General features: G+C 40.1%; 1 protein-coding gene and 1 non-coding gene across 2 annotated transcripts; one reads left to right on the forward strand and one right to left on the reverse strand.

The window, feature by feature from the left end:
• The first annotated feature begins 11,085 nt into the window (after positions 1-11,085).
• On the forward strand, positions 11,086-218,649 carry PELI2 (pellino E3 ubiquitin protein ligase family member 2). Its single transcript, XM_049899406.1, has 6 exons — positions 11,086-11,484; positions 79,196-79,325; positions 175,590-175,691; positions 203,393-203,590; positions 205,726-205,914; positions 213,805-218,649. Exons 1-6 carry the CDS (start codon positions 11,408-11,410, stop codon positions 214,369-214,371), a joined length of 1,263 nt encoding a protein of 420 aa, XP_049755363.1. The 5' UTR covers positions 11,086-11,407; the 3' UTR covers positions 214,372-218,649.
• Positions 38,398-38,501, reverse strand: LOC126084918 (U6 spliceosomal RNA). Its single transcript, XR_007519144.1, has one exon. It is a non-coding gene; the product is annotated as a U6 spliceosomal RNA (small nuclear RNA).
• Positions 218,650-288,358: the final 69,709 nt, after the last annotated feature.

Raw genomic sequence — 288,358 nt, forward strand, 5'->3', positions numbered from 1 at the left:
GAACAGATCTATCTTGGAAGAAGTACAGCCAGAATATTCTTTGGAAGGGATGATGGCAAGACTTCGTCTCAAGTACTTTGGACATGCTATCAGGAAGGACCAGTCCCTGGAGAAGGACATCATGCTTGGTAAAGTAGAGGGTTAGTGAAAAAGAGGAAGACCCTCAATGAGATGGATTGACACAGTGGCTGCAACAATGAGCTCAAATATAGGAATGCATGTGAATGTGGTGCAGGACCAGGTAGTGTTTTGTTCTGCTGTACGTAGGGTTGGTGTGAGCCAGAACTGACTCGATGGCACCTAACAGCTACAACAACAACAATCAGTTTTCATAAGTCACATGAACTGAGGACAGGTAAACCCAGGAGCTGTCGGTGGCCATCGTTTTTTAGGTGACTGGAGAAACAGACAAAAGATGGCTGAAATGACAGAAGAAAAAAGTAAATGCATTCAGAGAAGCAAAAAATAAAAACAGAGAATTCATGCAGCACAGAGAAAAACAGACAGAGATGAGCTTCCTTCGTTCCTGACCAGATACTCTATTTTCTGGCTCTATTTTATCCCTGATGAAGCCCAACTGCACTTCCTGCTCTTGTTTTCCATAAACTACCTGTACGACCTTGTTATAAATTCCCAATGTTTGTTTAAGGTTGGTTGAATGAGTTTCCGATACTTGCAACCAAAGACTCTAAAATAAGACCATATTACAAAGAATGATACAGTTGTTTATCTCATTTAATCTATTAGTGTGTTATGAACCACCCCAAAAGTTAGTGTCTTCAAACAACAATTCTGTGGGTCAGCAAATTGTGCAGGGCTCAGCTGGTCTTGCCTGGAACGATTCATGCAGTTGCAGCCATCTGACAGCCCTAGATGGTTGAGAGAGAGAGGGAGAGAAAGAACAACATGTCTGGCAATTAGTACTGACTGTTGGCTGGGGCACCTCAGTTCTCTTCTTCATCTTCCAGTAAGCTAGGCTGGGCATCTTCACATTATAGTAGAAGCATTCCAAGAGGGCAAGTCCCAATATGCAAGTGATTAAAAGCTTCTGCTTGTGTCACATTTACAGATGTCACATTACCACCCCAGAATTAGTGCGGGAGGGCCATATGTAAGGGCTTGGATCTTGGGAACCATGAATCATTGGGACCCATTATGTAACAATTTACCACAGTCCCAGCTTCTGGCCCAATAATTTATGCAAAATATCCTTACCCCTTCCAAAACCCCCAAATTATCATCTAATCACAACATCAAGCTCAAAGTCCATGATCTCATGAAATGCATCAGGTCCACCTGATACTAAGACTTCTCAGGAACAGCTCCTTAAGTTCAGTTTTTCTTGATCCTGAAGCTTGTGAACTAAAATGTCAAGTTATCTGCCCCCTACACATCTGACATAAAATGGTGAGACAGAGACAAGATAACTTTAGTTGAGTTGACACTCTCATTCGACTGGGAATGGGGACATAAAGCAGCTGTTGCCTTATAGCAATTCTGAAATCCACATGTGCATATGTTGACAGTTATTTTTGTTCTATGAATAGGGAATATTCCTTGATTAGAGCTCAGTTCTCACTTCTGCTCACTAGATGTATTTCCCTGATCCATTGCTGTCCTTATCTCTTCACTTTTCCCTCTGAGATATTTTTTTCTTTTCCATAAGAAATGGCCTGTGATTACAACTGGGTAGCCCACTTCCTGCCCATTCAAAGTTGTGAGTCTAGAGGTTTGCCTTCATTTTGCACTGTCTCTATCCTTTTTGTTTAAACTGGTACATGGCTGGTACCATGTCTTTATGGCTCTGACATGGCATCAGAAGCCCACTCTCCCACTGATTACAACTAAAATCTCTGGAAGAAATATTACCCGAATATTCCTAAAAGTAAAAACAGGCATATTGAGAAGAGCAATCAAAAATTGGAGAAACAACTGCACAGTGTGTCAGTTCTCTATTTTTTTTTTTTTTTGCTTTTATTTTCAGCTTTGGCCAGAGAGTGGGCCCCAGTCATAGAGCCACGAAGAGGTAGTAGTGAAGGCACAGGCACCTAAAACTGACAGGATCACATCTTTCTCGAAAACAAAATCTATTATGGAATGGAAGAAGGGATGACTTATCAAGGGATGAGAGGAAACTTTTAGGGGTGATTTAAGTGTTTGCTGTCTTGATTGTGGCAATGGTTTCATGGATATATACAAAAGTCAAAACTGATCAAATTGTACACTTTAAGTATGTGTAGTTTACTGTATCTTAACTATGCCTCAATAAAGTTCTCAAAAAACTTTGTGGGAGATTCAGTCCATACCAAAAGAGACATACCCATAATTCTTTTTGAGACAAACTCTCTCTTCTTTAAGGTGAAAGAAAGGCTAATGTGGGATAGCTTTAAGATTCTTAGAAGCCCTTTTGTCCAGCTGAAAGGAACTAGTTTTGTTGGTGTTGTTGGGTGCTGTCAATTCAACTTTCAACTCATAGTGACCCCATATGATAGAGTAGAACTGCTCCATAGGATTTTCTAGGCTGCAATTTTTATGGGAGCAGATTGCCAGGTCTTTCTCCTGTGGAGCAGCTGGGTTGGTTCAAAATGCCAACCTTTTGGTTAGCAGCTGAGTGCTTACCCATTGCACCACCTGGGCTCCTTAAAAGGACCAGGCACTAACCTATATCTTATAGAGGGAATATCAAAGATTATGGTCACACCGTTAATTTGACCTTTACTCTGTGGCCATTTCTTTGTTTGAGAATCTTTTGCCAGCTGGAGAGACTGAGGATGACAGTTTTCTTATCTAACCCAGCAAGTCCAGTCTTCTTTAAATATTCTCTACATTTTGCTTACAAACTGAATGGTCTCTCTTTAGGTTACCTTTCTTCCTGTATCTAATATAAACTAGAAGAAGCCAGTTGACACTTTTGACATTCTCCTTGGGAATGTCTTTGGCCAGATCCTCAAGTTGATTAGGTACATTTTCCACCTAACAAGTTACCTAAGGCAATAATTTTGAAAATTATTCCTGTCACTACATAACACACTTTACCCCTTTTCCACCCTTCATATAGCAGCTTCCTCACCGTTATTCCAGCCTCAGCTAATAGCCTTTTTGCTGTCCTTCTAGCTTTTGCCTGCTCTCCAGGCTGAAAATCCAAGTAATGAGTGTTAGATTTTTATTTTATTTTTATTTTCTTCTAGGTACCACCTTACCCTTGAACTTTCAGCTTTACCTCTCACCTTTTGGAACACTCCTGCCTTGTGAACAAGCCCACCTAACTTCTGTGAGGCTGAAACATCATGAAGAAAGAGAGATCACATGGAGAGAGAGAGATGCCCAGCTCTCTGGGCTGTTGAAACCATCGCAGCTGAGGTCCCAGACGTGTGAGTAAGGGCATCTGGGACCATCCAGCTCCTAGGTGACCCGCTAAACTAACTGCAGATGCAGCAGTGAACTCAGCCAAAAACACATGGAGCAGAAGAACCTCCCAGCTGAGTTCTGCTCAGATTCCCAACACACGGACTCCTGAACAAATACATCATCATTGCTGTAAGCCATTATGGTTTGGGGTGTTTTGCAGTAAGAGGTAATGGATACAATCACTATCCTCAAAAGTTGCTTAATAAAATCTCTAATTGTGAATGGAATAATATGCTTAGAGCTATGGAAATTTCAACTTAATATCCATATCATTTTTTTTATAATAAGATTATAGAGTACAAGAAACTTCTCTATTGAAAATGATGTATAGTAGCAAACATTTGGTAAGTCTCTGATAAATACCAGAAAGGTTATGAATTTAAAATGCAGAGAGGAGGAGAGAGAGAGAGTAAGGATTCTATTTTTCAAGACTACACTCCCCCCCTCCTTTAAGTACCTGCTGGTCTGGACATGGAAGAGGACACAGCTAATAAAATGTTCATTACTTCACAAAGGAAATAAATTTTGCTCTTTTTTTTTTCTTGTGAATGAATATCCCTTTCTAATGTTAAGTCTTGGAGCTTAGTTAAGATTCTTTACCTCCTTTGTCCCATGTTTGTAACTGGGCTTTGGCCAACTGTAGATCCTTCTGACACACTGACTTTAGCCAGTCACAACCTTGGATCCCTGAAGAACTAAACACAACAAGAGGGGAAAGACCCCTCCTATAATTCACCAGTGACCAAGCGAAGAGAAAGGTTAATCAGAACTGAAATTGACCAGGCACTGGGTATTCTCTGAATTAGCAGTTGTGACTTTGTGAGTTTTAACATATTTAATTCCCCCATTACTGTGATTAAGTGGCAACCTTTATTTTATTTTATTTTTGGTTTAAGCTTCTCCAAAAGGAATGAAAAAAATGTCATTTTGTCTTATTATTTAGTTAGGGGAGTAGTTATAACTTCTACTTGATATCTGGCTCTTGTTCCCACTTTAATTGTTGACCGAGAGTTCCATCTGTGCTGAACTGTGTGTGTCAGCTTGCCCTTGAATTTTTAGTTTGAACTAGCGCGTGGTATGGAGATTAGGTCACTCTGCTTTGTGTGTTGATTTTGTAGCTAAAAAAGCATAGTCCCTTTACATGCGCAGTGATAATGGTTGAAACTAAAAGACTATGAAAAGATAAGAATAAAATGAGTGCCTCCAGAATAATTTAAGGTAGAATGGATGTTTATAAGCTAGTTGGAGATGACTGAAATATTAGATCAAAATTTTAGATCTAGCTTCCTGATGTAAGCTGATCTTATAATATCACATAGCACTTTACAGTTTAGAAAGCATTCTCATTTGGGGTGATCTCTTATTTTGACTTTGAGGTTCTAGTTGCCACAACTGGAACATTACAGAACCAGTAGGATAGCTATACATTGTGTGGACTCCACCTGACTGAGTCCCTTGCCCTCTTCTTTGAGTAGCTTTGTACTATCCCTGATTCTGGGATCAGGACTGTCACCTCCCAAGTATGAGCCCGCGACTCCTGGTTTTTCACTGTCTTACCCACAGCTATATCACTTCCTATATCTACCACAATACCTTGAACATTTTTTTTTTCCAGTTGCCACCGAGTTGCCTCTATCTCAGGGAGACCCCATATGTGCCAGAGTAGAACTGTGCTCCATAGGGTTTTCAATAGCTGTGACCTTTCAAAAGTAGATTGCCAGGTACCTCTGGGTGGACTCAAGCCATCAACTTTTTGGTTAAACAGCCAAGTCCCAAGCCAGGGACTCCTGCCTTGAAAATAATAGGTCTTAAATAAATGTTTATCAAACTTATTAAGCATTACAGGACAGCACAAAACAAATAAGAAAGGCTTTAACACATGTTTATTGCTTGTTATTTAATATTTCCACATCCTCCTTTCCACATTATTCTTCCTGTAGTTTTATTCAAATTGATCACATTGTACATGTTTAGATACTTTGCACTACGCAAGTTATTGTCAAATGCAGTGTCTCATTTGATTTTCTCAAATACCTTGAGAGATAATATAGGCAGGAAATTTTTAATCCTATTTCACAGATAGGATAACTGAGGCATAAAGAGATTAAAACCAAACCCACTGCCGTTAAGCCGATTCTGATTCATAGTGACCCTAGAGGACGGGGGTAAAACTGCCCCATGGAGTTTCCAAGGAGTGGCTGGTGAATTCCAACTGCGGACCTTTTGGTTAGCAGCCAATACCTTAACCACTGCGCCACCAGGGCTTCTGCTAAAGAGATTAAGTGATGTTAATCCAGCCCTCTCTCTACTCCATTAGGATGCCTTTCTTGTGCCTCATTTTAACCTCTTTTCCTCAGTTGCTGTCTCAGTGGTGAATGAGTAGGGAGGCCCTCTTCCAGGAATTTGTTACATATTGTCCTGTTCACAGTAACTCTGGCCTTGAGCTAAGAAAGGAACAATGAATTCCTTTATTAAAAAAATCATTCATTACGTAGCTTCTAAAAAGTGCATATTGATTTCAGTAAACCATTTTATAGTCTCTCATGATACCTATGTAGGTAAAATTGTTAGAATTTTTTTGTTTGTTTCAAAAGCTATACCTGACTGTCCAGTGACTTGCAATATCAAAGAGAAGAAAAAATGTTCACATCACTACTCCCAAGGCCTTGTATGATCTGGTCCTGCCTATCTCTCCAACTTCATCTTGCACCCCTTTCCCGCTCATTCAGTAAGCTCCAGCGACATGAGTTTCTTTCTGTGCCTATTAATGCACCAAACTCTTTCCTACTTCAGGGCATTTTCCCTTGTTGTGCCCTCTTCATGGAACACCGGTCACTCAAATCGCGCACAGGTGACTACATTTTAGCATTCATGTATCTGCTCGGTGGCCTCCTTGAAGAGACCTCTCCTCGTCTCCTTGTTAAGTGAAAAAAAGGTAGGCACAAAATCATGTGTCTAGTGTGCTACCATTTCTGTGTATTTTCTTAAAGATTACGTACATAAACACGTTTACAGAATATCACTGAAAAAATACACAACGAATTGATGGCAGTAGTTTCCACTAGGGAGGAGAACTGTAGGTCAAAATGGGATTATGACATTTCTCACTCTTTTGTATTATTTAAATTGCTTACTGCCTGTATGTGAACAAAGCAAACCAGTTGATGTTGAGTTGATTCCAACTCGTGGCAACCCTGTCTGGGCAGAGTAGAACTGTGCTCCGTAGGGTTTTCAAGGTTGTAACCTTTTGGAAGTGGATCACCAAGCCTTTCTTCCAAGGCACTTCTGAGTGGGTTCAAACTGCCAGTCTTTCAGTTAGTAGTTGAGTGCTTAACCATTTGCACCAGTCAGAGACTCTACCATCTGTATGTTTTACCTACTAAAATAATTAAAACATCTTTTAAAGAATGAGGAAAAAAAAATCACTGGATTGTCTGAAACTAACGAATTGGAAAATAATAGGAATACATATTTAATAATTCACTTAGATATTCAGTAAATGAACCGCACAGGTCCTGGGAAAGTGGATCCTGCGTGAAAGTAGTTTATGTGACAAAGACGTAAGATTTTACCGACCCAACCAGTTGGCTGTTAAAAAAGTGAATGCACCTCACGATAGCAATCAAAGATACGCAAATAAAAAATTATCACCTGTCAAATTAGGAAAGATTTTAAAATGCTGGAGAGAGTTCCCTGAGGCGGGATCTTCATTCACTGCTAGCTACAGTACAAATTGGCAGGCACAACCATTCTGAAAAACACTTTGGAAATAGGCATCAAAGAATCTTAAAAATGTTTATACCCTTTGATGCACTAATTTCACTTGTAGGAATCTCTTCCCATGCAGTATTAACAAATGTAAATATTGTATTATTTATAGGAGCAAAAATAAGAAATCTTCCAAATGTTCCATAGGAGGGGAATGGTTAATACATTTTGATAGATATGATAAAAAACAGCAAAAAAAAAGCTTATGAAGTTTAATGACAAAACAGCTCACAATAGAATATTAAGTGAAAAAAGGCAGGATAATAAATTGCATATAAGGCGATTGTACACAGCATTGGCACAACTATGTCAAAAAATTAAAAAGATGAAGAAACTATAAAAAAGTGATACATTGAGTTGTTGGGTAATGAGATTATGGATGATTTAAAACAAGATTTAAAAAAATTTTTTTTCATGTTTTCCACATTTTTGATAAAAAACTCATATTATTCTTCCAATCAGAAAAAAAAGATAATTTAAAAACTAAATGTAATCCAAGGTTTTATGAAAAATAAAAATGGTGCCCTCATCAGCCTGCCCACACGTATTTCTGAAAGTGTCTCCTTACTGTTAATTTTTTTTTTGCACGCATAAAGATGTAAGATAGAATGTAGAGTGACCAAAAATTAGACTCTTCATTCTAGAAATACTGGAAGGTATTTGATTTTATTTGAGTTATGCTTAGAACAAACATAAGCTTTTCACTAAATCGTTCAATTCTAACTTGAAAGAGGTAGACAGAGCAGGGAGAGAAATCAAGCAAAGGCTTTACATTATTTATCTGCGTAGTAAACATATGGCTCTGGTAGCCCAAGAAATGGCATCAAGTCCCTCTGGGATGCTGTGGGTGGGTCATCCTGTTCAGGAGAGTGGTTAGGGGGACATAAATGGAATGGCAAGCTGGGAGGGGAAGGTCTGTCCTGGTGGCCAGGTCATACAAACCCACCCCGGCTTTCAGTGGGGGTGGCAGATGGCACAGCCAGATTGTCCCAGCAGCCTGGAGCTACTAACTAAAACAAATTCAAGAAGGGATAAATTCGTGTTATAATCAGATTCCTAATATTAGCCAGAGATGGTATGGTGATGTTCTAATTGTTTAAGTCGTGAGCTGATAATTCTGATACGGGAGGAACAGAGAAAAGGGAGGAACAGAGAGGCACAAGTTGGCTTCTTTAGGGACATAAGCCCCAATTCTCTCGGAGGGCCAAGTTTATTCCCCACCTCCTTGCCCTCCTCCGAGCCCTGCCATTTGATCACATTGGACACAATGCCGTCGAGTCGATTCCGACTCATAGCAATCCTATAGCTGGAGAAGTGTTTTTTTAAATCTTCACTCATAGATGTTTCCTTGAAATCAGAGAAGCAAATTTGGGGTCTTTGGGCCCTTTGATGGACCCATACTGTGTTTAAAGAAAAAAAAAAAGCTTCAATGAGTTGCCAACAATTAAAAATTGGGAGATTTGGCATAAAAACCAGGATTTCTAGTTTATCTTAGAAATTAAATCTAGCAACAGAGAGTTGGCATAGTCACACAGCAATAATCAGCTGTAGTGGAGTGGCAGATGTTGCCTTTAGATGGCACAGATTCACCAATTTGCCACAGTCCTCACTCAGCCCATTTGCTCATTTGGGTTTCCATGCCTGGTCCCTGTATACATTCCTGACCCTGAGCAATAGAAGTGCTCTTACCAGTCTGGGCTTCTGGGGCTTAAGAGTGATTAGAAAACGAATCCAGCTCTGAGCTGCCTAGGATTAAAAAAGCCTTTATTGGCATAAAAACTGACTTGAAACAACACTTTAAGTAACTGAAATACAGACCTGATTAAGCACCATAAATATGCTTGAAGACATGCCAGGAGAGTCAAGAGGGAGGGTTGTGCCTCCAGAAGTCAGGGGCTCCTGTGGACAGTTAGCTACAATGGAGGACCTTGAAGACTGGAGCATCTCACAGGAAACTCGGCATAGTGTTTGGAACTTAGTAGGAGGTTAATAAATATTTGTTTCCATCCTCCTAAGAGCAGATGCAGAGCACAGCAAGGAGGAAATGGAGCCAGAACAGTGTAATGCAAAGCATAAAAGCACAGCATGCCAAGGGAGAAGGAGGAAGAAGGTAGGTAATTGCAGCCTAGAGAGCAGTAGCAGCAAAAGAATAGACCTAGAGAAGTTAGGATGACAAAGCCAGGTACTGTCATAACAGGGGACTGTGTAACTGCAGCATGATTCTGATAGATCTTTGCAAGTCACACATGTATACAGTAAGTAGGAGGACAGTAAATGTACACAACATTAGTCAAGCAGAAATTCACACCAAGAAACTGGCGATTAGAAAGAAATTAGCCCTTTAGTGAAGGATTGTTGGTTCAAATTGTAACAGAATGTACATATAAAAATATACAGAATATTTACAATATACAGGATAATTGTATTCTTTTGAAGCATAGACCTTCTATAATTAGGTGAAATACGTTGATTGTTTAATAAAATTTTATTTTTTGTATACCAATGGTGTAGCTTTAAACCCACTGCCATCGAATTCCGACTCATAGCGACCCTATAGGACAGAGTAGAACTGCCCCATAGAGTTTCCAAGGAGTCCCTGGCGGATTTGAGCTGCCGACCTCTTGGTTAGCAGTGGTAGCACTTAACCACTACACCACCGGGGTTTCCTAGTTACTTTTAAATATTTATTTCTGAAGCCCCCCTTAAAAAAAAAAAAAAAAGGCTACTGACTGAAGTAGAAACAAGGTGTCACTACAGTAATAACCTGTCAGAGAATGGTACACTAAAGGCGTTGAACAGCAGAATGGGAGATATAGATGTTAATTACTTGTTTAGGGTCATAGCCCATCGGTCACTGTTGATACTTTAGGGTGTTTTTTTGCGGTATTTATTTCTTCGAATATTTAACAGTCTTGAGAGGCAGTGACTGGCAATAACGTGTAGAGTTTCTAGAATGTTATGAGTGCTTATTAAACGTTAAAAACCCTGGATGATGAAAAATCAGACAGTAAAATACTCTAAAATATTTTAAAGCCATAGTAGTAACTATTTAGAAAAGTATAAAAAGTAAACATAGTGCACTGAGAAGATCATAGTAATAATGGACCACTTATTCCCATAAAAGTCCACCCAGGCAATTTCCTCTTCAATTTCTTAGGAGATTGATAAAGGCTGTGGCTACAGCGGATAAACCCAGCGGATAGAGCACGGGTAAAACAAACCAACCCTCATTTTGTTTTGTAGAAACCATGTGGAGCTCTGCCTACGACAAACGGGGTAGCTTCATTCCATACAATACAGTTGGTTCTCCAAGTGCCTTCGCTGCGAGCTTCGAGAGGCCTCCAAGCTTTGGGAAGAGGAGGCCCCCTGGTGCGCGCGTGCTTCACCTACATAGGTGTGACGCGACACAGTGGCACCGGGAAGGCAAAGGCGCTTATGCCAGAAAGGAAGTTTTTTATTTCCATCTGACCAAACGCGAGAAACATAAGCTGGGCTTGGGGATGCTGGCCGCGGCAATTCGGAATCACCTGCGCAGCCTTCAGCGGCTGGGGAACTCTGCGGCGACGGCTGAGAACCCAGCGCCGAAAGTTTAGGGAAGAAAGCGGAAAAAAAAAAAAAAAAATAGAGCTGCCCCTTTAAGAACTTCCCTTCCCTTTTACTCTATGTTTACATAACACGGCGGCCGATCCGCCGCCGGGCCGGGGGCGGGGCGGGGAGGGGGCACGGACGGCCCCGCGCGCTGGCAGAGGGGGCGCCCCTCGGGTCGGGGGCGGCGGGACTGGTCCGGGGAGGCGGGCGGCTCCCACCTGCCCGCGCGCGGCTGGGCGGTCTGCGGGCCTGCCCCCGCCCCTCCCCCTCCCTGCCCCTGCCCCCGCCCCTCCCCCTCCCTGCCCCTGCCCCTCCTCCCCTCCTCTTCCTCCCTCCCTTCCGCGGGGCTCCGGCGGCGGCGGCGGCGGCGGCGGCGCTCGGCGCGGGCAGGTCGCTCTGCTGCCGGTTCCCATTTGTTGCCAGGTCTGGCTCGGAGCTGCCGCGGCGCGCGGAGCTCCGGGGAGCCCGGTGGGGCAGCCGCGCAGCCACGACGGAGCAGCCGCGGGACTGGCCGCCCCGCGCCCCCTTCGCCGCCGTGCCCTTCCCGGGCGCGCTCACCCCCTTCTCGGGATGGGATTGTAGCGGCGGCGCGGACTCGGCGGGGATCGCGGCGGAGGCGGCGGCAGCGGCCGAGCGGGGCTCCATGTTTTCCCCCGACCAAGAGGAGCACTGCGCCCCCAATAAGGAGCCGGTGAAATACGGGGAGCTGGTGGTGCTGGGGTGAGTCTGGGGGCCCTGACCTCGGGCAGCGGGTAGGGTGGCGAGCGCCCCGGGCTGGGGTGGCCGCCGTGCGCCGGTATCCCTGGACTGGCCAGCGGGGTGGTTGGGCGCTCTCTGGAGACTGCCGGGCTGTTGGGGCGGTGGGAGCAGCTCGGGAGAACCGGTCCGCGGGGGAGGGATGCGCGCGATTAGCGCGCGCGCGGGGCGCTGCGGCGGGCGCCGGGATGCACGGTCCGCGAGGAGGGAGGCAGCGGAGGAAGTGGCAGAGAGGGGCAGGAGACGCCGCCAGGGAGACTCGGGCGACGAGGACAGCATCCGCGGCGGCGGGGACTTGGGCGACGCTGGGTCCGCGGCGCGCAGCGCTCAGGGACGGGGTCCTGGGCCGCACCACCGGGCAGAGAGTGCGACTTCCCTGCGCGCTGCGTCCCGCCGGCCCGCGCCGATGAGGGTAGAAAGGCGCCGGGGGTGAGGCGCCGCCGTCGCGGCCACCTCGCAGTCTAGGAGGAGACCCCCACACTTGGCGAAGCTGCGAATCTCGCCCGGCCCCCGGGGCCCTCTACCCCGCAGACTGTGAGCCCCGGGCCCCAGGACTCCGCGCGCGGCGCTCTGGGCCGACGGATCTACGAGGCGGTGGTCCGCGGGCAGCGTTTCCCATATTGTTATGGTGGCAGTGAACTGTCTGTGACCCAGCCGGTCAGTGGGCCCTCAGCCTCTTCCTCCGAGAGTGTCCTGGTGGGGGAGGGACCGGGCTGGGGAATGAAGCGCGGGACTGCATCCCCCTGTGTCCCTCTGTTCAGGCAGCGGCCTCGCAGATGCCCTCCCGGCGACAGGGGCAGTGCGGGGGAGCTCTCCAGCTTTCACCCTCCTCGGCTCCCTCTGCTCTTCTGAAAACCACATTTTGAAGATAGTAATTATCTACAGTCGTTAAACGGCAGCAATTAGAGACTTCATCTACTTCCTGAGTTTCATTGTGACATTTCTATTGTTTACCCTTAATAAGCCAGGAGAGAGGCTTCGCCAGATTAAAGCAGGATAAAGTGGGCAATGACAGGGGAGTGGAATGGGGAGGGGGGTTAGGCAGCCAACTCTGGAGAAGAAGCACCTTGGATTTAACATCGGAGGAGAAAGGAGTATTTTTTCTTTGGATGTGTCGTTCACGGGAACCGGCGCGTTTGTCCCACGTATTGAAAGACCTGCATTCAGAACATCATTGGTGCTGATAGGTAGGCTTAGCACACACATGAGGAATCACTGGCATAGAAGGACTAAGGAAACTTTGAAAAAAGTGTTTTGATAGCTGAGTACCTTGAACTAAGTGCCAACTTAAAAATAATTTTCAAGAGAGGGAGGAATAAGAGAAACTTGGAGACACAGTACAACTCAAAGTTTTCAGGTCTTCCTCACTTTCTTGCTATAGTATTAATTGGAATATTATTTAAATCACCCATATTAGACGTCTAAATTACCTATTTTGAAGGTGATGTGCAGATGACCATTTTTCTCACCAGTGTTGGAATTGCACTTAAAAGACAAATGTTGAGGTTCATTGGAAGGAGGGAGGAATGGCAGGAAAAAAGCAGAGGCTTAGTCTGTTTTATGTAACCTCAGCCCAATCTAATTTTGTAGGGTTCGGTTTTGTTTGTGTGGCTGGCTTGAAAGTGTGTTTAACACTGTGAACCTGACATGAAAGATTAACTTATGCCAGAACTTGATTTCATGATTTCCTTTTGAGGAAATCATTGTTGAGATGTTGCAGAAAAGCAGCGTGAGAGTGGGCCTGGAGAGGTTTTGTGTTCATAGCTGGAAGTGCAGGGCATTCCGAGGCCATGAACAGGATTTATACTCTGGATTGTCCTAGTATCAGGGGCTTTACCCTAAAATAGGCTGTGTAAATGCATTCCCAATTGCATGTGCTTTGTCCTTTACCCACGCTTTTCCAGGAGAAGCAAAGTATGACATAGTTGGCACTTAATATTTTGGGCCAGGCACTCTGCAGTTATATGTGAACCTACTGTGTGTCAGCACAGTTTGGCACTGGGGATCCAGCAGTGAACAAGGAGCATTCATTTTGGTGTGGAGTAACAGGCATGAACTGAAATAAACATGTAAACAAATGAATAATAAATAACAAAAATAAACAATTTCCACCAAGTTTTAGAAAAAAGTTGATTAACTTAGAGAGTGACTGCTCTCTTCAGTTAGGTGGTCAGGAAAGGTCTTTCTGAAGAGGTGAAATGTGAGTTGATACCAGACTGTTGAGAACATCCTGGTTTGGTTTTTCAATACTTGAGAAGACTTGTAGTCTTGTTTTTATTTTGGGAGGAGGCTTCTGATCCTTTAGCAGTATTGAGCACATTGAGGAAGCTAGGTAAAATAGCGATTTGCTAGGTAGGTTTTGAAGAGACCCTTATTAATTTATATCCTATTGTTAGGACCTGACTCAGTGCCCTCCTTCCTAAAACAATATAAGTCAAATTAACATTCACTTTGCATGCCCGATCATGTAGAACGTAAACATTGGTAGATAATTCCTAGCAGATAAAATTATTCTCAATGTCTAAAAATGTCAAATGGCTGATATTGTTAGAAGCTTTTGCTTATACAACACAATGCTTTTTACTGTTGTGTGATTTTTTTCTCACTGTCTTCCAAATTTCATGGAGAAATGGTACTAGGATAGCCTGGAGAGCAGAATGAGCTGATATATGTGTCTACGTCCATATACAAATACTTCTGCATCTTATCATGTGTTACACATATTTAAGAGAATGCCAGGTAGTTAGGATTTTAGTAGGGTCATCACTTTTTTGGCAGGATAGTGACTGGTTATTGTATCAACTACAACTGTCTCTTGTGTCCATTATTTAATTGAAGGTAGAGAACATGACAGGTAAAACTACCGGGTCTTTTTTGCTGTTAGTTTAAAACTGGACTAAGAGTTTAAAGTTGGACACATGTCACAGGATTGGGAAGCAGTTCAGTGTAGTGGGCGGAGATGAACTTACAGTCGGGAGACCTAGATTCAGGTTCCTCTCTCTTGCCTACTGGTTTTGTGATTTTGTCCCTTACTCTGTTTCTTTACCAATAGCACAATGTGATTGGATTAGGTGGTCTTCAAGGGCCCTTCCTGGCCTACACTCAAATACTGTTCATTGTCTCTAGTATGGAAAAATGTATGATTAACATATTCTGAGCGCCTGGCATTTGTTGACTTTGCATATTATTAAGGTGATGGTGGCAGAATTCAAACGGGAATGCTTACTGTGTTTTAACAGCAGAAAAGGCCAGTGCTGTGATTGACTTCTATGAAGTATGCAGAGCCCTGGTGGTGTAGCGGTTAAGAGCTACAGCTGCTGACCAAAAGGTCAGTAGTTCGAATCCACCAGGCGCTCCTTGGAAACCCTGTCGGGTAGTTGTACTGTGTCCTGTAGGGTCGCTATGAATTGGAATCAACTTGATGGCAGTGGGTTTGGGTTTGTTTTTTTTTTTCATTTGATTGTTCACAAAATGTATTTTTATTGGCTCTGTCAAGCAAGGGTCCGTAGCTTAGGGCCTACAGATGGAATTCAAGGGACTCCTTATGCTTGAATGGGGTAAAAAATATATCTTTGTTTTTATTATACTCAAACTGAAATTTAGTGTTCCACTCAATTATAACTGTAGGCAAGGAATCACAGTAGCATATTAACAGTACCTGTGACTTTGTGGCTAATAAAAATTATAGATGTTTTCATATCACATTAGAGTTGTGCTGATATCTTAGAATACCACTTATGCTCATTACTACTTTGAAATTGTAATAATTAGACTTGCTGCTGTGTTTCCTTATTTAATGTAGTATTACAGAAATCTAAAATCCCCGACCCAGAAATATATATATAACATATATTGTTTTGTTATCCATGAGTTGGAGTCAACTTGATGGCAACATCTAACAACAGTGATATATATTATTATATCACAATTTAAAAACTCTTTTGATGATTAAGTATAATTGATTTCACTTGTCCTTTGCATTTTATTTAATGCATTTAAAAGCACTTTTCTGAGAAAGGCTCTATGGATGTCACCAGACTGATGCTTAGCACAAAAAAAGATTAAGAACTTCTGCAAATGAAGGTTTATAAACATGACTGAAAAAGGAAGTATTTTAGTTAGTGGAAACTGATCAAGGTCTACAAATGCAGGGTCAGGGAATCCTGGCCCTTTTTCCTTTGGATGCCATCATATTCTCAGATAAGACAAAGAAGACTCTTGCTTGGAGTATAGTCTGTATTTAAAGAAAAACAAAAAACAGCTCCCAACTTCTGTATACTGTATTTTTCTCAAATAACACGCTTACATACAATGCACGACATAGTTTGCTTACAAAAATAGTGAGGGAGTGGTTGTGCAGTTGCCAAAAACACATATAACGCGTGCGTTATTTGAGTAAAAAAGTTACTTTTTTTGGTTTTAACCTTGGCACTTTGCCTTGACTTACTCCTCTGCTTGATAGGAGTAAGTCACCTTGAAATATTCCCTAACAATTTTTCTTTTCTCATCCTCCTCTCTAATTGGGCTCAGAGACATCAAACACCAGTATCCTTTATAGACTAACACGTCTTTGAACTTTTTTTTTTAATTAAAAAAAAAAAAAACTTTACTGTCACTCAGTGTGTGGGGTGATCTGAAGAGCTCAGATCTGTTTGTGTGGATGGAGTGTCTAATTCCATAGTCTCTTAAGGGTTGTAATGTTACTGGCTTTGGGTTGCTATATTTTCCTTTACTAACTTTAGCCTTGTTTGGAGTATGTGGCTGTCTGTGCTGCTTTGTGGTTTCTAGTCTGGCTTTCTCAGATTTGTTTCTCTCTTTAACACACCCAGTCTGAAACCTTCATTAGGGCTTTTCATTTTTGATTGTATTTCATCATGTGACCAATATTTGGGGATGGTTTGTGTAAACAAAAGTAAAGCCAGGTGGATCCAGGTGCCAGCAACTTTAACAAACATATTTTATTTAAAAGATAAAACACATACCTGCACACAAAAGACCAAATAAACAAAAGCATACCAGTTGTTGTGTCACATTGGGACAGAGGGTTGTATCTGCTGTGCTGGGATCAGCAATGGGGCCTCCCCCTGGAGTGTGTAGGGCTGCAGGTTGGCTGTTGAATGGAGGCAACAATGAGTTGGTGTACCTTATTGGTATGGAAGGCAAACACCTGTGAAAAGGAATTTCTGATGTCTTTTGTTTTAAACGCTTCTCCTGGGGTGTCTGGAAATCTATTTTATAAAAAGAAAAGTGAAGGTACAAATGATTGCATTATTAGGTTCTTACTGTGCTTATTGCCATTTTCATCTTCTAGAAAATAAGAAGAGCGGAAAGTGCTTAGTATTTCATAGCTTTGTCTAAATGCCCTGTTCTCAACCTCTACACACGTGAAGGTCAGTTTTGAGGTGTGTGGCGGTCAGTTTTGAGGTGTGTGGCCAGTAACTTGTGACAGGTATTACCGCGTGGATCTTGCAGATGATTCGGAGGTGTCCTCTTAATAATGCTGTTTTCCACTCACTTGCACTCTGATATGTTTTCTCTAGTGGGAGAGAGAGATGGAGTTATGTCAGGTAAACCAGGAGTTTATTCACTCAACAAATACTTATCAGGTGTCTGTTCTTCCAGGCACGGGGATGTGGTGTGGACAGAGCAGACTGACCCCTGCCCATATGAATTGTGCATAACCTGTAGCCTATCTCTTATTGTCACAGCCCGTTGGAGAACAACCATCGCCGACATACAAAACCAAAACCAAACCCGTTGCCGTTGAGTCGATTCCGACCGTATAGGCCAGAGAAGAACTGCCCCATAGGGTTTCCAAGGAATGCCTGGTGGATTCGAACTGCTGACCTTTTGGTTAGCAGCTGTAGCTCTTGACCACTACGACACCAGGGTTTTCTGCCGACATACACTTTATTTATTTATTCCTCAAATAATTGAGCATCTACTGTGTGTCAGATGCTGGCCTTGGCACTAAAGGATCCAGAGGTGAACAAGACAGATACAGCCCCTGTTGTTATGGAGATTACAGTACAGTAAGGGAGATAAAAAGCAATTCACAGAGTGTACACTGTAAGGGGGGACACATTAGCAGGGTCACCCATCCCGGTGCCAGGATGAGAAGAGAATGGCCAGGTGGAGGTGGGAGGGAAAGGGTGATATGCAATACTCTTGAGACCCAGAGGTGAGTGTGCATGGCTCCTTTGAAGAGCTAAGAAAAGCCCTAGGTAGCTAGAGAGGACTGGTTGAACTCAATAAGGGGAGAGATGAGGTTGGGGATGTTGATGGGGGCAGATCTTGGAAGGGTTTTATACTTTATCCTAAGGGCGTGGGAAACTGTAGCAGAGTCTTCAGCTGTGAAATGGGAGCGGAGAAGGCACTTCTTCAGGAAGTGAGCTCAGCTGTCCTGATTCCTGTTTCTGGTTCCCGTCCTTGTGAGGCTTAGTTGCATCCCTTAACCCTAGTTCTGTGTGATTAACCATTCACTGAGTGACTCAGGAAAATATTTATTGAGTACCAGCACTGCTCTGGGCACTGGGCTGCAGAAGCAAATGACAGACAACTTCCCTGCCAGTGCGGAGTTTACCTTTTAATGGGAGAGATGCGCAGTGGCAAAAGAGCAAGCAAACAAGTAGATAAATTTCACAGAGTGCTTTGAAGAAAATAAAGCAGGATGGGGGGGAAAGGGGGTGTGATTGGGTGGGCAGGGGTGGGGGAACTAGCAGGATAAAGTGCTAGGGATAAGGGTTGGGGGTCCTTTTAGACAGAATGATCAGGAAAGGCTTTTCTGAGAAAATAATCCTGTTTCCTTTGAGAGCCTCCATCTTTTTTGATATCTACTATATATGTGTGTGTGTATATATGTGTGTGTGTATATATATATATATATTTGCTTAAGCCACCTTGAGTGGATTCTGCTCTTACGCCAAAGGGTTCCTGAGTATTCCATTAGCTAAGGAGGCAAAATATATAAACAATTTCCCAAAGAGAAAGAAATATAAACACATATAAGGACATATATTTAGCATCCCTGGACATAAACATGCTTTTGTCTGCCTTGCTGCTTGCCACGTGCTCAGGATAATAATTGCATTCTACCAGAGTTCATTGAAATAGTCTGGTCTTCCCTCAGAGTTTGCCCTTTGAGGGCAGGAACCATGACTACCATCCACTCTGGAGAGCTGAACACACTTCATCTGGTAGGCATTAGGCCCTCCCTGAGTGTCTTGAAGGAATGAATTTCCATTACACACCCGGTGCCCCATTCGACAAAGAAGTTGCAGGGGCTCAGTTCCTCAATTTGGAAGGAACAGGCAGACTTTGTAGCTGAGCTCCAGTTTTGTAAACAGCCCTACCAACCTTTAGGGCCCAAGTTAAAGCCTCCCTGAGATTCTATACATGTACTTTACTGATACCAGATATTCCAGTTTCAACTTTTGTTTGTTTTTCTTTTTGTCTGTCACCCAACAGTCACTTTGTCACCTGCAGAAAGTTCTGCCTTGGAGGGAAGCAGGCCATCTGTTCTGATTCCCTCAGCTGCTCTGAGCTGCATTGCAGTGGGCTATGGTGGCGTTGAAAGGCTGTGGTCATTAATGCCTGTTAATGATGGCTAGAAATACTATGGAATACAACCCTCTTAGATGACAAACCTAATAAATATGCATCGGGGGTATTTTCGGCAGCAGGTTTAAGGCTATTGCAAGTCATTCTCTATTGAGGTTTTATTTCCAGCCGTCCACATAATGCTTCCCACTCTCAAACACTTAACTCCACTTGTTCCCTGCTTTTCTGCTCATGCAGAATCTGTTTTTAGGATAAGAAATTATTATTTCAAGCTTTGTACTTCCATTCTAATTAGTATTGTTTTAACAGCATCAAACCAAAGCAGGCAGTTGTATCTTTAGCTTCTAGACCATTGGTATAAAGCAGCTGTTTACTGTTACTGAGTGCCTCCGCTAAGCCTCAGAGGATTCTTCCTCCCTTCCCATCCGTATGTGGCCTTCTCGTACTTCCTGGTACACAGTTATGTTGTCATTGTTTTGAGTCAATTCCAACTCATAGAGACCCCATGTGTCAGAGTATAACTGCTGCATAGGGTTTTCTAGGCTGTAAGCTTTACAGAGCAGATCTCCAGATCCTTCTGTGGAGCCACTGGGCGGATTTGAACCGCCAACTTTCAGTTAGCTGCTGAGTGCTAAACCCTTGTGCCACTAGGGCTCGTACACAGTTACAGATCACCCTAATTATAATCAGAACTTGTGATGGGCACGCAATTAGGTTATTCTGGAGCACTCGATTATTTATTGGTTTATTAATTTACTGCCCTGAGGAAAGGCCGTTTCTGCAAAAGGACTCTCGACACAAAAGGGAACGTGCTTTCACATCAAATCCCAGAAAATTATGCAGACTGGATTCTGGCTGTAGTACATAAGATTATGTTATGGTTGGGGTGCTTTTGTTATTACACTGTCTTGGGTAGAATTTAGAATGGAATCTTTATTTTTGCTCTATAGCTAAAAGTACACAAGAGGTTTATAGTACAGATAGATAAGTGGTGTTTGTCAGCAGTTTATACATCTCAAAATACTTTTCCACATACTTGAGCTTTTTTCACTTACTAAGGATTCGAATGTTTGACCCTTTAAACCATCCAATGAAAGAATTGTACTAAAAGGCCATGTTGCTGGGGGCCGGTGTAGAGATGGCCTGACTTCTCCAAGGTCATGCAGCCAGTTGATGATCAGATAAGAGAACTCAGGGTTTACCAGTTCCCATGCTGTTCCCACCTTGTCTTCAAAACGGCCAGCAGTAGCCCCTCCTATTCCCTGTATCCCTGTGCTGGACTTCCCATCAGGAGGTGAAGTTTTTATCCCCTTGAATCTTGGCTGGCTCTTTGATTTGCTTCAACTAGCTGAATGTGTTCGTTTTGGGTGTTGCTTTAAGGGGTGTTGTTAGTTGCCCTCTAATTGGTGCTGACTCAGGGTAACCCTATATACAACGGAATGAAATGTTGCCCTGTCCTGTACCATCTTCACAATGTTGATACGTTCATTCCATTGTTGCGGCCACTGCGTATTTTAAGGGTGGCCTTCCAACCCGGGGGGCTCTTCATCCAGCACCATATCAGACAATACTCTGTTGTGAGCCATAGGGTTTTCACTGACTGATTTTCGGAAGTAGATCACTGGGTCTTCCTAGTCTGTCTTAGTCTGAAAGCTCTGCTGAAACCTGTTCACCATGAGTGACTCTGATGGCATCTGAAATATCGGTGGCATAACTTCTAGCATCCCAGTGACATGCAAGCCACCACAGTATGACAGACTGACAGCTGGTGGTAGAGAGGTGTTGTGGCTTCTGTTTTGAACCTCTTTGAAGGCATCTGCCATATAAAGAAGGCTGGTTGCCTTGCTGGAGAGAGTGGCTCTGGTGGGTAAGAGATTACAAAAGGAGAAAGAGGCCTGGCCAGTTCTGAGCCATCCTAGCCACTCTAGCTGAGGCAGCAGTGTGAATAAAGTCATCTTGAATCCTTCAGCCCATCAGTCTGCCCAGTTAACACCACATGGAGCAGAGATGAGCTGTTCCCACCAAGCCTTGCCCAAACTAAAGAATTGTGATCCAATAAATGGTGGTGGTGGTTTTAAGCCACTGCATTTTGGGGTGGTTTGTTACGCAGCAATAGGTGACTGAAACTCCATGATGCCTCCTTTTCATATAGTTCTGTTTAGATTTGACAAAATCAAAAAATTCACTAAGTTTTTGTTGGGTTGTTTTTTCTTTCCTTCATAATATCGATTATTTTAATAAGTACAATTTCAGCCTTTTGAATGAGTTATTCCCCAAATTAAATAGTCCATTTTCTGAAAAACTTAGCTAACAAAAGCGTTTGTGGGATAACTGTATGATATATAAATCATCTACAGTTCTCTTTGCAGTTTTTAATCTCTCTAGTCAGTATTATCTCCTGAAATTTGCTGAGAACACAGCAGTTGAAGAATGGCCAAGCTTAGCTGAACACCATGCTCCTGGTAAACTCGGACAGAAGCAGCTTTAACGAAGGGCAGCTAATACATGGCACAGATTTTCAGCCTTTTAAAGGTCACTCGATGTGAAATTATAGAACTAACAGATTTGAGTTGTGGAGGTAATCTGTATTAGTACCCTGCAGGTACAGAGTGATGAATGGATCAGAAAAATGTGTTAACACTGCAGTTGGGTGGTAAAATGACAGAATGAGAATTCATTGATATCCGTTCTACCTGTCTGTGAGTCAACAGTAAGAAGGAAGCACAGTTCCTGAACTACTTCACGTGACTCATCCCCACCACTGATGCCAATTCCATGCTGATTAAGAAGCAAGCAAAGGCAGAAGATTGCTTTGGCATGGTGCATCCTGGCTAGGGTAGACCAGTACTCTGAGATAGTACTGTCTCTGTAGAAAGCGAGATGGTGTGGGAAAGCAGCCATACCTGCCAACCAGCTGCACAATAGCACGGTGGGGAGAACTGCAGGCAAAGAAGCCACTTGTTACCACCTCAAAACTGAGCATCTCCATAAAAGAGGGCGGCGGGGAGGGGAGAGCGATTTCTCTAGTAGCTGAAGTGGATATAACTTTTGAAGTTCCCTCAAATCTGTTTGGGGAATTTTAACCTTTGCCATATTTAATCAGAGAGACTGACAAATTTAAAATGAAGGCTTTGTATTCCAAGTTTATGAACTAAGTGTGAAAGAAATGTAAAGAATTAAACCTTCAAATGATGTATTTTATAAGTTTGTAGATTGCATAATTTCATAACTGTCAAAGTTTAAAATGACACCAGGACTTTTGGAACACCATACACATATTTTTTATTGCATGTGTATTCTGTGTGAAAACTAAAACAAACGCACTGCTGTCCAGTTGATTCCGATTCATAGCAACCCTGTAGGACAGAGTAGAACTGCCCCCTAGGATTTCCAAGACTGTAATCTTTATGGAAGCAGACTGCCACGTTTTTCTCTTGTGGAGTGGTTGGTGAATTCAACCTGCCAACCTTTTGGTTAGTTACTGAACGCTTAACCACAGCACCACCAGGGCTCTTCTGTGTTCTTCAGGGCTTTGAACCAGTTTGTTCTGTTGATACCTACACGCCCCCCAGCTGAAAATCTGCATTCCAAACAAGTTCCCGGGAAACGCTGGTGGCATACTAGTTAAGTGCTAAGGCTGCTAACGGAAAGATCTGGCTGCTAACCGAAAGATCGGCAGTTTGAATCCACCAGCCGCTCCTTGGAAACTCTATGGGGCGGTTCTACTCTGTCCTATAGGGTCACTATGAGTTGGAATCAACTCAATGGCAAAGAGCAAAGGAACAAGTTCCCTGCTGAAAGTTTGCAATTCTAACAAGTTCCCAGAAAGTTATAGGGTGGTTTTGAGTTGGAATTGACTCTACAAGTAATGAGATGTATTAGGGTTATTGTTATTTTTTCAGTTTTGATGATGATGATTTCATGTTAGAGGACCAGGAGTGGTGGAACCATTATAAGGAAATGCCATCCAGGACATACAATCTAAAGGGTAGGACAGATAAATTAGCAATAAATCATGCATGGTGTAGAGGAAAGGTGGTTGGAGGGAGCTGTTATTTATCAGGTGCTCTGTGTGCCAGGTCCTATTAGGTGTCTTACTTTATCAGCCCCAGGAATTAGATTTTATTATAGGCAGTCCCCTGGTTACAAACAAGATTGGTTCCTAAGTCTGTCTTTAAGTCGAATTTGTAGGTAAGTCAGGACAGGTATATGTGGTTCTTATTTAGTGTTAGTCAAATTCTTCATCACAATCGCCTTCACTTGCTGCATGTGCAGCATTTAAATCATTGAAAAGACTTCGAGCCTTTTCTTGCACTAATGTATACGAGCCATTGTATTTAACACTAGTCTGTTCTTAAGTACTAGCTATTTTTTTTTTATCCCTATGTCAGATGTTCTTAACCTGGGAACTTACTGTATTTGGGAAATGAGGTTCCAGCTTAGTGACTTGTCTAAGGTCACTCACCCCATCAGTGGCAGAGCCTGGGTTGAAGGTAGGTTTGTATCGCTTGAATCTTTCCAGCAGGATGAAGGTCAGAAGGTCAGAATGATTTCCCAGAGGAGATGGCCTTTGAGCAGAGTTTTGAAGGGTGACCTGAATTTTGATAGAGTGAGAGAGGGTGTTCTAGGCTGAGGAAGCAGTAGGGGTGAAAGCATGGGATTTTTGGAATTCATGAGATTTGGCTAGAGACTGAAGTGCTTGGGGAAGGAGACAAAGTTGAAAGTTAGGTTGGAGTGTTATCACCTGTTCAAGAAACACTCATGCTGTGGATACAGTGGGTATCAACAGTGGTCCCTGCCTTCAGACTTATAGCCTACCAGGAAAGAAGGACTTCCAGCAGATTAAACTTGGCAGAGTGTTGTCAAGAAGTGCAGTGGTTAAGAGCTATGGCTGCTAATCAAAAGGTCAGCAGTTCAAATCCACCAGCCCCTCCTAGGAAACCCTATGGGACAGTTCTACTCTGTCCTAAAGGGTTGCTATGAGTCAGGATTGACTTAACAGCAACGAGTTTGGTTTTTGGTTTTTACTGTGGGAACAAAACTAGTTTGTGTGGGGAGGGAGGGATTCCATTTAAGTGGGGATGGAAAGGGTGAATAGGAGTAAGCAGAGCCTTAACCAGGGGGAGTGCCCTGTACCTGAAGGCATGTTAGGAGCTTGAGTAGGAGCTAAGAGACATCCAGTGAGTTTGGATATTAAGGGGTTGGAGGGGCAGTGTAGTGAGATGTAGGTCCTCTGAAGATGTAGGCCTCCAGGAGTGGGTAGCCTTGATAACATTTTGAGGAGTTACTCCATCCTCTAGGTAATGGACGCGTTTTAAGCTTCCTGAGTTAACCAGTCTTCAGGAATGGATCTTACTTGAAATCTCCAAATAGGCTATCCTTTTCTTTAGTTCATTTGCTTTTACCTTTGGCCCGTTTCCTGTCAAGGGCCAGTGGCTCAGGTTGCTGTAGCCCTCCTCCATGTGATGGCGACTGGGGGGTAAAATGGTCAGTTGTTCACTTGGTGAGTTGTTGAAAGAGGAATGAAAGACCTCTTTTACTTTTGCACGCGCAGTCGCCTCTCCTCCGGAGCCTTGCTTTCGCAGAACGCCCAGGTGATGGCGTCCTGTGTGCACTGTCTACTGGGCTAATGGGACTTGCCACTCTGCAGCCTTCCTTTCCTCTCCCGGAGTAGGCTGAGTGTGCGAACCATCTAGGGGATCACTGGGAGGAAGGAATGAATACCCAGCTCCTCCCCCAGGTGCTTATTTCCGCCCATGGTTGGGCTTTGCCCTCTATAGTGTTGACTCTCCGGGCTGTCTCTGGCTGAGGCGTACTGGCAGAAGTGTGCGAACATGTAGAACTGGCATTTTGCCCGTAGAACAGCCCCTCTGGTGGTATAATTGATCCCATCGCCAGGAAAAGAGAGAGAGAAGAACAGAATTATTTTCTTGCGACATTTGCAGGAGGTATGTGGTCTCTGATCACAGACGGGTTGCTCTGTTTGCTTGCCCTGCTTGAGCTGTTGGTCCCATCTCAACCCCTACCTCTTCTTCAAGGTACTCCACTCCTTTTGAATTTAAGTGGAAGTTCCTGCTCAGAAACCTGTGGTTTAAAATCATTGTTAAAGAGTAAGCATTAGGACATGAGCTTTTTTTTTTTTTTTTCACCCCTTCTGCGATGAGGAAATTCTAAGCTGGGTCATTGCAAGTTAGTGGCCTGTTCTTTCTCTTCGTTTGAGGTGCCCAGAGAGGCTGGCTCAAAGGTCATAATGATACTCAGTCTTCATTGAGTCCTTAGCCAGGCCCTGTGCAAAGAGCTGATCAAGCATGGCCTCTTTAAATCCTGTCCTCAGATGGGGAAACTGAGTCATGGTGGCTGAGAAGCTTGTCCAGGGCCACTGACAGAGCTCTGACTTGAACTCGGGGGTTTCTGACTCCAGTGCCTTTGTTCCTAAATTCTGCCTTCACTCGGTGTGTTCAGAAGCAGTTTTGTACTTTTTTTTAACCAAACACTTACATATTGGATATTGCCGTTAAAAGGAACCCTGATGGTGCAATGCTTAAACGCCTGGCTACTAACTGAAATGTATGTGGTTCAAACTCATCAGTGGCTCCAAGGGAGAAAAGATGTGCAGATCTGTTCCCTTAAAGATTACAGCCTAGAAAACCCTATGGGGGCAGTTCTGCTTACTCTGTCCTGTCGGGTCACTGTGAGTTGGAATTGACTTGATGGCACCTAACAACAGTAACATTCTCATTCAACACAATAACACAAAACTTCACTTTAACTAAGTTACCAGTAAGGTTAACTGGTTTTTCTTATAACTTATATTAACTTTTTTTGAAATTGCCTGTATATGTGCTTTGCCTACTTACAGATCTTGGTCCCGTGCATTTTCAAAAAATTAACATATATGATCTCTATGAGATAAAAACATTAATCTTCATCATACCTGCCTTCTTATTCACCTGAATATTTTACAGTTGGATGAATGCTTCTAGGAAGACCTACCTTTATAGACCCACAAAAATTCAGAGTTCATTTCTCTAGTTTTGAAGGCAACCCCTTGAGTTATTTTGCCTCCCTGCAGAAAAGCTCTCTAATCCCGTTAGCTGTGGCATGTTCCCTTGAAATATTTCTTTTTCTTTCGGCTGTTGTTAGTGATAATTTAGGCCACTGTTTGTATTGTGTTTATAGCTTGAAAAAGGGGCTTTAAGTGCTTTTCCTCTCAAGCAAAGGCCTGCCTTTGCCTGGAGACTAATGTCACTGCATGCTGATTTATCCTTTCCTGCCTCTTGATCTTCCTGTTCGTACTGATTAAGGGAAAAGACCTTCATAACTTCTCTCCATCTCCTGACTAACTACTTACTATAGCCGTTCCAACAATGGCACTATGAAAAGCATAGATAGGCCAATAGCAGTCCAGGAAAAATGCCTTTTATTTGCTTATTCTACATGTTAACTTAGACCAGATGCCAGCTTAAGGCTCTGGTGAAGCTCAGTTGGTTTAGACCCTTCTGGAAGCTGACATGTCTCCTTGCTGTGTGGTGTCAACCTTGCTGTGAGGACAGTTCAGCCTTTTTGGTTACATGAGTGATGAAGTACCTACAACTCAAGGTTTCTGAAAAAAGTGTTCTTAGCAAACAGGCACCCCAAGATATCAGATGGTAAAACACCCAAGGACAAACAGCATCTTGAGAAGCGGTATTAGATGTTACATGGGGGGAAACACAGACCTGGATGCACTGTGGGGATATAATTCAATCAGGAGATTCTGATAATGTAATAAGCCACACAGGGGTGAAACTCGAGTGATTTACACACACCAGAATGCCCTTCAGTTGCATTATTGTCTTATAATGGTTGTCTGCCTGTGTCCTACTGTTTTAAATATTAAAAAAACAGAAAAAACCCAAAAACTCACTTTTTCCCCGGGTGGGAGAGAAAAGACACAAATCTTTATCACATTAATAATTTGTATGCCCTCCTTCCCAATCCCTACCATCCGTGACTGTCAAAGCCCATGTTTTGAGTTTAATTTTGAGAAGTTCTGTACCAAATAATGAAGCATACCGATTCTGCGTTGTATGAGAAATAAAACTGCTCCGAGATTGTGCCAAGTAAAATTTAGCTGTGGTGGCAAGCCCGCATGCCTCTTTAGCTCCCAGGAAACCTACTGAAAGAGAACCTAGCTCTATTCTTAATCTTGCTCCCCAGGCACAGCCATGTAGAGCTGCTTCCCTTTTTGTAGGTAGTATAGATAGTAAAGGCGGTCTGAGAGGCCCTGGGTGGTGCAGATGGCTAACGCTTGGCTGCTAACCAAATGGTTGGAGGTTCAAGTCCACCCAGAGGCACCTTGGAAGAAACACCTGGCGATCGCCTTCCGAAAAATCAACCATGGAAAACCTGTGGAGCACAGTTCTGCTCTGACACACATGGGGTTGCTGTGAGACAGAATGGACTAAGTGGCAAGTGGTTTGGTTTTTTTTTTTTAAGGAAACCTGACCTCACTGAATTTTCCTGGCTACTGTACAATTTACTGGAGCTGTGGTGGTGCAGTAGTTAAAAGCTCAGCTGCTAACCAAAAGGTCGGCAGTTTGAATCCATCAGCTGCCTCTTGGAAACCCTATAGGGCAGTTCTGCTCTGTCCTGTAGGGTCACTATGAGTCGAAATCGACTCGATGGCAGTGGGTTTGGTACAATTTACTGACTGTGGGAGGTGGTAAGAACTTCAGGTTCTTGCACAGTGTGTGAGGTGTGCAAGGGACACTGGAACATCTGCCATATGCCAGACACGTGATTACACCAGTCCTACAGGAGATCATGCCGTTCCCATTGAACAAATGAGGAAACAGAGGTGCTGAGAGGTTAAGTGACTTGTATGATGCTGCGCACTTCATAACGGGTAGAATGAAAATTTGAACCCAGGTCTCAGATTCAAATGCTCATGCGTATTCCACTTCTCAAAGCTTATACTGTGCTTATACGGTGGTTTTCCAAGATTGGAGAGACCATATCATCATCAGTAATAATTTTTCGTGAAGATCAGAAGGGCGTAACTCTTATTAATGTGTGGCGTTAGATTCTGAAGTTATGATTATAACAATAGAAATGCTGGCAACTTCTGCATTGGGCTGGCCGGAATGTGCTAGACGATGGTGTGGGCTGACAGTCTTCTGGGGGTCCGCCCCTCCCTTCCCACTGCCTGCTGGCTCCCTGCTCACATTTCCCTTTCTGTTCCTGCAGCAGGAAAGGTCAGAGGATGCCTGGCCCTGCTTTCCTGTTACCTCCATTCAGCTCAGACTCGGACAAAAGAGCTTTGCTCCCTCAGGAGAAGGGCTTTCTGTGGCCCTTTAAGCTCAGTTTAACTGTAAGGGAACCTTTCTCCGATCTAATTGGGTCTTTTTATCCACTTGAATACTCACCATGTTACTTACCATGATTCACATACTCTTCGATTTTGCTTGTGAAATTATTTCAACCCAATTTCTCTTAGATTCAACCAGTTTTAAGTTACGTGTCGTATATCCTTAGAACTTGTAGATGGTAACACTGATCATTAACGCTGATCACACTGATCATTAACACTGATCATTTAACTTTCCTGCACTGATAAACTTGTAAATGGAAAAATTTTATGGCAGTTTGTATGTAGCCAATATGGTATTAATTTAAAAAGCTATATGCTAAAAATATATATAAGGAATGTTAAAGACAGTTTTGAAAGAAAGAAGACAAATCAGTCATGGTGCTAATATTTTCAGTTAATTTTGCACGTTCACTTCTAGTCATTGTCTTTACACATACGTGTTTTTAGATACTCCATGTTTTATGTAGTGTATGTGCTTCTTTTTAAAGTATTAGCTACCCTTCATCTGTAGAGAATTTGATTAATGCTAGAAAAAAGGTTAAAGTAAGCCAAATACGTTTTTTCATGATCAGAGCAGGTATGTGTTAATAGGTTAACAAAATTTCTGCTTTTTGAGAGGTTGCATCACGAGTCCCCACATGATTTCTAAGGTGCTGTCTGTTCTAACAGGATATATAGGGTGGTGGCGGGGGGCGGGGGGTCGGGGAAATGCAGGAGCATATTCCTTTTAAAAGATCTCCGAAAAGCCAGTGTGCTGAGGCCATGGCTTCTGAAAATAAGTCTCTCAGGGACTTCCAAGGACACCAAATTCTACACATGTATTGCCCAGTCAAATCCAAGATAGCTTGTTTCGTTGGTACAATTTACTGACTGTGGGAGGCTGTAAGAACTCCAGGTTCTTGCACAGTGTGTGAGGCACGCAAGGGGCACTGGAACCTCTGTTGTATGCCATACCCCCCGCCCCCCATTATATGTTTGTAGAACTTTCTCCTCCCTCTTTTCTTCATCCTCTGTGCTTTTGCACATACAGTTCCCTCTGCTTGCTTGCAGTTCAGCGTTCTCTGCCTGGTGAGTTCTGCCTAACTCACCTGTTAGGCAGGTGATTTCATTCAGGTGTCACCTTCAGTGTGATGCCCTTCCTGATTCTTCCTCTTTCCTCCAACCAGGAGCAGTTAGGTGATCTGTTAGCTCCTTGTGTTTATTTCTAGTGTAGCCCTTGGTGCCTGTAAATGTCCCCCTCTTTAGAAGGCACTTTCAGCATAGGTAGGGCCTGTGTCTCACTCAGCTTCAGTCTGTCCCAGCACCTGGTCTGGTACCTGGCATTTTGTGAATGGTCAATAATTGCTGAATAGATGAAAATATATATATAGAAATATATATAAATAAAAATAGGCGAAAAAATGTTCTGTGGCACTGTGGTTAAGCTCTCTGCTTCTAAGTGAACCCACCGGCGACTCTGGGAGAAAAAACCTGGTGATCTTTTCCCATAAAGATTACAGCCTAGGAAATGCTATGGGACAGTCCCACTCTGCCCTATAAGGATTGTTATAATTCGGATTGACTTGATAGTACCCAACAACAGCAACAAAATGAATGGCTTCTTTCCCCTTTTATCTCCACCCCAGTTTTCAGGAATGTACAATTTGTTTTTTGAAAAGTATTTGATTTACTTGTATGCTTTTGGTTAGGTTCCTAAAAGTATTCTCCTGTTTGTGTCTTCCATAGTAGGTGGTAGTTCTTCAGCACATAAACATGATGGATGCTCATTGACAGTGAGTGGACTCTCTGGTCCTGAAATGGGATGGTGATGAATTTTTCATTTTTCTTCTCAACTTTAAGAAAAAGAGGGAGTTAAAGTGGATGAGAACAGGGATGTGGGCTGAAGCTAACAGTAATTTCAGCAGCTTTAAATGCTCTTTCTTGGTATGTATTATTAAAAATCTCCCTGGAAAAATCAACAAACCCGAACATATCTTGACAGTGATAAATCTTTATTTTTACTCAAAATTAGTTTCCTCTGTTTTCTTATCTTTTCACTCTGAAGTCACAGATAAATATTCTTTCCTTTTTTTTTTTTTTTTTCCGGATTCTTATCCTAGCTGGCTTTTGCGTGCTGACTGGTTTGTGTGTGTTTTTATTCTGCATCTTCCATTTTTTCAGCTTCTTTTCTTTGATTCCTAGAGAACTTCATGCTGATTTTATGTTCATACGCACATACATACTTACATAAAATATATATATATATACATTTGCTGTTAAACCACTTTTCATGTATTCTTTTTTCATGTCCCTACACACGTACTTGATGTTTGTTGACTTTTTTTCCTCCATCATACTATGTCCAGTACAGCTTGTTACATATTTGAAGCCAGATGGCTGGGGTACTCTGAAAGCTGACTTGAATTTACTTTTTCCTTTTAAATCATCGTCACCATAAGATCTTGCCACTAAATTGTATTTTTGTTTCAGAGGGTTGTGTATAGCAGGGGAATAGAAACCATTTTTCTTCCCCCATTTTTCCCTCCTGGTTTCCCCGTACTTCCCATCTCCATCCCTTTTCCCACCCTGCCTTCAGCATGTAGCACCCTCAGATGAATGCTCTTCTCCTTCCTCCATATCCTGCTCCAGTTCTTATAGGAAGCGTAACAGATAACGAAATGTCTAAAATTCAGGTTGTTCAGGGGATTTATGACAAATGAAAAGGGAAATGTGGTGATATTAAAGAAGTTATATACACATTGGAGAACATCGTAGTGGCAAAAATTATTGAGAGTTAAGGCCCTTATTCGTAGTCATGTCCGTATAGCCCTAAAGCTGTATTCTACGTGTAACACACACAGGCACATGGGCACAAATATGCTTCTGTGACTGCTGCCTCACATTGCCAACGAGTAGAGGGGACATGGTCTGCTTTCCAGTGTGGGGGCACTCATCTTTGGGAGTAAGCCGCAGTCCAGTGCTTTGTCAGCCGTGGGCTTGTAAAGCGGCTTAATGAATTTGTTGATTTAGTTTTGACTGGATTATAAGAAGAGACTGTCTTACGGTGATTCTTTGGCCATTGTTTTTTGCCTTGTAGAGTTTTTCTTTGTGGTATGTTATGAGCACCTGCTCTCAATTAAAAAAAAAGATCTAGAAATTGCAGATATTTTGTCAAAATGAGAAATAATGCCCAGGGATGGTAGCTCAGAGATTTTGGTGGAATGTTAGTGGTTGATGAGTTAATTTATCATTGCAGATCTCCTTAAAGTGAGATTTCTCTAAGAGTTGACATTTTTGGCTTTCTGTTACAAATATATTAGCTACAGATGGTGGATATTATTAAAGTGAAAACAGCCTTTATTTTCCTGCTAGAATATATTCTTAAAGATGGAACTCTTTAGAATCAAAAGTGAATTGGTAAAAAGAGACTAGCAATAGGCTGCATGTTTTGCACAGTAAGAAAGTTAGCTGACTAGTTAACCTGAGCTTTATACAGTAAAACCGAAAACCAAACCAAACCAGTGTTCAGTCGACTCCAGCTTATGGCAACCCCGTGTGCGTCACAGTAGAACTGTGCTCCACAGGGTTTTCAGTGACTGATTTTCGGGAACTAGATCACCAGACTTTTCTTCCGAGGTGCCTCTGGGTAAGTTTGAAGCACCAGTCTTTCAGTTGGTAGCTGAGTGCTTAACTGTTTGTGCCACCTGGGAAGTCCTGTACAGTAAAGATCTCAGGTAATCACAGTGCTTCAGTAGGAGCATTACTTACCGATAGTTGAAGTTTTAGGCTAACTGGTGATTAAGCAGGATCTCTTTAGTGTTCTTTAAAAAAGTTACCGTTTATGTGTCTGCTTTTCCAAATACAGTATATGTGGTACACCTGAGTCTTTCTTTGCTGGATTAAGCTTGCCTCATTGATCCTTCTGAACATAGTAACCATTGAATAACACTGTAAATTTAAAAGAGGTAGAAAACTAGGACCCAAGGGAATCCTTTGAAAAATGCCTTTCACACATTTTATGTCTGTATGTAAACCATATTTTGGAGGTAACTTAATTAGCTTCCTGTAAGGGCTGAGTGTAGGAAAGACATTTCTGTTGGTGGAGGATTCTCTTGGTTCCCTTAGATTCTGTGTATTTGCGTTTTTCAGTGTCTCCGAGGGGGTGCTGTGGAGTGTTGAGGTACAGATTCTTTGGAGACACTCTGGGTCATGTACTGGGGCTCCGGATTTAGATACAGTGGCAACAAAATAAACACGCCGGCTTGGTGGCTCTGTGGAACATATAATTTAGAAGCATCGCTACCAACTGTTAGATTATATTTTTAACCTTTAAAACTAGTAGTTTCTTATAATGCATTGGGCTGTTGAAAATGAGACTAAATCAGGGTTTCAACTGAGAAAAATTGGGCCAAGAAACAAAACTAGAGATGTGGTACGTGATGTATCATTCTCTGTCACTGTTCAGTTAGAGGGATGCCTTTTGCCTAAATACAAATAAAAATAATAATTGACTATCTCATCTCAATGACCTTGGTAATTGTTACATCCTCTGTTGTAATTTTTTAGTGTAATGTATTGAATGCCAAGTGTTTTAATTGATGTATAAAGCACAGAATTTATACAGGACTCCTGCCAGTGGTCTCAGTCTACAGCTGGATGTGTTTTTCTCTTCTTCTCTTTCTCCTCCTCTGCTCCTCCCCTTCTCTTCTTCTTTTTCCTCCTCTAGGTATGCACTCTGACATTTTTTATTTCCAGGTAGATCTTAACAGTTTGCCTTTGACAACAACTTATAGGAGTTTCGTGTGAAGAACTTGTCAGTGTAGAATTAGTCTGTTTTTCAGCCCCCCGTTTAAAAATCACTTCCCAATTCCTTGCCTTCTGGGTGGAGGTGACAGTATTATGATGGGCTGGCAACTAGTCTGACATCAGTTGGAAAGATTTGGTGGGGTGTTGGTGAAACAAAGTACATTTTCACCCATCTAGTAGAAATTTGTTTTTATCACTGCACAAGAGATGACAGTGTCAAGTTTACAGTGAGGAGTCATGATAAATGGGGTTTGTATCTTCTTTCAGAAATCAGAAAGTGCTTTATGCCTTACCATTAACATAAGAACCCCACAATAAATTTTCTATGAGAAGGAGAAAGTTGGGTGTGCAGAGTACAATGATTTTCTCATGTGAAATTGAGAAGTTTCTCTTTTTCAGTCGTTGGAATGGATGATAGAGAAAAAAGAGCTCTTTGGATACATAACATGTAATGGCTTCATATCAAGATCAAATGGAGAAAAAGAAGGAAAACTTGAGCTGCCTGAAACTTAGTGAGTCATTGGAGACTGTTCTGTTGCCAGGACAGCAGGCTTTTTTTTCCAGGTTCCCTTTAGGGCATCCTGACCCTGATTAACTGTCACCTCCAGAATGTTTCTGATCTGAGTGTGGTAGGTTTGATTCTTCCACACGTGTGTAGCGATGGTGGTTTTGTGCCTACGTTTTCCCTCTTCAGGGTCGTTTAGCAGTATAGTTAATGTGTGAAGAGTGACTACTCACCTGATAAAGTTAGATCTCTAACTTTATCATCAGTTGTTTAAAGGGCAAGATTGTCTGTGTGGGCGATCAGATTCAGGGCTGATAGTTTGGATTTAAGATCTAGAATTAAACTGTGCTGAGTTTAAGCTGGAGCACTGGTGGTGCAGTGGTTAAGAGCTATGGCTGCTAAACAAAAGGTCCACAGTTTGAATCCACCAGGTACTCCTTGGAAACTGTACGGGGCAATTCTGCCCTGTCCTGTAGGGTTGCTATGAGTCAGAATTGACTAGACGGCAATGGGTTTTTGAGCTTAAGTTGTAGAGGTGCTTCAGGGAATTAAAAACATATTCTTCTTTGCATAAAAGTTCAGAAACCTGGAGAAGTGAGGCTTGGACCGATTTCACAGAAATGTTATTTGGTTCCGGAGATTTCCGTCTGAAGTGGGGACAATAAGCTGCTCTGCTCTGGGCTACAATTCCTTGCCTTACATCATTCCCTGACTTAGACAGTTATGGGAGGCTCCAGGAAGGAGGTTTCCCGCAGACAGCCTCTGGCTGCTGCCTTTGCCACAGACATATGCTGGAGGAGACTGCTTGGTGTACCCGTTCGCAGATATTCAGAGCTATGAGCAACTGGACCACGCGCACCCCGCCTCTTGTTGGCCCCACGCCTGCTGCGCAGCTTGCTACCGAAGCCTGGTCTGTTGTGCACTCACAAGAGCGTTACAGTGCTCAGAAAATTACTATCTCCAATAACTTGCTGTTCTTGTTTAGTCATTTTTCATGACGAGGTGACAGTGACTTCAGGAATGTTGTTGTAGTTAGGTGTTGTCGAGTGGGTTCTGACTCACAGTGACCCCATGTACAACAGACTGAAACACTGTCCGGTCCTGCGTTATCCTCACAATTGTTGCTATGTTTGAACCTATTCTTGCAGCCACTGTGTCAGTCCATCTCATTAAGAGTTTTCCCTTTTTTTGGTGACCCTCTACTTTATCAAGCCTGATGTCCTTCTCCAGGGACTGGTCCCTCCTGATAACATCTCCAAAGTACAGGAAAGCAAGTCTTGCCATCCTCACTTCTAAGGAGCATTCTGGCTGTACTTCTTGAAAGACAGATTTATTCATTCTTCTGGCAGTCCATTTAATATTGAATATACTTAAGGGGTTGTCTTTAAAAATTGTATGTGTATTTAGCAAGAAGTGCTGAGTCTCACAACAGATAGTGTATTTTTGCATAGGTTTTGGCAAAGCACCTTGCATTTGGAGCTATTTCCCTAACATGGAATTAGAAAAGGCATTTTCAGCATTTCCTCACTTTGGAATTCCCTGCGACTTTTTATTCAAGTCAAAGTGCAGGTGGTTCTGTGGTTCTTTTTGTCTTTAGTCATTAATTATTATTTCTTATAATGCCCTGGTGGTGCAGTGGTTAAGAGCTCGGCCGCAAACCAAAAGGCCGGCAGTTGAAATCCACCTTCTGCTCTTTGGAAACCCTATGGAACAGCTCTCCTCTGTCATGTAGGGTTGTTATGAGTCAGCACCAAATCAATGGTACCTAACAACAACAACAACATAATGCCTTATGGAGCCCTGGTGGCGCAGTGGTTAAGAGCTTAGCTGCTAACCAAAAGTTTGGCAGTTCTAATCCACCAGCTGCTGCTTGGAAACCCTATGGGGGGGCAGTTCTACTCTGTCCTATAAGGGTCGCTATGAGTTAGAATTGACTCAATAACAATGGTTTTTTTTTGTTTGTTTGTTTATAATGCCTGTATAGGAAGAGACTGAAATGACGGCTACTTAACAGGAATATTATATAATAGGATTATTTGTAAGTTCTGACTTTAGAAATATTGTAAAATTATCTTTCTGACACATTTAAGAAAACTTCAGATCTTATTGTTAAAGATATGTGAATAATAATAGGATATTAACTTTTTAATGGTTGCATCCACCAAGCTAAGCTTAGCATTAATCCTGTTCCTGACTGAAATTGATTCGGAGTGTAACTGAAATATATAGTGACTAGATTGTTTTCAGTATACCGTCAGTCTAGTCATGCCTATTGTTTATTCACTCAACTTGTGTTTGAAGTCTCAATAGTGTGGTTATGGAGATACTTAGTTCATGTTGAAACAATTATTTTGCCTGTGTTGTTGGTGTGTTTGTTTTTTCAGGTGCCTTTTCCCAGCCTGGCCTTCACTTCTTTCCTGCTGACAAAGTTGATGAACATGTGGGGAGACGGTGGCAAAGAATGGGGGTTACATGGAATTCAAGCTGGTCCAGCCGACAGGAAGCTGCAGGGTTTTTCAGAGTATAGGTAGCACGGTTGCAGGGACAGCTGCGTGGAGATGAACTCATTGGATAAGATAAGCGACAGGATCCTTACTTATCTCGCTGCACACCTTCCTTCTGGGACACCCTAAAGGACAGGGCATTACATATCCAGTCATTTTCCTTGGTTTGGTTCTGGCTATGGTGAGTGAGCAAGGAAAGGAAGGAAAGGGAGACAGATGGGGCAGGGACGTAGGGGTGAGGATGTGAGGTGAAAGACGTGAGAGGCTGCTGAATAGAGAGCGTGAGGTTTAAAAATATTGGCTTACCTTTGTATTTGTTGATTTCCAGATTATCTGAGACTAATTATAAAACTAAATGAAAATTGATTGTTATGTCTGTATTTTGTATATAATTGCTTGTTTTCTAAGCAGAGCAGTCTGTAGTTTCTTGTTTCTTGGTGGTGGTGGTGGTGCTGTGGAGTTTCTTCTGACCAGAGTAGAACTGCCCCATAGTGTTTTCTTAGCTGCAATTTTTTGAGGAAGCAGATCGCCAGGTCTTTTCTGCCGTACAGTGCTGGGTGGGATCGAACTGCCAACTCATCGGTTAGCAGCCAAGTGCTTAACCGTTGCTCTTCCTTCAGTTTCTTGTTCAGAGCTATTAAAGTTCATTTCACGTTGAACTGAGTCTTTTCTCCCCTGTCCCTTCTTTTTTCATTCTTTACCTCTGCTGTTCTTTCCTCTTCTTTTTGGTTCGTTTTTTTAAATCTTAGATTTACTTTTGAGTTAAGTGCTGAGCTTTTTTTTTTTTTTTTTAATGCTTACCACCTTTTATGTTTCAGCTTGCCTTTGTTGTTGTTCTGCCATGTTGCAAAAAATTTTTAAAAAATGTATTGTCTGAAAATACGAGCCTGGTAACCAGTGAGACTCCACTAGCATAGATGAAGAATGGAAAAGCTGGGGCCGGAGGAAGTCCTGACAACAATTGTATCACACGCCAAGCCATTTGGCAAGCTTTCTAGTCAGTAAGATCAGGACACCTTTGAGAAGGATGGTGCAAACCAGCTTCTTTATTAAAAGGGAGAGGTGGGTAGGATTTTAGGATTTGGAGGTTGTCATTGGTAAGATATTCCACTGCTGTTTAAATTGGCTGTCATCAGAAAAGAATGATTAATTGTCTGAAAATGGACCATTCCTCTTTCCGCCTGATGTTTTTCCTCCCTTAGCACATGTCTGAATGAAATGAAAATGTGACCCTGTTAAATATGGCTAAATCAGCATGTATAATTCAGGGCTGGGCGCTTCAGTGGAGTGTACTTATATCTGAAAAGTTTATAGCTTTACAGAAATAATGCATTAGTCTTCCCATTAATACGTTCAGGACTTGTAAAGAATAGTTGACAACAACCCCATCCCCCTAAGACAGAAACAGAAAAACAAGCTCATTCCCCCAAATCCTAGTTACCCGTTTGAAGTGGTTTAAAACCGTATTAATGGTTGCTTTCAGTGAGACTCACTTGAATACATATTCTTGTTAGGTGTAAATTAATCTAATTCTGAAAAGTACTAAAAGCACCAGTAATCCAACAACGTATTCTTCAATTTTATTTTACTTTTACAGTGAGATCTAGAAAGAAAAGGACATTAAATTTAAGCAAAGCTTTGAGAATGGTCCCTGTTTTGAAAAGAAGTTGCTTTTGAAAGTTTCTAAGTCAAGACTGTTACGTTAAGGGTAGGTTTATGTGCAGATGCAGTCCTTGTCCTGTGTTAGGGTAGCAGGAGAAGAGAATGTTCAAGACTTAAAAAAAAATTTTTTTTTCACTTTTTAACTTTATTCCAAGGTCTAAGTCATGTTTTCAATTTGAAATTTTAGCACAGCTTGTTCTATTTTTGAGGAAAATACTCAGTTATGATTCAGAAGAAGGTAGTAACAATGAAGCTTGTTAAAAGAAAGTACGTTTTATCCTTTATGAAATATCCATGTTTATTAAAGAATTTTCAGAAATTGTAGCAAAGTCAGACAATCCATATCACCCGTGGCCCCAACAACCAAAGACAACTATCACTACTATTTTGAGATTTTTCGTTCTCATCTTTTCTGTGCGTATGTTTTTACTTTTGTTTTATAATTTGTCACAGCTATTTAATTCCCCTTTTTCTATGTAACTTTACATCATATCTTCTCACATTGTTGAACATCTTTTGTAAAAACCATCGTTTTACGTGTCATCCTTGTGTAGGGGCTGTGCTAATCTCTATATTCTTCCCATTTGAGTATATGTACGGCCAGAGTGAGTACTAAAACCATCCTTTTAATAAATGTATTCCTAGCATAATGCCTGGCTCAAAGGAAGTTCTTCAAAATTGCTTCGAATGATTAAACTGCCGTATGTCCCATCAGATGGATATTTTGTCATTGATTTGCTATTTTCCTTTTTCTTATCCTCTTTTCTTGGGTATTTTGGTTTATTTCCTGTTACAGATGACGCTTCAGACAATATCTTATGTAGAAAGATTCTTCAGCATTTAAGATTATTATTTAAAATATGGTCCCAGAAAAGGAATTACTGAAAGAAAGGGCATGAGCATTTTTATGGTTTTTCATTCCTAACAATAAGTTGCTTTCCAAAAGAATTGTACAAATTTACATTTCATCCCCAGAGTATAAACAGGCTTTTCAAGAAAAACGGATACTGCAGTGTTATCCCAGCAAGGTTGCTTTCTCCGAAGTATCCTACTTTAGTTTTTGTACAACTTTGTGCTTAAATCTAGATCCTGTAGCATTATTTTTACATTTATTTATTCATTCAGCAAATAGTTCCTGAGAACTTCTATGTACTAAATAGAGTTCTTGGTATTGGGATTACTCAGTGGCTGAAATAAAGCCCGCCCGTCACATTACCAGTGGGGAGAAAGAGTAAACAACTGCACACATACCCATATAACTTCATGTAGAAGGGCACGTGCTAGCAAGAAAAATAAAGTAAGGTTTAAGGGGACGAAGAGTGAGGGAGGTCAGGAAGGGTGATCAGGGAAGGCCTCTCTATAAGGACATTGAAAGACCAAGACCCGAAAGCAGTGGGTGCTGGGGAAGAGCAGACCAGGCCGAGAGCAAGTACGCCTGTGGCGGGAGTGTGCTGGGCTTGTTGGTGGCCATAAGGAAACCAGTGTAGGTGGAGCCTGGTGAGCAAGGAGGAGAGCGGTCAAAGATGAAGTCAGAGAGATGGGGTGTGAAGGGGGTAGCCAAGTGATGTATGGGCCTTGTAGGCTGTGGTGGGAACTTCAGCCTTAGCTTTGAGTGAGAAGAGAAGCCATCTCTACAATTTTGAACAGAGGATGATAGTATCGGACTTAACATTTGAAAAGGATCACTGCTGCAGTGCTGAGAATTAACCTTAGGAGTCAGATCTGCTGTGGGGTGGGGAGGGGGCTCGCTAGGCTACTGCCATTGTGCCCCGATCCATGTTGTTGGCCTAGACCAGGCCATGGGGGCAGAGGCAGTGAGAAGTGTTCTGAATCTGGATAGACTTGAAAGGAAGTGGTTGTGCCTTGGGTGTGTGTGTATGGGTGAGGGAGGAGTCAAGGACGACTCTGTGATTGGTACATAGACAGTTGTGAGAGGAGAGAGGTGCCACTTAATGATAGAAGGAGAACTACAGGAAGAGTAGGATTCAGGGGGAGATTAAGATCTGTCCTGGACCTTTGGAGTTTGAGATGCCTCTCAGAGGTTTAAGTGGAGAGGTTCAGTAGGCTGTTAGATATGCCAGTCTAAAACTTAAAGAAGAGGCTGGGCTGGTGTTGGCCAGGTGTAGATGGTGTTAAAAGCTAGGAGACTGGGAGTCACTGTAGATAAGAGAGGTGTTCTATGGATGGAGCCATGGGCACCTCAGTGTTTAGAGGTTGGGAAGAGAAAGAATCCGTGGAGACTGAGAAAAAGCAATCAGTGAGATGGCAGTGAAACCAAGAGGGTGGTCCTGGAAGGTAAGTCAAGAAAGCGATTCAAGAGAGAGGAAGGGATCTGCTTTGCCAAATGCTGCTGATAGGCCTAGAAAGGTGAGGACTGAAAAATGACCAGTGGATTTGGCAACACAGAGATCTTTGGAGTTCTTCTCAAGAGGAATTGGGGGAGGAGGAATGAAAGCCTGTTGGAGAGTAAGTTCAAGATGATGGGAGGAGAGTAACTGGAGATGATGGGTTTAGACAACTCTTGGTAAGAACATTATTGTATAGGAATGGAGAAATGGGGCAAGGGCTAGAAAGGGTTGTGGGGTCAAGGGAGGGCTTTTTGTTTGTTTTTTAATGAAGATGGGAGATCTTTGAGGAAGAGAATGAGAAATAAGACAGAGAAAAAATGATGATGCAAGAACTAGAACCAGTAGGATCCAGTACACAAGTGGATGGTTGACTGGTTATCATAGGAACATGGGCAGTTCATCCACAGGTGCAGGAGGGAAGACCAAGAGAATGAGGACAGATGCACCAAGCTTGGCAAGTTGTGCTGACTTCCCCAGTATTGTGTACTATCTTATCCTTTACCAAAGTTAGCCCGTATCTATTGTCTAGTTTGTGTTTTCCCCTTCTTATCTTTCCCCTCCCAGTAGCCATCAAAGATGGATTCTTTCTGTGTATAAACCTTTTCATGAGTTTTTATAATAGTGATCTCATACAGTGTTTGTCCTTTTGTGATTGACTTATTCCACTCAGCATAATGCCCACCCGATTCATCCATGTTGTGAGATGTTTCACAGATTCATCATTGTTCTTTATTGTTTGGGTAGTATTCCATTGTGTGTATGTACCATAATTTGTTGTCCATTCATTAGTTGATGGGTACTTAGGTTGTTTCCATCTTTTTGCTGTTATGAATAATGCTGCAGTGAACATAGGTATGCGTATGTCTATTCCCATGATGACTGTTATTTCCCTAGGATATATTCCCAGGAGTGGGATTGCTGGATAGTATGGTATTTCTATTTCTGGCTTTTTAAGGAAGTGCCATATCATTTTACAAAATGGTTGTACTATTTTACAGTCCCACCAGCACTGCATAAGAGTCCCAGTCTCCTTGCAGCCTCTCCAGCATTCGTTACTTTCTGTCTTTTTGATTCATGCCAGTAACGTTGGGGTCAGATGGTATCTCGCTGTGGTTTTGAATTGTATTTCTCTAATGGGTAGTTAACGCGAGCATTTCCTCATGTGTCTGTTAGCTCCTTGAATGTCTTCTTTGGTGAAGTGTCTGTTCATGTCCTTTGCCCATTTTTTAATTGATATATTTGTCTTTTTGTTGTAGAGGTATTGAATTTTCCTATAGATTTTAGAGATTAGACTTTTGTTGGATTTGTCATTTAGGTATTTATTCAATTATTTATATTAATATGGAGTTACGGATATTTATTTGTGGGCTATGATCCACAACTATTGTTATTTATTTTCTGCCCAGATTTGTTCCAGGTTTGGCCATTGAGAGCTTCTTCAGCTTGACTCTTAATGTCCTTTTGACATGCCCTATCCATTTTTGAGCATATCCTTATTTTATGGTACTACAAGGTATTTTAGGTTTATCTTGTGTTTTCTCTTCCCTATCCCCCGCATCAGCCACTTTTCCAAGGAGCCTTGGCTTTTGAAGAGTAATAATCAGAAAGCGAAATCTGGGTGCTAGGTGAGCTCATGGCTATAGGAGTATCATTCTTAGGCCCTCTGTGCAGACAAAGCTAGGAAAAATATGCATATATACTAATCTAGGCTTGGCATATACATCTACATTTGTTTCTATATCTACATGTATAGGTATATATATTTTATATGTATGTTAAAGGTTTTCACTGGCTAATGCTTTTCAGAAGTAGACTGCTTCATATAGCTGGACTATATGAAGAAGAACGGGGCATCAAGAGTGGAGGAGGACTCATTAACAACCTGCGTTACGCAGATGACACAACCTTGCTTGCTGAAAGTGAAGAGGACTTGAAGCACTTACTAATGAAAATCAAAGACCACCGCCTTCATTATGGATTACACCTCAACATAAAGAAACCAAAAATGCTCACAACTGGACCAATGAGCAACGTAATGATAAACGGAGAAAAGATTGAAGTTGTCAAGGATTTCATTTTACTTGGATCCACAATCAACAGCCATGGAAGCAGCAGTCAAGAAATCAAAAGACGTATCGCATCGGGCAAATCTGCTGCAAAGGACCTCTTCAAAGTGCTGAAGAGCAAAGATGTCACCCTGAAGACTAAGGTGCGCCTGACCCAAGCCATGGTATTTTCAATCGCATCATACGCATGTGAAAGCTGGACAATGAAAAAGGAAGACCGAAGAAGAGTTGATGCCTTTGAATTGTGGTGTTGGCGAAGAATATTGAATATACCATGGACTGCCAAAAGAACGAACAAATCTGTCTTGGAAGAAGTATGGCCAGAATGCTCCTTAGAGGCAAGGATGGCGAGACTGCATGTTACATACTTTGGACATGTTGTCAGGAGGGATCAGTCCCTGGAGAAGGACGTCATGCTTGGCAGAATACAGGGTCAGTGGAAAAGAGGAAGACCCTCAACGAGGTGGATTGACACAGTGTCTGCAACAATGAGCTCAAGCATAACAACAATTGTAAGGATGGCGCAGGGCTGGGCAGTGTTTCGTCCTGTTGTGCATAGGGTCGCTATGAGTTGGAACTGACTCAATAGCACCTAACAACAACAACAACAACATGGATGTTAAAAACTGTGAGTTTGTATTAATACTTCTGAGTTTAATCTGACACCTCCACGTTCATTCTAGTCTTCCTGCTTTCCTTATTTGTAATTCTTTTTTAGGCAATGAGAAACCTGTCTGAAATATATTTACTAATTATCTGCAGTATATTTCCTAGTTTTTTTAATCCTAGTGTATCAGTTAGGGTTCAACCAGAGAAACTGAATCAGAAACTGAATCAGTAGCATACACACACACACACACACACATATATATATATATATATATATTTAAAGATTTATTGCATTAGTTTCTGCAGTTGTGGGGGCTGGTTAGGCAGGTCTAAAATTTGTATGTCAGGCCATCAGGAAGGACAGACTGGAACTCTAAGGCACAAGCGAAGCTACAGATCACAGCTGGAATTTCTTCTTCGCAGAAGTTTCATCTCTACTCTTAAGCCTTTCTACTGATTGAATCAGGGTCACCCAGATTATCTCAGATACTCTCCCTTTAAAAGTCAACTGACTGTGGACTTGTAGTGGGTTAATTACTTTTGTGTGTGGCCCTTCTAGCCATGGTCTTGTAACTTCCACCTAGGTGATTGAGCGGGACTCTGTGATAGGGTAATGTTGGCCTACCAAGGGAATTGGTTAGTTTTGCCTTAAAAGAGAGCCAATTCCAGAGCAGAGAGGAGGATGCTACCACCACCAAGGAATAACAACCAGGAGTGGAGAGCACATCCTTTGGACCTGGGATCCCTGCGCTGAGAAACTCCTAGAAGCAGAAGACTGAGAGAAAGAACAAGCTGTAATCCTGAAGACAGTGAGAAGCAGTGGCAGCAGGAGACAACAGGGGGGCTTCATGGAGAGAGGAAACTGAGTGCCTTTGGGCAGAGGCCTAGGGCCAGAGAGAGGCATGCCTGCACGCATGGCTGGGAAGAGGCTGTCCTCAGAACTGTGTTCCTTAGCCTAAATTGTAACCTGTTACTACCCTAATAAATCCCATAATCGTTTGTATGGTCTGTGAGTTCTCTGTGGCCATTGCAATGAATTATCGAACCCAGTAGAGAGTGCTTCAGACTTGGTAAAGATGGTGGAGAGAGAAGGCGTATCTGACCTCAGCCTCATAGGAATTGGCCTTGGGCTGTTGATCTTCGTATTGGTTCCACTTTGTGGTGTTGGAGGAGGTCAGACACCGCCCCCATGCCATTTTTTAGGCTTTACTTGCATCTGCAAAATACTTTCAGAGTAATACCTACAGTAGTTTTTGATTGATTACTGGGGACTGTGCCCCATAGAGTTTCCAAGGAGTGGCTGGTGGATTTGAACTCCCGACCTTTTGGTTAGCAGCCATAGCTCTTAACCACGGTGCCACCAGGGCTCCTCTTTTTTTGCTCCTTTTTTTATAGCCTTGCCAGGTGGCCACATAAAGTGACCATCACACTCTATGTATATGCTTGAAGTAGTTACTGGGTTGCCAGTCCCTATGTCGGTGAGAAATAGGGTATCATATCCTAGTTTGTTTTATAAGCACTCTGTTTTTTATGTGAAATTTATAGACATGACAGTGAATAGAATAGCACTTTTCAGAATCTCTGCCCCTTTCTTGTTTGTGTTTCGTCTTCCTTGCTGAGTGCCCATCAGTCTTCCCCTGTATCCCAGCACTTGGCAAGTGACTAGCTGTTGAGTGAATAAAATGAATAAAGCTATCCATCCTAATATTCCTTTATTACTAGTTTTCCCTTTAGTGGGTGTTTCTATTCAGAGAGAAGAGTGAGGTGGGAGACTCACTTTGGAGGGAGGTAGGAAGAGACCGAAAGATGGGTTAGTTTAAATCCTGAAAGTGTTTTTTAAATGTTCTCTTTACTTGGGGTTAAAAGACAGAAATCCATTCCTTTCACAGAATGCTTGCTTTCCCTTCCTTCTTCCCCCCACTCCTTCTACAAGGACTACTTGGTTAGTATTTCTACCTTTTGCAAAATGGATAACTCCCCATGGTTTAGTGCTTCAGAATAGGCTAGTTGAATGCGTTACCAGACAGTAGCAGTTGACAACATTACTATTTTGGACTAGCATAATATAAATTGTCATTTATTTAACCATATTTTCTGAATGCTTCTTATATGCCATACATTTAGGCTATAGAGAGGAAAAGGTACTGACTCTGCCATTAAAGGGTATTTGTTCTAGTGTACTGTTTCTCTAATTTGAGTAATATTGGTTCTCTTTCAATGGAAAAAAAAATTCTCTGGAATTCCCAGTGTTGACTTACGTTATTTTTGTTACAATGTTATGTAGGTACACACAAACATATAAGTAGGAATAAATACCTTATGTTTATATTTCTTTTACAACTGTAAACTAAAACCAATTTGCAGTGAAATATAAAATTACAAAATCATTGAAATCCAAATTAACTGTATTGATTTAATTTATCAGATGATGATGTTTTGCTAAAATGAGAGCACTATTTGGGATTACAAATAATTGTATTGACTCATGCTGGCCAAGGTTGTGAGTTCAGCCTGCTCAGCTGCCATGTGATGACTCAGTCTTCCCACTAGTAGTTTTGTGTATTGTAACTACTGAATTCTGTGTTCTTGTAGAGTGCAATGTGATTTCATTTGGTCTTCTGTTAGCCCAAACACATCATCTGCTTTGTAGGTCTGCCTCTGTTGGCTTCTTTTTAGGGCAAGACAGTTAAAATGGTGATAGTTTGTCCCATCATGATTTTAAAATGCAGTATAAACTGGGACCTTGAATAAGGAGACATACTGTGAGCCCCAGGAATACGTCCATCGATTCCCATCAGAGAAACACTGGTTCAGCAAAGAGACAAATGTGTAAGCGTACGGTTACCATATGATGTGCTCACTGCTGTGCCAGAAGTATGTACAAGGTTTCAGTGTAGTGAATTACTTAATGTGTCCCTTCTAGCCATACGTAGGCTTTGTGACTCACACACAGTGATTGAGTGGGCCTATGCAAAGAAGGTATATGGGACCTGTGATGGTTCAGGTCATGTGTCAGCTTGGCTAAGCCATGATTCCCAGTATTGTGTGGTTCACTTCCATTTTCTGTGTTGTGGATTCTGATCCCTGCATGTTGATGAGGCAGAAACTGGTGTAAGGTGTGTCTTGGGTCGAAGCCTTGCAGGCGAGTGTGATTCAAGTCCCACCCTTACTAAAGTTATGCCCTTTCCTGGGGTGTGGCCTGCATCTAAGATATGTGTGTGTCCTGGCAAGGGTCTCTCTGCATCTGGATTCCATGCCTGGTTTGTGATCAGTTGACCTCCCTAGAGGCCAGCTGTCTGACCTGGGATTCACCAGCTTCCACAGCCCCCTGTGCTGGTGGCCTATTGTTTGAGCTGATTCACCAGCTTCTGCAGCCTGGTGAGTGAGCAGCCTGTGGTCTGAACAGCCGCCGATTTGGGTTCCATCAGCTCCTGTAGCCACATGGGTTGGGAGAACCCTACACCTGACCTATGAATTTGGGAGTTGCTAGCCTCCACAACCATGTGAGCCATTTCCGTTATGTGGTTCATTTGTTTTGTGAGACACTGCAGCGAATTAGGGAACCCAAAGATGGGAGGGAGAGTACTGAGGAGAGAGGGAGTAGTGGATGTTAGAGATGATGGTGTGGCACAGCAGCTTGGAAAAGTTGGACGTTTGGTGCATCTTTAACCTCCGCCTCATAGGGACCCAGCTGTGTGCTGATCCTTATTAAAACAATTATTTGTCTAAAGGTGCAGTGGGGATGCACTTGAAGGAGGAGAAGGAGTTTGCCAGATTGATAAGAGGCGAGGGGATTTCAGACAGAACTAAGAGCATGTACAAGACAGAACTCATGGGGGCCTGGAGGCGTGGTTAGTTTGTCGCTGCTGGAATATACTTTAAAGGAGTGCTTTTGAAGGAAGCCTTGTAACAGAATCCTTGCTGTGGACTTCTTATCTCTGGGAGAGAAATTTTGCTTGTGTTATAACACTAAAAATTTTGTGATTGAAGATCTTCATTTTCATGTTGGGTATATAGTCTTGTCTTTTTTACAGCTTTTTTGAGGTATAATTTACATAACATACAATTTACCCATTTCAGTGTAGAGTTCATTGGTTTAGTAAATTTATATAATTGTACAGTCATCACCACAGTTCAGTTTTAGAACACTTTAATCACCCCAAAATGTTTTCTCCTGCCAGTTTGTAGTGAATTCCTTCTCCTAGCCCCAGCTGTAGGCAACAACTGACCTACTTTCTATCCCTATAATTTTGCCTTTTATAGAAATTTCGTGTAAGTAAGGTCATCCAGTATATAGTCTTCTGTTTTTGGCTTCATTCAGTTAGCACAATGTTTTTGAGGTTCATCCATGTTGTAGCATGTATTAGCACTTCATTTGTTTTTATGGCCAAATAATATCCATTGTATGTATATATAGCATATTTTGTTTATCCATTCATGAATTCATGGACATTTGTATTTTTTTTTTTCAATTTTTGGCTCTTATGACTAATGCTGTTAAGAACATTTGTTTGCATGTCTTTGTGTGGATGTATGTTTTAATTTTTCTTGGGTGGATACTCTGTAGTGGATTTACTGAGTCTTATGGTAAGTTAGCTTTTTAAGAAACTGCCAAGCTGTTTTCCAAAGAGGCTATAAAAGCTGTAGATTTTACTGAGTGTATATATAGTCTTATTGGCAAGCAGCCACAGTGTTGTCATTTGTAGTGTTAGTGTGCTGCAACACGTGCGTACAGAGCATAGAGAAGGAAAAGAAGTGAGAGGCACCGTTGTAGGAAGGGTTATTCCTTTGTCTCCCACTTGATGATCTGTGCCTACATCAGCACCAAATCAAATGGCTTTCCAAGGGGATTGCATTCTTCTGTTTAATATTAGCAATGATTTTTTTGCTTTTTATGAGCTCTGGTTTTGTGTCAACTATTTGTCAGGTTCCAGAGTCAGGAAAAATCCCCCTTTAGTGATTCCCACTGGCCTAAAACAGCACCCCCATAGCTATCTATCTTTTTCTGGAATTCTGTGGCCCAGCTTTCACAAAGTTAGGGGAAAAGCCTTAAATATGTAGGAGGATGAGCGGATAAGTTGAAATGTGTGGTTTGTGTGTGTGTTGGAAAGGAAGACTAGGGTATGGTTATATTATTACACGTGTAGTATTTTGACCACAGCATTATTAGTTTGACAAGTTGTGTTGGAATTAGATTTGGTACAAGACTGAATGTTCTGGATGTAAATAGCTTGGGAACAGACGGGTTTAGGTTTGGTGTTTTAATAGCGTTAGATGAGAAGTGCAGAATACTTCATGCCTTTTGATTATAATATAAAGTTCAGCACCAAGGTCATTCTCTCTCTTCCCCCTTAAACCTGCCTCCTTCCTCTGGACTTCCTCTCTGGGTAAGTGGCACTCACTACAAGCCATGCAAACCAGAACCTGGAAGTCAGCCTAGGACGTACCCTTCCCCTTCCTCTCCCCCTCCCCCACATCCTGTGGGTCACTGACTTTTTTTTTTTTAATTCTCCTCTACTTCCAATCTGACTTCTCTTTTCTATTTCTACCATTGGTTGTAGCTTTCTGTTTCCTTTTTTTTGGAGGGGGGGCACAATTAGGATATGTTATTTATTAAGTCATAATATTCAACAGACGTCAAGGCCAAACGCACACACTGGAGATGTGTATGAAAGCAAGGCACCACTTCTCCTTTTCCTGCTCAGCCAGGACCACGCAGCTGCACATTTCTGTGTGTGGTTCTTTCCTCCTTTCAAAGCAAAGCACTAGATCATTTCATCTTTATGACACCGTGTGGAGGGTGGATACTGAGCTCAGTGCAGATCGCAGGTGAGCAGACCCCAGGGAGAGCAGCGGTTGAGTGTGCACTTCAGGATGGTTGGACTCTGCCCTTGCTGGAAAATAACAACAGTGACAGCATCTTTTCTATGCCTGAACACAGTTCCGAGAAGGTGGCAGGGCTTACTGTGGGGGACAAAGGCATTTGAAATTCATCCAGCAAGGGGCAAAGCTTGCCTTAAATATACCTTCAGTTGTGAAAGAGTTTCCACCCAACCCACTAATTACATTTTAACAAATATCTTCTTCTTTTAAAAGCTTTGCGTCATGTCGGAGTGGGTTTTGGGGTGTGTAATTCATACTCACCCAATTTACTCAGCACGCTGATTTCCTCCTCTCTCCAGGATGCCTTGGGAACCCCATAGGACTGACTCCAGCAGTAACATGTGGAGTCTCACGTGCTTTATACCCTTTCTGGTGGATCTTAAAGCAGTGAGAAAACTCATCTGCAAAATGGCCATTTTATGTAGAAATCTAGGCTAATATTTGACGAAGTAGTAGCTGTACCCATGACAATAAAAGGCATATGAGCATTCACATGTCACATTGTCTATGAGGCCTACTTGATCACCTTGTTGTTATATTTATAATAGCAACTTTTCTCACCTTGCTGACCCTACACTGGTTTTTCTTTCCTTGACGCTTATTACTTTCTAACATAGTATACAATTTATTTATTTTTAAATAAAAGCTTTATTAAAAAAAACATTTTTGTGTTTAATGTTTATTGTCTGCCTCCTTTCCCTAGAACATCCTTCTTTTTTGCTTATTCCTGAAACCTAAGCACCAGCCATGCCATGCCTGGCACCTTGCCAGCTCTCAAATATTTATTGACTGAGTCCTGGAGGAAATGGGAACAAACACTGAAGTGGGATGGCATTTCCAATTCAGAGAGGTTAGCATTGCCGCCTTCCTATTCCCTCCAGCTCAGTCCAGTTTTCACCTCCTTATCACCTTACCTTCTCACCTCCATTGCCTTACCACCTCACCTCACTGCCTCATCCCCTCACCTCACTGCCTCATCCCCTCACCTCACCACCTCACCGCCATTGCTTCATCCCCTCACCTCACTGCCTCATCCCCTCACATCACCTCCTCACTGTCTTACCTCCTTACCGCCTCACTGCCTCACTCCTGTTTCCTTTTAATCTTTTCTCTATTCTAGTTCATCCTTTACAATGGCATTGGAGTGACTTATTAACAAAGAGAGGCTATTTATGTGACCCTGTTTCAATTTATGTCAAAATGTGTGTGTGTATCTCTGTGCGTGCATGTGTGTGTGTGGCTTCCTGTTGACTATAGGGTAAAGTCTAAACTTTCCTTGCTGCAGAAGGGCCTTCACAGAACAGCTCCTGCCCACCTCACCCCCCATGTTCGCCCTGTGGCCTCATGATGGCTCTTGAGCTTCCAGGTCTTTGCAGATCCTGCTCTGGTTGCTGGAAACTCAATCCTCCCCTGCCCTTTTCTATTCTGGACATGTCAGTTTATCCTTCCAAGTCTTAGTGTAGGTGCACAGGGTACCTGAAACCTTCCTGGACACCTTTTTTTCTTTCCACCCCCTTCCTCCTGTATTCTAATAGCAGTTTTTACAAACCCTTCTGCTTGTCCTTGAGTACAGTAGTGATGTTTGCTTCTCTGTCCCTCTGCTGGACAGCATACTGTTTGGTACTGGGGGCTCTTACATGTTTGTAACCCTGGCCTTTGGTACAGTGCTTGGCACCAAGTGTATACTCCATAAGGATTTGCAGATGAAGAGGGAAGAAGAGTCAGGGCTAAAGGTAGGCAGCAATGGCTGGTACTTAGGAGGAGTGACTCTCAGGAGCTCATGACTTTCAGGAGGAAGCATGTTGGGTTCATCTCGGTCTTTCAGGGAGATGTAGACCCAAAACCACTCACTGACTCAAAGAGCTTCAAAAGAGACAGTACTGTTTCATTAATCCAAAACCCTCATGCTCAGAAAATTGTTTATACTTGTATTTTACTCAAACTCTTTATACTGGGTTTAAGCCTTTATTCCAACTTACATATATGACTCCTTCTGTAAAAGAGGAAACCCTGGTGGCGTAATGTTTAAGAGCCACAGCTGCTAACCAAAAGGTCAGCAGTTCAAATCCACCAGGTGCTTCTTGGAAGCCCTGTGGGGCAGTTCTTCCCTGTCCTATAGGATAGCTATGAGTTGGAATTGACTCGACGGCAACGGGTTTTTTTTTTTTTTTTTTTTTCCTGTAAAGCTGAATCAAATATTTAAAGCAGTGTTGTAACAAAATCGAAACAGGAGTTGTGGAATTAGATCCCAAAGTGTGTGAACCAATTAGGTAAGCTTTAAACCACGTATACATGATTATTGAAAAATTAGTGTTTTGCATATGATATTCTTTTTTTTTCTGTTTCATTTTCTTTTTGTGCACAGTTCTGCTTTATGTATTCTGGTGAGAGATTCTGTATGCTGTAGTTCACTCTTTGTCTTTTATTTCTATAACCTGCCAAGTATAATTATAGGTAGAATTATGCTTTATAAAATGAGAATGCCTGTCTGAGGGAGCATGGAAGTCCATGACGAAAATGCTGTGAGGGAAGAAATGTAAGAATGTATCCCTTCACCAAGTGTTCTCCATTTGGTTTAGAGTTCCAGTCTCCTTGGAGATTGGAGACCACTTTTTTTCCTTTTTTTAAGTCCTTTTGTCATTCTGCTAGATTAATTTTTACCTATCATTCGGCAGTCTTATTGTCTTTGGTCGTTTCTAGATTCCATTATTTCTAGTACCTTTGCTGCAAGTTTGTAAGCAGTCTTCCAAGCCTTTGTGAACAAGGTGTTAGTTAAGGTATCTATTGAAGATACTGTATATTTTATACTTTTTGTTTTTGATCTAAGAGCTTGTCTTAGTCATCTAGTGCTGCTATAACAGAAATACTACAGACGATGCCTTTAACAAAAAGAAATTTATTCTCTCACAGTTTAGGAGGGTAGAAGTCTGAATTCAGGATGCCAGCTCCAGGGAAAGGCTTTCTTTCTCTGTTGGCTTTGGGGAAAGGTCCTTGTCATCAATTTTCCTCAGTTGAGGAGTGTCTTGGTGCTGGGACCCCAGGTCCAAGTATGTGTTACTCTTCTGACACTACTTTCTCCGTGGTGTGAGGTCCCTGTGTCTCTCTGCTTGCTTCTCTCTTTTATATCTCACAAGAGATTGATTTAAAACACAGCCTCATCTGGAGGTTGAGTCCTGCCTCGTTAACGTAACTGCCACTAATTGCACCTCATTAACATCATAGAGGTAGGATTTATAACACATAGGAAAATTACATCAGATAACAAAATGGTGGACAGTCATACAATAATGGACTAACCAAGTTGACATACATTTTTGGGGACACAATTCAATCCATGACATTCCACCCTTTAGACCCCAAATTCATGTACTTGCAACTTGTAAAAGTGTTTTTATTTATTTATTGTGCTTTAACTGAAAGTTTACAAATCAAGTCAGTCTCTCATACAAAAAGTTATACACACCTTGCTATGTACTTCTAGCTGCTCTCCCTCTAATGAGACAGCACACTCCTCCTCTCTACACTGTATTTTCCATGTCCATTCAACCAGCTTTTGTCCCCCTCTGCCTTCTCCTCTCCACTCCAGACAGGAGTTGCCCACATAGTCTAATGTGTCTACTTGAGCGAGGAGGCTCACTCCTCATGGGTATCATTTTCTATCTTATAGTCCAGTCCAATCCCTGTGTGAAGAGTTGGCTTCAGGAATGGTTCCAGTCTTGGGCTAACAAAGGTCCAAGGACCATGACCTCCAGGGTCCCCGTAGTCTCAGTCAGACCATTAAGTCTGGTCTTTTATAAAAGTGTTTTGATCTCAAAAGCAAAATAGTTTAAGGAGGAAATATTATGTGGATTAAGTCCCTGGCAAAAAGCACCATATTAACTGTCAAGTATGTTTGGTAGTTAACATTAAGCATTAACTGCCAAGCAACTAAGTTGAAGGAAATCATTTCCTCAAGTATAGACCAAAGTAAAGAATTCATTTAAACTAGAGTTTAAGGATGAGGATGTATTTTAATGAATCCCATGTGTTTTGATTGACCCTGTTAATCCCTAATTGATCTCATTACCTATTGCATTTATGCTTAGTTATTTACCATTTTAAATATATTCAGTATTCACTCTAAGTAATTTTTTTCAGGTTATATCTATACCATACTGAGTGGTGGAGTATTTATTTATTAATGAATTTTGGATACTTGGATAAGAATATTTAAATGTTTACACATGTTTTGAGGTATATATAAACCCATTGCCATGGAATCGATTCCCACTCATAGCTACTTGGAAAACCTTTTACAGCTTTGTATTTCTAAGATTCTAAGTCTTCGAAGGACTATCAGGTAGAAAAGGAGGCAGATTGTTGACATTGGTTTAGAAGACGTGAAGTAAACATGACAAAGAAGCCAGATTTAATGTAACGTATTATTGTTTTTTTTGTTTTTTAGTTATTGTTGTTAGTTGCCCCCAGGTTGATTCCAACTCATGGTGACTCCATGTGTGCAGAGTAGAACTGCTCCATAGAGTTTTCAAGACTGTGACCTTTCAGAGGCAGATTGCCAGGTCTGTCTTCTGAGCTGCCTCTGGGTGGGTTCGAACTGCTGACCTTTCATCTAGTAATGGACCACTTAATCATTTGGGTCACCCAGGGATTCTAACTTTGCGCAAAGAATACTTTTAACAGGGAGATGGATCCCATTTTGAGTTGGCTTTCCCTGTGGTTGTTTACATAGTAGACAGTTGGCTGTTTCTCTGTTTCACTGATAGGAGAGTGGATTCTTGTCGCTGGAGAGACCAAACAAGATGATGGCCAAGGTTCCTTTCACCCCTACCCACCACTACTGCCGTCGAGTCCATTCTAACTCATAGCAACCCCATGGGATTTCCAAGGCTATCAATCTCCACAAAAGCAGACTGCCACATCTTTCTCCTATGGAGCCATGGGTGGTTTCGAACCTCTGACCCTTCGGTTAGCAGTCGATCACTTTAACCACTGCGCCACGAGGACCCATTTAACTCCTCGATCCTGAGAAATCATATACAATCTTACCGAGGAGAAGACTGAAGTCTAAGGAGGTTAAATGATTTTGCTTTTCAGATTTTAAGAACTTAATGAAATGAGAATTCAAGCACCCCTGTCAGTTTTGGAGCTGCAACTTAGAAAAAAGTGAAAAAATGTAACTGAAGGTAGATCAGGTCCTCCCAGCCTGTTCCTGACAGCATTGTCAGCCCTCCCCTCCCCGGCCCCCCGCCCCACATCACCTCCGTACCCTGCGTATCCTCTTTGAAGCAGCTTTGATAACTCCGGGACAACCACAAGAGTTTAATGCCACAGGGCCTTTGCATATAGAGTTTTTTCGGTACCATCCCTGTCCTCCCAGATACCTGGTGAATTCTTACTTTTCATCTGATGCATTGCTCTGTAGTTATCTCTTTTGTAAACATTTATTGGTCATCCTTACTGGCCTCAGGATCCTTGATGCTCCCATAGTAGTTTACACAGACTTATTTTAGTACAGCATTCACTATGATTGTAAGTGATGAATGTTCCTCAAGGGACTGAACTTGCTAAACCTGTTGAATGAACTTGATAATACTTCAACCATTAGAATGTACCTGTTCAACTAGGACTTGAAGTCAGATCGTTTGGGTTTTCATCCGAGCTCTCCTACCTTTTAGCTCTGTAACGTTGGACAAGTTACTTAACCAGTGCCTTGGGTTCTTATCAATTAGATGAAAGTGTTAATAGATCCCCCCTACAACCATAGGGTTGTTAAGAGGATTAAACAAGTTAATACATGTGAAGTGCTTAGAACAATATCAAGTAAGCATTTGGTAAGTTTGAGCTATAATCTAGACCAAAGCTGAGAAGTCTAGCTTATTAAGAAACAAATTATTAGTAGAGTTTATTTAAGAAGACAAAGAAAGTTTCAGGCCAAAACAAAATGAGGTTAAGCTGCTGTTATGGATAGAATTGTGTCCCCCCAAAATGTGTATGAATTTGGGTGGGCTATAATTCCCAAAAAAGAAAAAAAAAAAAGAGTTTTTTTTTCTTTTTTTTTTAAATAATTCCCAGTGTTGTGGGATTGTCCACCATTTTGTCGTCCGACTTGATTCTCCTATGTGTTGTAAATCCTGCCTCTGATGTTAATGAAGCAGCTATGTTAATGAGTCAGAACTCAATCTACAAGATTAGATTGTATTTTGAGCCAGTCTCTTCTGAGATATAAAAGAGAGAAGCAAGCAGAGAGACAGGGGACCTCATTACCACCAAGCAAGAAGAGCCAGGAGGACACATCCTTTGGACCCAGGGTCCCTGTGGTAAGAAGCTCCTTGACCAGGGGAATATTGATAACAAGGGCTTTTCCCCAGAGCTGACAGAGAGAGAAAGCCTTCCACTGGAGGTGGTGCCCTGAATTCAGACTCCTAACCTCCTAGACTGTGAGAAAATAAAATTCTCTTTGTTAAAGCCATCCACTTGTGGTATTTTTGTTATAGCAGCACTAGATAACTAAGACAACTGCTATTAAGATTCCCCAAAGGACACTTCAGTAATATGGCTGAAATTTGATAGATGTTCCTCTCTCATGAAATAGTCCAAAGTTGAGCAGTCCAAGGCTCTAGTCCACACAGTCTTTCAGGGACCCCAGAGAAGGTGGTTTCAACTTTAAGGAGAGGATCCAGAAGTTGTACACATCACTCATGGTTACATTCCATTGTCCAAAGAAGTCATGACCACACCTAGCTGCCAGAGAAACTCGGGGGTGAGTAGGAGGCTCCTTTAGATGGACTGGTTAGATTCTCAGGTTTGCCCCTTTATCACTATGAGACTTTGGACAAGTTGTTTAATCTCTCTTTGGCTGTTTTCTTATCCTTAAAATGGAATTAATAATAGTTCCTTGCCTCATAGGGTTATGATGAGGATTATGTTAAATTAGTACACCTAAAGCCATTCAGGAGCTCTGGTAGCACAGTGGTTAAGAGATCAGGCTGATAACCAAAAGGTAAGCAGTTTGAATCCACCAGCTGCTCCTTAGAAACCCTATGGGACAGTTCTACCCTGTCCTATAGGGTTGCTATGAGTTGGATTTGACTCGGTGGCACACAGCAACAAAAGCCATTCAGGACTGTAGCTGCCACAAAGGAAGAATTATATAAATGTTAGCAATTATGATTATTCCTTTATTGAAAGGAAGAAGGGAAAATGAGTATTGGGGGACACTTAACAGTCTCTTCCATGGGAGGAAATCCAGAGACTGGGCTTCCTCCCCAGCCTGCCTCATTACCTGAGGTTTCTGCGTGGCCACAGCTTTATCGTAATTACTGTAGGTCCCAGGAACTTGCAGGCTCTACTTGAGTCTGCCTTGCACCAGCCTCCCTTGGGTCAGTGTTAAAAAGGCTTATGGTCTTCTTTATGGTTTTGACCTCTTAATTTTCCATTTCTAGTCCTTCCTCCACTATAGCTTGTCATTAATATACCAAGGAAGTAAAGAAAACATTCTATTTATAACTTCTTGTTAATTCTTCCTTATAGTAGATACATTCATAAAAAGATGGCTGTAAAGTGATATTTCATATATGGAAATCCATCTCCAGTTGATACCAGTTTGAAAATGTGAATCAGCAGGAAAGTAGGCAATATGCAATCTAGTTACTTCTAGCTCCTGCTTTGTGTTCAAGATTGATACGATGTCTTTTATCATGTGTCTTTGTAGACTTACAGTAGGCTGCATTGCACCCGTAGGTATGTGCCATAGGCATACACACTTAATTGGCAGCTTACAAAACCATTCTGGGAAATAGCTATATGTGTGCCATGATAGTAGGATAGTAGGTCAAGTAAACTTGGGAAATATGGTGTGTTGTATCTTCCACTTGGAGATTCATGGATCGTATTAGTATATTAAAAGCTTTGAGAAGGATGGTAGCAGAATAACCTGTTTAATTTTGCTTAGTTCACTCTCCAGACTCATTTGAATGATTTTTTGTTTTGTTTTATTTTTGAATAGTGCTGCTATAACTGTAATGGAAAATAGGGTTCTGTACATACTAACTTTGACAGTGTGAGAAATCCTGATCTACCTCAAAGTGTAACACGTATTGTCCTCCTAATTCTATGAGATGTCTGTAATTTCGTGTACATCTCTGTCATCAGAGTAAGGTATAAATATAGAGCCTGTTCATACAGGGAGAGAGTATCAGGAATATGCTTTCCATTTCATGTGAAAGAAATGCAAGTTTGACATTGCCTGATTAGTGGTGCTGAGAATTCTCTTCTCTTAGGAATTCATCCAGAAACAAACTTTTCTGATTAAAAATTTTAGGAGTGTGTATCTTTAGGCCCTAGAAACTAATTTTGTGCTCCAGTGTAAATTGGAGGTCTGGTGGTGCAGTGACTAAGAGCTCGACTTCCAACTCTTCAGACAGGGATTGGACTGGACTATGGGACAGAAAATGATACTGGTGAGGGGTGAGCTTCTTGGCTCAAATGGACACATGAGACTATGTGGGCAGCTCCTGTCTGCAGGGGATATGAGAGGGCAGAGGGGGTCAGAAGCTGGCTGAATGGACACGGGGAATACAAGGTGGAGAGAAGGAGTGTGCTGTCTCATTAGGGAGAACTAGGAGTACATAGTAAGGTGTATACAAATTTTTGTAGGAGAAACTCACTTGATTCATAAACTTTGACTTAAAGCACAATAAGAATAAATAAGAGGTCGTCTGCTAACCAAAAGGTCAGCGGTTGGAGCCCACCAGCCGATCTGTAGGAGAACGGTGTGGCAGTCAGCTTCTTTAAAGATTAAAAAAAATTAAAGATTACACCTTTGGAAACCCTGCAGGGCAGTCCTATTCTGTCCTGTAAGGTCACCTTGAGTTAGAATCAACTCGATGGCAATGGGTCTTTTATTTACTTATATTTTTTGGTTTGGAATGATAAATTACATTAGTTACAAATTTGAGTAAAATTCTATGGAAAATAATTGAATGTATCTGTGTCAAGAATATCTTTGGTAGAAGCAGAAAACTTGGATTTTTTTTTTTTTTAATTAAAAGAAAAAGTACAAGAATGATAGGTCCAAAGAGTTTGTCATAGTTACAGCTTCTCCAACTTTGTTATGTATTTAAAATGAAAGATATTACTGTGCTTCATAAAAAACCTAGTTCTATTTGTGTGCCACGGATACTTCATGCATATACTTCATGCATAAATGGTGGTTGTGAATGTAGCCATTTAACAGTATAGATACATTGTGACCTTCTACTGAGTATAAATTTAAATCCTCTTCCCGTCCTAAGGGTTGATTGTATTTCTGGGTCTTGTTTCAGATTAAATTGAGCAATACTATCCTATTAGATCTCACACATCTGTCAGTTTGTCGTACTGTTGTGGCTTGTGTGTTGCTGTGATACAAGAAGCTATGCCACCAGTATTTCAAATACCAACAGGATCACCTGTGGTGGACAGGTTTCAGTGGAGCTTCCGGACTAAGACAGACTAGGAAGAAGGACCTGGCAGTCTACTTCTGAAAAATTAGCCAGTGAAAAACCAAGCTGTACTGAAGGCATTGGTGAAAAACAAGGCTCCAGGAGGTGATGAAATACCAATTGAGATGTTTCAGGAAATGAATGCAGCACTGGAAGTGCCTACTCGTCTATGCAAAGAAATTTGGAAGACAGCAGTCTGGCCAGCTGACTGGAAGAGATCCATATTTGTGCCCATTCCAAAGAAAAGTGATTCTACAGAATATGGAGATTATCAAACAATATCATTAATATCACACACAAGTGAGATTTTGTTGAAGATCATTCAAAAGTGGTTGCAGTATCAACAGGGAGCTTCCAGAAATTCAAACCAGATTCAGAAGAGGACATGGAGCAAGGGAGATCATTTCTGATGTCAGATGGATCCTGGCTGAAGGCAGAGAATACCAGGAGGATACTTACCTGTGTTTTATTGACTATGCAAAGGCTTTCAACTGTGTGGATCATAACAAATTATGGATAACATTGCAAAGAATGGAATTCCAGAGCACTTAATTGTACCCATGTAGAACTTGTACATAGACCAAGATGCAGTCATTTGGACAGATAAAGGGTATACTGCATAGTTTAAAATCTGGAAAGGTGTGCGTCAGGGTTGTATCTTTTTGCCATACGTATTCAATATGTATGCTGAGCAGATAATCAGAGAAACTGGACTGTATGAAGAAGAACATGGTATCAGGATTGGAGGAAGACTCATTAACAACCTGCGTTATGCAGATGACACAACCTTTCTTGCTGAAAGTGAAGAGGACTTCAAGCACTTATTAATGAAGATCAAACACTGTAGCCTTCAGTGTGGATTATACCTTAACGTAAGGAAAACAAATCCTCACAACTGGAGAAATAAACATCATGATAAAGGGAGAAAATGTTAAAGTTGTCAAGGATTTCATTTTACTTGGATCCACAATCAACACCCATGGAAGCAGCAGTCAGGAAATTTGCATTGGGCAAATCTGCTGCAAAGACCCCTCTAAAGTGTTAGAAACAAAGATGTCACTTTAAGGACTAAGGTGCACCTGACCCAAGCAATGGTGTTTTCAATCATCTCATATGCATGTGAAAGTTGGGTAGTGAATAAGGAAGATCAAAGAAGAATTGATGTCTTTGAATTATGGTGTTGTTGGAGAATGTTGAATATACCATGGACTGCCAGAACAACAAACAAATCTTAAAGTACAGCCAGAATACTCCTTAGAAGTGAGGATGGCGAGACTTCATCTCACTTACTTTGTACATGTTATTAGGAGGGACCAGGCCCTGGAGAAGGACATCATGCTTGGTAAAGTAGAGGGTCAGAGAAAAAGAGGAAGACCCTCAACAAGATGGATTGACACAATGGCTGCAACGGTGGGCTCAAGCATAACAACAATTGTGAGGATGGCACAGGACAGGCAGTTTCATTCTGTTGTAAGTAGGGTCGCCATGAGTTAGAACCAACTCAGTGGTACCTAACAACAACAGCAACATCCTATTAAAAATTAAAACAATGAGGGTACCATATTTAACAAATATGTACTTTTAAAAATGTTTAATTCTGATTAAAAAAAACCCAATATCTTCAGCAACCATATATCTGATAGGAATCGAATAACCAAAATTTATATAAAACTTGGACAACTTAACAACAAAAAGACAAATAATCCAATTATAAAGTGGGCAAAGGACTTGAATAGATATTTCACCAAAGAAGACATTCAAATAGCCACCAAACGCCTGAAAAGATTGCAGGTGGGAATGCAGAATGGTACAGCCTTGGTGGAAAACACTGGCATTTCCTTAAAAAACAATAAAATAGAACTACCATATGACTCAACAATTCTACTCCTAGGTGTGTACCCAAAAGACTTTTAAAAGCAGAGACTCAAATGGAAGGACTTGTTCACAGTGTTCATTGCAGTATTACTGACAGTAGCCAAAAGGTGGAAACAGCGTAAATGCCAATCAACAGATGAATGGATAAACAAAATGTAATATATCCATACAGTGGAGTACTGCTTAGCCAGTAGAAGAAATGAAATCTATATACATACTACAATATGGATGGTGCTTGATGTCATGCTGAGTGAAATCAGTCAATCACAATAGGACAAATATTTTTTCTTTGTATAAAAAGACAAGAAAAGGAAAATGTATAGATACCAAAATTTATTAGTGGTTAGCAGGGGTGGGAGGGAGGGAGAAAGGTGGGGTTAAAGGTGATGAAAAAATCACATTAAGAGTAGGGTCGCATAGCCAATTATTGTAACTGATGTCAATAAGTTGTACACCTGTAAAAAGTTAAATTGGCAAAAGTTGTGTGATAGATACATTTACCCCCCCATTGCCGTTGTATTGATTCCGACTCATAGTAACCCTATAGGACAGAGTAGAACTGCTCCATCAGGTTTTTAAGTCTGTAATCTTTGTGGAAGCATTCTGCTACATCTGTCTCCTGCAGAGCGGCTGGCGGCTTGGAACTGCACACCTTTTGGATAGCAGCCAAATGCTTCAACCACTGTGCCACTGGGACTCCTTAGGTATATTTACAACAATGAGAAAAAAAAAAAAAAAAGCTGCTTAGACTGCTTATGTAAAACCAAAAAGCTCAAAGGATTTGACTCCTTGGTTCGGAGGTTTAGGATCATGGTCTCATGGAACCCCCTAGTTAATTGGCATAATAATGTGTTTAGTGCTTCTGTTCTGCTTCCTCGTTTGTTGTGTAGTGCCTGAGGTCTTAAAAGCTTGCAAGTGGCCATCAAGACATGACAGTTGGTCTCTATTTTCCTGGAGCAACAGAGGAAGAAGGAGAGTCAGGTAGAGGAGGAGGAAATGGAATATGTGGCCAATTGCCTCTCTGAACGATTGCCTTCTTTGCCATGAGACCAGAAGAACTAGATGGTGCCTGGCTACCATTACTGAACATTTTAGTGAAAGATTCTGTAGAAAAACCCAGATCAAAAGGAGAAAAATGCTAAACAGAATTTCAAATTCTTCTGAATTCCAGACTTTTGTAGCCATGGGGGCTGGATGAACCCCTGAATGTACTGCCCCAGGATAATCTTTAAACCTTAAGCCAAAAATATCTCCTGAAGTTTTCTTAAAAGCAAACAGGTGTTTAGCTAAACTACTAAAAAATATCTTCCTTGAGCATTATGCTCTTCAAGAACTGTCTACATGGGATCAAAGTGACAGCAACTCAAAAGATTAGATAGGAACCTTGTGCGGCAGTGAGTTTGTGTTAATGGAAGAGGAACAACTCAGAAAAGGAGAGTGAAAGAATGGTTGCAGAACTCGAAGAATGTAATCAATGTCACTGAATTGTACATGTAGAAACAGTTGAAGTGGTGTGTTTTGCTGTGAGTATTCCCAACAACAAAATTAATTAAAAAAAAAAATCACCCGTAAGTACCATGCTCCTTTAAAAAATCACCTATGTGATACCAAACAGTTCACAGTTACTTTAAAACAAAGATAAGAATATAAGTGGGCAGGGAAACTAGATTAATGGAAACAGAACAACCAGAATAGAAATAATGGGAATGTTCACTCGTTGTGAAGAATGTAATCAATGTCACCGAACACCTTGTGTAGAAATTGTTCAATGGGAACCTAAACTGCTCTGTAAACCTTCACCAAAAACAAAATATTATTTAAAAAAATATATGTATATACCCATTACAGACACTTAGGAAATACAGAAAAGTATAAATTAGAATTAAATCACAGAATTCTAGTGGTAACCATTATGAACATTTTGGTGTATTTATTTCAGTTTCTCCAATGCATATTAAATATTTTGAACATACCGGGAGAGTGCGTTTTGTATTCTCTGATTTTCATAACATCACAGTCTTTTCCTTGCTATTAAAGATTCAAGGTAAATATAATTTCATCATGAAGAATTACATGGTCTACTTAATCTATTATTATTGAACATTTAGGTTATTTGCAATATTTTGCTGTTACAAAGAATGACATAGCATCTTTATGCATAAAACTTGAGTTCCATTTCAAAATTACGCCTTAGGATAAAATATCTTGAATTAGAATTACTTAGGCCAAAGACCATGAGTACTTTTATAAAATTGATACATGTAGCTAAAACATTTTGCTGAGAGATTGTACCAATTAACGTTCTCACCAGTGGTATTTTAGAGTACTGTGTCATTTCAGCAGAGTCTGGTAATTTTATTGGCAAATAATGGAATCCTGTTTTAATTTGAGTTTATTTGATTACTGGTGAGATTGAACTTTTTTTTTATGTGTTCAGTAACCTTGTTATTTTTTCTGTTAATTGTCTATTTATGTTCTTTGCCCATTTCCTATTATGTGTGTATGAGGATGTGTTCTGTTTTTTCCTGTCTTTGTGGAAATATGTATCTATTAAAGATACTAAGCTATTGCCAAATTATTGCAATTTTTTTTGCTTTTGTCGGATGCATAATTTCACAATTTTTGATATGCCACAGTTTCAGATTTTTATGTATTCGGATGTACCAAGTCTTCCTAATTTTTTTCCACTGCTTTTATGTTTAGAACATTATTCTGGTTTCAAGAACAAGATAATCAATTCTGTTTTCTTCTTAGTTTTATGACTTTTTTTCGCATTTCTGTTTTTAGTACTTTGGAATTTATTTTGTGGTGGAATATAAAATGAAGCTCTCAACACTTTTTTTTTCTTTCAGAGTCACTAGTCAGTTTCTCTAGCACAGCTGACCAAATAATCCAGTCATCTCCCCAGTGACTGATGGTACTTTCTTCATCTTACATTACGGTCTCTGATTTGCATATCTCTAATGGCCAGTGATTGCAAGCATTTTCTCATGTGCCTGTACCTCATTGACTAGAATATCTTCTTTGCTGAAGTGTCTGTTCATATTCTGTGCCGATTTTTTAGTTGGATTATTTTGTCTTTTTGTTGTTGAGGTGCTATGTATTCTATAGATTTTAGATTCTTGTCAGATGTCATAGCCAAAATTTTTTTCCCAGTCTGTAGGTTCTCTCCTTACTTTTTTGGTGAAGTCTTTTCATGAGCATAAATGTTTAATTTCTAGGAGCGCTCAGTCATCTAGTTTATCTTTGGGGTTTGTGCATTGTTAGTTATGGTTCGTATCCTATTTATGCCATGTATTAGGGCCCCTAGAGTTGTCTCTATTTTTTCTTCCATGATTTTTATCGTTTTAGGTTTTATATTTAGGTCTTTGATCCATTTGGAGTTAGTTTTTGTATATGGTGTGAGGAATGGGCCCTGTTTCATTTTACAAATGGACGTCTGGTTTTGTTCTTCTTCAGTAATGCTTTGCTTATCCAGGGCCTCTTTCCTTTCCATGTGAAGTTGGTGATTAGTTTTTCCATCTTGTTAAAGCATGCTAGTATTTGGATCGGGATTGCATTGTATCTGTAGATTGCTTTTGGTAGAATTATATTACTTTTTTGTGTAAGTATTCAAGGCTCTGTTTCTGGGGGGTGGGGGTTCTTCTGTTCCATTGGTTTGTGGTTTTTGTTCTCAAGTAATACACTGTTTTAATTATTGTAGTTTTGTATATCCCTGTCTAACAATGAATAGCCATTATTCCTGTTTTAGTCTATTATTTAGTCTAAAACTTTCAGAATGATGTTTAATAAAAATTAAAATTGTGGACATCCTTGTTTTGCTCCTGATTTTTAATACAAATATCTTCATAGTTTTACTTTTAAATAATTATGTAAAAGAAACATTCTTTTATTCTTGGCTCTTAATTTTTCTTAAAAACATTAATCTGGCAGCCCATAAAACACAATGAGACTAAAGGGGCACACCAGCCTAAAGGCAATGGCTAAGGGCAGGAGGGGACAAGAAAGCTGGTAATAGGGAACCCAAGGTTGAGAAGGGGAATGTTGACATGTTGTGGGGTTGTTAACCAATGTCATAGAACAATATGTGTACTAACTGTTTAATGAAAAGCTAGTTTGTTCTGTATACTTCATCTAACATACAATAAAAAAGATAGAAAAACAAAATCTGGAATGGACACAGAATTTTATCAAATGCCTTTTCAGAATCAGTAATAATTCTAAATTTGGAAGTTTATCGAATGAATTTTTGTAGGTGTGAATCACACTTTGCTAGTAACTTGGACTGCAAATTCCAAAATGTTGTCCCTAGACAAAATGCTTTGGGCCCAATCACAATGTATTTTTCAATGCTGGAATATTTTCTTTCCCTCAGATGGCAGTAGATTATTTTCTTAATTACCAGATGGAGAGAAAAACATCTTCAAGCAGAAATGTGAAGTTTGAGAATGTCTTCCAGTCCCTGGCGTTAGTCCGAGGAGCTCTTTTAGAAACATAATGTTTTAAACCTGTCAAATTCTAGAAACCCTGAGGGCAGAATTGAACTAGGATTCAGGATCTGTGTATTGCCATTACTACTGATTGGCCGTGTAAAAATGGCATGGGAGGGGTGTCATCTGAGGACCTTTTTACTTCACAAGGGGAGGGAGAATCAAGGTCAACAGCCCCAGGCTGATTCTTATTAGATGAATGTCAGAGGTGCCTCTCTCTTTGCCATCCTTACCAGTTCCAAAATGAACCGTCCCTCACACGGAACTCTCTACTTCTCTGCTGAGTTCAATAATTTGTTGCAGTGGGCACACACAACTCACAGACCGTATTCACAGTGATAGAGTTTATTAGGGAACAAACAGGTTACAACTCAGGTTCAGGAATGCTCAGGATACAGTTCTTCCATCAGGACAGTCTCTTCTCAGCTGTGCTTGCAGACATGCCTCTTCCTAGCCCTTCCACCTCTGCCCTGCTCTGGCAAGTGTAACAAAGCCCTTTTAGCTCTGCCAGCAAGTGTCCAGAGGCACCCCACTCCGCCAGTAAGCCTTGGCCCAAAGGCACTCAGCTGTAGCTCCGTGGGTTGGCAAACCTAGCTCTACCAAGTGTTTAAAGACACCCTATTCTCGCCAGCAAGCCTCCTGCCCAAGGCCGTCAGCTCTCTCTTGCAGTGGGCCAGGAAACCCACTGTGCTGCCTCCTACTGGTCTCTCCTGTTGCTATTTCTCTGCCACCACTTCTCACTGTCTTCAGTATTTTAGCTTGCTCTCTCAGTCTCTTGATTCCTGGAGGGTCTCAGTGCAGGGATCCCAAGTCCAAAGGACACACTCTGCTTCTGGCTTTTATTCCTTGGTGGTGCCGAAATCCTCTCTTCCTGTCTCTGGGTTGGATCGTTTTAAACCTAGCAGGATGACAAAACTGACCAATCCCTTCATTAGAGTTCATAGACCTTATTTGTGTGGTCCCACCCGCACATAGGTGCCCTGAACTTTATTTGCATTGTTAGCAAGCTACTCAATTCCCTTGACAGGCCACACTTACCTTATTTATATAGTCCCACCCAGTCACTTGAGTGGGAGTTACAAGACCATGGCAGGAAAGACCTTACAAAATGATCCATCTCACTGCAGGCTGTGTGACCTGGAAGAAGTCTCTTCACTTGTTTTATGCATGAGCATCTATACCAATACTGTCCAATAGAATGTTCTGCAATTATGGAAAATTCTTTATCACTACGGTCCAAAGCTGCTAATTACATGTAGATGTCATGCACTTAAAGTATGGTTAGTGTGAAGAAATGAATTTTAGTTTTATTTCATTTTAATTAGTTAATGTTTTGAAATAGTTACATGTGGCTAGTGTCTACCACAGAGTTCCTGGGCAGTGCAAATGGTTAATATGCTCTGTTGCTAATCAAAAGGTTGGAGGTGCCTCAGAAGAAAGCCCTGGCAATCTACTTCTGAAAAATCAGCAATTGAAAGCCCTTTGGAGCATAGTTCTACCCTGACACACATGGGGTCACCATGCATTGCAATCGACTCAACAGCAGCTGGTTTAGTGTCTACCATATTGGACAGTGCAGATGTGTACAAAGCGTCAGTTTCTCTCTAAGGTCATTTGTTGCTGGCAAACCCTGCGCCTCTCTGAAGATGGCCAGAAATCCCCCAAGAATCTTACATTTCTAGAATTTTTAAATTAGATATTGAGGATTTGGGAAGAAAGCCTCTGATATATTCTGATTCTTGAATTCTTTGTAGCATGCTGCCTGTATTCAAATTATATACATAACTATGTATGCGGCCATTGATAACACCGAGTATCTATGTAAAAACAATATTCATAATTGACAAGTTAATGTATTTTCATGGAGAATCGGAACCATTGTTTTTTTTTTCTTTTTGCAGTTGATGGGATAATGTTCCAAACCAAAATTGACTTCTAGGTAATATGCTCCTATAGCCCTAAAAGGCTGGTTGTTAGAAAAATCATTTGTTGCCGAGAGACTCAGAACTGCTTTTGTGTAATTGACCTGAACCACCTACTACTTTGCTGCTGTTAGAAAATGTAGCTTTAAAGAGTGTTTCCATTTCTCGACGTGCAGTTGATTTTCTGTAAATTTTTACTTCTAGTATTTCCTAATCTCATAGATCAGCTATTAGTTATGTGTAGGTGTTCTGGAAATAAAAAAATCATCTTCATAAAATTTATCTGAAAGGGAGTGAATCCATGCAGCATCAGTATGCGTGATGTAAAGCCATGATGGCTTTATGCTTTGTAGTTCATTACAAAGTATTTAAATTTGGTATAAATCACTCCATACCAAAAATAAAAAAATAAAAAAATTCTGCCCTTGGTAATATATCTTTGTAATAAATTGTCTTGAGAATTTATTGTTGCATACAATATCAACTGAGTATCTCATTAGTAAGTAATTTGTCAGGACATTGCTCAGCAATGTTCACTGTTGGTTTTGCTTGCTCTGGCATGTCTAGATTTCCAGGAATTTGTAAAAATTCTCTATACATACTTTAAATGTTGAAATTTAAACATGCATTAGTGCAAATCCCTCCAGGAGTAGTCGGAGAGGCATGACGTGGAATTAAAAAAAGAAATGAGATTAGAAATAATCCTTTTAGTAGTTGGGAATAGTTATAAGTTATGATAGAGCAGAGATTCCAGAGCTAGTTTCAATTTCTGGCTTTAATAGTTATTCTCAAACTTCGGGCTAGTAATCAGATTTGTGTGTGTGTGTGTGCTATCAAGTTCTTTATTTGAAACGTCCGTAGCTTAATACACATTAGATGGTCAGCCTACTGCTAGTAAGATGCTGCCTTTTAGGCAGCCTTTAAGGTGCCGGCTTTTTAGAGGCCTCTTACTGTAGTAGAAATGGTTTATAAACACGTTTAAAGGAATCAGCGCTTTGCCAAATAATTACTATTTCTGCCGTAATTCCTTCATATCTAACTTGCACTGTTAGTGGTTAAAACCTTTGTATATGTACATCATTTGGGTTGTTTGAGAGACCTCACATTTTAATTGACTCGATGATTTATCGAAAAGAAGCATAAAAAATGGACAGTTTGATATTGGCACCCCTCCTATAATAAGTATGCACATTTAAAATCCCATTTTCTGGTAGCTAATTTAAAAAGGAACACATTTGGAATTATTTCTGATTTTTGACTTTTCCTTCTGAATAAGTGTCTTTTATATATAAAACTTACAATGGGATTGAAACTGTGAAAAACGATATATTTGATATTTGATAGCTGTTTAGCCCAATGCCTTCAGGTACTGAGGGAGCTTCATAAGTTAATTTGCCCTTGAAATACAGAGAGTATCAGCTGATTGTTACCATCTGATGCCGTGTAACAAATCATCCCCAAACGCTGGGGTTTAAAGCAACGATTTATTCTCATGAATCAGTGGGTTGGCTGAGGTGGCCCTGCTTTATGCTGTGGTGGTGCGGCATTCCTTCAGGCTGCGTTTATGTGGTTTGGGTTTCCTCCAGGTGTCTCTCATCCTTCTTGGAATAGCAAGGCTAGCTGGGACATGTTCTCCTTATGGCTGTGGCAGAGATGCCAGAGGATAATCCCAAATGCCAAGCACATTTCAAACCTCAACCCACATCACATTTGTTAAAATCCCACTGGCCGAAGCAAGTCACATGGTCTAACCCAGAGACCAGGGCAAGAAGCTAACTGGAACTTTGTAAACTTACATGCAGAGGGTATGTATGTATTCAGGGAGGGGCGAAGACCTGGGGCCAAGAATTCAGTGCACCACATACAGCTTAATAATTGTACTACATATTGATGCAGCTATCTTAATTTAACCTACAAACCCACTTCCGTCAAGTCAGTTCTGACTCATAGCGACCCCAAGGGTTCCTAAGGGTGTACATCTCTACGGAAGCAGGCTGCCACCTCTTTCTCCCGTGTTGCTGCTGGCGGTTAACGGTCAGTCACTTTAACCACTGTACCACCAGGGCAGAGAGGCTAAAATTGGCAAATGTTAAAGTGATGAAAAAGGAATATGTGGGATTTAATCTGTTTTTCAGAGTTATTTATTGATGGAATATGTAAAAAAAATATGGAATGTAAGACTGTGCTAATTTAGGGCTAAGATACTATGACAGGTCTTTACCTTGTTGTTGTTGAACTATATCAAATCTTGTACTATATCAAATCCAATTCTTGCTGCAGGTCCCCCCACCCCCACTTGGTGTGATATTTTCTCATTTTGAAATAGAAAATTATTGCAGGATAATACCTAAAAAATAATTTTCACTCATGGGGCAAAAAATAGATTCTTTAATACATAGTACTAATATCATATTGATATGTACTTAATCGAAGATATTTTGGACTCCTAGAGCCAACAGCAGAATAAAAGAAATAGCCTTCAGTGCTTTAAGGGTAACGTAAATAGCTTTCCGTAGTTCTGGTACTTTGCCTACTTTCAAGTGTTCAGTGAAAAAAATGCTCTGCTGTTGGCCCTTCAGCAACACTCAAAGATTCAGTATAGTAAAAAAAAAAAAAGGTATCTTGTATGATTCAGTGCCAGCTTCTATTTGAAATGTGAAAGAGAAGAGAAAGACCTCAAAGAAGCAAATAGCTCTATATTAGATAATATTATTCTTTTCATAAACAGTTTTTTTTGTTTTTTTATGGTAGACTGGATTTGCCTTGCAGGTTGTTTTCTTTTGTGTGGCCTGTTCGGAGGAATCAAGTAGGGAGGTGTGAACCTCGAGAGTCGGTAGGAATTGAATAAAAGCAGGAAAGAACAGAGTGATTGTCCAGGGGTCAGTACAGGTGTGGTGCTAATAAGGCTGGGGTCGGGAATAAGGGCCTCTCATGATCTAGTTAGCCTTGCCCTTACCGCCCAACACCACGCTGCGCCAGAACCCAAACCACAGAATATCAACCCTTCCTGCTTTATGGAGAAGGAAACTGAGATTCTGAGAAGCTAAGGGTCATGTGCAAAGTCATATATGGGTTTGAAGGCAGGGCCAGAATCTAGACTTCCTCTTGCCTTCACCCCATTCCTCTTGCTGCAAGAGGGCTGAATGAGAGTGTGTCAATGTGTAAACCCAGGAAGAACAGTTTAAAATCTACTGGTAATGGATGCAGCACTGTGTTCCTGATTTAAAGAAGTTTTTTAATGCTTAGCCTTGGGAAATAATTCTGGTATGGGAAAGGTAGAAAACCTCAAGGTAAGAAAAAAGCAACCTGAAAGTGTAGCTGCCACATCTCAACTGCCATAAATATTTGAGAGTTTTTTTTTTAGAACTGTAGCTGTGTATAAAAGCAGGTAGTTAAAACAGCAACAACAACAAAGAACAAAAACAAAAAGCAGGCAGTGAAGCCATAGAAGCACCTCCTCAGTCATTTGTTAAAGGAAGCCTTGATAGGAATAACGCTTGTATTTTTGTGCTATTTCCAGAAGAAACCATTTGCAAAGGAGAGGCCTACTTGCAAACTTGCAGATGAGGGCTTGGAGAATGAAAAACTAGCAAAGACAATTTTGTGGTATTGGTTCATTGTAACTGTGTATCTATGCTGGTGTAGAACTAATGGTGTTCTTATTTTCCTCAAATAAACTTTAACCTGATAGACTGTTTCTCACTTTATTTTACTTTGTATTTAGATAGGAATTGAAAATGTAGGATGATATAAAATATTTGAGGCATCACAAAATATGGAAGCTTTTTAAAACGAGGTGAATAGTACTTTTTTCCTTTCCAAAGGTGGTGGTGGTGGTTGTTAGGTGCTGTAGAGTCGGTACCTACTCATAGCGACCCTATAGCACAGAGTAGAACTGCCCCATAAAATTTCCAAGGAAGAGCTACGTACCTTTTGGCCAGCAGCTGAGCTCTTAACCACTAGGCCACCAGGGCTCCAAAGGTAAATGTAGAAAAAAATTTTCAGTTTCCTTACAGGGCAGTATTTTAGTTATCATCCTGTTGCTGATTTCTAACATAATTACATTGTGATCAGAGAACACAATGTTTATGATTTCAGTCTTTCGATATTTCTTGAGATTTGGTTTATGGTCCAGTATATGATCAGTTTTTGAAAATGTTCTGTGTGCTTGAAAATAATTTGTAATCTGCAGTGTTGAGTTCAGTGTTCTATGCATGCTCATTTGGTCAAGTTTCTTAATCATGTAGTACAACTCTCCCATAATACTTACTGATATTTTTGTTTGCTACTTCCGTTACTTATGAAGAGAGGTATATTAAAATCTCCTACTATGATTATGGATTTTTGCTCTTATATTTGTATCAATGTTTGCTTTATGTGTTTTGAGCTGTGTTACTAGGAGTATACTAATTTGAAATTACTATCTTCCTAGTAAGTTAAACCTTTTTATGAAATCACTTTTTATCTCTAGAAGGGCTCTTTTTATCTGATGTTAATATAGTGACACCAGCCTTCTTTTGGCTAGTATTTGCATGGTGTGTATTTTTTCTATCCTTTTATTTTTCACCTTTTTTTTTTTTTTTTTTTGCATATAGTTTTGTAAACAGCATGTAGTTGGATTTTTTTGTTTTAAATCTGACAGTCTTTAAACTGTTCATATGTAATGTGATTATTTGACATATTTCTGTTCAAATCTACTGTCTTATTTATATTTTCAGTTTGCTCCCCTTTTATGTTCTGATTCTCCTATTCCCCTTTCTTTTAGACTGATTATATTTTGTTGTTCCTGTTTTCTCCCTGTACTAGTTATATTGTTTTATTTGTTACCTTAGATATTAAAACACAGCTTCCTTAGCTTATCAAAGACTAATGTCAATCAATACATTTACCCTCTTTATTCCTGAATAATAGAATGATCTTAAACCAAAAACCCATTGCTGTCGAGTCTATTACAACTCATAGTGGCCCTATAGGACAGAGTAGAACTGCCCCATAGAGTTTCCAAGGAGTGCCTGGTGGATTTGAACTGCCACCCTTTTAGGTTAGCAGCCATAGCACTTAACCACTCTGCCACCAGGGTTTCCGGAAAGATCTTAGGACACTTAAATTATATTTGTTTCCTTCCATTTTATATGCTGTTGTCATGTATTTGAGTTGCATATTTCAAAGAATCCCACAAACAATATTATTGTTTTGAACAGCCAACATTCAGTTAGAATTACTTTCGTGTTTACCACTTTATTTTTCTTTACTTCTTGCAATTCAGACCCAACCATATGGGGTCTTTTTCTTTGTCCCTGTAGTATATTCTATAAAACTTTCTTTAGTGTGAGTCTGCTGTTAAAGACTTTTAGTGTTTTGTTTTAACTCCTGTGGTTTCTTTGATGATTTTCTCTTTGTTCCTCTTTATTTTAACTATAATGTATCCAGGACCGTATGGGTTGAAGAATTCTTGGTATGGATACTTAGGAAAAGGCTGCATTGCTCTGTGTAGATTCCAGTATTGGCTCCCCCATTTTTTGGCAGTGTGACTTTAGATGCATCCATTTAACCTAGATGTTCCTCATCTCTGGATAATAGTACTTGCTTTATAAAGTTTGTGAGTATGGAAAGCATTTAATACAGAGCCTGGTTCATAGGAAGCTTTTAGCAGAATTAGTGAATAAATTAAATTAAAATTAAAAAGAACAAACAAGATTATAAAGCTCACAGATATAAGCAGAAGTTGTTTACACTTTCTTCTTTTTGATTATATCTTGATTCATAACCAAAACCAAAACCCACTGCTGTTAAGTTGATTCCCACTCAGACCGACCCTATAGAAGGTCACGATTTCAGCCTGCTCTTCTGTTAATGACAGTAAGAAGTTTGTTTTAGGGGTATGCCTGGAGGGGGCAGTGGGAGCTGGAGAACCTGTGTTGGGAAATCAGGCTTGGATATGTTGGGGGACAGTGTATGGAAAGGATATCACCCCTTTCAGTGGGACCAGAAGCTGCTTGTGGTTCTGGCCTGAGGGTAGCCGGTGGGGTGGTCAGAGAGTTGCATACTCTGCCCGCCCCCAGCTCTTTAGTTTACTCCTTTGCTTCTCTTCCCAAGCCAAAACCCAAACCCATTGCCATCAAGTCAGTTCTGACTCATGACAACCCCACATGTCCAAGTAGATTGCATGCCATAGGATTTTTTACTTATGGAAGTAGATTGCCAGGCCTTTCTTCTGCAGCAACACTGGGTGGATACAAACTGCCAACCTTTCAGCGAGTAGTCGTGCACAAACTCTTTTACTACCTAGGGACTATTCCCTTTTCCAGCACCTAGCTTTTCTTTAAATTTTAACTCTGTATTTTTTTTCCTGAAAACCTACTTGATTGCCTTTTGAAAGCAAAATGGATCCTTTAATACTAGTCTATAGTGTGAGCACTTCTCTTTTTACCTCCAAATAAAGCCAGCCCATGGTAGAGAAAGCAGAGACTCTGGAGCCACATTCCGTTCTCTGCCATCTAACTGCTTGTATGCATTTGGGCAAGTCACAGTCCATGTCTGGCCTCTAGTTTCTCACCTGTAGACTGAAGATAATACCAGCTACTTCCAGGGTTGATGTGAAGATTAAATGTGGTAACACATGTATATGAAAGAACCAGTTGTAGCTCTTCACACTCAGTTGATGCTTGAGAAACATTCACTGAATCTGAGTTTCTGATGCCTTCACCCTTCTTAGACAAGATACTCATATTTTAATTGGATGAAATGTCTTCTCTCTCCATATTGAAGCACCTGAAAAGAGGTTGGACATCGCTTTTTAAAATTGGATCTATAACTTTGTGTTGGTCTCTTCGTGGTTGAAGAAACTGAGGCCCATTTTATTTATGGTTTAGGTAAGTTCACAGTAGGAGCTGAAGCTAGAATTCCTATATGTCCTGTTCCCCAAACCAGTATCATTGTTCCACAATAATGTGATGACTGTTTCATTGAGTGTTCCCTTTGCTTTAAGGTACCATGCGGGGGTGAAGGGGGGTTGCAAAGAAAGAAGAAACTTCTCAAAGAGCACCCAGTCCATATGGTGTAAGATAAATGGAAGATTGCTTTGTGTTTTCACACAGGCCTGGTATAGAAGACTATATGGAGACTGCCCTTTATTAAGATCCTACAACTTGAACCACATGTAGGACGTGCCAATACATAGGCCGTCAAACACACCGGGGCAGTGTCCTGATTCAGAATGTATTGTTCCGACTTCTTCCAGTGTGTCTGTAACTCACGTCCATTAGCATTAATCAGTATTGTTTTATAACTGTTACCTTGTCTGTCTGCTTCACCTACAGGATGTCTTTTTGTACCCTTCCTCCCTTGGCACCTAGCCCTGGACTTATGCCATGCACTGGATACATTCCTGAATGAATATATATATATACACACATATATGTTTCCATATTTGGTAGGTTTTAAAATAGCTACTTGGAGGAAAGACTGTTCCCAATCAGAAATGGGGAATTGAGAATCTTCATTTTAAGGCCAGGCCTAGGAAGATTTCCTCAATGAATTGATGCTTAAAAAGCTGCAGCAGCTAGCCAGGTTATCCTGAAAGGGGATAGACTGTGTCATGGTGCTGCTCTAATAAGTTCTCTGGCAGAAATCAAGGTCTGCTATTTATTTTTGAGACTCTGCAATATACAGCATTTCTTAGGTATGGGATTAAACATCGTTGTGTCCCTGGGCTTTACTGTTCATTTGGGAGTGTGTGATAAGTGATAAGGGAGATGGGACTGTAATGACATGACAAGGATGGTTTATGTGCATTTCTTAAACACAGTTGCAGTAGTGCATTTACGTGGTTAGTAAGTGTGAGCTCATTGCAGCGGTTCACCAGACTCTCTGAGAGCCCTGTCTTCAAGCCTTTTGTGTCTCTGGTATCACTGTCCCGTCCATCTGCAGCACACTGTCTGCTTTGGTTATGGCACTCGCTTGCGATTTTTTTGGTGCACGTGCCAGAAGTGTTGCTTTCAAGGCAGGGGCGAGCCTTCCTTGTGTGATGAGAAGGCAGGCTGCCCTGGAACAAGGTCACTGGATGCCGACGCAGCTGCACGTCTGGAGCACGCCAGCCTGTCTCCTCTCCATTCCATGTCGATGCTGCCAGATGAGTTCAGGCTAGTTAAGATCAAATGTGATGTCTCCAGACTGTGACGGGGAGCCCCTAACACCCCCTCGCTCACTGTCATTTCCTGTGGAAAATTCCTTTTGACAAATGCATTTGTGGGTGGCAAGCATCTTCTCAAGAGTATATCTTTGTGTCGTGTGCCAAAAATGCCTTGAATTTAAAAATGGTCAGTGTTATTTCTACTAGAGAGAGTATGAAATTTGGAGGCAGACAAAACTAGGTTTGGTTTCGAGTCGTAGCTGAGGAAGCCTCATATCTCTCAAGTGGGAGTTCTAGCACCTCCCTCATGGGGTTTCTTGGCACATAGTAGGTGCTTAGTAAATGTTATTAAAGTAACATTAATATGTGAACTCTACATTTTAAATTAAAAAACCACACACACACAAGTCTGTATTACTTCGAGAGCTCTCTTACACGTTTTCTATTGCCCTTTGCAGCTTCCAAATACCTTTACTACTAAGACCAGCTATTTACTCTGCATAGATGAAGAGTTAAATTTTCATAACACATTTACTAAAGAAGTGCATGCTCTCAAGACTCCAGAATTAAAAAAAAATAATAATAAAGTGAAGCTTGAAAGGCAGCTTGTGGGTTTGAATCAGAGTACTCTGCTCAGCAGCCGAAATAGGTGTGTCAGCAGCACTTAGAAATTTTATTTCTGCACACTTATTGCCTGAAAAGGTTGCCATGCTGGGGGACATTCTGACCTCCTTTTGTGGAACAGTAACTTTTTGCCTCCCTAAGCAGAATTTCATCTTTATGTGTCGGTTGTATCCCATAAAAAGGATCCTTCTGCCATTTAATCAGCTGGATGTTTCTAGTGCCTGTTCTGCACCCCAAGGTATGCTGTGCCAGATGATGGGGACTTCCTTGGACTTCACAGTCAAGGGGAAAGAGGGACTAGACTGGGAGGTAGGGAAGGGAGGGGAAGATTCCATGATAGTTTTCAAGAGGAGGTGACAGTGTTTGACTTGAATTAGATCAGGGAAAAAACACAGAGGCGCTGAGGCAGTGGGGAGGAAGACTGCGGTGAAGGGGCTTGAGGCTTGTTGTTCCAAAAGTATCTATTACTGTTTAACCAACAACCCCAAAACTTAATGACTTACAATGACCAGTTAATTTATCTCATGATTTTGTGGGTCAGGAATTAGGGCATTGCTCAGCTGGGCATCTTCCACCCCAATGTGGTATCAGCTGAGGTCACTTGGTGACAGATGATGGATGAGCTGTATTGGAGGGTCCCTCACATGTCTGGTGCCTTAGCTGGCATGGCTGGAAGGCTAGAGTGCCTACATGTGGCCCCTCCAGCATGAGGGTGTCAGGGTAGTCACGTGTCTAACATGGCAGCTCAGGACTCCCAGGAGACCCAGGCAGAGGCTGCAAGTTTTGTTTTGTTTTTTTTGATCAGACCTAGCTCTGTACATTTCAAAATGTTACTTCCTCTGCACCGTGTTGTAAGCAAGTGACCACGGCCAGCCCCAGTTCAGGGAGAAGTCATGAGGAATTTACAGCCATCTTGAATCCACCACACTTGAGTTCCTTGATAGGCGAGCCATTGGGAGACCTTAAGGAGAGAAGGTTGGATGGGTTGAGTGCATAACATACGATCAAGTATACTTTCAGATTTGGAAGCAAAGATTAAAAGATAATAGGTTGAAGAGTCAGTAGGTATTGGAAAAGGGATAGTGGGCGTGGAATACTTTTTTCAAGATTCTTGGTTGTGAGAAGATGGGAACAAGAGTGGAGACACAGAGTGAGGCTTAGGGTTGGGGCATGTTTGCCTGTTTCTGATTTGTTTGATTGTCAGATGGATGAGGTCACCCCTCCTTAGACAGTTTAGAATCATGGGTACTCTTAACCAACCTCTGGGATGTTAAACATTGTTGAAATTCTCTCTCCTCATGTATTTGGTGATGAGGCTTTCTTTCTCCTGGTCCTTTTGCTGATGTGACTTAAAAAAAGCTTAACCTAATTAGAAACTTGTCTCATCTTGACACTGTTTTTTTTTTCCTTTTTCCTTAATTATTTCCAATAGGGTTTTTCACTGATCATCACCTGATATAGATAATCTGTAAATAGACTGGCATATTACTTGCTTAACCTCAATATCTGTGCCTCTACACATAGGCGATTTAAATTAAAACATTTCTGCATGTGTTAAGGTTGACATTTCTTTGTATTAGATAACTTTTTTTTGGTTGTAAGTAGCAGAAACCAACCTGAGTTAGCCGAAGCTAGAAAGAATTTCATAAACAGTGTCAGAGTACATCTGCAGTAGTGGCCCTCCACGATCGATTCTTTTTCCATCTCTTTTTTGCTGCTTGTCTCTGTCCATCTGCATCATTCTTCGATTTCTCTGCTTCTTCATTCGCATAACGGATTGTAACATCCCCTACTCCTGAGTTCACAGTTTATATATAGCTCCACCCACCCAGAGAGACTGGCTGGTTGTCTCTCAGTTTTGTATTTTCAGGGATGAGAGTGTCATTGGCTAGCTTAGGCTGATGTCCCCCTCTGGACAGTCAGCTCCAGGGTGGCCAGAAGGATGCAGGCCCAGTGATTTCATTCAAGTGTGGTACTGGAGCTTACCTTTGGAGTTAAGGGATGGATCTGCAGTCACGAGCAGATGCCCTAAAGTGTCTGTCATATGCTTACTAGGCTGAATCCTGTTTTCTAGAAGTGTGTAGCTGAGAGAAGTGGCTGGGTGGTACAGATGATTAAGTGCTTGACTACTAGCCAAAGGTTGGCAGTTCGAGCCCATCCAGAGGCGCCTCAGAAGACAGTCCTGGTGACCTGCTTCCTTAAGATCACAGCCTTAAAAACCTTATGGAGCAATTCTGCTCCGCATGCCTGAGGTCACCATGAGTTGGAATAAACTGGACAACAACAACATAGCCAAGAGAAAAATGCAGCACAGAGCTGGGGAAAGGTGAGGGGCATAGGAAACCTTGCCAGGTCTTGTACGAATTACCGCCAGGCCACAGTGGTGAAAATGTTTCTCTAAATTGTTTACAGTCCTGGCTTTTTTGGTTCACATATGTTTCTCTTAGTGTCGGATGTTCATCTTGATTTAAGTGCTGTGGAAATGCATTAAAACAAAGTGTATTTAAAATCATTGTTTTACTCATAGATTATTTATAGCAGTGATCTCACGTGTGTTTAAGAAAATAATGTACATTGTTCTGATTTTGCTCAAGCAGAAGAAGAGGAATGAAACTTGAAACATCTTATTTCTTTATGCTAGAGACATTTTTATATAGCCAACATTCCTTTGTGATGGAGATGGAAACAGATTAAAAACATAGCAGGAATAATTTTGGGTGATAATTTAAATCCATTGTCATATGATAGCTACCAAATTGTAAAACAAACACACAAAACCCCTTTGTTTCAACGTTGACTCCACTGGGGTGGGCCTCACATCCCCTGTTTGCTGCACCAACCACCATGCTCTTCCTCTGAGTGAGACTAAAGAAGTGGTGAAAGCCCAGGGGTCTGCCTATAAGACCATTAGGGTGGGAGGAGCTAGTGGCCAAGAGGTCTGTCCCCTAGCTCTACTGTTCTGAGGGAGCTTTGGGATTAGCATATTTGTCCTTGTAAATTTTAAATGATCCTTTGCCTTTCTGCAGTTTAGTTCTTGAAAAAGGTTTCTGCCAAGTAAAGACAGAATAGTCACGTCAATATAGCAACATGGGAAAATAGAACACACAGAGTTAGAAAATAAAGCTGAAAATTGAAAAGCTAATTGCATTCTTGCAATTCTTATAAACACTGGTGTTAGTAAATACAGGAAATTTGCTTAAGGACATTTTATGTGTTCCAGGTGGCTTTTAAAGTTATTTGACAGTTTATGGACAAAAACTAATTGTTTTACTTTTGAGTCTTTTTATGGGCAACCTTCTTGTAGAGTCATAGTTTATATTTAATTTTTGCAATTTTTTTTTTTTGCTAACGTGACTGTAGGATTCAAGTAGAAATGGGAATGGATGTAGTGAATTCAGAACTTTTAAGAAAAGAAGCAACTACATTTGGTCTTACAAATAAAGATCCTACAGATAACATTAAAATGATTTGAGATTGAGAGATGAAGTTTAATTGGTATGCTGTTTTCTAACTAGTTCATTTAAAAATATTTCTCTGAGGTCCCTTAGAATGATGCTTACAGAATTGAGCCAGCACTACTATGGCCTCTGCAGAATACCCATTTGCTTACTTATACACTGCCTTTTACCAAAAAAGGTTTGAAGAGTCTGACTTTTTAGGCTAGGAAACCTTGTACCTCGCTGTTAAGTCAAGTTTCTGGAAGTGATTTGAGTTTTATTACAGCTGAAGTCTGTTTTGTAAACCTTTCCTTTAGTGGAGTGTTTAAGTGGGTAGTTCCTTATGACCAGTCCTGTCTTTTCCCTTATTTCATTGAAGCTTTTATTCTTAAAACTCTTGAAATTTGCAAATAAATGAACTCTTTCATGTCTGCTTATAGGTACAATGGTGCTCTACCTAATGGAGACAGAGGAAGGAGGAAAAGCAGATTTGCTCTTTATAAACGGCCCAAGGCTAATGGAGTCAAGCCCAGCACAGTCCATGTAATATCAACACCCCAGGCGTCCAAGGTATGTGGCAAATAGTGATGTGTTTATTCTTGGTCAACCTCTTTCTTTCCTTTTAGTCTTTTTTTTTTTTTTTAGGACAGGGTTTTCAACCATTAAACCTGTAACCCATTGCCGTTGAGTCAATTCTGACTCGTAGAGACTCTACAGGACAGAGTAGAACTGCCCATAGAGTTTCCAAGGAGCATCCGGTAGATTTGAACTGCCGACCTTTTGGTTAGCAGCTGTAGCACTTAACCACTACGCCACCAGGGTTCCCTTTCAGCCATTAAAACCAAACCTGTTGCTGTCGAGTCAATTCTGATTCATAGCAACCCTATAGGACAGAGTAGAAATGCCTCTTAGGGTTTCCAAGGAGTGCCTGGTGGATTTGAACTGCCAACCTTTTGGTTAGCAGCCCTAGCACTTAACCACTACACCACCAGGGTTCCTTTTAGCCATTAGGGGTTGGATATTCTGTTACGGGGGCTGTGCTGTGCATTGTAGAATGTTTAGCAGCACCCCCAGTCTCTACTCACTACATGCCAGTAGTTTGTTAACACACACACACATACACACACACTCCTATTGTGACAACCAAAAATGTCTCTAGACATTGCCAAATGTCCCCTGGCAGAGGGCAAAACCCCTCCCCCTATTCCTCCCCACTTGATCCTGTTACGAACTACTGCTTTAGGATATAATGGAGCCAGCATATATAGCAATGTGGAATAGTTCTGTTTGAAAGAGAAGTGGTATCCTAAAGTTGATATAAACCTTATCCTGATACAAACCTTATTAAGGTTTGTTATTTTCCTTCCATTAATTGAGTGCAGTGGGTGTTGACACATAATCTGCATGTACATGGAATTGAATTTGTGTGGTTATTAGAAAGATTGGAGGTAAACAGAGCTATGTGTTATAAAAAGTCTACCATACATATTTCCCCTCTCATAAATTTAAAGTGAATAAAATGCTCAATTTTTTATGATTATTTTCTTTGTTTTCTGACAGCTAAGTGAGAGAAAAACCCGAATTTCCATTCTGGTTAATGAATTTTGTCTATTAGATTTATGACAGTTTTTCTTTTAATTAAATAAATTCCTTAATTCGTGGTATAGTTTCCTTTTCTATAAAATAATTATACTTACCTGGAGTATTTTATATGGCCTTATGGCTCTACATATTTATTTATCATAATGGGTTTGAGGCATCTGGAGTAAATAAAATACTTGATTCCCATTTGTACTAAAAACCTAGGTTTAAAGAGAAATGAATGCCTTCACAGAAGCTCTATGATATTTATACTCAGCTTCAGAAAAATAGATCGTTTTTATTCTAAAATTTCCTATTGTTTTTGAAGCAGTGTCATGAAAAGAGCTTGCTGGAATGTACCTATTAGGATCGTCTTGTGTTAATGAGGAAACAATTAGATAGGAAAATATCAAACACTGAGGAAACAGGAAAGAATAATATTTATTGACTAACTTTCTGACTAGAGAAAAGAAAATAAGCAAAAGTTTTTAGGGAGAAAAAGGGAAGGGCACTTTATAAGGAAAACAAAGGAAACCCAGCCGTAAAAAGATTTTGAGGAAAGAAGGAGGTAAAATAGCAACAAAATCTTGGAAGGTCAAGGAGATTTTCTGAGAACATTTTATGATCCAAAAGTATTTGGTTCAGAAAGATACCAAGACAAATGTTTTTAATCATGTAATGAGTACAAAAAATGTCCGGTATGATAGATGTGGTTCTTATATTTTTGTCCGTTTGCTGACTTTTATCTTTCCTTTTATCTGGATCTGTACCTTTTTACATTTGTATTTTTATCTCATATTTTATATTAATACAGTGGCTTCAGGTATTTTTAAAACTTACTTTGATTACCCAGATTAATGGTATGATGTTGTTTTTGGTGTTGTTAAATGCCATCAAGTCAATTCTGACTGATAGCAACCCATGTAACAGAGTAGAACTGCCTCACAGAGTTTTCTAGGCTGTAATCTTTACAGAAGCAGGTTGCCAGGTTTTTCTCCCATGAAGCTGCTGGGTGGATTCGAACTACCAACCTTTCAGTTAGCAGCTCTGTGCTTAACCATTCTGTTACCAGAGCTCCTTCATAGTATGATAAATATGAAAATTAACTATGATTGGATGATCAGCGGCTCTACCTTATTCTCCACCACCGGCTTCAGCTGTAGCATTTTATGTCTTACCTTTATACACAGATTTTACTTCAGGATTTTTAGGCTATACATTTTTTGGTAGTTCTCTAAATCTGTGTTTTAAAATATCACCTAGGAATTGGGCAAATTGGGTTTTGGTTTTGATCCTCTCATCTTGTAAGCTGGGAAAAATACATTCTCAGGGCCTCAGTTTCCTCATTTATAAAATGAGTGAGTTGGCCTCAGACAGGAGTCATGTTGAATCAGGTAAGATACTTTGGTTATAAGCAATGATTGTCACTAAAAAAAAAAAAGGAGAAATTGGGATAGGGTAGGAGTAGCTCTCAGAATTGGGTGGGCGGGGGGAGTTGAACCAAGCAGGTTTTGTGAGAGAAGAGGAACCCTGGTGGCACAGTGGTTAAGAAGTAGGCTGTTAACCAAAAGGTTGGCAGTTCGAATCCACCAGCTGCTCCTTGGCAACCCTATGGGGCAGTTCTACTCTGTCCCGTAGGGTCGCTATAAGTTGGAATCGACTCAATGGCAGCAAGTTTTTTCACAGGCAAGAGAAGAGAACTGCCCTATCAACAGGAATTAGCCATGGGTGTTATTTCAAGGGTGTTATAAAATTACTTGGCTCCAGCCACCTTCTAATTCTTTTAACGGTTTTAAGTTTTCAGGAGAGAGAATCTGATAGGCCCAGCTTGAGTCTGCCAACCATGACCGAGGAAGATGGGTAGACCAGACAAATTTATTGTGAGCAACCACCCCATGTAGCCTTTATCTTATTCATCTCCGTTGAAGTTCATCTCATCTATGTTGAAGGCCTTGTGCATAGTAGATGCTGAGTAGTGGTTTGTACAGTGAATGAGTGCTAAACCTACCCTTTCTGTCCTCCCTGATCCTAGGACCTTAGCCGTAAATCCTTCACTCTTTCTGTTCCCTCTCAAACTCTCATCCCTAACCAGCTTGGCCCTGCCCCTCTTGCTGCCAACTGTTTTATCAGTCCCGTCTACTTTGGATTCCCATTCATTTGTGAACAGAGTCCCTTTCTATTTAACCTTGTCTTCAAAGTACTCCTCTTAACGCCTCACCTTACCTAAATGCTGTTTTATTCCCCTAATGTACTCTTTTTTCCATCTCTTCCGGTCCATGGAACTAAAAGTGATTTCATTCTTGCCACTTCCATTCCAGTCTCCTTTTTTAAACCCTACATTATCAATTCAAGTAACCTTTCCTCCAACTTCTACTGGCCTTGCAGACCTTTGGTTCTCTCTTCCATGTGGTTCAGTGGCTTCAGTACCTACCCCAATCTCTGTCTTCCCCCTTCCCCGCCTCTATAAACCGTACACTGGCATCCATGGTGGTGATCATTTCCACCCCATGGCTCATGGTGCTTTAAAGCTCTCAGTTTCAGAAAGTGTCACTTGTGTTCCATTTTCCTTACCATCATAGTACACCATACAGCCCATCATCACTTGAAAGTGTCTCACCACCAGGATCACAGACTCTGAAATTCTCCCCTGACAATGAATCTCCATTTCATTGTTGTTGTTAAGTGCATTCAAGTCAGTCCTGACTTACGGCAACCCCACGTGTGCAAGTAGAACTGTTCCATAGTGTTTTCAAGGCTGTCTTTCAGAAGAGGATTGCCAGGCCTGTCTCCCAAGGCACCTTTGGGTGGGTTTGAACCTCCAGGCTTTCAGCTAATAGTTAAACGCTTAACCATTTGAAACACCAGCTCATTGAACTTGTATGTATATGTATAGCCCAGTGCTGTCGAGTCGATTCCGACTCAGCGACCCTATAGGACAGAGAAGAACTGCCCCATAGAGTTTCCAAGGAGCGCCTGGCGGAATTGAACTGCCAACCCTTTGGTTAGCAGCCATAGTGCTTAACCACTATGCCACCAGGGCTTCCGTGTGTGTGTGTGTGTGTGTGTGTGTGTGTGTATGTATGTATATATACTTTCACTGAGTTTCTTATCTCATCAGCCCTTTAGCCTTTCCTTATTTGCCAGGGTTGTTAGCCCACTTGGCTTCCAGTTATGTGTTGTCTCTATCCCAGATTCCATTTCTCTGCTGGCTTTTGACACCCTTTTCTCATGAGTCTCTGGCTCTCGGCCTTTCCCTAGCCCTGGTGGACTGTGTTTCTTGCTGCTCACTCCGAAGCCCTTCAGAGTGCCAGAGTATTATCCTTTACCATCTGCTCTGGTTTTTAGCCTTTGATGTTTATGTGCTATATGTGGTAGTACTTGGCAAAAATGGTTTGACTTGAATTGACAATAGTCTGTCATTCCTTAAATTTCTGATTCTGCAATATTGGTAATAAAAGAGTTTTCTTTGGTTGGAGTTGTAAAAGCAAGACCTCGAAGAGTAGATGTGACTATCACTATAGTTTGAGCATGTTGCCTTTTGGCTGTGTTGTTTCTTCTTTCTGTCATAACCAGAGCTCCATCCTCTCTGGGCTCAGAACAGAGTGTGCTCCTTTGCTGGTGATAGTGGCAGCCTGGGAACTGGAGTCTCCTGTACCTGCCAGTGTCCAAAGTAGGTTAGACGAGGGTGGCAAGTGTGTGCTACTGTTGCGTAATCTCTATTTGTGTACATATTTGCTCTTGGAATAATCCTCACAGGTGTTTCTCTAATTGTATAATGTGTTTTTTTAAAAAATCAAAAGTCCTGTTTTACATGTGGCAATTCTATTAGGTAGGCATAGGGCCTTAAGCAATTTATTCATTTATTGAACAATATTTATCTAGCACCTTCTATGGCCAGCACCATGCTAAGTCGTTGGATATACTGCAGTGAACTAAAAAACATTGTTGCAAGGAACTAATCATTTAGTGAGTAGGCAAACAATAAACAAATAACCGTGTGAGTACATATTTAAGGGGACATTGTGACAGTGCCATGAAGGAAGATTCTGAGGCGCTGTGAGAAAAGAGGGCAGAGAGTTTAGACTGGGTAGACAGGGAAGGCATCTGTGAGAATGTGGCCTTTGAGCTGTGAGCTGAAGGGGGTGAAGAGGAGTTAACCTGAAGAGGAGAGAGATCTGGGCGTCTCATCGGCCTGGTTGGAGAGTTTAGATTTTTTCTTAAGGGAAACAGTAAAGGATGTTAAGCAGAAATGCCATGATATGACTGGAATTTAAGTCAATTTATGTTTGCTTGCTTTTTTATGATGTGGGTAACTATTTTGCTCTTATATAACCAGCAAATACAGCGTGGTGGGTGGGGGTGATGGTGCCTGATGGGTGAATATTTTGCTAGCAGCATGGCTTACACTTAGCAACATTAATATGGAAAACTCTTCATCGTGGATTTCTCTTCTTAGACCCACTGCCGTCGAGTTGATTCCAACTCATAGCAACCCTATAGGACAGAGTAGAACTGCCCCACAGAGTTTCCAAGGAGCGCCTGGAGGATTTGAACTGCTGACCTCTTGGTTAGATTATGCTTTATTGAAATCCCTAAAGTAACTTTAAAGTAACTATGTTCTGGCTGCCCTGTTTCAGAATGGATGATATCTGGGTCTTTGAGTGACAGAAAAATTAGAGCTGTTTATTGTAATTGCTACAACCAGGGCTGCACTTCAGCCTGTTTGCACTGGAATGGCCCTACTGGTTGATAAAATATTGAAACTCTTCCTTATCGGTCAATGAATAACATAATAATAATCATGAGAAGTGATAAAACGAATAATAGAAAATTAAATTTAAATTCATTAGTTCCAACTAATTTTTGTAGGATGTATCAGGGCCTGAATTTGAAGCACTCGGTGTCTGTCTGTCCGTCCAGGCTGTGCCCTGGTGGCAGTGGAGTTGCGGCTTCACTGCACATTTTTGGCGAAGCTGGAGCCTTCTGTGCTTCAGGAGACAAAAAAAAAAAAAAAAGAACCTGTTGCTGTAGGGTTGATTCCGACACACAGAGACCCTATAGGGCAGAGTAGAAATGCCCCATAGGTTTTTCAGGGAGCAGCTGGTGGACTCAAACTGCTGACCTTTTGGTTAGCAACCTGAGCTCTTCACATCAGTTTATCACTATCCTCACACCACTTAATTGCTACTGCTTTTAAATAGTTTTTACTCTGGTTTTATTGTTAGCACATTATAATCCTTGGGTGTAAGTAGTGTGTGGTGATATGGTATTTATAAGTTCAAGAATTTGTTTAAGGAAATATATATATTATAAATGAAAAGGCAAAAATGGATATATTTCATTCCTTTAGATACCATACACAGGAATATTCTGAATCTGTGAGCGAAGAGAAAAAGAAGTGATATTAGTAATAAACCGAAGTCCAGAAATCTTTTGATATTATGTAAGAATACCAACATAAATAATTTGTATTTCTAGAATGAAAAGCAACTTGAGTATTTCAGCAAAAATACCAATGCCTTCTCATTGCTGGTAACAGATATTGTATATAAATGGGCTCAAGAAGTTGAAAGTGCTGAACAGTTTAAAAGCTCATAATGCCCATAAAGAAAATTGACAGTTGTCAATGAGGGAAATATTAAAAACACATGAATCAGTTTCACAAAAAAATTGAAATACAAGTAACTTCAAAAAATACTTTACAAAAGACTAGTATTGTTAAAGCAAAGTAAAAAAAAAAAAAATTTATGAAGTACCAACACAATATATTGTTTAGTTTAAAATAATTTTCTGACATGAAAATTTATTAGAACTTCTAAAAATAGCTCTTATATGAATGTATCACTGCAGTTTAGATTTATGGCCCCGGTTGTTGTAAAACATGTATCTACTGAGATGAGAAAACAACTTTCTGAAAAACTTAGAAACCAGGGCAGTGAAATTTCCAGTCATTACTGACAAAGCTTCAACCATTTCCCACAAAAATAAATCTAATAATTTATTTAAAATTCAGTATTCAAGATTTTGAAGATAGTTTGATGGTTTTTGTTGATTTCATGAAGCTGGAATGAACATCTGAAATGTATTCAACTTTACTGTCATCCTCAAGAAAAACAGCTTCTGTGAGAAATGTTTACGTGAAAATCCTAAGCATTTTGTACAGATGGTGCAAGTGTTATGCTAGGGAAAAAAAGCTGTTTCACCTGAATTCTAGAAAAATTTCTTGATGTTTTCATTTGATGTGTCTTACTTGTTGTATTTACTTGTGTTTAATTATTTCTGGATACTTCATTAGAAAGATGAAAACCAAGTTAACATTTTTTTCTTGAAATTTTTGTATGTGTTATATGAAATAAATACTAGAGAGATTAAATAATGTATCTAAGACCTGGGAATTGAAATAGTGAAGTATTTGGGCCTTCATATGGGGCCCTTGGTGCTATTGATGCAAAATCAGTTTGGGAGTCATATAAAGCCTGGAATATTCACTTTAACAGAAATCGTGAGGTACCATTTGGATCACTGAATTTTTTAGAGATTTGGCTTTAATAAATGATAATCTAACCTACGTCCGAATTTACTTTGGTTTCATGAGAAAGAAAATTTTTAATTAATAAAGTAGATTTATTTGCCAAATCATAAGTGGCAGAACATAAAATAATGAACATGGAAAACTATGCTAGTGAACCAGAGGATATTAGAGAAACAAAAACATTTGAAATTAAACAAAGTATTAATTCCAAGATACAAACTATTAAATTATCTAACAAATTACGCAAAAAAAATTTGATGACAAATGTGAAAAATGTAATGAACATTTAATAACACTCTTTTATTGGTTCTTGGAACTTGGCTAATTGATGTTTTTAAAACACCATAAATCAAAGAGGAACAAAATTTTACAAAATTAAACCAGGTAATTAAACATGACAGTTCCAGAAGTGATTTCATGGCTTAGATGATAATAAAAATAGTGAATATAAAAATCTCAGCATTATTAAGGCTGGAAATCTAACCACTGGCAAATCTGTCTTAGAAAAAGTAAAGCCAGAATACTCCTTAGAAGCAAGGATGGTGAGATTTCGTCTCACGTACTTTGGACATGTTATCAGGAGGGACGAGTCCCTGGAGAAGGACATCATGCTTGGTAAGGTGGAGGGTCAGCGAAAAAGAGGAAGACCCTGCACACGATGGGTTGATAGAGTGGCTGCAACAGTGGGCTGAAGCATAGCAACAAATGTGAGGAAGGTGCAGGACTGGGCAGCGTTTTGTTCTGTTGGACGTAGGGTCGCTATGAGTCAGAACTGACTCCGTGACACATAACAACAACATAATGTACTCTTTTGTTTCTGACTTTTTTCACTCAGCATTTTATTTGTGAGTGAAATATCCCAAATTGGGTATAATAATCATTTGTTTGTTGCTGTGTAGTATTCCATTGTGTGACTATTCATTATATTACTCAATATGTTTTAAAATTTTGGCTTCAGAGGTCTTTGAAAGCTACTAAAACCTTGGTTAAGTTTTTGTAAATTATGAAAGGTATTTTAAAAGGTTAGCTATTTTACTTTAGAATGTGAAATCAAGATAAATGAGAGTCGGTAATAGCTACAAACTTTCACACTTCTAGCTTGGCACTAGTTTAAAATCTAGCAGCTTGTCGTACCAGTAAAAAATGTATCCTCACTTAGAAAACTGGTTAGCTTGCTGAATCAGTAATGATTTTACAGAATTGAATATTGGAAGAAGAACTTTAATTCTGTAGTAAATTTTGGATTTTGTGGTGTGTTGTTTTCTCCTGCTGAAAATCATGTACCAGCGGTGCAGCTGGGGGCCTGCATGCCAAATATGCCTCAGTTTGCACAGTTGTGAAATAGAGGGGGTGGCCTGGTGTAGGAGGCAGCAAGAGCGGAGACTCTGATGTCAGATGGACTGAAGTGGGGTCTTGGCTCTACTCTTTCTTTATTCACTATTGAACCGGAGTAAGCCACATATCTCCTCTGGGTGTAACACCCCCTGCCTTTCAGAATTGTTGTGAGTGCTGGAAGGAGCCCTGGTGGTGCAGTTGGTAAACTTAATGCTCTACTAACTGAAAAGTCAGCAGTTCGAACCCATCAGCCACTCTGTGGGAGGAAGATGTGGCAGTCTGCTCCTGTAAAGAATGCAGCCCTGGAAACCCTTTGCAGTAGTTGTATTCTGGACTATGGAGTTTCTGAGTCGGAATCCTCTCAATGGCAACAGGTGGTAGGCTCTCGGGAATTGGTTAGTGTTCTTTTGTTTACCTAGCAAGGAAGCTGTAAAGATGTGATGGAATCGTGTGATCTTTTGAAAGCCGCTCTGTACACATACTGACGGCAGTTTCCGTCAGACCGAACAGAACCACCAACATCATCCGTGAATTGAGAAGACATTAGAATGATTCTCTTTTTCAAATGCCATGTTTAAATAGAGTATTTGAAAATGTGCAAGGGAACTCCTCAATATTTAATTCCTCACTTAATTGCATATAAAAAAAAAAAGCATCCTCAAAACTTTATTCTGAAAGGGGAGTTATTGTTCCCAGATTCCACCTCTTTTGTGACATCTGCCTTACACTTGTGCCCAGCCACGCACGTGCCCACTCCTCCTGCTCTGCAGCGGGCTTAGTTCTGGCCAGTCTCTGTTCCCAGCAGACTGCGTAAGCTCCTGGAGAGCAGGACCTAAATTTACAGGCAGGTGTCCAGAAAAGAATGTTCAGTGAACAGCCATCTCTGATTTTAGAATCCGTTGCTTTCCAGGTGATTTAGATGATCTCATGAGAGTGCAGAGGTGTTTAACCACTTTTTGTCTAGAGACACTTGCAATCTTTTCTCAGAAAATACGTATATTTAGCATTCTAACCCCATTGCTGTCTAGTCGATTCCAACTTATAGCGACCCTATAGGACAGAGCTGTGAATCTTAAGGAAGCAGACTGCCACATCTTTTTCCCTCGGAGCAGCAGCTGGTAGGTTCAAATCACCAACCTCTGGTTAGCAGCTGAGCGCTTAACCACCATGTCACTGTGGCTCCTTATTTAGCATTCTAGACGGTTGAATTGGTTGAAATATTTTCCTCTTGTTTATAAAAATTGATCTTTACCTGATGCCGGAATGGAATCCTCAAGTGGGAGAGTCAAGTGTGACAGGTTGGTGGAAATAATGAGTCACATGGGGATCAGGACAACTAAGGCCATCTTTGCTGTTTGAATGGAAGGATAGTGTTGACCAGTGTGGGCGTGCAGTAAAGGAGAAGGGCAGGTGAAGATTGTTAGATGTTAAATTGCAGACCAGGTTTTCCACAACCAGCTTGCTTGAGGTATGGTGCTGGTTCCCATGAAGGGCTCCTCATTTTATCTTTGTCCCGGCCCCCCTCTTCTGTGCCTGTGAGATGAGATGGAGACAGCATGTACTCCTCGGATAGAGTTACTACCCTACAATAACCTTCAGAATTTGGCAATCCAAACTATAATTTTGAGAAGTTTTCTACTTGAGTTGTGAGACAAAATGAGATTTTTAAGAAGTTTTGACTCTAGTTGCTACCTTTTTTAAAAAAAAAAATAATATAGGTTTATTTTTGTTTAATGGGAAGGTAGTTTTGAAAAATTGAATAAAACTTACAGTACTGATTTATGGGATTTCCTTCCACATGGTCTTTTATTACACTGATGCATTTCTAGTGTTTCATGTTTCTTGTTCTTCGTTATTCCCTAAACTGAGTCATTTTGAACAGTGGTAAAGGAAGGAAAGACTAAGAATTTTAGGAGTATTATTTAGCACCTGAGTTTTTCAACCACAGCACCATTGGCTCAGATAGTTCTTTGTTACGAGGGCTGTCCTGTGCATTACAGGGTGTTTAGCAGCATTCCTGGCCTTTACCCACTAAATGCCAGTGGCACTTCCCCCAGTTGTGACAATCAAAAAATGTCTCCAGGCATTGTCAAATGTCCCCTGACAGGGCAGAATCTTCTCTGGTTGAGAACCACTGGTTTGGACTCTTGGACTCAAGTCAATGTGAATATGGTTAAAAGTGCAGGCTCTATAGTCAAATTGCTTGGGTTGAAATCCCAACTCTTCTTTGGCTAAGTAACAGTGCCTCAGTTTTTTCATCTCTCAAGTGAGGGAAGATAATATTACCTAACTCATAGGTTGGAATGAATGAATTAATATGTGTAAAGCTCTTAGCTTTTAGAATGGTACCTGATATATTATAACTGCTCAATTAATGTTAACCATTGTTATTATTACCACTTATAAGAATGTTGACTATCATATTACATCTTTCCCTTTTTTTCACCATGTCACAGAATGGAAACCTAAGGGGATACCATAATTGGGAAAGTTTTTCAGCAAATTAATATTCATTTTTAAAAGCTTGCATTGTTATATCCTCCAGCAGGCAGTGTGACAAAGAGATTTGCTTTCTGTATCTTCTACAAGTTTCCTTTCATCCAGTAATTCTATGCAGTTTAAGCAAAAACTGTGGCTTTAAATCAGGCTTAGTGGTGATAGAAGGGCATGCTTTACAAATTAACTTTCCGTATGGGGCTAATCTGCTTTTGGCCTAGGCTAGAAAGGCTGGGAAGCTGTGGTCTCAGTTCTCTGTGCCTCGTTCTTCCCAGGGCTGGAGGCACATGTCAAGACCTTATGCCCCTAGCCCAGGCAGCCAGACAGAGGGCAGTGAGAGCCTCTGGATGGAAGTGGGGGGCTGGACAGAAGGCTGCTTTTCTCTATTATCTCAGTCACGGCAAGCTTGAAGCTGTCACCTCCTTCAATTTCACCTGTCATCAGATCCAATGGGGCAAATTCATTTGGCCAAAGCCTTGATTGTGGCAGTGGTTACTAATTTCATACAATAAAGAAAGCAGGGTTGGGAGATGGTAGCAGGGCATTGAAGAATTGGGTGGTGGAGAAGAAGGAGCGGCAGAGATTATGTGGAGGGGAAAAAAAAATGTCCTTAAAATCTGAGGATAGAAAAGGAAGAGAGGAAAGAGTTGCAAGCAAATGTTTAGAGTCGCACATACCAAAACAGACTTGAGATAATTTAAATCAGCAAAATATCAGCAAAATACATAAGACTGAATTTCACTCACTAGCCCTGCTGGTGCAGTGGTTAAGTGTTCCGCTGCTAACCGAAATGTCAGCAGTTCAAAACCCTATGGGGCAGTTCTACTCTGTCCTGTTGGGTCGCTATGAGTCAGAATTGACTTGACAGCAATGGGTTTTTTTCCTTTAAAGATTATAGATTAAAAATCTATTATGAATTAATCACAAATATGTTAATTATAAATATTCTTAAAATTTTATTGAGCTGCTGACTTTTATTTAAACTTCGGATTAAAAAACAGAAATTTTTACTTCTAGAAATATTTTAATATGAGATCTTGAGATATAAGTAAGACCCTCTTTCTTGTCAAGATAAAGGAGTATATAATTTACTCCTGGTTGTGATACCATTTTTCTAGAATGTAACATTAGGAAGATTCTAGTTGTACTTACCTACCTTTTCCCAGTGAGAAAACTGAGGCCTAGAGTTAGATTCACGTAAGACTCTTACTTCTGTTAATTTTTTGTTGTTGTTTTTGGATTCTTTATTTGGTTTGAGAAGTTGATAAAAAAAATTTTTTTACCACCTTGTTCTTTTTTTTTTTTTTTGGAAGATAGGGTTTTATTAGTGATTGTTTCTGAACTTTGTGAACTGATAGGTAGTAAAAAGCTCAGTGTAAAACCCAGCTGAGTGTGAAATGTTTTTATTGCCAGAGCTGTGGAACGCTAGCCATGCACATATAGCATCTACCCTACTGTGCTGGCAGCATTTTCCAGTATGACTCTGCTTCTCTCCTCACTAGAACAGCACCTCCATTCCTGTCCTCAGCATCTGGTCCTAAACCTGCTTCTCCCCCTCCAATTCTCTTCTGTACTTCCTGTCTTGGTTATAATTCCATAACCAACCTCTAGTCTATATGAGAGACTTGGAATCCTGCTTAATGTGTCCTATCCTTTAATACTCAAGCCCTGCCCTTCACCAGTGAGTCCCCAAATCCTGCAGAATCTACTTTTAAACCAACCATATGCTTCCCTTTTCCCCTGCTCTATTGCCACTGCCACAGCCCAGGCCCCTGTGATCCTGGTGTAGATATTTGCAGTGGTTCTTGAATAGGCTAATGAAAGAACCCCTAATAGTTTTCCATTCGCTCCAGGATATAGTCTGTTCATGCCTGTTACATGTGACTCATACATGCTACATGTACTTTTAAGATTATGCGGACTGGTTTCACCTTTACACTGCTGCCACCCTGCTCGGTGACATTACTTTGCCCCATTGACAGCCTTGAGTAATTCCCAATGGTATACAAGATAATATACAAAGGTTTTCACAGATTGACCCCAGTACCCTTCCACCCATCTTTTCTCCACCAGTGCCCCCTTTTCTGATTCAAAATTCAGTCATTGGGAAATGTAAGGGAGCGTTATGTTTAAGATCTTTTCCTTTAGGTACAGTCATCCCTAGGTATCCACAGGGGATTGGTTCCATGACCCCTGCGGATACCAGGATCCAGGGATGCTCAAGTCCCTTACATAAAATGGTGTAGTACTTGCATATAACCTATGCACATCCTTCTGTATACTTTAAATCATCTCTAGATTACTTACAATACCTAATAAAATGTAAGTGCTGTGTAAATAGTTGTTATACGGTACAGAATCATTCAGGGAATACTGACAAGATGCAAGGCAAACAGTGAGTGCTGAAGAGAGACTGAGGATCTGTGAAAGGACGGGAGGCTACAGCAGGGTATGGCTACACAGCACTTCATTTGTGTGGATTCTGTGTAGTACTTGGTATGTGACAAATTCAAGCTCTGCTTTTTGGAACTTTCTCCATCCTCACCCCTCCCCACCCCCGACCCAGAATATTTTTGAACCGTATTTGGTTGAATCCAGTACTATAGCACCTGTGGATATGGAGGGTTGATTGTAGTTGTGGTCAAGTCAGTTCCAACTCATGGTTGGTCCCTGTTATTAGAATTCAGGAGCCATCTCTGTGAAATTTAAATATTCCAGCACTCACTGTAAGCAGTGATGACCTTAATGAATGCAGAAGAGTTTACTTCCACTGACGGGAATTAAATATAAAACTGTAAACTGTATGCTTATTAATGTACTGTTTTTCCTGGGCTCATGTTTCTACAGCTTTTAATAAAACATTTTAAGGCATCTGTGCAGATGGAAGGATGCATGAAAGCCAGGTAAATAAGTGAATAAGTCTAGAAAATGAACATTGTTCCTCTTTCGTATTCCCTATAACCATCTGTCTTAGTTTCCTAGGGCTGCCATAATAAAGTACCACAAAGTAGATGACTTATAAGAACAGAAATTTATTGTATGACATTTCTGGAGGCTAGTGTGTTGGCCATGTTGATTTCTTCTGAGGACCCTGAGGAAGAATCTGTTCACGTCTCTTTACTAGCTTTTGGTCATGGCTGGCAATCCTTGGTGCTCCTTGGCTTGTGAATAACTCCAATCTCTATCTCCATGTTCACATGGCCATTTTCCTTCTGTGCCTGGTCTCCCCTCTTTTTATAAGGACACCACTCAGATTGGTTTAGATACTCCGGTATGACCCATGTTAACTGGTAACATCTTCAAAGATCGTATTTCTAAACAAGGTCACAGTCACAGATACCAGAGGTTAGGACTTCAACATATCTTTCTGGGGAACACAATTCAGTCTGTAACACCATCCTTATATAAGGAGCCTCCACCCCGCAAGTGTGTTTTTAAATGTGTTGTGACTCCATCTTCACTTCATACTGTTTACGTGTAATGTTGTGTCTTTCTGGTTGATCTTACCATTTCATCATTTCCTTGCTTTCTAGTAGGGAGCTGGGTGTGTGGGGGGCGGGGGTGGCAAACACTGGAAATACCAGAAGAGAGCTGTGCTTTATGTTCCTGGATAGCGCTCTATAGAGGTACACTTTTATTTGTCTTTGGCGCTGTGGCATCTCTAATTCTCATATCATAGCTGCTTTGAGGCTGAAATAGTTTTCAACAGCATCTGTTCACTAAGGAAGTTCAGAAGTTAGTTGGACATTTTGATGGCCATAAAACAGAGTTGCTGTGTGAAAAGGCCTTTCAGCAATTTAGCTAAAGGCCTTAGAGGCAGCAGAGATATTTTCAGTTACAAAAGTTGGCGCTAACGATACATGTGGGGGGGGGTACTTTTCCTCTAAACACCACCACCTTCTGTATACAATGCCGCAGACCACTCATCAGAAGAAACTTTCCCATCTTTGCTGTTTTTATATTAAACCGTTTCCTTAGATTTTGGCATGGTTCTGCATCACTAAGACCTTTTAGTTGTTTAAATGAGAATCAGATGTCAAAAAATACAATCTCTCCAGCTGGCAGTTGTGGACACCCATCTTAGGGGTTGTGTATGGACAAGAGCTGTGGTTTGCACGTGTAGTTGTCAGGCAGAATGTGAACGAGTACGTTGATTCCACACATATATTCTGAATTGGCAGACTGTATCTTTTATTTGACTCCAAGATGTCAATTTATGACTATCAGGGGGAAAAACTACTCTGATAAAATTAGGCTTTTATTCTTCTTGACATGATAAAGAGTACAAAAATGCTTAAAATGTTATTATGACTGTGATTTTTAAGTGCAGCTTCCAGGATTGTGGAGGTTATATTATATAAATTGAATTAATATCAAATGAATTTAAAAAACTAAAGAGAAGCAACAGATTGCTTAGAAGTAATTTCGCCTCTTAAAATAATTATATCTGATTTCCTTCCAAGGCATGTTCTTTTTTGTGCGTACAAATTGTTAACCTTGAAACTAATGTGTTTGGCATTTATTTCTGAAGAAAGTTCTTCCAAGTGTATATTTACTGAGTGATTTGAGGCAGTAATTTTGTCACCGTCTATGGGTTGGTAATCCTTGCTTTGGAAAATGTGTAATCCCACAGTTCAAACAAACTGGAGTCATCACAGATGCGGCTGTGAGGAAAAAATCTTCAACCCCTTGCTTTCCCACATTCCTCCTCTCACGAAATCTGTCTTGTCCTCTGCCCTGTGATTTTACTGCCTCCTGCCTATTTAAAAATGACCAATAACATCACTTTTTATATCTTACTTCTTTTAATGTCTAAAAGGCATTTTTCATTTATTTATCAAAAATATAAGTTGTTTTAATTTTCCCCAATCTTGTGGGCTAAGAATGGAATCTCGGCTATTTCCTGGCATTTATTAAATATCTCTGTGCTTAAATCCCTGTTTATTTTTAAATTGAATTGACTTTTTTTTTTTTTTTAATTTGTAGGACCTCTTTGTTGTATATATTACATAATTTTCTTTGTCTTTTAACTTAGCTCATGGTGTCTGTAGTCATATTCAAGGTGTTTTAACCTTGATGTAGCCTTACTGGGAATTTTTTTTGCATATGATTTTTCATCTCTGATTCCCAAGCTTCCTATTTTGCTTAACCATCCCAAGGTTAGCATTTCTACTTTCATGTTCAACTGCTTTTATGAATTTGTTCTTTATATTTAGACCTTTTTTCATTTCAATTTAATTTTTTAATTAATTTAATTGAGTGTCTCCCGTGTGCCAGGCCCTGACTGTGCGCTGGGATGGATAAAACAGACATGGTCCCTGCACTTATGGAGTTTATAGTGGCAGAGTCAGGCAAGAAATGAGTAACTGAACAAATAAATGTACAATTTTCATCTATACTCAGTGCTGCCAAGGAAACAAATAGTGATGGCGAATACTGGGGGCCATGAACACATTTAAGTTAGGCTGAGCTATGAAGGGATAAATAAAACTCAGCCTGGCAAAGAGAGAGGGGGAAAGGTGTAATCAGCAGCCTGAAGCCAACTTGAGGTTAGCAGAGAATGGGAGCCTGGGGTGAGATGAGGTTTCAGAGGTAATGGACCCTTTAAGCTATGTTACGGGACCTTGGTTTTAATTTAGGTGCAATAGGAAGCTTTTGGGAGGTTTGTGAGAGATAATGAATGAAGAGATTATTCCAGCTTTGATCTGGAGAATGGATTAGCAGGAGGGCACAGATGGAAGCAAATAGACCAGTTTGGAGGCTGCAAGAAGATAGATGAAGTGGCTTAGATGAGAGTGATGGCAAAGAACATAAAGAAGCAAACCTATTTTTGAGGAAGAAACAACAGGACTGTCTCAGAAAGAAGAACAGCTTATAATTGAGTGGATGGTAATGCCATTTACTGAAATGAAGAAAACAGAGAGGAGCAGGTTTAGGAAGAAATTTAAGAGTTTGCCTTTGGACCTGTTTAGTTTGAGATGCCAGTGAGATATGAGTGGATACATTGGATAATATGATTCTGGAGCTCAGAGGTGAAGTTTTGGCTAGAGACATGAATTCGGGAATCATCAGTATTTAAAGCCATGTGGTTGGATAAAATTGCCCAGGGAGACAATGCAGAGCGAGGCAGAGGACTTAGGATTGATCACTGGAGAATGCAACCTTTAGAAAAAGACTGAAAGGAGTAACCAGAAAACTAGGAGGAAAATCAACAGAGCGTGGCATTATGGAAGACAAGTGAGGAATACATCTAGAATACAAGGCACTAGCTGACAACATCAGATGCTGCTGGATGGCACAATAAGATGAGGTTTAAAAAGAAGTGGCTCTCAGATTTGACAACTTGAAGATCAGTGGTTATGTTGGGTAGAGCAAGTTTGATAGACTTGAGGAAACAAAGTCTAGAATGAAGTGGATTGAGTAGTGAGCCAGAGATGAGGAAGTGAAGAGCCCAGCCCACCTTGTGGACAACTCTAGAAAAGATATGCTGTGATGGGGAATAGCAAAACTGGACTGGGGGGTGGGGGTGGTAGTTGAGGTTTTGAGATCAAGGGAGGTATTTGTTTGTTTTTTAAAAATTAAATCTTATTTAGGCATGTTTCTTATATGTTGCTGTTGTTATCAGTTGTCTTTGATTTGATTCCAACTCATGGTGACCCATGTGTGCAGAGAACTGCTCTCTCTCTCTTATTTTTACTGATGGATGATAGGAGAGCATGTTTATATGGAGATGATCCAGTAGAGTGGAACAGTGATCGATGAGTAGAGAAAAGATCCTTGAAGAAGTGAAAGAGACATTTCTAAGAGCATGTGTAACTGTCTGCATAGATGGGGAGTCACGAGAAATAAAGGGAAGGAAGGAAGGAAGGAAAAGGGGGTCCTGTGGCAGGTACGGTTTGTATATTTGATGTTGAGGAGAATGAAGAAGCTCCCACCTGATGGTTTTTTGCTTTCACTACAATCCGAGGGAATGGGGTGGTAGGAGAGAAGTGTGAAGAATGATAAGAGGTGGCAAGCGGAGAAGAAAGCGTACTGGAGAAACAGAATTGCTAGGATAGTGTTGAGAGCTGACTTGAGGGTTCAGACTAAAATGACTTAGAGGAACACTAATCTGTGATTTTCCAGTGTAAATATTTTGCTACTTGGTTGTAACTCTACAGAAAGTAAAAAAAAAAAAAAAAAAAAATGAGGTCAGAGACTGACAAGCAGGACAGAGGGAAAGGAATTAGAGATTTTGCAGAGTGATCAATGTGATAGTTTGATAAGAAGGGTACTAATGGATAATTAGAGACACCCAAGAACGGCAGTGAAGGTATTTGAGCAAATAATATGTAAGGATTAGAGGTTTTATATGGTATGAGGTAAGGAGTCCAACTTTATTTTTGCAGGAGAAGCAGTGCCCCCCAACCCTTTATTGAACAGCCAATTCTTCCCTCGCTGACTTTACGTGCCACTGTTCTCATATATTAAATTTCCATATAGTACTTGAATCCCTTGTTGGCTTCCTGTTCTGTTGCCTGGATACCTTTGTCTGTTGCTGGGCTAGCGCACACTATGGTAGTGTCAAGTAGGGCAAGTTCCTTCAGGCACATGTGCAGTAAGATGTAACCTGTGGAGTGGAGTTGCTTGGTAAGATACATATCCATCCTCAGTGTTACTACCTATTGCCAAATTGTTCTCCAGAATGTTTGTAACAGTTTATACTTCTGCCAGCAATACATAAGTTACTATTTCTCCACATTCTCATAGAAACTTAATGTCGTCAGACTTGATAGTTGCATTTTGGGGAGAAAATTTTGTTTATCTCCTTACTCCATCATGCTGAAAGTCAGAAGCCTCAAGGATTTAATTTTAATGTGGTCAGATAAATATATCTTTTTCTTTTATTGTGGCTTGTGCTTTTCCGTCCCTTGTTTAAGTCAGGGCTTTGAACCAGTGCTTCCCACTTCAGTCATGGCAGACAAAGCAAAACCAAGAATAGACCTGAATTTTTACAATTTGGGTAACCCATAATGAAAACCAGAATGGGAAAATTACGGGGTGAAGCACTGAAATGGGAGACTTGCAAGAGGTGTAGTGAGCCCTTTCAGGAGCCTGATGCGTGTGAGATTGAATTATTGGCAGAATTGTGGAGAGTGACACACATTCAGAGCGTTGTGGTCTGCTGCCATTTTTGAGCCAGCCACAGTTGTTTCTGACTCTGCTCAAAATCGAATGGGCAAAAGATTTGGTTGCTATGCAACTTGTCCACTGCCCTTGTTTTCTAAGAGAGAGGTTAGGTTTTTAGCAGGCTTCAACCCATAATTTTTCCTGTTCCATTTATTGTTCCAGTTCATCCAAATTTCAAAAACTCAGGTCTGTTCTGGCTTTGCTTCCTTAGTTATGACTAAATCAGGGAGAACTGGTTTGAAGCCCTGGTTTAAGTAATCTTTTCGTACCCTAATGCCATAGAGAGAGTTTCTGATATTACCTATTTATAAGTTTTAAATTTTTGCTTCTCGTAATTAGGATTTTAAAACATCTGGAATATATTTTGTGTGGGTTGTAAGCTAAGTAAAAGTCCGATTTTATTTTTCATGTAGTTAACCAGTTTTCTCAGCACTGTGTACGGAACAGTGCATCTTCCCCCATTAACTTGTAATATCTCCTCAGCCATGTACAAAGTTCCAGCATAAACGTGTGGATCCACGTCTTTGACTTTCTGTTCTCTTCCCTTGGTCTGTTTAACCCTGTACCAGCACCACACTATTTTAATCACTATACCTTTATGATAAACCCTAATGTCTGGTAAGACAAATCATACCACCTCTTTCTCAGGACTGTCTTGGCCCTTTTCTCTTCCATATGAAGTTTATGATCAAATTTCCATTGAAAGGCATGTTGGAGTTTTGATGGGAATTAAATGTAATTTATAGGTTAATTTGAGGTAAAACTTTCTCAGTACAGCCTCTTCCTATCCATTAATGCAATCACTATTTATTTATATCTGTTTCTAAAGCAGTATTTTAGGATTTTTTTCTTGTTGTTGGTAAAAAGGAATACAGTTGGTTTTTATATATTGATGTATGTAATTATTGGTTCTTGTGTTCCACCTATTCTTCAGTCAGTTTCTAACAAAATTTTTTATTTTGTTTGAAAATCTTCCCTTTGTTCCAGTTTTAGGGGAAAAGCTATACACCTGTATTTCTTTTAATCATTCATATCTGTAATTCTATCTCCTTTTCTATTTCTAATATTGTATATTTTCATTTATTTTCTTTTTCTTACTTACTATCTTTTATTTTACTCATATTTTCAGTGAACCAGCTTTTAACTTCGTTTTTTCTACTGTTGATTATTTCGTTACATTTTATTCATTTTAGCTCATACCATTCTCCTCTCCTCCTACAGTAATTCTGTAAACAAAAACAATTTTTATTACTGTCATGTGTGAACCAAAAGTTTCTATCTTGCTGCCCAAGGCCTTTCTTATAAGAGTAATCACACAATGTTCCTGAGTCATCTTTAGTGATTGCCCAGAGTGTCTCCACATATCCATGTTTGGAAACTAAATGTTTCAGTTCAGCCATTTACTGCTGTTCTGTTTTTTGTTTATACAAGAGAGGGCTTAGCCTGGGTCATTTCTCCTCTTCATATGTTGCTGCTGAGGCTAAATCTAGTTTAAGAGCCAAGAATCATGAGGGTGGAAGTGTCCAGCTGATTACAGATGGTAGATTTCCAAACTTAATTAAAAGCCATTCCTTATTATCTGGAATATTAAAATGAAAAGTAATATTTAAAATAATACTAATTAAATTTACCCAGTGTTTTTATGAGGAGCCCTGGTGGTGCACTGTTTAAGCTCTTGGCTGCCAACCGAAAGATCAGCGCTTGGAACCTACCAGCTGCTCTTTGGGATAAAAGACCTGGCGATCTGCTCCTGTAGAGTTTACTTTCTAGAAAACCCTACAGGGCATTTCTACTCTGTCCTGTAGGGTCGCTGTGAGTCAGAACTGATTAGATGACACACAAGAGCAATGACAGTATTTTCATGTTTCTTCCCATTGATTTCTCAGGGTGGGGTTATTAGGGAACCGACATTTTTAAGTGGCCAGTATGATTGAAAAACCCATTATAAATAATTAAATTTAAATGGCCAGTTTGACATATTCATTTTGATTTAAACCCAAACCTTAGTAGTTACGTGGACAGATACTAATTGTTTTGGTAAATTAAATTATGTGGACATACATGATTAACCAATCTCTTAGCTATTTCTTCAGTGTTTATGTATAATTTAGATCCAGAGATTTAATTATACCATACTGTAGGTTCTGTTTTAATTCATCTCATATACACAGACGATGCTCAGTAAATCTTTGCTGGCTTGATGTTGTTTGAATGTACCTGAATTCCCTTTCTATACCTTCACAATAGAAATCACTCTACGTGAGTGGCAACACTAGGTAGTCACTGAGAGATAACAGGTCTGTATCAAGCTTAGGTTTTTCTGGCTGTCAGCAGTGTAAGTGGTTAATGAAGCGTTCTTCCAAAACAGGGAGCAATGATTTAAAGCCAGAATTCAAGGCCTCAATATAAATGTTGATATTCTTTGTAATCTAGATCATAATTCATTTTGCAAATATTTGTTGCTTTTTTAAGGAAAACAGGATGTACTTTTAGCAATTTTTCTTCCCTGCTGCTACACCATGTTGCCACGATAATAATGAGACTCAAATATAGAGTGCTTATTGTCTCCGGGTATGGTGCTAAGAGCTTTTCATATATTTCCTAATTTCTCCTCACGACAGTCTCACTGAGGTACGACTTTTATCATCTCCGTTTTTCAGATGAGGTATCTGAGCACAGAGTGATTAAGTAACCTTCTCCCCAAGAGCATGCAGCTGATAAGAAGTAGAGCAGGGACTTGGACCTGAGGCCGTCTGATGCCCAATCCTGCTTTCATAACTACCACGCTCTGTATTGCCATCTGTAATCTTCAGGGTACAATTTGCAACTGGAAGTGGCAACTAAGAAGGAAAGAAATCTTAAAGATGGTAAAATAATCAGGATACACACCTTTCAACCAAAAACCCGTTATGATGCATTGAAATACTGGATTTTAAATTTTTGGAGTATTGATGATCATAAGAAGGCGAAGGTAATTCTTGAAAGAAAAAGAATAACTGAGCTCCTGACTCAGGTCTCTTTTATTAAAGTTCTTACTCATATAGTAGTGGATTTTAACAGAAGAACTATTGGCATTTTCATTAATAATCTTACCTTTGCATTTCAAACAAACATTCTGATTATTTGGCTCACAGATTTTAGCAGCCCTTAGTGATCGTTAAATGAACCTGTATAAAAAAAATTTTTTTTTATGAAGATTGCACACAGAGCTTTGAATTTCACAGACCTCCGTTCTTACATCGTAAAGAGAGACATCATCATCTTTAATATTAAAGTACTTCTGATCTAGGCATAAAACACCAGTTGAAATAACATTAGGCTTTGGTCTTTAAATGTAAACCAAAGGGAGGGTATAGGCCTATGAATTTGGAGGCCTGGGGCTTGCTCCCCACTGTGTGACTCCAGATAAATGATTCCCTCTCTCTGAGCCTTTGTGAAGAAGCTGCAAAATGAAAGCGTAAATTGTCCCATTTCCTTGTAGTTTTTAATATTTCTTTATTATATCAAAGAATGATTCTGGATTTGCTGGTTGTTTTTTCATAAGAGTGTTTACTTAGGGAAGTGGAGCCTATACATACACAAAGATAAGATGGAACCTGTGACAGATTTTTCAGCTTTTCTTTACATAAGTTTGCAAAGCACCTTCCGTTTACTGTAAGATAGTTTTTCACCCTAGAGTTATCCAGGGAGGTCTAGGGATTAAACAGTTACAGCGGTGGTACTCTTAAATACATGTTCCTGTGTACCAAGAATTTTGCATTCATCTAACATCTATTAAGGGCCTACCCTATAGATGTTAGGAGCCCTGGTGGCACAGTGGTTAAAGTGCTTTGCTGCCAACTGAAAGGTCAGCAGTTAAAACCCACCAGCCGTTCCGTGGGAGAAAGACGTGGCTATCTGTTTCCATAAAGATTATAGCCTTGGAAACCCTGTGGGGCAGTTCTGCTCTTTCCTGTAGGGTTACTATGGGTCGAAATTGACTCGATGGCAGTGGGTTTGGTTTTGGTTGTATACAGATGTTATTTTTTTAAGGAAAAAAGATTAATTCTCCCTGTATAATTTGGTTGAATTGTATTGGGAAATTCCATTTGAAACCCTTCAGTCGTCCTAGGCTGTCATCCATTTAAATCGGAGAGAGCAGTGATGATCTTCGGTTGCTAAATGTCTCTGCTGTACTGGTGGGTGGTTCAGTGGCATCGTGGCTTACTGCGGTGCAGGTAGGAATGTGTAAGAATTCGGCTAGCTAACTGTTCACGGTAACCCCGTGGTCAACGAGTACATATCCTTTCCTGCAAGGGTCAAAATGTGTTACTAGGTAACATCCTCATCACTTGAGACATTTTAAAGTTAAAACAAGTCTCTCACCTCAGGCTTACAATAGTGTTAATAATATTCATTATGTTTGCACAAAGGTACTGAATGCTTACTATGTACCAGGTATTGTTGAGGCACTTGACATGCGTTAACTCATCTTGGTCTCACTTCCCGATGAAGTAAGTTCTATTATCCCTGCTTTATAGATGAGGAAACTGAGGTACAGAGACATAGGAGGTTGCCTGCCAATGTCACACAGCTAGGAGATGACAGTATGAGATCTCCAGAGCCAACACTGTGAGCCAGTTTAAAATCATCCAAACAGGGCCATAAAGAGTATTTTTGCAGAGAAATACTGTTTTATTGTCATGGAATAATAATGGGGATGATTGTACCATACTTGCAAAAGTGGAAGGAAAAAGTAGATGGGATATCATCTCTTTTGTAAAAATCTATTTTAAGAAAATTTGCCTTAAATACTAAAATAATCCTGTAGTTAAAAAATTTTAAAAATAATAATAATTTTGCTTTTTGCTTAGTTTTTACTTTTTCTGTAATAGCTTCATACCGCCTCTCTCCACAGAGGTGTGGGTGCCTCTTAGCACATTGTGGTCCATCAGTTATCTGTCAGTTCTTTTCTTCATGGAGACAACCCTCATGGAGCCCTCCACTCACCCACTCAGAACATATTGCTTAGAACAGGTCTGCTCATAGCCACATGCTGCTTGCTTTGCCTTGTCACTAGGGGCTCTCCTTAAATGTCTCATGATAACGTTAAGTATGTGTTCACATGTAAGGTCATTTGGAATCTGGATGTGTGGCAAGCATGAGGCTCCTGACTGGCAGGCTTAATGGCAGTAAAATTGAGTAAGGACAAGGCCCTGTCTTTGGGGGTGGTGTCTTCTGATATGATACAGTGGGAAGTGCATGTGTATCGTCTGTGAAATGCTCTCGACAGGACCTTTAACCTGAAACTGATCATTAAGAAACAGCCACACAAATCCAGATTGGGGGCATTTTGTAGGACACCTGGCTTGAATTTCAAAACTATCAATCCTGAAAGACCAGAAATTTTAAAAACAAAGAGGGGAAGGGGCAAGGGATGCTGTATATCAAAGGAGATTACAGGAAAACCAAATGCAATGTGTGATCCTTCCTTGGATCCTGAGTTTAAAAAAAATGCTATTAAAGTGCGTTTTTTAAAAAAACAATTGGAGAAGCTTGAATGTGGAATAAGGTAGATAGTAATTTTATGAAGGTTAATTTCTCGGATGTGATAATGGTATTGTGATTATATAGGAGATTGTGGAAATGTCTAGGGGTGAAGTGTTGTAATGCCTACAGTTTACTCTGAAATAGTTGAGCTAAAACAATGTGTTTGTACATATGTATCCCTTTCTCTTTCTCCATGCACATACATACACACATATATGCATATGCTGTTGCTGTTAGGTGCTTTTCAGTCCATTGTGACTCATAGTGACCCTATGTACAACAGAATGAAATACTGCCCGGTCCTGTGCCATCCCCACAGTTGTTGGTATGTTTAAGCCCATTGTTGCAGCCAGTATGTCAGTCCATCTCCTTGAGGGTCTTCCTCTTTTTCGCTGACCCTCTACTTTACCACATATAATGTCCTTCTTCAGGGACTGGTCTCTCCTGATAACATGCCCAGAGTACATAAGACAAAGTATCACTGTCCTCACTTCTAAGGAACACTCTGGCTGTACTTCTTCCAAGACAGATTTGTTTGTTCTTTTGGTGCTCCATGGTATATTCGGTGTTCTTCACCAAAACAGTAATTGAAAGTATCAGTTCCTCTTTCATCTTCTTATTCATTGCCCAGTTTTCACATGCATATGAGGCGATTGAAAATACCATGGCTTGGGTCAGGTGTACCTTAGTCGTCAAAGTGACATCTTTACTTTTTAACACTTGAAAGAGGTCTTTTGCAGCAGATTTGCCCAACACAATACATCATTTGATTTCTTGACTGCTGCTTCCCTGGGTGTTGATTGTGGATCCAAGTAAAATGAAATCCGTAACAACTCAGTCTTTTCTCCATTTAACATGATGTTGCTCGTTGATTGAGTTGTGGGGATTTTTGTTTTCTTTTTGTTGAGGTGTAATCTGTACTGAAGGCTGTAGTCTTTGATCTTCATCAGTAAGTGCTTGAAGCCCTCTTCACTTTCAGCAAGCAAGGTTGTCATCTGTATATTGCAGGTTGTTAATGAGTCTTTCATCAATCCCGATGCCCCACTCTTCTTCATATAGTCCAGATTCTCGGATTATTTGCTCAACATACAGATTGAATAAGTATGGTGAAAGGATATAACCCTGATGCACACCTTTCCTGACTTTAAACAATGCAGATTCCCATTGTTCTGTTTGAGTGACTGCCTCTTGGTCTATTTACAGGCTCCTCATGAGCGCAGTTAAGCATTCTGAAATTCTCATTCTTCGCGATACATATACACATACACACATGGTGGGGGGTAGAAATGGATGGGTGGAGGAGAAAGAGGGTAAAAGAGAAGCAAATATGGCAAAAAGTTAAAAATTGCAAATACAAGAGTATAAGGGTATTCATTATATTATACAACTCTACATTTTTCTGTAGGTTTGAAATATTTTAGAATAAGCAGTTGATGTACTGTCTGTGTTACTTTTTATTCTAAGATTATTGAGTGACATTTGTTGAGATTTATGCTATATCTGACTTAGTTCAATATTTGTTGTAAAAATTATCACTCGACTAAAATTGTAGGTTAAACTTCATTTCTTGTATCCATTTGTAATTGAAAGAGTCCTGGTTTAAATTGAAACCTTTCGTATCGATTTTTAATGTATATTTCATTAGCACTGTTTCGGCCTTCTAGAGTTGTGGGTCATTCCAGTGAATAAATAATAGTGTGTTGGTCTGGGTAGTGAGATGGGGGCTAAAAGGGCCCTGGTATAAGGCCAAACATCAAGGGAAGGGTGAGAGCTTCTTTTCTAATTGAGAGAAAGTGGGTGTTGGGCGGGGCTCAGATCTCTGATGTTTAATTTGTATGTTTGTGTGTGTGTATCATGTATATCATATATGTATATATGATATTTGTATATAGGTGTCCTTTATGTATTAACATTTTTTCTTGGAATTATTTGATTTATTATAAAAATAATTAAGTCTATTCAGATTTGGACAAATGCAGTAAAGCAGTTAAGACATGTTTATAAAAGCCACTTATTGGTCTTATTATTTATTCAACAAAGATTATTGAGTACCTGATAAAAGGTGCTCATACTGTGCCAGGTGCCTGTGAACAAGGCAGACAAGTCCCGTTCTATGCAACTTTGTAGTCTGGTGTAAGGTCATACAAGTAATTGTGGATGTTATATTTGAAAGGAATTACAGCTATATATAGTGCCTCCCACCCTACTCTGAAGAGTATAGAAAATCACTTTCTAGAGAAGCAGACTTTTAAGCTGAGTCTCTTGAAGAAACATTAGGCGTTAACTCTGTTAAAAGGGATTGGATAGAAACAGGATGGGGAAAAGGCACCTGGGAGGGGTTAGGTGCAGAGACTTAAGAGAGAAACAGGGCTGAACTGCCAAAAGGCCTTGTCAGCCCTTAATATCAGGCAGACATAAGAGGGCTTTCAGCAGGGGACTGAGGAGATTGAATTTACCTTTTAGAACAGTCACATTGGCGATTGCTTTGAAAGGTTGATAAATGCCTGAAGATTAGCTACAAGCAGTTGCAGCAGTCCAGAAGAGGAGATGATGTTTTAGACTGAATTGGTAGGAATGGAAATGGAGAGAAGTCAACAGATTAGAGTGATATTCACATAGTAGACTTACTGGGGTCTTTGGATCAATCCTTAGATTGATTGGATATGGTGGGGAACAGAGAGCTATGATGACTCCTGGGCTTCTGAGTTGAGGAAATTGATGAATAACATGATCCTGGGGGAGGAGTGGGGTCTTTTTGTTTTTGTGGGGAAGAGGGTGGAAGAAGATGATTTCAGTTTTGGATATGTTGAATTGGAGGCTTTTGTGATACCTGTAGGCTATGTTGTTGTTAGCTGCCGTCGAGTCGGTTCCCACTCATAGCGACCCTATGCACAACAGAACGAAACACTCCCGGGTCCTGAGCCATCCTTACAATCATTGTTATGCTTGAACTCATTGTTGTAGCCACTGTGTCAATCCACCTCGTTGAGGGTCTTCCTCTTTTCCACTGACCCTATAGTCTGCCAAGCACGATGTCCCTTCTCCAGGGACTGATCCCTCCTGACAGCATGTCCAAAGTATGTAAGACACAGTCTCGCCATCCTTGCCCCTAAGGAGCATTCTGGTTGTACTTCTTCTAAGACAGATTTGTTCATTCTTTTGGCAGTCCATGGTATATTCAATATTCTTCGCCAACATCACAATTCAGAGGTGTCAGTTCTTCTTCGGTCTTCCTTATTCATCATACAGCTTTCATAGGCATATGATGAGATTGAAAATACCATGGCTTGGGTCAAGTGCACCTTAGTCTTCATGGTGACATCTTTGCTCTTCAGCACTTTGAAGAGGTCCTTTGCAGCAGATTTACCCAATGCAATGCATCTTTTGATTTCTTGACTGCTGCTTCCATGGCTGTTGATTGTGGATCCAAGTAAAATGAAATCCTTTACAACTTCAGTCTTTTCTCTGTTTATCATGATGTTGCTTCTTGGTCCAGTTGTGAGGATTTTTGTTTTCTTTATGTTGAGGTGCAATCCTTACTGAAGGCTGTGGTCTTTGATCTTCATTAGTAAGTGCTTCAAGTCCTCTTCACTTTCAGCAAGCAAGGTTGTGTCATCTGCATAACGCAGATTGTTAATGAGTCTTCCTCCAATCTTGATGCCCCATTCTTCATATAGTCCAGCTTCTCAGATTATTTGCTCAGCATACAGATTAAATAGGTATGGTGAAAGAATACAACCCTGACGCACACCTTTTCTGACTTTGAACCAATCAGTATCCCCTTGTTCTGTCTAAACAACTTGCTCTTAATCTGTGTAAAGGTTCCTCAGGAGCACAATGAAGTGTTCTGGAATTCCCATTCTTCGCAATGTTATCCATAGTTTGTTACGATCCACACAGTCAAATGCCTTTGCATACTCAATAAAACACAGGTAAACATCTTTCTGGTATTCTCTGCTTTCAGTCAGGATCCATCTGACATCAGCAATGATATCCCAGGTTCCATGTCCTCTTCTGAAACTGGCCTGAATTTCTGATTTCCCTGTTGATATTTTTGAATGATCTTCAGCAAAATTTTGCTTGTGTGTGATATTAATGGTATCATTCTATAATTTCCACATTCGGTTGGATCACCTTTCTTGGGAATAGGCATAAATATGGATGTCTTCCAGTCAGTTGTCCAGGGAGCTGTCTTCCATATTTCTTGGCATAGACGAGTGGGCACGTCCAGTGCTGCATCCATTTGTTGAAACATCTCGATTGATATTCCATCAATTCCTGGAGCCTTGTTTTTCGCCAGTGCCTTCAGAGCAGCTTGGTCTTCTTCCTTCAGTACCATCGGTTCCTGATCATATGCTACCTCTTGAAATGGTTGAACATCAACTAATTCTTTTTGGTATAATGGCTCTGTGTATTCCTTCCATCTTCTTTTGATGCTTCCTGCATCGTTTAATATTTTCCCCATAGAGTCCTTCACTATTGCAACTTGTGGCTTGAATTTTTTCTTCACTTTTTTCAGCTTGAGAAACCCTGAGCATGTTCTTCCCTTTTGGTTTTCCATCTCCATATCTTTGCACATGTTATTATTATACTTTGTCTTCTCGAGACACCCTTTGAAATCTTCTGTAGGCTATAGTGCTGTCATTCAGAAACCTGCAAGACACCTGTGGGTCTAGAGCTCAGAAGTGAGGTTTGGGCAAGATTAGAGGGTTGTTGGCATAAAGATGGTGTTTGAAGAAGGAGGAATGAACTGCTGGGAAGGATTTTTAGACTGATAAGAGAAGACCAGGCACAGAGAGTGAAGGAACTGCCGACATTGAAGGGTCTGATGGAGAAAGAGGGGTCTGTGAAGAAGGGTCCTGCAGATAGGAAGAAAACCTGTGGGGGCTCCAAGAGCAGAGAATGGGCAGCAGGCTCACAGGCTTTGAGAGCTCACGCGAAGAGAGGACCAAAAGTCTCCACTGGATTTACCAGTGTGGAGCTCATGGTGGACCTTCACAGATTCTCTTTCACTAAAACATGGAGCATGGGGGTAATGGTGGTGCAAACTAGATCAAATGGAATGTAAGGTAATGATGAGGTGAAAAAATAGAGATAGCAAGTGTAGGAAACTCATAAAATTTGACTGTGAACAGGAAATGAGAGTGATATTGCTGGGGGAGTGGGGTCAAGGAAGAGTTACTCATATTTTTCTATATGGAAGAATCTTGAACATGTTTAAACACTAAGTAACATGAGCATGTAGAGAGCGGGATCCTAGAAAAGGCAGGAGGAGGTGGCCTGAACTTAGCTTGGGACTGGCCTGAGGAAGCAGAAAATCCCCTTGTTGTAGCAGAAGGAAGGAGGAAGTCTTGTTGGGAGCATAGATGAAGGCAGTGACTTACTAGAAAATTAGAATATTTAAAAGCTAAAGCATTCAGTGGTTTTGGAAACCCTATGAGGCAGTTCTACTCTGTCCTATAAGGTCGCTGTGAGTCGAAATCAACTTGACAGCAACGGGTTTCAGCATCATGGGTGTTTGAAATTTCCCCCACTGTGGAATAGTCAGTAACCGTTATTTTGGTGCCCAAAAAGACCACAGATAACCTACCCAATACCAGTTAGCTTTTGAGCAAATGTTCCTCAGCAGGAAGTGCGGTAGCTATTCACATGTTTACTCTCTTCTGCAAAGGTTGAGTATCGAAGTCACACACCTCATTTACTCGGGTACCGGCGGTAGGAAGGTGACCTAATTAGACCAAACGGTAACTTCAGGAACTTTCTTGTTTGCTGATTACAGAATCAGTACCTCAGAATTATTTACTTGATCAAAACTGCTCAGTTGTGACTTGTTCCCAGAGTTAATCAGAGAAAGCAAAAGTTATATTCGAATGTGGGCTTGCCTATTAGCCGTTCATTTCAGTTCAAGGAAAAAAATTTTTTTTAATTGTGCTTTAGATGAAGGTTTACAAAGCAAATCAGTTTTTCATTAAACAATTAATACACATATCGTTTTGTGACATTGGTTGCCAACCCTGTGACATGTCAACACTCTCCTGTTCTTGATCTTGGGGTCCCCGTTTCCATTCATACAATTTTCATGTCCCCTCCTACCTTCTTATCCTTGCCTCTGGACTGGTGTGCCCATTTATTCTTATATATGTGTATTATTGTATTTTACGTGTATTATTGTTTGTTTTATGGGCCTGTCTCATCATTGGCTGAAGGATGAACCTCAGGGGTGACTTCAGTACTGAGTTAAAAGGGTGTCCAGGGGCCATACTCTCGGGGTTTCTCTAGTAAGTCAGACCAGTAATTCTGGTCTTTTTGTTATGAGTTAGAATTTTGTTGTACATTTTTCTCCAGCTCTGTCTGGAACCTTCTATTGTGATCACTGTCAGAGAAGTCAGTGGTGGTAGCGTGGCACCATTTAGTTGTGCTTAGCTCATCTGGTAGAGGCTGTGGTAGTTGTGGTCCATTAGTCCTTTTAATAATCTTTCCCTTATGTCTTTGGTTTTCTTTATTCTCCCTTTGCTCCAGATGGGGTGGGACCAGTAGAACATCTTAGATGGCTGCTCACAAGCTTTTAAGACCCCAGATGCTGTTCACCAAAGGGGAATGTAGAACATTTTATTAATAAACTGGGTTATGCCAATTGAGCTGGATGATTCCCAGACCATAGTCCCCAGCCCTCAGCCCAGTAGCTTTATCCCTCAGGGCATTTGGATGTGTCTGTGAAATTTCTATCACTTACCCTTGGTCGAGTTGTGTTGACTTCCCCAGTACTGTATACTGTCTTACCATTCATGAAAGTTTTCATTTATCTATTGTCTACCCTCGATACCAGATTCTGTCTTAGTTATGTAGTGCTGCTATAACAGAAATAACACCAGTGGCTGGCTTTAACAAACAAATTTATTCTCTCACTGTTTAGGAGGCTAGAAATCCAAATTCAGGCTGTCATCTCTAGGGGAAGGCGTTCCCTCTCTGTAAGCTCCGGGGGGCATTCCTTGTCTCCTTTCAGCATCTTTGTGCCTGGCATTCAGTGGAGATCTCCATGTGTCTTGGCTTCAGTTGTCCCCTGGGTCCAGGAGGTTCTCAGCACGGGGACTCCGGGTCCAAAGGATGCACTCCACTCCTGGTTCTTTCTTGGTGGTACTGAGGTCCCTCCTCCCTCTTCCTGCTTCTCTCTCCTTGTATCTCTTGTAAGATAAAAGGTCTCACTCAAGTTATGGTGTTACATGAGTTACACCCTCTTTTAAGGTGGTGACTCAAAACACACCCCACACTGATCCTGCCTCATTAACATATAGAGGTTAGGATTTACAACACATGATAAAATGGAGGATAATCATCAGATCACAAAATGGAGGCCATCCACCCAATAGTAGAGATTATGGCCTAGCCAAATTGACACATATTTTTCAGGGACACAATTCAATCCATGACAGCCACTTTTTTGTTTTTTTTCCTAATGGCTGTATATTCCTAGAATACACAATCAGAGTGGTTTCCCTTCAGATGTTTTAAAGTAACATAAAAATCCTGGAATTTATCACCAGCCCATGCAGTATTCTGTGACTTTTCTCTTTCCTTCTTGAACATTTTCTTTGTTTCATGCTGTTTAATGTTTTATCAATCTAATACCAATTTCCCTCTCTATTTATGGCTCTCACATACTGGCTGTTAACCTTTGATATGGAACTCTGTCAAATGTTTTCTAAAATTCCAAAATCACTGCCACCTTTTTTATTAAACTTGTCGGTACTATCCTCACAGGAAATTGCTGCATGTCATGTGAGAATGACTTGCCATTCCTGAAAGTATATTATTGGCTGTGCCTATTCAAAATGTGCTTAAGAAGTTATCACATTAGGACCCTTAGTTTTCAGTGATTACATGGCTATTGAATTGTAAGTCTGCAGTGGAATCTTGGGGAGACGGTGGAAATTAATAACAGAAATCACCACCCAAGAGGAGAGGGAATATAGTTTTGAGATTCATGAACGGCATCGTTTCTCATTGCCTTTTGATGCGTGCTAACGTTACTAGATCCTAATAAATAACATACTTTGTACATTGCCAGTGAGGCTGGTAGAACAAAAAATTACTGAATAATCTCAGTATGAACTCTAACATCTTTGTCATTGTTGTCACGTCATCATCAGAATCAAAACAGCTTCCACTGCAGATGGCTGACAATATCCCATTCACTGGGAGGAGTGCAGAAAGAGGGAAGTAAGATACAAATCAGTGGATAATCTCTGAAATTGTAAAGTGTGCTGTTTAGAATTATAAAAGTAATTAACAGAAGAACAGTCACAAGAGTTGAAAGTGGTTTCCTCTGGGACGGAGAAATCAGTGTTGATGAAAGGGCAGGATGGGTCTCTGTGTTTCATTTTAAGTGTTCTACAACTACAGTTTGACATTTTAGACTATGAGTGGTGAGATTTCAGCCAGCTTACTTTGGACACATCATCAGGAAAGCCCAATCGCTAGAAAAGGACATCATGGTTAGTAAAATAGAGGGTCAGCAAAAATGAGGCTAACCTTCAGTGAGATGGATTACACATTAACCACAACAGTGGGCTCAAACATACCAATGATCATGAAGATGGGACACGACTGGGCGACATTTTGTTCTTTTATACAAAGGGTTGCCATGAGATGGAGTTAGCTCTGTGGCAGCTAACAACAACATGTATGTCTTAAATTAAAATAAAAATAAGAAAATAAAAAGATGTCAGAGGCCAGTTGGGAGAAGATGAAAAGTCAGAGACCTGGAAAGCTTGATAAGTTACAAAAACAGATGTTGTGGAATTACGAAGTGAAAGAGTTGGAACAGGAGGTTGTTACTAGGTAGGCTCAAATTTAAGATTTCCAGATATAAAGCAGTGATGAGGCCCAAAGAATGGCTTTGGGAGTGGGCGAACGGAGTGGGAGTGTGAATGGAATGAAAAGCTTTGCAATTAATGAGGCCTTAGAACTGACAGGCTAAGATTCCATGTGGCCACCAAGTATGTTGAAGTCACCCACCATAATGGCAGGATTTGGGGTGTCAGGCAGACAGCACCTGGGGTCAAAGTCTTCAACCACAAAGCCCCATAGTCAGTCTGAGAGGGACTTTACCAGTTACCATCAAGTAATTTCCAACTCATGGCAACCCTGTGTGTCAGACATAGTAGAACTGTGCTCCATAGGGTTTTCAGTGGCTGATTTTTTGGGAAATAAATCACTAGGCCTTTCTTGCAAGGCACCTCTACGTGATCTTGAACCTCCAATCTTTTGGTTGGCAGCCAAGTGTGTTAACCATTTATACTACTCAGGGACTCCAAGTAGAGAGACTTGAACTCAGGTCTTTCTGTCTGACCTATGGGTGAACACCTTCACAGTTTTCCTTCCATAGAAATGACTGGGCACATACCCAGGTTGAACACACACCTGCCCTTGAGGAGGAGAGGCGTGAGCCAGGGCTGAGAAATCACACCAAGGGCAATGGCCAGACATACCAGAGGTGCTGAGGCAAAAAGCAGGGGTTAGGATGTGAGGTCAGGAAGAGGTTCTCGGTCTATACAGGCTCCCTTTTTGGGAGCCCTGACTCTGAAGTGGATGGCAAGGGCCTCCTTCCAGACCTGCAGCTGAAGAGCTGCAGCCCTTCATTCTTATTACTGTATTCTGTCTTTTGAATTATTCTGAAAACTAGAAATGACTACAGGCAAACTGTCTAGGGTATCAGATTATAAAGAGCACACTCTGGCATCAGGAGATTTCTTTTTTCCTTATCAGTTCCTCAGGAAGTAGATAAGCAGTCTGGTAATAGTATCTTTTCTCCTCCAACGTGTGTGGATTAAGTTACCATTTGTATCACTTAAAAATTACTTTCTTTCTGATTTGCATCCTACCTTTTGGGCCCAGTCAGAGGTTTTACACAGTAGAGTCAGAAGGCGTGAGATCAGAGTTAACAGGGATGTTGGACACAAGCCCACTGGGCAGGCTAGGGCAGTTTCTGTAGAGAGATGGGCAGAGGCCAGATTCAGAGAACAGGCAGATGAGTAGGAAAAAGAGCAGAGGCTTGAAGCAGTGTGTGGACTGCTGTTCCCGAGTCTCTGATGGTGTGATGATGAAGGGAGATTTTTCGTGGTGGTGGTCTGTTTAGAATGAAGAGAACAAAAATGTAGTTGTTTGGGGACTGAGGTTTATAAGCCAGTGGTGGAGAGAGAGGAATTGAAGTAGCCAGAGGGGAGCTCAGCATGCGCACTATTGATAATGGGTAGGAAGATGCCAGCAAAGAGCTTTCTCCTGAGGGATACATGAATTTTCAGAACAATAATACATGCCTTATGCAGTAGTACTTTTTAAAGACTCATTTATAAGACTTGTCCTAATGCCATTAAGGTATAATTTAGTAAAACTCACAAATCCCAAATTGGAGGCCATGGGAAAATATATTCTTAAATTAATTGTGATGCAGAGCCAGAAAATTTGTCTTGCTTTCCCACTGTGGCCTGGGGACAAGGGAAGCCAGCAGAGATGAGAGTTTGCTACTGTGAGACGTTGGCAGGGGTTGGGACATTAAGAAGGCAGCGAACCCAAATGTCGTGACTTTGGCAGGCCCAGCAATGGGGTTGGGATAGGAAATGATGCTATTTTTTCTCTGAATTCATCTTTGGATGCTGATGGCATTCACCAGTTGAACTGACTGGGTTTGGAAGGTATTGTTGGGAAATAATCCATCAACAGTAACATGCTTCTATAAAATACTGCATTTGTAGAGTATTTTTAGTCTTTTTTCCTCCTTCGAACCTTCCTCCTGAGTGTTCCTGGTGGGATGGATTTTACCAAGGGAAAAGTTCCTCCTTGGTTTGTTTTCTTGGTGGGCAGAGGGTACAGATCCATGGGTCCTAGAGGGAACCGAGCTTGGAGTCGGCCCCTGTCATCTTCCAGGGCAGCCTCTGGAGTTCTGAGGTCAGACATTTGGCTTTTTCTTGTGGAACCCTTAAATATCTGTAAGATGTTATTTGGGCATTGAGGGACAAAAGCAGCCTTTTGGATCACTGTTTGTGATTAGCAGGAAGTCCTGGCAGAGGAGCTGTGGGCATGCGTGGGGGGACATTGAGCACACTTCAGTGCCAGACAGCTCCCACCTGTGGTATAGCAGGCTGAGCAGTGTGCTGGGGATGGATGGTCTGAGACAGCTCTTACCCTCAGGAACTTCACAGCCTGGGGAAAAATGACCTAGGTGGTAACAATTGCAGTGTAGTGGGACCAACTTTGATAGGGGATGGAGGTGACTACATGGGGTTAATATTTCCCCTGGAACATCGTTTAAAGAAAAAAAAAAATTAACAATGCTGAGTATGTTAGTACTACTTTAACTTTAAAACTATATTTTGAAAATTTGGAGTTAGTAGTCACACAGTCGATCAGCAATTTGAGAAGAGGTATCAGTAAGTAACACCTGCTGTTTTGCTTAGCTTCAAAATGCTGGCAAATTTCCTTCATGAACCACACAATTGTGATTATGTAAAGTCTCACTTGGTAATGTAGATAACATCAAAATAGATTTTTATGTTAACACTCAGCAATTGATATTGTTCCCTTTCCTATCTTCAGAAGTATATTTACTCATTAGAAAATAATTCTGAAGTGATAGACTTTAATCAGTCTTGCAGGCTAAACCCTTTTCGTGGTGCACAAGGGGGGTTTCGGGAGAGGACATCTGGGGATAGGTACCTTCCTATACTGTCACTGTAGCAAAACAGCACACAGAAAGACCTCCAACTGAAGGGAAATGTTGCTGATTACATTCTTTTCACATGGTTTTGTGTTTCCCCAGTAAGCTGGTAGGAGGAAATAACTTGTTTTCTAGATTTTAAGGCTCATTTATAGCTTTTTAAAAATATTATTAGTTTATAAACCAAGGCTAAAAGAAGCAATCAGAAACAAGATAACTGAAATTAGTTGTTTAAAACTCATGTTTGTAATCATATTTTAATTGAGCTTTACGTTTTGATAGCAGAACACGTGAGTTGAGCATTTTATTTTCAAAATTAACTAGGTCTTAATCAGAGTCTTGAAATACAGCCCGGTTTTGCAAATAAAATTTTTAATTAAATTCATTGTTGTTTAATTTAGCTTGTCAGATCTTGCCACTATCACCAAAAACCAAACCAAAACCAAGCCTGTTGCCATCGAGTCTATTCCAACTCATATCGACCCTATAGGATAGAGTTTCCAAGGAGCGCCTGGTGGATTCAAACTTTTCGTTAGCCATAGGACTTAACTACTACACCACTAGGATTTCCATGAGCATCAGACAGTAGGTTAAAACATACGTAGTGTGACTGCAGAGTAACAACGCTGCAGTGGTTCAGAGAAACATGTAATTTTATTCTGTAGTCATATTTCCTGTTGCTATTTTTTTTTTTTTTTTTTTTTTTATGCTGCTATAGGAAACCCTTGTGGTGTAGTGGTTAAGTGCTACGGCTGCTAACCAAGAGCTTGGTGGTTCAAATCTGCCAGGCGCTCCTTGGAAACCCTATAGTGCAGTTCTACTCTGTCCTATAGGGTCACTATGAGTTGGAATCAACTCGACAGCAGTGGGTTTGTTTTTTTTTGGTTTTTTATGCTGTTATAGAAAATATATTGCATTTGTGCTAAAGTTATAATTTTACTTCTTAAGTGGGAAATACATGTCAATACTGCTTGGGAACTTGTTAAATTTGGCTTATATTTTACAAAGATGGCATCTCTAAGCTTGCCAGATGATATTTTATTTTGCTTCATTGTTTAACCAGCATAATAGAAAAATAAAAACAAAAATCCTGTGCATTTGCTGATGCATTTGTTTTTAATGTACTGGTGAAATAACTTGTCTTTGATTCGGTTCAGATTTCATGTATGTGTGTGGGTTCTTAACTGGGTGGAGGCTGGTCAAGTCTTCTACAAGCACTCCATCGAGCTTGTTTGGTTGCAGTGTTATGAGTTAAGGTTAGTTTCTATTGTGTTTTGTTTTCTACCTTCTGAGCCAGTTGTAGAGTTATATACCATGGTCAACCCTATTCTTGAGATTCCTTTCCAAGTTTATTTTAAAAGCATTATTGAACTACTTGTTCAGCAGGATATGACCTAGAGTTACTGGATATTCAAACAGGACTGTTACTTAATAAAACACACATATCCATATCCAGCAATTTCTGATATAGGCTGTTTTGAGCTGCGAACATAGTAGCCCCTAAAGGCAGATGCTGCACATAATTTGTGTCACTTTTGTCAACTGTATAATTCTCTGTCTTAGTTGCAGTGTCTCTGAGTTTTCATACGTTTGTTGATAGTTTTTCACTGAACACTGCTAGACAATTATAAACCAAATGTCATTGCATTCATTTTAACCCAGTTCAGAGGGAAGAAAGGAATCAGAGCTGTGCAGGCAGGGCCCGAGCTCAGAGCTCCATTGCTATCAGGGATTCATGTCATTGGGGCTCAGTTTTCTGGCTCCTCTGAAAAAGCTAATTCAGTTTCTTGAGGCATTTACTTACCCAGCAGACTGTTGGCTCTTTGCCATGAGCTGTTGACAGTTACTGCTTCTCCTGAGGCTGATTAACATGCATGTTACAATGTCCTTCAGAATAATTGTGCTTACCTAGATAATAATTTAAGAATTTAATCATTTCCAAACATGTCCAAAGTTATTCAGGCCTTTGTCAGCATCTCGGTTCAGTTCTAGAAGTATTTCTTGAGCATTCACTGTGGGCGTAATAGTGTGTTAAATGTATTAAGGAAAGTGTTTCCAAAGAGATGGTTGTTTCTAATAATAGAATTCCTTACCTTCCTTTGATGTTTTATAGCTTCACTTGTCGGTGATAACGGTCCTGTGAAGCAGGAATATTAGTGATATGTCTCTTCTTTTCATACATGAGGAAACTAAGGCCTGGAGACAGTCAGTACCTTGCCCAGGTTCATTTGCAAGCGATGCAGCTGGGTCTGCAGCCCACGTCTGCTGCTTCCCCTTCCTCTCCTTCGCAGGGCTGAGCAGGGGCTTTCGAAACTTTTTCTGGGAGAGAAATCAGTACTCAGGACAGTGAGGAAACAGGCAAGAATTAAAGTGGAATAACCTCAGTGTTGCACAGACAGTGGACCTCACAGATGAACTTAGTCTTTCACGTGTTACAGTAAAAGGAAGACCCTCTGGCTTTGAAGGGGGGCTTCCTGCTTGGCTGGGAGTCCTGTCTGCCACTTTTGAATGAGAGCAGAGGCCAGGCTCATTCTCCGCCTCCCTCACTGCATCAGGAAGCCTTTCAGATACGTACCATTTCTGAGGTTGGTATTAAGCAAAGCATTTGATATCCTTTTATTCTTTCCACACTGAAAGCTAGGCGTATATTTCATTGCAGACAAAAAATATATATATGTAATAGAAAAAGGCTATTTATTATATTGCTTTCTGGGCCTTTGAGATGGTAAAGTTTTGACAGGCATCTGTGGTTTTCTTTTTTCGTTTTGGTCCAGTGTGGTGTTACTCTCCTTGGTAAGCTCTCCTTCACCTCTCGCTTGTTCTTTACCTGTGGTCATAATCACCATCTCGCGTGTCTTTCAGCAAACACTGCTTGTGTACTCAAGCTCAGGCTCAGTTAGCTCATAACGACGACTGTTTATTACGGGTCATTTGCCAGGCAAGCACTGTGTTAGCACTTTTCACACGTTATCTAATTCCTCACAATCACCCTCTCAGATGGATTTCTAGCTATCCCTATTTTTTACGGATGAAAAAAATAAAAAATTAAGTGTAGAGAATATTTACAGCTAATGGGTGACAAAGCTGGAATTTGAGCCCTGTTTTGCCTGACTCCATAGCCAGTGGCCTAATAAATGAACGTACTGATTCTGTCTCTTCCGTTGGCAGTTTCAGTAGCCATGTTCTCTCATTTTCTGGAACAGCTACCATCAGTATTTTTGAACAGCTAGCAGCTTAGAGATTTTTTTTCCCTGTTCTATCATTCAATTAAACAAAATTAGTGTTTAAAATATAAGCCCAGAATTTCATTTTCTTCTTATTTGTATATTCATGGTCCTAGAGCAGGAAGGAAGTTCCAGGTGGATGTTGCTGTAATAAAAACGATTGGTGTTAGGAACCAACATTGCTACTTCTTTAATTGTTGCCATTTTTGACATATTCAAGGACTGGAGAGACACCTTCTGTTATATCCAAGTTAATGTTTTTGTGCCAAATTTTAAGTTTAATTTATTGCTGTCTGCTCTTCTACCTCCCAGAAGTTTTCCTTTATTTTCCCCAGGAGACGGAAATGTCATTCTGCTTTGTCCTTGTGGGTAACATGTTAAGAAAATGAGATCTGAAACTGTGTGTTGGAAGAAGGAGGGGGGATTTAATTTGCCAAGCAGATTACAGACTAGAAAGAGAAAGCAAGAGAACTGTTGGCCTGAAGCCGTGGTGTGCCTGCAGAGTGCACTATGACCCCAGAGACACAGAAAATGTGGCCAAAATTCAATGTGATCACATGGGAATTTAGTTCTCAAAGACAGTAAATATAAAGGGGTTGGTCATGTGATGTCGTGCACATGTTAAAGCAGTAGGCAGTGTTCCCACCGTGTGCCTGCCAGGATTTTACAGGACATGACCAGATCAATTTCTCGTTCTTCTCCTTTGCCTTTCTTTTTCTAATGGTGAACAGAATCCTAGGAAGTGAAGGTATCTTCAAATACAAGGCATCTTGGGTGTTCTTTTAATTCTTCATAGATTTTTTTCTGTTAATATTGACTTGCCTAAAGTTAAAAACCGTTCTTTACCTTTAACATTCTAATTGTTTTTAAATGTTGAGGTCCCCACCCTTTTACCATCCCTTCCTCTCCGAATAACCATAAGATGATTTGTTCTACCCTTTAGCATTCAGCGATTACAGACATAGCTCACCTGTCTGCAGCCACCTCTCCATCAATCTTGAACGGGCCATAACTGTCAGGATCAGCAAGGAAGTAAAATATAGGATCTCTGAGCTGCCAAGCACTCACAAGAGGGCTCCTTAGGCCTACTCTCAGGCCCGTTCGTTCTTGTTTATAGATAATTTTTAACTGGCTGATTATCCTGTTTCCATTTCTGTAGCCAATTTAAAATTAGCAAATTAGATGGGGGATAATTATACTTAGGTTGGTAAACTAAAAAGTGGCATGACATAGATTCATTTTTTCCAGTTAGACTCACTTGTTTATTTTTACATGTTTATAACTTGCCACATTACGCAAAGGATTTGAGTCAGCTGACATCCTTATAGAAAGAGCCCCTTGTTAGGTTGTTAACGGGTACAGGCTCTTTAAAGAAATTACAGCAATGAAAAAACTCATGCTATGGAACAGATAATTTAAGTGTTCCACTAGCACTTTTTATTGCTGTATTAATACTCATTAACAATCTGTGATACGCAGATGACACAACCTTGCTTGCTGAAAGTGAAGGGGATTTGAAAATCAAAGACTACAGCCTTCAGTATGGATTACACTGCAACATAAAGAAAACAAAAATTCTCACAGCTGGACCAATAAGCCACATACGATAAACGAGAAAATATTGAAGTTGTCAAGGATTTCATTTTAACTTAGATGCACAATCAACACCCATGGAAGAAGTTGTCAAGAAATCAAAGGACATATTGCATTGGGCCAATCTGCTGCAAAAAACCTCTTTAAAGTGTTAAAAAGCAAAGATGTTACTTTGAGGACTAAGCATGTCTGACTCAAGCCATGGTATTTTCAATTGCCTAATAAGCATGTGAAATCTGGACAGTGAATAAGGAAGACTCAAGAAGAATTGATACTTTGAATTATGGTGTTGGCAAAGAATATTAAATATACCATGGGCCGCCAGAAGAATGAACGAATCTGTCTCAGAAGAAGTACAGCCAAGAATGCTCCGTAGAAGCAAGGATGGTGAGACTCTGTCTCGCGTACTTTGGGCATGTTATGAGGAGAGACCAGTCCCTGGAGAAGAACATCATGCTTGGTAAAGTAGAGGGTCAGCAAAAGAGAGGAAGACCTTCAACGAGATGGATTGACACAGTGGCTGCAACAGTGGGCCCAAATATAGCAATAACTGTGAGGATGGCACAGGAACAGGCAGTGTTTCGTTCTTTTGCACACAGGGTCACCAGGAGCCAGAATAGACTTGATGGCACCTAACAGCAACAACATTAATGCTTTCTATGGGAGTCATATCACAAGCATTCAGGGTAAACAGTAAGTTAACAACAGGCACTGAGAATTTTCCTATTTCGTCAAACATGTTTCTTATCTACAGACCACACACATTTAGTTGTAGCTTTTCCCTACTTCTGCTATCTTCCTAAGGCTGTGGACAAGAGCATCCAGTGGATGTGTCCCAGCTGCTGATTGCCCATGATAGAGAATGGCCACCAGCCCCAGTGTGGCCTCAGTGGGCCACACTGTGGTAATAATGGCTTAACTCTCTGCAGCTTTAAAATCAGATTAATTTCATTTGTGCAAAGATGCATCAGCAGGGGGGTATTTTGCTGCTAGACACACAGATGACCTTCTGGCTGGAAGCTGGTATTTGGGAAAAAAACAATTGAAAACAAAATGATAGTTTTGAAGCAATATAGTTACAAGACACAGCATGCACCTAGAGTTTTCTTCTGAAAAAAGACAAAATTTTCACCCTGGCAAAACACCCAGGAACCAAGCAGTGGTCTCCATGAGTTTTGACATTTATTTAGCAGTTCGTATAAAAGGACAATACTGTATGAAGTGATTCCAGCACTGCTTGCTAATTTTGCCAAACCATAAGATCAAACAGTCGGCATATTTGCTCTTTTGATTTGAATTTTTTTTTTTAATTGTGGTTAAGTATAGCTGTAAGAAACTTTTGCTATTCCAGTAGTCTTCACATGTACAGTTGAGTGACATTGATTACACTCATCATGTTGTTCAGCCATCACCCTTATCCCGTCTTAGCCATCTAGTGTTGCTCTAACAGAGATACCACAAGTGGATATTTTTAATGAAGTAAAAATTGCTCTGTCACAGTCTAGTAGGCTAGAAGTCTGAATTCAGGGTGCCAGCTCCAGGAAAGCCTTTCCCTCTTTGTTGGCTCTGGTGGAAGATCCTTGTCATCAATCTTTCTTGGTCAAGGAGCTTCTCAGTACAGGGACCCCAGGTCCAAAGGATTCGCTATTCTCCTGGTTCTTGTTTCGTGGTGGTATGAGAGCTCCATGTCTCTCTGCTGGCTTCTCTCTTTTATATCTCAAAAGAGATTGGCTTAAGATACAACCTAATCTTGTAGATTGAATCCTGCATCATTAGCATAACTGCTTCCAATCCTGCCTCAGAGGTGGGATTTACAACACGTAGGAAAATCACATCAGATGACGAAATGGTGCATAATCACACAATACTGTAGATCATGGCCTAGCCAAGTTGATACATATTTTTGGAGGACACAATTCAATCCGTGACGTCTATTTCGAAATTTTTCTTTCACCTTTAACACAAGCTCAGTGTCCCCTCGGCATTGAGTCCTCTGACTAGAACCTGGAATTCTATAAGAATTTCTGGAAAATATAGACATCCTTAAAGTTATACAAGTATTACATTTATTCAGAATTTTCAGAAATACAGTTGCTCTTTCCTTAAAGACAGTGCTATGAAGGAAATAAAGATCCTTCATGGCACAGTGGTTAAGCGCTCACCCACTAGCCACTCCTCAGGACAAAGATGTAGCATTCGCCTTCTGTAAAGATTACAGCCTTGGAAAACCTGTGGGGCAGTTCTACTCTGTCCTGTGGTGTCGCTGATTTGGAATTGACTCAATGGCAGTAGGTATGAAGGAGATGAAATATGCATTCCTAGTTTATAAATCACATGGACAGTTAGACCCTGTGAAATTCCAAGACACACAGTAGTAAGAAACCTGAAGCACAGTCCATGCCTCCACCTTCAAAACTGATCCATGCTTCCTCGGAAGCTGAGGTTGCATTTCATAGACTGCACCTAAGTCTTGTAACCACCGCCTGTCAGTTTGTTGTACTGTGGTGGCTTGTGTGTTGCTCTGATGCTGGAAGTTATGCCACTGGTATTTCAGATATCGGCAGGGCTACCTGTAGTAGACAGGTTTCATTGGAGCTTCCAGACTAAGACAAAGAATAAAGGCCTGGTGATCTACTTCCCAAAATTAGCCAGTGAAGACCTTATGGATCACAACAGAACATTGTTCAACTCATTTGCTTTGGACACTTCATCAGGAGGGATCAGTCATTGGAGGAGGACATCATGTTTGATGAAGTAGTGGACCAGCAAGGGAGACCCTTGGTGAGATGGATTACCACAGTAGCTGCAATGATGGACTCAGACATACTGGTGATTGTGAGGATGATGTAGGACTGGGCAACATTTTTTTCCATTGTACATAAAATCACCATGGGTCAGTGTCAGCTTGGACAGCAGCTATCCATCTGTCTCTAAGGCTTATAATACCCGATCCTAAAAAGAACAGACATCATGTGAGACAATTTAGGCAAATGAGAAGAAGAAAGATCTATCTAAATAGAATCTGGGCCCATGAAGCATCACTCAGTCTTTGAGATATTAGAAGGCGTAGCATAGGTGATTGATTAGGGAGAGGTTAAAATAAGATGACAAGAGAGGTTCACGTGGAGAAAGTGGAGGAAAAGTGGATCTGTGGCCTCATCTTGCCCTGGACCTGTGGTGTTCGCATCAGAGTCTACGGATTTACTGCCCAACTGTTGAAGCAAAGCTCGGGGAATGAACGCACATTTTCAATTCCCTGCTCTCCCCCCACCCACGGTGCTCAGGAATAATCAATCCATTTTTATAAAACTACAGAAGACTCCTGTTTGCCAGATCCCAAACTGGAATTGGGTATCTTCTCTAAAGTGTACTTTCAAACTGCCAAGATAATAAGACCTTTACCGATTATAGATACGAGACTAAAAAACAAACCTATAGGTGCCATAAAAAAAAAAATTGCCATTGAGTCAGCTTCAACTCAAGGTGACCCTGTGTGTGTCAGAGTAGAGCTGTTTTCCATAGGGTCTTTAGTGGCTGGTTTTTCAGAAGTACATCTCTTGGCCTCTCTTCTGAAGTGCCCCTGGGTGGACCCGAACCTCCAGCCTGTGGGTTAACAGCTGAGCACATTAACTACTTGCATTACCCGGGGACTTGCATACATACTATTTTTAAGATTTCTCCCTCCTTTCTTTCTTTTGTGTAGGTGAGCAAAAAAAATTTTATTGAAGGAAATCTTCAGCTATCTGAAACCATCTCGGAATGAATGGTTCTATATATAAAAAAAAAAAAATTTTTTTTTTTTTTTTATAGATGAGTATAATAGTTGTTAGTTTAAGCATTCAGGTTTTATGTTAACCTTTTGGGTGGTTATGTCCTTTGTCGAAACCAGCTGCCCTAGTTTCTTTTCTTTTTAATGTAAAAGAGAGGTAATAGAATTGTTCTGAGCTAAGAGACATACCCTAATAACAAATGGCAACCATGGAAGGAACTAAATAAATGTTAGTCTCCTGCCTCTTCCTTCCGATATAGAAAATACAGAGCAAGAAGTCATTGATTTGAATAGCAGTTATTGTTTACTAGTGTGTATTATCCTCAGTGCCTAATGACCCTAGGTTGCTATTCTTTTTTTAGTTCCAGACTGCATTTTAATAGTTTTCCTGCCTCTTTCCCTTAATTTTTTAGAAGTTTATTAAGCCTCTGCTGTATTATGTCAGACGCTTTTATTCATGTCATGCCATTTAATCTTCATTGCAATTGTTCTTTTCATTGGTTTACACGTGTGACTTAATTAAATGTTACAGCTGTGATATTTTTTTATTTAATTCCAATAATCATTTTTGCCAGCTGTGGATCAGAAGAAGGAAAGACCTGCTCTTCTTTATCTGAGTCACATTTTCCTCAAATCATTATTAAAAGTATTTGAGGCCCTGGGTAAACTCAACATTGAATTAAAAAAAAAAAAAAAAAAACCTTCTCCATCAAGTCAATTCTGACTCATGGTGACCCTACAGGACAGGGTAGAACTGCCCCATAGAGTTTCCAGGGAGCTGCTGGTGGAGTCGAAGTGCTGACCTTTTGGTTAGCAGGTGTAGTTTTTAACCACTGCACCACCAGGGCTCCCCAGCATTGAACAGCACTTTACAAAGGTAAGAAAAATAGCATCAAATGCTTAGTTGGAACTCACTATGTACCAGATAGTCTCCCGAGTGCTTTATTTATTCATTTGTTTTATTTAAAACAGCTCTCTTTGATTTCCAAGGAAGAACTCTTTATCCATGGGAAAAAACACACTAATCTAACATTGTGCCTTAAAATGGATAATATTTCTGTCAAACGCAACTTGAAGACTTTGTTTTGATGGAGGAACTATCTTTGTAGTTCACATGAAGGAGGGCACAGAGCAGAGCTGGCCCATCCAGTCCATACAAATTAGAAAATGGCGTCCTCTCTGAACAGATACAACCCCTGAGGCGCAAGGCTTCGTGAATGGAATGGATAGTGTTTTCGTATAGAATTAAAAAAGGCCTCAGTGTCTCTGCGTGGACACAGCCCAACACCAGGGAGAGGGGCTCAGGAAGCTAAATGCAGGCTGGATTTCAACCCCTGTGTGCCTTTGTGCCTTGCACAGCCTGGCAGGCATCAGTGTGGCAGCCAAGGGGGATGGAGCAAAGGTGATGATGAAGAAAGGGCAGGAATGAATGTAGGAGAGAGCTGGCCAGGACAAAGTGATAGGTTGGGAACCAGCAAATGGTCAAAGGGATCATTTCAGAGTGGAGGGGGGAAATGACCATAGCCAACCTCTACTCAAGGGATGTAAGGCAGTTGGGTCCTGTGAGTGACCCTTTTGATGCCCGTGGCCCCATCCATCTCAAAACCCCCAGAAAATGAGAGGCCTCTGCAAAACCCAGTCACATCATGCAGCTCTTACTACCACCACCGCTGCCACTGCCGGGGAGATCTTTCTTTCCTTTAACCTATAATAACTCCCTCCACTGATCTTAATTTCTCTAATTGCAACTTGTGGGGGCAGAGCTTATTCTTAGGCTCCAAAGGCTGTTGGGGTGTAGGAATCAGAGACATTGGGGGGATGGTGTGAAATGTGGTGGCGCTTTGACACTCTCTCCCTTGATTTATGTGTGGGGCTCTCTAGAGCATCGATTCCCTGCCACTGAGTTTCCTCCAGCTGATAGGTGGCAAGAGCTGGCCCTTGGCCTCTGAAGAACAGCCTAACTCCCACGTTATCCTGTTCCCCGCTGCTGGACATGTACAGACAGGCCAGAATTGTGGGTTGGGTGCAGTCATAATAATAAGCAAAATATGGAAGCAGGAAAGGATTGGATGTGGGGAAAGTAAAATCCGGTTGTAAAACAGCCTGTTTATAAGGTGGATACATATCTCGGTTATTTTCCTTCATTTCATACTGAAAAATATTTGGCCACTAACTGACTTCAGTGAAAGCACCAGGCACAGGTTTTAATACCATGTGTGGTATAACTTTCTGAAGTTGCTGAAAGATGAAAGAGCACAATGAAATTTTTTTCTTATTTAGATGTCACTTACATACTCTATGTTCACACAAATTGAATGCCGTTTGTAAAATTTTAGGAGATGAATTTGCCAGTTTTCCTCCACCCACCCCCGATTTTGGCAGATTTACATATATAAGGATAGTGGAGATAGATACATTGTAGAGTGTGGAAATAACATTTCTGAGAGCAGATGACTTACATTGCCTGCAGAATCATGGGGCAGTGTAAATCAGTCTTATGTGGGAATATAGAGAAAATGGCTTTTAAAAGGAGAAAAGAAAGGGAATTGACAAATGTATATATGTACTTTAAAGTTGTGGTTTGTAAATTGACAAATGTATACATGTACTTTAAAGTTGTGGTTTGCAAATTGCATTAGGTTCAGAAGTATCCAGAATAATACCTGGGTGGCTTTAGATGTTCATTTGAAAGGCCTGGTTTCAGGCAAAGGGCTTCATCTTCATTTGTAGGAATATTTGCTTCAGTCAAAATTGGTTACTATAGCTTTCAAATGTAGAGATTTGTGATTTAGACTTAGGAAAAAGCAGAGTCTCTGCTCTGGCATTCATTTACTTCATCTGTCCAGATCTTTCTACCCCCCTCCCCCGCCCACGTGGTGACTGATTTTGCATGGTCTGCCCAGCTATTTTTAAGTTGGAATCTCCTAACTTGGAAAGCCCACAATGATCTTGCCCTCTAGTGGCTTTTTAAAAACTCCTTAATAGTTTACTCTGAACTTAAATGGTAAAATGGCTGTTTTTGAGAAGAGGGTCATCTGTTCAAAGTTCAGTAGGGGCAGGATTTTTACAGCATAAAGATGTATTTTCTTTCTCTGCTTCCTTTAGAAACTGAGCTAACAGACAAGTTCCAGCACCACAGTTTGCCAGAATTTTGTTTTTATTACTAACCCACAAAAGCAACTCAGAATTTAAGTAATATTTTACATGTAATAGTTTAATTTCCATATGCCTGTGTGGAATTAAAAGGTTTTGGTACATTTGTGCAAAGCTTGTTGTATTTTAACAAGGCAACCTTTTCTTCAGTGGACATGTGAGACTCATAAAAACGTCAGTATATGAAGTATACCAAAAAACCCGTTGCTGTCGAGTCGATATGAAGTACAGTTGAGTTAAAATGTAAAGACGTTGGCCCACATCCATGTCTCTGTTGCCTTTGCTGCCTTCTCTGGGTCTCCCTCGTACTTTGTACACAGTCCTGTCATTGCACCAACCAGACTGCATCATAATTGCTCATTTGCCAGTTGGTTTTTCCCTCAGTGTGCCACCTAATTTGAAGTTCTCAGTATTTGCAGGTAATCTTTGTACCTTCGGTATGTATGTCCCCAGAGCCCACCCTAGTGCTGGGTGCTTAGTACATGGAGAGTGAATAAATTCATGTACACTAAAGGCTTTGCATCTTTCCATCTGGAGATAAGGACTCCTTCAGTGTTTTGAGAAAGCCACCCTTAGAGGTACAGATGAGAGGAGAGAGTTGAAGGAAGCAAGAGTGGGACTGGGGAGACCAGTTCTGGAGGGCTATTGCTGTAGTGTAGACAAGAGACCAAGCCTCCTAAAATGTGGTCTCATTGCTACAGTGACTTGGTTTCTATATGTCTTTCCTGAGGTGAGTTATCACTTCATTATTTCTGCTTCGTTTTTGAAGCAAACCATCCAGACTGCTAGAACCCTATTTCCTCCTTGTGTGTTACTCTGGTCTAAGGGCTCTCAACCCTTCTGTATGTTAAAATCCTCAGTCTCCCCAGACCTATTGAACCAGTCTCTGAGGGTGGGGACCTGGATTGAGAGTTTATTAAAAGAGCCCCAATGATGTTTCTAACGTGTTTTGAGAGTTGAGAACCACTTCTAGACTGAAAATTCCCACAGATTTTTACCTGTTTTATCCCTGAATAAGTTCCTTTGTTTCTATAATATGAAATCTCTGATACTAGCTGTTAATGGATTGAATTATGTCCCTCAAAATATGTGTTGTAAATCCTAACTCTGTGCCTGTGATCATAATACCACTTGGGAATGGGTTGTTTTTGTTCTGTTAATGAGGCAGAATTAGCTTGGGGTGTGACTTGACTCAATCTCTTTTGAGATATAAAAGAGATTAAACAAGCAAGCCAGGAAGCAGAGATGGAGGAAGAGAGATGCCAAGCCATATGAAGAATGTCCAGGAGCAGAAGCTCAGAAGAGACAAGCACCTTCCCCCAGAGCCCACAGAGATGTGGCACCCAGAATTCAGACTTCTAGCCTCCTAAACTGTGAGAAAATAAATTTCTATTTGTTAAAGCTACCCATTTGTGATATTTTTGCTATAGCAGCACTAGATAACTAAGACACAAGCCTTTCTCTTTAAGGTGTCTCATTAAAATTTACGGATAAATACATGATTTAGTATTTGTACAAAGTTTAAGGTGTTTTTGAAGTTTCCAGTAGAAATGCAGAGCTGAAGTGCAAGTGGGCCTATGCCATTGCTAGGTCCTTACAGTGTTTATTCTGACTTTTCTCTCTCTTGACTTAATGGAATATTCTGTGTATCATTAACAAGTTATACCAGTTGATGATGACCTTGGGTTTGTGATGGCTACAGAAACAGATTGAGGTTCCAGAGATGTTTGCTACATTTCGGTTAGGGTTCTTTTGATGCAAGAAGAAACTCACTGGAACTGGGTAGGTTGGGGCTGGCAGGGAGTGAGGGAGTTATAAAGATACCACTGGTGTCTTGGGAGAATTTAAGTGCAGCCAGGCCTCTCTCTGATTGTCTCTGACTCTGTGAACCTGCTCAGGCCTCCTTTCTTTGTCTCTCTGCTAATGTACTTTCTTCTCTCTTGTGTCTTCTGTCTGAAAGCTAGGCTTTCCCAGCTTCTAGTTCACCTCAAAAGTGTGGAAGAACTAGAACAGCCTCTATTTCTTCTACAGTAAGGGGTAAAAAAAAAAAAACAAGGGGTAGCATCCCTTTGTGTCACTTGTTGTTAGGTGCCATCAAGTCAGTTCCAACTCAAGCGGTGACCCTGTGTACAACAGAACGAAAACACTGCCCCATCCTGCCCCATCCTCACAATTGTTATTATGCTTGAGCCCATTGTCGTAGCCACTATGACGATCCATCATGTTGAGGGTCTTTCTCTTTTCTGCAGGCCCTCTACTTACCAAGCATAATGGCTCTCTACAGGGACTGATCCCTCCAGATAACATGTCTAAAGTGGGTGAGATGTAGTCTTGCCATCCTTCCTTCCAAGAAGCATTCTGGTTGTACTTCTTCCAAGACAGATTTTTTCGTTCTTTTGACAGTCCATGGTGTATTCAATATTCCTTGCCAACACCATAATTCAAAGGTGTCAACTCTTCTTGATTCTTCCTTATTCATCGCCCAGCTTTCGCATGCATATGAGGTGATTGAAAACACCATGGCTTGCATCAGATGCCCCTTGGTCTTCAAGGGGACATCTTTGCTTTTCAACACTTTAAGGAGGTCTTTTGCAGCAGTTTTTAGAGCCAGGCCTTGAGCCCTGGCCAGCCTGTGGACTAAGTGCACATGACTCAGCTGCCAGCCCTACTGGGGTCCGCTGCATCAGGGGTTGGCCTCACGGAGTTGTATAATCTGAACCTGGACACTTCAGGCAGTAGTAGTACAAGTAGGGTAGCCCTGGTGGTGTAGTAGTTAAGTGCTTAGCTGCTAGCAAAAAGGTCAGCAGTTTGAATCCATCAGCCGCTCCTTGGAAACCCTATGGGGCAGTTCTACTCTGTCCTATAGGGTCACTATGAGTGGGAATTGACTTGGTGGCATTGGGTTTTTGAAGTACAAGTAGTACTTTTGAGTGAAGCATAATTGTTCATGGCAGATCTAAATCTTGCAGTTTTGTGGAAGGATAGAAAATGGATGTTTTCATTTCTTTATGAATCTGACATTTCTAATACATAAGCAGTTCCCCTGCAAAAGAGATCTACCTGCCCAATTGTCTTGTGTGCCCATTCCATGCCTGCTTCTGAACCAATGAAGGGAAAGGCAATTCTGCCTACATCTGATCACAAAGGCTTACCTTCTTTCTGGAAAGTGGGGTTAGATCTCTACTGTGTGTTTTTTAATTCAGTTTCATTAGCCTTATCATTACAAGGAATCAAATTCAGAGAGTAGCTTACCTCTTGGTTTTTAGAATTTGCTTTTGCTTCTGTGTTGGTACTAGTGGGACCCTTCCTCTGCCTGCCTGTGTCTGTAGTGGGATGTTGGAGGGGTTGCATCAGGAGAGGCAGCTGAATGTCCTTTTGAACTTGACTGAACATTTTTAAACGTTTGGAGCTATACTTTAACATTTTTATTCCATGTATATTACATCAAACAGAGTCTTAACAAGCCTGTTTTCATTCATCCACTGATTCAGCATCATCCCCTCTGAGACTAAAGTAGTATGCTAAGAACATGACAAATGTCTCTAGAGCAGGAAAGATGAGACAGTCGCAGGGTCCTGATTCCTAGTAGCATCAGACGTCTTATCAGGTCATCGAAACCAGTGGGCTGAAAGTGATGCTGTCCTTGGTTGGTTTTGCCTCAGTATGAAGAGGAACAGGTAAGATAATGGAGAGTCAAAGAAAAAGAATAAAGATACTTGTTTATTATTTTAAACCTTAGTTAACCTCTAAGGAGCCCTGGTGGCACAACAGTTAAGCACTCAAGTGCAAACTGACAGGTTGGCAGTTTGAACTCACCCAGTGGTGGTTGCAGCAGTACATCAACAGGAAACTGCCAGAAATTCAAGCCATGTTCAGAAGAGAACGTGAACAAGGGATATCATTGCTCATGTCAGAAGGATCATGGCTGAAAGCAGAGAATACCAGAAGGATGTTTACCAGTGTTTTATTGACTATGCAAAGGCATTCAGCTGTGTGGATCATAACAAATTATGGATAACATTGCAAAGAATGGGAATTGCAAAACACTTAATTGTGCTCATGAGGAACCAGTACATAGACCAAGACGCAGTCATTTGAAGAGAACAAGGGATACTGCATGTTTTAAAATCAGGAAAGGTGGGGGTCAGGGCTGTATGCTTTCATCATACTTAAACTCAATCTGTATGCTGAGCAAATAATCTGAGAAACTGGACTGTAAGAAGAACATGACATCAGGATCAGAGGAAGACTCATTAGCATCCTGCGATATGCAGATGACACAACCTTACTTGCTGAAAATGAAGAGAACTTGAAGCATTTACTGATGAAGAGCAAAGACTATAGCCTTTGGTATGGATTACTCCTCAAAGTAAAGAAAACGAAAATCTTCACAGCTGGACCAATGAGCAACATCATGATAAATGGAGAAAAGATTGAAGTTGTTGAGGATCTCATTTTACTTGAATCCACAGTCAACGCCCGTGGAAGCAGTGGTCAAGAAATCAATGTATTGGGCAGATCTGCTGCAAAAGACCTCTTTAAAGTGTTAAAAAGCAAACATGTCACTTTAAGGACTAAGGTGCGCCTGACCCAGGCCATGGTGTTTTCAGTCACCTGATAATGTATGTGAAAGCTGGACTACGAGTAAGGAAGACCGAAGAAGAATTGATACTTTGAATTATGGCGTTGGCAGAGAATACTGAGTATACCATGTACTGCCAAAAGAATGAATAAATCTGTCTTGGAAGAAGTACAGCCAGAACGTTCCTTAGAAGTGAGGATGGCGAGACTTCATCTCACGTACTTTGGACACGTTATCAGGTGGGACCAGTCCCTGGAGAAGGACATCAAGCTTGGTAAAGTAGGGGGTCAGTGAAAAAAAGAAAAATCCTCAACAAGATGGGTAAACAGTGGCTGCACCAGTAGTCTCAAACATAACGATTGTGAGGATGGTGCAAAACTGGACAGTGTTTCGTTCTGTTGCACATAGGGTTGCTATGAGTCAGAACCAACTCAACATCACCTAACAACAACAGTATGTTTGAAAATAAACAGATTTTGTACTGACTTAAAACACGTGGACATGGTTACGTATGTATAGGTACTTACGTAGCATGACTCTAGGTACAGCTCTTTGTACAGAGATAAGCTGCAGTCCAATGATTACCAGGAGGAGACTTATACTCTCAGGTTTTAATTATGCTTTATGTAGTATCTTTTACAGCAGATCTAATATTATGATGCTTCTGAAGATGAATGAGATTTCCTCATACCTAGAATCCTAGTATTGTGTGTGTGATACAACGTGCCTTTAGTCTCATGCTCAAGGTTTTTTTTTTTTAATTGTACTTTCAATGAAGGTTTATGGAACAAACTAGCTTCTCATTAAACAATTAGTACACATACTGTTCTGTGACCTTGGTCACCAGTCCTACCACATGTCAACGTTCTTCACTTCTCCACCTTGGGTTCTCTTTTACCAGCTTTCCTGTCTCTTCTTGCCTTCTCGTCCTTGCCCGTGGACTGGTGTGCCCCTTTAGTCTCGTTTTGTTTTATGGGCCTGTCTAATCTTTGGCTGAAGGGTGAACCTCAGGAGCAACTTCATTACTGAGCTAAAAGGGAGTCCGGGGGCGGGTCATACTCTCGGGGTTTCTCCAAGAAGCTCAGGTTTTTATGGTTCTGATTCTACTCTGTTGGTTTGTTGGTTGTCACTCATGGGGCCTCCCTTTCATGTGTACTTTTTGAGTTTTTTACTGTGAGTTCATATTTCTTAGAATTTTATCTGTGGGAATTCTCTGAGACCAGAATTGAAAGTGGAGAGTTGAAAGTGCCTTTGCTTCTCCCGGGTGACTCAGGGTACTCCCAACCCCAGGACCACTGGAAATTAAACTCTCAACTTGTAGTTTAGACCTCAAGTTATTTCTGGCCATATGTTGCTATAAGGGCTGATTTATGATTATGAATTGTTGGGAGTACCATCACATAGTACCTGGATTTGAGACAGGTCATTTTCTCTCAGGTAATAATCTCCTGAGGTATCAGTTTAATTCCGATTCCCCCACATACTTACAATTTGGTCTTGTGATTTGTCTTCATTAGACTCTACTTTGGGGAGGCCCTGTTTTTTTTTTTCTTTTTTTTTTTTCTCCCCTTTTCTCTGTCTCCAGCACCCCTTTAAAATCTAAAGTCTAGCCAATTCAGCAAATGCCCACAAGGCAAAAACCAGCTTTAGTCTCCTGCTTACCTTTTGAGATTCCTACCTTTGCTTAATTTTTGGGTTCTTATATTCCTTATTAACCAGTCAGGTCATATCTATCTATCAGTTTTTGATATTTTATCCAACATTTTTAGTTTTTATTGTGAGGACTGGTCAGAGTGCCTACTTGGCCAAACCTCTAGAAATGAATTGTTAAGGTCGCAGGGAACTTTTTCATCATCCAGTGGCTCCTGTGGAGTGACTGGCTTGTGTGTAGCCGGTCTTCCTCCCACTGCGTCCCTTTTACAGAGTTCATGTCGGAGAGGCATCCAGGCTCCACTTCATTGTCAGTGCTCACTACTTGTTCAGAATTCCATTCTAGTTAGACAACTCTAACTTTTAGATCATTTGTTCTTACATGGCATTACATTTTATCTCCCTTTAATTTCTCCCAGTTGTTTGATATTCTGTTCTCTGAAACACCACAAGGTAAATCTCCCTTTTCTGTGTGGCAGCTCTTCAGGCATCCTTATTTCCTGCCTCTCCCTTTCCCCATCCTACTAAGCTTTCTTTTCTCTGGATTAAGGGCCCTCAGTACCACCGTTCACTCCTCAGGCAACATGAGTTAAGGCCTCCATTCCCAAATATCAGGATTGCTGACAGTTTTTCTTTGTCTGATATCTAGTTTGTCTGTTCCTTGGGCATTACATATTAAGAACTACACCGCTCATTCCAAAAATGGCCTGACCATGTCAGAGTATATAGACTGTCCAGATCCTTCTTGTAATGCTTCCCGTGGCTTTCTTTAGTAACTGTGTTGCACAGTTCATTGCAGTTCCTTGAGCTAATAGTTGGTCAGTTCTCACCACCACCCTCCAGTCCCTACTCCCCACATCCCCTAATCCTGATCTTTTTTCATGTGAATTGTTTTAAGCCAGATCTTATTCATCCTGAAATTAGGTAATCATTCTTTGAACAGGACTGTACTTGCATTCCTACTAAATCATATTTGATCATTTTGATCCCCTATTTGAATCCCTTGATTCAAGATCCCCTTGAAGTCTTATAATATAGCTGGTTAGGCCTTACCTTCCAGCTTTCTCACCACAGACTTTATAAGCAGAGCTCCTCCATCTTAATTTAACTCACTCTGTCCCTTCCCACTTGTGGTCTTGTTTCATATCCCTTTGCCTTTCCGTGACCTTGCATCTAGAATGACTCCTTCTCTTTCCTGAATCTTCAGCCTTTCCCTCTTCATTGGCTCATTCTTCTCAGTGAGCAGTCCTGACCCAACCTTGTCACTTATCTCTTGCTGTGTAACAAACCATGCCAGGAATGGCTGAAAACAATAGCTTATTTCTCAGCGTTGTTAGGATTGGCTGGGCATTGCCTCTGCTGCATTCATTTGTGTTCAGCAGGAGGATTGGTTGAGCTGGAAGGTCCAAGATGGCCTTCCTCACACATCTGACAGTTGGTGTCAACAGGGACTATTTGGTTTTCCTCCGTTGAGCTCTAGCGAGCTCTTGTCCTCCAGCAGGCTAGACTGGGCTTCTTTACAGAATGGAGATCTCAGGATTCCAAGCAAGCAAAGGTGGAAGCTGCAAGGCCTATTAAAGCCTGGCCTTAGAAATTAATAATGTCACTTTTCTGCATTCTCTTGGTCAAAACAAGCCACACGATCAGCCCAGATTCTAGGGGTGGGGAAATAGATTCTACTTTTTGACGGGAGAAGTAGCAAAGCCATATTACAAAGAAGCATGGAGGGGAGGGATTGTTTTAGCCATCTTTGAAAACAGTTTACCACAGCCCTCCATCTCACCACAGTTCACATCCCTTCCACATGCTGAATACCCTCACCTCCCTCCCCCAGGTCTCCACAGATCTCATCCAAATACAGCATTAGGCCCAAAGGCCAGACTCTCATGATCAGGGTTGGATGTAGGTGAGTCTCCTTGAGTGTAACTTCTCTTTGTCTAGAGATCCGTAAACTAAAAACACAAGTTATTTGCTTCCCCCACCCCCACACAACACACACACACACACACACACACACACACACACACAGAACCAACCTGCTAGGGTACAACGATGCAACAGTACTAACATAACTAAAATAGACACTCCTATTCAAAAGTAAAGGAACAAGGGGCACATAATAACCGCTGCTCCATAATAACATTCCAGCCATGCACAAGTTGTCAGGACTTTCTACTCCAGGAGCAGGGAGTGTTCTTTGATTAGGCCTGCCTCTGTTCCTTGTACACCCTGGTGGCATAGTGGTTAAGAGCTCAGCTGCAAACCAAAAGGTTAGCAGTTCGAATCCACCAACCACTCCTTGGAAACCCTATGGGGCAGTTGTACTTTGTCCTGTAGGGTCACTATGACTTGGAATCTACTTGATGACAACAGGGTTTTTATTTATTAATTTATTTTTTTGATCTGTTCCTTGAGCTTAGTCCCCTGGTCCCTTGTTCTCCTTGATACTTTGGTCTGCCCTGCAGGATCTTAGCTATGTTCTCTGAGATATCCTTCATTTTCCATAAAAGGCGGCCTGTGTTTGCAGCTAAGCAGCTGCTTTATTATCCTGACCATAGAAAGTTGGAGCCCCAAAACCTTTTTTATTTTGAATTTTTTAATCCCTTTTTGTCCTTTTGCTAGTACGTTTCTCTTTTAAACTGTGGGTTTTCCATGAATCTTATTGGGTTCAATCCATGTCTCCAAAGCTGTACCCATAATTCTTTTCCAGATAGACTTCTCTCTTCTTTGAGCATGTCCAGATATTGAGACAACATCTCTGAGATTCTTACGCACCCTTTTGTCAAGCCGAGACTTGAATAGGCATCACCTTAAGTCTTTTTGAGGTCCTAACAAAGGTATCTTACAGGCCCACCCTTGATTTGATGTTTACCTTGAGGTAGAAACACCTCTATCTTGTTCACTTTCATAAGTCTTTAAAGACATTCTTTCCCCACTGCCATCTTGCCTCTTCTCTCAACACTCCGTTGGAACTGAACTCTTTAAGGTCAGGACCATAATAGACACCCTGCTGTCCTTTATCTTGTTTAAACTCTCCTGGGTATTTGACATTATTGACTCATTCCTCTGACTTTCTTTTCCCTTAATAATCATGATTTTCTCCCTTTTGGTTTTCTTACTATCTTATTTTTTATAATTTTTGGAACTATTTTTCTAGCCTCCTTTGTTAACTCCTTTTTCATTGCCCAACTTTTGCGTGTTGGTTTTCCCCTGGTTCTGTTTTTAGCGCCCTCTCATTTTACCCAGCAATCTGCTTCCGTATAGATTATAGCCTAGGAAATCCTATGAGGCAGTTCTGCTCTGTCACATGGGGTCACTATGACTTGAAATCGACTTGATGGCACACAACAATATCTTATGCCACACATATTCTCTGGCATTCTCACCTATTCTCGATACTTTGTGACCTTGGGCAAGTTATTGTTTTGTCATCTATAGAGTGAAGATAATTGAAACCTACCCATAAGGAATATTGTAGGAATTAAGTATAATGGTTCTTAATTCTACCTGGCTGTTACACTTACCTGGGGAGCCTTTTATAAACAGATCCCTTCCTCAGCCTATCAGATCGGTAGCTCCAGGTACATATCACACATAAATAATACACTAAAGAGCCCTGGTGGCACAGAGGTTAAGTGCTTGCCTGCTAACTGAAAGGTCGGCAGTTTGAACCCCCTAGATGCTCTGCAGGAGAAAGATACAGCAGTCTGCTTCCATAAAGATTTACAGCCGTGGAAACCGTATGGGGCAGTTCTGCTCTGTTCTGTAGGATCACTATGAGTTGGAATCAACTTGATGGCAATGAGTATGGGTAAATAATGTATTATTGTTACTACGCATAGGGTTTTTTTTTTTTCCTAACACTGACCTTTTCTCAACAAGTTTTTAAATTTTTAAGTATAGTAGCTAAAATATTCCTTCAGAATAATATGCCTTAAAAATGAAGATAGAGGTAAATGATGTCCTTTTATATGATTCCTTTTTAAATGGTTATATTAGGCCCTGATATGATTCTGTCTGTCTTTCCTGAAGAATAATTTCCTTGAATAGAAAATTATCTGAAGTCCCAAGAACTCTTAAGTTGTTGGTTTAAAAATTTATGACTCTCGTAAGGCCTAGTATCTAGAAAATATTAAAAACTCCAGCAACTCAACAACCAAAAGACAAACAACCCAATTAAAAAATGGGCAAAGGTCTTGAACAGACATTCTCCAAAGATATACAAATGGCCAACCAGCACATGAAAAAATGGTCCACATCAGTTGGTAGACATTAGGGAAATGCAAATCAAAACCACACTGAAATACTGCTTCACACCCCACTAGGATGACTGTTCAAAAAAAAATTACAAGTGTTTGTTAGCATGTGCAGAAATTGGAACCCTCATGCAATGTTGATTGGAATGTAAAATGATACAGCAGTTGTGGAAAACATTTTGAAAGTTCCTCCAAAAGTTAAGCATAGAATTACCATATGACCCAGCAATTCCATTTCTAGGTATATACCCAAAAGAATTGAAAATAAATGCTCGAGAAAATACATATACACTCATGTGTATAGCAGCACTGTTTACAGTAGCCAAAAGGTGGAAATAATCCAGATGTCTATCAACAGATAAATGGTAAACATTGTAGTATATACATACAATGGAATATACATACAATGGAATACTGTTCAGCCACAAAAATGAAATATTGATACGTGGCTACAATTTGAATGAGCCTCAAAAAATCACACTAAGTGGAAGAAGTCAGACATAAGAGGTCAAATGTTACATAATTCCATTTACATAAAACACCTAGGTCAGTCCATGGAGACAGAAAGCAGATTGGTGATTGGGAGAGGCTGGGGAATAGGAAATAACTGCTCAGTGGGTACAAGGTCTCCTTTTGGGATGGTGAAGATGCTTTGAAATTAGAAGACTTGGTGGTTGCCTGACATGAATGTACTAAATGCCACTGAATTGGTCACTTTAATATGATTAATTCTATTTTGTATGAATTTCGCCTCAAAAAAAAATTAAAAACCTATCACTTTGACTTGACATGTCACCAGTCACTTCCATCTGCAGAAGTTGATAGTTATTCAGTTATAATTAATAATAACCTACTCTATTGAATTAATATACCTCTTGCAATTATATTGACTTTTAAGAGATTATATTCTACAGAGGAGTTTCATTTACTATCTATAATTTAAGAGAAGAGATTAAAGTTCTCAAAATCTCATTTTATCCAACATTTGATGTCAATTGCCATTTTATATTGACTGCATTAATTAGATTTCCTGCCAATTTCAGTCTCCTAGTACATAATATATTAAAAAAACTATTATAATTTACATTCTTGTCACAAATATCTGTAGAAGGCCGTTCTAGCAGTAGTAACAGTGTTTAAAGGTGTTGAGTGTTCCTAATCCATCTCTACTATAATTTTGCTCTTGTCAAAATAAAACCTCGATTTCTCCATGCTTTTAAGTAATTTTGCCTTTAATGATTTCCTAACTTTTGACTGTGGGTCTCACTAGGTTGTGTAGATTTATTTTGATTACATTTATGGTAAGATATGTCCTAAATTTCAAACAGTGAATTGAGAGTCTCATTAATCACTTTACTAGGGGGGCTCATGAAACTAATTATGCAGAGAATAAAGCATGTGCCGAAAAGCCAGGTGAGTGGCAGTTTCAGTGCCAGTGAACAAATTTGACAAAGATGTTTAGTCAGGAGCATTTGTGGATTGAAGTTATTTTAAGGTTCACATGAAAGAATTTGTTCAGTGAACTAGAAAACAAAATCCTTTCAAGAAGTCAGAGAAGTAACAAGTTGTGAAGGTAGCTGAAAACTTACTCGATGTGATTAAACCAGCTCAAGTAAATTAAACATGCTTTATTGTTAATGGTGAAAACGTTGTTTTCATTAGAAGCATGAATTAACTAAGTTTTTTATCACATATTCTTCAGAGAGAACTTTTTATGCTGATATTTGTTAGTGACCTTGAGATGTTATTTAAAGGTATAAAGCCATCTTCATAAAAGGGCTAAAATAATGAAAAACAATAGTTTTAAAACCACAGTGATATTCATTCTTGCCTTGGTCTGTACAGTTTCAAAACTGCAAAACACTTGCCTTTATGAGTTTTAGATATTCTAGAAAAATAAAGAATATTTCTCTCTTCTCTCTTTGAAATTAAAGAATAGGGAAATAATCCACAAGAATTGAGTATCTGAGAATATCTGCTTTTAAAAATTCTTGATTATAGGAGGACACCTGGCTTTGTCTAACTCAATTGAATTCATTTGAATTTGGTTTATTTTTATGACGTAAAAAAAAAAAAGGGAAAAAAACTGGCACGGCAGCACTTATGAAAATACCTTGCAGGGGAGGGGACGTGGTTGGCAAACAAACATAGAAGGCACACATTATTTGCATAAAAATCCGTTAATAACCCACATGAATTAGCCTCATTTACCCTGAGAACTAGATGGTACCCGGCTACCACTACCAACCGTTCTGACCAGGGAAATAATAGATGGACCTGTATAGAATGGGAGAAAAATGTACAACCAAACTCAAATTCTTAAAAAAGGCCAGACTTACTGGACCGATACCAGAGGAACTCCTGAGACACCCTTTAAACCTGGAACTGAAACCACTTCTGGAATGTTACCTTTTAGTTAAATAACAGACCAGCTCATAAAATAAACAGCATCACCCACGAGCACTGTGATTTAAAAAAAAAAAAAAAAAATCAGCTATATGAGACCAAATGGTTAACATTTACCTTAGGGCAAAAATGAGAATGTAAGAGGGCGCAGGGAAGTTAGATTAATGGAAATGGAACAACCAGAATGAAAATAATGAGAATGTTGATACATTGTGAAAAATGTAATCAATGTCACTGAACAATATGCATAGAAATTGTTAAATGGGAACCAAATTTGCTGTGTAAACTTTCACCAAAAACACAATAAAAAATTTTTTTTAATAAAGGGGTTAGGATTTGGAAATGAAGATTTGGGTTCAAACTCAAACGTGACCAAGGTCCATTGTCAGGGAAGGACAGTGAAGCCCTTGGGCATAATCATCATGAGGAGGAATAAATTCAACTTGAGGGCAGACCCGTGTCCTCTTTTGGGTATGCTTGCTGACAACAGGGACATGGTACATTGTTCAAAGTAGGGAAATTAATCAAAAGTCCATATGCTGAACCCCCCACTCTATTCTCTTCTGTGGCGCCTGAAGTACTGGCAGTCAGACTAATAACATCAGCTAGGAGATTTGAGGATTATTCTCTGAGGAAACGGATCTGCCCTAGAGAACAAGACCTTACAGATAGCAGAGTTTTGGAATTCTGCCCCATTCAATGAAATGTGTGGGAATCTTTCTCACCCAGTGTTTAGATCTACAGAAAAGAACTCCTAAAGATTTAAAATCTGACCACAAATGATTTTTTTTTTCTTTAGTGATAGGAAGATAAAGGTGAAAAAAATCTCCTAGAAAGTAGAACAGTGAGGGGGAAAGATAGAATATGTAGGAGTCCATTCAAGAAGTCTAACACGAAGCTAATATACTGAGTTGCAGAAAAAGTAATTGGGAGAAAGTTACATGGAAATCACTGAGGAAAATGTATGCATGTCCAGACTGAAAGGGCCCTGCAGGTACAGGCATGCTTTGTTTTTTCACTCTAGCAGTGTTCACTGAGTGAACAGTTTCACTGAGTGAACAGGTTCATGACAGGTTCTGTTAATGCACTAGAGATGCAGGAGTTGTGGGGAGGGAGGAGCAAACAAAAATCTGTGCCATAACAGAATTTACCATCTGTTGCAAATGCATTAAAAATTTAAAAAGACCCACACCAAGAGACTTCTTGAAATATCAGAACATCAAGAATAAAGGGACGATAGTAAAAATTTCCAGAGAGGAGGAAATCACACGCTATATTCAGAAGATCAGTACTCAGATAACTGAACTTTTCAGTAATAAAGCTGTATGCTAATTATGAGGGGACATGAACTCTAACCTATAATTCTATACCCAGCCAAACAATCAAATATGAGTGTATACTAAGGCATTTTTAGACATACAAGAACTAAAAAAAGTACCTGCTAGGAGTTATGCTCCACAAAAATGAGGGAGTGAAATTAAGACAGAGAAAGACATGTGGTACAGGAAACAGGAGGTCCAATGCAAGAAGAAAGCAAAAGGAATTCTCAGGATGGTGAAACGGTCCTAGAGGTCCTAGAGATCAGCCTGCCCAGATAAATATATGGTTGAGGACTCTGCAAGGAATGGCTCTATGTGAAGGATGTGGAGGACAGCAAGAGAGTACATAATGGTTTTCTGTAGAGAGGAATTTTAATTAATTGTGACAAAAGGTAGGGTGAAGAATTGGTAGGAGCAAAATAGAACACTAAGCAAATATAAACAAAGTTATTAGGCTGGGTTCTCTACAGAAGCAAAACCAGTAAAAAGCATAAATAAATAGATTTAGATCAAGGAAATGGTTCATGCAGCTGTAGAGGCTAGAAAGTTGCAAGTCCGTGGGTCAGGCTGGAGGCTTCACCTGAATCACATAGCCACGTGGGCTGGTGAACCCAAGTCATCAGGTCAGATAGTCTGCCTCTGGCTCACAGGCTGTGGAGACTGACAAATCGCAATATCTCAGGCAAGATGGAGATAAGGTGCTAGCTCAAGTCCCAAGAACCAGAGGTCAGACGAACAGGAGCCAGCTGCAGGATCCAGTGAGAGCAAAATCCAGCGAGCCTTGCAGAAAGTCTACCTATATTGGATGCAGGCCACACTCCCAAGGAAACTCCCTTTCAACTGATTGACTACTCATAGCACATTGCATTATGGAGGTGATCACATTATATCAGATGTCACCATGGATGTGTTTACATCATTATAACTCTGCCAAACCACTGGGAATCATGGCCCAACCAAGTTGACACACAACCTTAATGATCACAGTTATCATTAACTCCAGGAGAAACAAAGTTATTATTATGATGAAAGGAAATATATTACAAACTTAGCTGTATACATTATATACATAGCCATAACCATCAAAACAGTGAATATTGATTCAACAAGAAAAATGATATTAACAGGATGTACAGGACAGGGGAGGGGCACCTGTATGAGAAAGTGAAGTCTCACCTGCAAAATAGGAAATTAACCAAAAATACCCCCTGAAGTCTTCTTGAAACCAAACAGTAGTTTAGCTTAATTAGTAAATGTCTGCCTTGAGCATTGTGTACTTTTTAATAACTATCATATGGGATCAAACTGACAACAGAAAATCCAAAAATTGGATATAAAAGTTAGGGAGCAGTGAGTTTGTTAGTAGGGAAAGAGGAGGGTGAGAATGGTTGCATAACTTGAAGAATGTAATCAATGTCACTGAATTAATTGTACATGTAGAAATTGCTGAGTTGGTATATGTTCTGCCATGTATATTCTCAACAAAAATAAATTATTTTTTAAAAGGTAGCATATAAATGGACAGAAAAATAGAGAGTGGAGTGAAGGAGTGTGCTGTCTCATTAGAGGGAGAGCAACTAGGAGTATATAGCAAGGTGTATATAAATTTTTGTATGAGAGACTGACTTGATCTGTAAACTTTCCCTTAAAGCACAATAAAAAAAAAAAAGAGAAACAGGTCTTGATCTACTTTGTCATTCTGTATGACCACTTAGAACTTTTATTTATATTGTATAAAACTTTTTGACCTGCAGAGACACTTGAAAGCCTCTAGAATTGATGCTGAAGGAAAAAGACATGAACAATATTGCAATTTCTGAAACAATTGTGAAATAGGAGTTTTATAGATCTCTGTCACACATATCCTTATAAACCCTTTTCCTAAATTTATGTATATGTTTCTTCAGTGAAATAAACTTTTCAAAATTAAAAAAAAAAAAAGCATATAACTACTGAAAAATCAAGAAAGAGAATAACTTGGTAGCTTATGTAACTCTGAACCAACCTGCCAAGGAAGACTGGCTGAAGGCACAGGATAGAGATATCGTTTAGGAATGTGTGGTCTTTCAAGTTAATAGCCCTTGGCTATTACCTTTTATAACCAAATTCCATGTGTAGTGCATGCCAAGAGAAGCCTTTAATAAGTTTCACTGTAATATCTGGGTTCATCCTTGACGCAAAATTTAAAGGGATGTGCGACAACTTCATTGCAGTAGGTCCCTGATGGAACTCTCCAAGATTTCGTAAGGCAAGCTTGTTTTAGCATACCCCTTAGTAATTGTCACATCCCTAAGGAATACCCTTTGGCATCATTACCTTCATTTTGCCTAACAGACACTGATGTCTGCATACATGTTTTCTCCTCATTTGAGAGGGAACATAGTATGGGAAGAGCACAGGCTCTTGAGCTGGACTGTCTGGTTCTGAATCCTGGCCTTCTGTGACCTTGGATATTGAAATCTCACATCAGTTTCCCCATCTGTAAAATGGGGATAATGCTACCTCCTCCTTCATAAGGTGGTTGTGAAGAGTAAATCAGCTAGCATATGTAAACTCCTTCAAGCAGTACTCGCTGTAGTTAGTGTACTGTGGTGTGTTATTGTTTACCTTTGTTCACTTTGCATTTTTTGTCATTCTGATTGTGTTGTGTTCTTTATTCAGTTCACAAAAATAGATTGGTAATGCAGAAGTGGCTCATTGAAGTATGAAAGAAGTGGCAAAAATAGGAATAAAATACTACAGCTCAAAATAACTTCACAAACATAAGGAGTGAACAGAAATCCAGTGGGATTATAGAATGTGAATCTTAATGTTCAGGGGCCTGTGAATCTGCCAGGTTGATAATTTCATTCAAGTGGCAGAAAAAGAAAAATTGTAAGTAGAAAGTACCAAAATGACTTTCTGAAAATTGGATTTTACTTGGCAGGTGATTTGTTTGCTCATAGTCTCCAGTGCTTTCTCTGTTATGAAGCTTTGTCAAATAGTGGCATGAAACCCTCAAAGCTTTTGAGTCATTTTCAGCCCAAGTACAGTGCCTCGCTAGTAAACCAAAAACGGTTGGATCTTCCCGTATCAAGGACAAAATAATGTTTTCTGGGGTGAAATGGATGAATTTTGTCGATAAAGGCCCAGAAGAGAACAAAACCTCAGAGGCGTCATTCAGTGCTTCGTTCATCATAGCAAAAGCAGGTTTGCTGAGAAATTTGCAAAAGCAACCTCAAAGCTGATGGCAAGCCTACTCAGAGGGAAAAAAGAACAAGCTTTTGGCCAAATTCCTTTATCAAAGGCTGCTGTTACATGTCACATAGTATTAGTGGTCTGCAGTATGGAAGAGCAGTCATGTGTGTGTGCATGAATACTTTACAGTTTGTTGAAATCACTGATGTGCAGAATATAAATCAGCCCTTAGCTGATTCCTATTCTGGTAGCATATATGAGGGACAAGTGCTCAAAGACTTGTTCTTTTGCCATTGAAAACCTTTATTTCAGGAGGAGAGATGGTTTCAGTTGCTTGTTTTGTGAGTGCTGATGTCATTCGAGAGGTTCTGTGACTTTCATAATGGCAGAGCCTCTGCTGAGTTTGCAGCAAGGCAGGTGTCGCCCTATGAATGTTTATCCCTGCTTCGCATCGTCCACCAAGGGGGTGATGAAAGCTCCATCGCTGAATGTAGGTTTTTCCACTGGGCCAGATGAAGAAATATGCAGCAAGTAAATAGCTCAGCTTTTTCATACTGAATTTTGCTAACTGTCAAGAAGCATTCTTTTGAAATAAGGTGTGAGATAAAATATTTCTTCATGGCCCTGATGCCAGTAAAGACCGTTGCTGTAAAATCAGTTGCCTTAGTCAAGTGGCATGTCGCGTAAATATTTTCATCTTTTCTAACTTAATCTGTCTCTTCTTGGTCAGTGGCGGAAATAAGACACTGAAAATTGTTTAGAACTTGTGGATGATGCCGATGATTTGCTCCCCAAGAATTTGACTCATTGCCAGCCCTTAACTGGTTTTCGTCAAGAAAGCAATGATGTATTTATTGGGATACATAAGAATGTAAGGCAACTGCAAACAAGAGTCAGGCATCCTTTCACCCCTGTCTCCCATGTTAAAATATTTCATCTTTTAAGGTTGATTTACTGTTTGGTGAATGGCGAGAGAAGCCTTTAGTAAGTTTCTCCATAATATCTGGGTTCATCCTTGATGCAAATGTCTATACCACCTACCAGAAAAAGACATTGCCACCATTCCAAGCAGGCTGCATAGCATAGTAAATTATGATTTTCTAATTTATTTAAACTAAAGTGGATGAACTTAGTCGGCTTACATATGGAACCAGTCTTTGGCTCAAACTAAATATGTCATTGAACTCAGGTGAAAGATTGTGTTGATATGGAATACTTATGCATTTAAAAATATTATGCTTTATTGGTATTTTAATGTGAACATATAAAATTATTGATTACAGTTAATCATCTGTGTGCATACCATATGTCCAATGAGTAAACTCATAGCTGGCAAATGTTTGAGATACATTACAGAGATAGTTGTAGGTTGGAGAGTTTTTATTCTGATCTGTGTGTGACTCTGTACAGACAAATTTTCTTCCTTTGGAAACTTTCTTTCATCTGTAAAAATTAGAATAGCCAGGCAATTTCACTCATCAAAATGCCAGTACTTACAAAAATGGCAGACTTTTTTTTAACTTAATAAGGAGCCCTGGTGGCTCAATGGTTAAATGCTCACCTGCTAGCTGAAAGGTCAGCAATTCGAACCTTCCAGCCCCTCTTCGGTAGAAAGATGTGGCAGTCTGGCTCCATAAAAATTACCCATGGGGCAGCTCTGCCCTGTCCTGTAGGGTCACTATGAGTTGGAATTGACTCTGCAGCAGTGGGTTTAGTTTAATGGGTTTGAACTTAATAACTCATTTGAACATTAGAGATCATGTGAAAGTTACAGGAGATGTGAGGAGTAATCTAGCCCATCCGTCCGCAGTAGACATGAGTCTCCTCTGCAGCACACCCAGTGCATTCTGTCTGTGGACTCTTCCTTGTCGGGCAAGCAGAGTGCATGAAGCGTGCTGTGACTTGGGGAAGGTGGCAGGGTCAGTATTGGGGAACTCAGGACATCAGAAGCACACCACCCATTTTCACCTGCTGTAACTCTTGACATATGCATTTGTTCCCGCATCTCATTCCCTTTCCCTGTAAATTTTATATATTAGTTTTGACACTGTCCATCAGAGCCAGACAAAAATCAAATTCTTTTTTATATTAATATCACTTTAACTATTTAAAGTCAGCTACTAATCTTCCTCTAAAAGATCATTTCTAGGACAAATTGCTCCAGTGTTTTCAATCCTTCCTCCTGTCTGTCCTGTCCCCTTGGTTGTGGCCCCTCTGTGTGCCAGCATTTGAGTGCTGTTCAGACAAGTGTGGTCTACCTGTATTGATAAGAGCAATATCCTGTTTCCTAAGAAGGAGTGTTCACTGAGACAAAATAACCGGATTGTGCCAAGCCCACATTATATAGGTTACGTGCCAGGAAATGTGGGCTTGGCACAGTCCTCTTATTTAACCCATATATCTGTGCAAGTAACCAAACCAAAACCAAACCCACTGCCGTCAAGTCAATTCCAACTCATAGTGACCCTATAGGACAGAGTAGAACTGCCCCATAGAGTTTCCAAGGAGGGCCTGGAGGATTTGAACTGCCAACCCTTTGGTTAGCAGCCGAAGCACTTAACCACTACGCCACCAGGGCTTCCTCTTTGCAAGCAGGCCTGATACCTGCAGTACATTGATGAGGACACTTAAGACTCAGGGGTTAATCGCCCAAGGTTACCCACTTAGGAAATGGCAGGGCTGTGTCTCCTATTCACTCTTAGTGTTTCATTGCACCATTGACTCAGATTACACAGGCTTTCTCACACTTACTGCCTCACCACATTCCCTTCATCTTGCACTTTACAGTTGACTTCTTAATATAATTGATTTTCTTTTTTGAATTAAAGTATTACAGGCTTTTTGAAAACATTTAAACTGTGCAGAAATGTATAACTGAAAACCATTCCCCATTTAGTAGCCGTGCTGGTAGTGTGATACGTGATTGTCTTTTCACATTCCTGCTTAGCCCCTTACTTCCTGTACCGAAATGAAGTGGAGATATGAATATGGACCTGCATCATTGTAAAGACTGAATGAGTTCATTTATATAAAGTACAAGTAGAATAGTCTCTGGTACATATTAAAGCTCAAGTGTGAGTTGATCTTAGTGTACAGAAACACACAAATACATGCATTTGTTTAACACACACAGATGTGTGGAATTTTAAAAAGAATGAAAGCTATGTATATAATATCCTAAACATACCATATTTTCATGCAAATAATGCACACCTGTGTCTGTCAGCTGCACCCTCCCCCTGTGAGATATTTTCATGAATGCGCTATACTAATTTTTTTGTGTTTTACAGCAATGTATGGAAGAGGCTTGGCATGGCGGCACTTGTGAGGGTGCCTCTCAGGGGGAGGGGACGGCCCACAAAAAAAGGCAGAAGGCGCACATTAAAAATACTTTAAAACGTTACCAGAAACAATGGAGAGAAACCAGATAACTGGGAGCTCCTAAAAATCAAACACCTATGCTCATCTAAAGACTTCACCAACAGAGTAAAAAGACCACCTACAGATTGGGAAAGAATTTTCGGCTATGACATCTCCGACCAGCGCCTGATCTCTAAAATCTATTTGATTCTGGTAAAACTCAACCACAAAAAGACAAAACAACCCAATCAAAAAGTGGGCAAAGGATATGAACACGCACTTCACTAAAGAAGATATTCAGGCAGCCAACAGATACATGAGAAAATGCTCTCGATCATTAGCCATTAGAGAAATGCAAATTAAAACTACGATGAGATTCCATCTCACTCCAACAAGGCTGGCATTAATCCAAAAAACACAAAATAGTAAATGTTGGAGAGGCTGCGGAGAGACTGGAACTCTTATACACTGCTGGTGGGAATGTAAGATGGTACAACCACTTTGGAAATCTATCTGGCGTTTTCTTAAAAAGTTAGAAATAGAACTACCATACAACCCAGAAATCCCACTCCTCGGTATATACCCTAGAGAAATAAGAGCCTTTACACGAACAGATATACGCACACCCATGTTTATTGCAGCACTGTTTACAATAGCAAAAAGCTGGAAGCAACCAAGGTGTCCATCAACGAATGAATGGTTAAATAAATTATGGTATATTCACACAATGGAATACTACGCATTGATAAAGACCAGTGACGAATCTGTGAAACACTTCATAGCATGGAGGAACCTGGAAGGCATTATGCTGAGTGAAATTAGTCAGAGGCAAAAGGACAAATATTGTATAAGACCACTATTATAAGATCTTGAGAAATAGTATAAACTGAGGAGAACACATACTTTTGTGGTTACGGGGCGGGAGGGTGGGAGAGGGTTATTTACTGATTAGTTAGTAGATAACAACTTTAGGTGAAGGGAAGGACAATACTCAATACATGGAAGGTCAGCTCAACTGGACTGGACCAAAATCAAAGAAGTTTCCGGGATAAACTGAATGCTTCAAAGGTCAGTGGAGCAAGGGTGGGGGTTTGGGGACTATGGCTTAAGGGGACTTCTAAGTCAATTGGCAAAATAATTCTATTATGAAGACATTCTGCATCCCACTTTGAAGTGTGGCGTCTGGGGTCTTAAATGCTAACAAGCGGCCATCTAAGATGCATCAATTGGTCTCAACCCACCTGGAGCAAAGGAGAATGAAGAACACCAAGGTCACACGATAACTATGAGCCCAAGAGACAGAAAGGGCCACATGAACCAGAGACTTACATTATCCTGAGACCAGAAGAACTAGATGGTGCCCAGCCACAACCGATGACTGCCCTAACAGGGAGCACAACAGAGAACCCCTGAGGGAGCAGGAGAACAGTGGGATGCAGACCCCAAATTCTCATAAAAAGACCAGACTTAATGGTCTGACTGAGACTAGAGGAATCCCGGCAGTCATGGTCCCCAAACCTTCTGTTGGCCCAGGACAGGAACCATTCCCAAAGACAACTCATCAGACATGGAAGGGACTGGACAATGGGTTGGAGAGAGATGCTGATGAAGAGTGAGCTACTTGGATCAGGTGGACACTTGAGACTGTCTTGGCGTCTCCTGTCTGGAGGGGAAATGGGAGGGTAAAGAGGGTTAGAAACTGGCAAAACCATCACGAAGGGAGAGATTGGAAGGAGGGAGCGGGCTGACTGACTTGACTTGTAAACTTTCACTTAAAGCACGATAAAAATTATTTAAAAAAAATAAAAATTATTAAATTATTTAATAATAAAAATTATTTAAAAAAAAAACTGTACTTTTATCACCTAAAATTTTTCATGGACATTCTTCCATATCATTATATTCAAGTTTACTGTAATTTTATTTTTTATAGCTGTGAAGTATACTACATCCAGTACGCTATATCCAATTAACTTGTTTAACCCTTATTTATGGATGTTTAGGCTGTCTCCATGCTATTACAAATAATGCCACAGGGAACATTCCTGTTCATACATATTATTTACATTTTTCTCTTAAAACTTTTTTTTATCTTATTCTATTTGACCATTTTTATAATACATTGTTACTGGATACATTTTCGCCCTGTTGTGTAATGGGTTCCCTATCTTTGGTTTTGCTTCATTTTTTAATTTTCATCAACCTACTCTGTTTGACCTCTTAAAAATCATGGATTAAAAAAGGTTGACTTCAGAAGAATTGAGTACAGAATTCTGTAGTTGCCACCAGAGGGCTCCTGTTAGGTTGAAACTACTCTTTTAGGCGTGATCATTGAACCGCGTATAACTAAAAAACCCAGTAAGACCACTTACAGTAAGTATCTGTTCACTGTGCTTCTCCAATGTGTGTACAGAAATCTCATGACAGACCTTGTCAGATGCTCTCATGAAATCTTAAGAGAGTAGTCATCTAGTAAGCAGTCTTTGCTCTCCAGTCTGGAAGGATGATACTGTACTCTATATTTGGTAAAACTGGGAATATAAACAACAGATGTCTGTAGTTTGGGAAATGTCTGAAAAATGTCTAAAAATGCCCACAGCTTTATTGACTTAGGAAAAAAAAAGCACAAGTGCTATTTTGATTCTGTTCAGCTAGATGCCATATAACTGGCACCAGTGGTGAGTCTCCACTTTAATTTTTTTTTCAGCAAGATTGGATTTAATGTAATCAGGTAAAATATATTTTCAGAATATTGGGCTGATTTAAGCCATAAAAAGTAGTTGCATAAATGTGAAATAGTACAAAAAATAATCTTCAGTGTATACTGAGCTAACTTATTGTGCAGTGAATACGTCATATGAGCCAACTAAAATGTGGTTTCCTTGAATATAGTAAATAATGAGAACATTAAGTTTTGGGCAGATTTTTATTCTTTAGTTTTTTATGATGTTAGAGATTAAAACAGCTTCACATATCATCTCACTTGAACCTCTCAGGAACACCAAAGTGACAGAATACATGTCATTATCCTCATTGTTTAGCTGAGAATTGAAGCACAGAGAAATTAAGTAACTGCCCAGGAAAAGGAGTGATTCATTCTGATCAAGAAAGTCATAGGAAGCTTCACGCAAGAGGTGGCCTTTAACCAAGATTTAGCATCTTGTTCAGGGTTGAATAAAAGGAGTACCCAGGCTGGGCAGTGAGCCAAGGTGGAGAAGGCATGGGGGGTTGGAAAATAAGAGGGAAGTTGTAGTGGCTGGCACATACTGAGACATTGGGCCAAAAGGATAAGGGACCATCAAATCCTAGAGTCTTGAATGCTAAACTAAGAAATTTGGGCTTGAATCTATAACAGTTTTGGCAGCCAACTGAGAGGACTAGATAAATGGGACTGACTCTAACTAGGATTGAGTACAGAGTAGACCTGAGAGGGTTGTTGCTGCTCTTCAGACTCCTAGACTGCCTGGTTGATAATTGAAATCCATTGGCTGCCAGTGGTGAAGGACAGTCAGCGTGCTAGTTGTCTGTGCTTGTCATACATTTTGAATGAGGATATCAGCTTTCCTTTAGGTGAATACTTGATAAGTATGGTTATACATTTCCACATGATTTGTAGCCTTTTAGGAAACCCTGGTGGCATAGTGCTTAAGAGCTACAGCTTGCTAACCAAAAGGTAGGCCGTATGAATCCACCAGGTGCTTCTTGGAAACCCTGTGAGGCAGTTCTACTCTGTCCTATAGGGTTGCTATGAGTTGGAATCAACTTGACAGCAATAGGTTTGTGGTTTTTTTTATGGTCAATTACAAAGTAAAAAAATGTATCACCTTTTTTCTCAATTTTTAGCTATACGTCTATATAATAATTTTTTGTTTCTGTTGGGCCTCTCACACTAAGGCTCAGGTACTTTTATCAATCTCTGAAATAGTACTGTGACTTGGACATGGGAGATGTATTATTTGATACTCAGCAATGTTTATTAGTTTCAAAAGCTTGATATGAGTGTCTTTTACTTTACAGACATTCACATATTAGAACTTTAAGCTTAAGCAATTAAAGTCCACTACAATTTAAAAACTACTGTGCGTTTATTCTGTGCTAGGCCATGTGAAGATGGAAGGAAAGAAAACTAATCTCAAGACCCTTAGGCAGTTTACTCCCCGCTCCCATTTTGTTCAGGATCGTTTGTATATGTTGTGCATTTGTCTGTTAGGCTTTGTCGCAGTGTTTGTTGTTGGCTGCCGTCAAACTCAGAGAGACCCCATGTGCAATGGAACGAAATGCTGCCCTGTCCTGTACCATTCTCATGATCAGTTTGGTTTGGACCATTGTGATTCTTAGGGTTTTCATTGCCTGATTTGTTTTTGAAGTGGATCACCAGGCCTCCCTTCCTAGTCTGTCTTAGTCTGGAAGTTCCACAGAAACCTTTTTAGCATCACAACAACACGCAAGACTTCACCAACAGATGGGTGGTGGCTGCACATGAGGTGCCATTGGCCAGTAATCGAACCCAGATCTCCCACATGGAAGGCAAGAATTCTACCACTGAACCACCAGTGCCCTCATCAGTGTTTAGCTATTGCTATTTACAAATCTTGTCTCCATCACTGTGAATGCCTTCCACCCCTTCACTGAGATACTTTTTGCATCTTCTTTGTTCAGATTCTACTGCTGCAACATCCAACTCAAGATCCTCTTCCTCCCAGAATCCTTATTTAACTCTTCCAAGCCAAAGTCAGGTTAATTCAACAAATATTTATGGAGCAGTCTATCACGTGCAAGGTCCTGTGTTAGTAACTTGGTAGCAAGAACTGTACCTAACTTAATCTTTATGACTCCAATATTGAGCATGGTTCTGGACACATAGCAGGGGCTCCAAGTATGCCTTGTAAGGAAGTAAGAGCCTTACATTCCCTTAGGGAGCCAATGCGTAGTTACACACCAGAGTTAAATAGAATTTGAGGCAGCATTTGGCTGACAAATATGTGGCCTGTGAGGATTCAGTGAGGATGGAAACTAGAGATGCTTGCTGGTGGGGAGTATGTCCCTTATGCTCTATTAGAATCTGTGCATCGATTCAGTCATTCAACCAAAGATCACTGAGTGTCTCCTGTGGGCCCAGAGGTGGTCTAGGTCCTGTGGACATGTGAATCTTGTTGTCACTTAAATACTTCTGAGGCAAGGGAAGTGTTTCTGGGAGCTGTGTTTGACCTCTATGAACAGACTAGAGTAGAGGAGTGTTTCACTCGGGGAGTGAGGTAGGTGTCCCCCTCTGGTGTTCTCCAAGGAATAGAAGCCCCCTTCCCATGTAAGTTTTGGAAAATCATGTCCTCCTTTCTGGTGATGCTGTAAGTGGGAGCATATCCTCTCCTTCCTGTGATTGCATGTGTTCTACCCCAACTTTGGCTTCTGGTTTATATCCAGTAGCCACCAGCATTGGCTGGGCTGTGGAGCTCTCTTCTGATGTACTGGTAGGTCCTAAAGAAAGCCAGGGCCACCCCAGAAACATTTCCATTTGCTGATAGTTGTCAGACTTTAGCCAGATAAGTCCATACTAGAAGATACTGGTGGTGTCTTAGATTAGGTTCCCTAGAAGCAAAGCCTGTGCAAGTGCTTTACTGAGAAGTAATATCAGGAGAAACCAATAAGGAAGTGAGGGAAGCAGGACAGAGGAAGGGAAGAAGCTGAGAAAATGTGTTCTTAGCAGACATCTTGCCTCAGCCTGATCCCACAGGGAGCTCTGAAGTATGAATGAAACCATACAGTTGCCCCACCATGAGACAGGGGCTCTGCCTTTTTCACTAGTTATGGGTTTCAGACCACCCCTGGGGGAAGAGCGTCATCTCTCAGGCTCATCTGGATTAGGTGGTCCGAAGGAAGCTGTCTTAGGCTGGGCTCTCTAGAGAAGCAAAACCAGTAAAGCATGTAAATATATAGAGAGAGAGATTTATATGAAGGAAATTGCTCACACAGTTGTAGAGGCTGTAACATCCCAAGTCCATGGGTCAGGATAGAGGCTTCTTCTGATTCACGTAGCTGCAGGGGCTGGTGAATCCAAGACCGGCAGGTTGGAGAGCAGGGCTGTTATTCATAGGCTGGGAAGATTGACAAATCCCAAGATCAGCAGGCAGGACTACAGGTAAGCTGCTAGCTCAAGTCCCAGCATCCGGAGGTCAGACGAACAGGAGCTAGCTGCAGGATCCAGAACAACCAAAAGCTCCGTGAGCCCTACCAAAACATCGACCCACACTCGATGCAGGCCATACACTCTAGGAAACTCCCTTTCACCTGATGGGCTACTCACAGCAGATCCATTCATGGGGCTGATCGCATTTCAAATCTCAACAGGAAAGTGATCGCAACATTATACAACTGACAAAACACTGAAAATCATGGCCCAGCCAAGTTGACATACAAACTTAACCATCACAGAAGCTTTCCAGCAAAGGGTTCGTATATAAACTTTCAGTAGCCAACGGTGGGCTGCCAACACTCCCAACAGCAGGGGGAGAGGCGCACCAGCCTTGCAGAGGGCCCTGATAGAGCTCTCACCATAAACAGAATTCTCCATTTTTACTCCTTCACCTTAGTGTACCTATTTCCATTCACAAATGGAGCTACCCTTGTAGGAAGATGGTGACATATTTGTGTAGCACTTTGAACTTAAAAAAAAAAAAATCAAGATTAGATTATCTTCATTTTATACCTGTGAAAATCCTGGGAGGTAAGTTGGGACATTATCAATCCTTTACAGTCAAGAACATCATAATATATGAAGGTCAGTGACTTGTTTAGGCTCAAATAGCAGTAGTTTTCACTGGGCATTCTGTTTAATCCTTGTAACAGTTCTTTGAGGCAGATATTATTACCTCCATTAGTTGGTTAGTAAGGAGCCGTGGTGGCATAATGGTTAACATTTGGTTGCTAAGCAGAAAGTCCATGGTTTGAACCCACCAGCAGCTCTGTAAGAGAAAAGACCTGGTAATCCCATAAAGATTACAGCCTAGGAAATCCTGTGGGGCAGTTCTACTCTGTCATATAGGGTTGCTGTGGGTAGGAATCAACTCGACTGCATACAATTGGTTAGTTGTGACACAGGCTGGTTAAGTGACTTGCCTATATTCACAGAGATGGCATGTTGTGGAATTGTACTTACAACAGCCTGTTTGACCCCCTCACCCTGTCTTAGTCCAGTCATAGCATGCAGCCTCTGCAGCTGTTAGGCAAAACCAACTCAAGTTTCTGACACCTATAACTCTTGAAAAGAGGCCTCTAAGCATAAATGATGGGGAATATTCAATGTACAATTTTGAGTGTGTTAATTGTTTAAAGCCAGCGTAGCATGTCTGGACAAGTTGTTAAAGCTCTGGGGGTTTGTACGGGAAGAGTAGCCACATGTGATATTTTAGTTGTTTAGTTTATATTCATCGTGTCGTCTTGTCTAGATTGATGTGACAACTTGAGGCTCCACAGATTGTTTATCATAATTCTCTTGGTTTTTTTCATAGTGAGGCATAAATGGATTATGAGCTAGAACTTTGAGAATTTTTAATTGACTTAGTTTGAGAATGACACAAGGTAATAACAGCCCAGCCACCTGGAATACATGGGAGGATAAGGTATTCTGGTTCAATAATTTATTCAGTCAACAAACACCAAGCGCTCTCTGTGCCAGAAATTGTGCAGCTAAGCAATAAGGAACTGATAATTTACAAGCAAATAAACAGTCACCCTCACATACGGTTAGGATGCTATAGTAGTAGTCAGACTTGAAAAAATGTGTTTAGGCTTTAAAAATTATTTTTATAGTTAATGACGCATAGCCCTGTTTTAAAGTAAGATTGCCCAAAGTGGAGATGTTCCCACACTGTGTTCATTAATTAAACAAAGTCTTTATTGGAACACCTGTTAGGTGTAAAGTAGTCTTAACCCTGACTAGTCACTTATTAAGTTAACAAGCTTTGAAAGAAGTCTTAGAAAATATAATCATAAAATTATTTATGTGAAAGCATATTTATTTAACCTGTAACATATTATGTGTGTTGGTGTCACGGTGGAGTCAATTTTGGTTAGGAAAGGCAAAGTGTACATTCACCTCAAAATGAAAATTAATTAGAAGAGTAAGAAGCCTGGTATTATTTTGGAGAAAGGGTATATCCAGAAATTATTGAAATCTGATTTTAAAACATGTATATACACACATACCACACATACACACAGACATATATAAATATATAAAAACCTCAATTTGCCCCGCAATCTTTTAGCAAAGATTTTATGTTGAGACTGAATCTGCTTTTCTTAACATCAAGTATAGTTAGAAAGCAAAAAACTTTAAAACTTCATGGTAAGTAGCTAATACATAGAATAAATAAAATCCCTAGTTAATCTAGCTGTAACCTCATAACCTTTTAACAAAAGATGTTATTGCAGGTGGGCTTCAAACCAGTCTCTCCTCCTCCATCCCTTATGCTCTGATTAACGCGGGCCACACCTTCTAAACTGATAGCTTTTGAGAGCATGTATTCTGTCTTCTGTACGTAGGCGTCCATCTTCAGATTCATACTACTGTATGTGCAGCTAGAAGGTGCCAGATGCCTATTACCTATATAGGATGCCCTTGCATTGTTTCATATTATTTACTTTGCTAAACATTAAAGTATATAGTGTTATTTTTCCTTTCAGTGAATTTGAGTGTGTATCTTTTTCTTAGTATTTGCCTGTTTACACGTAAAACCCATTGCCGTTGAGTCAATTCCAATTCATAGCAAGACTAGAACTGCCCTGTATGGTTTCCAAGGCTGTAATCTTTACAGAAGCAGACTGCCATATCTTTTTCCCACGCAGCAGCTGGTGGGTTTGAACTGTCCTAGGTACTGGAGATAAAAACAATGAACAACATAGAAAGAGCTTGTACCCTCTCACAGCTTACGTTCTTTTGAGGTCTAGGAGAAACACAGCAAACAGGTAAAATAAACAAATATAAGCTTCTATTAAATGCTCAGAAGAAAATAGAATAGGGAGAACTGGGTTATGGTATTAACTTATACTGAATATTACTTGGAGTGCATTAATTCAAGAAGTTTAATTAAGTTTAAAATTGTCATCACTTCATGTGTACTGAATACCCTCTATAAATAGATATAGGTAGGTATCATTTTTAAAAGGCTTGCAAAACAGAGTTCTACTTGCACTCATCATGAAGAATTAACTGCTGTAATACCTCCCTCCATCCACCCACTATTTAAAAAAAAAAAAAAAACACAGCCATCCAGTTGATTCCAACTCACAGCAACCGTATAGAGCAGACTAGAACTGCCTCATAGGGTTTCCAAGACTGAAATCTTTATGGAAGCAGATTGCCATATCTTTCTCTCATGAAGCGGCTGGTGGGTTAGAACCACAGACATTTTGATTAGCAGCAGGGCGCTTAACCACTGTGCCATCAGTGCTCCTTTCTCTCACTGTACATAATTAGAAAACTGGAAATATATATGAAATAACAGTTTTTAAACATTGCACAACATGCAGCTCAGGACTGTGATCTCAGAGAAGAAAAACAAGTGAAGTGAGCCCTACGATTGCCCCAACTTACTATCTGAAGCCAGTTTCTAGGCCCAAGCCCAGAGATGGAGAACCAAACAGCCCGGCAATCTCACTGAGTTGAAGAGATGAAGAATTGCAGGTTGGGTAGACCGAGGTGGCCCAAATTTGTGAAGAATACCGAAGAAGGAGGGGCTCATAGGGAAAAGGAACTCAGAGGTTACCCCTTGAGTACTTGGCTAAGTACTGCTTTGCTGACGTATGGGATGAAACACCACAGGGTGGGCAAAAGAACGACTGGGAAGCAGCGGGCCACACAATCTGTGTAGCTCACAAAGGGCTGAGATTAGTTCATGTTCTGACCTGCAGTGTGGAAAGATCTCGTAATACAAGGGAAATAGGATGGAGTCTGCAGAAAAGTATCACCTAAGTAACGAGGCTAAATTATCCCTAGATCAAAGCCTGCTCTGGACTTGCCCAAACAAACTTTAAAAGCAAGCCTTGAGAGATAAAACTGATCTGAAGTAACTACTTGCCAGAACAAGTCCAACCCTCTTAAGAAAATCTAGCACCCCAAAACATAGAATTAACAATGCCCAGCATCCAATCAAGAATTACCAAAAATGTAAAGTAGCAATAAAAATGACCTTTTTCATTTTTGATATTTTTAAAAGATAATTGACTGTTTAAAGCAAATATAATAATAACGCATGGGTTTTTTGGCATAGATAGAAGTAAAATGTATGACAGTAGCATCAAGGATGGGAGAGAAGAAATTGTAAAGTTTTTATACTGTATATATACTATTTAAGTTAGATTATATTAAAGATGTATATTTTAAACCCTAGATAAACTGCTAAAAAATAAACAGTGAAGATAAAGTAGGATTTTTAAAACTATTCATTTAATCCAAACGAAGACAGGGAAAGGTAAAAAAGAAACATGGAAGAGATAGGACAAAGAGAAAGCTAATAACAAGATGATAGATGTAACTCAGCCATATCAATTATCACATTACATGTAAATGGTAAACAATCCAACTTAAAGACAGAAATTATTAGAGTAAAAAAAAAAAAAGAGCCAACACTATGTTATCTATAAGAAGCCAGCTTTATATATAAAGATATAAGTTAAAAAGTAAAAGAATGGTGAAGAATACACTTTATAAGCATTAATCAAAAGAAAGCTGGAGGGGCTATATTAACAGACACAGTAGACTTCAGAATAAGGAATATTAAAGAGCGACACTTCATAATGATAAAATGGTCAATTTATCAAGAAGGTAAACCAGTCCTAGTGTATATTCACCTAATAACAGAGCATCAACATAGATAAAGCAAAAACTGATGACAACAGAAAGGAGAAATGGGCAAACCCACAATTACTGTTGAAGATTTCAAACTTTGTAAAAAGGCTTAAATAATACTTTCAACCAACTGACTTCTAAAGTGTATATGGAACATTTACCAAGAAAGACCATATTCTGGGTGCTATGGATTGAATTATGACCTCCCAAAAAATACACGTGGTAAACCCTAACCCTTATATCTGTGGTTAAGAGGACTGGTGGTGTAGTGATTAAGTACTCAACTGCTAACTGAAAGGTTGTCGGTTTGAACACAGCAGCTGTTCTGAGGGAGAAAGATGCGACAATCTGCATACTTTATTACAGCCTTGGAAACCCTAAGGAGAAAGTTCTACTCTGTCCTCTAGGGCCACAATGAGTTAGAATTGACAGCACACAAAAACAACTTACCTGTGGTTATGATCCCATTTGGGAATAGGCTTTCTTTGTTATATTAAGAGGCCGTATCAGCATAGGGTGTGATTTAAACCAGTCACCTTTGAGATATGAAAAGAGCAGATTAGGACAGAGAGGTAAACAGAGGGGGGAAGATAGATATCACGCCACATGAAGATCACCAAGGAGCCACCAAAGAGAAAATGAAGAGAAACAAGGACCCTCCTCCAGAGCCAACAGAGAGAGAGAGAATACCTTCTCCTAGAGCCGGCACCCTGAAAGCTACCCACTTGGGGTATTTCTGTTATAGCAGTACTAGATAACTGAAACACTGGGCTATAAAACAAGTTCCAATAAATTTGAAATATTAAAGTCATACATGGACTGTCCAGTGACCACAATGAAATTAACGATAATCAACATTAAAATATCTGGAAACCAAAAAAAAAAAACCTGTTGCCATTGAGTCAATTCCAACTCATAGCGACCCTATAGGACAGAGTAGAACCGCCTCATAGAGTTTCCAAGGAGTGCCTGGTGGATTTGAACTGCCGACCTTTTGGTTAGCAGCCATAGCACTTAACCACTATGTCACCAGTGTTTCCAAATATATCTGGAAAATTCCCCAAAATATTTGGTAGTTAAACAATAGGCTTTTAAATAACTCAAGGGCCTCAAAGAAGAAATCACAAAGGAAATCAGAAAATATTTTGAACTAAATGAAAATGAAAGCACAGCATACAAAACTTTGTGAGGTGCAGCTAAACTAGTACTTTGAGGGAAATTTATAGCATTAAAAAATTATATTCGAAAATAAGAAAGGTCTCAAGTCAATGATCTAAGCTAAAAAATCCAAATTAAATCCAGAGTAAGCAAAAGGAAGGAAGTAGTAAAGAAAATAATGGAAATCAGTGAAATAGAAAATTGTCAAACAATAGAGAAACCCAAAGCTGGTTCTTTGAAAAGGTCAATAAAATTGATAAATATCTAGTCAGACTGATAAGGGAAAAAAAAAAAAAGATGAACTCTCAGATGAAAAGGGGGATATCAATAGAAATCCTACAGACTTTAAAAGGAGAGTATGAGAATATTATACACAAAAATTCTATGCCAAAACATTGACAATTAAGATGAAAAAATTCCTTGAAAGACACAAAATATCAAATCTCAAGAGGAATTAAATAACCAAAGTAAAGAGCTTTATCTATTAAAGAAATCGAATAGTTATAATAAAATTTTCCACAAAGAAACTTCAGGTCAAGATTACTGCACTGGTGAATTTTAATAGTATTTAATGAAATAATACAATTCTGGGCAGATTCTTCAAGAAAATAGACAAGGAGGAAACACTTCCCATACTCGTTTTATAAGGCTAGCATTACCCTAATATCAAAGCTAGACAAAGACAATACAAGCAAGTAAAACTGGTGACTAATATTCTTTATGAACACAGATACAAAAATTCTCAAAATGTTAGCAAATTGAATCCGACACTGTATAAAAAAGATAATATATCCTGGCCAAGTAGAGTTTATCCTGGAAATGCAAGGTTGGTTAATCATTCAAAATCAGTACATTTAATTCAGCATTTCTACAAACTAGTAAGAAAACGGTAAGATCATCTTCATAGATGCACCAAAAGCATCTGATAAATGAGACACTCATTCATGATAAAATACCTAAGGAAACTAGGAATAGAAAGAACTTCCTAACTTGATCTAAAAAAGAAAAAAAACTCAGTTGTTGTCAAGTCGATCCCAACTCCTGGTGACCTTATGTGTTGCAGAGAACTGTGCTCCATAGGGTTTTCAAGGCTGTGACCTTTCGAAAGCAGATCGCTAGATCTTTCTTCTGAAGTGCCCCTGGGTGCATCTGAACCACCAACTTTTCAGTTAGTAATTGAGCGCTTAGCCATTTGTGCCACCCAAGGAGTCCTAACTTGATAAAAAGGAATGTGTGAAAACTTAGAGGTAAAAAAAAAACATACTTAATGGTGAAAGACTTAATGCTTTCCCACTAAGACTAGGAACAAGGGAAGAATGTTTCTTCTTATCAATTCTAATTAACGTTATGCTGGAGGCCCTAGCAGTACAGTACAGCAAGAAAAAGAAATAAAATACATACTGTTTGGAAAAAAATAAACAAAACTTTATTCACACACAAAATGATTATGTAGAGAACACTATAGTGTCTACAAAACAAAAGCTGCTCAGACTTGAATTTAGCAGGCCTGCAGGATACAAGATCAATATACACAAATTCGTTGTTTTTATACACTGACAATGAGTAATTGAGACTGAAAGATCTGAAGACAAAGCACTTAAAATACCTTATGAAATACTTGGTGGTAAATTTAACAAATATGTGCAACAGTGTGTACAACATTGCTGAGCTAGATTAAAGAAAACCTAAATAAAATGGAGGGATGTGCCATATTCGTTCATTGGATTACCTGATGTTATTGGGATGTCAGTTTTCTACAAGTCAGTCCATAAATTCAGTGCAATTCCAACCCTGACTTATTTTTTGCAGAAAGAAATGTTAAATGTACGCTTACCCTGCAACCCAACATTCTCCTCCTAAGAGAAATGAAAGCACATGTCCAAAGCTTTATTCATGACAGCTGGAAACCAGAAACAATCTAAATAAATTATACTGTATGCATACAGTGGAATACTACTAATAAAGAAGGTGCAAACTATTGAAAAATGCAACAGCATATGTAAATCTGAGAAGTGTTTGGGTAATTTAAAGAAGCCAGATACAAAGGCTACATATTAGGTTTTCGTTTATGTGAAATTCTAGAAAAGAGATAATTATAGAAAGCAGATCAGTGTTTTGTTGGGGAAGAAGGAAGTGGAATTGGTTGAGAGACAGGAGGAACTTTATGGTGATGGAGCTGTTCTATATCTTGATCAAGGTGGTGGTTACGTGACTGTGTTCATTTGTCAAAACTTTTCAAACTGTACACTTAAAAATGGTGAATTTTATTATATAGCTTTTTTTTTTTTTTTATACCTTGGTAAAGCTGATATTCCCAGAAAACCAAACCCATTGCCGTGGGGTCAGTTCCTACTCCTAGTGACCCTATGGGACAGAGTCGAACTGCCCCCATAAGGTTTCCAAGGCTGTAAACCTTTATGGAACCACACTGCTGCATCTTTCTCCCACCGAGCAACTGGCAGGTTCAAACTGCTAACCTTTTGGTTAGCAGCTGAGCTCTTAACCACTGCGCTACTAGGGCTCCTTAAGGCTGATGTTAGAGGTATGAAAACAAATTTTCATGAGCTGAAAATTGAGGGTTTGATGTTAATCCTTGTGTGAGTAGATAGTATGATGGGTACCTTGAGGAGCTAACAATCTTATACTGAAGGAATAAAGGCAAAATTGTTTGTCTGAGTCTGTTCTAAACAGCTCATACGTAAATTGCAATGTGCTGTTCTGGAGACTTCGTATTGAATGTCAATGGACAGATCTGTGTTCAGAGTTGAGTAACTAGGAGACTAAAGGGATTTGAAACCAAGTGTTTTGAAGAAAATTGAAAGGAATTAGAGATCTGTAACCAACAGAATGGAATACTGAGCATGAGATGCAAACTGACTGTCTTCAGATATTTGAAGGAATCTTACAGAGAATATGGGTTTGGATTTTTTTTTTTTTCCTGCCTGAATGTTCTGGCTCCAGGGAGATAGGTTTCTACCCACCACAAAGCTTCCCAGGTTATTCAGGTTTGGTAACTTTTTGGACTGGATATTCATTGGCAAGGATGTGAAGGGATTTTGGAAACTTGTGAATACTATAGATCAATTTCTCCTTGTGTTAATAGTTTTCAACCATGTGCAGCCTACTGCCTGTCCAGTGATTCCACAAATGACCTAAATTCGTTGGCCTCTCCTCATTTCTCCTGCTTGGTCTCTCAGCCCCAGCTGACAATATTGATTACCTCTTGTTTTTGTAACTTGTTCTTAACAAATTTTACTTATGCAGTGCTATACTTTCTGGTTCTTCTCTACTTCTTTTACTGTTTCTTCTTTTTAGCAATGGCAAGAGGATTTGGTAGGTGACTGAACTACATGGCCTGTAAGGCGATTCCCAATTCTCTGATCTCCTAAATTATGAATGATTATAAAAGTATATATAAAGCTTCTCCCCAAACTTGGAAATTCATTTCTAAAGAAGTTACAAAGTATAATGAAGAGAATGTGCAATGCAGTTTAGACTCGCCCATTCACTAAAGATCAGAAAAAGAAACCAAATCAGTTGCTTCAAGTCATTTTTGATTCATGGTACCCTAATGTGTTGAAGTGTAGAACTGTACTCCATAGATTTTTCAAGCCATGACCTTTCAGAAGCTGATTACCAGGTCTGTCTTCTTTGCCTCTTGTGCGTTCAAACAACTGACATTTCAATTAGTAATCAAGTGCTTAACCGTTTGCTCCACCTAGGAACTCTCCATTCGCTAAAGAAGTCACTTACCCTTCCCAAGTCAGTTTCTTTATTTACAGAATGAGGATAATGGCAGCCACCTCATAGTTATTGTATAGCTCAAATGCTTAATTAAGTAAAATAATATGCATGAAAACACTATACCTTAAAAAAGCACTATATAAGCAGAAATCATTGCTGATTTGGTAATTACAAGGTGCAGATGTATATCTTATTTTATAAATCTGTTTTGAGTTCCTTATTTTTAGCTAGAGTTATATCCAAGCAGAAGAGTTTATACATGCAGAGTACTAACCTAATTACACTTAACAACACATAAATACATTGACTGAAGAATGCTGACTTTCCATGTAGCATAAGTGAGACTTGTTTGCTCTGGTCACATAGTTTTACTCTTGAAAAGTTTTGGTAGGTGACATCTTCAGGGTTTACCATTCAGCACAGGCTTGATCCACTAGATAGCAACACATTTGTTTGTCAAATTTTTATATCCTGTCTCTTTCCAAAAAGTGTTAGAGGCAGGGGCAGTTTATTTTAAGCAGCAATTTACAGGCAGAGTAGTAAGGCAAATCTATCCTTTCATTTGTCTTCCTTTAGCTAGACAGCAAGTATAATAACAAAACATTGACCCTGGTTGCTTTTAGCTGCCGTTCTAGGAGTTTTATTCCACAGCATCACCCAAGTAATGAGCATTTTGTTATTCAGTGCATGGATAGACCTTTTAATCAATAGTAATAGCCTTATTGACTTAGTAACGACATCAGATATGTATCCTCAGTGTATTCAGTATCAAGCCATTTTACCTTTTCTATTGATTTTTTGATTATGTGTAAATGGATTATCTACAAATTTTTCGTGTCAGACTGTTTCCTCTGAGATGTCATATACTGTCTAGGCTTGCCTTTCAGCCCTTAATTTCTCAAGCAATGTGATCTAATTTTAATGATGGCCGAAGGCGGGAAGGAAATGATAAAGATGATTCTTACACGTAGAATTTTCTTACAATGAAATATAACATCGGAAATTGTTCCTCTTTTACCAGATTTGTGAAGTTTTAATAACAAAACCTAAGGACTTACGGTTAGTTGGTGTTGGAGCCTTAAACTGCCTTGCCCTTGATCTGACATTCTTTCCACTGGTACAGTATGTCCTGTTGCTGTCATTGTTACTTCATTGATTCTCAGGTTATATAATCTCCCTGAGTGCTTTGGACCATATTCTCACCAAATGTAACTAGAATATAAGAGTTTTAATATAGAAAATCCACAGGGGAAAGCATTTTTGTATATAATACCCTTTACCCATTTTGTTAGTACCTGTTTAATCTGGGGATTGTTCACAAGGTTTCTGTACTAGGCTAGATGCTTTGTTTCCTTTGCTCAGGGATTTCATAATCTAGGGAGCCAAGATTTCTTTCTAAAACCCAAACCCATTACCATCTAGTCGATTCTGACTCATAGCGACCCTATAGGACAGAGTAGAACTGCCCCATAGAATTTCTACGGTTGTAGTCTTTATAGAAGCAGACTGATGCATCTTTCTCCCAGCTACTAAATCCAGAGATATTGGCATGCTTATACTACCTCTCGCCTTTTCTTTTCTTCTTTTCTCATCTTTTATTATGTCTGTTATTGTCAGTTTATAACATTTACATTCTGTGGCAGTAATTTTCTCTTTTGTTTTAGTCCTGTCTATTGGAGGTGAATTTAGTGCTTAACTGCCAGTTACTTTGCCATCAGTTCTCCATCAACCTCTTGTTTGACTGAAATTTGTCTTCTGATAGTTTCCTTAATAAGGAGCTCACGAAAATTCTATATCCTGAGTTGCATGTGGATCAGTATTTGTCTGTTGGGTGTACATTTGAAAGAAATTTGGGGTTGGATAAGCATGCTCATATCACTGGATTTTGTAGCCGAGAGACAAAAATATCATTTAAAACAGAAAATTATAAATATATTTAAAGGTAAAGCAAACAAAAACAAGCATTTTAAAATCAATTAAAAGTGAGTGAAAGAGGATGGTAAAGAAAAAATAAAAATATTCTCATTTATCATTGCTCGTATTAGTTAATGGATGCAGCCATATTTTTATAGTTGTATACATAAAAGTAACCACAAGAATGGAAATATAAACCTTCTAAGTAATCATATACAATACAGAAGGTAAGGCACAGATCATAATGTGAAAGGTTTTTAAAAAGTTCAGAAATGGAAATTTTAAAAACATTTACAGTAGCATCAAAAATATAAAATATTTGGGATAAATCCAACAAAAGTTGTGCAAGGCCTGTGTACTGAAAACTACAAAACATTGCTAAGACAAATTAAGGCTTTAAATAAATGGAGTGATATACTATGTTCATGGATCAGAAGATTCAATATTTATGTCAGTTCTCTTCAGAGTAATACTTTTAAACATAAAGAGTAAAACCATAAATGTACTAAAGAAAGAAGAGGAAATTATTTGCCAATTTGGCAGCAGAGAAAGCCTTTCTAATTGTGATAAAAATCCATAAGCCATAGAAGAAAATACTGATAAGTTCATTGTATAAACATCTAAAAAATCTGCATGGCAAAAAGCATCTTAAGTAAAGTCAAAATACAAATGAGTGGGTGAATTTGCAATTCATATCACAGATAATTGGGTAATTTTTTAAGTACATGAGCAGTGCCTACAAATCAATATGGAGAAGATCAACAAGACAAAAGAGTAATGGGCAAAAGATATAAACAGTTTATAGTAAAGAAAAAGAATAGAAAATTTAACATGTTCAGCCTCACTCATAATAATAGAAATGCTAATTAAAAGCACAATGAGATAACATTTCTCACATATCAATCAAATGGTAAAGATAACATTTAACAACTCTTTATGTTGATGAGTGTATGGGAAAAAAAAAAAGCACACCCTTATATACCTCTGGTGAGAATTAAATTTATAACTACTTTGAAAAGTAGTTTGACAAAAACTTTCAAAAACAAAAGTATACATGCCATTCGATCCAGCAATTTTATTTCTAGCATTTTATCCTACAGACATATCCTCCTATATGCAAAATAAATACATGGATATTTGTTACAGCATTGTTTGTAAAATTAAAAAAATAAGTAAATGCCCACTAAAAGGAGGTTTATTACATAAATCAGGCTATATTATACATCAAAAAGAATGAGTCCACACTATAGCTCCAAGATATAGACCATTCTATAAGTTATATTGCAAAGTTAAAGTAGCGGGGAATAGAACACTGTGCGCAGTATGCTGTCATTTCTTACATATATACTATGCAGGCATATCCGTAGGTTTTTCTCTGGAGGGATCCTTGAGAAACTGGTAATAGTGGCTCTCTCTGTGATGGAGGACTGGAATTAGAAGGAGCATACTAATATTGTACACATAACACCTAATTAAAAATATTCTTTGACTTACAAATCGATCAAGAACCTGGAGGACACTATAGAATTAAGTATTAAATTATCCGGTAGAGTTTATGAATGCTATAGTAATCACAGTAACTGACTATAATAGCAATTACATATTGGGCAGTATACTCTGGGTGCTTCAGGAGGAACATCTGAGTTTTTTCAACCCTTCAAGGTTGTTGTAGTATTTTATGAATTAGGAAATAGATTGAGAATATGGCTCAAGGACACACACATAATAATGAGCCTTTTAAGAAGTTCAATTTAATAAGTCTTGAGAAGGAACATCTAAATATGTCTAATCTTCTACCAGAAACCTTGATGAATGGCTTGTTATGGTAGCAAGTATCGGTGTTAGAATTAATTACCTTACCACCAAGGAAAGACAGCCATTGTCTTACTCAAAATTTTGTGTATTAGGATTGGAATTTGCATGATTCCAGCAGATTCAACATCTTGAAGATACCACTTGCCAAGATAAATGTTGTCTTTTGAGAGTAAATATTTTCATGTGTCTGTGTAACTCGAATGTGGCCTTATTGAACTGGGTTTGTTCCACAGAGAAAATGAGATTCTTCAACAGATGGATATATTTTAAATTTAGGCCAATTCTTTAAAAAAACAAATAAAATGACAGAAAAACTGAAAACAACCTTCACTTCCTTCCCCCTTTATTATATCTTTTTAAATGAGTTTTGATTTTATTGCTATAAATAATCAATAAGGTTTTGTATTTTGTCTTATTTTGGCCAAGGGTAAATTTCAATCTTTCCATTCTTATATACTCAAGGATCATTTTGACGGCAGATAAACTGGCCTACATATTAAAATAATTATATGGTGAGTCTTTTAGTATAAAATCGATTTATGTCAGATTCAGTTTATAGTATTTGGAAGTTTGCCTGCTCATGGCTACGAATTAGGGATTGCATTTAATACTGACTCACTGTAACACATAGTTTATGGTGGATGCCTGTGTATTTTTTCTCCTGTGCTCTTTAGATACACTTAACCTTTTGGCGACGCAATTATTTTCTGCTTTGAATTTTTTGTTAATACTGTGTGTTGTCATTAATGGAAGCATGCTGAATCATTGAATGTGTCTGAATTTTTGATACGTAGTATGGATTCTTTTTTTCTTGCCCCCTTCCACAAGCCTACCCTAAGTGTTTAGTGGTACAAGTGACATACCTAAAGTCCTCACTGGGCCCTATTGGTACATATGTGTAACAAATGAAAATTTTCAGAATTTTAATTTTTCCTACGAAAAATTTGGAGCTTCATACAATACCCTGGAAAAACACAGTAATTTGCAGCATACACCCATTTCTTCAGTTTCAAACAATCATAAAGGCCCCTAAAGCACATACTGTCAGTGGTACAGCAGCTTCCCAATAAGCCCCAGAGACTGAAAAAGTTCATGGTAGCTATATGTACCACCAGGCACAAAAGGGTTAAGGTATGCTCTGTTTTACATGGAAAATGCATTATTAAAAGAGAAGTATGCAAATAGAAGTATTGAAGTATGAATTTTATTTTCTCAATTTAGTCATTTGCAAGAGGCTTTGTTTTTATTTGTGATTTGTGTCTATTAGAACTCGGTCTTTCAATTAGCTTTTGGGCAAGTAGTTATGGTATACAAATATTTAAATATTTAGAGAAATACATGTAAAATGTCACAGTGGACAGAATCACATGCATCCTGTTGTTGACTAATCAGATATCTCCCTATAAAGTTACCACCTTATTCTCATGGGGGACTTCGGTTACATTTTCGCTGTCTCTTAATGTGTATAGCAGTGAGAAATCCCATCATTGTATTCATTTTCACTAAAATACTTTGCATTTCACAAGAATATTGTGTCCTCTTCGTTTCTTCCTGTGCCTCTTCTTGCTTGTGTTAAGAGCCATTAAATGTTGAAAAGCAAATGCACACTGTTTTAGAGAATGAATGTGTTGAGCGTCACTTTGAACAACTCTTACCAAGGAAAGTGTGCCCCCCCCCCACCATTCCCCAGGTGACCCTGGAAATGATCAAGGCCTTGCTTGTGAGTTCAGACCCTGAGGGCCCTGGCCGTTCTGACACCTGCTGTGTGCTGGCGTGAGATTCCAGAGCACTGCCTTGCACGGCCAGGACGTGAAGCTTTCATTCAGGCGGCACCCTTTCCTCATCCTCTCTGCTTTGTCTGGAGCTGACACGCAGAGTTAGTGTGGGGAATGCATTCATCCAGAATATGTCTGCATTCAAGTGTACACCTTCTAAGCTGAGACCAAGAAGTGGTAGAACTTCAAAAATCATGATTAGAAATAGACAAGTTGTCACTGATGATAACTGGTGCAAAGAACTTGCTGGTACCGTGTATAGATGTCCTACTCACAGCAGTCCTACGTGAGAAAACTGTTTTTTCCGTTTGTTAAAAGAGATGAGACAAATAAAACAAAGAGAAGACTACACATTTGGTTAGCTTTGTTGTTGCTGTTAATTGCTAGCAAGTTGATACCCTGGGTGGCAGAGTAAAACTGCTCCATAAGGTTTTCAGGGCTGTGATCTTTTGGAAGCAGATTGCCAGGCTTGTCTTCCAGGGGCACCTCCAGGGGGTTCAAACCATCAACCTTGCAGCTAATAGTTGAGTGTGTAACAGTTTGCACCACCCAGAAACCCCTTTTTTAGCTTAATGGGTTCTAAAGCACAATGAAATAATACATTTAAATTTGGATATGAACCTTTCACTTGTTCAGCACTTCGTGATGAACCAAGTGGATTAAAAAAAAAAATTTTTTTTTTTTTTTTTTAAAAAGTGGATATAGAAGTAGCCAAATCATCTCTGCCCTTGGCAATGACCGTCCTAGGGACTTAAGACCAGCACTTGTGCAAATGATGAAATGAGACACAGAGCACTTAAGTAACTTGCCCAGGGTCTTATGCCAGCAGATGACGGAGTAGGAATTCAGACCCAGCTTGATGCAGGCTGTTAACCATACAATATATTGTCTAAATTAAAAGCTCCTTTAAAAGACAGGAGTTCATGTTTTCAAGGAGTTGTTTATCAGATTGTGATGGTAGAATTCATGGGAACAGATCTCCACAAAGCACATGAGCGTCCTCTTGCCCTCTCCAACTTCAGCCCTTGTATTTCATACCTTCAGAACTATGTTAAAGTCAGGTGAGCTCTTGCGACTAGCACCACCGACTAAATCAAGCTTCATTGTAATTACAAGTGGCCCCAAGTTAGAAACAAGTTCTCCTGAAACGTTCTTGTCCTTTGTGGTGTCTGTGTGTGCTGTGTTGATTGACTATGTCTGCCTTAGCCCTGGCCCAGTAATGTGGATGCAGTAGGTTTTCTGCCAAGGTTTAATTGAAAGGCTCGGTCAGTGAGCCAGTCCCAGACAAGAGCAGCTGTGGCCCGGTGCCAAGTTCAAAGCCGTTGCATCTAACAAATAGGCTTATCCTTTTGATTTACTGTAAACTACTGTTTATTTTGATGAAATTCAAGTTAGCACTTTGGAACTTTTCTCATAGTAGTCATGGTTCAGGCACTTGTTTGAAATACAGCTTCCTGAAAAGATAGACTATTTTAAAGAGTGTGTTCATGCTGAATAAATTCTGAATTCCTCTAGCTGTTGACTCTCTTTGGAAATAGCATTCATACATATTTTATACATAAATTGACAGGGATGACAGAGACCTCATCTTCCCTGTAGCAATTTGAACCAGACTGATTGAGGATTTATTGCCTAATTATACTTGTCAGCCTGACATAAAAGTCATTAGTTCTGGAAAAACATGTTTGTCATGCCAGGATTATCTCTAATTAATACAGTCAATATCTAGCATATATTTAAAGCCAATAGAGTAATAATCTTCAAAGCATATGTTATGGACCATGAGGAACTTGATGGTAAATCTCTCGGGGTAATGAAGCAGTACTGTAAGTACAAGTTACCCAGCAATTACTTCCTATTTGAAAAGAGAAAAATGGCATGTTATACATTGTTCTGTTTTGTAACACAGTGAAATTAGTGCAGCTGGCTTGGAAGCCCTTTGAGTGGTAAAGGCAAAAGCTGAAGAGTTAGAGAAGTTATGTGATTTGGTTACAGTTGATGAGTGTCTGAACTAGGCTTCACACCTGGTCCAATGTGTTATTTTCGCTACATCAAAATCCATTAGCCAAGTTGGTTTCTCCAGTGTCCACGTGTGGTCTCATTTGCCTTTCCTGACATACGTGTAACCTTTGATCTCAGCAGAATAAACTTGTTAGTCATATCGAGCAAATGGATTTGGCGTGAAGGTTTTCTTCCTTCTGCTAATGTTCAGGCAGGTACTGGATTGTCAGTGGGTTTTACAGTGGATGATGCAGTCACAGATACAGTGCCAGTGATTTCACGGAGCAGCTGTTGTATGCCTGTATGTCCTTAGATACCCTCTAGCACCCACCCTGTACCCCAGCATAACAACATACATAGACAGCACTTGGGAGGGTAAAATCATTAAGCAGCATTTTCCAGGGTGCTGCACAGTTCACAGCAAACTCATTCATTTGCTCATAAATGTGCATGTTTTCTTCCATAGACATCAACGTCAAAAGTTGTTTTTGAACAGCCAAGGTTTGATCCATTGACCCCATTCACACCTGCCCTAAAACAAATTCCACTATTATGATTCCCCATACCAATTAAAATGTTATTGCTACAGCAATGCACCCTGTCACAGAATGCTTGTATTTAAGTAACCAAAATGACTGTGAAATGTCAGTAGAGTTATTTTTTCCCAATTTTATCAGGTTCTTTCTGTTGCAGTCATTTTGTATAGTTATCTATTTAATTTGTACGGGGGACTGAAATGTTTAATTACAAATTAGAACTAACATTTACAGTGGCTGAAAATAAACTTGCCTAAAACATACAAAATAATTGGCAGAGGAGCCTATGCTTAAATTCTGTACCTTATTAAAGAATGTTGGGTTGTCTTTATCATTTAGAAGGCTGTTGAGAATACAAGCTTGTCTTATGTTTCTTGGTAGAACCCAAGAAACAAGAGGTCATGGACTCCCCGGGTAGAGTTTCCAGGACATTTCCTAGGACTTTACTCATTGGGTGGGCTGTTTGAGCATCTCTAACTTCTTCCCAAAGAGAAGATTCTGTGGGTAAGAGCAGGGTGAGGAGAGGAATGCTCGCTGTGGAGTACAACCCCAGCCCCAGATGCCCTTTCTTTCCAAGCTGTTTTGACAGGAACAGTGAATGGCATCATAAAATATCACCGCGTGCAGATATGTGGTGCAAAGCTCTTCACAACAGCTCTGTGACAGCTTGTGATTCATCTGGACAAGGTTCCTTCAATTGTGTAAGCCACACCAGGTCTCTTAAAAAAGTATTTTCTAGAAACTGGTTAGTTTCTATGTGTGTGTGTGTGTGTGTTGGCGGCGGGAGGGGGGGGCATCCTCTTTGTGATTAAGAGCTGCCTCTACTGCTTTTTAACAACACTAATTATGTCTGCTTACAGAGAGGACTGTGCAGGGTGCTGCTGTTTCCAAAACCACATTCATTTGATTTAGTCAGACTGTGGCCCAGGACACTAACTGTGGTTCCATAATAGTCAGCATCCAGGATGTCTAGACAAGAGAGATTAAACTCTTGAGTCGTTTCATTCTGAGACATAGTAATGGAATCCTTTTTTCTTCAAACCTATACCCAGTTTTTCTGTTTCATCGGAAACTTCAATATTCTTTCTCTCTTTCTTACACACACACCCAAAATACTGCATTGCCTAAAATGAGATGGAGTCTAATAAAGCATGTCTCACTGGTATACGTAATACATGTGGCTTGCCAAAGTTTGGCTTCATCGTTTCTAACATAACTAGTTATTGTCTTTCCCTCTTTTCCTAGTATCCCCTCTAGTCTTGCTCTAAATGTACAAGGACATAAAAATGTACATGTGACATACCTGATGGCATTTGCCTCCTCTGAGGATGCTTTGAACACTATTAATATAAAACTTTCTTCACTTCTCAATCATCCAACGACTGAAGATTATCATAATAAAAAATATATACTTGTTTGAATCACAGACAACCTCCTAACATTCTTCAGAAACATTAAACTTCCATGAGAAACATAACCCCTGCTGTATGTAAAGGCACCGTATATTGTCTGCTATAGTGTATATACCTATTCTGTGCCCTTCGGCAGAGGGAGAATGTACATAAAAATAACGATAATCTCTTATTTGATAAGTCATGCAAGAGAAAAAACACTTTGGAATCACCAGGCCAAAAAGCAACATAAAACTCTTATTTTTCTCATAGAAGAAGTCTGGAGACAAATAGTTCTAGGGTTGGCTCAGCATCTCAAAGGTATCAGAGCTCTCAGCTTCTCGGAGAGTCTTTTACCTTCTTTTCAGGCTGCGAAATGGCCGCCTCAGTGCCATACACCGTTCTGCCTGCAAGCTGAACTGGGATCCCAGGAAAAAGCCTGCAAATGGCAATACTCTAATACCAGCTTTCCCAGTCTCCTCTGACTCTAGCATGTGGAAATGTGACCGAATCCTGGCCAATGGGATTTTGGAGTAACCTGGTAGGGAACTTCTGGGGATGGGGGACACCAGGAGAAACTCCTTTCCCTGTCATTAAATGAATGTGCTGTGTGGCAATGGCACTAGTCAGATATAAAGGTTCAGAGTACATTTTCATTAACATGCTGTGTATGCCCAGTTACTTCTAAATGCTTTCTTGGCCTTCTTACAGTGTCATCCTTCAATAAATGTTTAATAAAAAAGGCTTATTAAAGTTCTACTTATTATGCTTAGTGTAAAAGAGTGGAAATGAAGATAAATTAGGTTAAAGTAGAGTGGATAAAATGTAATTGAAATAAGTTAAAATCCAATTGAAATCAATGTCTTGGTTAATTTTGAAATATTAAAAGTATGTGACCACAAATTAAGGTGTGTTCAAATATATCACTCTGGAGGAAATAAGAATATCTTATGATTAGCTCCTCAACTATTTGATAAAGAGTATTAGCTTTTTTCTAGTCTAGAAAGAGAAGAGATAAAATTCAGTTAACTGCCTTTTTAGCTCCGTAAATATCTGGGTTAAGCAACTGCTTTACATAAGATTTAAATACAGTGTAGAACGGAGTTATAGGCATGATTATCATTGGCTAAAATGGCATGCCTTTATTATTATCATTCAGAAATCTTCATATAACATTTACTTTTTTAATGATTCTTTTGATTATTTGATAAAAATATAGAATACTTCATCTTATTGGTTTGAGTTACAGTTGCTCATGACAAAGTGTGCAAAAATTATTAACTTGTTCAATTTGAGATGACTCCTTTCTCCATATTTTTATAAAAATCTCTATCACCTGTTATAGTGTGAAATAAACTTTAAGGTTTTAAATAAATTTTAGACTCTATTGGTCTAAAATTCCTATCACTGAGGTAAGGTAATAGAGAGAAAGTGTACGTGGTTTTCCAGGAATATGATTGAATCAAGTCTTACAAGCTAGTAAATTAACTTCGATTTGATATAAATAAAATATTGCCCACAGAGATAGAGAGTTTCCAAGGAGCGCCTGGTGGATTAGAACTGCAGACCTTTTGGTTAACAGCTATAGCTCTTAACCACTATACTGCCAGGGTTTCCTAAAAAATCCTAAATTGTGATTATTGGCTCTTCTGTGATTCAGGATACAGAATACAGGAACAGACTCTGTTAGGAAAATACTGGCTGTCTTGGTTTTGACTGGTAGACATGACTCTTAACTACAGGTAGAAGTGTGATAAGTTATTGAAAGGAAATTTTAATGAATTTTTATATTTTTTTATTTCATTATTAGGCTATCAGCTGCAAAGGTCAACACAGTATATCCTACACTTTGTCAAGGAATCAGACTGTGGTGGTGGAGTACACACATGATAAAGATACGGATATGTTTCAGGTAACATCTGTTTTTGGTAATGAAAATTTTAGCACATTTTCCCTTTGGTTCTATTTTTTCATATGTAATCAGAACTTCCAGTACAGTAGTATTTGATGATATCCAGGGATAAAGAAATGAAAATAATATAAAAATTATTTCTCTTTGGTTTTTGAAAGACTCAGAACAAACTTAACTCTAAAATTTCAAAAAGAAATTAGAAAGCTATATTCTCAAATCTCAATGCAATAAAAAATAGAAATTAATGACAAGGATAAAATTTTAAATCCAATCACTTTTTTTCTTTTTTTTTTATTGTACTTTAGATGAAGTTTTCCAGAATAAACTAGTTTCTCAGCAAACAGTTAGTACACACATTGTTCTATGACATTGGTTAACAACCCCACGACATGTTGACATTCTGCCTTTATAACCCTGGGTTCTCTATCACCAGCTTTCATGTTCCCTCCTGCCTTCTAGTCCCTGCCCCAGGGCTGGTGCACCCCTTTAGTCTTGTTTTGTTTCATGGGCCTGTTCAGTCTTTGGCTGAAGGGCGAACCTCAGGAGTGACCTCATTACTGAGCTGAGAGGGTGTCCAGGGGCCATACTCTCAGGGTTTCTCCACTCTCTGTGAGGCCAGCAAGTCTGGTCTTTCTTTTTTAGTTAGAATTTTGTTCTACATTTTTTTCCAGCTCTGACTCGGACCCTCTATTGTGATCCCTGTCAGAGTAGTCAGTGATGGTAGCCGGGCACTGTCTTGTATTGGACACAGTCTGATGGAGGCCATGGTAGATGTGGCCATTAGTCCTTTAGACCAATCTTTCCCTTGTATCTTTGGTTTTCTTCATTCGTCCTTGCTCCCAAAAGGGCGAGACCAGTAGAGTATCCTAGATGGCCACGCAATGGCTTTTAAGACCCCAGACACTACTCACCAATGTAAAATGTAGAACATATTCTTTATAAAACTATGCTATGCTAATTGAGCTAGATGTTCCCCAAGACCATGGTCCCCACATCCCTTAGCCCAGCAGTTTGGTCCCTGAGGGAGTTTGGATGTGTCTGTGGAGCTACCATGACCTTGCCTTGTATGGATTGTGCTGGCTTCCCCAGTATTGTGTGCTGTCTTACCCTTCACCAAAGTTTCCACTTACCAATTGTCTATTAAGTGTTTTCTTATCCCCACCAAATCCAATCACTTCTTAAAAGCTCACATGTTCAGAATACTTCCTAAATAACACTTGAATCAAAGAGGATTCAAACTATGATTATAGGCCTTTGCAAAAATAACTATGGGAACATTATATAGTAAAACTCATGAAATGTGGCTGACATCCTATTCAGAAGAAAATGTATAGCATTAAGTGCTTTCACTATTAAAAAAAAAAAAAGATTAAGAATGAAAATCAAGGAGGCGGAGCCAAGGTGGCAGAATAGACTCTTCCCCCGAGCCCTCTTTACAACAAAGACATGAAAAAACAAGTGAAACGAGTATATTTATGACAAGCTAGGAGCCCTGAGCATCAAAGGCAAGCTTAGAAAATGAACAGAGGGGCAGGGGGAGGAAGAGATGGTTCAGAAGCAGAGAGGAGTTACTGGATCTGAATCGTGGGGAGCCCTCAGGCACCATTCCCGGGAGCAGTGCCGGCAGGCTGGTACTAGCGTTCAGCTGCAGTTTCCTCAGGGAGAAGCAGCCAGCCACACAGCCTACTCACACCTCCAGAACCTGAGAAGAACGGCGCTTTCAGCAAAAGCTAAGTATTTGCGTATATTTTACCACCCCCGCTCCCAAGCCAGCTTTAGCAGCTGACTTCCCTGAGCCTGAGACAGGCCCTGTTGAGCACCAAGAGCCATCCTCCTGGCCTTGGAGAAGGAATAATTTTGCATTTGAGGGAAAAGATAATTTGCCAGCTCCGCTAACTGGGGTAGCACAGGACAGAAGTGGCTCCTGTTCAGGCATAAATGGTCCATGGACTTTGAGCACCTTTCCCCTCTGCATGGACCTGTGTGGGCCTATTTCAGGAGAATAGACCCTTGTTGGCAGACTCCAACCATTTCAGCTGTGTGGCAGAGAAGTGGGTGGTTGATGTTTGACATTGCTTTGCCTATTAAACACGGTCCTCACCTACCCACATCAAGGGCCTAAAGACTGGTAGCTCCACTCAGGTCACCTAGCCACCTGCGACAGGGATCCAAGGATAACTGGTACCTCCCGGTCCTTACAACCAAAAAGGTGCCCATGGTCCATCTGCAGAAACCACCCACCTGTACACTGTAGGGAACAGGGACACGCTTTCCTCATAGACATGTGGGGGACGATTCTCAGCCCCATCTTGTTCAGACTGTGACCCCCTGCTGCAACCAGATACTAATATCCACACCAATCACCCCTGCCCCCCTAAGACTGTAGGACAGAGCCTGTACCACACACTTGATAATCAGCTACCTGGACACCTGAGGTGAATTCATACAAGAAAAGCAAATGGACTCCTAGACTGATATACCTGATAACAGCTCTAGCCATCTAGGGACAGGACGTCAGAGCTCCAAAGGTGAAAATAATCAAGCTAGCTCACTCAAGCAGCCCATTTGGGCATATCAAAAGAAAGCAAAGCAAGAAGCTACGACACAGTAAGCAAGCATAAAATAAACTAATACAGTAACTTATAGATGGCTTGGAGACAACAGTCGATATCAAGTCACATAAAGAAACGGACCATGATAACCTCAACAAGCTGTCACAACAAAGAATCAAGGGATGTTCTGGATGAAAGTGGATTCCTGGAATTACCAGAAGCAGAGTACAAAATATTAATATACAGAAACCTTCAAGACATCAGGAAGGAGATCAGGCAATATGCAGAACAAGCCAAGGAACACACAGATAAAGCAACTGAAGAAATTAAAAAGATTATTCAGGAGCATAATGAAAAATTTAATAAGCTGGAAAAATCCATAGACAGCAATCAGAAATTCAGAAGATTAACAATAAAATTACAGAAGTAGACAGCTGAATAGAAAGTCAGAGGAGCAGAACTGAACAAGTGGAAGGCAGAATTTCTGAACTTGAGGATAAAGCACTTGACACTAATATATTTGAAGAAAAATCAGATAAGAGAATTAAAAAAATGAAGAAACCTTAAGAATCATGTGGGACTCTATCAAGAGAAATAACCTACGAGTGATTGGAGTACCAGAACAGGGAGGGATAACAGAAAATACAGAGAGAATTGTTGAAGATTTGTTAGAAGAAAACTTTCCTGATATCATGAAAGATGAGAAATCTATCCAATATGCTCCTCAAACTCCACATAAACTAGATTTTAAAAGAAAGTGACCAAGACATTATAATCAAACTTGCCAAAACCAAAGATAAAAGAGAGAATTTTAAGAGCAGCTAGGGATATGCAAAAAGTCACCTACAAAGGAGAGCCAATAAGAATAAGCTCAGACTACTTGGCTGAAACCATGCAGGCAAGAAGACAGTGGGATGACTTATATAAAAAATTGAAGAGAAAAAATTGCCAGCCAAGGATCATATATCCAGCAAAACTGTCTCTCAAATATGAAGGTGAAATTAGGACATTTCCAGATAAACAGAAATTTAGGGAATTCGGAAAAACCAAACCAAAACTACAAGAAATACTAGAGGGAGTTCCTTGGTTAGAAAATCAGTAATATCGGGTATCAATCCAAAACTAGAACACTGGGCAGAGCAATCAGAAGTCAACTTAGACAGGGAAATAAAAAAAAAAAAAAAAAAAATCAAGATAAAAAAAAAAGGCTCAAAACAGGGTAACAGTGATGTTACTATGTAAAAGAAGACAACATTAAAACAATAAAAAGGGACTAAAAAAAGTAGTCATAAATATTCCATATGGAGAGGAAGATAAGTCGATACAAAGAAATAAAATTTAGGTTTAAATTTAGAAAACTAGGGGTAAATAATAGGGTAACCACAAAGGAGACAAACTATCCTACACATCAAAATAAAATACAGAAAAAAAAAAAAATAGAGACTCAGCAGAAACAAAATCAACAACAAGAAATATGAGGAAAGGACAATATAAAGATAATCTACTCAGCACATAAAATTAAGGAAAAAGGAACTGTCAACAACACACAAAAAAGACATCAAAATGATAGCACTAAATTCATACCTCTCCATAATAACGTTAGATGTAAATGGACTAAATACACCAATAAAGAGACAGAGAGTAGCAGAATGGATTAAAAAACACGATCCGTCTATACGCTGCCTACAAGAGACACACCTTAGACTTAGAGACACAAACTAAAACTCAAAGGATGGAAAAAAAATATATCAAGCAAACAACAATCAAAGAGCAGGAGTGGTGATATTAATTTCTGATAGAATAGACTTTAAAGTTAAATCCATCATAAGGGATAAGGAAGGACACTATATAATGATTAAAGGGACGATATACCAAGAAGATATAAAACCACCCACCCACGAAGGTATAGGCATATTAAATATTTATGCACCCAATGACAGGGATGCAAGATACATAAAACAAACTCTACCAGCATTGAAAAGTGAGATACACAGCTCCACAATAATAGTACGTGACTTCAACACACCACTTTCGGTGAAGGACAGGACATCAAGAAAGAAGCTCAATAAAGACACGGAAGATCTAAGTGCCACAGTAAACCAACTTGACCTCATAGACATATACTGAATACTTGACCCAACAGCAACCAAGTATACTTTCTTTTCTAGTGCACATGGAACATTGTCTAGAATAGTCCACGTATTGGGGCATGAAGTAAGCCTTAGCAGAGTCCAAAACATTGAAATATTACAAAGCATCTTCTCTGACCATAAGGCCATAAAAAGTGGAAATCAATAACAGAAAAAGCAGGGAAAAGAAATCAAACACTTGGAAACTGAACAATACCCTGCTCAAAAAAGACTGGATTATAGAAGACATTAAGGATGGATTAAAGAAATTCAGAGAATCCAATGAGAATGAAAACACTTCCTATCAGAACCTTTGGGACACAGCAAAAGCAGTGCTCAGAGGCCAATTTATATCCATAAATGCACACATCCAAAAAGAAGAAAGGGCTAAAATCAAAGAATTATCCCTACAACTTGAATAAGTAGTAAGAGAGCGACAAAGAAACCCACAGGCACCAGAAGAAAACAGATAATAAAAATTAGAGCTGAACTAAATTAAATAGAAAACAGAAAAACAATTGGAAGAATTAACAAGACCAAAAGCTGGTTCTTTGAAAAAAATCAACAAAATTGATAAGCCATTGGCCAAACTGACAAAAGAAAAACAGGAGAGGAAGCAAATAACCCGAATAAGAAATGAGATGGGTGATACTACAACAGACCCAATTGAAATTAAAAGAATCAGATTACTATGAAAAACTGTACTCTAACAAATTTGAAAACCTAAAAGAAATGGATGAATTCCTAGAAACACACTACCTACCTAAAACTATCACAAACAGAGGTAGAACAACTAAATAGACCCATAACAAATTAAGAGATTGAAAAGGTAATCAAACTCCCAACAACAACAAAAAAAGACCTGGACGGCTTCACTGCAGAGTTCTGCCAGACTGTCAGAGAAGAGTTAACATCACTACTACTAAAGATATTTCAGAGCATAGAAAAGGATGGAATACTCCCAAACTCATTCTATGAAGCCAGCATATCGCTGATACCAAAGCCAGGTAAAGACACCACAAAAAAAGAAAATTACAGACCTATATCCCTCATGAACTTAAATGCAAAAATCCTCAACAAAATTCTAGCCAATAGAATTCAACAACATATCAAAAAAATAATTCACCATGACCAAGTGGGATTCATACTAGGTATGCAGCGATGGTTCATCATTAGAAAAACAATTAATGTAATCCATCACATACATAAAAGACAAGAATCACATGATTTTATCAATTGATGCAGAAAAGGCATTTGACAAAGTTCAACACCCATTCATAATAAAAACTCTCAGCAAAATAGGAATAGAAGGAAAATTCCTCAGCATAATAAAGGACATTTATACAAAGCCAATAGCCAGCATCATCCTAAATGGAGAGAGCCTTAAAGCATTTCCCTTGAGATCAGGAGCCAGACAAGGATGCCCTTTATCACCGCTCTTATTCAACATTGTGCTGGAGGTCCTAGCCAGAGCAATTAGGCTAGATAAAGAAATAAAGGGCATCCACATCGGCAAGGAAGAAGTAAAATTATTTGCAGACAACATGATCTTATACACAGAAAAGCCTAAGGAATCTTCAAGAAAACTATTGAAACGAATAGAAGAGTTCAGCAGAGTATTGGGATACAAGGTAAACGTACAAAAATCAGTTGGATTCCTCTATACCAACAGAAAGAACATCGAAGAGGAAATCACCAAATTAATACCATTTACGGTAACCCCCAAGAAGATAAAATACTTAGGAATAAATCTTACCAGAGATGTGAAAGACTTATACAAAGAAAACTACAAAACACTTCTTCAAGAAACCTACGTAAGTGGAAAAACATACCTTGCTCATGGATAGGAAGACTTAACACTATGTCTCTTCTACCAAAAACGATCTATAGATTTAATGCAGTTCCAATGCAAATTCCAACGGTATTCTTTAATGAGATGGAGAAAGAAATCACCAACTTCATATGGAAGGGCAGAAGGCCCCAGATAAGTAAAGCATTACTGAAAAAGAAGAACAAAGTGGGAGGCCTTACTCTACCTGATTTTAGAATCTATTATACCACCACAGTAGTCAGAACAGCCTGGTACTGGTACACCAACAGATACATGGACCAGTGGAACAGAATTGAGAATCCAGACATAAATCCATCCACATATGAGCAGTTGATATTTGACAAAGACCCCAAAACAGTTAAATGGGGAAACAACAGTCTTTGTAACAAATAGTGCTGGCACAACTGGATATCCATCTGCAAAAAAAATGAAACAAGACCCATACCTCACTACATGCACAAAAACGAACTCAAAATGAATCAAAGACCTAAACATAAAATCTAAAACGATAAAGATCATGGAAGAAAAGATAGGGATATTAGGAGCCCTAATACAAGGCATAAACAGTATACAAAACATTACTAACAATGCAGAAGAAAAATGAGATAACTGGGAGCTCCTAAAAATCAAACGCCTGTGCTCATACAAAGACCTCACCAAAAGAGTAAAAAGATTACCTGCAGGCTGGGAAACAGTTTTTAGCTATGACATTTCCAATCAGTGCCTGAGCTCTAAAATCTACCTGATACTGCAAAACCTCAACTACAAAAAGACAACCCAAGTAAAAAATGGGCAAAAGATATGGACACTTAACTAAAGAAAACAGTCATGTACCTAAGAGATACCTGAGGAAATGCTCATGATCAATAGCCATTAGAGAAATGCAAATCAAAACTACAGTGAGATTTCATCTCACTCCAGAAGGCTGGCATTAATCCAAAAAACACAAAATAATAAATGTTGGAGGGTCTGTGCAGAGATTGGAACACTTATACACTGCTGGTGGGAATGTCAAATGCTACAACCACTTTGGAAATTGATTTGGTGCTTCCTTAAAAAGTTAGAAATAGAACTACCATACAATCCAGCAATCCCACTCCTCGGAATATATCCTAGAGAAATAAGAGCCTTTACACAAACAGATATATGCACATCCATGTTCATTGCAGCACTGTTTACAATAGCAAAAAGATGGAAGCAATCACTGTGCCCATCAGTGGATGAATGGATAAATAAATTATGGTATATCCACACAATGGAATACTACACATCCATAAAGAAGAGTGATGAATCTGTGAAACATTTCATAACATGGAGGGATCTGAAAGGCATTATGCTGAGTGAAATTAGTTGCTGAAGGACAAATATTGTATAAAACCACTTATAAGAACTCGAGAAATAGTTTAAACAGAGAAGAAAATATTCTTTGATGGTTATGGGAGGGGGGAGGGAGGAAGCGAGAGGGGTATTCACTAATTAGATAGTTGATAAGAACTACTTTAGGTGATGGGAAAGACAACACACAATACAGGGGAGGTCAGCACAACTGGACTAAACCAAAAGCAGTTTCCTGAATAAACTGAATCCTTCAAAGGCCGGTGTAGCAGGGGCGGGCACTTGCGGACCATGGTTTCAGGGGACATCTAAGTCAATTGGCATAATAAAATTTATTATGAAAACATTCTGCATCCCACTTTGGAGAGTGGCATCTGGGGTCTTAAATGCTAGCAAGCGGCCGTCTAAGATGCATCAATTGCTCTCAACCCACCTGGATCAAAGGAGAATGAAGAACACCAAGGACACAAGGTAATCATGAGCCCAAGAGACAGAAAGGGCCACATATACCAGAGACTACATCAGCCTGAGACCAGAACTAGATGGTGCCCAGCTACAACTAATGACTGCCCTGCCAGGGAACACAACAGAGAACCCCTGAAGGAGCAGGAGAGTGTGGGATGTAGACCCCAAATTCTCGTAAAAAGGCCAGGCTTAATGGTCTGACTGAGACTAGAAGGCCCCCAGTGGTCATGGCCTCCAGACCCTCTGTTGGTCCAGGACAGGAACTCTTCCCGAAGCCAGCTCTTCAGACATGGTTTGGACTGGACAGAGGGATGCTCGTGAGGAGTGAGCTTCTTGGACACTTGAGACTGTGTTGGCCTCTCCTGCCTGGAGAGGAGATGAGAGGGTAGAGGAGGTTAGAAGCTGGCAAAATGGACAAGAAAAGAGATAGTAGAGGGAGGGAGCGGGCTATTACATTAGGGGGAGAGCAATTGGGAGTATGTAGCAAGGTGTATGTAAGTTTTTGCATGAGAGACTGACTTTATTTGTAAACTTTCACTTAAAGCACAATAAAATTTTTTTAAAAAATGAAAATCAAGGAAAGAAATATTTATCTCAAAAAGTTTTTTTTTAAAGGTGACAGTATGTAACACCAAATGTGGGTGAAGTGTGCACAGCTTGATCAACATAAATGATGTCGCTAAGAAATACACAAGAAAAAAGGACATTTTTAGTAACTGCTATGACGTACAGTTTTGCAGCGACTAAAAAATAGGAATGTAGTTCCATGTGTATATATATGTATGCATACAAGTATATAGGTATGTGAATATGAATGTGGGCATTTATAGATGTATCTGTATGCATGTTTATGTGTATGTAAGTGTATGGATCCATATATAGTCATATATATAATAAAGCACATAGGGGACATAATCACAGATACTTCTTAGACTTAACCAAACTCCTCACAGGATTATTTTATGAGGTCTGAAAGCCTAGGACTGGAGTCTTGTGGGACAACTCGGTCATTTGGCAAAATATAGTACTTAAAGTTTATGTTCCACATTCTAACTAGGTGAGTAGTGTCTGAGGTCTAAGATATAACTGTTGGTCTCTACATGTCTGGAGTAAAAAAGAAAGAAGGAAAACAAAGACTCAGAGAAGAAACTAGTCCACGGTACTAATAGTTTACACCAACTACAACCTCATCTACCCTGAGACCAGAAGAACTAGATGGTGCTCAGCTACCAATACCGATCATTCCAATCGGGAACACAGTAGATGGATACTCATAGAATGGGAGCAAAATGTGGAACAGAACTCAAATTCTTAAATGGTACAGACTTAACTGGACTGGTTGAGACTGAAGGACTCCCTGAAACTGTCTCCCTGAGGTACTCTTTAAACGTTGAACTGTAACTCTTCCATGAGGCCACCATTTAGCTAAATAACAGATTGGCTTGTAAAGTACCATGCTCCTTTAAAAAATCATCTATATGAGACCAAATGGTTAAAATCTACTCAGGAGCAAAGACCGAGAAGGCAAGGGGGCAAGGAAACTAGATTACTGGAGCCAGAACAAACAAAACAAATAATGAGAAAGTTGACACACTGAAAAATGTCACTGAAAAAATTGTGTAGAAATTGTTAAATGGAAACCTAGTTTGCTGTGTAAACTTTCACCGAAAATGCTATAAAATGTTTTAATTAAAAAAAAAAAAAAGGACAGTAATTACAAAATATAGGACCAGTTCAGGAATAGTGTTAGTGGTATGCAATAGAAAATCTAGAAATTCATCAGAAGGAAGGAAATAAAGGGGGAAAAAATCAATAAATAAAAAAACAGTAGGAAAATTAATAAATATATTCAAGATTTGATACTTTAAAACAACAGAAAAGTAAAATTAAGGCAAATAGAGGAAAAATGCAAACACAATGTGGGAACGATGAGGCTTTCCGTTTCCATGTAGAGAGTTGAATTAGATAAATGTTGAAATAAATTTTGAAAAAGTGTCAGACACTGACATCATTCCCTGTACCAAAATAAATTCTAGAGAGAGTAAATAATTCAATGTAAAAATGAAGAAATAAATCCTAGAACATAATTTAGGTGAGTTCCTATTCTTGGGGTGGGAAGGAAAGATTAAGCACATCGCAAATGAAGAGATCTTATAGTAAACTATTCATAGATTTTGCTTTACACAACCTAGCTTCTTTCCAAATTTCAAAAAGTGTAAAAGGCAAACAAACTAGGGAAAATAATAGGCAACAAATCGTGTAGACAAAAGATTGATACCTGTAGTATATTACTCACTTTTCCCATACTTTAAAAAATGGACAAAGAACAAAGCACATAATTCTCAAAAGACAAAATATAAATGTCCAATGAGTATATTTAAATAATTTTAAAATGTCACATCAATCAATGATAAAATACTCTGTTACCTGTTAATTGGAAAATATTAAATAATATGCCATTATGAAGCATTGGGTATAATTGGTATTGCTGATGGGACTGTGAGCAGCCTTTCTACATGGAAGAATTACTGTGTCAACAGTGATTTAAACAATCAGACCCAGTGGCCCAGTAATTCTACCTTTAAGAGTTTTCTATACATCAGTAAGAATATAAGCAAAGATTTAAACTAAATTACAGTGTTGAATATACTAATGAAAAACTACAAGTAAAGCTCCACTTCTAGCAGTAGGTGAGAATGGTTTGAGTATGGTACATTCAAACACAAAACACCAAGTAGCCATTGAATAATTATTAAATCAGGAGATACTCACAATAAAGAAATGAAAAAAAGGTATATGCTCAGCCCATACTTTATTTTTGCACACTCATATGTGCCTGTGCACACACATATATGAGAAAGAAAAAGGACTAAAAAGAAGTGCCCTAGCTCTTTTGCCCCGGTTTCTATAACACCATGAAGTGCATGCTTGCCCCGGACCACCAATGTCAGTACTTTTTATCAAGAAAGAATTAAAATTCTCTATTGATTTTTAAAGAAAAATCAATAGTGGCCATGAACTGCAACACCTCAGATTGATAAGAAGAGCCACCCTAAAGCGAAATTGTCTTCCCCCTCTAAACTTTCTCTCAAAATTTTGGAGAAATACCTATTTTTCTTCTATCAAATTAAAAATTAATAATAAAAAAGGTGTAAAAAATAATTGTATTAACACCGCACACCATAAAATTCCAAATGGATCAAAGCCTGAAAGACTATTTTTTTAATTAACTAAAAGTTTCAGAAGAAAACATGGGAGAATTAGTTTATAACTTCAGAGTAGGGAATAACTTTTTAAACACGAGATAAAACCCATAAACAATAAAAGAAATTATTGATAAATTTAGTTTTTCAGATAGTTAAAACAAAAGGCAAATGACAAAAAGGCAGAAATATGTATAATTATTACCACAAAGGACTAATGTCCAATTATGTAAGTCAGCCTTAGAAATCTCTAAGAAATAGGCCATCAAATAGGCAGATGGACAAAGAATATGACAGACAGTTCATCAGAAAGGAAGTACAAATAGCTCTTGAAAATAAGAAAATATGTTCCACCTCACTTACCAAAAGAGAAATGTGAATTAAAAGCACACAGAGATGCCATTTTTCACTTATCAGATTGGCAAAAATCCCAAAGTTTTTGTCAAACGTGGGGAAACAGACACTCTCCAACATCACTGTTGGGAATACAGACTGGTATAACCCCTGTTAAGTGGTGACTGGGAAATACTTGTGAAAAACACAAAATGCTTACATTCTTTGTCTCAGCTCTTTATCCTTCAATACAGGCAGAATTAACATTTGTACAAAGTTACTCATCAAAGCATTGCTTAATAGCAGAAGATTGTAAACAACCTAAATGTCCTTCCCTGAGAAACCAGTTCAGATACATAAAGTGGAGCCCTTCAAGGCTATAAAACAGAATGAGGAAAAGCCCTATGTACTAAGAGCTCTGAACATATTAAGTGATTTAAATTTTAATAATATTAAATATTTTGAGTCATACTAACTAAAGTATTACAATCAGTTAAGATCAATTAATGGTAAATATTAATAAATTAATGTCAAATATGTTGAATACTACTACGTATTCATAAATGTTAATATTTCTTAATGATTTAAATAATGCTTATATGCAATCCAATCTCCACAAGGATAAACAAGACATTAATAAAGCAGTTGCTTTTATGGGAGAGGGGACTGGGCAGGTGCCAGACAGGGAGATTTTTCACTATATTCTTTTTTCCACTTGTTGGTTTTTGAATCATGTGAATGTGTTAGCTATTTAATGAAAAACTAAAGAATCCTCTGTAGATATAAACATAGACATAGATACTTAAGTGACAGTTTGAACTCCAAAGTAGGGTTTATTATAGTTGGACAAAATGTTAACAGTGGTTTTACTCTCTGTGCCATTTCATTATATAGTTTTCTAAATGTCTTCTTATTCTGCTAAAGAAAGCGTATTCCTAAATAAATATAGGTATAAACTTCCCCGTTGGTATTTTTATGGGACTTCATAAGGATTTCTTGTTTTTTTAACACTTTCCAAAATTACGCGTTTTCAGTTCGTAAGATTTTTTTTACTACTATGTTACTGAGATAGCCAGAGCAGATCCTTACTACTAAGAAAGGGAATCAGAAATATTTTACAATTATCAATGATTCATTTTTACCACCTAAAGTCAACAAGTTACCATGATAGCACATGGAAAGAAGTCAAGAACTATTGACACATTAAATTCCTTTAAAGGAAAATATTGTTTCTTAGTAATTTTTCAAAATCTCGTGTAGTATTCTTCAGTGACATATTTTTCACTCTTGTACAGTTTACTTCTACTCAGATTGTTCACTTTCTTCCTTATCATCTCTGCAAATGCAGAACAAATTAAAAGTTCCGTTGGATTATTTTTTCAGCTTGGAGTGATTAACTTCTAAGTATGTTATGCTTTCTTCCATTTCATCACACCAATGAAAAGAATCAGGATTTAATAAAATTAGGACATTTTGCTGCTTCATCAAGAACATCTTTTAGTGAAACTGGCATTATTTCTCTCCCTGCAAGTGCATAGAGATGAAGAATACAATGGTTACTAAGTACAATTTGGTATGCCTGCTTTCATTTCTGCCTGGGTGCCAGCATTTTTAACCACCATTGCTTCAACACTACCAGTGAAAGGCCAACACAGTGGAAAAGGCAAATGGCATCTTCATGGTAGTATGAAAGCAGTTTGGGGTTCATGGACCCATCCCTTTGACAGGTCTCAGGGACCCTCGGGTTCATGAACCACACTCTGAGAACTGCTGACCTACAACAGTCTCCTAATTTCACAGGTGAGAAATCTGGTTCTTTGAAAGGAAAAATAAACTAGGCCAGAGATAAGTAATAACTTAAACTAGGTCACATGTTTGTCAGTTTGTCATACTGTAGGGGCTTGTGTGTTGCTATGGTGCTCGATGCTATGCATCCAGTATTCAGATACCAACAGGGTCACCCATGGTGGACAAGTTTCAGCTGTGCTTACAGACTAAGACAGACTACGAAAAAGGACGCAGCAGTCTACTTCTGTACAGAATTAGCTGGTGAAAATCTTATGAATAGCAGTGGAACATTGTCTGATAACAGTGCCAGAAGATGAGCCCCTTAGGTTGGAAGGCACTCAAAAAACGACTGGGAAAGAACTGCCTTCCCAAAGTAGAGTCAACCTTAATGACATGGATGGAGTCAAGCTTTCTGGACCTTCTTTCACTGATGTGGCACGACTCAAAATGAAAAGAAACAGCTGCAAACATCTGGTAATAATCGGAACCTGGAACATATGAAGTATGAGTCTAGGAAAATTGGAAATCATCAAAAATGAAATGGAACACATAAACATGGATATGCTAGGCATTAGTGAGCTGAAATGGACTGGTACTGGCCATTTTGAATAGGACAATCATGTGGTCTGCTCTGCCAGGAATGACAACTTGAAGAGGAATGGCGTTGCATTCATCGTCAAAAAGAACATTTTAAGATCTGTCCTGAAGTACAACACTGCCAGTGATAGGAAAATATCTATACGCTTACAAGGGAGACCAGGTCATATGACTTATTCAAATTTATGCACCAACCCCCAAGGCCAAAGATGAAGAAATTAAAGATTTTTATGAGCTTCTACAGTCTGGAATTGATCGAACATGCAATCAGGATGCATTAATAATTACTGGTGATTGGAATGCGAAAGTCAGAAACAAAGAAGAAGGAGCAGTAGTTGGAAAATACGGCCTTGGTGATAGACACAATGCTAGAGACCGCATGATAGAATTTTGCAAGACCAACAACTTCCTCATTGCAAATACCCTTTTTCACCAACCTAAATGGTGACTGTACACGTGGACCTCACCAGATGGAATACACAGGAATCAAATCAACTACATCTGTGGAAAGAGACAATGGAAAAGCTCAGTATCAGTCAGAATAAGGCCAGGGACTGAATATGGAACAGACCATCAGTTGCTCTTATGCAAGTTCAAGTTGAAACTGAAGAAAATTAGAACAAGTCAACAACAACCAAAGTATGACCTTGAGTGTATCCCACCTAAATTTAGAGACCATCTCAAGAATAGATTTGATGCATTGAACACTGACGACTGAAGTCCAGATGAGTTGTGGCATAACATCAAGGACATCATACATGAAGAAAGCAAGAGGTCTTTAAAAAGACAAGAAAGAAAAGACCAAAATGAATGTCAGAAGAGACTCTGAAACTTGCTGTTGTACAGTAGCTAAAGCAAAAGGAAGAAATGATGAAGTAAAAATACTGAACAGAAGATTTCAAAGGGCAACTTGAGAAGACAAAGTATTACAATAATATGTACAAAGAGCTGGAGATGGAAAACCAAAAAGGAAGAACAAGCTCAGCATTTCTCAAGCTGAAAGAACTGAAGAAAAAATTCAAGTGTCAAGTTGCAATAGTGAAGGATTCCATGGGAAAAATATTAAACGACGCAGGAATCATCAAAAGAAGATGGAAGGAATACACAGAGTCATTACACCAAAAAGAATTGGTCAACATTCAGCCATTTCAAGAGGTGGCATATGATCAGGAACCGATGGTGCTGAAGGAAGAAGTCCAAGCTGTACTGAAGGCATTGGTGAAAAACAAGGCTCCAGGAATTGATGGAATATCAATTGAGATGTTTCAACAAACAGATGCAGTGCTGGAGGCGCTCACTCATCTATGCCAAGAAATTTGGAAGACAGCTACCTGGCCAACTGAATGGAAGAGATCCATATTTATGCCTATTGCCAAGAAAGATGATCCATCCAAATTCAGAAATTATCGAGCAATACCATTAATATCACATGCAAGTAAAATTTTACTGAAGATCCTTCAAAAGCAACTGCAGCAGTATATCCACAGGATACTGCCAGAAACTCAGGCTGGATTCAGAAGAGGACGTGGAACCAGGGATGTCATTACTGATATCACATGGACCCTGGGTCAAAGTAGAGAATCCCAGAAAGATGTTTACCTGTGTTTTATTGACTATGCAAAGGCATTTGACTGTGTGGATCATAACAAATTATGGATAACATTGCCAAGAATGGGAATTCCAGAACACTTAATTGTGCTCATGAGGAACCTGTACATAGATCAAGAGGCAGTCGTTTGAACAGAATAAGGGGATACTACATGGTTTAAAGTCAGGAAGGGTGTGTGTCAGGGTTGTATCTTTTCACCATACCTATTCAGTCTGTATGCTGAGCAAATAATCGAAGAAGCTGGACTGTATGAAGAAGAATGGGTCATCAGGATTGGAGAAAGACTCATTAACAACCTGCCTTATGCAGATGACACAACCTTGCTTGTTGAAAGTAAAGAGGACTTGAAGCAGTCACTGATGAAGATCAAAGACCACAGCCTTCAGTATGCATTACACCTCAACAAAGACAGTATCCTCACAACTGGACCAATAAGCCACATCATGATAAATGGAGAAAAGATTGAAGTTGTCAAGGATTTCTTTTTACTGGGCTCCACAATCAACACCCATGGAAGCAGCAGTCAAGAAATCAAAAGATACATTGTGTTGGGCAAATGTGCTGGTAAAGACCTCTTTAAAGTGTTAAAATGCAAAGATGTCACCTTGAAGACTAAGGTATGCCTGACCCAAGCCATGGTGTTTTCAATCGCTTCATGCATGTGAAAGCTGGATAGTGAATAAAGAAGACCGAAGAACTGATGCCTTTAAATTGTGGTGGTTGGCGAAGAATATTGAATATACTATGGACTGCCAAAAGAATGAAAAAATCTGGTTTAGAAGAAGTATAACCAGAATGCTCCTTGGAAGCAAGGGTGGCAAGACTACTTCTTACATACTTTGGCCATTTATCAGGAGGTATCAGCCCCTGGAGAAGGCCCCCTGGAGAAGGACGTCATGCTTGGTAAAGTACAGGGTCAGTGGAAAAGAGGAAGACTGTCAACGAGGTGGATTGACACAGTGGCTGCAACCATGGGCTCAAACATAACAATGATTGTGAGCATGGTGCAGAACCGGACAGTGTTTTGTTCTGCAGTACATAGGGTCTCTGTGAGTCAGAACTGACTTGACGGCACCTAACAACATCAGCAAGGCCAGAGAAGCCATTTGTGGCAGAACTAAGGCTTTAGGTATCCAGAGTTCTTAATTATCTACACAGTACAAACTTGATCTCTTTAAAAAAGTATCATAATTCAAACAAAAATATATACATTTATTAAGAGAACAAGGCATCATTTTTACTAAAATAATCTGTTCTCAGGCTGTGATTAATTTGTGTCCCCCAAAAATATGTGTCAACTTGGGTAGACCATGATTCACAGTATTGTGTGATTGTCCACCATTTTGTCATCCGATGTGATTTTCCTATATGTAGTAAATCCTACCTCTGTGATGTTAATGAGGCAGAATTAGAGGCAGTTATGTTAATGAGGCAGGACTCAGTCTACAAGATTACATTGTGTCTTAAGCCTCTCTTTTGAGAAACAAAAGAGAGAAGTTAGCAGAGAGACAGGAGAACTGCATACCACCAAGAAACAAAAACCCTGAGAATAGCTCATCCTTTGGACCTGGGATTCCTGTGCAGAGAAGCTCCTTGACCAGGGAAAATTAATGACAAGGACCTTCCCTCAGAGCCAACAGAGAGAGAGCCTTCGCCTGGAACCGGCACCCTGAATTCAGACTTCTAGCCTTCTAAACTGTGAGAGAATAAATTTCTGTTTGTTAAAGCCATCCACTTAGGATATTTCTGTTATAGCAGTGCTAGATAACTAAGACACAGACTAACTGGACATATTGGAGGATTCCTTTACACGTTAAGCAGAGTAAAATTAGGCAACTCATAGAATGCCTTCAGGGGGAAAGCTTGTTTTAATTTGTCCTCCTTCTAATAAGTTTATCTGTCCAAACTGACAAATATCACTGAGCCAAAAACACTGTTGGTGTTGTTGTTAGGTGCCGTCGAGTCAGTTCTGATTCATAATGACCACATATATAACAATAAAACGCTGCCCAGTCCTGTGCCATCCTCACGATTGTTGCTATGTTTGAGCCCACAGTATCATTCCATCTCAGTGAGGATCTTGGTCTTTTTCGCTACCAAGCATGATGTCTTTCTCCAGAGACTGGTCCCTCCTGATAACATGTCCAAAGTATGTGAGACAAAGTCTCACCATCCTTGCTTCCAAGGAGCATTCTGGCTGTACTTCTTCCTGTTCATTTTTCTGGCAGTCTGTGATACTCAGTATTCTTCACCAGCAGCACAATTCAAAGGCATCAATTTCTCTTCAGTGGCATTCCCAATTCCCAATTATGGACCTCAATGTTGAGGGGCCTTCATTTCAGCCATTACCCATTAAAATGTTTTCTAGGTAAATTGAACACTTAAAAGCAGCACTTGCTGCATTGTCCACGGTGAAATCAAATAGTAGGCTCAGAGCTGAGATCTGAATTTAAGGGATGTATTAAGTGTGTGAGAAATTCTTAGTTAATATAATCAAATAAGATCTTAATAATTATTTTCTGGAGTAGGAAAGCCAGTAGAACCTAACTATTGAGAAAGTAAACATAAAGAAGAAATAGTTCATGAAAGGAATATACGGAAGTGAAGGAGTGTCTTAGAGAGTCCCTAACATAAAGTGTGATGCCAAATACCTTCTGACCATGAAGGCTGGGAGCCTGAATAGGTTCTGAAGCCAGTGTTAAGTGGTCTTTTTTCCCCTTGGATTTCACAGTTTAATAGACTGAACCTGGGTGCTGCAATGCCTTTATATATATTATATGTTTCAGGGTTCAAGCTTACTCTTATAGTCCTCCATTCATTAACCGGTATTTCTTGAGCACCTACCATGTGCTAGATACTCTTCTACTCGCCAGAGATAGCTAAAATTCCCTTCTGGTAGTGCCTACGTTCTAGAGGAGGCAGACAGACCACAAATAAGCAAGCATTCCAGGCAGAGGAAACAGCAAATGCAGGGGCCCTAAGGCAGGGACAGAGAAAAGGGAAAGGGGGGGAGTGAAGTAAGATGAGATGGCAGAGGTAAACAGAGGCCAGGGAATGTAGGGCCATTGTTGTTGATGTTGTTAGGTGCCTTCCAGTCAGTTCCAACTCATAGCAACCGTATGTACAACAGAACAAAACACTGCCTGGTCCTGTGCCATCCCCACAATCGTTGTTAGGCTTGAGCCCATTGTTGCAGCTACTGTGTCAATCCATCTCATTGAGGGTCTTCTTCTTTTTCACTGACCCTTTACCAAGCATGATGTCCTTCTCCAAGGACTGATCCCTCCTGATAACATGTCCAAAGTATGTGAGACAAAGTCTTGCCATCCTTGCTTCTAAGGAGCATTCTGACTGTACTTCTTCCAAAATAGATTTGTTTGTTCTTCTGGCAGTCCGTGGTATATTCAGTATTCTTCACCAACACTGTAATTCGAAGACATCAATTCTTTTTAGGCCATCTTTATGCATTGTACAGCTTTCGCATGCATATGAGGTGACTGAAAATATCATGGCTTGAGTCAGGCACACCTTAGTCATTAAAGCGATGCCTTTACTTTTTTTTTTTTTTTTTTACTTTTTAACATTTTAAAGAGGTCTTTTGCAACAGATTTTCTCAGTGCAATGCATTATTTGATTTCTTGACTGATGCTTCCATGGGCATTGGTTGTGGATCCAAGTAAAATGAAATCTTTGACAACTTCGATCCTTTCTCCATTTATCATGATGTTGCTTGTTGGTCCAGGCTCGTTGGAAACCCTGTGGGGCAGTTCTGCTCTCTCTGGTACAGTCACTATAAGTTGAAATCAACTCAAGGGCAACAGGCGTGAGGATTTTTGTTTTCTTTATGTTGAAGTATAATCCATACTGAAGGCTGTAGTCTTTGATCTTCATCAATAAGGTCTTCAAGTCCTGTTCACTTTCAGCAAACAAAGCTGTGTCATGTATGTATTGCAGGTTGTTAATGAGTCTTCTTCCAATCCTGATTCTGCGTTCTACTTATAGTCCAGCTTCTCTGATTATTTACTCAGCATACAGATTGAATAAGTATGGTGAATGAATACAGCCCTGACGCATACCCTTCCTGATTTTGAACTATGCAGTGTACCCTCGTTCTGTTCAAACAGCTGCCTCTTGCTGAATGTACAGTTTGTGCATGAGCACAATTAAGTGTTCTGGAATTCTCATTTTTTGCAATGTTGTTTATAATTTGTTATGATCCACACAGTTGAATGCCTTCGCATAGTCAATAAAATACAGGTAAAAATCTTTCAGATATTCTCTGCTTTCAGCCAAGATCCATCTGACATCAGCAGTGATTTCCTTTGTTCCAAGTCCTCTTCTGAATCCATCTTGAATTTCTGGAAGTTCCCCATCAGTATATTGCTGCAGTCATTTTTCAGTGATCTTCAGCAAAACTTGTGTGCAGCATTAATGATATTGCTCGATAATTTCTGTTGGATCACCTTTCTTTGGAATGGGCACAAATATGGATCTCTTCCAGTTGGTTGGCCAGGTAGTTGTCTCCTAAATTTCTTGGCATAGACAAGTGAGTGCTTCCTGCGCTGCATCTGTTTGTTGAAACACCTCAATTGTTTTTCTGTCAATTCCTGGAGATTTGTCTTTCACCAATGCCTTCAGGGCAGCTTGGACTTCTTCCTTCAATACCATCAGTTCTTGATCATATGCTACCTCCTGAAGTGGTTGAACATCAACCATTTCTTTTTGGTACAATGACTCTGTATTCTTTCCATCTTCTTTTGAAGCTTCCTGCATCATTTAATATTTTCCTCATAGAATCCTTCAGTATTGCAACTTGAGGCTTGAATTTTCTTTTTTTTCAGCTTGAGAATTGCTGAGCGTGTTCTTCCCTTTTGGTTTTCTAACTCTAGGTCTTTGCACATTCACCATAATACTTCCCTTTGTCTTCTTGAGTCGCCCTTTGAAATCTTCTGTTTAGTAATTCTACTTCATCATTTCTTCCTTTTGCTTTAAAACTACTCAATATTCAGGAACAAGTTTCAGAGTCTTTTCTGACATCCATTCTGATCTTTTCTTTCTTTCCTGTCTTTTTAATGACCTCTTGCTTTCTTCGTGTATGATGTCCTTGATGTCATTCTACAACTCATCTGGTCTTTGGTCATTAGCATTTAATGACTCAAATCTGTTATTGAGATGGTTTCTAAATTCAGATGGAATATACTTTGACTCTCGTGGACTTTTTCTAATTTTCTTCAGCTTCACCTTGAACTTGCTATGAACAACTGATGGTCTGTTCCACAGTCAGCCCCTGGCCTTGTTCTGACTAATGATATTGAGTCTTTCATCATCTCTTTCCACAGATGTAGTCAGTTTGATGCCTGTGTATTCCATCTGGTGAGGTTCAGGTGTATAGTCACTGTTTATGCTGGTGGAAAAAAAAAAAAAAAGTATTTGCAATGAAGAAGTCATTGGTCTTGCAAAATTCTATTATAAAATCTCTGGTGTCACTTCTTTCACCAAAGCCATGTTTTCCAACTACTGTTCTTTCTTCTTTGTTTCTAACTTTGGCATTCCAGTCACCAGTAATTACCAGTTTTTCATTTTTGTCAATTTCCAATGTTCCTGCATTCACACTTTGTACTTTCCACATTCCTATTATTAGTGGATGTTTGCAGCTTTCTTATCATTTTGAGTCATGCCACATCAGCAAATGAACGTCCCAGAAGCTTTACTCCATCCACGTCATTAAGGTTGACCCTAAGGAGGCAGCTCTTCCCCAGTCGTATTTTGAGTGCCTTCCAACTTGAGGGGGTGATCTTCTGGCACTGTATCAGACAGTGTTCCACTGCTATTCATAAGGTTTTCACTGCCTAATTTTTTCAGAAATAGACCGTCAGGTCTTTCTTCCTAGTCTGTGTTAGCCTAGAAGTTCACCTGAAACCTGTCCACTATGGGTGACCCTGCTGGTATTTGAAATACCGGTGGAAAATCTTCCAGTATCACAGCAACACCCAAGCCACCACAGTATGACAAATTGACAAATGCGTAGGATAGGGTCTTTAGACCAGGAAAAGAGTTTGGATTTTATTCTAGCTGTTTGGGGAAGCAGTCGGAGGATTTTAAGCAGGGGAGAGGTATAATCTGAGCTATGTTTTTAAAAAACTCCAACTACTGTGTGGAGAAGATTCTAGGAGGCAAGTATGAAAGTGGGGGGACTAGTTTGAAGGCTTAAGGTAATGGAATCCAGTAAGATGATAGCCAATGGAACTAAGGTAGGGAAAAGTGGAAGGATGAAAAATGTGTTTTGAAGGTAGAGTTGACTGAATTAATGGAGGGTTAAATGTAGATGTGGAGGAAAGTAGAGAATCAAGAATGATTTCGGGGTTTTGGGTTTTTTTTAGCGTGAGCAAATTGGGTACCCGTCATTCACATAGGGAAGTCTGGGGGCTGAAGAGGTCTGAGTTCTATTCTGGACTTGTTACATTTGAGATGCTTATTGGATATCCAAGTGGAGATTGAGCGTACTAGTGTAAAGCTCAAAAGAGAGATCAGGACTTATCAAGGTAAACCTTGAAGTCATTGGCCAGTAAAAGGGAATTAGTGGAATTTCCTAGGGAGGGAATGGAAAGAGAAGGAAAGGGAGCCATTACCCACTAGCCTGAAGGTGTTTTTATTATTTTATACTAGGTACAGATATTCAAGGTATGCTGGCTGAATATAAGTCCTGGATTTAGTAATGTATTGATTGTTGTGACCTTAGCAAAGTTTCAGTAGTGTCATGGGAAGGGAAGCTCAGTTGGAGTGGGGTGAGGAGAGAAGTTGAGGGGAGAAGTGAGGAAATGGAAGTCATGACTAGTAACAGATTTTCTAAGAGGTTTATCAGAGAAATAGGGCTGTAGTTGGGGTTTGCTTGCAGGTGAAGAAAAAAAAATTTTTTTAAAGATAGGAGACTAGTCTAGAGCAGTGGTGTTCAAACTGATCCTCAGGCCAGAGAAGTAAGTGTTCGTTACCAGTATAAAATCAGGTGAGTACAGAAATTGAGAAGGAGGCATTTGGAAACAGCAGGTGGGCATTGCCAGAACTTCCAAGCAGATGCTCATTTTCTAGTACTCATTTTTATAATATTTTTTTAAAAGTAGTCAGCCGCAGGTTGATTTTTTTTTAATGGTCCTTTACTACAGAGAGTTTGAAAAGCATGCTCCAGAGTATGCTGAATACTGCCGACGTGATCCAGTATGGAGGGAGAAACTGATGATTCAGGAGAGAGAAGATAGTATCAGGGGTAAAACCCTCGGGAATTGGGGAATGTTGGGACCCCAAGCATCAGTGAAGAGGCTGGACTTGTAGCGGAGCAGCGATACTTCATATCATAGGAGGAAGGTCAGCAAATAAGGATTCAGATGCAGGGAGATTGCTACGATTGGTGGGGGAAAGGTAAGGAAGCCCTTCTAGGTGCTTCAGTACCATCTTACCTATACTGGCCTCTGCTGACATACAGGCAAACCCAAACTTTTGTCATATACGCATAGTCCCCAACTTACAAGAGGGTTCTGTTCCCATGACTCCATTATAAGTCCATTCTGACATAAGTCAAATACTTTTTTTTTTTTAAGTTTTTGTAATTATTGGCTTTTATTATCAGTATCCTTATAAATCCAGTCTTTATTTTTCTTTGGGAGCTGGCATGAGAATGATAACATCATCAAATCGCATGCTGCAACACTGTATGTAGTACATGTTACTAACGATAAGATGTGTTAAAAAAAAAAAAACCCACAGATGGTCATAAGTGCAGTTTGTCCTAACTCGAATATGTCATCAGTTGGGGACTACCTATATATAAAACAAAGTGCTAGATGATATTTACTGTATATATGAGTGATAGTCCAAACCAAACCCATTGTCCTCGAGTTGATTTCGACTCATAGTGACGCTATAGGACATAGGGTTTCCAAGGAGTGCCTGGTGGATACAAACTGCCGACCTTTTGATTATTGTTGCCACTGTGGCTACTGTGTGAATATCAGCACTATACAAATATCAGATGAAATTCAGAAACATCTTGGCTTGTGTCTTTAAAATAATAGTATACAGTTGATCCATTGGTCAAAGCAAAGGACAGGCTCCAGGTTTTCCACACTGAATGACTTTTCAGTAAGAAAGTGCTTATTTTTTCCTGGCAGAAGTAACATGAGACTTGTCCCCTAAAGTATAAATTACACCAGCACTCTACAGATTAGATTTAAATGGAAGTGAACTGATAAATCTTACATGACCAGTCAGATAAAAATCATGACTTGAAATAATTGATGACTGTACAAAGACATTCAACTGTGTGGATCATGACAAATTATGGATAACATTGCAAAGAATGGGAATTCCGGAACACTTAATTGTGCTCATGCAGAACCTGTACATAGACCAAGAGGCAGTCATTCAAACAGAACAAGGGGATACTGCATGGTTTAAAATCAGGAAGGGTGTGTGTCAGGGTTTCGCCATACTTATTCAATCTGTATGCTGAGCAAATAATCAGAGAAGCTGGACTAAATGAAGAAGAATGCGGCATCAGGATTGGAGGAAGACTCATTAACAACGTGTGATATGCAGATGACACTGCCTTGTTTGCTGAGAGTGAAGCGGACTTGAAGCACTTTCTGATGAAGATCAAAAACCACAGCCTTCAGTATGGTTTACACCTCAACATAAAGAAATCAAAAATCCTCACAACTGGATCAATAAGCAACATGATGATAAATGGAGAAAAGATTGAAGTTGTCAAAGATTTCATTTTACTTGGATCCCCAACCAACACCCATGGAAGCAGCAGTCAAGAAATCAAATGACACATTGTTGCATCGAGCAAATCTGCTACAGAAGTCCTCTCTAAAGTATTAAAAAGCAAAGATGTCACCTTGAGGGCTAAGGTGCACCTGACTCAAGCCCATGGTATTTTCATTCACCTCTTACGCATGCAAAAGCCGGACGATGAGTAAGGAAGACTGAAGAAGAGTTGATGCACTTGAGTTACGGTGTTGGCAAAAAAATGTTGAATATACCATGGACTGCCAGAAGAACAAGCAAATCTGTTTTGGAAGAAGTACAGCCAGAATGCTCCTTAGAAGCAAGGATGGTGAGACTTTGTCTCACATACTTTGGACATGTTATTAGGAGGGACCAATCCCTGGAGAAGGACATCATGCTTGGTAGAAGGTCAGTGAAAGAGAGGAAGACCCTCGACGAGCTGGATTGACATAGTGGCTGATACAGTGGGCTCAAGCATAGCAACAATTGTGAGGATGGCGCAGGATCGGGCAGACGGTGTTTCCTTCTGTTGTACATAGGGGTCGCTATGAGTCAGAATCAACTCTACCGCAACTAACAACAACAAGACATGAATATGTTGGGATGAGCTCAGAGTGTGGACTTTGTAGAAGAGAGTAATCTCTGCAGTTAAGGAGGAGTAGCTTATGTGACGTTCTGGTAAACAGTGGTTTTAGCTTTGAGCCTATAAAAAAAAAAGCTTTAAAAGCCTTTTCCCTCCTCCATGAAGGTTGATAGAAATTAGGACAGAGGCTGGGTCATTGTGGAGGCTTCAGGTTTTGTGGAGTGAGCAGGCCATTTTAGAACTTTTCACATTTCACTCCTAAGCTTCATTGGTATAAAGATTCAGGACAAGTTTGTTCCTAGGTTTAAAGGAGTTTTTGTTGTTGTTAGGTGCCACTGAGTTGGTTCCCACTCGCAGTGACCCTATGCACGATAGGACGAAATGCTGCCCGGTCCTGCACCATCCCCACAACCGCTGCTATGCTTGAGCCCATTGTTACAACCACGGTGTCAATCCATCTTATTGAGGGTTTTCCTCTTTTTGGCTGACCCTCTACTTTACCAGGCATAATAATGTCCTTCTCCAGGAACTGATTCCTGCTGACAACATGTTCAAAGTATGTGAGACACAGTCTCACCATCCTTGCTTCCAAGGAGCGTTCTGGTTGTACTTCTTCCAAGAGGCTTGGAGTAGCCTTTATTTTTTCTTCATACTTTTCTGTATTTGTTAAATATTTTGCAATAAGCATTTTGTTAAGCTTTTCTAATTAAAAAAGAAAATTTTAAGAAATTATATCTCTATTGTAATCTAAATCTCTCTAAAGAAAGTTAGAGCGGTCTGACTCAGTACAGCTTCTCAGGAGCTACATACCAAGCCTTTTAATGAACCCAGTGGAGGGGAGATTATACAACTTTAGGAAGATGGATTGTATGATATGATTTTGTAATATCTCTAATTGAGGTTTCATGTTGCATTTTTTAACAAGTTATATGTTTTCTAAACCTGAATTGCATATATTCAGGCAGTATGCATCTATTCAAGTTGATGAGTTTCAGCGAACCCAGCAGTTTAGCTTATTCCAGACAAATTTCATTGGAACAAGAGATTAAGGGTTGTAAAAAAACAAGAGGAAATGGATGTCTGTTGGTTTTACAGAGATAGTCTATGCATGAGAATGTATCTGTGAGATTTACAAAAGAAATTTAATAATTTTGTTCCAGGAAGCAAGCAGAGTTAAATGATATAAGGTTTTTTTTGTTTTTTGTTTTCATTTTTATTCATTGGGATAAAAAAAATGTATTACACTGCTTATGTCTTAGAATTTTGAGATCAGAATAAAGGTGCCTGGGGAACTGGCTGTTTGGGGGCCTGATGTGTACACATCTGAGGGCTCTGTATGTGTTCCTCCTGTTGGCGGCTCTGAAATCAAAGTCACTATTCTAGGAGAGAACGCTAATGTCATATTTAGTGAGAAATGGTTCATTTACATATAATGATTTTAATTTAAGAAGTCTCTGTGGCACATATAACATTTATCATTTTTTCTGGTTAGAGATTCATAGAACATAATTACATAAACATTTTAAAAATATTACATCTTGACTATTTCCTTATTTGTAAATAAATATTTCTTCCTAGTAAACAGGAGAGAGCAGTACCTGACTTACTTAGATTTATTGGATTTGAAAAGCTTTGTTAGAACTCCAAAGTTCCCCTTCGTAGGTTTAGATGCTGCCAAAAAGAATATAATTATTAAGGGTCGGCAGTTGGAATCCGCCAGGCACTTCTTGGAAACTCTATGGGGCAGTTCTACTCTGTCCTATAGGGTCGCTATGAGTCAGAATTGACTCGACAGCACTGGGTTTAGTTTTTTTTTTTTTTTTTAAACCTACCAAGGAAAGTAAGCAAGTATAATATTCTTGGCAACGTTTTAGACTTCCCCAAGAGAGTTTTTAAAAAATTCAAAATTAAAATTCCAAGACCAGCTTTTAAAATCTTTTATTTGACAGCATCCCAAACTTTGTATAGTTCTTTACATCAGTCTTTAATTTGCACTGAGTAGTGGCAACAGACATTTTATCTGTCTGTCAGAGTTAGGCCTGTTCTCGTTCAGTGTCCCAGTCAATGTTGGATTTACTTTGTGGAGAAAACCATTCTCTGGAGGTGGGCAAGAGGGTAGGGGGATTCCTTTGTTGACTTCTTTAAAATTTTTTCCAGAAATAAAAGAAGAAGAAAAAAAAAAGATGATTTGCTGTGCAAGTCATATTTCTACCTGATCCGGGAGAGAAGTCTCATGTTTAGGGGAAGATCTAATGTTTTCCCCAGAATGAAAATCGAGCTTTGCCTTGATATTTAAAACCTGGTGGTTAGTTAAAATATCTTCCTTAGTTAAACAGGAAAGGAAATGTAACTAAAAATGGTTCATTAAATTCTGACCCTCCAAGCAGAGCTCATGAATGTTAAGGAGATCCTGAACACCCCCATTCCATGTGAAAAAAATATAGCAACGTAGCAGTTTTTAGGTGAATCACAAGTATATTTGATTTATTTAGGTTGGCAGATCAACAGAAAGCCCTATCGACTTCGTCGTCACAGACACCATTTCTGGCAGCCAAAACAACGACGAAGCCCAGATCACACAAAGCACCATCTCCAGGTTCGCCTGCAGGATTGTCTGTGACAGGAATGAGCCTTATACAGCACGGATATTTGCAGCAGGGTTTGACTCTTCTAAAAACATATTTCTTGGAGTAAGTACTCTCAATAATCACATTGTTGCAAGGGAAAAAAGCCATTATTATGACATATAACGCTTAGTTGTGGCAAAAAATTTATATGATGTCTCCAGTTAGATTTTGAAATTCTAGTTTTCAGATGACTAGTTTGAAAAGCCATTATTAAAAATCTGAAAACAGTTCAACTCATGACTTATTATTTGCTATATTAAATACAATATGTACAGTAATCTCTTTTTAAAGTATGTATTGATACTAACATTTGACGTTATATGTTGATGATAGGCTTAAGGGGGTTTATTTGTGGGGAGGGATGGATGGGGCCAAATCTACGTAATTAGTGTTTGAAGGCAAATATTAGTTCGTTATTCATTTAGCAACTATTAAGTTCTTGCTGTGTTCCATACTAGATGCTGTAGATGTGATATCACAGAGAACAACAGATTAAACAACAACAAAAAAAAACCCTGCCCTCATGGCATTTCCATACAGTTGAAATCCAAACATCGTAGTGAATATCTAGTTTTAATATAGTTGCCATTCGAATCAGGATTTTTTATAGGGGAAAAAATAACAAACACTCAAAATAGCCTAAACAATAATAAAAATTTATTATCCCATGTAACAAGAAGTGCCAAAGAAACCCAGCCCAGGGTTGGTTAATCTAGCAGTTAATCTACAACCGTTTAAGAACCCAGATTCTCTCTGTCTTGCACTCTGACTTCCTTGGTACATCAGCTGCTTCCCCAGACAAGGTCTTCTTGTGGGAGAAAGAGAGCTCCTGCGGTCCCAGACATCTCCTGCAACGTGGTAACTTCCATTGGAAGAAGAGGTGACAGAGGCACTGTTCTTGGCTTGTCTGTTTTTAGAGCAAAGAAACCTTTCCCAGAAGCCTCTCAGAAGACCTCACCCATGTCTCGTTGACCATCAAATGCCCATTCCTATCCCACTCATTGCCAAGGGGGCTGGGATTGTAATAGGTGGCTTATACTAATTTACCCCTGAGTCATGTGAATAATGTCACGTGGGGTCTAGCACCGTGGAAGAAGATGATCTCCGTGGTACAGATAACCAGGAATATCTGCCATGCTATTACATCATATCAGGTTCCTTGTACCTTCCACCTTTGAGGGTATAAACATTGATTTGTGTGAAAATATAATGGCAACAATTTATTGACTTAACATTTTTTGAAATTATGTACCTAATGGTGTAACTAGGAGGCTACGAGGTGTGCGAACTGCACCAGGTAACAGTGTCAGAGGGGGTGACACCAAAATGACTGTCTGTAAAATGTTTGTGCAGTGTTTCAGCAGAAATGTATTATTTTTTATAAAAATACCTCTGTAGTTACTTATAACAACAAATGTTTTTCGTAAGCCCAGTTTACATGTACCACTGCACCTACGAGGCTAAACCTCTATGCTGATTTACTTTTTGAATCTTCTAATGCCCTCCAGTCAGAGCTGTTTTTATAGTCACTGATTTTGTCAAATTTTCTGGTGTTTTAGCTACAATATTGTGGTAATGTCTGTGAACCTCTATCAGTAACTTTTTTGAGAATGAAGTAATAATTAAGGGGAAAGAAGGGGTGATATATGGGATTTATGATTCATGAGTAACTTTAGTACAAAGGTCTGGTACGGGAGGAGGCCCATGGGGGGGATGACACCATGAGTTACTGCACTGGGTGACACCAACCCTAGTGACGTCACGGTACCTTTAATAAAATTTTTAAAATGATTCTTTGTCCTTCTGTATGCTTCCTAGACAACTAGTGCATGTAAAGGTATTTTTAGATAGGATGAAAGCACACACAAATAGAACTGAAGGACACAAACTGGATTTCTGGAATCACCTGGACTTTTTAAAAAAAGAATCTCTGAGGGAAAGAACCAGGGATCAGGTTCTGTTTCTTAAGCTCTCAGAATAAATGTAATGTGTATCAAGCAATAAATCATCCATCCATTTTAGAATTGTCAGAATAATTGCATATTTTATCCTTCTGATTACCTAGCTTGAAATAGAAAATGAAAATTCATCTCTTTCCTCCCCTCTGCCCGTACCCAATATGTTAATGAGATTCTGGAATCTCTTCATTTTGAACATAATCTTAGCATGCTTCCTCTGTCCTGTGGTATGCTATGCAGGAAAAGGCAGCAAAGTGGAAAAACCCTGATGGCCACATGGATGGGCTCACTACCAACGGCGTCCTGGTGATGCATCCAAGAGGGGGCTTCACTGAAGAGTCCCAACCTGGGGTCTGGCGCGAGATCTCAGTCTGTGGAGATGTGTACACCTTGCGAGAAACCAGGTCAGCCCAGCAGAGGGGAAAGCTGGTGAGTTAACTTCACTCTGGTAAATGTACTCAACTACAAAAATAAACTTGAAGACTGTCATTTGCCTCTCTGAAATTGAGAACCCTTACACAGGTATGGAGTCCCTAGGTGGTGCAAATGGTTAACATGCTCAGCCACTATCCGAAAGGTTGGAGATTCAAGTCCATCCAGAGGCACCTCAGAAGAAAGGCCTGGCAGTCTACTTCTGAAAAGTCAGCCACTGAAAACCCTACGAAGTACAGTTCTACTCTGACACACATGGGGTCACCATGAGTCAGGGCTGACTTGATGGCAAATGGTTTATACAGGCACAAATGCTGTGTACCATTGATCAAGGAGAATGAAAATTCTCCAAGCACCTACAAGTAGGAGGGAGGTAGCCTTATTTCCTTTCATGATTAAGCCTTTCCCATAGTAGAAGTAAATTATCCTGTAGCCCTCACCACGGTAAGAGCCTACTCTTTTATTATGTATTCCACCACAAAATACTACTTAAATTCTCTTTAGGAAGAATGAACTTTCTTATAGGGCAAAACTTTGCTAATTCGGAAAAAGTCTAAGCAGTCCAAGACTAATGAGTGAAATTATAAATTATAGAATTAATCACAAGACTTTCCTGGAACTAAAAGTTAATTAAGTTAGCTTTTTTTTTTTCCTTGAGTTTACAGTAAGAAGCTATTCCTTATGTTCTTCACTAAAATCATAGTTACAGTTTTTTTACTTGAAATGATTCATGTACTACATGGACTTGGCATGTTAATGTTTTTCTGTAAATATCACCACTTATTCCCCTGCCCTAAAGCGGTTCGTCTTTTAACCTTTTCTTCTATGGAAAAATATCACAATACCTTAAATGAGAAGCTTTAGGTTTCTGATCTTGCTGTGGCTAGCGATATGGCACAACTGCTAAAAGGTTCTTAGTAAACTTTACACTCCTTATATTTTTACTTAATTGCTAGGTAGAAGCTACAACAAGGGGGAGCAAATATCTTTTTCAAAACTCCCACAGGAAAATGTCTAGGGAATAGAGAATGTGACCAAGTGTTTTTCAGAAACAAAGATGATAACCAGATACTCGTGTGATAGAAAAAGAAGATAGGAAACTGTTTCACTAACTTGGCTTGCTGTTCTCTAATGCACCCTTGTTTTTAGAGAATTGGTATTTTTATGACTCTTTTACACCGTTATTCAGCAGCAGGGACAGCATCTGCATTTTACAATAAAGCCTAGACCTGGAGCATCATGGCTAAGTAAATCCAAGAAGCATTTACTAAGAAAGGCCTAGCAAATTCAGTAGTGTTTAAATACTTTTCGAGAGGTGTAAATAGGGAAGGGAATGTGAAAGCAAAATTTGCCAAGTAACTTTTTATCATTGGATAATTTTACACAACACTGACTTAGCTTGGCTGAATTGGTCATCAATCAGTAAAAAACCAAACCAAACCCAGTGCCGTCGAGTTGATTCCGACTCATAGCAACCCTATTGGACAGAGTAGAACCGTCCCATAGAGTTTCCAAGGAGCGCCTGGCGGATTCGAACTGCTCTCCCTTTGGTAAGCAGCCGTAGCAGTTAATCACTATGCCACCAGGGTTTCCCATTAATCAGTAGGAAGTCGGTAATGGTTGCCGGGTGCAGGTGGTGTGTTAACATTTCAGAGACATTAGCTAATTTGCTCCCTGACACGAGCCCTGTCAGAAGGTGGAATCAACCCATTTTATGGACTCAGAAGGTATGGTATAGGAGATTAAAGATTGCCCACTGTCACAGAGTTGGAAGGTGGCCACGCATGGGATTGAACCTCAGGTCTCCTGAGTGATCATCTGGGCTCCTAATTGCCATTGTCTCACAGAAAGCCACGCCTGGCATTCATCTGAGAGGGGTTACCAGAGCATTTGCCTTCCTGAGGGAAAAACAAAGCATTGAAATCCTTGGAAAGCTAGTTGTTCAGGAAGGCCAGTCCCTGATGAGCTTCTGGCCCATTCTGGTTATGATATGTGACCCAGCTGAGGCTGCTGTGTGTGCCAGAGAATTTTACAGTTGTACTGAAAAGAATCGACTTGAAGAACACCTTGTATGAATGGTTGCATTAAATATAGACTAAGTTTGGAAACCCTGATGGCATAGTGGTTAAGTGCTACGGCTGCCAACCGAAAGGTTGGCAGTTCAAATCCACCAGATGTTCCTTGGAAACTCTATGGGGCAGTTCTACTCCGTCCTGTAGGGTCACTATGAGTCGGAATTGACTCGACAGCAGCAGGTTTGGTTTTTTTTTGGGGGGGGGGGTTAATTTTTAAGTTAGTCTCTGTAAGTTACACTTAAATCTAAGTGAAATTGTACCGTACTCTTTGATAGTGTAAAATTGACTGGCCAACAATGGAGATTTCAATCCATGTGATCTTGGGTGTCTGGGTGACTGAACAGAGACATCCATCCTCCTTCCAATCCCCTGTTGTTAACCTGGATAACATTTCGTCTCTGTCTGAGATGAAATCATACTGGTTCTTTGAGCTTCTCTTTCAATTTATGACTCTTGGGTCCTGTATGTGTTGCTGGTAGCATTTGATATATTTTATGTCTATCTAGAGATTAGATTTTGGGGATGGTCTCTGACAGTACTCTTTATTTGCAATCTAATCTAAAAATGTAAGGAATAAAATGATCTGCTAAAAGTCCTGAATATTTGTTCATCATAACAGTATTAGATGCCCCGTCCTCACTTTGGGGAGCTAGTGCTAATGGAATATTTTGTATTAATGTCATACTCAGCATTTGATATAAATCAACGTGTTCTTAGCAACAAATCATGTTTATGCATCATTACAGCAAATGATGGAACTTTGGTGCTTAACCAACATATTTAATTAAATATGGGCAAAATGTCTTTTTAGGCACTTAACCCCCACTTGGTAAATAGGTGAATGGACTTTCAATCAGAATTATGTCCTACTCGTTTACCAGGTTAATGATAACGTATGGTAATGTTATGATACCTCTTCTCAAGGCCCTTGAGTATTTTATTAAACTCTATTTGAGGTATTTTATTAAACTATATTGCCTTTTCATAAAGTTAAGTAAATTTGGTTAAGTTGATTTGCTTACCTAATTGAGGTGAAATAGAAAAACCGTGGAATCACTACGCACAGGCAGTCTACCAGGTGCTTTATGTTAGTTTTTACATTAGTGCTCTCCGCAGGCATTGCTCAAAGCAACCCATCAGACTGGTGCTGTTAGTGTTCTCACTTACAGATGAGGAAACACAAGACTTTAAATCACTTATTAATAAGTGGTAGGCGGGGACTTGAATAATCGACTTGACGGCAGCGGGTTTTGGGTTATAGTACACCTAAATAGTTGACATGTAGGAGCCATTATGTTTTACCTTTCTTCCTTCCATAACGCTGTCATTGATTGCTTGTGCGTTCTCCGCATTTTTTTTTTAATTGAAAAACTAAAATCTCAATACCTAACTTCTGTCCAGTAGCTGGTAACAGGGTGTCTTCCCCATGTTGCCTCCTGCACATTATGTTCTGGGGACAAACTACACATTTTGTTCACAAAGAGGGAAATAACAGTTAAGAGGGAAAACAGGCAACTTTTTGAGGGAAAAAAAAAAAAAAAGGTGCCATCAGGTCAACCCTGACTCCTGGCGACCCCATGTGTGTCAGAGTACAGCAGTGCTCCACAGGGTTTTCCGTGGCATCAGCTCTGACTCCTGGCGGCCCCATGTGTGTCAGCGGAGACCAGTGCTCCACAGGGTTTTCAGTGGCATCAACTCTGACTCCTGGCGACCCCATGTGTGTCAGAGTAGAGCAGTGCTCCACAGGGTTTTCAGTGGCATCAGCTCTGACTCCTGGCGACCTCTTGTGTGTGAGAGTAGGGCAGTGCTCCACAGGGTTTTCAGTGGCATCAGCTCTGACTCCTGGCGACCCCATGTGTGTCAGAGTAGAGCAGTGCTCCACAGGGTTTTCAGTGGCATCAGCTCTGACTCCTGGCGACCCCATGTGTGTGAGAGTAGAGCAGTGCTCCACAGGGTTTTCAGTGGCATCAGCTCTGACTCCTGGCGACCCCATGTGTGTGAGAGTAGAGCAGTGCTCCACAGGGTTTTCAGTGGCATCAACTCTGACTCCTGGCGACCCCGTGTGTGTGAGAGTAGAGCAGTGCTCCACAGGGTTTTCAGTGGCATCAGCTCTGACTCCTGGCGACCCCGTGTGTGTGAGAGTAGAGCAGTGCTCCACAGGGTTTTCAGTGGCATCAGCTCTGACTCCTGGCGACCTCATGTGTGTGAGAGTAGAGCAGTGCTCCACAGGGTTTTCAGTGGCATCAGCTCTGACTCCTGGCGACCCCATGTGTGTGAGAGTAGAGCAGTGCTCCACAGGGTTTTCAGTGGCATCAGCCCTGACTCCTGGCGACCCCATGTGTGTGAGAGTAGAGCAGTGCTCCACAGGGTTTTCAGTGGCATCAGCTCTGACTCCTGGCGACCCCGTGTGTGTGAGAGTAGAGCAGTGCTCCACAGGGTTTTCAGTGGCATCAACTCTGACTCCTGGCGACCCCGTGTGTGTGAGAGTAGAGCAGTGCTCCACAGGGTTTTCAGTGGCATCAGCTCTGACTCCTGGCGACCCCGTGTGTGTGAGAGTAGAGCAGTGCTCCACAGGGTTTTCAGTGGCATCAGCTCTGACTCCTGGCGACCTCATGTGTGTGAGAGTAGAGCAGTGCTCCACAGGGTTTTCAGTGGCATCAGCTCTGACTCCTGGCGACCCCATGTGTGTGAGAGTAGAGCAGTGCTCCACAGGGTTTTCAGTGGCATCAGCTCTGACTCCTGGCGACCCCATGTGTGTGAGAGTAGAGCAGTGCTCCACAGGGTTTTCAGTGGCATCAGCTCTGACTCCTGGCGTCCTCATGTGTGTCAGAGTAGAGCAGTGTTCCACAGGGTTTTCAGTGGCATCAGCTCTGACTCCTGGCGACCCCATGTGTGTGAGAGTAGAGCAGTGCTCCACAGGGTTTTCAGTGGCATCAGCTCTGACTCCTGGCGACCCCATGTGTGTGAGAGTAGAGCAGTGCTCCACAGGGTTTTCAGTGGCATCAGCTCTGACTCCTGGCGACCCCATGTGTGTGAGAGTAGAGCAGTGCTCCACAGGGTTTTCAGTGGCATCAGCTCTGACTCCTGGCGACCCCATGTGTGTGAGAGTAGAGCAGTGCTCCACAGGGTTTTCAGTGGCATCAGCTCTGACTCCTGGCGACCCCATGTGTGTGAGAGTAGAGCAGTGCTCCACAGGGTTTTCAGTGGCATCAGCTCTGACTCCTGGCGACCCCATGTGTGTGAGAGTAGAGCAGTGCTCCACAGGGTTTTCAGTGGCATCAGCTCTGACTCCTGGCGACCCCATGTGTGTGAGAGTAGAGCAGTGCTCCACAGGGTTTTCAGTGGCATCAGCTCTGACTCCTGGCGACCCCATGTGTGTGAGAGTAGAGCAGTGCTCCACAGGGTTTTCAGTGGCATCAGCTCTGACTCCTGGCGACCCCATGTGTGTGAGAGTAGAGCAGTGCTCCACAGGGTTTTCAGTGGCATCAGCTCTGACTCCTGGCGACCCCATGTGTGTGAGAGTAGAGCAGTGCTCCACAGGGTTTTCAGTGGCATCAGCTCTGACTCCTGGCGACCCCATGTGTGTGAGAGTAGAGCAGTGCTCCACAGGGTTTTCAGTGGCATCAGCTCTGACTCCTGGCGACCCCATGTGTGTGAGAGTAGAGCAGTGCTCCACAGGGTTTTCAGTGGCATCAGCTCTGACTCCTGGCGACCCCATGTGTGTGAGAGTAGAGCAGTGCTCTACAGGGTTTTCAGTGGCATCAGCTCTGACTCCTGGCGACCCCATGTGTGTGAGAGTAGAGCAGTGCTCTACAGGGTTTTCAGTGGCATCAGCTCTGACTCCTGGCGACCCCATGTGTGTGAGAGTAGAGCAGTGCTCCAAAGGGTTTTCAGTGGCAGATTTTTCTGAAGTAGATCTCCAGGCCTTTCTTCCCAGGTACCACTGAGTAGACTTGAACCTCTAACCTTTCAGTTAGCACCTGAGTGTCTTCACTGTTACAGAGTGAGGCCACCAGCTTCAAGTCCTGGTTTCACCACTTCGTAGCTTTGTGGTCTTGAATCAGTGACTTAACCTCTCTGTGTCTGACTTCCTCATCTAGTGAATTAGAATAGTAATAGTAAGTTAAATGCATGGAGACACTCAAAACAGTGCAGCAGTGGTAACACTCCATAACGTATTAGTCGTTATTACTAAGCTGGGGCTCGGAGCTAGGGACCTGTCAGTGAACAGAATGTCTAACTATCTGTTGAACCTTGTTGAACTCCTTGTTGTTCCTCCAGTACACATGCTGTTTGGCCTTTTCAGACCTCTTTCCTTCCATCCCACCCACTGACTCCTGCCACACTTTTTTCAAATCTCTGTTCAGAAGGAAAACCCTTTTAAAACCATTTTTGGATGAACCTTGACAACATTGTGTTGAGTGAAGTCAGTCGCAAAGGGATAAATGCTGTATGATCGATCTCACATGAGATAAGCAAATATATAGGAGCCAAAGATTATTAGTGCTTACCAGGGGTGAGAGGGAGGGGGAAAGGGGAAGCTTTTGCTTAGGGGGCATTGAGTTTATGTTAGTGGTGTGGAATAATTTGGAAAAGGATAGTGATAATGTTTGCACAATGTGAAGAATGTAATCAAGGTCACTGAATTTTACATGCAGAAATTGTTGGGTTGGTGAATGGTTTGGTGTGTATATTTTCATCTCAATTTAAAAAAATGCAAAAAAAAAAAATTCTGGCGTCAAAGTCCTAGTAACAAATATTTACATACCACTTAGTTTTGCACCAGACATTGTCCTAAGTGCTTTATTTGTATTAGCTTATTTAATCCTCACAACCTTATCTGTATTTTACAGAAGAGGAAACTGAGACACAGAGAGCTTAAAACAGTTGCCATCGAGTCGATTCACAGTTAGTAATGTCACAGGGTAATAATAAGTGACAGCCTGGAATCAAACCCAGGCTGTTGGGCTCCAGATCCCATGCTGTTAACCACTGTGGTGATACGGCCTCACAGAGCACTTTCAGGACCTACTGATCTCAACTAGCTCCTAGCTGTAGGCACGTCTGTCTCCCACGACTAAAGAACAAGTCTCTTTAGGATGGGGAAGAGGTGTTCCTGGTTTTTGTACCTGCAGTGCTTAGGACATACCCTGCACCTGGAGGCACTGATGGACTTTCTGCTGACCTCTGTGCTTCTTGTCAGCTGTTAATCAGTCTTGTAAGCACTTGTTGCCAGAGCACAGCCATCCTTTTAAAAATGAAGACCAATGGTGAACACTTGTGCTTCAACCCTAAGGAATGAAGGATAAAGAGATACATTCAAGGTACCTGTGGAGCCAAGAGTTACCAGAGGTCTTTTAGACCTCTCTAGTGATTATCGCAGGTGCCCCAGGGTCTTCTGGATTGACTTGGGTAGAAATGAGCGGGAGTCTTCCCTAGGTGTACTGTTAAGACCTCACCTGTCCCTTATGAGAACAGTGAGTAGTTGTGTAATTGACTTCATGAGGAAAAAAGTAAAAATCTACTATTTGTGAAGTTCACTGAAATGATCACTACGTTAACTGAGCTGTGCTGAGCGCCTTGTGCATATGGCACATACGTATTATATCCAGTCTTTCAATGAACAAACTGAGGCTCGGGCAGGTTAGTTACTCCCCCAGTCCTCTTGTCAGTGGGGTAGACCACCTCCCGACTAATGTTTGACTGCATCCTGTACTTCAGAGATGGTTTTTGTTTATTCTGAGAGGAAAGAATGCTGGAGGGATTTGCTGAGTTTTGTTTTTAAAGGCATGTCTGTCAAACCTTGTTGTAGGTGGAAAGTGAGACCAACGTGCTGCAGGACGGCTCCCTCATTGACCTGTGTGGGGCCACTCTTCTCTGGAGAACAGCAGATGGCCTTTTTCATACTCCAACTCAGAAACACATAGAAGCTCTCCGGCAGGAGATCAATGCCGCCCGACCACAGTGTCCTGTGGGGCTCAATACCTTGGCCTTCCCCAGCATCAACAGGAAAGAGGTGGTGGAGGAGAAGCAGCCCTGGGCCTATCTCAGCTGTGGCCACGTGCACGGGTACCACAACTGGGGCCACCGGAGCGACACGGAGGCCAACGAGAGGGAGTGTCCCATGTGCAGAACTGTGGGCCCCTATGTACCTCTCTGGCTTGGCTGCGAGGCGGGATTTTACGTGGATGCCGGACCACCAACTCATGCTTTTACCCCTTGTGGACATGTGTGCTCAGAGAAGTCTGCAAAGTATTGGTCTCAGATCCCATTGCCTCATGGAACTCATGCATTTCACGCTGCCTGCCCTTTCTGTGCGACGCAGCTGGTTGGGGAACAAAACTGCATCAAATTAATTTTCCAAGGTCCGGTTGACTGATGCCCTTGACAGCCATCAACGACTTTATTAACAAGTTACTGTGAAGATTTTGCCACTAACTCTAGATTTTACCTTTTTATAATGTTGTTTATTAAGTGGGGGGAGGGATTGAGGCTGCAAAAAAAAAGAGGGGACACAGTGGTGAAACATGCCAGGAATTTCACAGATACCAGTGGTGTGTTGCATGCTCAAAACAGCAGCATAGTCAACTTGATTAAACCATCATATCCTTGTAATAATTGGATTTAAAATACCATGCTTTTATTTTGACCTTGGATTTTAACCAAGCTTTTTTTCCCCCTTTGGAAACTTAGACAAGCCTTTAAATCATATTTTACAAATGTAGAAGACATTTATTCAAAAGTCATTGGCTCTTAATGAAGGACAGCCTTCAGTGCTGCATTGTAGGTATTAACTGAGAGACAGGTGGTGTCAGGAAATACTTGCTAACAGCTGGAACCTGACCAGACACCAAAGGGGTGGCTCTGTAAAATGGTATGGTTGACAGGAGACCTGTGCACAGGTGGTTGTTTTGAAATCTAGAACTTTTTTCTGATTTGTTTTTCTTTATTTGGGAAAGAATATTCATATATGGTGGGGTTTTTTTTTTTTTTTTCTTAACTGTAGTGGAATTTTACTACTTTATACCCACATTCATTGAATACTTTGGCATTTCAAACAAAGAATGTTCCATAACTTGTTAGTCTGTCTTTCGTTATTTCCGCCTAATTTGAAATGTCCCCAACATTCATCTTGCATGCTCAAAACTGTTTCATTGACTAAGATGTCGTAACTCTTAAAATTCATTAACCAAGGGTGATCACTGCAGCAGTCCACACGGCCTAGCTAGTAGAATATGAAGTTAATTTGCATACTGAATTGTTTAAGATTTAAGAGTGATTAAAGATAAGCTGTTCCTTTTTAAGGCCACTTGTTGGGTTCTATAAGATTTTTTTTTTTCTCTTAAGAAAGCCAAAATTCTCTGAGCCTAAAAAGCACGCCATCACATGATGCAAGTTGTGTTTGTTCACTCACTTTCTGCCATCTGTCACCTTCCCTTGCAGCTTAAGGAGCCCTGTAAGTTTTGAAAATGTTTGCAAATCCAACTAAATTTAAATGTGATCATTAGATATACACAACACCGAGTGATACATCTGCAGAGATCATTTGAAATTCCTGATTTCCAGAGAGCAAATGAGTGTTTACTGAGGGATAATTAAATCAGAATTTCATATGAGTTCCACCATCCCTCCCTGTTAGTTTCCTTTCATTTTGAATAATAATGCTTGGATGATCCCTCTCTGTGCCTGGTGTCAGTAGTATCACTACTTCTAGAATTTAAAGGTTCTTTAGTATACGTGAAACTGCCAGTGCTGGCTGAGATTAAATAGATCCCTACTACATGGAGCTAGTATTTATTTAAACGACTTAGGTCCTCTTAAATTGACCGTTGCAGATGTGTGCTACGTGTTTTTAACTTTTGTAAAGATATATAATTTATATGATTCTAATATACTATTTCCATACTTGAATTGGTCTTTTTGTATTTTGCCAGTACATCATTTCATTCTAGCCCATTTTCAATGCCCATTTCCTTGAAGTGATAAAGTACTTTTCATTGCTGCTGCTGCTGCTGCTTAATTTGACTTAATATTTAAAAAGTTCGGCCTCTCGGTTGTAAAATAGCTTTATTTTTCAAATGGAGATCATTTTTTAGGGTGAAGTGCTTTTTTTTTTTTTTTGTGATCTTAAATGATGCAAAAACCAACAGCCATTCTCTGATAGCTTACTCTATTCTGTATAGCTTGTTCTCCCTGCAAACAGAAAATGAATGAAAAAATTGAATTGCCTAGAATAATATATCAGATGCCTTTTGATTTAGCAAGAGTCTCCAGCAGTTAGCATTCCCTGGTGGTAGAGTGTGTCTTCTCAGCCTGTGGATTCTTTGGGCTTCACAAAACAATAAAGGAGGCACAAATTCCCTTTTCTTACCATATGGCTAAAGGGTGGTATGAGGATTCCTGATACCTTAAAACTGTCTTGTAAGGTAAGTGGTCTTGCATCCAGAAAGGCTGGATTTTACCTATCCAGAAAAAAAAAGAAAAAAGTTCCAGAAAGTTATACTCTGATCCCATATATATTGGTCTAGTAGTTCTACATGTAACATACGCCCAACAGTAAAATTATCTTCCAACTTGAAAAGCTTCTGACTGTTAGTAAACTCAGGTAGCTAAGTGGAAGTTGAAGTTTGGATAGTAAGTTCTACGCTTTTGGAAGGGGTAACAGTGAACCACCTTCTATCAGTATCTAGTCTTTCCCTTTGGCTTCTCCATGAGGTCCCCTCCCGCCCTGCCTGAGGAACTGCAGAGCGGTGGCACATCTGCCAGAAAGGACCCCTTTTAGTTTGGCTGATGAGATTTTTTTCTCAGAGTTGAGAGTAATTTATTTTGTAAGAGTAGAGTAATACAATTCGGAAAAGGTACCTTCTCAAAGGTCACTTTCATTTTTACATCTTGCTTGCCATCTTTTAAAGGGCAAGTCCCACTTCCCAGTGTGTGTACATAGGAAATTGCCGACCAATTACCCTGGTCTCGGCCTGACCGAGATGCCTTTTTGCAAATAGGTTTCCAAAAGTAAAGACCCCAGTGATGCATTTCCATAGATTTATATTATTTTTTCAGTGGTTCGCTTCAGATTAGTACCAAAAAAAAAAAAAAGATTCAGAGTGAATGGGATACAACTCTGAGTATTTTTCTAGCCCAGAATTTTTTTTTTTTATTGTTGATAATTGGTGCTGCGACTCAACATTTCCCTTATTTGGTTCAGCTTTTTGCTAAAAGGGCTACGGTTCACACTGCAGAGTAAGTGTTAAGCTTTCTGTTGTGTTTTGGTCCTCCCCCCCCCCCCACTGTAGCCCAAAAGAATTAAAATCTTTCAATATAAATAGAGTGCATATTTATCATTTCTCAATAGTTAATTATAGAGTTTGGTACCTTTGTGCCTCAGGGAAGCCACGTGATGTAACTGGTTATAGAATTTCAGGGTTAGGGTTTAAAGAAAGGAGAAAGCCATTGGAAAAATGATGGGCTCCATTAAGGAGACTAATGAATCTGGATGCAGAAATATGCCAGGAACTGGCATAAACGTGATTGTAGCAGATTTTATTTTCCACTATCAATAGGGGAGTTATTTTAAGTCATTACATATACTGCATTAGGAAAACTGAGAAGTCTTTTCTTCATAAAGTCTCAATGCCTTTTTTTTTTGCTCACATGGAAAACTCAAACCACTGTTTTTCGGGAGCTCAGTATTGTTATTTGGGGGTTTAAGGAGCTCATTTTCTATTTCTTAATTTAAGTGTAATAGTGGTTACAGAACCTTTACCTGCAATTCTGTGATTTTGCTCAATTTTTCTTCTTTTAAAGCCATTCTTTGGATTTACACGAAAGGATTATGATCACACCATTGCTAATGCCGGGAAAACTAGTATCTTCATGCAGTCTTGCCCACTAACAGTGGAATTTCTGGTAGACAAACTGAGGAACCTTGATTTTAAACCATATCCAGCTCCGTTCCCTTGGCTGTTGATCATATATCCCCATAGGTTGGCCTCTGCGGGCTGATGGTATAATGGAGCTCAGCTCTGTTGTCATTGTCTCCTTAAAGACCCAGTCAAAGGCCAGTGAGATAAGGATCTTTTCAAAAAGATTATAAGCATTATTGAAGCAGTAAAACAAAAAAATTTTTTGGTATTTTCTTTTTAGTAAAACATATGTTGTCACAAATAAATTTTAGCCCTCATGAAGAATCCCTAGGGAAAAGCAGATATTTTTCCATTTTTATTTAACATGTTTCAAAACAAGCAAAAATAAACTCAGTGAAAGAAAGGGAAGTTGTTTCTTTTTAACTGAGATGACATTGCTTCTCTGTATTAAATAGTCTAGAAGTTAAGGGGGTGGTCATATTTACCATGTATAGTGTTATGAGCAGTTAAATTTTATGGATATATTTGTAAAACTGTTCTTTTATATCTCATGTCAAATTGAAAAGTTTATTTCTTCACTATTGTACCTGTGGAAATACAAGCCATTTTACAGGAAAAGTCTTCAAAAACTATTAAACGGATCTCAGTATGTTTGTGAGTTGTTGTCTTCAGACTCTGTGGTTGTCACTGGGTTTATCAGGACATTCAAAAAGAAGTTGATACAAAAATAGACTTGATTTTTACATTTTTCACAGTTCCAAGTTTATCCCAAGCAGTTGAGCTTTGTTCATTATTTTATATTCTGCACAATACATATTAAAATCTGAACTCTGAAAATTTCCTACATTTTTTTTTAAATTAGAAAAATTCTGTTGGTGCTTATATTACCATTCCTTACAACATTACATCTCTGTCAAATAGGTAAGTCTAACTTCCAGGAGAACTTAATCTGGCTCGTAAAAATTAATGGATTTTCTTCATTGATCATTATAGTAACATTGCTACTTTTGTGACAATCTTCACTTTTAACAGCTTAATAAGGATTGTGCATAAGCTTTGGAGCCTTAAGAAACTAGTATATGTAGCATAAGAGAACACATGCGCTTATGACATTTTGTCATATTGATATTTAAGGAGTCTTAGTAGCATTGAGGGAAATAGACCTTTAATTTCTAAAAAAAAATATACATTTATATAGGCTTATAATTAAAGGGTTAAGTATTACATATTTTATCGACTCTAAGATGCCATGGATTGTAAGATGAGCTATTGTAGAAAAACCTAGCCGATGACAATTGTAAAATACATCTTGTTTGACAAGGATGCCAAGACAGTTCAACGGGGAAAGAACAGTCTTCAACAAATGGTGCTGGGACAACTAGAGCAACAGCTTCTCAATACAAGACCAGAAAACACAAGTGAAAAAAGAAAAATTAGATAACTTGGACTTTATCAAAATTAAAACCCTCAGCGCATCAAAGGACACTGTCAAGAAAATGAAAAAGCGACACACAAAGTAGAAAATATTTGCAAATCATATGTCTGATAAGGAACTTGTATCCAGAATATGTAAGACAAATAATTTAAAAATGGGCAAAAGATTTAAGTAGACATTTCTCCAAAGAAAATACACAAATGGCCAATAAGCACATGAAGAGATGTTCAACGTCATTAACCCTCAGGGAAATCCATATCAAAACCACAATGAGATATCACATTGTACCCGTTAGGATAGCTAAAAATCAGAAAGACAGTAACAAGTGTTGGGGAGGATGTGGAAGAAATTGAAACGCTCATACACTGTTGGTTGAACTTTAAAATGGCGCAGTTGCTTTGGGACAGTTTGGCAGTGTCTCAAAAAGTTAGATGTGCGGTAGCCATGTGACTCAGCAGTTGCACTCCGAGGTATATATTCAAGAGAATTGAAAACATGTTCCTTCAAAAACTTGTACACAAATGTTTATAGCAGCATTACTCATAAGAGCCAAAAAATGGAAACAGCTCAAGTGTACATTAACAGATGAATGGATAAAAAAAAGCTGTATATTCATACAATGGAATTTATTGTGCTTTAGGCAAAAGTTTACAGCTCAGGTTAATTTTTCATTCAGAAACTTATACACATGTTTTGTGACATTGGTTGCAGTCCCCACAATGTGACAGCACGCTCTCCTTTTCCACCCCAGGTTCCCTGTGTCCATTTGTCCAGTTACAGTGGACCAGTATTTGGCCATAAAATGAAGTGCTGAGTCACACTACAATGTGGATGAAGCCTGGAAACATCCCGAGTGAAAGGAGCTGACACAAAAGGCCACCGATTGTATGCTGGGAATAGGCAGGTCCATAGACAGAAAGTAGATGAATGGTTGCCAGGGCTTGAGGAAAGAGGGGAATGAGGAGTGTTTACTAACGCATAAGGGGTTTTCCTGGGGTGTGATGAAAATATTCTAAAATTCAATAGTGGTAATTGTTGCACAACTGAATATACTAAAAACCACTGTAAAAGAATGATTTTTATGGTGCAAATTATATCTCAAACTTCTTTAAAAAAAAAAAAAAAGATATGTACCAAGTTCAGAGAGGTTGTGGAAAAATTGTATCTTAGAATTGAAATAAAGTAGCAAAATTTTTCTTAATCCTTCAGATGAAAAAATTCAGGATCCTCCCATTTTTCCCTGCTTTGAGATATTTTTCAGACTTACAACATAGTTAAGTTTGTTCCTCTTATCACACTTCCACTTACCATTAGAGAGAATGCACATGAGCCTGTCAAGAAGATTAAAACAGAATTGCATATTCTCAAGGGTCTTCTTTACTATTTTTTTGTTAAGATGAAAACAGAATGCTATTCTGAAATGTCTCAAAATCCACTTTCTTTAAAAAGTGTATTTGTTAAAGGAATTTCTTTTATAACCAGAATTAAAAAAAAAAACTACAAGATAGGGTCCTTGTAAAAAAAAAAATTAACCATCTGGCAAGTATAAAGAGTAATATAAAAGCTATTCACAATCCCATCCTCCAAAGATAACTACTGTTAATATTTGGGGGTACATCTTTCTAAACTTTAAAAAGGAATTTTTCATTGTGACTTCAGTTTCATTCTGGTCTTACTTTCAGTTATTTAACCAAAAAGATTGTTCTATCTAAGTTTTGAAATGTGGCTTTGGGAACAGAGGGAGAAGTGACAAGTTGTATATCTGCAGTGAACAGCTTCAGAAGGAACTTCTCTCTCCAAGAGCACAAAACGTGTCTGAGACTGGCCAAATGAGGCCACAGATGTAGCATATTGAAGCCAGAACAAACCTTTCACTCTGTTGGGCCACCCTGAACATCCACTGCTAATCATGGGGCCTGCAAGGGAATGCCTGAATTGTGTTATTCTTAAGCATTACTTCTTCTATCTTCTTAACAGGTTCTAGTTGAAAAAATATTTAGGTTGTTCTTCTTAGGGTTAAAAGAGATATAATGGAGTCTTAAAAAAAAAAAAAAAAATTTTTTTTTTTTCCTTGCCTACTTCCAGGTCCAAACTTGACAGCAGTGTGATCTGAGGTGTTTGCTTAAAATGCAAAAAAAAAAAAAAAATTTTTTTTTTTTTTTTAGCCACAGCTACAGAGGTTGATGTTCCAGTTCCCTAGGTCTCTCTAGGAATTTGCGCTTTGGACAGACAGGCCACATGACTCTGCAGGTGATCCATGTTCCATACTTTGAGAAACCCTTATTCAGCTAAACCATTGAACTGATTGTATTCCTCTACTATAAAAAAAAAGTTATTAAATCACCGTTGTACTCATCGGTTTCTGCCTACACAACATGGTTACCTGGGAGCCCAGGGAATGTGGCCCCATGTGACAATGGGAATAGATGGCCAAGCCAGTCAGGTTTCCTCCCTGCCATGTGAGTCTAGCTGCCATTTTCTCTTACATGAATGGACCTGACTCAACTCCGTTGCTTCTTCCCTAAGCTTGCATTCCCTATCTTTTGCCATTGGTTTCTCTAGTTCATGCCTCTAACCGTTTCTGCCCTACAGGGAAAAACCTCCAGAGACTCTCAAAATGGTTTGGAGGGTGGTGTTAAAGATGAGATTTATACATAATTCTGGGAGCTTGCTGAGCTTTCAAAATTGTCATAAACATGGTGGAAACTTGCTGTGAGTCAGCAAAATTGGCATTATCAGGTTTGAGCTTCTACCATATATTATTTATAGTAAAACTTGGAAAACAACCCTTTTTCAATTTCAGAGTTTGATTTCTACATAATTATTTCTGTGGTGTTCTGTTGTTTAGATTCAATGGGTAAAATGGATGGGAAAGTATTTATTCATCTATAAAATGGAGGTGATAATAGTGCTCCTATCCCTTAGAGTTGTTGTAAAGTTAACATATACATTGCAGTATATACTAATAAGTGCTCAATAAGTACTAGTTGTTTGTATTGTTCACTTGCAACACCATTTCCTAACGTCTGTTCTTTAGAACTTGAGTCCCAGAAAATGCTCTGGTAAAAAAGTCATAAAACCTTATGACCTTGGAAAATGGTGAATTCCATGTTTGTTTGACCAGCCCTCTTAGAGGACTGTCCACTCTTCTCCAGTCCATCTAAGAAACACGCTGGTGAATGCCCACAGCATGCTGATGGTCCCAGATAGTAATTTGCCACCCTCTACTTCCCTGCAAAGAGCCCTGGTGGCACAGTGGTTAAGAGTTCCAGCTGCTAACGAAAAGGTCAGCAATTTGAATCCACCCGTCACTCCTTGGAAACCCTAATGGGGCAGTTCTACTCTGTCCTATAGAGTTGCTATGAGTCAGAATCAACTAGATGGCAAAGGGTTGGGTTTGGTTTGGTTTACTACCCTGCAAAGAAGTCCTGGTGATACAGTGGTTAAAGCACTCAGCTGCTAACCAAAAAAGGTCAACCGTTCAAACCCACTGGCCACTCCATGGGAGAAAAATGTGGCAGTCTTCTTCCATAAAGATTACAGCCTTGGAAACCTATAGGGTTTTGGGTTGAACTACCCTGCATACTTCTTTTACCAATTGAGTTGTAGGTTCAAAAACAAGAGTCAGTTATATTTGCTCCCAAACTTGTTATTCAGTCGTCTACTGTCGGTATTGTGTAACTAAATATTCCATAAGCTTTTGAAATGTGAATGTGAAAAGAGTTGTCTATGAAAATTAAGTTGAATACTTTGGGAAGACTCTAAATATGTTGCTAAAAAAAAGGTTGTAATTATGTAAAATGCTGGGAGATTATAGGTTTTGTTCATTTTTTGCTCAGATTGTCCCCAAGTGCCTTTCATTCCACTTTAAAGAAACTGAAAATCAGAAATGATTCTTTATGTGTGTGGTTTATTCAGGAAAGACTTCATAGATCCCCCATCAGTGGACCTGTACTCAAAGACTTTGGCCCACCATCAAAATATTAGTATGTAAATATGCATTTGTGTTTTTAAATTAATGTGCAGTATTATAGTAAATGCAAAAATGTCTATAGTCTTTTCTAAGAGGTCCTTGATATAAATAATTTTTCAATTAATTGACTACCTTTTCTGACTGTATCAGATGGGAAAGTTCTGCTATAGTTCAAATTAGGCTTTTTTGTACCCAACTACAAAACCGTGTCATCATCTGTTTCTCCAAAATAAGTTTGACATTGGGTTTGTTTTTATTTCTTTACTGCATTGATTCTATCAAAAAAACATTTATCAAGCCACCACTAAGTGCCAGGCATTATGCTAGTCACTGGAGGGGACTTAACTGAACAAGAGAGATACAGTCTTTGGCTCTGGATTAACTTTCAGTCTGGTAGGGATAAAAACAACTAAAAGCAACCACAGTCTTACTGGAGCACATAAAAGGAATGCTGTTAGTTGCCATCCTGTTGATTCCAACTCATGGCAACCCAGCGTTTGCAGAGTAGAGTTTTCAAAGTTGTCACCTTTCAGAAGCAGATTGCCAGGCCTGTCTCCCAAGGCACTTCTGGGTGGATTCTAGCTGCCAACCTTTTGGCTAATATGCACCACCATACCTGACCTATATTTAGAGGGTGAGAGAGAGCTTTCTAAAATGCGTCCACATACTCTGAAACCAAAGGATGAATAGGAGTTAAACTAGGGAAAGTTTTTCAGAAATACCTTCTTCCCTTTTATTAGCAGATAACTATCCAAATTTATACAACTCCCATTTTTACCCTTTGAATTTGATTAATGCCATTTTTCATTTGTTTTTATTGCAGTAAGAAAAAGTCCTTTCTCAAACTCTGTTACCTGAAACCAAGTGAGAATTATCATTGACAAATTATTGACTTTTACCCCTTGTGAATTTTGGCAATGCTGCTTTAATAAGCAGCTATTGTATAGTTTGGAAGCCTGTTTTGTGCACACAGACATGCACACACATACACAAATCCTGTCACTATTTCCCCATAGACTGCCTATTGTAACCATGCCCCCAGGAGACCCAAGTTTTCCCATAAATTAAGGAGATACATAAAAGCTATCATCATAGCAATTACCAAACATGTTGCCAGGTCCCTAGTAATTTCTGATTGAATGCTGGACATTGTAAATTAAAAATAAAAGTGTACAGGCTCCAGATGTCATCCTCCTCCAGGATTTTTCATTTGCTAGGCAAACTGAGAAGGGGCTAATCAACTTTTACTAAGCTGAGTCAAGTCTGGACTATTTGGGCTTCCAACCAAGACCCCAGTGTGTTCACCAGGGCCCCTCCCCCAGTGGGTCCTGAACCATAACCTTTTTCTCCTAAACATGGTACACTGCCAAAAACTCTGCTTTCCTTTACAAAGGCTTTTTGCTTAGCTTTTTAGCCTCCTGTTCTATTAGCTTCTTCAAACAAAAATCTCCCATATGTCAGGCTCAGTTTTCTGCCCCTTAGCAGGACCTTGGTCTTATATTTCTAACTTTGCTTCTCCAGCCCTACAAAACTGTCAACAGCTCTGCTGATTTCTCCACCTCCAGCAGCAGTCCTCTGTCCAAAAACCAGATTCTCAGGCTCTTTCTTACTCTGCATCCAGAATCTGTAAATGTCCCAGGGTAAAAGCAGCTGCAGATCAATAGCTCACCTCTCTGTAGTTCTTCCCTCTTCAAAATATGGCCCTCCTACCCTTCAGTACATCAGCAGCCTTCATATGCCTTTTGACAGTTTTTTCTTTTACATTTTATATGGCCTTTCTCATTATTCTTGGTGGGAGGCATTAGTCTGTTGCACCACATCCTACTAGATTTGAAACCACAGGGCAAGAGCAATGTTCAACCATATAGCTTTTGTTCGTCAAATTTCTATTTCAGGGCTCTAAAAAGTTCTTCTCTACTCAGAAAGTTAATACTTGTAAAGACTTGACAAATACATGCCAAGATTAATCTCTTTTCTCTTTAATTTCAAATGGTGAGGTTTTCTTACAAACACATTAAGTCATAACATTTAGTGATCCCACTGGAGAATAGGTTTCCCCAAATCAAAGCCCAAAGAAAGATGAGGACTTCATGGACTTGCTCCTTGGCTAAAAGTCACTTTGATCTAGAGCCTTGAGAAAACCAGTGTGTATGTCAATTTCCATTAAGAAAAGAGAAAGGAAATTGCATATCAAAACAGTACCAACTTCCCCCATATCCACGTCTCTCTCTTTCCCTACCCTCTCTCCCTGCTGTTACCTATCAATTATCTGAAAGGAAAATCCTCCTGAGCTGACAAACTTCTTCAGAGAGAAGATCATCGTATCCTTTCCATAGGTTGCCCCTCTATTTAAAATGCAAGCCTCTCCTCACCCCACCACAGAGCATGGAGATGTTATAAATCATGCCACTATTTTTAGTGCGTGCCCTTGTGCTTCTGTGAGATGAGTCAGGATTCTCTTTTTAAAAATACTTGGCATTCCTCAGAAGAAAGAGATACACATGTAATGTTGCCAGTTGCTACTATCCTAATCACACAGTAAAGAGTGTTCCTTTTCTTAGCTGTCCTCAGCCTCACAGACTTGAGGGGCTGCTTCCCCTTCCCTTTCCCCTTCCCTTCCCCGTGTTGTTGCTCATTTCGAAAGCAACAGCCAAAACAGATGCCAGGGAGATACACTGGTGCTCATAAATTCAAGGAGCTAAAATAGCAACAGCTGTGGCAATTTCAGGATTTCAGCAGGTAATCAAGTAACTAAGTACCAAAAGCCGGATCTGACAATTCTACGGGGGACTTAGGACAGAGGGCAGCGAGAACTTGAGCTTCAAGGAGAATCTTCGCTAGCTATCAAGGAACATGTGAGTCCTGTGACTTTACCCAGTTGAACCCAGCAGATTGTCCTGCTTTTGACATCAATCCCTGAGCGGCAGGAGTGTCCTCTCTCATTTAATAACATTTGACTTCTTAAGATATATTTATCTTAATACATAGGGTTCACCTATGTATTTGCAGTTAACTTCACTACTGGTCGAGTAACAGACTTACAAAAAGATGAGAATTTTCAGGGAGAAGTATTATGCTAGTTTAAGCTAAGGTTATGGGCAGCATTCACTCTGAAATATTCTTCCCAAGTTTAAGAGGCAGTGATTCTCAGATTCTTATAAACCAATGGTGACTAAAACCAAACTAGTTGCTGTCGAGTGGATTCTGTCTTCATGGTGACCCTATGTACAACAGAATGAAATGTTGCCCAGTCCTGTCCCGCCTTCCCTATCATTGATATGCTGCATCGAGTCCTTTGTAGTAGCCACTGTATATTTTGATTACCTTCCAATCTAGGGGGCTCATCTTCCAGCACTAAAACCAAACCAAAAACCAAACCCAGTGCCATCGATTCCGACTCATAGTGACCCTACAGGACAGAGTAGAACTGCCCCCATAGAGTTTCCAAGGAGCGCCTGGCAGATTTGAGCTGCCGACCCTTTGGTTAGCAGTCGTAGCACTTAACCACTACACCACCAGGGTTTCCATCTTCCAGCACTATCTCAGATAATATTCTGTTGTGATCCATAGAGTTTTCATTGGCTGATTTTCAGAAGTAGATCACCAGCCCTGTCTTCCTAGTCTATGTTAGTCTGGAATTACTTCTGAAATCTGTCTACCGTGGGTGATCCTGCTGGTGTTTGAAATACTAGTGGCAGAGTTTCCAGCATCATAGCAACATGCAAGCCAGTACAGTATGACAAACTGACAGGCAGGTGGTAGATTCTTCTGTGTAGAGATGGAAAATATATTAAATATGTTTCATCTAGCATGCCAACCTAGGAAATTGGGTGTGAATTCCTAGAACACTATGTTGAGAAGTATCCTGAGGTTGCATCCCAGCTCAGACAAAATATCTGCCATGGGTATGAATGATTTGGGGAATAGTGGTCCCTATGTCGGGTAATAATTGCCTACATAATGCCCTTACCCACAAACTGAGGGCATTATACTATATGGGGGGAGGCGGGAGCTTTCAAGTAAAGCCATGCGTCAGAACTGCGCTCCCAAACAATGTTAGAACTAATCCAAATTGGCCAGTAAACTACCGGGCAGGTTATGCAATTATCATAACACATGCTGTGAGTCGTGAGGGGCTGACTCATCTCTCTGCAGAGAAGGAAAAAAAAATGCTGATTTTCCTTCTGCAGAGCCTCCTGGATCAGCCTCTCACAAACATTACCTTGAGATACTTTTAAAAAAACAAACAACAATAAAAAGGTTAACTTTAAACTCTTCCTTTTCCATTTTAGCTTTCTTATAATTTAATACTTCAAATGAAATAATATATGTAAAGTGTATCACCAAGTGCTAGGCATGGTAAGTCCTCAATTCACGATAGCCATTTTTATGATTATTTTCATTACTGCATTATTTTCTTTCTTATAAAGCATATATTACCGTTAAATTAAAAAGCAAGTTGATTATGTGGTCAAACTCTTAAAGATTTTGCTTGGAAGATTTCAGAGAAGATTCCCATATAACTGTAAATAACGGTGTTGAAGAATAACGTGCAAAGAAAAAAAAATCTGGAAATTAGAATGGAGGAAAAAATATAGGAAGAAGAAAGCCTTTGAATATACTATGTTGATATAATTTGTTATTTTCTTTCTCTAATTGGAAAAGAAGTTATCTAAATCCAAACATACATATTAGAACTATGGAATTTCTATAGAAATAAATATCCATTTGCTACAGAGTACCTGGTTGTTGCAAATGGTTAATGTGCTCTGCTGCTAGCCGAAAAGTTGGAGGTTCAGGTCTATACAGAGGCACCTTGGAAGAAAAGCCTGGTGATCTACTTCCAAAGAAATCAGCTACTGAAAACCCTATGGAGCACAGTTCTTTTTTGAGACACATGGGGTCGCCATGAGTCAGAATCAACATGACAGCAACTGTTTTTTGTTTTTTTTTTTATGAGGGGGTTCTTGCCCAAGTATTAACAAAATTATGGATATTAACATTAATAGGAGCGATCTCTAATATAATTTTTTTAATGCAGCAGTTAATGTAACTTCATAAAAACATGTTCAAACTTGGACCAGTCCATTATTTTATTTTATTTTGCATTTTCTTCTTATATTTTCAAAAATCTTTTAAGTTATTTCTCTTGGTTTTATTACCAAATTTAAATACCCCCAACCCCTGGTTTAGATGTAACTTGCCCATGTATGAAGTGAAGCATTGAAGGAAGAGCCAAATTATAATGGCTTTTTAGAGTAAAGAATGAAGACGGTAAACATGGCAAGGAGGAGGGAGGCCCTGTAAGTAACTGCTGCGCAGGAGCATGGGGAGGGCCATCCCCAGTGAGCATTGCAAGCACAGCCGCTCTAGTGGCTTCGGCACAGGGGGCTCTTGGTACCGCAAGGAGGGGAAAATGAGCCATAGGCTGAGAAAGACCTGGAGGAAATTACCCATTTCTGGAGAAATCATTTGTGTTGAAGCAGTGAACACTTTCTAGGGAGCTATTCCAGGAGGCAGATGTTTAGATAATATATTGCTGCTTTGCATTTCTATTACACCTTCCACCTAAGAGCTGCACAGTGTAACACAAACACTAATAAATTAAGTCCCGTGGCACCTCTGCATGATCGATAGCCGTAATAGCCATCTTTGTAGTGTAGGAGAAGGAGTACCGTGCCTAGAGGTGCTGAAGTCATTTACCCAAGGTCAGGAAAGGGGAAATTAGGCAACCTGCTTTAAAACAAAGTGCCAGTTCACGCCACAGTCACACAATGAGCTTTTTTTTCCACGTGGCATCAACCTCAGCACCTTCAAGAACACAGTTCCTGTTTGCGGCACTTAGCAGTTATGGGCGGGGGCGGGGGGTGGCGGGGAGCAATACATACCCTGGTTTCCAGTAATTCACATTAGGAGATATCTCTTTAACTGAGAGATGGTTTGAAAATAAAAAGTTTTGGGTGAAATCCTTAATTCCTTTCTTTCTGGTTTACCCGGTAATTAATTTGTTTGCTAATGATGGTCTCTTTCCCTGATGGCAGTGACTTTTGCTCTGGAGTTAAGTGTTCATGTTACTTAATCTGATTACACAAAGGACTTAAAATGTTACAAGAATACCAAACAACAGCAACACGTCTGTGTAAGCACTAATGTAATTATTTTTGTTGTTATTTTAATTTCTGAAAAGCTCATAAGCTTGTCATTGAAAATAGCATGTGATATCTCTGTAAAAGATGGTGCCAGGTCCAGAAGAGAACCTAACTAGGTTATAAGTGAAATCTTTTTTTTTTTTTTCACTTTGGTCAGACTGTATCACTACATCACAAGCTTGGGTTAGTAATCAACCTGTTCCTCAGTGATAATGTTGTTTTTTCTCTTCTCTCTGATAACCACATAATATCTTCAGTAGAATATATAGGCAGAGAGAAAACAAAACAAGGAAACCGAATACAAAAACCCTGGTGCTGACCTCCCTGTTGAGAAGATGGCTACCTCCATGACACAAAGCTATGACCGTTCCCACCTCAGCACACGTTTTCAAACTTCTCAGAGAAGAACTAGCTCACCTATAAGTCACTCATATTCTTAATTTCCATTTGTTCTCTCCTTTCTATAGCAAGAAATAGATATTTTTAATGAGATGAGGCATAATTCACTCATTACTGTTTAACATTACTTCTTTTCAGGGTATCCCAGAGCCTGTCCTGCACAATCAAGAGCCCTCGCGCACCCTCGCATCAGATGAGACTATTACAAATAATGCTAACAAATTACATTTGGAGAGCCCTTTGCATTGTTCGGACTCCTGGTGGCACAGTGGTTACGAGCTAGAGTTGTTAAACAAAAGGTCAGCAGTTCAAATCTACCAGCTGCTCCTTGAAAACCCTGCCCTATAGGGTCACTATGAGTTGGAATCTGCTTGACGGCATCGGGTTTGGTTGGGTTTGTGTTACATTGTTCAGAGTCCCTGGGTTGTACAAATGGTTAACACGCTAGACTGCTAACCCAAAGGCTGGCTGTTCAAGTCCACCAAGTGGCACCTCTGTAGAAAGGCCTGGTATCTCCTTCCGAAAAATCAGCCATTGAAAACCATATGGAACACAGTTCTACTCTGACACACATGAGGTTGCCATGAGTTGGAGTCAACTCGACAGCAACTGGTTGCCTTGTTCAATGTACCCCATCCCATTTTGTCTATGCAGTGCCAGAGCCAGGACAGACCCCCATCCGTTGGTCTCCACTGTGTACCCTGCACTGGAAGCCACGTGGTTGTTGCTGGGTACAAATCCCAGACCAGGAACTCTTCATCCTGAAAAAAATCCTGTCATACATTGCCCTGGTTATCTCCACAGGAAGTGGGTGCTTATCCAAATGGTAGAGTGGGCATGCTTGGGCGAAAGGGGCAGCAAATGCCTGTACTTGGGGGGAAAAAAACCTAAGTGATTTTGGTACAGACTTCTGGGAGGCTGGTTGAAATCATCCTCATAGGCTCTGTGAATTTTTTTATAACATAGTTTGCCTTAGAGTTATCACTATCACAACCTAAATAAGCTTTGATTTACACTCCAGCACTGACACCTGTGGGGCCAATCGCTAGGGTAAAGAGGAGGAGAAGAGCAAGTCTGCAGAAACCTCCCCCAGCAGCCTGCCACCATGGCTACACAAGTGTTTGAGTTTCTGTACTTCTGCTCTCCACAATTTCCTCAGAACTCTCTTGTGCATCAAGGTCAATAAACTTTAAGGAAGAACTAAAGACCTTGTGATATGAGAGAGCCCATCCCGAAGTCCTCTGAGTGGGAATGAGATCATTTCTCAGCACTGGACTCTGGTTTGACCTTTGGAGCCTGGGTCCCATTCAGCCCTCAGCTCATTTGTCTCACTCTAGAGAAATAAATCTGGGACAGCAGAAATAAGGAACATCCCTGCTTCTGGCTCCCTCCTCACTAAGGCTTTTAGGGAAAAGATACATGCTCTTCTTTGGGAGCACCTACTGCTACCTTAGGAAAAAAAAAAAACAGAGTATGAACCCAGTCCTGATCTTCTAGGGAATTCATGTCTTATGATAGAAAAGGAGAATATTCCCTAATCATTTCAGCCCCTGCTTGACTGAAAATTGGCAGGGCTGATTGGTTTTGTGACAAGCTTTCTGGCTACAAATTCAGTTAAGATTCGCACTTGGCCAAAAAACAATTGAATTCCCATTTTGACTTTTATTTCAAGTATTACTTGACAGTGTGGGAGTAATGAAATATTCTTTTCTTTGTATTATCATTAACATTGCAAACTGCAGAAATTAGCACAGGGTAACTTGAGTGGAAAGAGAATTTCCTGAAAGAATGTTACCAGCTAGCTCACAGAATTAACAGGAGGAAACCAGCCTCAGAAAATGGGCAGAAACCAGAATAGAGAAGATGCGACAGAGCCATCCACAGCTGGCTTAGGCTGCAGCTACTGGGATCAGTGCCCCGACGCTCACTGCCCTCCATTCAGCTCCACAGTAGATAATCTGACTGAACGTGCACCTTTGGGTCCGTCACTCAATATTCAGAGTCCTTAAAACTCAACAACAAAAAGACAACACAGTTCGAAAATGGACAAAGGACTTGAAAAGACATTTTGCCAAAGAAGATATACAAATGGCCAATAAGCACATGAAAACATGCTCAGCATCTTTAGTCATTGTTGTTGTTGTTAGGCACCATTGAATCAATACCAACTCGTAGCAACACTATGTACAACAGAACGAAACACTGCCCGGTCCTGCGCCCCCCTCATAATCGTTGCTATGTTTGAGCCCATTGTTACAGCCACCGTGTCAATCCATCTCACTGAGAGTTTTCATCTTTTTTGTTGACCCTCTACTTTACTAAGCATGATGTCCTTCTCCAGGGACTGGTCCCTCCTGATAACATATCTGAAGTATGTGAGATGAAGTTTCACCATTCTTGCTTATAAGGAGCATTCTGACTTTACTTCTTCCATGACATTAGTTATTAGGGAAATGCAAGTCAAAAACACAATGAGATACCACTTCACACCTACTAGGATGGCTATTATCAAACAAATAGAAAATAACAAGTATTGGTAAAAATGTGAAGAAATTGGAACACTGTCCACTGCTGGGGAGAATGTAAAATGGTGCAGCTTCGTGGAAACAGTTTGGCCTTTCCTTGAAAACTTAAACATAAAATTAGCATATGAGCCAGCAATTCCACTCCTAGGTATATCCCCAGAAGAACTGAAAGCAGGCACTCAGACAGAGATTTGTACAACAATATTTATTGCAGCATTATTCACAATAGCCAAAATGTGGAACTAACCCAAGAATCCATCAACAGATGATTGGATAAGTAAAAAGTGGCATATCCATACAGTGAATTATTATTCAACCTTAAGAAGAAATGTAGGTCTAATACATGCTACGACATGGATGAATCTTGCCAACACTATGCTAAGTGAACTAAGCCAAACATAAAAGGGCAAATATTGTATGATCTCACTTATATGAAATATATAGAATGGGCAAATTCATAGAGACATCAAGTAGATTAGAGGTTACTAGGGGCTACAGGGAGGGGGACATGAGGAGTTATTGGTTAATAGGTACAGAGTTTCTGTTTGGGCTGATGAAAATTTTTCTGTAGGGTGATGGTTGGGAAAAAAAAAAAAGATTCAGGGTCCTGGGCAGGAGCATTTTACCAGATGAGTTTGAGTCCCAGTGTATCCGACTGCCAGAGAGCAGAGAGAGAAAACACCAGCCACCCTTCAGCTTCCATCTTGACATCTTTCCAAAGTAGGAAGGATGTTCAGATGCTAGCCAGCCAAACACCACTACTGTCTACCATGACACTTTGTTGTCCACTTAGGCAATTCCCACCACAGGATACAACTCATTCTAGTTCCTTTCTCTCAATACTCTTTTATCAAGCTAATTTCAATCAAATTTATTCCTCAGTGAATATGGTTAGAGGAGGCCGGAGGTAATTCTGTGGCAGCCAGGATGCAACGTGATCCATTATAAGCCAAGACGCCTGGCTGCACCTCTTCATGCCACGTTGTAGCAGCTGACAAATGCCATTTATAGAATAGTACAGCTCTTATTACCTCTGTGGCTTGTCAGCATGTAGCTGCTGGTTTGTGTTGAAAAGTAGACTATCCTCAAGCAGAACACTTCGGTTCAAGCATGGCTGGTTAACTTAGCATTGAGGTTCCTTCTCAACCCCCATTAGTTGTTTCATAAATAACTACTCTGTGCAAAGTTAGGAAGTTGAATAAATTCCTCTTGTGAATCAATTCCTATCAAATGAAATAGTCTCCACTATAACCCTAATAGGAAACCCTGGTGGCATAGTGGTTATGTGCTACAGCTGCTAACCAAAGGGTCAGCAGTTCGAATCTGCCAGGCACTCCTTGGAAACTCTATGGGGCAGTTCTACGCTGTCCTGTAGGATTGTTATGAGTTGGAATCAACGGCACTGGGTTTGGTTTGGTTTTTTTTTTATAATCCCAGTAAACACCAGAGTTTTCTTAGTAATTATGAAAGTACTTTATTTGCCCACATGCTATCAGTACCTGCTTTCTAGACATACTCATCACACTTGCACACCACCTAAGAAGAGGACCTGATAGGCAAACCCTGTGTCCTGTTTCACACACACACACAAAAAAAGAGTTGATGCTCAGCTATATGATCTCAATTATATGATAAGCAATCTTGGAGGGATGTGAGTTCTCAGGGTATGATAAATTCAGATCCTGAGTGGGGCTGGGGTGGAAGGGAGAGCGTGTGGGGCTACACATTGTTTTTCTGCTGTTGGTTGCTGGCCTACAACACAGAGGCAAGGGGTGTCCTAATCTAACTTGAGTCCCTTCCGGTACTACCCATTGCCATCGAGTAGATTAGATTCTGACTTACAGTGACCCTACCATGTGTTACAGAGTAAAACTGTTCCATAGGGTTTTCTTGGCTGTAATCTTTATGGAAGCAAGTCCTTTCTTCCAAGGCACTGCTTGGGTGAGTTCAAACCAACCTTTAGGTTAGTAGACGAGCACAAAAGTTGTGCCACCCAGGGACCTAAGGGGACTGACTCCCTGGGTAGTGCAAATGGTTAATGTGCTCAGCTGCTAACCAAAAAGTTGGAGGTTCAAGTCCACCCAGAGAAGGCTTGGAAAAAAAGGCCTAGCAATCTACTTCTAAAAAATTAGCCAGTGAAAACCCTATGGAGCACAGTTCTACTCTTACAATCATGGAGTCACCATGAGTTGGAATCAACTCCAAGGCAACTGGTTTGGTTTTTTTCCTAACGTAAGGAGAGGATTCCTTCCACTGCTCTGGAGCTCAGCTTCAGAAAATGAATAAAACGTATGTGGAGAATGAAAAAGGTGTGGAGGCTGTCTTCCCCTCAGTCTGTGGAGGGGGTACCTTGGTACCAGTGAATGGGGAGGCCTGTGACGGTGTGGAAGGGCTGCCACACAGCTGGATCTCACAGGAGACTGTGACCTCGGTACCCCTGGGTGAAGCACCTGCCTCTTATCATTCAGGAGCAATGAGTACGCTTTCTCCTTTGAGCTCATCGCTGGGGGACAGCATCAGCTCCCTGCATTCTCTTGCCATTTCCTTCTTTGTGTAGAATCGGCAATACAGTGGAATTGGCAATTTTAGAGCACTTTGAAATTAAATCTTCTATGCCTTCTTACTACCTGTTTTTCCTCTACATGTTGGATAGCTAGTAAACAAAATTTCAGAGAGCTTAACTCACTGATTAACCCGATTTCTGGTGCTGGTATAGCCCCCACATTGCTTGTCTCCTTTTGAGGCTCTTACTCAGAAAGGTACAGAGTTACAACTTGATGAGTTGCCATGACAGCCCCTATATGTTATCTTTTAAGTGTTCCAGACCCACGGAACCTAATTTGATTGTAGGAATTTTAATTAATGACTTCTGTGTTTTGTATAATAACACATTTTTTTAATTAATGAATTGTAAACAAAAAAAGGTAGTTTAATTAGTTTTGATTAAAAAATAGTTCATTTATTTAGACACTCTGCTTCAATTTATGTTGCTCCAACAACCGGGCATTATTTTAGCCAAATCTTTGCCGCAGAAGAACTGGCACTCACTTTTGTCAAAAGCTTCAATACTGAGAACCTGTGATAGGAGCCTCATGATGAGGAACTCCCATAAACTTGGCCTTGCCACATTGGTATCTGACATTGGCTCTTGTTGGTTGTCTCAGGATGCCATTGAATGTCTAGTAAATAATGAACTATATTGTCATGGATTGAATTATGTCCCCCCAAAAATGTGTGTATCAACTTGATTAGGCCATGATTCCCAGTATTCTGTGTTTGTTCTCCATTTTGTGATTGTAATTTTATGCTGAGGAGGATTAGGGTGGGATTATAACACCCTTACCAGGTCACATCCCTGATCCAATGTAAAGGGAGTTTCCCTGGGGTGTGGCCTGCACCACCTTTTATCTCTTAAGAGAGAAAAACGAAAGGGAAGCAAGCAGAGAGTTGGGAATCTCATACCACCAAGAAAGCAGCACCAGGAGCAGAGCACATCCTTTGGACCTGAGGTTCCTCTGCTGAGATGCTCCCAAACCAAGGGAAGAGTGATGACAAGTACCTTCTTCCTCCGGAGCTGACAGAAAGAGAAAATCTTCCCCTGGGGCTTGGGGGAGGGGGGGAGGAGGGGCTTGAATTCAGACTTCTAGCCTAGTGGACTGTGAGAAAATAAAATTCTCTTTATTAAAACCATTCACTTGTGGTATTTCTGTTATAGCAGCGCTAGAGACTAAGACATGCATCAAGGAAGAAGATCGCTTAAATGTTTAATATGTTTTTTGAGGAAAGTATTAGGGACAATGCATAAACCTTTCTTTTTTGTTTGCACCTGATTTGCAAACATATTTGCTTGTTAATGGATTATTATATAAAAAGCACTTAGAACAGTGCCTGGCACTTTGTGAACACTCAATGAATTTTCATCCTTGTTGTTTTCATTATGACCAAGATTCTCAGTGCAGGAGACTTGAGCCTCTTGGGCTTCCAACATGTTGGGCATATGTGAACCTCATCATGCAGTCAGACCATGCTCTTGGCTTTCTCTGATGTGAGCTCTTGATTCTAGTATTCTGCATGTCCTCTCGCCTTTAGGCTTGGATGGTTTTAAAAAGATATTTGTTCAAAGAAATTTAGGAAAAAGAAGAATTTCATGGCATCTTGGATTGCTGTCTTATTTGCTGGTTAAATTGGTTATGAGTTGGGTTGTGTAAGGCAGTATTAGGGGAATCTTCACTAACTTCTAGAAGCAATAAGGGAGTTACATCTGGAGGTTTTTCTGGTGCCCTCCAGAGCCACCGACATCTGTCCCACTTCCTCCAGCCCAAAATGGTTTGTGGGGGTAATGCGCATTCCTTGAGGGTGGTGCTGCCATGGCAAAAGGGACTTATTACTGAAAGGTCAGTCTTTAGAGTCTGGGAGGAACAAAGGTTGAAGCAATCAATAACCGCAATACACTTAGCTGTCCTCTTGCAGCACAAATGGGAAGAACCCCCTAAACACACACATTCCTGAAACAAGGTTCCCTGGGGCCTACTCCCACCACCACTCTCTGCCCTCTGGCTTCTAGCTCCTCCTCCACCCCAACACCCCACAGACAACACATTCCCTTCCCTCTGAAAATTCTAGCCCTACCCAAAGCGGGGTAGGCATTCTCAACCCTTCCTCTGACTTGGCATTTCAACCGGTCTTTGTTGCTGTGTTCCTCTTCTTTGGTGTTGTCACCTCTGGAGGCAGATAGTTATGGGTCTAAGGTGTTGGGGTGAGTTGGGACACTCCAACCCCAGACTAGTGTCCCCACCTAAGGAGCTGCAGCTAATTCTTAGAGTTGTCAGCCTAATTTCATCTCAAAGAATTGTTATTTCTCCCATAGGCATGACTTTGGTCTTTCTCTGCTAATGTAACAGGTCCTACCATTTGACCCTTCTCTGCCTCTGAGCCCTGCTGCCAGCTTAGAGAAACCACTTAGTTGTCGATGGTTGTTCTCCTTTTATTTTCCTCGGTAGGAGGGGCCTGCCCTACTGTACCACTTTATACTATTGTATCCCCTGGGAGTGGTGATGGTGGGGGTGGAAGGATGCAAGAGAAGGATCTCCACTCCATCATCAGGTCTAGGAGGAAAAATAACCAGGATGGGCGGGGGGGGGGGGAGGCTTGTGTACTCTTTGGTGACAATGGGGCACTCTGGCATTGTAGGTAGAAGGCTACACACACAACACAACGGGTGTGGAATGAACCTTTCCTCTTAAAGTTTAACTACCTTTTGGGCATCTCATTGCTCAGTACTTCTGGCAAAGGAGACAGAAAAATAAAAGGGATGATAATGTGATTTTCACTGACTTTTTAAAACAATGAGATGTTTATTTTTCTGAAGACTTTTGATACACATCAATGATTTAATCATGGTGATGAACATAATGTATTTTTGTTTTTCTCTTCTTATGTTTGCATTCATCTTTGACTTGCATCAGATGACGTAATTTTTACCCTAATTAGAGGACGTGAGTCCATAGAGAATGCTACAAAGCGTAACTGGCTTCTATGTAAAGGCTGGCTGCATAAGAAGCCACCTGTTTTTTGTAAAATATTATTCATCAGAGTATTATATGTTGTTGTGTGCCATTGAGTTGATTCAATTCTGACTCATAGCCACCCTCTATATATATATATTTACATATAAAAAAATTTTTTTATATATATTTACATATATATTATATATATCTTATATATTTTATATTCATCATTTAATCATCAGAAAGTGTTTATTCATTGTGTCTCTGGTTTTGGCCCTAGGAAAGGAACCAAATAAAAATTTACCCCAAGCCCTATTACCCTGGGATCTTGCAATCAAAGCAGACATTGTTGGTGGTGATGTTGTGTCCTATATGGGGCAGGTCTACATGCAAGTTATGTGGGTGAATAAAGCAAAACAACTGCAAAAGGAGCTAAAAATACTACCCTGGCTTAGCCTCTGCTCAGCCCCACCCAGGCTCCAGCCCTGCCGGGTCTCCAAAGATCTCTTATCCACAACCACAGCCACATCTGTATGGGAGAAGGCAATCCCACCATAGCCCCCTATCCTCTGTTCCAAGTCCTAAGTGTGATGAAGAATTAGATAAGTATCTGCAACTCAGCCTACCAGGCTTTCCTCTCTAAGATCTGCTCTAGGTAGGAAGTGTCTGCGGCCAGGGACTCAGGCACCAGCTCCCTAGCTCAACGTTAACTTAGAGCCAAGCAGCAAAAAGAGAGGGTAGCTCGACTGGTGTGGCAGATGGAGCCATTTTGCTGCTTAATTAATGTAACAGCTGCGAGCCATCTCCTTCCACCCCCATAATCTTACCAACAACACCGGTGGTTTCTAGCTGTGTTTGTTGGCCATTTATGCTGTATGTTTTTAAGAATTGATAACCTATACGATTTTGTCCCTGGACACAGAGCATGCTGTATTCTGCAAATTCTTTAGAACAGAATTTTTTAAAAACTTTGTATACGCCAGATGTTCTGCAGATGCAAAATCACTCTCGGAAATTGAACTATATCCAGGAATGTGTATTTGCTCTTTATCGAGTCACGATAGGAGAGGTTTGTGGAAAATTCTGAGCTAGTGGCTTAGAGTTTTTCTGATTTCTCCTAATTTGTTTACTTTTTAAAGCCAAGCTCTAAATATCAGTGTTAATGATGTGCTGAATGGAACTGCATTCCTATATCCATTTCGGAAGGATATAATCCAGAGGCCAGAAATCAGTTGAGTTTCTAACTACCCAACTCTTGGTTGGAGTTTTGAAGGAAAGGTTGTAAGTAGTTTTGGTTTAATTAGCACGTTCCCACTGAAGTTTGGGTCAAGCCATTTGAAAATGCAGAAGTATATAAGTGTAAGATCACCAGTTATACCATGCCTAATATATAGAGTCCAGGTAACTCTGTGTAAGGCTGCTCACCAAATTGTAGACACAGTTCTTGTTGTTGTTGTTAGCTGCCATCAAGTCAGCTCCCAACTCCTAGTGACTCCATAAACAACAGCAGAAGACCATTGTGAGATAGGGCTTTCATTGGCTGATTTTTCAACGTAGATTGCCAGGCCTTTCTTCCTAGTCTCTCTTAGTCTGGAAGCTCTGCTGAAGCCTGTTCAGCATCATAGCAACACGCAAGCTTCCACTGACAGATGGATGGTTGTTGTACATGAGGTACACTGGCTGGGACCATGGAGCAGCACCCGGCTCTCCTACATGGAAGGCAAGAATTCTACCACTGAACCACCATTGCCCTCTGCAGATGTAGTATCAGGCATGTAATGGGACTTGAATAAACCTCTGATTAATGAATGAATGGGAGAAAATATGCTGAACCCAATGGGGTCGTATCTGATTCCTGTGGCAAAGGGGGTTCAGGAGTCTTTGGGAGATAACACCAAATGTTGCTAAATGTTGCCTGGGGAAGCACGTCACCAAAATGGACAATACAATATGTTGAAAATGGTGGACGTTTTTATTCACTTGAAAAAAAGCTTATAAATCAAGCAAAATCAGCCACTTAAGTATTTCTTGTGTGGATTTTAGCTTCTTTATTTTACAAACTCTAAGTTGGCTGGGTCTCTATGTTGCACATACAAGTCATCTTCTGAGCGGAGGGCGTTGCCAGAGAGGTTGACTCACTGGTGTTGAATTTGGTCGGAAGAGCCTCTTCAACATCTTCTACCAGGCTAGATGTCAGGGAGGCAAACACAGACCACATTTAGGCTGGAGCCCAGAAAGCAATCATCCTGCAGCTTGGAGACCACTGCAGAAGGAGCCAGGAATATGAATGAGAGAGAGGTTTGCAAGGAGAGAAAGCAGTCTCCAAATATTTAAAGATGAGGGATGGGTATAGAAGCCTATGGAACAGTGAGCCCTGAAAAAAATAAATCTCCACCACAAGAGACTGAGCAAGGCAATCAAAAGACATCGTATTAATAATAACCAATATCCATACAACTCTTGCTAAGTGTCAACCACTGGATGACCTCATGTAATCCTCATGGCAAAGAATAAGATAAATACTGCTAATACTCCCATTTTACATTTGGAGAAACCAAGACACAGAATGATAAAGTAACCTGTGCAGGTTATACTACCAGTGAATGGCAAAGCCTGGTTCCAAATCCAGATGGTTGGACCCAAAAACTGAGCTATTAATACTTCAGTTAAGTGCCTTCAAATGAATGAAATGAGAAGAAAGTAGTTCTCAAGATCTTACCATGACTTCCTGCCACAAATTTCTTCACCACCCCAGCCGCTTCTGAGCCATACCCTAAGACAGCACTAACTTGCAACTGAGTGTGCTACACTAAGAAGACCCAAGACTCTCAAAAATTCATGACAGCTACTCCATGGTCTCCACTGCTCCCCACGTAAACCATTCACATCCCAAGTCTGTGGCTCTCCCTGATCCCTTATATTTGTCTGCCGCCTTGACCTTGCACACGTGGTGGCACTCTTTTCTTCCAGGCTTGCCTTCTCGCTTGCTCTTCACCTATCACAACTGCCCCTCCTTCATGGCTCACGAAGTTTTCTTTGGCCAGTCCAAAGATATGGACTGATTTTTCAATGCTACACACAACATCCATCCATTCAGTCAACAAATGTTTACCAGTACGCTTTCTTCATCAAAACTGAATTAAACAACAATAAAATGGTTGGTTCACATTATGTACCGGAAGCCAAGAGGTAGGGCCAGCACTTGGGTTGCTTAGTCTAGAAGCTGTAGCTCTGTTTCTCTGTGATTCTCTTGACTCTGCCCTCCTCTGTATGGTAGCTTCATCCTTATTCTTGTAAAAAGATGGGATAGAGAGTGTTAAGCCTGGAAGCAGGAGATGTAATTTAACCAGAAGCTCCTAGCAAGCTTCTTAATGGTCTGATTTGAGTGAGATGACTGATCCTGAACCAATCACTACCAAGCAGTATGGAACTACCCTTTGTCCTATCAGACTCACCCTTAGAGCCAGGAATGTGGTCAGTTCTCATGAGGCATTTGGCTGTACAGGAGATGGGTACGGTGCTGACTAAATAATTTGGAGGACCCAGTGCAAAATGAAATGTGGGATCCATTGTTCAAAAAGCAGAAAGAGAGTTTCATTAAAGATACTAAATATAAAGCTTTTCCCTTTCTTTCTTGGTGTCTCTCTCAATCTGCCCTGGTGTCTATTTGTTATTTAATGTCATTCTAAGTAAAGACAAATTAAAGTTTTAAATTGCTAGCATGAATTTTATTATTCATCTTTATATCATGCAATGCTGATTTTAACCCAAACATAAGAGCATTTAGCTCCTATGTAGAATCACCAAAATTATGGAATTTGTGTTCTGTAGCTGATACACACACGTATTTCATTCTTACCAGAACAGTGAAATGCTTCACAAAACTAAATCAACTGTTTTTATTGTATTACTTGATATGCTCACATTCTACCAATACTCTCTACCTTCACCTTAGTGTGAGTAAGGAAGGACTGAAAGAAAAAAGACCCATGGGTTGCCTTATCTTTCCCGTTCCTTTTTTTGTCGTCATTTTCAGCATAAGTGGTTGGCTAATACAGGGAACAAACATGAGTAAGAAAGGCTATGATAGGGTCCCTGGGTCCTTTGTGTTTCTTAGGCCACCATCGCCTTCTTTCTATGTTCAAAGCAAATTCTGATTTCAATGGAAAGCATGGCCACTTGGGGGTTGTCAGCACTCGCACTTAGTTGTAGACATGCCAATATGGAACGTGATCACAGAATTCCAGTGAAACCACAATGCATGGGAATTCAGCAAGACTCAAAGTGAGTATAAGGTAAGCATGTTATGGAAACTGCAAATGTTACGTGTGAATGGGTGGTTGGAACAGTGGACACGCATGTTGTATGTATCTCTTCTGATCATGTGCATGCTCTGCTGACCCATCTTTCTTCACTTAAAAAACATGGTTCAGGGCCAAGATGGCTGACTAGGTAGAAGCTACCTTGGATCCCTCTTGCAACAAAGACTCGGAAAAACAAGTGAATCGATCACATACATGACAATCTATGAACCCTGACCATCAAACACAGATCTAAAGAGTTGACCTGAGTGACAGAGACTGAGAACGAACAACCACGGGGAAGCAATGACTGTTTTCGGAGCCTGGAGCCAGCGTCCCAGTCAGAAAACCTTGGCACCGGGCTTTGGACTGGGCACAGGGGAGCTGCGCAGGGCATCCTGAGATGGTGCAAACACGGGACGCAGCCCTAGCCCCCAGAAGTGACCTCGGGGGAAGCCCAGCCAGTGCATGCAGGCAGCACAGTAATGCGGCTGACAGGAGGAGAAGTCACCAGGAGGCAGCGACTGGAGTGTGGCGTCCCAGCCGGGGAACCTTGGCTCTGGGCTTTGGACTGGGAGTGGAGGAACTGACCACGGCTTCTGAGACAGCACAAGCACAGGACGCGGGCCTGACCCTCCGGGGCAATCTTGACTCAGCCAACGCACACAGGCTACACACCCCTCGGGAATCTCAGATAAAACAGTCATCACCAAGCAAGATAAGTAACTTTGTCTATATTCCGGGGTGCTAGTCTCTCCTATCTATCTGATCCCTCCCCTCCCCTTCCCAGGTGGCTTCATTAACATTGGAATTTCCTGAGCCAGAGAGTGAAGTGCTCTGCATTTTTCTTTTTTTGGTCTTTTCCTAACCCATTCTCCAGGCCTGACAGAAGCAGCTACAAAAAAACCCAGGGACCAAAAATCCTTCCCTGACTTCCTGAAATTGGACTAAAAATACAGAACCAGCTCCAGCCAAGCATATGAGATCCACAGTCTTGGGCTTTCATCCCTACAGAGGACAAGGTGGCTATTATAATGCAAAGGCAATTCTGATAGGGATCTGACTGTAATTGGTTTAGCAGATTACTGGAAAAACAAGTTTCCCAGGTCTGATATCTCTGCGTATTAAACAAAGCCCTCACTGACCCACAACGGGGAACTGAGGGCTGAAGCTCCCCCCAGACCACCTAGCCTCCTGCCTTAGAGGTCCAAGGATGGGGACACCTACCAATCTATAGAGGTACATGCATTGGGTGCCTAAGGTACAGCTGCAGAGCCCACCCACCAAAGTGCTTTAGGAATAGAGACACATCTACCTCACTGGCACTTGGGGGAAGCCTGTCACCATCCTTCCCCCCCTGGAGTGTGACCCTCTGCTGCTACTAGAATCTGGTGCACACAACTAGCACCACTACTCCTCTAGGTGGATAGGTGACAGTCTGCACCACACACTTGGTGACCCAAAATCAGATTCTACTCAAGAATAGTGAATAGACTCTTAGGCTTATATATCTGGTAACAGCCCAAACCAGCTGGTAATAGGACATAAGTGATTCAAGGGCTTCAATAATCAAGACAGCACAATCTGGTAGCCCATATACGTATATTGAAAGAAAACAAAACAAGACAAGACTCAGTGAGCAAATATAAAATAAATCATTACAATATCTTATAGATGGCTCGGAGACAGCAGTCAATATCAAACCACATAAAGAAGCAGACCATGATTGCTTCTACAACTCCCCAAATTAAAGAATCAAAATCTTTCCCAAATGAAGATACAATACTGAAATTGCTAGATGCAGAATATAAAAAACTAATTTACAGAATGCTTCAAGACATCAGGGATGACCTCATAAATGAAATAAGGCAATCTACAGAAAAAGCCATGGAACACGTTGATAAAGCAGTTGAAGAAATCAGAAAGATTATTCAAGAACATAGTGGAAAAATTAATAAGCTGCAAGAATCCATAGAGAGACAGCATTCAGAAATCCAAAAGATTAACAGTAAAATTACAGAATTAGACAACTCAACAGGAATTCAGAGGAGCAGGATTGAGCAATTCGAATGCAGAGTAGGGGACCTGGAGGATAAGGGAATTGACACTAATATAACTGAAAAAAATCAGATAAAAGAATTTTAAAAAATGAAGAAAACCCTAAGAATCATGTGGGACTCTATCAAGAAGAATAACTTGTGTGTGATTGGAGTTCCAGAACAGGGAGGGATAACAGAAAATACAGAGAGAATAGTTGAAGATCTGCTGGCAGAAAACTTCCCTGACATCATGAAAGACGAAAGGATATCTATCCAAAATGCTCATCGAACCCCATATAAGATTGATTCAAAAAGAAAATCACCAAGACATATTATCATCAAACCTACCAAAACTAAACACAAAGAGAAAATTTTAAAAGCAGCTAGGGATAAAAGAAAGGTCTCCTACAAAGGAGAATCAATAAGTTCAGACTACTCAGCAGAAACCATGCAGTCAAGAAGGCAATGGGATGACATATATAGAGCACTGAAGGAGAAAAACTGCCAGCCAAGGATCATATAGCCAGCAAAACTCTCTCTCAAATATGAAGGTGAAATTAAAACATTTACAGATAAACACAAGCTTAGAGAATTTCCAAAAACCAAACCAAAGCTACAAGAAATAGTAAAGGAAATTGGTCAGAAAATCAATAATATCAGATACCAGCACAACACAAGGTCACAGAACAGAACATCCTGATATCAACTCAAATAGAGAAATCACAAAAACAAATTAAGATTAATTTTCAAAAAGAAAAAAATGCTCAAAACAGGGAATCATTGAAGTCAATATGTAAGAGATCATAATAATCAAAAAGAGGGACTAAATACAGGAGGCATAGAACTGCCGTATGGAGAGGAAAACAAGGCAATATAGGACAATACAAGTTAGGTTTTTACTTAGAAAAATAGGGGTAAATATTAAGGTAACCACAAAGAGGTATAACAATTCCATAACTCAAAGTAAATACCAAGAAAAACATAACGACTCAGCAAACATAAATTCAACTACTATGAAAATGAGAAACACACAATTTACAAAGAAAAACGTCTCAGCACAAAAAAGTAAGTGGAAAAATGAAGTTGTCAACAACACACACAAAAAGGCATCAAAATGACAGCACTAAACACATACTTATCTATAATTACGCTGAATGTAAATAGAGTAAATGCACCAATGAAGAGACAGAGAGTCTCAGACTGGATAAAGAAACACGATCCGTCTATATGCTGCCTACAAGAGACACACCTTAGACTTAGAGACACGAACAAACTAAAACTCAAAGGTTGGAAAAAAATATATCAAGCAAATAACAAGCAAAAAAGAGCAGGCATAGCATATTAATTTCTGACAAAATAGACTTTAAAGTTAAATCCACCACAAAGGATAAAGAAGGACACTACATAATGATAAAAGGGACAATTGATCAGGAAGACATAACCATATTAAATATTTATGCCCCCAATGACAGGGCTGCAAGATACATAAAACAAACTTTAACAGAACTGAAAACTGAGATAGACGCCTCCAAAAATATAGTAGGAGACTTCAACACACCACTTTCGGAGAAGGACAGGACTTCCAGTAAGAAGCTCAGTAGAGACACGGAAGACCTAATTGCTACAATCAACCAACTTGACCTCATAGACTTATGCAGAACACTCACCTAACAGCTGCAAAGTATACTTATTTTTCTAGCACACATGGAACATTCTCTAGAATAGACCATATATTAGGTCATAAAACAAACCTTTGCAGAGTCCAAAACATTGAAATATTACAAAGCATCTTCTCAGACCACAAGACCATAAAAGTGGAACTCAATAACAGAAAAATTAGGGAAAAGAAATCAAATACTTGGAAAATGAACAATACCCTCCTGAAAAAAGACTGGGTTATAGAAGACATTAAGGAGGGAATAAAGAAATTCATAGAATGCAACAAGAATGAAAACACTTCCTATCAAAACCTCTGGGACACAGCAAAAGCAGTGCTCAGAGGCCAATTTATATCGATAAATGCACACGTACAAAAAGAAGAAAGAGCCACAATCAGAGAACTGTCCCTACAACTTGAACAAATAGAAAGCGAGCAACAAAAGAATCCATCCGGCACCAGAAGAAAACAAATAATAAAAATTAGAGCTGAACTAAATGAATTAGAGAACAGAAAAACAATTGAAAGAGCTAACAAAGCCAAAAGCTGGTTCTTTGAAAGAATTAACAAAATTGATAAACCATTGGCCAGACTAACTAAAGAAATACAGGAAAGGAAACAAATAACTCGAATAAGAAGCGAGACGGGCCATATCACAACAGACCCAACTGAAATTAAAAGAATCATATCAGATTATTATGAAAAATTGTACTCTGACAAATTTGCAAACCTAGAAGAAATGGATGAATTCCTAGAAAAACACTACCTACCTAAACTAACACAATCAAAAGTAGAAGAACTAAATAGAAAAACACTACCTACCTAAACTGCCACAATCAAAAGTAGAACAAAAAAAGAGATTGAAAAGGTAATCAAAAAACTCGCCCCCCCAAAAAAAAGCCCTGGCCCAGACTGCTTCACTGCAGAGTTCTACCAAACTTTCAGAGAAGAGTTAACACCACTACTACAAAGGTATTTCAAAGCATAGAAAATGATGGAATACTACCTAACTCATTCTATGAAGCCACCATATCCCTGATACCAAAACCAGGTAAAGACACCACAAAAAAAAGAAAATTACAGACCCATATCCCTCAAGAACATAGATGCAAAAATCCTCAACAAAATTCCAGCCAATAGAATTCAACAACATATCAAAAAAATAATCCACTATGACCAAGTCGAATTTATACCAGGTATGCAAGGCTGGTTTAACATTAGAAAAACCATTAATGTAATCCACCATATAAATAAAACAAAAGACAAAAACCACATGATCTTATCAATTGATGCAGAAAAGGCATTTGACGAAGTCCAACACCATTCATGATAAAAACTCTCAGCAAAATAGGAATTGAAGAAAAATTCCCAACATTTTTATACAAAGCCAACAGCCAACATCACTCTAAATGGAGAGAGCCTGAAAGCATTTCCCTTGAGAACGGGAACCAGACAAGGATGCCCTTTATCACCACTCTTATTCAACATTGTGCTAGAGGTCCGAGCCAGAGCAATTAGGCTAGACGAAGAAATAAAGGGCATCCGGATTGGCAAGGAAGAAGTAAAATTATCTCTATTTGCAGATGACATGATCTTATACACAGAAAACCCTAAGGAATCCTCCAGAAAACTACTGAAACTAATAGAAGAGTTTGGCAGAGTCTCAGGTTATAAGATAAACATACAAAAATCACTTGGATTCCTCTACATCAACAAAAAGAACACCGAAGAGGAAATCACCAAATCAATACCATTCACAGTAGCCCCCAAGAAGATAAAATACTTAGGAATAAATCTTACCAAAGATATAAAAGACCTATACAAAGAAAACTACAACGTACTAGTGCAAGAAACTAAAACGGACCTACATAAGTGGAAAAACATACCTTGCTCATGGATAGGAAGACTCAACGTAGTAAAAATGTCTATTCTACCAAAAGCCATCTATACATACAATGCACTTCCGATCCAAATTCCAATAACATTTTTTAATGTGATGGAAGGGAAAGAAGCCCCAGATAAGTAAAGCATTACTGAAAAATAAGAAGAAAGTGGGAGGCCTCACTCTACCTGATTTTAGAACATATTATACAGCCACAGTAGTCAAAACAGCCTGGTACAGGTACAACAACAGGCACATAGACCAATGGAACAGAATTGAGAACCCAGATATAAATCCATCCACATATGAGCAGCTGATATTTGACAAAGGCCCAGTGTCAGTTAATTGGGGAAAAGATAGTCTTTTTAACAAATGGTGCTGGCATAACTGGATATCCATTTGCAGAAAAATGAAACAGGACCCATACCTCACACCATGCACAAAAACTAACTCCAAGTGGATTAAAGACCTAAACATAAAGACTAAAACGATAAAGATCATGGAAGAAAAAATAGGGACAACGTTAGGAGCCCTAATACAAGGCATAAACAAAATACAAAACATTACCAAAAATGACGAAGAGAAACCAGATAACTGGGAGCTCCTAAAAATCAAACACCTGTGCTCATCTAAAGACTTCACCAACAGAGTAAAAAGACCACCTACAGATTGGGAAAGAATTTTCAGCTATGACATCTCTGACCAGCGCTTGATCTCTAGAATCTATTTGATTCTGGTAAAACTCAACCACAAAAAGACAAACAATCCAATCAAAAAGTGGGCAAAGGATATGAACACACACTTCACTAAAGAAGATATTCAGGCAGCTAACAGATACATTGGAAAATGCTCTCGATCATTAGCCATTAGAGAAATGCAAATTAAAACTACGATGAGATTCCATCTCACTCCAACAAGGCTGGCATTAATCCAAAAAACACAAAATAATAAATGTTGGAGAAGCTGCGGAGAGATTGGAACTCTTATACACTGCTGGAGGGAATGTAAAATGGTACAACCACTTTGGAAATCTATCTGGTGTTATCTTAAACAGTTAGAAATAGAACTACCATACAACCCAGAAATCCCACTCCTCGGAATATACCCTAGAGAAATAAGAGCCTTTACACGAACAGATATATGCACAGCCATGTTTATTGCAGCTCTGTTTACAATAGCAAAAAGCTGGAAGCAACCAAGGTGTCCATCAACGGATGAATGGGTAAATAAATTGTGGTATATTCACACAGTGGAATACTACGCATCGATACAGAACAGTGACGAATCTGTGAAACATTTCATAACATGGAGGAACCTGGAAGGCATTATGCTGAGTGAAATTAGTCAGATGCAAAAGGACAAATATTGTATAAGACCACTATTATAAGATCTTGAGAAATAGTATAAACTGAGAAGAACACATACTTTTGTGGTTATGAGGGGGGGAGGGAGGGAGGGTGGGAGAGGGTTATTTACTGATTAGTTAGTAGATAAGAACTACTTTAGGTGAAGGGAAGGACAATACTCAATACATGGAAGGTCAGCTCAACTGGACTGGACCAAAAGCAAAGAAGTTCCTGGGATAAACTGAATGCTTTGAAGGTCAGCGGAGCAAGGGCGGGGGTTTGGGGACTATGGCTTAAGGGGACTTCTAAGTCAATTGGCAAAATAATTCTGTTATGAAAACATTCTGCATCCCGCTTTGAAGTGTGGCATCTGGGGTTCTTAAATGCTAACAAGTGGCCATCTAAGATGCATCAATTGGTCTCAACCCACCTGGATCAAAGGAGAATGAAGATCACCAAGGTCACACGATAACTATGAGCCCAAGATTTGGACAGAAAGGGCCACATGAACCAGAGACTTACATCATCCTGAGACCAGAAGAACTAGATGGTGCCCGGCCACAACCGATGACTGCCCTAACAGGGAGCACAACAGAGAACCCCTGATGGAGCAGGAGAACAGTGGGATGCAGACCCCAAATTCTCATAAAAAAACCAGACTTAATGGTCTGATTGAGACTAGAGGAATCCCGGCAGTCATAGGCCCCAAACCTTCTTTTGGCCCAGGACAGGAACCATTCCCAAAGACAACTCATCAGACATGGAAGGGACTGGACAATGGGTTGGAGAGAGACGCTGATGAAGAGTGAGCTACTTGGATCAGGTGGACACTTGAGACTGTGTTGGCATCTCCTGTCTGGAGGGGTGATGGAAGGGTAGAGAGGGTTAGAAACTGGCAAAACCGTCACGAAAGGAGAGACTGGAAGGGCTGACTCATTAGGGGGAGAATAAGTGGGAGTATGGAGTTAGGTGTATATAAGCTTATATGTGACAGACTGACTTGTAAACTTTCACTTAAAGCACAATAAAAATTATTAAAAAAAAAAAGTTCAAAGATAAAGTTACTCAGACTCTCAAGATCATGACAGGAGAGCATTTAGCCAAGCACAGTGTCCTTCTGCCGTGAGGCCTTGTACAGCTGCACAGGCTGCACATCCACGAAGCTTGTCCTGGGCAGGTGGCTACCCAGACAAAATCAGGGTCCTGTTAGAAAGGAGAAAATGGAAATTGAATTCACAATCAATAGTATCCACCGTTGGCATTATCTTCATTTTATAGATTAGGAAGCTGGAGCTCAAAAACGTTAAGTGTCTAGTTGTTATAAAACTGATTTTCAAACTCAAATCAGTCTACAAAACCACATTTACACTACTCCACTCCAATCCTCATATTGATGACCTGTGACATGGGAATTGGTTTCTATCTCCCGATACTTGTGTTCCGGTAGATTGTCTCTGACTAGAAATCGGCGCTCCTGGATTCCCCACAGAAAGTCGTGGAAATTCTGCGTAAACAACAGGCGCTTCGTTATGGTTTCTAGGGAGAACCATTTAGTGTAGGCTTATTTATTCAATTTGTTATCACTGCTTCTGTTGCTGGGAGGTGCGCATAAGAAGAAAGATAGATACAAATATTACATTAAGGGAAGCCAGTAAGAGTACCAATAAAGAGGAGCCAGATAGCAACTGTTTGAGTTGCTTCATCCTATTTTTGAAACATGCTCACTTTTTAAATGCCTGTGCCTTTAATCTGGAGATCCCGCTTCCCCTTCTCAGTGCTCCTGAGTTTCACGGGCCTCTATAGGGATGTATTTCAGGGAATGACACTCAGGTATTGGGAAGTAAATGATTAATGAGCAGACATTATTTGGGCAATGCAGTTTTCAGACGGGCTGCAAGAGAATATATTTTCAGGTGTTTCTGTTGGTATTTAACTTGGAGACTGTATGTACAATAAATCAGGAAGGCCGGTAATACAGTGCACAGGGGATGTTTTATGTATGGTCTGACAATGTGCAACGGCTACCTCGGCAGAAGGGGTGGGGATTTATGGTCCCTCGCATGCAGCTGGTGGCAGCTAATATGTAGCACGGTTCTCTGTCTATACCTGGAAGTATTTATTTTTTGATTCATCCTGAGGTAAAGGAAAAGTGTAAGGCAAAATATGGACTTTTTGACACAAGAAATGCAACCTGTGCAGTGTTTGCCTGGCTTTTAAAGGATGGAGAAAGAGCTTAGGTTCAGCTCACTTGTTCATAGGTTTTTTTCAAGGCTCAGTTTCTTGGAGGCAAATTCAACAACAATTTCTTGGATTTTTGATCCCCAATGGAAAAGCCAACTTACACATGAGGCAGAGGAGGCACAATGCCCAGGGCACACAATACTTTTAAGCCAAACCAAAACAAAGCAGTTGCCCTTGAGTCGATTCCAACTCATGGTGACCCCGTGTGTTTCAGAGTAGAATTGTACGTCATAGGGTTTCCAATGGTTGTGATCTTTTTTTGGAAGTAGATCACCAGGCCTTTCTTCCTAGGCACCCCTGGGTGGATTCGAACCACCAGCCTTTAGGTTAGTAACTAAAGGCTTAACTGTGCCACGTGGGGACTCCTACAATACTATTGTTGTTGTTAGGTGCCCTCAAGTCGATTCTGACTCATCACAATCCATGTGACAGAGTAGAGCTGTCCCATAGAGTTTTCTAGGCTGTAATCTTTATGGGAGCTAGGTCTTTTTCCACTGGGTGGGTTCAAACTACCAACCTTTCAGTTAACAGCAGAGCGCTTAACCATTGCACCACCAGGACTCTTTACAATACTATTAGGGGCCCACAAAAATGTTTTAATTTTAATTTCTTTTAAAATCAGAAGAAAAAAACAGATATAATAATTATGAATATATAATAATGAATCCAGCCTAAATTATACTCATCTTTACACCGATGAAGTCATAATTTTTTTTTTTTTTTCCGTGACAGTGGTTGTAATCCCTGCAATGGTACCCTCCCTATTTCTTCCCTGAGTTCCCTGTTTCCCTTTGTCTGGTTTTCCTGTCCCTCCCTGCCTTCTCATCTTTGGTTTTGGGCAAATGTTACCCTTTTGGTCACACATAGTTGTTTGTTCGAAGGAGCATTCTTCCATTCTTCATGGGTGCTATTGTTTATTTCATAGTCCATTCTATTATTTGGCTGGAAGATGTCCTCCGGGGGTGTCTTTGGTTTCAAGTTAGAAGGTTATTTTAGGGCAATAGTCTCAGGGTTTCCTCCGGCTTCTTTCAGACCAGTAACTCTGGTCCTCTTTTTTTTTTTTTTTTAATTTTGTTCTACATTTCCTACCCATTCCAACCAGACCCTTCTATTGTGGTCCCTGTCAGAATGGTTGGTAGTGGTAGCTGGGTACCATCTAGTTCCTCATTGTCTCAGATCAGAGAAGGCTGTGGTTTATGTGGGCCATTAGTCCTTTGGAATAACTGCTTCGTTGCATCTTCGGTCTTCCTCACTCTACCTTGCTCCAGATGGGGAGAGACCAACAGTTGCTTCCTAGACGGTTGCTTGCAAGCCTCCAAGACCCCAGATGCTACTCATCAGACTAGGATGCAGAACACTATCCCCACGGGCTGTGTTTTGCCAACTGACCTGGGTGTCCCCCGAGACTATGGTCCTTAGCCTTCATGTCCAGTGGTTCAGTCCCAATGTCTAAGTCGTTTCTATAATGGCGCCCTCTTATGCTCTTTTATGTATCTATATGCTGCATTTACAAAATACCTGTATACGTACTCAGGTGTACTCCCATATGATCTCTCTCACCCTACTAAAAAAAAAAAAAAAAAACTAGCATATATATTTACCAGTGTATCTACTCACAAATGATCGCTTGTCATCACTGTTGTTGCAGGGTTATATACGTTATAGCCGTTACTGTAGTTGCCCTTTCTTCTTGCGTACTTCTTAGAGTCTGTCTTGCCTTGGTCACATTGTGCTGACTTCCCCATATTGCATACTGCTTTTCCCTTCACCAGAGTTAACACTTGTCTACTCTCTATTTAGTGATTCTGTCTCCCTCTCCCTCTCATTCCTGGTAACCATCAAAGAATGTTGCTTTCTGTGTGTAAACCTGTTCTTGACTTTTTAGAATAGTGGTCTCATGCAGTAGTTGTCCTTTTGTGATTGACTTATTTTGCTTAGCATACTATCCTCCAGATTCATCCATGTTGTAAGATGCTTCACAGATTCATTGTTATTCCTTATCATTGCATAGTATTCCATAGTGTGTATGTACCACTGTTTATTCATTCATCTGTCGATGAACATTTAGGTTGTTCCCATCTTTTTACTATTGTGAATAATGCTGTAATAAAATATTTTTATTTTTATTTTTTAATGAAAGAAGTGTCTCACAGAGGCCACAGTGCCCATAAAAGTCAAAATGTGTCCCTACTGGGAAGGTAACATTAGGTTTAAAATCAAACTTCCTCCCGTCACCCCAGTAGGCACCGGAGACTGCCCAGTGATATCAAGTGTTCAATGAGAGTGAGCTGATCCTGGTCTAGAACTGTTTCAAAGGGGCCTTTGGGGAGGAGCTAGGCTGTCATGTGACCTGGGCACCCTTAGCCTGTTCAGGTCGTGATCCCACAACCATGACCTTGTTCATACCCTGTTTAGGCTGACTCTATGATCTTAATGTGGGCCCTGAGTAAAAGCCCCTTGTGCCTGAATTTCCAGAAAGCAGCTCAGCATGAGTCGTTGGCACGTCTCTCCTTTTACTCTTCTCCTGACTCCCATCACTGTGGAAGTGTCTGCACCCTCATTTCCAGGAGTGTCATCAGGAATTCTTATGCCCAATGCCAGCTGGGATTTAATGGAGAAAGAGAGGGGAGTTTCCATCATGTTCATTGGTAACCCTATAGCCTGCTTTTCTGCAAGATGAAGAAGATAGAGCGGGCAGAGGAGACAGGGTGAGTCAAAAGGTCTCCAGACCTGAGAATGGAGGGGGAGGTGCTAGGCAGATTGGACCTGAGCCACAGGGCTTTATCTGATTGTCTCTATGTCAACTACACATAATTCTTTTCATTAACAGGGGAGGATCCAAATGAGGCCAGGATCAGAAGCACAGATGCTGTATCTGAAATGGGGATGTGGGTGTGGGAGGTAGAGAGGGGTTTGTAGGGTTGGCATTAAGTCTAGGATGAGTGGGAAGCACTGAAAAATTCTGCAAAGCAGCTGTGGGCATTAGCCAATTTACCTAACGAGCAATACAAATCCCAGGCTCAATCATCTTTGTAAAATATCATAATAAGCAGTAGTGGGTGAAGTAGGAAAAGAATAGACTTGGAAGTTATACAGACCTGAGTTTAAATTCCAAATTCTGAGTCCACTTGGCCTTGGGCAAATCGTTTTGTCCTGACCCTAAGTTCCCACATCTGTAAAATTGAGATAATAATAATACCTATCTTTTTTATCTTGTAAGGTTGTCATGAAGGCTAACCAAAAAAAAAAAACAACCAACAAACAAACCAGTTGCCATGGAGTCAATTGGTGAGGTTCCAGAAAGCAGCTCTGTGTAAGCTGAATCTGATTCATGGCCACCCCACGTGTTTCAGAGTAAAACTCCTCCATAGTGTTTTCAAGGCTGTAACCTTTTGGACTTAGATTACCAGGCCTTTCTTCCAAGGTGCCTTTTGGTATGTTCAAAATGCCAACCTTTCAGTTAGTAGCTGAGCATGTTAACAATTTGTGGCACCAAGGACTCCGCCATGAAGGTTAGATATAGTTAGATATATTAAGTGTCTAATAACATCTTGGAAACCCTGGTGGCGTAATGGTTAAGCGTTGGGCTGCTAACCAAAAAGGTTGGCAGTTTGAATCCAAAAAGCAGTTAGGTGCTTTTTGGAAACCCAGCGGGGCAGTTTTAGTCTTCCTTATAGGGTCGCTATGAGTCAGAATCGACTCGACGGCAACATGTTTTTTTAATAGCATCTTGGCATGTGGTAAGTGATCAAATCAAGAAATGGAAGCTAGTAATGGTGTGAGTTGTGTGCTAACCAAAGGATGGCATTATTTGGACAGGCTATATGAGTGAAGTTGAAACAAAGGAGTGGTTCTGTAGTTTTGAGTTCAATATATACTTATGGAGTCTTGGGTAGTGTCCCTGGATGAGAATTTTTGTAGAACAGGTGCCATTTTTCCCTAGTGGATATAGGTAGAAGGAGCCAGGATTACAGTGGAAAGTTTTCCCTTTACAATTATTGAAAGTGCATCTGCTCAGTTAGTGTCCTGGCAGTTTGATCTCTCCTCTGTTCTCCTTTGAAAGTGAGTGGAAAATTAACAATAATAATCAACACTTACTTGGTGTTTACCATGTGCCAAGTCCTTTCCTTATTCTTTTTTTTTTTTGCCATTATTTTTCTTTATTGAAGTATAAAAAATACATATCATAAAATCAACAATTATAAGGTGTAAATTCAGTGACATTTAGTACATTCAAAATGTCATGTAATACCACCACCTCTGTCTAGTTCTAAAACATTTTCATCGCCCCAGAAGGAAACCTTGTGCCCATAAGTAGTACTGTAAGCAGCCACTGCCAATTCATCTCTCCTCTCATCCCTGCCAACCACCAATATGTCTTCTGTCTCTATGGATTGACCTATTCTAACATTTCACATAAAAGGAATCATAAGACAGGTGATCTTTTGTTTCCTTTCACTTAGTATAATGTTCTCAAGGTTCGTCCATGCTATGGCGTGTGTTAGTACTTCATTACCTGTTACAGACAAATAATATTCCACCGTATGGCTGTAGCATATTTTGTTAATCCGTTCACCTGTTGATGGCCAATTGGGTTCTTGTGACCTTTTGACTATTGTGCTACTATGAACATTCATCTACAAGTTTTTGTTTGAATATTTTTCAATTGTGGGGGATCTATACCTTGGAGTGGAATTGCTGGATCTTGTGGTAATTCTAAGTTTAACTTTCTGAGAAACCACCAAACAAAATCCTATTTTTTATGTATGTTAACTTAATTCCTGAAAGAATCTTATGGAATGAGTGCTGTTGTTACCCATATTTTTGCAAATGAGAAAGGTTATTGTCACAAGAACACAAGTGGCCAAGTCTGGCTTTGGAGCACACATTCATAGCTGCTGCACTATATGGCCTCGTAAGCTATATTCCCTTGTACACTGCGCTGCTACTGAAGTGAGGTGGGTGCGGGGAGGCTCACAGGGTAGCACAGGTCAGGCTCACTTCCCAGCCACTGTGCAGAAGGCAAGGGTGAATTGTTCCATTTTAGCTGTTCTCTCTGCTTTTTGTAGAACTTGTTGCCCCTTGAAGGATATTAATACAGGAAATGAATAAAGAGGGGTTTCAAAACATAACTGAAATCAAAACAGCTCCCATCTTATGCATCTAATATAAATCGGCCCTCCTAGTAATACGCTCTTTGGTACCAGACCTCTATCCCTGGGATATTAAGTGCTGCAACAGACTACAAATAACAGTGATGCTGCTCATTTCCTGAACTGTGTCATGGCCATCTGCTCAAATAGCCCCCTTTCTTTTCCTATATTATAATGGTACATCAGCTCTGTGTACTAGTAAGTAGCCAATAAAAATAGCAATTTAAGAGATTTCAAATTTATGATGTATAACCATGTGGAAAATGTTTATAATATGTTGAACAAAACATACTAGATATTCACACATGTAAAATATATACACATGAGGACAAGGCCCAGGGAGATGGAAGAGGAAATTGGTTCCCAACGTTGGAGACTTCTTTTTTAACCTTTCACAGTTGCTTTTAAAAATGGAAATAAAATAAAATGTTTACTCATACTACTTTATGGCCATCAATTACCAACATAATATAAACATATAGGAGCATAGATTTTTGGAGCTGGGAAGGCCTTGAAGATTGATAAAAATAGCTATTAAAGAGATTGTGCTGGATGTTGGAAAACTTATTCTAGAATAAGTAATGTGCTTTCTTTATCCTGTCTGAAACTCCTAAGTGGTTGGAGAACTTGTGAGGAGGGGAGCAATTAAGATGAGGAGATGATCTTTGCCTTGTAAATGTTATCTCACACTAGGCATAGAGAATAAATGAGCTGCCTCAAATCCTTCTGGGAAAAAGGCAGAACATAAATAGCAAATGAAATATTACTTAAGGAATCTCCCTAGATACATGTTTCAATGAACCTGAAATCTAGTAGGTATTTTTGTTATTGTTGTTCTTCATTTTCATCACCAATTTATAGTCTCATTTGCCCTTGTTACTTTGTTGTACTTTTAGCCTACTCACTGAATTATCTGTTCTCAGCTTTGAGCACTTAAGGTTTGCTGGAATTAAATGAATTTTTTATAATTCAGTCCTGTTTATTAATACATCTCTTTTAAGGCGGATACTACACGTTAAAAAAAAAAAAAAAAGTTTTTTTTTTCTTTTTTTTAGTACAATGCCATTGTGTAGCTGTATTTCATTTGCTCTGTTGATCTGGGTCATCCTTAGCACTGATGCATCAAAGGACTTACAGAAATTAATCAACTGCATTCCAGAATGGAGCATTCTACTGGAAATTTGGGTCTATAACAAAAACTAGTTTTCTCAAACCCAGAATGATACAACATAAAAAGGAAAATATAAATGAAATTACTTGGAGTAAGTCCAGCCCAAAGTTAATTCCAACTCGAGGTAAACCCATGGTTCAGGGTAGAACTAGACAAATGGTTTGTCTTCTGATCCTTGGAGGTCGAGTCCAGACATATTCTTTGTCATTTCTGTTTCCAAAGTCCCTGGAAAAGAGATGTGTTTCCCTTTGGTGAGTGGCATCTGGGGTCTTCAATGCTAGCAAGCAGCCATCTAAGATGCATAAATCGGTCTCAAACTACCTGGAGCAAAGGAGTATGAAGAACACCAAAGACACAAGGTAATTATGAGCCCAAGAGACAGATATATATTAAAAGAGACAGAAAGGGCCACATAAATCAGAGACTACATCAGACTAAGACCAGAAGAGCTAGATGGTACCTGGCTACAACTGATGACTGCCCTGACAGGGAACACAAAAGAGAACCCCTGAAGAAGCAGGAGAGCAGTGGGATGCAGACCTCAAATTCTCATAAAAAGACCAGACTTAATGGTCTGACTGAGACTAGAAGGACCCTGGAGGTCAGGGTCCCCAGACCTTCTGTTAGCCCAAGACTGGAACCATTCCCAAAGCCAACTCTTCACACAGGGATTGGACTGGACTATAAGACAGAAAATGATACTATTGAGGAGTGAGCTTCTTGGCTCACATAGGCACATGAGACTATGTGGGTGGCTCCTGTCTGGAGGGGGAGATGAGAAGGCACAGGGGAACCGAAGTTGGCTGAATGGACATGGGGAATACAGGGTGGAGAGAAGGAGCGTGCTGTCTCATTAGGGGGAGAGCAACTAGGAGTATATAACAAGGTGTATATAAATTTTTGTATGAGAGGCTGACTGGATTTATAAAGCTTCACTTAAAGCACAATTTAAAAAAAAAAAAAAAGTGATCTCTTTCCTGAGTCTCTTTAAAGACTTTGATACTAAGGCAATCCCCCTACAAACCAATGCCAATGGTGTGTAATACTGGAATGGAAAAGTACAGGAGCAAATAAAACTTGCCAAGAAGGCCCAGAGTGAACCCATTGTTCCTGAATATCATGCTAATGAATGAAGAAATTCTAAAAGATTATGGCCAAGGAATAGATCCCAGTTGAAAAGACATACAATCAGAGTTTAGAAATGTGATAAGTTTCCATTGCTCTGGCAGAGACTCGATATTGTCACTACTTGACATCTGCTGCTGCTCTAATCCTCAAGGTGTGGCCCTTGGGAAAGTGTGGCTATTGGACTCAGTAGCACCTGGAAGCCTGACTATTACAAGTACGGATAGACCATGAGCTCCATGAAGCGATTTTTGCACTTCCCTAGTGTCTATAAAGCAGTGGCTGGTATAAATAATTGTTGAATGAATTAATTTCTCAAGCCCAATCCAAAATCACTGAATTAAAATATCTGAAGGCAGAGCCCAAAGATCATTGTACCAGGATCCCCAGGTGGTTCTTAGGCATAGTTATGTATGAAAACCCTCACCCTGCTGGTGCATAGCTGCGACAAATGTGCAATTAGACTTCAATGGTTCCCCCTGAACACACCACAAAGTCTGAAGATGAAGGAAGAGCCTTCCTTTGGTTTCTACCTGCTCAACTACTACCTGGCATTGTATATAAAATATTTACATCCAATTATTCTTATCCCCATTCTACAGGTGGAGAAACTAGGGTATACGTCAAATAATTAAAATAAGAATCAAAACCTGAGTAGACACACAAACAAACCTGTTGCCATCAGGTCGATTCTGACTCATAGCAAACCTATAGAACAGAGTAGAACTGTCCTATAGGGTTTCCAAAGAGCAGTTAGTGGATTTGAACTGCTGACCTTTTGGTTAGCAGCTGAGCTCTTAACCACTGTACCACCAGGGCTCCTGAGACCTAGACAGAGCTGAGGAAATGCTTTTAGTTCCTTGGGCAAAGGGAACTGCATAAGTCCCCAGCACTATTATTCCCAACACTTTTCACAGTATTAGATCACTTTCCTATAGTCACTCCATTCTCTTTTATGAGACTTAAGGTTTAATTGGAGGTTCCAATAAGAGATTTTATGTGTTTAATGGATTCGGCTGTAATAATCAGTCTCTGAAATGCAAGTCAGAGGGCTAGCTGACTTCTAATGAAGCTGCACCTGGGAAGTAAATTTTTTAAAAGACACCACAAACCTACACTGTAGAAGCAGGCATGCAAATGTTTAGCGGGAAAAAATGGAGAGTGTCCTGTTACTTCTAAAACCCTGAGTACTGTCTTAGTTTCCTAGTGCTGCTGTAACAAGAAAACCACAAAGGGGCAGCTTTAAAGAATGGAAATTTATTTTCTCACAGTTCTGGTGGTTAAAAGTCCAAACCACGTCTTGGCTATGTCAATTCCTTCCTTGTCAGTAGTCCTGGGTGCTCCTTGGTTCCTTGCTGATTCTCATATGGCATCTGTCTTCCTCCATGTGTGCTTGTCTCTGCATCTAATCTACTCTTTTATAACTCAGAAGTGATCAGATTTGGAACCGCTCTGCTTGGGTATTGCCATAGACTGAATTGTGTCCCCCAAAAATATGTGTATCAATTTGGCTAGGTCATGATTCCCAGTATTGTATGATTGTCCACCATTTTGTCATCTGATGTGATTTCCCTATGTATTGTAAATCCTATCACTATGATGTTAATGAGATGGATTAGCAGCAGTTATGTTGATGAGATCTATAAGATTAGATTGTGTCTTAAGCCAATCTCTTTTGAGATATAAAAGAGAGAAGCGAGCAGAGACATGGGAACTTTATACTACCAAGAAAGCAGTGCCAAGAATGGAACATGTCATTTGGACCCAATTCCTTCACCTGAGAAACTCCTCAACCAGGGGAAGACTGATGACAAGGACCTTCCTGCAGAACCAGCAGAGAGAGAAAGACTTCCCCTAGAGCTGGCACTCTGAATTTGGACTTCTAGCCCTCCTAGACTGTGAGAGAATAAATTTCCCTTTGTGAAAGACATCCTCTCGTGGTGTTTCTATTACAGCAGCACTAGATGACTAAGACAGGTATGATCTAATTAACATAATGAAGAAAACCCTGTTTCCAAACAAGACTACATCTACAGGTATAGGGGTTACGATTCTAACACATATATGGGGGAGGAGGGCGCAATTTAATCCACAGCAGTTACTGGCAAGCATGTGTATCCAACATTATTCTTGGAATAGTGGTGTTGTTATTGTTGTTAGGTGAGGTCAAGTTGGCTTGACTCATAGCAACCCCATGCACAACAGTGTAATTGGTGATAAAAATTTAAACTCTGGGTCAGCCAGCTCAATTTTTAGAAAGCATCTTGTGGATATAGCAATGGAATGCATGGACTGTTTCTTCCATGGGTCACCTCTTCAGGCCCCAGTGATTGGGTTCACCTTCCTTTCCGTGATGCCACCTCTTGGCTCCTATACCTGAGTTGCTCTTCCTCCAATACCCGCTAAGGAATAATACAGGCCATCCAGCTTCCCTGGCTGCACTCTCTTCTTGCTGTCGCCAAAACGCACACCCACTCACTCACTTCTTTTAATTACTATTTTAGGATTTTTTTTCTACTGGACACCATAAGGCAAATGGGACTAACAGAAATAACAAAAATGAGAAAATTAAATATATCTCTAGTTATATCTAAACAATTACCCCAGAATATTTTACGGTATATTGCTGGCTAGGCGTTTTCCTACTTTCCCAGGACTGTTGAGAATATTTAAGCACCAGACAAGCTTTCTTACTGCAGAGATATATTAAGTTTAATGTACTTAGAATACTATATAGAACATAGTTCAAACATTAAGTGCTTTACCTGCATATAGAAACTGACAGTTTATAAGTGACCTGACCTACAACCAATGACCCATTGCCCCTTTCCAAGGATCCCACTGATCTGCTTTGCTTCTTCATCTAGGCCACACAACTTTCTAGAACTGGAACTTCCTAGTTCCTAGAACTTCACTGATTCTCCCTCTTGTCACTAAAATGTAAATGACACTAACCAGCCTTTAATACTCCTTTTTCTAGACTCATGAATCAGTGGTTCTCAAGCTTGAATGTTCATGGGAGACACCTAGAGTACACAAGAAGAATTTCGATTCTTGATCCCCAATCCTAAAATCTATTCAGTAGGTCTAGGTGGGGCCCAGGAATCTGAATTTGCATTTGTAACAAGCTCCTAGGTGATTTTGAGGAACACCTTTGAGAAACTGAGCTCTAAACCCTATACTGAGAGGCACGGTGCCCTGTCCTATCTGAACAGGACACTGGGACCACAGCTGCTATCCTGTGAGATTTGAATTAGTCTCTGGGTCACTCCCTGGGGCCCCATTTATTCCTTAGGTATTCTAGTTCTCCTGGGTCTAGCTTTGGGATCATGGATGAAAAACTCTTACTTGTGTATAATCTCCAAAGCATCTACCCCAAGGGCTCCTGGGAACTCTGCAGTGATAAGGAGCATTAACAAGCTCCTTTACCTATCCCAGAGTCCCTGGGTAGTACACATGATTAACATGCTTGGCTCCTAGCCAAAATGTTGGAGGTTCAAGTCCACTCAGAGACACCTCTATTTCCAAAAAGTCAGCCATTGAAAACCCTATGAAGCACAGTTCTACTCTGACATACACGGGGTCACCATGGGTCGGAATCAACTTGATGGCAACTAATCACCCATCCTGGAGGGCCTTCATTATTTCAACAAGTTATTTGGTTTGCCAGCAATATTGGCTTATAATATCAGGCTACAGAGTTCAGTTTCTTCTTAACGTGTTGCTCTAGTGGATCTTAAACTTGGAATCCACCAGAATCATCTGCAGAGCTTGTTAAACATAGGGTGCTCAACTCACCCCAGACTTACATAGCCCAACTTTCTTGTCTGTATCAGGGACTCCAGGACTTTGCATTTAACAAGCTGTACTGGGGATTCTACTGGTGGCTCAGTGGTTAAAAGCTCAGCTGCTAACCAAAAGATCTGCAGTTTAAATCCACCAGCCACTCCTTGGAAACCCTATGGGGCAGCTCTTCTCTAACAGAATCAATTCGACGGCTGCGGGTTTGGTTTTTTACTGGGGATTCGGACGCCACCAAATCTTGAGAATCATTGATATAGCCAGTTAGTCTTAAACTGCAGAGCGTATCAGGCTCACCTAGAAGACTTCTGGAGCCAAATCACTGGGCCCTACCTTAAAGTGTCTGATCAGTAGGTCTGAGTGGGGCCTAAGAATTTCCATTTCTAACAAGCTCCCAGGTGATACTAATGCTTATGATCCACGTCCCACATTTTGAGAACCACTGACTAAGCTAATATCTGGGACCAAGTCTCACTTACAGCCATGTGACACTATCATACAAAACATCTGTTAAAACAACTTCTTATCAAGACAAACTTTCTTCTCTTCCATTGAAGCCCATTAAATTCCTGCTTCCAGCCTGCGAGGGCCTCTCATTCTCAATCACTGGCAGAATGGCAGAGGTGGTTGAGAGAACAGATGCTGTCTCTCTGGGTCCTCTAAATGTTAGTCACTATAGTCACTCTCCAGAACTCATTTAGAGATTGGACCTGTCACCCCATAAGTACCTGGACATAATAATAAACCCAAGTGAAGTGCTAGCCCTCACCCTTTGCTGATTACACCGTATTGTCCAGTTCAGGCTTTGCCCTTTAGCAGTCCTTGCTGATGCCCTTTGCTTGTACACAGGCACTTCCTCAGAGATTGAGTCCCTTCTTGTATTCATCATCACCCTCTCCCCTACCATGCAAATAGAACACCAAAAGTAATGCTTTGTAATGCTATTTTTACAGGCTGTTCCATGGAAAGATGGAGGAAAGATGACATCGCACAATACACAGCAAAGCTTCATCAAAATTCCCACCTGAGTTGTCTCCTTCTATCCTCTGTCCTCCCCATCTCACATGAGTTTTTTCCTAGTCTCTTCCTTCCTCTTATTTAGGTGCCCTCCCCTCCAATTTGCATCTTCACACCTGTATCAACCCAACCTCCCCTCAGCAACTAAGGCATTTCCTATGGGATTCTTCTTCCTTAGAAACAAAGATGGTTTTGCAAAAATATATCCCTCCCACACAACCTAAAATCTCCAGTAGAGGAAGCAAAGAGATTCTCCTTAGGAGAGAATGTTTTTGGAGACAGTGAGGTCCCCTTCCCCTGTGAGCTGCTTCTTTCCTTCTCCATGCAGAGCTAGCCCCAGGCACAGATGGGAGAGGGAAAGGCACCTCCTCTCCTCTGAACCCCATGAGTTGAAGAGAGATGGACTTTGCACCACCACTATGTTCTGATGCAGTAAGGACACGCAGTGCCTTCCCTCGGGGGGATGATGCACCTAAAAGGTCTTAAAAGCCTTGAGAAGCTGAGGGCCACCTTCAGCTATGTCAGCCTCAGGTTTGGACTTCCACATGAACAGACCCTCCTACTCTGTCACCCTCTCTGGAGTTCTTGGGTATGACCGCCAGCCCCAGGAGGGTGACTTAAACTGGCAGCCAGCGCAAAGGTTGTAGAATTTCTTTTGAGTCTTCTGCTGTAGCACAGAACTCCATGACACAGCATAAAATGACTCAGCAAAGTCAAAAGAGGGCAGAGATTATAATAGAAAAGAAATTGCAATTTAGGTTAGAGTGAAGGACAAAGGCCACTATTAGAGAGCACCCACAAATTGCCAAGGGTTGCAGTGCCACCTGCTGGCCAGGGCTCTTTTGTCTTACTCTTGCATTACTCTTCCTTTCTAGAAGCTATTGTCCAGGCCCCAAGCAATGCCAAGATCTCTGAAACCACTGGAGACATTCTTGTTGTCTCCCTGACCTGCACTTCAGAAGAGGTCCTTCTGTGAGTCTCTCTCGTACCCATACAGAAACTTTCTCTCTCCTTGGGGAACACAGATGATCTAAAACTCAGAAGCATCTAAAACTGAAGAAAGAAAATCTACTAAACACAGTGGGTGGTTTGTATATGCTTAAAATTCTTCAAGGTACCATAAAACGATCACCAACCAAACTATTAATGTGATTGTGCAAAATAGTAGCTGTCCTTCTCTCATGTACCTAATTGTTAAAGGCCTCTAGCTATATCATTCAGCCCCTTAATGGACCCATAAAACTGTGGTCTAATAAATATCAAGCTTTTGGAACTGTTGTTGATAGGTGCCGTTGAGTTTCTTCTGACTCAGAGTGACCCCCTGTGCAACAGAACAAAACACTGCCCAGTCTGAGCCATCCCCACAATCATTGCTATGTTTGAGCCCACTGTTGCAGCCACTGTGTCAATCCATCTCATTGAAGGTCTTTCTCTTTTTCATTGACCCCCTACTCTACCAAGGATGATGTCCTTCTCCAGGGACTGGTCCCTTCTAATAACATCTCCAAAGCACATGAGACGAAGCCTCGCCATCCACTCTTTTAAGGAGCATTCTGGCCGTACTTTTTCCAATACTGATTTGTTTGTTCTTCTGGCAGTCCATTGTATATCCAATATTCTTTGCCACACCATAATTCAAAGGCATTAATTCTTCTTCAGTCTTCTTTATTCATTATCCAGCTTTTGCATGCATATGAGGCTTGGGTCAGGTGCACCTAAGTCCTCAAAGGGACACCTTAGATTTTTAACACCTTAAAGAGGTCTTTTGCGGTAGATTTGCCCCATGTAATACATTTTTTTTTTTTTGACTGCTGCTTCCATGGGCATTGATTGTACCTCCAAGTAAAATGAAATCCTTGACAGCTTCAAACTTCTCCGTTTATCATGATGTTGCTTACTGGTGCAGTTGTGAACATTTTCGTTTTCTTTATGTTGAGGTATAATTCATACTGAAGGCTGAGCTTCAAGTTCTCTTCACTTCCAGCAAGCAAGGTTGTGTCATCTGCATATTACAGGTTGTTATTGAGTCTTCCTCCAATCCTCATGCCCTGTTCTTCTTCATATAGTCCAGCTTCTCTGATTATTTGCTCAACATACAGATTGAATAAGTGTGGTGAAAGAATACAACCCTGACGCATACGTTTTCTGACTTTAAATCATGCAGTATCCCCTTGTTCTGTTCAAACAACTTCCTCTTGACCTGTATACAGGTTCCTTATGTGCACAATTAAGTGTTCTGGAATTCCCATTTTTTGCAATGTTATCCATAGTTTGTTATGACCCACACAGTAGAATGCCTTTACATAGTCAATAAAGCACAGGTAAACATCTTTCTGGTATTCTCTGCTTTCAGCCAGGATCCATCTGACGTCAGCAATGATATCCCTTGTTCTAAGTCCTCTTCTGAATCCAGCTTGAGTTTCTGGCAGTTCCCTGTTGATGCACTGCTGCAACCAGCTTTGAATTATCCTCAGCAAAATTTTACTTGTGTGTGACATTAATGATGTTGTTTGATAACTTGTACATTCTGTTGAATCACTTGTCTTTGGAATGAGCACAGATATGGATCTATTCCTGTCAGTTGGCCAGGTAGCTGTCTTCCAAATCTCTTGGCATAGGTGAGTGAGCATTTCCAGCATTGCGTTCATTTGTTGAAACATCTCAATTGGTATCTCGTCAATTCCTGAAGTCTTGTTTTCCACCAGTGCCTTTGGTGCAGCTTGGACCTCTTTCTTCAGTACCGTTGGTTCTTGATCATATGCTACCTCCTGAAATGGTTGAACATCAGCCAATTCTTTTTGGTACAGTGACTCTGTGTATTCCATCTTCTTTTGTTGTTTCCTGTGTTGTTCATTATTTTACCCATAAAATCCTTCAATATTGCAGCTTGAAATTTGAATTTTTTCTTCAGTTTTTTCAGCTTTAGAAATGTTTTCGAACGTATTGGGACTACTTCCCTTCTATTTGCTCTGCCCTCTATTTGTAGACGTAATTGGTCTTTAAATTTACTAATGAAGATGGATCCAAGTTCTGGTGAGATTGTCATTTCTGGCTGATTATTTATCTATACATTTCAAGCAGGGATTGATTTCAGGATCATAAAGGAAGCAGAAATACAGACATATATTTGGAATCTGTCTTTAAATTCTAGTATCTCTGTCTAAACACCTCACTGCTATGTCCATTTCCCTGCTGGGTGAGTGAAACACTTTTCTCTGGGCACTAAAGTTATCTTCTTTCTCATCTTCCAGAAGTGTTAACCAGCTGAACCTTTGTTTAACAGCTCCTATGAAGTGGTATGCTCCTGACATCTTGCTTGATGGATGGAGCTGTCAGCATAGCCTCAGTCCAGAGATGAAGAGACATTGCCTCACCTATCAACTCTATAAATCAGGTGAATGAAAATTAGTAACAACCTATGCTCAAGGATTCTTTCTCATTTTCGTATTCCTTGTAGATCAGAATCTTTGGAATGTGCTCCAAGAAAAAAAGAGACAGAGAGAGAGAGAGAAACAACTTTAATGTTACTTTGCTTTAAAGAATTTGTATTGATTTACTCCACAAAAGAACGGCTCATGAGCAAGACATCTGGAAAAACCAGTATTATGTGCACAAACCTGTCGTCTGTGACCTGGAATAATAACTTCAAGAGGTATTGGAGGTCTGATATGAAGTGCAGTGAGGGAGATGTGAGAGAAAATATCAAACCACTTAAGGGGGAGTGGGCAGAGCGGATAGGCAGATGTGGAAACAAGGCAACCAGGAGTATCCAGGAGAAAGAAAAGCCTTTCCTTGCCCACTACAGATGATTACTTCCTCAGTTCCCAGGATGTTTCTCCACAGATCTACCTACTTGTTTACATTCTTATTTTATCCTGGTAGACTCTGAACCCCTGAGGGCAGGAATTTTGCTTCATTCATCTTTGTGTCCCCAGGCTCCCGAAACCGTGCCCCATGTTTTTAGGTGCCGTGGAGTCACTTCCAACTCATAACGACCTGATATACAACAGAATGAAATGCTGCCCAGACCTGCACCATCCTCACAATCATTGCCATGTTTGAGCCCATTGTTGCAGCCATTGTGTCAATCCATCTATCCTGTAGCAGGGTATAAAATGAATGAATGAATGGGAAGGTTCAAATACTTTAGCAAAATAATTTGGGTCACTCTTGAGGAAAGAACTGTATAGCCTGGCAGAAGGACGTAGGGAAAAAAAAAAAAAAAAAACCCCAGATTATGAAAGTGTAAAGAGAGATTGTGAGGAGTAAACTGCACCAATATGTATGGGATCTTGTGCTTTATTCTCAGTTGAGAAAACACATTTCTTACACTGGAAACAGATGATGCTATGAGTGTTGTTATGTCAAGTTCTTCACTGGGGAAGAAAACAGCAATCAGGATCTACGTTTTTCTGGGTTACCACACTTACCACTTTGCTCTCCTCCAAGTTGGCATTCATGGAGCTGGCATTCTTTCCCATTTCCCTGATGGCCATTGTCCCTCCCTTTAGACTTGGGGTTGTCTTAAGTCCACTGTGGAGCAGTTTCCAGTTCCGCCTGGCCCCATTCAGTTCTTGTTACTTAAGCTTCAGGGTCTCAGCTCCTCCATCTGTAAAATGTAAATGACAAGACTTCTGCCTTGGCTGCTAAATAGGACTGGGATAAAAAGTAAGATGTTGTCAAGGAAGCCTGGAAGGCGTTTGCATGGCGCAGGGGTAAAAATAGCCAAAAGGCAGATAAATGCAATCAAATATTTTGTCATTTGCTTTGCCTTAAAATGTTCCCTATTCTTCATGAAAATGAAAAGATGTCCTTTTGCAGGGTGATAGCTGCTGTTGGTTGCAGGAAGCTGCTGTTTGCTACTGATAAACAAATGACAACTTCCCCTGAATGGGTCCATACGTTGCCTGAAGCAGATTTGTGATTAGTTTTTTTTTTTTACCACTGAAAAAAATTTGGCTGAAGTGGGTTTATTTCCCTCTTGACCAAATCCTTTTGGTGTTTTGAAAACTTTCCAAGTGAGAAAATGAACTCTTCTACCCAGCTTGAGTTAGATGCCCTCAAAACACAAGATAAAAATAGTTGCTTTGGAAGTAGCTACCCTGCCTTGCTCCACCCCTGTGTGGTTAACCCTTCAGAGGGCATTCAGGGCAGTCAGCTGTCTCCCCCGGCTTTGGCTAGAGGTGGTCCTTCTTGCTTTTCATTTGGTTGTCCTTGGTATGACCCATGTGAAGTCACTTGTGACTGTGGAAAGGAAAGTGGAGGGTGATCTAAATGACAAAGTACTCTTTCCAAACCATCTGCACTTAGGTGCTTCCCCACTGGGGGAAGAATTTTTTTTTTTTTTTTTTTGGATTTAACGCTCCCCATTTTATTTCTAACCGTAGCTTATGCTTTCACTTCTCTGCCCTGGGGAATTTAGTCACTCAGATTAATTGGGTTGCCAACAGTAATAACAAAAACCACATGGTTGATATTAATAGTTAACATTCAGTGAATATATGCCAGGCACTTTATAAAAAAGCAAACCAAACCCATTGCCATCCAGTCAATTCCGACTCATAGCAACCCTATAGGATAGAGTATAACTGCCCGTATAGGGCTTCCAGGGCTGTCAATCTTTACAGAAGCAGTCTTCCACGTCTTTCACCTGTGCAGCAGCTGGTGAGTTTAAACAGCCAATCTTTTGGTTAGCAGCTGAGTGCTTATATATCAGTCCACATAAATATCATCCCATTTAATTCTCATAACAAACTCATGAAATAGATACTATTAATAGTCTCCATTTTACAGACATGGGAAATGAGGCTCAAAGAGGCTATGTAACTCTCTCAAAATCTCATAGTTCAAAAATGCAGGCAGGCAAGGGTTTAGACTCAGGGCTCAAAGCCCAAGCCTTTGGCCAGTGTTTTGCACTGAGGGAGTAGTATTGGTCATGGTGTCCTCTGGGGCTACACACACTGCAGTTCTGGATTCCAGTCCCCACCCTACCTGCCAGGCCTTACCTGGAGGTTACAGTAAGCCTGAGATTTAAGTGGCCAAACATACAGCACTCAGGCTTCCTGGAGTGCCAAGATTCATCACTGGCCTTGAGTAGTAATACTCGTTAAGAAGAACACAAGCCTTAAATCTAGCACCACTGGGTCAGTTTTACTTTCGTTGGCTTAGAAATCTGCTGAACATTTTTCAATACTCATTCAGCATCTCTGAGGCTTCATTTATTCTTCTTGAGGTTGGAGAGGATGACATACTGAGGATTAATCAACTGCCTGGTTAGCAGGAAAGCTACAATTTAGCAGAGGAATTGAAGTACATGAATCCTGTAATGGGACATGGGTCTGTTATCAGACTGGGACACGGATGATTTTTCAGATATCTTCCAGTCTAATCCCTGGGACACTTGTTTGAAGTTATTTAATAAAGAGAAAGGAGCCCTGGCGGCACCATGGTTAAGCACTCGCCTGCTAATGGACTCACCAGCAGCTCCACAGCAGAAAAGACCTGGAGATCTGCTCCCAAAAAGATTACAGCCTAGGAAACCCTATGGGGGCAGTTCTATTCTGACAGATAGAGGCACTATTAGTCGGAATCAACTGGACAGCACAGGACAAGGCTACCTTCGGGGGAGTCTAGAAAGTCTGGTAATCATTTAGAAACCAGGCCATCTAAAGAGGAAGGCAAGAGCTACTTTCACGCAGGCAAAGGTAGATGGGTGTATGGGCAAGGCGGGACTTTCCTCCAACTCTTGAAACAAGGGAGCCAAACGTACTGTGGAGCAGGCAGTAGGGATTGGGGCAGGCACACTGGGGAAGCAGCAACAGTGACATTAAAGCCTTTGGGGAGCCATTGCTGAAGTCAATGGGATGCCCAAGGAAGGTAGGAACCTGGGGGCTTCAGGATCTCAGGAATAAAACTCACACCATTGAGTCATCACCTAAACTGTCTTATTTAAATTTTAAAATCAAACTATAAAACATTAATTTAGCTGGTTATTATAGAATAATAACATTATAAAATAAATTCATAAGCTGTATTTATTTTATAAAATAAATTCACAAGCTTATGAAAAACAAGTCTTCTTCTACCTGATTCTGTCCATGGGCTCACTACTAGTGCTGCCCAGGGCAACCACTTAAAGATTATATCTAGATTTATCTAGATAATTAAATATAATGCATTGAATATCATGTTTTTAAGAGTTATGCATTCACATTGCTTTTAAAAATCAAAGTATACAGAACAGTTTGGAATAAAAAGCAACCATCCCCTGCCTCACCTCTCCCCATCCCTGAGGTCTCTTTCTTCAATATTCCAGAACTGTAGTTCTTCAAGGCGGTCTCCTCCACATCTGCAAATATTAACTGTATGCTGCTAACTCTTGTAGCAATTTTAAATATTACTTATTGACTTCCTGCTACGATAGATGAGTTCTCAGCTCTCTTACACCACACTCTCCTCCCTTCCTTTCTCTCAATACAGTAATATTACCCATGTAAAGTTCTCTCTAGGTTCCTGTTTTTCACTATAAATAATAGAGTTAAACCTCTATTTCTATTAGTGATAGATAATATATCTTGACTACTCACTTTATGCCAACCCTGGTGCCGTAGTGGCTAAGAACTATATCTGCTAACCAAAAGGTGGGCAGTTCGAATCTACCAGGTGCTCCCTGGAAACTCTATGGGGCAATTCTTCTCTGCCCTATAGGGTCACTAAGAGTTGGGATTGACTGGATGGCAATGTTTTTTTTTTCCCCCCCTAACTTTGTAAAATGAAGACAGAATGCAGGAGCAGTACTTGCACACTTAGATTATATGTATCAGCTAACAGTTTGGCCAAGAAAAGGGGGGTGTGGGTAGGAGGGAAGGGTGGAAAAGGGAAGGGGGGGGGAAGAGAAAGAGGGAGGGAGCAGGGAAGAGGGAGGGAAAGCAGGAGGGGGAGAGGGAGAGTAAGAATATGTAAATAGTATGAATAATTTCACCCAGATCTGCTTTTCCCCAGTAAGTGAGGTGAGACAGGAGACATGATCACCTGCTCACTCAGCCTCACTTGCCATCACCGCCCCCCCTACCCAATTTTTGTGAGCAATCTCTTTAGGTCAGTAGGTCTCAGCATTCAGCAGACCTATTAAACTAGAAACTGGGAGGGTGGAGCCAGCAATCTGTGGTTTAACAAAACTTACAGGTGATTCTGATGCTCGTTTAAGACTGAGGACAACTGTTCTGAATAGGTGTAACTAACATTTAAAGGTGGGTCCTTTTCATACACTATAACCCCTAGAACCCAAGCCAATTACTTCTGCTTTCTTTAGGTGGGAGGAAACAGGGGTCCCTTGGTAACACTGATACTCTGTTCTAAACCATAATTTTTTCATGCTTTCTCCATACGTTGATTAAAAAAACTGAAAAGCCGCCAATTTGGTCTCGTGTATCTGCTTTAACTAAGAGGCACACTCTTCAGGACTATTATTTTATGCTTTATTCTCCAGTCTAATCTTTGTCTGACGAGTGGGCTTCAGGAATGATTTAGTTCTGGGTTAACAGAGAGTCCAGGGGCCATGTCTTCCAGGGTTCCTCCAGTCGCATTCAGACCATTAAGTCTGGTCTTTTTACATGATTTTGAGTACTGCTGCGTACTTTTCTCTTGCTCCTTCAGGGACTCTGTTGTATTCACTGTCAGGACAGTCATGGATGATACCCGGACACCATCTAGTTCTTCTGGTCTCAGGCTGATGGAGTCTTTGGTTTATGTGGGCCTTTCACTCTTGGGCTAATATTTTCATTTTGTCTTTGGTGTTCTTCATTCTCCTTTGCTCCAAGTGGGTTGGGAAAAAATGATGTATGTTAGATGGCTGCTTGCAAGCTTTAAAGACCCCAGACACCACTCACCAAAGCGGGATGAAGAACAGTTTCTTAATAAATTTTGTTATGCCAATTGACCTAAATGTCCCCCGAAACCATGGTCCTCAGGCCCTAGCCCTAGCTACTCTGTCCCTCAAAGTATTTGGTTGTGTTCAGGAAACTTCTTAGTTTTTGCTTTAGTCCGGTTGTTCTGACTTCCCTTGTATTGTGTGTTGTCCTTCCCTTCACCTAAGATGATCCTTGTCTACTATCTAGTTAGTGAATTCCTCTCTTCCTCCCTCCCCACCCTCATAACCGTCTAGGAAAGTTTTCTTCTGTGTTTAAATCTTTTCTTGAGTTCTCGTAATAGTGGTCTCATACAATATTTGTCCTTTCTCGACTAATTTCACTTAGATTAATGCCCTCCAGATTCAGCCATGTTGTGAGATGTTTCTCAGACTCATCATTGTTCTTTATTGTTGCATAGCATTCCATTGTGTTTATGTACCATGATTTATCTATTCGTCTGTTGAGGGGCGGTTGTTTCCATCTTTTTGCTATTGTGAACTGTGCTGCAATGAACATGGGTGCATATACCTATTCATGTGAAGACTCTTATTTCTCTAGGATATATTTCAAGGAGTGAGATTTCTGGATCATATGGTATTTCTATTTCTAGCTTTTTAAGGAAGCATCAAATCGATTTCCATAGTGATTGAACCATTTTAAATTCCCACCAGTAGTGCGTAAGTGTTCTAGTCTCTCCACAACCTCTCCAACATTTATTATTTTGTGATTTTTGGATGGCTGAGATGTTGTCTATTGTAGTTTTGATTTGCATTTCTCTAACGGCTAATGATCGTATTTCCTCAAGTGTCTGTTAGCTGCCTGAATGTCTTCTTTGGTGAAGTGTCTGTTCATATCCTTTGACCATTTTTTAATTGGGTTATTTGCCTTTTTGTTGTGGTGGTGTTGCAGTATCTTGTAGATTTTAGAGATTAGACCCTTATCAGGATTTGTTGTAGCCAAAAATTTTTTCCCAGTCTGTAGGTTGTCTTTTTACTCTTTTGGTGAAGTCATTCGATGAGCATAAGTGTTTGATTTTTAGGAGCTCCCAGTTATCTAGTTTCTCTTCTGGTGTTTGTGCTTTGTTAGTTATGGTTTGTATTTTGTTTATGCCATGTGTTTGGGCTCCTAGCATTTTCCCTATTTTTTCTTCCATGATCTTTATTGTTTTAAATTTTATGTTTAGGTCATTGATCCATTTTGAATTAGTTTTTGTACATGGTGTGAGGTAAGGGTCTTCTTTCTTTTTTTTTTGCAGGTGGATATCCAGTTATGCCAGCACCATTTGTTAAAGAGACTGTCTTTTTCCCATTTAATGGACTTTAGGCCTTTGTCAAATATCAGTTACTCATAGGTGGATAAACTTACATCTGGGTTCTCAATTCTGTTCCATTGATCTATGTATTTGTTGTTGTACCAGCGCCAGGCTGTTTTGACTACCATTGCAGTATAATAGGTTCTAAAATCAGGTAGTGTGAGGCCTCCAACTTTGTTCTACTTTAGTAATGCTTTATTACCCAAGGCATCTTCCTTTTCCACATAAAGTTGGTGATTTGTTTCTCCATCTCATTAAAAAATGTCGGAATTTGGGTTGGGATTGCATTGTATCTGTAGATCACTTTGGGTAGAATTGTTATTTTCACAACGTTGAGTCTTCCTATCCATGAGCATGATATGTTTTTCCACTTATGAAGGTCTTTTTTGGTTTCTTGCAGTAGTGTTTTGCAGTTTTCTTTGTACAGGTCTTTTACATCTCTGGTTAGGTTTGTTCCTAAGTATTTTACCTTCTTGCAGGCTATTGTAAATGGTATTGATTTGGCAATTTCCTTTTCGAAGTTCTCTTTGTTGGTTGTAGAGAAATCCAACTGACTTTTGTATGTTTATCTTGTATGTATCCTGATATTTTGCTGAAATCTTCTATTAGTTTCAGTAGTTTTTTTGTGGATTCTTAGAAGTTTTCTGTGTATAAGATCACATCATCTGGGAATAGGGATACTTCTACTTCTTCCTTACCAATTTGGATGCCTTTTATTTCTTTTTCTTGCCTTATTGCTGTGGCTAGGACCACTAGCATAATGTTGAATAAAAGTGGTGATAACGGACATCCTTGTCTAGTTCCTGTTCTCAGAGGAAATGCTTTCAGACTCTCTCCATTTAGGGTGATGTTGGCTGTTGGCTGTTGGCTTTGTATAAATGCCCTTTATTATATTGAGGAATTTTGCTTCTATTCCTATTTTGCTGAGAGTTTTTATCATGAATGAGTGTTGGACTTTGTCAAATGCCTTTTCTGCATCAATTGATAAAATCATTTTGTTCTTATCTTTTTTTATTTATGTGATGGGTTACATTGTTTATTTTTCTAATGTCGAACCATTCCTCCATATCCGATATGAATCCCACTTTGTCATGATGAATTATTTTTTTGATATGTTGTTGAATTCTATTGGCTAGGATTTTGCTGAGGACTTTTGGATCTATGATCATGAGGGGTATTGGTCTGTAATTTTCTTTTTTTGTGGTGTCTTTACCTGGGTTTGGTATCATGGTTATGCTGGCTTCATAGAATGAGCTCGTGAATATTCCATCCTTTTCTATGCTATGAAATACCTTTAATAGTACTGGTGTTAACTCTTCTCTGAAAATTCGGTAGAATTCTGCAGTGAAGCCACCAGGGCCAGGGCTTTTTTGTTTGTTTGTTTGGAGTTTTTTTCTTACCTTTTCAATCTCTTCTTTTGTTATAAGTTATTTAGTTTTTCTACCTCGGTTTGTGTTAGTTTAGGTACGTAGTGTGTTTCTAGAAGTTTGTTCATTTCCTCCAGGTTTTCAAATTTGATGGAGTACAATTTTTTTATAGTATTCTGTTATGATCCTTTTAATTTCAGTTGGCTTTGTGATATCACTCATCTCATATCTTTTTCAGGTTATTTGCTTCCTCTCCTGTTTTTCTTTTGTTAGTTTGGCCAATGGTTTATTGATTTTGTTGATCTTCTCAAAGAGCCAGCTTTTGGTCTTGTTGACTCTTTCAATTGTTTTACTATTCTCTATTTCATTTATTTCTGCTCCAATTTTTATTATGTCTTTTCCTCTGGTGCCCCAAGGCTTCATTTGCTGCTCTCTATTTGTTCAAGTTCTAGTGTTAATGTTTTGATTTTGGCCCTTTCTTCTTTTTGGATGTGTGCATTTATTGCTATAAATTGACCTCTGAACACCGCTTTTGCTGTGTCCCAAAGGTTCTAGTAGGATGTGTTTTCATTCTCATTTGATTCTATGAATTTCTTTATTCTCTTCTTGATTTCTTCTATAACCCAGTCGTTTTTGAGCAAGGTGTTCTGTTTCCATGTATTTGATTTTTTTTCCTTGCTTTTTCTGTTATTGACTTTTACTTTTATGGCTTTATGGTCAGAAAAGATGCTTTGTAATATTTTGATGTTTTGGATTCTGTTAAGGCTTGCTTTGTGGCCTAATATGTAGCCTATTCTAGAGAATATTCTATGTGCGTTGAAAAAGAAAATGTGCTTGGCTGCTGTTGGGTGGAGTGTTCTGTATTTGTCTATGAGATCAAGTTGGTTGGTTGCTGCATTTAGATATTCTGTGCCTTTACTGAGCTTCTTTCTGGACATTTTGTCCTTCACCGAAAATGGCATGTTGAAGCCTCATACTGTTATTGTGGAGCTATCTTTTTCTCTTTTCAGTGCTGTTAGAGTTTGTTTTATGTATTTTAGAGGCTGTCATTGGGTGTGTTTATATTTATTATGGTTGTATCCTCCTGGTGTATTGATCCATTAATCATTGTATAGCATCTTTTCTTATCCTTTGTGGTAGATTTAACTTTAAAGTCTATTTCGTCAGAGATTAATATTGCCACTCCTGCTCTTTTTTGATTGTTGTTTGCTTGATATATTTTTTCCCATCCTTCGAGTTTTAGTTTGTTTGTGTCTTTGAGTCTAAGGTGTGTCTCTTGCAGGCAGCATATATATGGATCATGTTTTTTTATCCATTCTGCCACTCCCTGTCTCTTTATTGGTGCATTTAGTTCATGTACATTCAGTGTAATTATTGATAGAAAAAAATTTTTTTTTTTTTATGAGTTTAGTGCTGTCATTTTGAGGGGTTTTTTTTTTTTTGTGGTTTTGACAGTTTCCTTGTTCCATTTAATTTTCTGTGCTGAGTCATTTTTCTTTATGTATTTTCATTATTGTTGATTTTGTATTTGCTGAGTCTTTATGTTTTTCTTCGTTTTTTTATTTTGATGGGTAGATCTGTTAGTTTCCTTTGTGTTTATCTTAAAACTTATCTCTATTTTTCTAAGTTTAAACGAAACTTCTATTTCTTGATATGGCCTTAACTTCCTGTCCATATGAAAGTTCCATGACTGTACTATTTAGTCCCTCTTTTTTCTTTTAATATTGTCATCTTTTACATATCGATGTCTCTGTTCCCTATTTTCAGTGTTTTAGCTTTAACTTGTTTTTGTGACTTCCCTATCTGGGTTGATATCTGATTGTTCTGTCCTGTGTTCTAGTCTTGGGTTGTTATCTGAAATTGAAGGAATCCCTTTAATATTTCTTGTAATGTTGGTTTGGTTTTTACAAATTCCCTTAACTTCTGTTTATCTGGAAAAGCTCTAATTTCACCTTTATATTTGAGAGACAGTTTTGCTGGATGTATAATTCTTGACTGGCAATTTTTTTCCTCCCAATCCCTTCTTGCCTGCATGGTTTCTGCTGAGTTGTCAGAGTTTAGTCTTATTGATTCTTTGTAGATGACTTTTTGTTTATCCCTAGCTGCTCTTAAAATTCTCTCTTTATCTTTAGTTTTCATAAGTTTGATTATAATATGTCTTGGTGAGTTTCTTTTGGGATCTACCCTATGTGGGGTTCGATAAGCTTCTTGGATAGATGTCTTTTCATCTTTCACAATATCAGGGAAGTGTTCTGCTAGCAAATCTTCAACAATTCTCTCCGTATTTTCTGTTATCCCCCCTACGTTCTGGTACTCCAGTCACTCATCGGTTATCCCACATAATTCTTAGGGTTTCTCCATCTTTTAAAATTCTTTTATCTGATTTTTCCTCAAATAAATCGGTGTCAAGTGCTTTGTCTTTAATATCACTAATTCTGCCTTCTATTCCCTCAATTCTGCTCCTATGACCTTGTATTGAGTTGTCTAATTTTGAAATTTTATTGTTAATCTTTTGGATTTCTATTTGCTGTCTCTCTACAAATTCTAGTAGCCTGTTAAATTTGTCATTATGACCTTGTACTGCTTTCCTGAACTCCTCTTTTGCTTTGTCTGTGTGTTCTTGGCTTGGTCTGAGTTTTGCCTGATCTCCTTCCTGATCTCTTGAAGAGCTCTGTATATTAACTACCTCCAGTAATACCAAGACTTTCTCTTCCTCAGAAAGGTTTTCTGGTTCTTCATTTTGGTCACTTGCTGGAGCTATCTTGATCTGCTTCTTTATGTGATCTGATATTGACTGTTGTCTCCAAGCCATCAATAAGTTATTATATTTATTTATTGTGTCCTAGCTTTTTGTTTTGTTTTGATACGCCCAAATAGGGTGGGCATGTGAGCTACTTTGGCTACTGGTGTCTTTGAAGCTCTTGTGTCCTGTCACCAGGTGGTTAGAGCTGTTACAAGGTATATGAGCCCAAGAGTCCATTTACTTTTCTTGTGTGGGTTCAGCTTAAGTATCCAGGTCATCAGTCACCTAGTGTGGGTGCAGACTCCCACCTACAGACCTAGACGGGCAGGTCTATGTAGGGGTGATTGGAGCAGGCACAGGTATCTGGCTGCAGCAGAGGGCTATGTGCTGAGCAAGGTAGGGGATATCTTGGCTGCCCTTGAGTGCCTAGGTGGAAGGCGTGTCCCTGTTCTCTATTGTGCATAGGTGGGTGGGTTTTGCAGCTGGACTTTGGGCACCCAGTGCTCTTGGCTGTAAGGACTGGGAGGCACCACTTATTCTTGGACCCCTGTTGTGGGTGGCTCAGTGGGATGGGTGAAACTGCCAGTCTTCAGGCCCCTGATGTTGGTGGGTGAGCACCTTGTTTAATGGGTGGGGTGGTGTCAAGTGTCACAAATCTGCCACTCCCCCTTGGCTGCTGCCGTTGAAAACAGGCTTCAGTTATATACCCTGTTGTTCTGTGCTAATGAGGGCCTACACTGTTGAATCAACCCACACAGGTCTTGGCAAGAATGAAGGGCAAAGTCCATAAACCCCTTATGCTTGTCCCTAGGCAAAAGGGCAGTGTCTACCCTGAGTTCCTGGCTAAGGGGACATGGTGATTTTTTTAAAGCCATGAGACTGGTTTGGGCACGGTTAGTCATGAATACTTGGTTTAAAGGAGCTGGTGTGGTTTTTTGTTTGTCTGTTTTTTCCCTAAATCCCTGAGATTGGTTTGGGCACAATATCTCCTATTTCCAGCTTAGAGGGTGTGACCGTTGCTGAATACTGTAGGACTGGTATCAGAGCAGAGCAGGGAGTGGGGGGTAGGTGAGGAGAAAAGAGGAATCTCTCCACTAGGAATGTCCCAGAGGGGGAAGGGTTATTTTGATCCCATGTGGTAGTTAGATGCTTTTGCAGATCCAGCACCACTTCCCCTGGCTCTGGAGGCTTGTGCAGACTTCCTGCCACCCAGTCTCTCCTAACGTGGTGAAACATGTCCCAAGTGCTACTGCTTTCCTCAGCCCTCACATGCCAGCCAATCTAGCCCACATGGTGCTTGCTAGCTCAAGTCTGGCACTTCTTTGCTGCTTCTGAACAGTCTGTCCCTCCCCTGGCTGCTCAGTCTGACTCCTCAACTTTGTCTTTGATGTTCAGGGCTCCTAGATAGTCATATATAATTGACTCACTTTTGGGGGGAGGGGGTCTTTGTTGTAAGAGGGACCACAGGAAGCGATTGACTATTCTGCCATCTTGGCCCTACCTCGCCTTTTCCAATTTCTAAAGGCTGCCTTCATTCCTTGGCTCATGGACCCTTCCTCTATCTTCAAAGCTAGCAGGCAAAAGTCTCTTCATCTGTGAACCTATGAAACTCAAAAAACAAGTTATCTGCTCCCAAAATTCAATGGTGGGACAAGCATAAGATAGCAGTTATAGACATTCCTATTAAAAAAGAGAGAAATTGGAAGAAAAGAAGAAGTCACTGGTCCCAAGCAATTTCAAAACCTTACTGGACAAACATCCTTAGGTTTCAATACCTGCGAATAATTCTTTATGGCTCCAGGTTTTGCTTCTGAACTCTGTTTGCCCTCTGACTTAACCTTTCATGAAGGGTAACATGAGTTTGCAGCTGCGTAGATTACCAGCCTGTTTCCTGCCTATAGAATTTTAGGATCAGAAAACTTTCTGTCATTTCATTCTCCATCTGCCCCCTTGATCCAAGCTGGCAGTATTTTCCTTGATATAAAATTCTCAAAAATTTTGACTGCAGTAAATTTGCTTATATTATTTTTCTTAAATAATTGTGCCCCCTAGTATTTTCTGTTATATCTTTCTTAAATTCTTACTTGTGAAATGTTAAAGTCCCTAGATTGTTCTGTCATTGTTTTATCTTTTCTCTCATATTTTACATGTTTTTCTGTATTCAAGGTGATATCTTTCCAAATACTCTAATATATTATTTTATTTCAGTAAGAATATTTTTAATTTCTAAGAATATTTCTTGTCCTATAGTAGCACTTTTTCATAACAACATATTGTTGTTGTTCTTGTTAGTTCCGACTCATAGCGACCCTGTGCACAACAGAATGAAACACTGCCCAGTCCTGAGCCATCCTTACAATCATTGTTATGCTTGAGCTCATTGTTGCAGCCATTGTGTCAATCCACCTCGTTGAGGGCCTTCCTCTTTTCCGCTGACCCTGTACTCTGCCAAGCATGAAGTCCTTCTCCAGGGACTGGTCCCTCCTGACAACATGTCCAAAATATGTAAGACACAGTCTTGCCATCCTTGCTTCTAAGGAGCATTCTGGTTATATTTCTAAGACAGATTTGTTAGTTCTTTTGACAGCCCACAGTATATTCAACATTCTTCACCAACATCACAGTCCAAAGGTGTCAATTCTTCTTTGGTCTTCCTTATTCATTATCCAGCTTTCACATGCATATGCTGCGATTGAAAATACCATGGCTTGTGTCAGGCTTACCTTAGTCTTCAAGGTGACATCTTTGCTCTTCAACACTTTAAAGAGGTCCTTTGCAGCAGATTTACCCAATGCAATGCATCTTTTGATTTCTTGACTGCTGCTTCCATGGCTGTTGATTGTGGATCCAAGTAAAATGAAATCCTTGACAACTTCAATCTTTTCTCCATTTATCATGATGTTGCTCATTGGTCCAGTTGTGAGGATTTTTGTTTTTTTTATGATGAGATGCAATCCATACTGAAGGCTATGGTCTTCGACCTTCATTAGTAAGTGTTTCAGCAAGCAAGGTTGTGTCATCTGCATAATGCAGGTTGTTAATGAGTCTTCCTCCAATCCTGATGCCCCGTTCTTCTTCATATAGTCCAGCTCCTCGCATTATTTGCTCAGCATACAGATTGAAGAGGTATAGTGAAAGAATACAGCCCTGATGCACACCTTTTCTGATTTTAAACCAATCAGTATCCCCTTGTTCTGGCCGAACAACTGCTTCTTGATCTATGTAAAGGCTCCTCATGAGCACAATTAAGTGTTCTGGAATTCCCATTCTTCGCAGTGTTATCTGTAATTTGTTATGATCCACACAGTCGAATGCCTTTGCATAATGAATAAAACACAGGTAAACATCTTTCTGGTATTCTCTGCTTTCAGGCAGGATCCATCTGACATCAGCAGTGATATCCCTGGTTCCACGTCCTCTTTTGAAACCAGCCTGAATTTATGGCAGTTCCCTGTCAATATACTGCTGTAACCATTTTTGAATGATCTTCAGCAAAATTTTGCTTGCGTGTGATATTAGTGATATTGTTCTATAATTTCCACATTCGGTTGGATCACCTTTCTTGGGAATAGGCATAAATATGGGTCTCTTCCAGTCAGTTGGCCAGGAAGCTGTCTTCCATATTTCTTGGCATAGACAAGTGAGCACCTTCAGCGCTGCATCTGTTTGTTGAAACATCTCAATTGATATTCCATCAATTCCTGGAGCCTAGTTTTTCGCCAATGCCTTCAGAGCAGCTTAGACTTCTTCCTTCAGTACCATCGGTTCCTGATCATATGCTACCTCTTGAAATGGTTGAATATCGACTAATTCTTTTTGGTATAATGACTGTGTGTATTCCTTCCATCTTCTTTTGATGCTTCCTGCGTCATTTAATATTTTTCCCATGGAATCCTTCACTATTGCAACTTGAGGCTTGAATTTTTCTTCAGTTCTTTCAGCTTGAGAAATGCCGAGTGTGTTCTTCTCTTTTGGTTTTCCATTTCCAGCTCTTTGCACATGTCATTATAATACTTTACTTTATCTTCTCAAGAAGCCCTTTGAAATTTTGTGTTCAGTTCTTTTATTTCATCAGTTCATCAGTTTGTCATACTGTGGGGTTTTGCATGTTGCTGTGATGCTGGAAGCTATGCCACCGGTATTCAGATACCAGCAGGGTTACCCATGGAGGACAGGTTTCAGCTGAGCTTCCAGGCTAAGACAGACTAGGAAGAAGGACCCAGCAGTTTACTTCCGAAAAGCATTAGCCAGTGAAAACCTTATGAATAGCAGCAGAACATTGTCTGATATAGTGCTGGAAGATGAGCCCCCCAGGTTGGAAGGCACTCAAAAGATGACGGGAATAGCTGCCTTCTCAAAGTAGAGTCAACCTTAATGACATGGATGGAGTAAAGCTTCCGGGACCTTCATTTGCTGATGTGGCACGACTCTAAATGAGAAGAAACAGCTGCAAACATCCATTAATAATCAGAACCTGGAATGTACAAAGTATGAATCTAGGAAAATTGGAAATCATCAAAAATGAAATGGAACGCATAAACATCGATATACTAGGCATTAGTGAACTGAAATGGACTGGTATTGGCCATTTTGAATCAGACAATCATATAGTCTACTATGCTGGGAATGACAACTTGAAGAGGAATGGCGTTGCATTCATCGTCAAAAAGAACATTTCAAGATCTATGCCGAAGTACAACGCTGTCAGTGATAGGATAATATCCATACACCTACAAGGAAGACCAGTTAATACGACTGTTATTCAAATTTATGCACCAACCACTAGGGCCAAAGATGAAGAAATAGAAGCTTTTTATCAGCTGCTGCAGTCCGAAATTGATTAAACATGCAATCAAGATGCATTGATAATTACTGGTGATTGGAATGCAGAAGTTGGAAACAAAGAAGGATCAGTAGTTGGAAAATATGGCCTTGGTGATAGAAACAATGCTGGAGATCGAATGATAGAATTTTGCAAGACCAACGACTTCCTCATTACAAATACCTTCTTTCACCAACATAAACGGCGAGTATACACATGGACCTTGCCAGATGGAACACACAGAGATCAAATCGACTGTATCTGTGGAAAGAGACTATGTAAAAGCTTAATATCATCAGTCAGAACAAGGCCAGGGGCCGACTGTGGAACAGACCATCAATTGCTCATATGCAAGTTCAAGCTGAAACTGAGGAAAATCAGAGCAAGTCCATGAGAGCCAAAATATGAGCTTGAGTACATCCCACCTGAATTTAGAGATCATCTCAGGAATAGATTTGACGCATTGAACACTAGTGACCAAAGACCAGACAAGTTGTAGAATGATATCAAGGACATCATCCATGAAGAAAGCAAGAGATCATTGAAAAGACAGGAAAGAAAGAGAAGACCAAGACAGATGTCAGAGGAGACTCTGAAACTTGCTCTTGAACATCGAGCAACTAAAGCAAAAGAAAGAATTGATGAAGTAAAAGAACTGAACAGAAGATTTCAAAGGGCGTCTCGAGAAGACAAAGTATTCTTGTTGTAGGGATGCAAAATTCTCTCAACACTAAAAATAAATTAGTTTGCATTTCAGACTTGTTTTCTGTATATAATAGTATGGTTGCTTTCTCCAGAATCAAGTGTTCTGCCTTTTTTTTTTTTTTAATCTTATATTTTCATCTTAATTCATGCTGTTGGTTTTCCTCAAATGCCTGGCAACTCTGTTGATTGTTTACATTTATGTGTGAAGGGCCATATTTAGTATGTAGGGATCCTGTCTTTGTTGTCTAATTTCTTATCTGAGTGGCTTAACTTCGTGGAAGTGGAGAAGTCCTGTCAACTTATAGCCTCGATTTAGGGAACCTGAGTGATGGCGTAGTAACACACCTCCACAACTGCCAAAATAAAGCAGACTACTCTTGTGTTGGTGGTCGTGAAAGTACTTTGGTGTGTTTCCCTCTAGGGAAAGCTGTCTTTTGTTTCCATCTCTCTTGTGAAGATCTGGAGTTTCCTCAGGAGCTGCTCTATGTCTTGCCATAGGCCCTTTCTAAGCAAACTTTCCACTCCCTTTACTCTTACTTCCCATAGGCCTCTGCTCTGGCCAGATAGGGAGGAGAGAGAGAGCAAATGCTGAGGTGTAATGGAAACATTCCTGTCCCAGCTGTCCCAACTTGGAGCCTGGCTCTGTTGGGAGAATAGCTCTCTTCTCTTCTGGAAGAACAACTCTCTTTGCTGCCAAGTCTTCTGTGCATAGTCTAGATTTATTTCCTGCTTCTGTAGTTTATTCATTCATACTCATTTGCTTTCTGTTTAGGAGACTCATCGAAAATCTCTGATTGGCTAATGATGCTTTTACTGTTTTCAGTACTGCCATCACTTTTTTTTCTATTAAAATTTGCTGCCATTTTAATTGAATCTTGAGGGAGAGAGAAAAGGAAATCATATATACTCAGTTTTCCATCTTGAATTGGAAGATATCACCTACACTCTTGATGATCTCTGGGCTTCTGCAGTCTTAGGAGGAAAAAACATGGTTAAAATTCTTATTTAGGAACCTTGGAAATACTTACTGTTTTGAGGCTTGACTATAACTACTTGGTAGGATACGACCTTTCAGCCTGCTTCAGTGCAGATAGGTAACGATTGTATTTTTCTTCCTGTTCTTGTATTAAAAGTATAAAAACCCATTGGTGTCGAGTTGATTCCAACTCATAGCAACCCTGTAGGACAGAGTAGAACTGCCCCATAGAGTTTCCAAGGAGCACCTGGTGGATTCAAACTGCTGGCCTTTTGGTTAGCATCTGTAGCTGTTAACCACTACGTCACCAAGGTTTCCATTAGAAGTATGGAAGGTAAATATTTCCTCTTTTACCCTGGGAATGTTTGAAGATTAAGCTCTCCCTGCCCATGAAAGAAGAAGGATTATTTTTGTTTATGTGGTTGGTTGGTTGCTAACAATTTGGGCTCTGTTTTTAAAGAAAAAGAGAATACCTTTTGCTAGGTGAGGATGTGTTGAGGGGCAAAGATATTGTAAGACTTGTAGTTTAAAGAAGGCTGGGATAAGTGGGAGGCACGGGGACTGAGAAAATTTTGAGACAGGACCTTGGACATCTAAAAATTAATCCTGGAAAAGTTGTCTAAGAAGGGAGGGGTCCTGCTACCAGGGAAGAACTATATGAATGAGGAGCATTTAGTACCTAGGGAGAGGAGCCATGGTGATACAGCGGTTAAGTGCTCAGCTGATAACCAAAAGATCGGTAGTTCAAACCTGCCAACTGCTCTGCCTGAGAAAGATGTGGCAGTCTGCTTCTGTAAAGACTTAAAGCCTTGGGAACACTATGGGGCAGTTCTACTCTGTGTCCTGTAGGGTCGCTATGAGTTAGAATCAACTTGATCACAATGGGTTTGGCTTTTGGGGGGAGTACCCAGGGAATGCCTCAATTTCAGTGATACAATAACCATATGAATATTGAGTGCTTATTGTGTTCCAGGCACTGTGCTAAGTGCTGTACTCATATTATCTCATATAATTCTCACAACTCAGTGCCATTTATCATGGCTTCCTATCACTTTCTATGTACTTTCCTATATTGCTGGTATTGGAAATCTAAAAACTACATTTCCCAAACTTCCTTAAAGCTATGGGTGCAAGAAAGTTCTGTGTGTGAGAAGCAATGGTCCAAGATTTGGAAGGTAGAAGTGAGATAGTGGCTATTTGCTTGCTATTGTTAATCCTATTTAGTAAGTAAGATCAGATGAACATGACTCCTTGCTACAGCAGAGTCCACATTTCAGTGTCTGGTCACCAGCTTTATAAGTTGAGAGCTGCGGTGGCAGCAACAACAGCTTCTTGGCCTCTGGAACTCAGCAATTGTGGCATGCCCTTGAACTCTATGATCCATTGGTGGCTCCCCTGACTTCCACTACTCTAGTCCTTCTACCTTGGTGGCATAGTGGTTAAGTGCTATGGCTGCTAACCAAAAGGTCGGCAGTTCAGATCCACCAGGTGTTCTTAGAAACTCTATGAGACAGTTCTACTTTGTCCTATTGTGTCCCTATGAGTTGGACTTGACTTGATGGCAACAAGTTTTGGTTTATTTCACTTATTAAAATACCTAGTATGCTTTTATCTGCACTAAACTCGTAGGTACTGTTATTGTCTCCATTTTATAGATGAAGCAAATCAGGCTCAAAGTGATTATAGCAACATGCCAAACATCAACCAACTATTAAGTGATTGAACTAGCTTTGAACCTAGTTTCAGCAGACTATAAGGCCTGGGTACTTAACCACTTCTGCTTTGTTGTTTCTTATTATTGGCTCAAACTAATGTAGACTGTTCAGTAATTAATATTCAAGGGCAGATATAAGACTCGTTCACCAGCAATAAGAAATATGCTTTCAGGATGGACAGGCCAGGATTATGGGCTATGTGTTTCACTTGGGTCAACCCTTGATCTCATTAACTGGAGTACTCTGAATGAGGTAACACAAACCCCTGAAACCACTCCACCACCCCTAAGTTTTCTGTGTATCTCAAAGTAAATTCTGTTAACTTCATATGATCCATGTAGGTAAATGGGGGCCTGCAAATTCTTTTTTTGAAATTTAAATAATGGTAATACGCCTAATCTTTAAAAAAAATTACAGTTTTCATATTCCCATAACCCACCTCCACTGATACTTTATTCAAGTGTGACTAATGGCAGAACATCCCAGAGACAGGTCAATGATGCAGAAGTTACATTTTGAAAATTTCTATTTTTCCAGGTCAGGAACATTTCGCTGCTATAAAGACATTTGTCATTTTAAGAGAAAGAACTTCTGAATGGTTGCTATTATATATTTATATAAAAAAAAATATTTATACGACACCAATAATACTAGCAGCTAAGTTATTCACTGTAATTAAGAAGGATTTTGGTCTCATAAAATCATCTCAGCTGCCTCCTGTGATTTTCCAGACTTGTAGAGAGCAGAGTGTGCCTTAAGGATGTGCTAATGGACATTTCATTTTAGATGGAAACTCTTTGTTCCTGAAGTAATGCACTCATGATTCTGTGTGCATTTGAGCTGCTGGGCTCAGAAAAGCCTAGGGATTACCTAACTGGTGCTCTTAAGCCATGAATCTGTCACTCTATGCACACACTAAAATTGTGGACGTTCCACTTCAGGATTGCACGGAGCAAGGAAAGCCCATTGTGACTGGGAAGAGCACTAAACTCTGATGTAGCAGAAATCACTAGTGAATATTATGGAGAGGGCCTGAAGAGTTCTGGTTGTCATGTCCAAGTACTTACTATTTATCTAGTCTGCATGAGCTGATGGCACCCCAAGATCTAACTGAAAGGGAGTTCGGCTGGGAAAATTATGTGCTATCATATCAGATACATGTGTTCATTCATAAAGTGAGGAATGGAGAGACACACAGAGTGAATGGGATAGAATAGTACACTTCAACCAGGTACTTTATAAAAATCAATCTCGCAGACCTCCCCTAACTATATGTAAGCATTGCTGTCATTGAGTTAGGAAAATTCCCTTTAATGAGAAATTCATTCAACAGTATTAAATGCTCCTCGTACTGCTAGACATTTGTATGTGAAGGAAACTAAATATAGTCTTCATAAACTTCAGTTTTCTAGGAGTTTGGTATATACAGTGAACTTTTTCCAGTAGAATCTGGGAAGATAATAAATCTGTTGGTTTTACTTTAATTAAAAAAAAAAAAAAGTAACTTGTGATCCATGTTTTGGGCCTCAGCATAATGGTGGTGTGGAGGTTCACTGTGAATTAAAGAAAAGCAATATTCACTTTTCTGTGGGAATAAATCAGATTTTCCCTAAAAGGAGTTAGTGAAAGCCTCCAGCTCCAGGACATTCTGTGGACACATTTCTATCGCGTATTTCTGAACAGTTTTTTTTTTTTTTTTTTTTTTGGCGGCCTCTTTCACATATGTGAAACAAGATGAGAAGCTGAAACACAAGAAAAAAAGACCTCTTAGCAGAAAAGTAATGTACGAAAGATCCAGATACCAAAGCTTTTGGACTTTACTGATTAAAGAATCTCTTAGGTACTCAGCAAAGCCTCTGTACCCTTATTTTGTCCATAAATCAATGAGCTTGATTATCTGGTTACAAGGCAGATTGGAAGCAGAAATTAGAAAGATGGCCTGATAGCTGTTACAGATGCAAGTTGAAACCCAGGAGTAAGAAGGAAAACTATAAAATGTAAAAATAACAATTCAACGAGCACAATAGGCTGAAGTCATTTTATGTATTAGAAAATAGCCAACACCTCAAGTAACTCAAATAAACTTCAATCTCTGGGTAGTATAAACAGTTAAGCACTCAACTACTAGCCGAAAGGTTGGCTGTTAGAACCTACCCAGAGGCAATTCAGAAGACAGGCCTGGAGATTTGCTTCCAAAAGGTCATAGCTTTGAAAACCCTGTGAAGCAGTTTTA

The sequence above is a fragment of the Elephas maximus genome, chromosome 10 (genome assembly GCF_024166365.1).
Source record: "Elephas maximus indicus isolate mEleMax1 chromosome 10, mEleMax1 primary haplotype, whole genome shotgun sequence".
NCBI lineage: Eukaryota > Metazoa > Chordata > Mammalia > Proboscidea > Elephantidae > Elephas > Elephas maximus.

Bases quoted from the DNA above. Each gene is read 5' to 3' on its own strand.
- PELI2 (XM_049899406.1), top strand. From the start codon at position 11,408: ATGTTTTCCCCCGACCAAGAGGAGCACTGCGCCCCCAATAAGGAGCCG. The intron at 79,326-175,589 runs GTATGTGGCAAA...TTTCATTATTAG, and splicing joins CAACACCCCAGGCGTCCAAG to GCTATCAGCTGCAAAGGTCA. The intron at 205,915-213,804 runs GTGAGTTAACTT...ACCTTGTTGTAG, and splicing joins CCCAGCAGAGGGGAAAGCTG to GTGGAAAGTGAGACCAACGT.